The following is a 232,077-nucleotide window of genomic DNA, read 5'->3' as shown; positions in this document are numbered from 1 at the left end:
CGGGGGCAGGCGAGAAGGGGCTACTGGCGTGTGCCGCCCCCGCCCCCCCACCACAGTTGTCACCCTGCGGTTGGCCTATCTGCCGGAAGGGGAACGCGGCTCCTCGCATGCCGGGGATGCGGTGCTGGGCTGGAGGCCGGAGGGGAAGGCCCCTTCCAGGCGGGTCTGCCGGCCTCAGGCTGGGGACAGCCCAGCCCGCCCCAGGTCCCCCCCACCCCGCCACAGGCTTGTATTTTCAAGGGTGCTGTATACCCTGTACTATCTCACGGGAGCCTCGCAACAGCTTTGCAAAGTAGGTCTTAACTCCATTTCGCAGATGAGGAAACCGAGGTCAAGAAGCTTGCCCCATGTCTCCCAGCTAGTAAACATCAATCAAATCCGGGAATAGACACCAGGGGCTCCTGCCTCTCCTCCTTGTCAAATAAGCCCGCCCAATTATCGTCTCACAAGGCATCCTTGGGGCCACCCAGCTTGTCCTTGCCTCATCCTCTGCCACCTTACCAAAAGGACCGAGGACAGTGAGAGCCTCCTTTGACACTCTCGCAGCGGTAGCCAAAGCACTTTGAGGGAAAGAATACACCGGGCTGAGAGTTTCGAACTCAGTCGCAGTTGGTTTGTTACTTTTGGATGAATGATGTAGCAATAAATCTGGACTTTTGAAAGCCCAGGGTCCTGGTTCCGGCCCAAGAGCTGGCTTCCTGGATCCTCTCCATCGAGTGTCGCGTTCGGTCTTATTGGCATTTTCATAAACTGTGAGAATCGAAGAAGGGGCCTCGGGGCTCATTTGGCCCAGCTCAGTCTCCTTGGGAAAAAACCGCCTTCCCCAGCCTCCCTGAGAGAGGGCCACCCAGGCCAGCTCTTCCAGGGATGGGACTTCACCCACAGCCCAGGGACATAAATGCGTTCCCTTGCAGGAAGGGCCCGGGGTTCATCCTCTGCCCTCGGGGAACACTTTAGTTCTGCCTTCTCCCCGTGCCATTGACCACTCCCTACGCTGTTTATTTCTGCCTTGCCTTGTGGCAGAGAGGATTCTCGGTGACTTATGAGGGTACTTACAACATGACAAAATAACATAAATTAGACAGTGGGGTGTAAAAAGGGGACAAGAATATCCATCTCATAGGGTTAGGAGCATCAAATGAGTTAACACATACGAAGATTGTAGCTTATAATACGTGTACGTACACATTGTACTCCCGTAATGTACGTGAATAAAAGCGTCTGTGTGAATATACCTAAAGCCAGGCACATGGTAAGCGGATGTAACAACGTTCGTCGTTACTATTAAGTTGCTAGATCCTTACAGACGTTGGCAGTAACTTAAAGTAGAGCCTTTTAATTACACGGAGAGATGTTCATGACATATTATAAAATGGGGGGGGAGCAAATTATAACACACTATGCCCCCAAAAGACACTATGCACAGTATAAGCTCATTTTTATTTTTATTTCTTAAGGATGCATAAAAAGACAACGCGGTTCACTGCCATCATCTCAGGATAGTGAGATTCCAGGTGATTTGCATTGAGTTTTGCCTGCAGGTTCTCAAGGTTGAGTGGTAAGGTAAGAAGGAGAGCTAAGAGAAGGAAGAAAAACCGGGAGGAGTAGAAACGGGAATAAAGCTAAACTCCTCCCTGGAAGGCCCTGTTCACCTCCGGTGGGTGGGCCACAAATGTGTCCCTAAGCTTTCTTGCAGCCAAAATTAAAAGGAGACCGTGTCGGTTAGACAATGCCCAGCGTCCGTGAGATAAAAACAGACCCATTACTCAAGAGAATTATAATTATTCATGGTGCTAACGTCAGACAGGCATTTCTCTTGGGGGGGGGGGGGCGGTGCATAAAGGAAACACAGTATGTGATAGTGAGCACACATCCTCAACGGCATCACCATGGTGGTCACAGTGGCAAGCTCCGTGGGACAGTTTCCATGATGGCCCATGACAGAAGCTGGTGGCATCACACCAAAACACGAGTCAGGAAAAGGCAGTCCGGCCAGGACGGGTCTGAAAGAGGCACGTCGGGGAGCCCAGCTCACTGCCCACACTACTTGGGTCTATTTTGGGGTTATCTACTGGGCTGGCTCACGGAGCTGGCTCCGAGCCTTCCTCCTGCCGTGCTGTTTCTGTCTGCAGAGTTTGTTTTTCTTTTTTTAATTTTGTATTTTTTAAGTAATCTCTACACCCCATGTGGGACTCGAACTCATGACCCCAAGATCAAGAGTCACAAGCTCTACCCACAGAGCCAGCCGGGCACCCTCGTCTGCAGAGCTCTTGATGGATCCTGCATGGCAGCAAGTTTGGAAATGGAGCGTAGCTATTCTGTGTTGATAGCTGGGCTCGAGCCGTGGTCTTGGGGTGGGGGGAGAGGGGCACTTTGATCTTTTATTGTGGTCACTTGGGTACTAAGTGACTAAGTACTAGTTGACTTAGTACTAAGTGACTAAGTGACTACGTACTGAGCATATCTTCTTTAATAGTTCCTGGTGGGCAGGACTGTCTGTATCCTGGAGGTCCAGAACATTCTGGGACACAGTAGAACTTGTCTCCCTCCGATCAAAACCCGCCTCCCTGCCGCTAATACACTTGATTCCATTCCAGCCCCACACGGAAGCCCAAACCAAGGCTCTCTGCCTCCTCAAAGTTTTGAAGTCAGCCCCCTATCATCCTTCATTTTTATCTGTTAGGCACGACGTTTCCAGTTTGCTTCACGATTTCCCACGGGACAGTTTTCTGGCCACTCGGCAGCCTCTCCCAATGCCTCTAATTTGTCAGTGTCCCTCCCTAAAGTACACTGCCCTCCGAGGGGACAAATGAAAAAAAACAGATGTCCAAGTGTTGTGCGAGCTTCTCACCGTGGGGGTTATAAATACACACCCGAAAAGGCATGTTGGGCTTGAGCAGCAGGGTCCAGAGCACACACAGGAGTTCAAAACACAACAGTGCAGCTCTTGGGTGAGAAAGCAAATCCCCAGGTGTTTCTGGAAGGAATGCATCGGGAGGGGGAAGCCGCCATTCTTGGTGCCCAGCCTTACCTGGGAAGCCTAAGGATCCTTCTAGGAAGAGGAGAATGTGGCCGTTTTACAAGAAAATTTAGAAATAGAGGAGGAAGAGCAGGAGGGGGAGGAGGAGGACGAGGAAAGCCAGAAGGCTCGGGCGCCCTAGAAGTCAACAGGGGTGTTTCAAGGAAGGAAGGGTGGTGAGCAGTGTCCACATGCCTTCACGGTCAAGATAAGACCTGAAACGAGTCCTTTGGGTTGACTGAACGGCCAGGAAGTCGTGGGTGACCTTGGCTGTTTGGCTGGCAGTGGCAGAGGAGTGGTGGGGACAGAAGCCAGGCTGCCTCGGGTCATGAAAACGGGGACAGCAAGGGTAGACAACGTTCACGAAGTGCGCAAACACGTGGAAGGAAAGAGAAAGGGCGATAGGAAGGAACAGACGCAGAGACGTTGACGACGGATAGAATCAGCCTTGGAGAAGTGGCCGTCAGGTGTCCTGAGAGCACCTCTTGGTTCAGCGGAACAGAGAGTGACAGCATCTCCTAAGGGCACGGGAGCAAGTAGAAATATTATTGGGTCATTACGTAGGACAGGCTGATGCTTGCTGGCCAGAACTCAAGGTCCTGCTGAGGTTGGCGACCATCTGCGAGAAAGAAAGCCCCAACCGGCAAAGCCACCCCCCACCCCGCCGTGCTCAGCAGCCCTTGTGTGGACCTAGAAAAAGCAGAACCACTGAATTAATCTGGAGTTGCAGGTCTTTTCCAGGGGGTAGGACGGAAGGGGAAGAAGGTGGCTGCTGGGATGGGCCACAGAAGTAAAGTTAAAGAGAGAAAAAGTGAAGACAGGCCATGGACGGAAGAACTGGAGGCCAGGGTTCTAGAGCCGTGCTGTCCAATACGGTAGCCAGGAACCACATGGAGCTATTTCGATTCCAGCCTGAGTGATTTAAAATGAAATAATGGGGGCGCCTGGGAGGCTCAGTCGGTTAAGCATCCAACTTCGGCACAGGTCATGATCTCACGGGGCGTGGGTTCGAGCCCCGCGTCAGGCTCTGTGCTGACAGCTCAGAGCCTGGAGCCTGCTTTGGATTCTGTCTCCCTCTCTCTCTCTCAAAAATAATGAAACATTGCAAAAAAAAAATTTAGTAATAAAAAATAAATAATGAAAGATATAAAATGAAATGAGGTCAAAGCTTCTTCAATTGACCCTCATTTGGACAGAGGCAATAAAGATCCCTTCTATCATCGCAGAAAGTCCTATTGGACAGAGCTGGTCTAGAAGATTCAGGAAGACAGAAGAGGTGTGGTGAGTAGCTGGAGTCTGAACTGAAGATTCCAGAGGTGGGTGATAACAAGGCCCGCTGAGGACAAGAGGGGGCTTTCTGCTGGGAGGCAGAGGGGAAGGTGACTGGAGATAAAGAGGTCAAGGTGCTGGATGAGTATCTTTTTTTTTTTAACGTTTATTTTTTGAGAGACAGAGAGAGACAGAGCATGAGCAGGGAAGGGGCAGAGAAAGAAAGGGAGACACAGAATCCGAAGCAGGCTCCAGGCTCCGAGCTGTCAGCACAGAGCCCAACACGGGGCTCGAACCCACGAATCGTGAGACCATGACCTGAGCTGAAGTCAGACGCTCAACCGACGGAACCACCTGGGCGCCCCTGTCCACCTGCATCTTAGAGACGTGCTGGCCCGGCCTCAGGACTTGGGGCAGAGATGAAGGCTGAACCAGGGTCTGGTGTCTTCAGAGAAAGAGGAGCGTGCCCTGGATTGTGGGGCGGAGGCGGGCGGATTCCAAGAAGGAGCTGTGGAAGCTACAACAGGTGCGTGTGGTTCTGGCCTTAAAGGAGCAGGGTGTCGTTTCTCCGAAGAAGCTGGAAAGAACTTTGCAGGTGGAGGAGGACAGTGGCCCCCGGTCCTGGGCGTTGGGCAGTATGGTGTGGGAGAATCGTCCCACTGAAGAGGCCCGTGGTGTGAGTGAGGGCCAGGCTGGGGGGGTGGGGGGGGGGGTAAGCATGAAGGTTGGGTGGGGGGAGCCATCAGTGAACACGGTGAGGATGCAGGGGAGGGCACCGGGGATGGGGGGCACCGGATGGCCCAGGCTGATGGTTTGAGAGTAAAGGCTCAGGAGAAGTGAGATGACCAAGGACCTTCATCCTGGGCATGACCGCGGGTCCTACTTTCTAAATCAAGCATTTATTGAATGCTTACTGTGTGCCAAGCCGTCTTCTAAGCATTCCATCAACGGCTAACTCGGAATACTGGTAACAGCCTTGCAGGATGGACACAGATAGCCTCATCATCTCCTCTTTACGGAGGAGGAAGCTGAACTACAGAAAATTACTGTGCTGAAGTAGACGGCATCACCGGTAAGCAGACGAGCAGGGATTTGAACCAACACGGGGAGGTGCCCGTGTCCGGAGGTCTCAGTCACGACCCACGGGCAAGACAGGCTTGGCTGACAATAAGCTTTTGACACATACGGGCCTCAGCTACGGCTGGACAGCGGAAGGGATGTGTGTCTGCCTGAACTATGAGCTGGGACCTGACTCGACTGAGCTTCTGAGTGTGTCAGGTTGTGTTAGGCGGGCAGACACGAAACGATTGGGTCCCCGGGACCCCCGACGGAGGCTGGACACTGCAGCAACGGAAGAGTGTGATGCAGGCGTCCGGGCTCCCCACAAAGGTCAGGGTGGCCTGCTTCGACAGTGTTTCCCCTCAGAAACAGGAAGAAATGGAGGCAGGCAAACCTTGAGTTCTGGCCACCCCTGACCAACTGTGTGACCTTGCTTTGCCCATCCCGCGGTGAAATGGGGGTCATCGCGGGTACCATACAGGCTTTGGAGGCTGATTGAAAAGATGGCTGTGAAAAGAAAGAAGCTGGCCCGAGAGATGACAGTGTAGGGGTTTTGTGGCTTTTGACTCTCGACATCCCCAGATCTGGCTCCCGGATCCCTCACCCTGGAAGAATTAGGGGCATCCCCGTACTTCTAGAGCCCAGCTCTCCCGGTGGGCCTCCTGGAGGGTTGCTCAAGGGATCCCCTTTCCTCGGCAGAATTTCGGGAGATACGACTCTTCTGGAAACAGTTTTGGAGCATAGAAGAACAGGCCTGCAGAGAGTGTAGGATTCCTGGAGATTTAGCCATTTCCTCAGCGGTGTGGATGATTCTCATCTTGAGCTCGGGCCTCCCCTATTGCCTGGCTTCTTGGCTGAGGATTCAGCAGTTGGGCACAGAAGCCCATACAAACCCCAAATCCCCCAAATCCTTTAATCTACCAGAGCTCTTTGAAGGGGTGAAAATGCCCCGGGGATAAGGGGACTGAGCCCCTGTCGTTTATTTTCATTTGCGAGAAGCTTTTGACAAGGTCCCACCCTGAACGCTATTAAGATAAAGAAAATGGTTCGTGGTGGGAAGCTTTGTCATGGGTGGAAGGAAACAAAGAATGAAAATAAGAGGAGAGTCCTGTGGGAGGAGAAAGTCGTTGGGGGAGGGGGTTCTCTTGAGTCCAGAGTTGGGGTTCAGTTCAGTTCATTACCTCTGGGTAATCACTGCAAAGAGGTGACATTGCAGTGATTACCCAGAGGAAGGGAATGAGTGGGAGGCTTTCAAGAGATAGTGCAGGCAGGGGCATCTGGGTAGCTCAGTCGGTTGAATGTCTGACTCTTGATTTTGACTCAGGTCATGATCCCAGGGTCGTAGGATTGAGCCCCACATTGGGCTCCACGCTGAGTCTGGAGCCTGCTTGGCATTCTCTCTCCTTCTCCCTCTGCCTCTCTCTCTCTCTCTCTCCTCCTCTTTCTCTCTCTCAAATAAAACTTTAAAAAATTAGAAAATGGAAAGTATAAATGGGCTGGGGACATATGGTTAGCAGAAGGTGATGTATTTGGGGGAGAAATAGCCTGAAAAACTATTATAGGGCTAAAGGTTTTTAGGTACAGTTGAAAAATGCTATTGTAGGGCCAGAATACAGACTGTTCCCTTAAAATTGTTTCCCCACAGGGGTGCTGTTCACCTTTAGGGCCAGAAAATTCCTCACTGGGCAGAACGGTCTTATGCCACTGCTGGACATTTAGCATCCCGGACCCCTGCCCGTTAAATGACAGTGGGTCCCACCTCCCTGCACACACCAGTCATTTCCACCACTGAAAAAATGGCTCCTCACATCCCTCCCTAGAAGAGCCTCCTATTCTCCCACACCGTTCTGATCCACTTGAAATTTAGCCCAATGTGTCACTAAGCACAGCCTTCCCCGCAAAAGCTAAATAAATTCTCAGAAAAGGAGTTGGAAATGAAACAGGATGCATTTAAGGTTAGGATCTTCTGGAAAGTTCTAGTCATCACATCTCAAAATGCCCTCGGAGATGGAGATGGCCTGGACCAGAGAAACATGATTGTGATAAGATCTGGTAACATGAATAAGGCAGAGGACGGGATGGAGAGTGTCAGGAAGGAAGACGCATTTTACACAAGGTACTGGGGTCGGGGAGGGGGATTGCCTCTCCGAGAAGGATCCAGTAGAGGAGAGTTATGTGAGGAAGGGAGCTGTGGGGGTATGGGGAGGGGGGGAGGAAAACGTGTGCTCCAGGCAGAGAAAACAAGTGCGGAAGTCCTGAGGCACAGCTTGACTTGCATGAGGAACAAGGAGGCCAGCTTGGTGGGGGCTTGGGCAGTGAGATGGAGAGTGGTAGGAGATGAGGTCAGAGAGGTGAGGGCAGGCCAGGGTACGCATGGTCTTGCAGACCTTGATAAGGAATCTGAACACTTTGGGATCCATCCTGGGTACCTCTAGGGCCTTGGAGTTGTTTTTCCCATGGCTCTTAACACCACATCGTTGCCCTGACTTGACTAATCCATGGGCGTCTTGAGGGAGGGAGACCCACTGTTTCACACGCTGCCAGGCACAGACTAGGAATGCACTACAAATTCATTAAAATTAAGCAACTAAAACCCACAGAATTATGGAAAAATGCCCCCCCCCCCAGAAGCCACTTGTGTCGTAATCCCTGGGACCTGTGCATGTGACCTTATATGGCAAAACAAGGTCTTTGCTGACGTGACTCAGTTAGAGACTATGAGATGGGAAGATCGCTGTGGATTATCTGGGTGGACCCTAAATGCCATCCCAAATGTCCTAAGAGAGAAGCAGAGGGAGAGCTGACAAGACGCAAGAGGAGAAGCCACATGAAGTCAGAGGCAGAAATGACAGTGACGCAGTCACAAGCCAAGAATGCCAGCGGCCACCAGAAGCTGAAAAAGACAAGGGACTTGTTCTCCTCCAGAGCCTCTGGAGGGAGCACAGCCCTTGATTTCAATCCAGGGATACTGATTTCAAACCTCCAGCCTCTAGAATTGTGAGAGGATAGATGTCTGTTGTGGAAAGCCACCAAGGCTATGGGAGTTTGTTATCGTGGCCATTTACCAGCAAATCCTAGGGCTGCCAGAATGAAGAGGGTCCCCCTCAAATCTTAAAGGGTGAGCTTGGGGTAAATGAAAGGAACAAAGAGAGGGACCACTAATAGTCTGATCCTGAAATGTTCCTGAAGTCTTGCTTTCGGTCTTCTCCTCATGAGCAGTGACAGAGTCTCGCTGTCCATTCCCTCCCACAATGCTGAGTTGAGCATTTTCTGCATAGGCTTGCCGAGAGCTCACTGTGTTGGGGTATCATAAACCCCCTTTTCTGGAAGCCAGGATTCCAGCCCCTTTATGATTCAGGACCCAGTCCGGAAGAAGTTTCGATAGTCTCCTGAGCATTTGAGAGGAAAGGAGCCACAATATGAGGGGTCTTAGCCCACGGGGAAGCCAGAAGCTCTTCACTTCGAGGTGTTTATACACTGAGGTCAGGCACCTTAGGTTCTTCTGGAACCACAGATTAGGATGCTTGAAAGAATGGGAGACCACTGGACGTTGTGACTCTATGAAGTCTATCCCAGTCACCACTGAGGGATTCAGAACAGGTCCCACTCAAATTCCCAAGGGTGCCTCTGTATTGGAGCCCAGCGGAGTTGGAGAAGGATGGGAAGAGCCCTCAGAGAGCATCTTCTTCCAAGGGAAGAAACTGAGGCAGGGAGGTTGAGCGAACTGCCCAGGAGATGATGTTCCTAAAGATGGCTGGGAGTCATCAAAGTAGGTTATGGGTCACCCACTCGACCACACCTAGGGAAAACCTGCTACATTCGATCCTGCTAACTTAGGTGGGGGGAAAATATCATGATTTGATGAAAAAAACGTTTTTCATGACAAATGATTACATAAAAAGTTTCTATATATAAAGGAGTAAGCTTCTGTTTCTTGCCAAAATCAACTACGTAGAATAGCTTATTCCCCCCTCCCCCAAAATGTCAGTGAAATAAGACATTGCTGGTCTACACATCACACAGGGAGAAAGTTTAGGGGACTTAATTCCAAGAGGTGGTACAGGATGAAAACAGACGCGGACCATTGATTCGGATTGGGTGAGTGCACGGATTATTCGACCACAACAAGGTGTTAAAGGAACGTAGGACTGGGGGAGGAAGAGAACCTCTCTGTCTCACTGATGTTGCCCTTCAGGCAAGGAGGAGCCAGCACGCTAGCCCCCCGAATGATGCCAGAAAGTAGACACAGGGCTGCATAGACGCGACCCACCCTGCAGAGCGACCTCCTAGCCTCTGGCTGCGTGTGTGGTTTATGGGGTCTGTGCGGGCACCCAGCTTCCCGCTGCTGCTTGCGAGGAGCTCCTTGAGGGGTCAGCAGGGCAGGGCAGGCCCGAGAAGATCACGAGTCACACCTTCAGCTCTACACCCCTGTGACAGTAGGTGCTTGGACTACGCAATTATGTCCCTCCCGAAGTCATGTGTTGAAGCCCCAATCCCCAGTGTGATGGTATCTGGAGGTAGGGCCTTTAGGGGGGAATCAGGTCATGAAGGCAGTGTCCTTATGAGAGACACGATCTCTCTCCCGGCCGTGTGAGGACGCAGCGCGAAGGCAGTCATCTACAGACCAGGAAGAGAGCCTTCACCAGGAACCAAACTGGCCGGCACCTTGGTCTTAGACTTCCCAGCCTCCAACTTGTGAGAAGTAGATGTCTATTGCTCAAGCCTTCCCGGCCGGTGGTGTTCTGTTACAGCAGCCTGGGCTGACTGAGTCAGCGGGCAAGTCGTTTCGCCTCCGGGAGCGGCAGTCACCTCTCCTGAGAAATGGGGATGGAAGCGTTCTCGGCCTCCTCCCTGCCTGCCGCCCTCCCTCCCTTCCTCCCTCCCATCTCTTCCGTGGGTATATCAGGAGTACCGAGTACAAAAGACCGCGAGATGTCCCGAGCTCCAAACGAATACACTTTTTATAAAGAACCCTGTACAACTGCCCTCGCCATGGTTACCACAGGGCCACCCCCCTCTAGAGAGGATGACGAACTGCCCTGGGCCACTGGAGATCAAGTAGGGGACGGTGACACTGGTACCACAAAAGTCTGGACTTGGTGTTAACAATACTTTACTAATTACTGGTAAGTCAATGAGCACGAACGATAAGTATTGTTAAAAGAAACCACTTCAGCTTGGGGTTGGGGAGATCCCAGCTTGGGGTTGGTGGAATCCATAATCATGATCACGGCCACAACCACCCAGCCACCATCACAGTCACCGTCACCATCACAACCATAGTCACATCACTGTCACCATCACAAACATAATCACAGTCACCACCAGAGTCACCACCAGAGTCACCATCACCGTCATAATCACTGTCACCATCACAGTCACCGTCACCATCACAGTCACCCTCACAACCATAGTCACTGTCACCATCACCATCATGACCATAGCCCCCGCCACCATCACTGTCACCATCACAGTCACTGTCACCATCACAACCATAGTCACATCACGGTCACCATCACAAACATAATCACAGTCACTGCCAGAGTCACCACCAGAGTCACCATCACTGTCGTAATCACTGTCACCATCACAGTCACCCTCACAACCATAGTCACTGTCACCATCACAGTCACTGTCACCATCACAACCACAGTCACATCACTGCCACCATCATAAACATAATCGGACACCATCACAACCATAATCACAGTCACCGCCAGAGTCACCATCACAGTCACTGTCACCATTACAGTCACCCTCACAACCATAGTCATAATCACCATCACACCATCACCATCACAATCACTGTCACCATCACAACCATAGTCACATCACTGTCACCATCACAACCATAATCACAGTTACCGCCAGAGTCACCATCATAGTCACCATCACAGTCACCATCACAGTCACCATCACAGCCACCATCTCCATCACCCTCACAACCCTAACCACAGTCACTGTCACCATCACAACCCTAACCACAGTCACCACCACAGCATAGTCACTGTCAGAGGCAGAATCACAACCACAACCACAGCCACAGCCACGAGCACAACCACAGTCTGCATCGCCATCGCAGTCACAGTGACAATCCCGGCGGCAGCTCACGCGTGTGGAGCCCCGCACTTGCTGTCGGGCTGGTCCGGGAGCTGGCGCCCTGGATCTCCGCCAGGGGGCTCGTGGCCGCGATGGTGGTGGCCGTAGGGCGGCTGGAAGGGAAATCGCGAGAAGTTTCTCTTCTTAGGGAGGCCCGGGGGAGGGGGGGTGTAGCAGTCCCTGACCCATGACGGCACGCGTCGTCCCCCGTGCTCACTGCTGCACGCCCGACGCCTAGCACGGAGCTCGACGCAGGGCAGGCGCGGAAAACCTGCTTGCTGAGTGAACAGAGAGGGGCCCAGACGGACCATCGGCACGTGGAGAGCAGGGATTCTTCGTGTCCAGAGCGTGTCCGGGCTCCAGGCTAGTGGGTCCCATTTGACATTTGTTTCCCATGAATCCTTCACCCGCCTGAAGCCTTGCAGGTCATGTTGGGCTCGCTCTAGGACTCGGATGATCCTTGGCAGAATCAAAATTCCATAATCTGTCACACACACACACACACACACACACACACACACACACACAAATACCACGTCTCCTGGCTCCAGAGCGGGAATCAGCCCTTTTCAACGGCAGCCAAGCACCCTCCCTGGGCTGGGTGCCCTCACCCTGGGTCCAAAGGACTCAGGAGACAGCTGTCTCCTGCCTGGGCCCCCTCAGCTAAGATCTGATTTTCTCATCATCTGGATAGTCTCAGAGACTCGCAGCAAAGGGATGAACCAGGCTGACCTTTCTGGAGGTTTGTTTAAAGCAGAACAATGTTTGTCTTGTCCAAACACTATGAATTACTCCAAAGAATTCTGCCCAGTTTTACAATCCACAGCTACAAACGCCTTACATAAATAGGGACTCGTCCCCTCCTCTCCCCCCCCCCAGCCCCGTTTTTAACAGCTTCTCCTACTCCCCCCCTCTGCTTTCTCCCATTCTTCTGGGTCTTCCCCCTTCCCCCCCTCACGCCTACTCTCCTCTGAGCCCCAGCCTGGTGAAGGGGCAGGTGTCGGGTGTTGCGGGCCACAGCTCACACCTGGGTTATTCCTGGCACGGATCCCCTATGGGGGGCAGCTTCTCTGTCCCTAGTGTGGGCAGGGTTTGCCTTGCCAAGGGGGGGAGGGGGGCTCTGGGCACATTTGTACTGGTGGGGGGCGGGGCTGCTGTGTTAAGTCCTGCTGTAAAAGCGTGTTGGTAAGAAAAGGCCCCTAGGTTTGGGGGTTCAACGTCCAGTCGGCCTGCAGCCCACATCGACCGTCCTCGTTTGGTGGGGTGCTCAGCTCACCCACAGTCTTTCCCTCGCAGGCTGCACATTCAGGGGATCCCCAGGTATCTCCTAGGAGTAGACCCCCCCTGCCACTTCGGGCCTCCAGTGGGGGTAGGAGGCAGCAAGTTTACTGTTGATCAGATATAAAGAACACCACACAACCATGGGTCCCAGGAAAGGGAGGGGCAGCCGGGGACAGAGCCCAGTTTCCTAAACTATGTCCCTAAAAATAGTCCCTACACCACCTGCATCAAAAATGCTTCGGGAAGCTTGTTTTCAAAAATGCAGATTTCCGGGCCCCTCCCCAGGCCTAGGGAAGTTCTCTCTGGGGTTCCGGCCCAAGGCCGATGCCAGAGTCTGACAAATGCGCTGTAACCCGGCTCCTCTGACCAACTGGGACAGACGTCAGCTGGTTGGTGGCTGGGGGTGTGAGTGGTCTGTGGGATCCTTCCACTGAGGGTCCCCGCTTGGAGTCAAGCCTGTTCCCATTTCCTCTTTGCTCTGCAGACAAGGAAACTGAGTCAGAGTAGGGAAGAGTGACTTCCACTCAGAAGCGGGTGAGGAGACTTGAGATCCGTCAACTATAAGCTCTGGGACACGCATCTGGCCATTCCAGAAAGGCCCCCTCCTCCCCCCGCCCCCCCCCCCCCAGCTGCTTCCCTGGTCATTCCAGCGTCTCGTCGGAGCTGAAGTTGGATCTTAAGAGGGGTCACTGCTCCTTCTCTTCCCTTGATGGGAGGGTCCCGCCGGGCAGAGGTGACCAGAGCCAAATCTGTCCCTCGAGAGGGACACACGGCGAGCCCCAGCAGCAGGAAAACCAAGCGCCTGGAGCCTCTCATCCTGGATAGAGCCAAGCCAGCCCTGCCCACCCGGAGGCTCGGCAGCCGGGCTGGGGGCGCTGTAGGCGCGCGGTCCGCGGGGTTAGGGCCGCGGCTGCGGCGCGCGATCCCGCTTCGCCAGAGGGCAGAGGGCGCCCCCACGGAGAGGCCCCCGCTTTCAGAGCTCGAAGGCCGTTGGTGCCCAACACTCGCGGCGACCCCGGGTCGAGAAGAGGTCAGAGGATAAAGCCGCTGGAACTCAGCCCATGCACCGAGGCCGACCGTAGGGTCCGGGCAAGGAGCGGCGAGCTGGAGGCCAAGGCGGGCCCCGGGGCTAAAGAGCTGATCTCGCGGGGACCCCAGAGTGAAGCGTCTGGGGAGGGTCGGGATTGCACCAGCAGGCCCTGTCCCTACGATCTAAGGCTTGTGCGTTGCATTCCATTCACAATTTGGGAGATCCAGAAGCTTGCTGCGTGACCCCGGGCACGCTACCGGCGCCTCTGGGCCGCGGGGTCCTTCTCTCCTGCGAACCGCGCGGGCTTTGGGACGGATGCTCCCCAAGGCCCCGCTCCAACGTCCGCGCCTTGAATTAGCAGCGCCTCCTTCTAGTTTAGCATTTGATTTTCTAATCAAGCTCTTTGTCCCCTGCGGCCTTAACCCGAGCCCCCCGGCTTCCCCGTTTCCCCTCGACCCCCGCCCGGGTCTCGCCCTCGCCCGACTTTTCCCGTCGAAGGCCCTCGAGGGAGATTCCCGGGAGCCGAGGCCGAGGCCGGCGGGTCCGCGGCGCGGGGCCGGGGCTGTATGGAAATGGCCAGAGAAGCCGGCGGGCGCGGCGGCGATTTATTCTGGGAGTGACAGCCCCTTTGAGCGCTCAGCGAATGGCATTTTCTGTCTGTGAAAGCCTTTCTTCCCACCTCTGTTCAGATTAGCCCGGGGGATGAATGCGCCCATTATCCAGCCCGCTGACCATTCTGAAACGCCAAATTAATTACTAAGCACTGAATCGGGCGCCGGGGCCGGGGCACCGGGAGGTGTGAAAATAGCGAGCGGCTGGAGATGGGGAAGGCGAGGGGCGCAGCGCCGAGAGGCCGGGCGGGGTGGCCCGGGGCGCGGGCGCGGGCGCGGCGGGGCCCGGGCGGGCTTGGCCGGCGGCCGAGCGCGACCTGCCGGCGTGACCCGGCGCGACCGCGGGGCGAGCGGGCCGCGGGGACCCGGCGGGCGGGGTGGCGCGGCGCGGGGGTCGCGGCTGCGGCCGGCTGGGGGCTCGCCCGGGACCGCGGGCCGAGCGCGCCAAGTGCGCAGAGCGCGGGGCGGAGGCTCGGCCGTGCGCCGCGCGCGGGTGCGGGTCCCCGAGGCGGCGCGGGGGGCCGGGCCGCCCCCGGACGGCCCCAGCCGCCCGCCACCCGCGCCCGTCCCCGGCCCCGGCGCTGCGCCGCTCGCGCTGCCCTCCGAGGCCTTCCCCAAACTTGGGCGCCGCCTCCCCCCACCCCACCCCCCACCGACCGCAGCCCGGGCCGCAGCTTCCCGAGCGCGGGGCAGCCCCGGGCCGCCCCCCCGGGGCCCCGACTCCGGCTGGGCGGACGGCACTTACCTCCCGAGGCGCCGGGCGGGAGAGGGAGGCGAGCTCTCGGCGGCTCCCGCTGGAGTGCGAGGGGCGCGGAGGAGCGCGCGCCTTTAAGACTCTTCCCCGAGACTCCGCCAGGTGGTGTCAGGCCGGCCGGGCCCGGGCGGCTCCTCACCCCCGCGGCCACCCTGCTCCCGGCCCGCCCCGGGCACGGCCCCGGCCGCGCGCTCCCACTCCGCGCCCTGCGGCGCCCGCTCCTGCCGCGCGCGGCCCGGAGCACGGGAGGGCAGGATGGGGACAGCTGGGGACCCCCGGATGCCCCAGAGGGAGCCACTCATCCTACGCACTCTGGCTTAGGATGGCCTGGGGGTCGGCGGAAGCTATTTTTGGACCGGGTGCTGGGGCCGCGCGGGGGAGGGGGGCGCGGAGGAGAGGGTTGGAAAGTCTTGTCCAAGGACGTGCGACTCCGTCCCCCACTGTCATCACCTCGGGACGCGCCTTAGGTCCGCGCGAAACCGGGACTGTCGCCCTTGATCCAAGATGGCGAGCTGACACGCCTCCCCCAATCACCGCGGACAGGACCCGGGGCGATAAAACAGAGGCAGAGCCGTCGCCACTTAAAACCGAGGGGGGGAAGTGTCATTCACACTCCTCAAACAGGAAAGTTTAAGAGGACCCGAGGGAAGGCTGAAGGAACGCCAGTTCCTCGGGCGAGAAGCAGGAGTCGGCCTGGAAAGAGCCTAGAGCAACTCTCCCGCGTTACCTCCTCCAAGTTCAGGGTCGTGACCGCGTTCACGCGCGGCCGTCACCTGGGGGACCCCGCGCAGAGCTCCCCGCGTCGCCGGGCGCCGGCTGGCGGGCACAAACCATCCTTTTAGCTCCAGGCCGTGATCAAAATGGTAAAATCCTGTGTCATCCCTTTCAAAAAAATTATTTTTTTTTTTGACATTTATATTGGGATTTCAAGCTGCATTAATAATTAACTCAGGTTTTGTTTTCACTGTTCACTATTTCTTTTATACAAACGCCTTCCTTGTTCCTGAGTTTCCTACTGTAGTTTCTGGCACAACTGAGATGTTGCTTTGAGAAAGCCTGAGGGAAGGACAGGTGGACGGTGTCCTTTCTGAGTCTTTGCCTGTCCAAGAATGTCTCTGTTCACGTCTATGCAGGCAGGAGGTAAACGTAGGATCCTGTAGGATATAGCACCCATAACCCTTCATTTACACGTCCAACTTTGCAAGAAAGGGATGTTGTTAAGAGTAAACAGGGGAGGGGCGCCTGGGTGGCTCAGTTGGTTGAGTGACCCACTTCAGCTCAGGTCATGATCTCACCATTCCTGGGTGGGTTCGAGCCCCGGGTCGGGCTCTGTGCTGACAGCTCAGAGCCTGGAGCCTGCTTCGGATTCTGTCTGTAGCATTTCACACCAAGTAGGAAGGCTGTAGTGAAAAAGTCAGGCAATAACAAGTTTTGGTGAGGATGTAAAGAAATTGGAACCCTCGTGCATTCCTGATGGGAATGGGGGAGGGGGGGAGGAAGGGTGCAGCCATTGGAAGACAGCCTGGCAATTCCTCAAGAGGTTAAACATAACAGTTGTCATATGACCTACCAATTCTACTCTTAGGTATACACCCAAGAGCAATGACAATGCAAGTCCGCACCAAAACTTGTACACAAATATTTAGAGCAGCCATTGTTCGTGATAACCCCAAAGGAATAATAACCCAAATCAGCCATTAACTGATGAAAGGGTAAATAAAGTGCAGCAGATTCACGTAATGCAATGTTATTCGGCCACGGAAAGGAATGAAGTCCCCATCCATGCTGAAAATTGGATGGACCTTGGCGGACGGGGTGCTGAGTGAAAGAAACCAGGTACCAAGGGCCGTGTGTTATAGGGTTCCATTTATGAGGACATGCCCAGAATAGAGAAATCCATACAGACAGCAAGGAGGTTGGTGGTTGTTTAGGGCTGGGGGTTGGTGGGGGTTGGGGGCCATGGGGAATGAATGGGAAAAAGAGTAAGCTTTCTTTGGGGGGCGATATAAACTGATGATGGTTGCAACCGCCCCGGGAAAATACTCAAAACGATCGTATACATTTAATCTTTTTTGTTTAAGCTTATTTATTTTTGAGAGAGGCAGAGGCAGAGACAGTGCCAGCGGGGGAGTGGCAGAGAGAGAGAGGGAGAGAGAGAGAGAGAGAGAGAGAGAATCCCAAGCAGGCTCTGCACTGCCAGTGCTGAGCCACCCAGGCGCGCCCTGAAAAATGACCGCACTCTTTAACTGGATGAATTGGAGGGTATGCAAATTATACCTCAATTACAGAGGGTATATCAAAAGGACGTACTGAGCACAGGGTACGGATCAGGTGCTGGGGTAAGCACTGGTGATGCGGGAGTGAATGAGGAAATGTGGGCTCTGCATTCACGAAGCTTACGGGCATAGCGGGGGGGTTAGCTATTTCAGGGGCCCAGGATCTGCCTGAAGAATGAAGCCAACTCTTTGCCCCACGCACGAAGATTTCCACAACCCCTACAAAGGCAACGCTAGCGTATTAACATCTTTTTCTTGGCCATGAAAGCAGAGAGCAACCACTGGCAGGGCCGTGGCATGGTGATTACGACCGGCAACCGTGGAACCAGACGTCCAGGGTCCGAATCCCAGCCCTGGCTCTGGCCAGCCGCTTGGACGTAGTGAAGGCCTGGTTCACAGACCTGCTGTTTTTTCATGTCCCACCAGGTGGCGCAGACGTACCACCCGGCTTGGTTAACTCGGGGCTTTGATAAACCCAGCAAATAGTTTGCTCCTGCTGTGTTTGTGCCTTTATCCGCGAGCTATGGAGAGCGACGTCACCTATAATGCGGCAAATTTCTCTAGTCACTGGGAAAAGTTTTCTCCAACCTGGAGAAACCAGTGCATGCGTACAAACGAAGTGCGTGGTCTTGAGTAAAATGTTCGCTGGGTATCTGAGCTCGTATCCAGCCACCGAACTAAGGCTGTGAAGCATCCTCCCCCTTTTTATTACAAATAGTTCATGACATCCTCCCTGATCATCCTGAAATGACACTTATAATGATATAGTTTTCCCACACACACAGCTTCCTCCCCCAACATAAGACCCTGAGACTAACATCAGGGAGAAATAAAAATGAAGTCACGTAAAGTAAAGTAACACACATTTCGATGTGTCAGTGCTTGGGCACAGCGACATTAGACGACCTAGTGGAAGAATTTGAATGTTGCGGTCTAAGGGTAGAATTACCAGGAAACTTCGGGAACAAATGCGGTCTGGTCGAGATGTGTAGCTCCGGTAATTCAAACAACCTTGGGCACCAAGATGCCGTGGACGATATGATTTTCCAAAGCGGCCAATGTTTTTTGATCAAGTTGCCTTCCTGGAAATGTTACTGTGTGTTAAAAACGTTTAACCGATTGAGCCACCGAGGTGCCTCCTCCCTCTTTTTAAATGTTTTTATTTATATTTGGGAAAGAGAGAGAGACAGAGTGCAAGCGGGGAAGGGGCAGAGAGAGAGGGAGACACAGAATCAGAAGCAGGTTCCAGGCTCTGAGCTGTCAGCGCAGAGCCCGCCACGGGGCTCGAACCCACGAACCGCGAGATCATGACCTGAGCCGAAGTGGGACACTTAACCCACAGTGCATGTTAACACGGTGAATCAAGACAAAACAAAATGAATCCTTTGTGTTCATTGACAAAATACAACTGGACTCGACACGGATTATTTTTTTTTCATCTTTTTTTTTTTAATTTTTTTTTTAACGTTTATTTATTTTTGAGACAGAGAGAGACAGAGCATGAACGGGGGAGGGTCAGAGAGAGGGAGACACAGAATCTGAAACAGGCTCCAGGCTCTGAGCTGTCAGCACAGAGCCCGACGCGGGGCTCGAACCCACGGAGAGTGAGATCGTGACCTGAGCCGAAGTCGGCCGCTCAACCGACTGAGCCACCCAGGCGCCCCCTTTTTTTTTTTTCGTCTTTACGAATGTTCCGTGGGACACTTAAACATTGGGCGGGACTGTCTCCTAGGTACATCACAGCTGTCTGCTACCTGTGGTCCCCGATTACTAACAAGTGGTAGTGTCCCCCGATCACCATGATGGCCAAACTGCTTCACCACAAACCTTCAGCTCAACAGTAACATCTGCGTCTAGGACCATTGGTCCAGGGTCAAAATGGCTTTGGGCATTGCTGGCGAGGCTGACACTCGGTCAGCCTGGGGCTTAACCTGTAAAAGGCATTTGTTTTCCTCTAGTCCATGCAAATCCACTTGTCTGGGACAAGAGCTGGGACTCAGGGAGAGTACCAGAGAGAGGGAGGCTGTGGGATGGGGCCTTTCCTCCCGGGACCTCCCTACATGTAGCTCTTTGTGCAAAAGAGGGGAGGGAGGGCAGCTGAGGCAGGCTGGCCTCCTCTGCCAATCTCAGGCACGGCCCAGGGGTCTTTTTGAGGCGTTTCCTAAAACCCAGCTGTGAAGTCAATCAGCACAGACATAATCCTGATTTTAGCCACGGGGGCCAGAGCCTTGGAGCAGACCCCTGGCTTATGAGAATTTCCTGCCGCCCGTTTGCTTGGCTGGTCAGTCTCCAGCTATCTTTGCTCTGCTCTCCCAGGGATGGGGCCAGGAGACCAGGGCGCTTTGCAACAAAGTTTCGACACGTTGGCCTGTACAGGCTTGTTGGCTGGGCTCCATTAATTATGTCCCCCTCCACCTGCTCTGGGGCTTTTTCCGGTCTGTGCATCTGGCCTCTCCTTTCTCCCCACGGTTATGGCACCTCTCCCCGCCCCCACCCTCCCCCCAACTCTCAGCTTGTCTGTCTTGAGAGGCAGGTATGACATGACCCAATCTCTCTGCTGGTATTCCTGGAATTCGGCTAAGTTTAGCAAACCCAGACCGGATCTCCCCCGATTGGGGCAGCCGTTTCCACCCCTTCTGCCGATCGGTATCTTGGGGCCAGCTGGTCGGCTAGGACACAGGTTTTGACACCTCGAGAATTTCCTTGCAGACTCTCTGGGCGCAAAAGGGCAGCCGAAGGGTCCAGAATGCTTCCCGCCATCGAACAAAAGAGTCAGAAGCCTTTAACTCTGTATTCCTGCTCTTCAGACAACAATCCAAATGTCTCCTCACTCAGACATCCATACACCTGCAGCTGTAAGCCTACGTGGCTTATCCGATGCACAGACATGCATTGACCGCCTCCTGTATGCCATGCACCACGGTGCAGTGTCCCTGTTCCCATAGGTGGAAAAGACAGACAATCACGCGGTTATGTGATCGCAGCTAGGGGGAGCGTTACAAGAAATACGGAAACCAGGCAAGGGACCATAGCAAAGACTAGGGTGAACAGAGCTGGGAGTCTGGCATCGCCGAGGAAGTGACATTCATGCTGAGACTTGATTGGTGAGGTGACAGCCAGGTGAAGAGAGTGGTGAGGACAGCACAGGGAAGGTCCCGAGACCAGGAGGCAGCTTGGCGTGATCAAGAAATTGTAATAGTCAACATTTCTTGATCCCGCACTGCGGGCCCAGCCTGTTCTAAGAGCTTTATGGGGATCAGTGCTACTGTTCACAGTGGTATGAAATCAAGTACCGTAAGCCCTGTTTTACAAATGAGGTAACTAAGGGGTGCCTGGGTGGCTCCGTTGGTTGAGCGTCTGACTCCAGCTCAGGTCATGATCTCAAGGTTCAGCTCACGATCTCAGGGTTCGTGGGTTCAAGCCCCGCGTCGGGCTCTGTGCCGACAGCTCGGAGCCTGGAGCCTGCTTCCGATTCTGTGTCTCCCTCTCTCTCAGCCCCTCCCCTGCTCACGCCCTGTCTCTCTCTGTCTCTCAAAAATAAATAAACATTAAAAAAAATTTTTTTACTCAAAAATAAATGAGGAAACTGAGGCATGGAGAGGCAACGTAATTGTCCCCAAGTCCCTAGCTACAAAGTGACAGAGCAGTCATTGAATCCAAGTCCTCTTACTCCAGAGACTGTATCCTTCTTTTTATTTTTGTTGCTATCCCCCTCCCCGAAGCTTTACCGAGATATAATTGACCTACAACACGGTAGAAATTTAAGGCGTACTATGCCGGGCTTTGATACACATATATATTGCAAAAATGATTACAGTGAGGTTAATTATCACGCCTTTGACCTCACGATGGTCGTTATTAGCGGCGTGACCTCACATCGTTACTATTTTGCGGTGGTTGGTGGTCGTTATTAGCATGAGAACAGTAAACAGTCTGCTCTTGGAGCAACTTCCAAGCCTGTGGTGCAAGATTGTTACCTCTACTCACCAGGCTGCACCTTAGATCCCAGGAACGTATTCATCCTATAACTGAAACTTTGTACCCTTGGACCTACACTCCCGGTTTCCCCCATCCCGCCCCCCCCCCCGCCCCCTGGCGACCACCGCTCTGTTCTCTGTATCTGCAAGTTTGATGCTTTTAGATTCCACACTTGATGGTGAGACCAAACGATACTCGTTTTCCTCCGTCTGAGATTTATTTTTGAGTTTATTTATTTATTTATTTATTTATTTATTTATTTTGAGAGGAAGAGAGAGTAAGAAGGGCAGGGGCAGAGAGAGAGAGAGAGAGGGAAAGAGAGAGAGGATCCCAAGCAAGTTCTGGGCTCCCAGCATAGAGCTCAGTGCACGGCTTGAACCCACGAACCGTGAAATCGTGACTTGAGCTGAAACCAAGAGTCGGATGCTCAACTGACTGAGCCAGCCAGGAGCACCCAAGGTTTTATTTTTAAGTAATCTTTACACCCAGCGTGGAGCTCGAACTCACAACCCAGAGATCAAGAGTTGCACAGTCCACTGACTGAGCCAGCCAGGCACCCGCTGGCCGTGAGGTTTTGATGTGCATTTCCTTGTTGATAGGTGATGTTGACAACCCTTTCATGTACTTGTTGGACTCCTGCACATCTCTGGAGAAATGTCTATTCGAGTCCTCTGCCTATTTTTACATCTGAGTGTTTGTTTTTCTATTTCATTATATGAGTTCTTTATATATTTTGGATATTAACCCCCTATCAGTCGATGGTATCCAAATATGTTCTCCCATTCTGTAGGCTGCCTTTTCATTTGGTTCTTGGTCTCTTTCGCTGTGTAAAAGCTTTTCAGTTTGATGTAGTCCCATCTGTTGAATTTGCCTTTTGTTGTTTGTGTTTTCAGTATCTATATCCAAAAAACACTTGCCAAGGCCAATGTCAAGGAGCTTTCCCCCCTACGCTTTCTTCTAGCATTTTTATAGCTTCAGGTCTTATACTTAAGTCAACCCACTTCGGGTTAACTTTTGTGAGTGGTATAAGAAAAGGGAGAGACCTTCACCTGTGGGTGGGGGCATGCTGGCACATTCTGTGACCCTGGGTCTAGTGGTGAGGGGGTGTGGCCGCTCTGGGTTCGTGATGCCTTGCCGGCTCAGGCTACTGGAGTCTCCAATCGCAACTGTGTGGTCCTCCGAGGGGGTGGCACCTGCAGTCAGGTGCCGCGCACACCCTCGGCCCCAGGTGCCTGTGCGGTGGCCGGGGCCAGCTGCAATCATACCCGTGGTGGTGGGTGCCCGGGGCGGCGGGGCACGCTGGCCATCGTGGGGGCCCAGGCTGTCGGCGTGCACTCCTGAGGCTGCAGGCTCTCTCACCTTGAGCAGGTGCACGGCAGTGACACCCATGGCCGGAGTCAGGCGGGCAGAAGGCAGGCGCACCGCTTAGAGGGGCTAGCTGCAAGCGTGCACATGGCCGCAGAGGCTGGTGACAGGACAGGGGTCACGCCAGCGGCCTGCAGGTGCACGGCTAGAGAGGCCAATCCCGAGGGCACGCACAGTGGCGAGGATCCCCGGTCGGGGTCCGGGCTGGCGTCTTGCACTCGTAGGGCTGCGGAGACCTGAGCCGGCTGCCCGTACAGACCCCGGGCTCCAGCAGGAGCCCGGTGGAGAAAAGACTGGAAAGGGATTCAGGCGACTGGGGTCCATAAATGTGAATACCCGTGGGGTGAATGGTGGTATCCACAGGGGTCTGTGGCCGCGGGGCTGACTGTTCCCTTCTTCAGTGGGGCAGCCGCTGGGTCATCTGCATGGTCGTTCCCGCTGCGTGGCTCATACTGGCAGTCCCTGCTTTTCTCCCCAGTTCCTGGCCATCTCTGCTCGTCTCAGCCTTATGGGTCTCTCTGAAGCGGGCCCTCCATGCAGTGCCCTGAAAGGCTGGGCAAGCTGGTGGCTCTCCCCTCTCTCCCTTCCCCGGTCAAGGGGAGCTCTGTCTCGGCGGGATGTCCCCTCCTGGCTCTGAGCAGGGCCCGCCCACGGGATGGGGTCATGCAGCCAAAACGAAGCCCTTCTTCCTGCCCTCTTTTGAGTGGTTGTTCTCGGGCTTTTTGTCCCCCCATGTTGCTGAAGCTTCTTAAGCGGACTCCTGACCTCTCCCAGAGCTGTGTTTGTTTGTGGACGGCTGCCCAGTTGTGGATTTTCATCAGGGGAGTCTGAGCCTGGGGTCTCCTATTTCGCCACCTTGGTGACGTCACTCACAGAGACTGTCCCCTTAACATCTTTGTCAGAGTCCCCAGAGAAGAGAAAAAGACACAGTCATGACAGGAACACACAGGTTGGATGTGTGTCAAGAGACTGATAAAAGCACATTGACAGTTATGGGAAGGATCAGCTATATTTTCTTATTTTCTGGACTCTCGATGCTCTGGCCTCTGGGGTTTGGTGGATGGGGGAGGGCCTGCCTGTCCCAGGGCTCGATAATTCTAGAGCTAGCAAAAGACCCCCCCCCGCCGCCCCGCACCGGTCCTCACCACCCCAGACCTAGCATCAGACAATTAGGGACACCCCCTAAACACCAGAACCTACTGGAACGGTTCAAACTAGCCAGTCCTGAGCCTGCGTACCCTGCCCAGCCTGGCCAGTTCTGTCCCGCAAGAACCACAACAAAGCCTCTGCCTCGAGGCTGGCTTCCCCAGGAGACCCTGCATGGTGTGGGAAGTGTAACAGCCCGTCTCTTCGGTGACAGTCACCTTCAGCTCTCCTGCCTCACCACACTTGGATAATAACCAATCCTACCTCTTAAGACAAAGGGACCCTGGACGTTTAGCTGAGGCTTCGAGGAGGAGAAACACAGAAGTAGGTCTCTGGGCTCTGTCCCCAGTTTGTTCCTCTTCTGTCCAGGGAAGGTCGTGGGATGGGGGGAGGGACAGGGAGAGGCAAGTCTGGGGGGCAGAGGAAAAAGCTGTTCAGAAAGGGAAAAGAGACCTATTTCTCAGGTAAAAACAGAGTCGCGAAGGGGGGAAGGCATTGGAGGGGACATCTGGGTAAGTGGAGGCAAGGAAGAAAGGAACAGTCGAAATATTTTGTCGTGTTTATTAAATCCGTGCCGATTATCGGTGACAGCCAACTCTCCTCTGACATTTCCCGTGAGCCGGGAGCTCTTTTAAGTGCTTTCTGGGTAACGGGGCATTGAATCTATCTAACACCTAATAAGGTCAGTATCGCTATTATCTCCATTTCGGAGAGAGGGAAAGGGATGCCGGGGGAGGGGCTCGGGTGTCTCAGCCCTGCGGTCTGGAGCCTGCTTCTCAATCACTGTGCCACATGGCCTCTCAAATGATCTCAAGGCAGGCTCGCCTATCAGTGGGAGCCCACGGCGGGGAGAGCGGCCCGCGTCCTCTGCTGTGCATAGATGGAGGAGAGAACTTTCCGGAAGGCTAGCGGCCCTCCTCACATTGCCTCGGAAGCTGTGAGCCCCGGCTGCCCGCCAGGTGCAGGAGAGAGGATGGCAGGGCCCCAAGCCGTCGGCCTGGAAGCAGACCCGGCGATATCTCTGCGGGTTCTTGCTGGCCTGGACTATCCCCACAGCCATTGACCCAGAGCTGGGGGGCCATGTTGGCAGAAGCCTCTCAGGGCTGCTTGGCAGTGGATTCACCCACCCCGGGAGGGCTCTGCGTGAGTCTGGGGCGGTCACACCGAGAGTTGCACCCGCACGGTCAACGGGGTGCGTGCGCGTGAGGGTGTGGAGGAAGGAGAGGAGGAGATAGTTTGGGGTGATGGCATCTGAGCCCTGCCAGGGACAGTCATGGGCACTTGACTCTCTCTTGGCGGGAGGAGCCAACTCTTCTTTCTTAAATACCAGCACCCCCTGGTGGGAGCAAGCTTCCACTCACCCTTCTGGCGCCTTCATCTGGAGCGCGGGACTTCAGAGGGCAAAATACACGTCTTAATTTCCACTCGCCTCCGTCCCCGGTCAAGGAGCAGGTATGTCACAGCGCGTTAGAGTTTTGACAGAGAACTTGAAATACCGTCCGTGTTGATCGCCACGTCGACATGATGCCAGCGAATAGATCTGCGACTGGCTCATGTTATTTTGCACGTTCGTAAGGAAGCACGTGTTCCTGGATTTCTGATTTGTTTCTATTTATGTTGAAACTGTAATAAGGGCGCCTGGGTGGCTCAGTCGGTTGTGTCCGCTTGAGGGTCTGACTCTTGATTTTGGCTCAAGTCATGGTCTCGCGGTTTGTGGGATCAATCCCCTCGTGGGGGCTCTGCTCAACGTGGAGCCTCCTTGGGATCCTTTCTTTCTCTCTCTCTCTTTCAAATTAAATAAATAAACTTTTTAAAAAAACCTGTAATACAGTAGAATTGTTTTCCTTTTTTTTTTTTTTTTTTTTTTTAGTGTTTATTTATTTTTGAGAGAAAGAGAAATTGAGGGGAGGGGAGGGGCCGAGAGAGAGGGAGACACAGAATCCGAAGCAGCTCCAGGCTCTGAGCCGTCAGCACAGAGCCAGGCGTGGGGCTCCAACTCATGAACCCCGAGATCGTGACCTGAGCCAAAGTCGGGCGTTCAACCGACTGAGCCATCCAGGCGCCCCAGAATTGTTTTCCTTTGTAATCTTACGTGCTTTACTTTCTGCATTTAAAAGATTCTGAATTAGGGTGCACAGCCTTCACTGGGCTACCAAAGGGGTCCCTGATATAAAAATGGTTAAGGAACCTTGCTTTAAAAAGGGCACGGCTAGTCAGACCTTATGCTGCTGCGACGATAGAGGCCGCTGACCCACAGTGCAGTTATGGGATTCAGGACAGCCAGGATCAGGGACATCAGGGAAAGTGACCACCACGGCGTCTGCCTTGGGCTGATGCACGGCTGACATAGTGTTTTGAGTGGAGACATCGAAGTTTGGAGTCTCCAAATCCTGCTGGTTTTCGTGTACAAGGCGCAACGGGGCCCCGCCCAGGTGCCAGCAAATGCCGGCCACGAGGTTGCATTTTAAGACAAACACACGACAACACCATGAGATAGTCTAGCGTCAAACAGAATGAGGCAGAATTACCTTCAGGAGAGACAATGGCTTCCAGGTCCCAGAAGCACATGACATTGCCTCGAATGTTGATGCAAAGAAAAACAAAAAAAAAAGATCCTTACCTGTAAAGAGCTTTTAAAACTTGTAAAATTGTGAAATGCCGTGTGCATTCATGAAAGGGCATCGAGCGTATGTACACAGCTTAATACATAATTACAAAATGTGTGATGACCCCCAGGAAATAAAATATTAGCCTCTCCCCTAACACGCCTGCCACAGGCTTCTCTCTGATCATAACTTGCTTTCCTATAGAGGTAACCACTATCCCCACTTTGGTCGTTTTAATTTGCTGATTACTAATGAGATTATGCAGCTTATATGTCTATTAGCCACGCTTTTTTTTTTTTTTTTCCGTCAAGGGCAAGTTCATGTCTTTTGCCCATTTTCTACTCAGATGCTGTCTTTAATTTGCCGATGAAAGGGTCTTATATATTCTGGTTGTTACATGTCAGTTACACGCGTTGGAAATACATTCTCCAAGTCTGGGGTTTGTCTTTTCGCTTTCCTTACGGTATCTGTTCATTAACAGAAACTATCAATTTCAAAGTGATTTAAATATTTTTTGTTATAAAAAAATTTTAATGTTTATTTATTTTTTGTGTGTGAGAGAGAGAGAGTCAGGAAAAAAATCTGTGGGTTTTTTCTTCCTTCCCGATGCCTTCGCATTGTGCTGTTGTTATCCTAATGCTTGGACTTTGGTCTCTAATACAATGGGGAATGGAATGGTAATATTGTACCTCCTTGTCTTGTACTTGATTTCTTTTTTGAATCCAGATGCCTTTTTATTCCAAACTGACTGCTCGTGTCAACATCCCTCAGTTCATTCTCTGCTCTTTCAAAAAGAGTTTTATGGAGGCAAAATGCATGTGCTGGACAACTCACCCATTTGAAGCACGCAGTCAAATGGTTTTTAGCATATTCAGCGACCTGCAGCCATTACTATAATCAACATTTTCATCACCCCAAAGAGAAACCCATACCCTTCAGCAGCCCCCCTCCTCCGCCATTTCCCCCAACCGCCCCACCCCCATGCAACCACTTACTGGTTTGCTTGGTTACCACATTGGTTACGAAAACCAATTTACTTTCTGTCTCCATGGATTTGTTGCCCATTCTGGATATTTCGTAATAAATGGAACCATACGGTGTGTGGTCCTTTGTGAGTTGCTTCTCTCACGGTATAGTCACCAAGGTGTCAACACAGTTGTTCCTGACTTTACGCCCCCTTACAAGAAGAGCAACCAACATCTATTCAAGAATAAGACATCGCTGAGAGTATTCTAGAACATGGGCATGGGGCTGAAGCACCCCCTGTACCTCAGAGAGCAAGACATACTTAGAATAAAATTTTCAGGGTTCATCTATGCTGTAGTTTGTGCTTGATTTTAAGGAGGATACTTCTAATATTTCCTCACTAAAATTGTTTATGATAGGTATTTGGTAGAGGTTCTATCTCAGATTAAGGAAGTTCTTTTTTTTTTTAATGTTTGTTTAGTTTTGAGAGACAGAGAGAGACAGAGTGTGAGCAGGGGAGGGGCAGAGAGAGAGAGGGAGACACAGAATCCGAAGTAGGCTCCAGGCTCTGAGCACAGAGCCTGATGCGGGGCTCGAACCCACAAGCCGTGAGATCATGAACTGAGCCAAAGTCGGATGCTTAACCAACTGAGCCACGCAGGCGCCCCTTTGATTAAGGAAGTTCTATTTCTAGTTTTCTAAAAGTTTTTGGCTTTTTTTCATAAATTGAGGACTTCACCAAATGCCTTCTCAGCATCCAACCAGATAATTACATGATGTTTCTCCTTTTTCACTGTTCATACGATGAGTGACATCATAGAATTTTCTAATGGATTCCTGGGATAAACCCAAGTGGCCATAATGTATAATCTATTTTGGCCTCTTAATATCCCTGCATCTAGATTCACAAATAAATTGGCCTATAATTTTTCTTTTCTTCTCCTATCTTTCTCAAAGGTGAATATGTAGCTTATGGTGGTCTCATAGAATGAGTTGTGGACAACTTCTCCCTTCGGTTGTCTAAAGGGGTTCATATAAGATTAGAATGATCTGTTCTTTGGAAGTTAGCGGGGATTGTCTTTGTGAAAAGATTTTAAGTTGTCACTTCGATGTTTTACTGCAGTGGGACTGCAGGCATTCCATTTCTTCTCGAGTTGGCTTTATTAAGTTATTTTTTCTAGGAAAAAAAAAATCCCCTTTCATCTAAGCTTTAAAATGTGTTATCATAAAGTTGTTTGTTGTGTTATATTATTTTCATAATCTTCACTATATCTGTGATTACGTCTCCTTTTTTCATCCCTAATGAAGACGTATCCTTGTCAGATATGTATTTGTCTTTCTCAAGAACCATCTATTGGCTTTATTTTGTTCTCTCTGTTGAATATTTGTTTTCTATTTCATTGATTTGGGCAGTTGTTTTTATAATCTCCCCTTTTTTGCGGGAGGGTTAGGGTAGAGACTTATCCTGTTTTCTTTTTCTAACTTCTAAAGGTAGGCACGTAGCTAATTAATTTCAGCCTTTGTTCCTTTCTTAGACTAAAATTTAAGAGGCTATAAATTTCCTTCCACTATTTTTATTGTATCACACGAGTTTTGATATGTAATATTTTCATCACCGTTCAGCTCTAAATATTAAAAATTTTTTTCCATTGTGGTTTTTTTCTTTGAGCCAGGGGCTATTCAGAAGTGTCAAATTTTATGGTAATTTTTAAGTTTTTTTGTTATTGATATCTAATGTAATGGCGCCACGGGCAGGAATGTAGTCTGTATGACATCAGTTCTTTGATATTTATTAAGACTTGGTTTGTGACCTTGCACATGACTAATTTCCATGATTGTTGCATGTGTGCTCATACGAACATGATATTTTCCAATTATTGGGTGTAGGGTTCTATATACATTCATCAAGGGCAATTTAATTGGTTTCAATCAAAATTTCTATATATTTAATTTATATTTTAGAGAGAGAGAGAGAGAGAGAGACAGCATTAGCAGAGGAGAGGGGCAGAGGGAGAGAGAATCTCAAGCATGTTCCACATTCAGCACAGAGTCCAATGCGGGGCTCAATCCCACGATCCTGGGATCACGACCTGAGCCAAAATCGAGTCTGATGTTCAACGGACCAAGCCACCCAGGCGTGGCTGTATTTTTTAGATTTTGAAAAATTAGCTTTGTGCAAGTGTAGATACGTTCTATCTGCTGGTGAATTAAACCTGTATCGCTACATAATGACTGTCTCTACCTCTAATAGTACTTTTGTGTATTTTAATATGAAACTAACACAACCAACTGCCTTTATTTTAGTTAGTATTTGCTTGGTGTTTATTTTTTCAGCCTTTTACTTTCAACCCCTTTGGGTCTTCATACTTCAGATTTACCTCTTCTAACCTGCAACTAATTGGATTTGATCCAATCCAGCAATCTCTGACAGTTAAGAGGTCATTTTGTTTCACTTACATTCATTATGATAATTGATACAGTTTGGCTTGTTTCTACCATTTTAGCTTGGTTTCTGTATTTCTCACTTTTTCTGTTTCTTTTTCCCTCCTTTCTTGCTGTTTGTGTGTGTGTGTGTGTGTGTGTGTGTGTGTGTATGACTAGAACTTACATTATGTATGTACACACACACACACACACACACACACACACATGCACATACACTCACATACATGACTGTTGTAAGATTGATTCCCAGAAATGGAATCTGTAGGTCAAAAAGTTATATACTGGTTTGAAACTATATTTTAAACCTCCTAGGTCATGGATACCTTTCCATTTTATTAAATGTTCTTCTGTAATATTAGTATTTAGTTGTTCATAACATTTTACTATTGCACAGACTAAGCATATTTTAAAACTAATTCTCTATGTTTACATATTCACGTTACTTATAAATTTTTCACTGCTTTAAATTATAAGCAAACTGGTGATGAATATTCTTGTGCGTACAAAATTGATTTATTTTTCCTTCAGAGAAGTGTTTAGAAGTAGCATTATTGGATTAAATAGTACACGTATTTTGATGTTTCCATACACAAAACCAAATTTATACTTAATCGTACAGTTTATGAGAAGTAGGTCTCCACATGTTTGGAAACTGTGGGTAATATAATTTTTCATATCTTTGCCTAGTTTTCAGATGGAAGTTTACATCTCATTGTTTTAATTTACCTTTCCCCTGATAGTTGAACATTTTTTCATACACTTATGGCTACTTGTATATGTTTGGTGAATTGTCAACTTCTCTGCTCAGATCACTTTTCTTTTGGGTATATAATTTTTTTAATGTAAAATATATTTTATACTAAGGATGGAATCCTCTGTTATTGCAAACATCTCGCCCTCGTGTATCATCTACCCTTGATTGAATGTTCATGGTCATGTTTCACGTACAGAAGTTATTTTGCTTTAAAATATTCAAATCGGGGCACCTGGGTGGTTCAGTCGGTTAAGCGTCTGACTTCGGCTCAGGTCATGATCTTCTGGTTTGTGAGTTCGAGTCCCACGTCGGGCTCTGTGCTGACAGCTCAGAGCCTGGAGCCTGCTTCCGATTCCGTGTCTCCCTCTCTCTCTGCCCCTCCCCTGTTCACACTCTGTCTCTCAATCATAAATAAACATTAAAAAAAATTTTTTTAATATTCAAATCAATCTTTTTTTTTCATGAGTTCTGATTTTGGCATCATGCTTTGAAAAGCCAGCTAAAATTCCAGCATTATATACACAATTCCTTTTCCCTTCTGACTTCTCTTGTTTTATTTTCATTTTTAACATGTGGATCTTTAATTAGTTTTTTTGTGTATAAGATTTGAGGTCGGAGCCACGTTAATTTTTTTCTTTCCACGGTTAGTCGTCCTGATCCGTTTATTGGATAATTGATCCTATCTTCTTTATCACATATTACATTCATTCAGATACTTGTGTTTCTGTCCGAAAGATCAGTTTGTCCCCACTGGTCTTATACTTTCTACATGCAATACTATAGTGATTTTATGGAACTCTGTGATTTTTTTATAGAACATCTTCCTATCTCATATGGCAACTCCTCTCATCACTACACCTTTGAAAAAGTTTCTTGGCTATTCAATGGAAAATCATCTTGTCAATCTCCTTGCCCCCTCACCCAAAGCCTTATGTGGCTTTTGATTGAAGCTGTGTTACATGTACATATTCAACTGGGAAAGAATAAATACCTTTTATAACATTGTTTTCCAATTCAAGAACATGAGGGGTTTTTCCATTTATGCAAGGCTTCTTTTGTATCCTATAATAAAGTTTATAGTTTCTTAAATAACAGCTTTATTGAGCTATAATTCACATACCATGCAATTCACCCACTTAAAATGTACTATTAAATGGTTCAATCATATCCAGAGTTGTACAATTGTCATTTTGAGCGTTTTCATCACCCCAAAAAGAAACCCCATGCCCGTTAATATATCCCTCCTCCTTTTATTCCAACCATCTCAGCCCTAGGCAACTGCCAATCTACTTTTTGTCTCTATGGATTTGTCTATTCTGAACATTTCAGATAAACGGATAATTCCATAGTATGTGGTCCTTTGTAACTGGCTTCTTTCACTTAACAAAATGTTTTCAAGGTTTATCCATCTTGTGGCATGAATCAGTACCTCATTTCTCTTTATGGCCAAATAATGGTCCATTGAGTGAATATACCACATTCTATTTACCGCTCATCAGTTGACAGACATCTGTGTTGTTTCTGCTTTTTGACTATTGTGAATAAACCTGCTACGAACATTCACGTACAAGCTTTTGTGTGCACATGTTTTTACTTGTCTTGGGTATATACCCAGAGTGGAATGAGGAGATCATAGGGAAACTCTGTGTTTAACCTTTTGAGGGCCTGTCTTTCAAGGCAGCTGTGCCATTTTATATTTCCATCAGCAGTGTTCCAATTCGTCCACATTCTTGTCAATACTCGTTATTAACTGTCTTTTTGATTACAGCACGTATGAAGTGGTATTTCACTGTGACTTTGATTTGTAACTCCCTGATGGCCAACGGTGTTAAGCATTCATTTCTTCACATGCGTGTTGGTCATTTGTTTATTTTCGCTGGAGAAATAGGTAGTCATAGCTTTTGACCATTTTTCCATTGGGTTACTTGTCTTTTTATTGTTGAGTTATAGGAGTTCTTTACATATTCTGGATTCAAGCCCCTTCTGGATATGATCTGCAAACATTTTCGCCTGTTTCGTGGGTTGTCTTTTGTCTCTTGATGGTGTCCCTGAAGCACAAAAGCTGTTAATTTTGGTGATGCCCACCGTATCTAATTTTGTCTTCTGTTGCCTTCTTTTGCTTTTGGTGTCAGATCTAAAAATCCATCATGTACTCCACGGGTCACAAAGATTCACCCCTGTTTTCTGCCAAGGGTTTTGCAGTTTTAACTCTGACAAGTAGGTCTTTGCTCTATCTTGAGTTAATTTCTGTGTGCGGTGTGAGGCAAAGACCCAGTCTTTCCATAGAGACAGCCAATTGTCCCAGCATCGTTTTGGAAGAAACAATTCTCTCCTCCTTTGAATTGTCTTGCACCTTTGTCAAGAATCAACTGATTGTACCGGCGGCAGGGTAGCTTAGTCGGTTAAGCATCCGACTTCGGCTCAGGTCATGATCTCGCGGTTTGTGAGTTTGAGCCTCACATCAGGCTCTGTGCTGACATCTCAGAGCCTGGAGCCTGCTTCGGATTCTGTGTCTCCCTCTCTCTCTGCCCCTCCCCTGCTCACACTCTGTCTGTCTCTCTCTCTCTCAAAAATAAATAAACATTAAAAAAAATTTTTTAAATCTATTGATTGTAAATGCGTGGGTTTATTTCTGAACTCTCAATTTTATTCCACTGATCTCTATGTCTACCTGGATAGCTTTGTGGTCAGTTTTGAAATCAGGGAGTTTGGGTCCTCCAACCTCTTCTTTTCAACATTGTTTTGGCTATTCTGGGTCCCTTGGATTTCTAAATCCTAGGTGTTCTTCTTGTTAGGGTGAGTGAGATCTATTTTCTCTTTGGTCATTGCTGAGTGGCCAAAACTACCGAATGTCATGTATTCATTTTTGTGTCCAGCTACTTAGCGAACTCTCTCATAGGCTCTAAACATTGCTCAGTTCATCAAGTAGACAATCGTATCTTTTACAAATAGCGATAAGCTTGATGTTTCCTTCGCGAGTTTATTTATCTTATTCATTTTTCTACCCACTGATTTCCCTTGAATTTCAGAATATTGTTGACATCATCCACAGGACGACATCCTTGCTTTTTGGCCCTCATTTCCGCAGGAATGCTTTTGTTATGTAGGACTATATTTGCTCCCTATTCCAGATCCTCATCTGTCTTTGGACAGAGATAGACACATTTATCATCTCGACAAAGCCTTGTCATTCCCAGTCACTACTCATTTTCAACAGGGCGCATCTTATTAGGATAATTACATGGTTTTACTCCTGTGTCCTATTCGTATGATGAACAACATCAATAAAATGTTAACGGTGACCCACCTTCCATAAATGAAGTGTCTCCCGAGCCAGTGGGAACAAATTAGCTCACATTAACAGAAACAACTCCGGTCTTATTATGCAGGAGTATCTCCCACCTGCATAATATAAAACAGATGTCACAAACTGGAAGTCAGTAGTGACCTGTCTGGTTTGGCCTGCAAGGGGTTTTAAAAATACTGTTGTGGGGGAACATGGGTGGCTCAGTCAGTGAAGCGTCCAGCTTCGGCTCAGGCCATGATCTCACGGTTGGTGGGTTTGAGCCCCGCGTCGGTCTCTGTGCTGACAGCTCGGAGCCTGGAACCTGCTTCAGATTCTGTGTCTCCCTCTCTCTCTGACCCTCCCCTGCTCATGCTCTATCTCTCTCTCTTTCTCTGTCTCTCAAAAATAAATAACCATTAAACAAAAACACTGTTTTGGATTAGCTTCCAGCACTTAAAAAATCAAGAGATTTTAGATTAATCATTCCAATTTCAGATTTCTCTTTAAAAATTATAAAATCTGGGGTGCCTGGGTGGCTCAGTTAGTTGAGCATCCGACTTCGGCTCAGGTCATGATCTCACAGTCTGTGAGTTCCAGCCCCGCGTCGGGGTCTGTGCTGACAGCTCAGAGTCTGGAGCCCGTTTCGGATTCTGTGTCTCCCTCTCTCTCTGCTCCTCCCCTGCTCGTGCTCTGTCTCTCTCTGTCTTAAAGTAAATAAAAACATTTAAAAAAAGTTTTTTTAATTATAAAATCTAACCACAATGGTCCTGTATTCCCACATGGCCACAGTGGGCTATGACTGCCCCCACCCCCCTGGGGTGGGGGAGGGGAGGTCCTTTAGCATTCTTTTTTTTTTTTTTTTTTAAGTTTATTTATTTTGAGAGAGTGAGGGAGGGGGAGGAGGGGGCAGAGAGAGAGGGAGAGAGAGAGAATCCCAGGCAGGTTCCGTGCTGCCAGCACGGAGCCCAATACGGGGCTCAAACCCACGAACTCCAAGATCACGACCTGAGCAGAGACCAAGAGTGGGACACCTAACCGACTGAGCCACCCAGGCGCCCCTAGTGGTCTTATTCGCATGCTTTCCACACCCTGTTTTCTCCACACCCTATTGTTGCCCAGACATCAAGGTCAAAGGTCAGTTGCCAGGTTTTGTATTTATGCAATTCTTCTTCTTATAACGGAATTAGGAGAGAGTGAAATGTTTCTTGCAATCACGTCTCTAGCAAATGTGGGAAAAAGGGAAGCAAAGAATATTCCTATAGGTTTAGCACGCAAAGTGTGCCTGTTGGGAGAAGACAGCGTGAGATGCCCCTGGGGAAAGAAACCGTAAGAAGGATACTTTGTGTGTGGGGGGGCGGGGGGGGGGGGGGGAGGAGGGTGGGAAGGAATTACCAAACTGGGCGAAAGGAATGAACTGTCCACTGGGTTAGTTTCAGGAGGCATGGAGTATAAACAAGTCTGTTAGGAAATGCCCTTGGATAGTAAATGAAACCCTCACCGGTTCTGTCCATAAGTTTGAGCTCTTGGCTCTCGAAGACACTCGAGTTTCAGTCCCCTGTGCTAGTCTTCTAGCTCCCTTCCAAGCTGCCTTTCTAGAATGCTTCTCCCCAGTCCCTCCCATCTAGCTCCCCCATTAGGTTGGAAGACCCTAATGGAAACAGACCCTTTGCTTCTGCCTGAGACTCTTTCCCCATAAGGTTCAGATGCTACGTCCCCACGAGGCTGACCGGGTACAGCGGCCACACTCCCGTCGGTGGCAACACCAAAGGACAGTCTTGGAAGGAGTAGGGGGTGAAGGTTGCCTCCACCTCCACCAGCTGCTCCCAAAATGTCTGATCTCAATTTTAAAATGGCAGCCAATCCAACAGACACTCAGCTTCTCCTATGTTGACCTTCTGGAACTTTCCCTGGAGTCCACTCTTCCCGGGGCCACCCACAAACCCCTCTTGGCAGACCAAAGATGCTTGTTGGCAAACCAGTCCACCTGAGGCATCAAATGTGTCTGAATCCCTTGGGTTCCTCAAGGATGTTGGCATTTCCCGAACGAACCCTACTCTGTTGTGGCATATTACTGTTTTCATTAAAGGCTGACTACACTTTGCTGTTTCTTTCGGATTCTTACATCTGTATCATGGAGAAGAGTGGTCTAGAGTTTCCTTTTTAAGCTTTAAGAACAGGGAAAATGAAAGAGGAAGTTTTTTCAAAGTGTGTAAGATTTGCAACGTTTCTTTTTTTTGCTTTTTTAAGTTTATATATTGATAGGATTTTTGAATGACAAGAAAAAGTTGCCACCATCGAGTTCCCATAAAACTTTCACCCAGTTTCCCCAAATATTAGTCAAGAACATGATACAGTATGATTATTAAAATCAGGAAATTAATATTGATACAGTACTATTAATCAATCTACAGACTTTATTCAAATGTTGCCAATTGTCCCACTACTGTCCTTTTTTTCTGGTCCAGGATTCCATCCAGAATCCCTCACTGTATTTTTTTAAAGTTTATTTATTTTGAGAGAGAGAGAGAGAGCAGGGGAGAGACAGAGAGAGACAGAGAGAGAGAATCCCAAGCAGACTCTGCACGGTCAGTGTGGAGCCCCACGTGTGCGGGGGCTCGAACTCACCAATGCGTGAGATCATGACCTGAGCCCAAACCAAGAGTCGGATGCTTACCCCGACTGAACCACCCACGCGCCCTCCTCATTTCATTTCATTGTTGTGTGATGATCTGTGAGTCCCTCAATCTTCTGTTTCCTGACCTTTACGCTGTTGAAGATTTTGTAGAATGTCCCTCAATTTGGGTTAGTCTGTTTTCTCACGGTTAGATTGAGGTAAGGCATCTTTGACCAGAATGCCGCGGAAATGATGTGTTTTTTCTCAGCGCATCAAATCAAGAGGTAAATGATGTTGCTACGCCTTGCAATGATACTGTCAGGATTTCTCACTTGGTTAAGGTAGAGGCTCCCTGCTTTCTCTGCTTCAAATTACTGTTCTTTCCTTTGTAGCTAACAGGTGTCTCGTGGGGAGCTATTTTAAGCCGAAGCAAATAACCCACTCATCATCACACCTTTGCCCACCGTGCTGAGAGTGCATTGATGATTCTTGCCCGCAAAAATCATTACTGTGATGTCTGCCACGTGGTGATTTTCTAATTCCATCATTCCTGCTACATTTAGTCATTGGGATTCTCCCTGTTAAGGAAGGATTGTTTCTTCTCCTCCATTAGCTTATTTACTTACTCACTTTTAATGTTTCCTTGGTGATTTTTTTCAGAGCACTGGGGATAGATGTAAAAAGAGACAGCGGTAGACTCTTTGAAAGCGGAAGGCAGCAAGAAGAAGGGGAGAGATTACAGACAGACATATATTTTTTTAATGGGGCTACAACAAAGAGCGGTACAAAGTCGTACCTAACCAGGTGCCTCGTGAGTGACAGGGACACCTTGAGTCTTACCAGCTGCTTTGGGGAAGTATAGTTCTTTTTTTCTTTTTCTTTTTTTTTCCAAATATAATTTATTGTCAAGTCAGCTAACGTGCAGCTTACATACAGTGCGCTCTTGGTTTGAGGAATAGATTCCCATGATTCATCGCTTACATACAACACCCAGTGCTCATCCCAACAACACCCAGTGCTCATCCCAACAAGTGACCTCCTCCATGCCCATCACCCATTTTCCCCATCTCCCACCCCCCCCCCCATCAACCCTCAGTTTTTTCTCTGTATTTAAGAGTCTCTTTTGGTTTGCCTCTCTCTCTGTCTGAAATTACTTTTTTCCCGTTCCCTTCCCCCATGGTCCTCCGTTAAGGTTCTCAAATTCCACATATGCGTGAAAACATACATCTGTCTCTCTCTGACTGACTTATTTCACTTAGCATAATACCCTCCAGTTCCATCCACGTTGCTGCAAACGGCAAGGTTTCATTCTTTCTCGTTGCCAAGTAGTGTTCCGTTGTAGATATAAACCACATCTTCTTTATCCATTCACCAGTTGGTGGACATTTGGGCTCTTTCCATAATTTGGCTATTGTTGAAATGCTGCTCTAAACATTGGGGTACAAGTGCCCCTGTGCATCAGCACTCCTGTATCCCTTGGGTAAATTCCTAGCAGTGCTATTGCTGGGTCAGAGGGTAGATCTAGTTTTAATTTTTTGAGGAGCCTCCACAGTTTTCCAGAGCGGCTGCACCAGTTTGCATTCCCACCAACAGCGCAAGAGGGTGGGAAGGTGTAGTTCTAAGTTCTGGCCAATAGGTGTCAGGTGTTGATCAGATCTCCCGGTCAGTGGCTTGCCCTTTGGGCACAGGGAGACAAAGGTGGAGCTCGGGAGGGGTGGGATAACAGGAGAGCCCGGGGGGAGGCAGGAAGGGACTAAGTGGTCCTCACGGGATGCTCAGCTCCCTGGCAGTGAACTCTCACAGGCTACCCTGCTTCAGCTTTCCACCTTCAGTTTTAGGAATACCAAGGACATGGGCCAAGTCAGGGATGCCCTAACTTCTCTAGTCTTTCAGAGTGATCTCACAGTTCACCATGTCAATCTGGCATACATCGTGTCATTCTTACTACTCGGTTCCTGATTCCAGAGCAGTTCCAAGCCATCCTGCCCCCCTCTGGCCACCTCTGGATTGTCTCCATGTTCCCCCTTCTCCTGTTTGGTGGTGGGGGAAAAAGTAGGGATTGGGGAAACCAGAGTCCTCGCCCACCCTTATCAAGACGCCCACCCTTATCAAGTCATATGACTCCAAGCATGTCCTCTCTGTCTTTCCTGGTTCTGGTTCCTGTGTGTGTGTGTGTGTGTGTGTGTGTGTGTGTGAGAGAGAGAGAGAGAGAGAGAGAGAGAGAGAGAGAGAGAGACTAGGTGGTATGAGGGGGTTGGGATGGAGGATGAGACATAGAACTACCAGACAGGTTCTGAGCGCCTTTCTGGAACCCGACCTCCGTGTTCGCCCAAGGGTACTTTCTGTTTCTATGTCTTTGGGGAAGTTGCTTTTTCTTGGTATTTAGGGAGTCAGGAAAACAAAAGTCATTGGTGTGTTCGCGTCTCTCAAAGCCTCAGGTAGGGTTGTGGCTTTGGACCAACAGCAACGTACGAGCTTGTGGCCAATTTCAAACGCCTTTAACAGCTATTGTGACACAGAGTCCCATTCAATAGTGGAAGTGGGAATTTCAGCCTTGCCCTTTGTCAATTCCGAAACGAAGGGCTCATTCTTTCCTCGCCAGGACGGCCTGCACCGTAGCCAACGTTCTTACCCTCATTTTGTAAGTGGGGAAACTGAGGCACGGGGAAGTGCAGTGACTCCCGGGATTCCGCGATGCGTTTTTCCTGCCAGCGTCGTCTAGGGGGAAAAGGGAGGAGGCAAAAAGAGGGCCTTGACTCCGGAGACGACCCCTCCCCACTTCATGGGCTGAGAAATGGCCGAAGTGACAGCCACTGGCGAAGGAAAGGGGGTGGGGGGTCAGCCCGGAGACTGGAGGTGCGGGGCAGAAAGCCTGCCTTCTCGCAGAAGAGGGGGAGGCCCGGGGGGGAGGGTCCGGGCGCCCGTCTGCGCACCAGGGGTGCAGGCATTTTAAAGGTTAAGAGCACCCAGAGAAAATAGAAGTAGCAGGAGGAAGTGGGGCGCTGGGTCGCAGCGAGAGAAGGAAGCAGCTCTTCGGAGCTTCCCTTTTCTCCTCCTTCCCCGAAGCCCCCACCCCAAGCCCTCCCCTCCTGCTCCGCCCACCCCTCCTGCAGGACCGAGGCCCGCTTCCGCTCCCCGGGACCGGCCGCACCTGCCTCCCGGGGGATCGCGGGCCCTCGGGGGGTGCCCCTCCGGCCGTGGCCGCCCGCCCGCGGGGCCTGTCCCTTCCAGGGCAGACGCGCGCGTCGCTGGCACCGCGGCTCCTGCGCGCTGCGCGGGGTCAGGAGGGGACCCAGGCTGCTTGGGCCCGCCGGCCCCTCGCCCGCCCGGCCGCCAGGGGGCGCTAGAGGCCGGCTGGGCGCCCCGCCCCGCCCCCCGGAGTGGCCCCGCCCCCGGCCCGCCCCGCCGTCGGAGCGCTGCTGGGGCTGATGCTGGGACTCGCCGCGCGGCTGCTGCCCGGCGCCGTGGTCCCGACCGCACGCGAGCCGCGGGGAGTCGCCGCTGGAGAGGGGCTCGGCGCCCGGCGGGGACTGCAGGTGCGTGGCCGGCCGGGCGGCGAGGGCGCGAGAGGGGGCGGCCCGCGCACCGTCGGGGAGCCGTGCGCTCGGGCCGCGGCGGCGGCGGCGGCGGCGGCGGCGGCGGCGGCGGCGGGCGGGCTGGGCAGTCGGGTGTCTCTCCGTGGGCACGGCGTCCGCGCACCTGCCGCCCCGGTAATCCCGGAGACAGAAGGGGCGTCCCGGCGTGGGGTGCGTCGGCCGGGTAGCCACTGCGGAAGGCCGGGGCGGTGCGTGTGGCCGCGGCCTCCTGCCTCCGTCGCGGGCCGGCGCGAGGAGGGGGTCGCGGAGCCCGCGCGCCTCTCCGCCTGGGGACTGTCGCGGTGAATGCGGGCACCGCCGTCAGGACCCGGGGGGTCGCGGAGGTGCCCGGGCGCCGGCCGCTCTTCTAGAGCACCGCCCGTCGGCGCGCTGGCAGGAGCCGTGTTTACACCCGGTGTCCCTGCGTGGCTCCGCGGGTGCGTGCGTGCAGGTGTGTGTGCGCGTGCGCGCGCGTGCCGGCCCATCCCAGGGCTCCGGGTACATCGGCGAGAGGTTCGGGTCAGGAGGAGGAAGGAGATGGTTCGGAGGGAAGAAGGAAGGCGAGTTGAAAGCAGCAGGATGTGGTATGAAGAGTTTAACAAGCCTCTGCGCCGAGAGGAGGTTTGGCGAAATGAGGGCTAAAAGTAGGCCAGGTCGGCCGGGCCCGGAAGGCCCCTTCTGGGCTGCCCTTCGCTTCCTCCCTTCGCTCCTCGCTGCAACTTCTGATCCGCCCTCTTGCTCCTGGCCTAGACCACCTGGTAAGGGCCCGGGTTCCCAGAACTTGTTAAAGCACACCTGCCCCAGGCCCCAGCCCCAGCTTTGGAGGGCGGGGGGGGGGGGGGGGGGGTCCGCTGGGGGCAGGTCTGGAATCTGTCTTTTTCTAAAATTTGAGCAAGCTCCTTGAAGGATGCCGCTGGAGCCATTGCTTGAGAGCCCCGTGTGATGTGGAAGGGAGACCTGAGTTGCCGGCCAGGCCCTGCTGTGCGACCCGGAGTATCTTACCACCCCTCTCCCAGACTGGTTGTCCTGTCTCTAAAATGGGCTCTATTATAGCGACCTCACGGGGCTGGGGGGAAATTGATGAGAAAAGCGTGAAGAGAGTAGCCGTGCTCGGAAGCTGCTTCCTGGGTATTTATCTGCAGCAAGGAGCGAGGGGATCAGAGGCTTACCTCCTTCCCCAGCCTGCCCCGCTGCGGTGTGGGTCCAGGAAGACAAAAGAAGAAGGTTTCAGATAGTCAGGCTCTCTCTTCCTGCTTCAGGATACCGTTCCTTGCTTTTTGGAGCATAAGCCGCCAGGACTGTGGGGTCTTAAGACACCCCCTCCCCCCTGACCTCCAGCTTAAGTGAGGCGTGGTCATGCTCTCTCCCCATCTCTGCCTCTCCTTCCTCCCTCCTGTGCAGCTCTGGTTGTCTCTTTCAAGAATAATCAGGGGAAGCCGAGTGGGGGGACCGCATGAAAAGCACGTTTGGGGGTCCTGGAGGGATAATGATGCTAAGACCACACACATGGATCGTGGGCCTCCTGGCTGAGGAGTGTCGGAGGAGGAGAGCCAGCGTGGCCCGGACAGCCTGGGGGCCCCAGCTTGGGTTCAGCTGAGTATTTGAGCCTTTCTGACTCTGCCCTCGTTCCAAGAGGCTCACCCCAGCGGGATCCCTGTGAACCAGAAGTCTTGTTTGGCTCAGCTGTGGGTGGGCTGAAAGCGTCTGGATCAGCTCCTTAAGAGAGGAACCTTCTGGAGGGGCAAGATGGTGATGGGCCGTCACTCGGGGTTGGGGGGGAGAGAGGTGGTCAGTTTGCTTTTTGAGCCTCTGGTATAGATGTGTGCAAGGGAACAAAGGAGAGGTTGCACTTTATTTCTGCAGATGAGACATCCCCACAGCGAACATATATGACCTATGAGGATATCCCATTGATTTGAAGACGTAACTATATATGTTCACGTTTTAACAGCTTGGAAATCAACATCCGTCTTACCTTCTGTGGCATCGTACCATCATAGCCGACAGCAATATTTCTCTCTTAGTGGCACGCAAAATAACAGCTCACCTTACGATTGAGGGCATCTTAGGGGCGCCTGGGTGCCTCGGTCGGTTGAGCGTCCAACTCTTGATTTCGGCTCAGGTCATGATCCCGGGGTGGTGGGATCGAGCCCCGTGTCGGGCTCTGCACTGAGTGTGGAGCCTGCTTGGGATTCTCTCTCTCTCCCTCTGCCCCTCTCTCCTGCTCGTGCTCTCTCTAAATAATAATAATAATAGGGGCGCCTGGGTGGCTCAGTCGGTTAGGCGTCCGACTTCAGCTCAGGTCACGATCTCGCGGTCTGTGAGTTCGAGCCCCGCGTCGGGCTCTGGGCTGATGGCTCAGAGCCTGGAGCCTGCTTCTGATTCTGTGTCTCCCTCTCTCTCTCTGCCCCTCCCCTGTTCATGCTCTGTCTCTCTCTGTCTCAAAAATAAATAAACGTTAAAAAAATTTTTTTTAAATAAATAATAATAATAATAATAATTTTAAAAAACCGTTGAAGTCATCTTAGATCCTGTTAAATGCAATGTACGTTTTACAGATTTGGGTTGGGGGAATGCTATAGAAATACCCAGGTACGCACAGAATTATGTCATTCCCCTGAGTGAATCTGCGTGGATTTTTCCAGTAGCTTGACCTCATGGACACCAAAACTTTTCACTGTACCCACCTGTAGAGGAAATCCTTGTCCCTTGTGTGGCTCGCTTTCATACATATAGTACATCGAACGCTGTGTAATAACGTCTTGGGAATCATCATCTCGTTCCACCTGCCCCTCCCTTTCCTACCTTGGCTCCGCTCGGGACAACGTGTCTGCCCCTTCTCGCTCATCTTGCTCTTGGCTCCTGTCTCCTTCCGCTGCACGTTCGCGGTGTTGGGCGCTGGACTGAGTATTTCACGTCCTTTGGTCCTTCACGGCCGCACTCCGAGGTAGCAAAAACTACGATCCGAACGTTACGGATGCAGACACGGAGGACCAAGGCCACGCTGCTAGAACGCGCCAGGGCTAAGCTGACTCTCTGAGATGACCAGGCCCCAGTGGCAGCTTGGATATGCTTGTGGGTGTGAAGTTCATACCCTCTAGGGCGTGACTTTTGGGGCATGAACTGTGGCCAACCACAGGGCCTCCAGACCGGCGGTGGGGCTCTGGATGATGGGGCTTTTCAGTCCAGTGCCTTCTGGATAAGCGAGACACAGCTGTGACAAGTGCACCCAGGAGGAGGGTGGGGGCTGAGGAATCGGAAGCAGGGGGTGACTGGTGGTGGCACCGGGCAGACGCTGGGCCCTTCTTGGGTCCGGTGGGTCTACCAGTTGGGGTTCTAGGCTTTGGGCTCTAGAGTTTGGCCTCAATGGGAGACCCCAGCCTCCGGGCTTCCCCAGCTCCCGGCCCAGACTTTCTCCTGCGGCCATGGTCACGTAACGCGACGAACCTGAGCAAGATTTTTAACTGCGAACCCTTCAGAGCGGCCGTTGCCCCCTCCCCCCCACCCCCCGGAGAAGGCTCATACCACTTGGCATGGTAGCCAGGCCTCCCGCCAGCCAGCTCCGGCCCACCCTGCCGCTTTATGTCCTGAAGCTCAGGCAGACCTCTGTACCTTTGCACGTGCTAGTCCTTCTCGCCACATTACCCTTCTTTGCTTCCTCTACTGCCCAGTGGACTATGACTCCTTCGCCTCCGCGTTCAGACCTCATCATCTTGGAAGCCTTTCCCCACTCCCGCCTCGCCCCGCAGCACTGGCCCCACCTCCAGTCCCCCCCTCCCGCACCTCGGGCGCCCTCCTGACGGAGCACTGACCACTCTGGCCCACGGGGTCTGACCGGTAGCTCATGGGCTGGCTCGCCTGAGCCCCCTGTGCTCAGCATGGCTGTTCAGCTGTCACCGTGGAACTCACTCCCCGGCATGTCACAGGCAAGAAATCCACGCACACCCGACAGTGGGAGTTGCCCGCTCGCCAGAGGGTGTAGGGGGGCAGGAGGGTGGGGTGTGCTTTTCATTTTCGTGTCCTCCCGAGTCTCGTCGGTGCTGTTATTGACCTAGGCAAATGACTCTGTGTGGTTTCCTTGTTGGGGCAGGGCTGGGGTGTGAGGGCCGAGGGTGGCTCCTGACCTGCCCCCCATGGAGTCGACTGGCCTTGTGTCTGCCCGCCTTCTCCTCCACTGCTAGGCATGTGACCTTGGGTCAGTCCGTGCGTGTCCTCCCAGTGTCAGATGATTTCCTGGGACTCGTCAGCTGGTTCTACCTGCCCCTCCCTTTCCTACCTTGGCTCCGCTCGGGACAACGTGTCTGCCCCTTCTCGCTCATCTTGCTCTTGGCTCCTGTCTCCTTCTGCTGTACGTTCGCGGTGTTGGGTGCTGGACTGAGTATTTCACGTCCTTTGGTCCTTCACGGCCGCACTCCGAGGTAGCAAAAACTACGATCCGAACGTTACGGATGCAGACACGGAGGACCAAGGCCACGCTGCTAGAACGCGCCAGGGCTAAGCTGACTCTCTGAGATGACCAGGCCCCAGTGGCAGCTTGGATATGCTTGTGGGTGTGAAGTTCATACCCTCTAGGGCGTGACTTTTGGGGCATGAACTGTGGCCAACCACAGGGCCTCCAGACCGGCGGTGGGGCTCTGGATGATGGGGCTTTTCAGTCCAGTGCCTTCTGGATAAATGAGACACAGCTGTGGCAAAGCGCCGGGCTCTGGGGACCCCTGAACAACACAGACAATGTTCTTGCGCCTGTGAAATTAGTCTGGCGGGCAAGACACTAGACACACACATCGTGTAATCGCAATGGTGAGAATGGGGGTGGGGGGGGCTGTGAGATTACATCAAGGTTGATCCACACACTTGGGGGGTGAAGGCAAGGTTTCCCTAATGATGTCATTTTCTCGTTGACACTTGAGAGATACAAGATGGAAAGAGGGATGCTGAGAACAGTAGTACCTAATGTTAGCAGATGCATGCTAAGTGCTCCTGGGTGCATCCTCTTGGGTGTTTCTTTTTTTTTTTTTTTTACACTTTATTTACTTTTGAGAGAGAGACAGAGTGCAAGTGGGGGAGAGGCAGAGAGAGAGGGAGGCACAGACTCCGAAGCAGGCTCCAGGCTCCGAGACATCAGCACAGAGCCCGACGCGGGGCTCGAACTCGCGGACCGCGAGATCGTGACCTGAGCCGAAGTTGGATGCTTAACCGACTGAGCCCTGCAGGCGTTCCTTTTAACCATCCTGAGGGCTGCGGGGGCTCCTCTCCTGGGGGCATCAGTGAGGCACCTGCTGTCAGGCACCCCGCCCAAGGTCTGGCGTGGACCAGGGCCTCAAGCCCTCAGCCCTATCTCTTCCTCCCTTGACCCCGCCCCAGACTCCGAGTCCGGCTCAAGGACGTGAAGGCCATCAGTTCTATTACTGGCGCTTCCCTTTTCCTTGGGCACCGGTCATCAGCGGGGAGCATGCTTCGCGGATGTCCCCGGGGGCTCCTGCAAGAGTCCTCTGCATCCGCGGCAGAGGAAGCCTCCACGCTTGGAAAACAAGCACGCTGTCCGCCGGGCCTCCGCTCCGCCCCTCTCCAAACCTGCTCACTTACAGGGTTAGGAACCCCTGATTCTCTGCCATCCGTTCACTCTCCGCACCCTTCTTCCCCATCCAAACTCGTCTTCCCGGAACCACAAAGCCTGCACAGGCGTTTGGGGTCTGCGCGTTTGTTCCTGAATGGCTTGGTCGTTTTGACCGTTGGCAGGAGAATTGTCACTCACTCACACACACACACACACACACACACACACACACACGCATGGTTTCTCTGCGTAAAAGGTCAGGGTGTTCTCAGAGCTCTGCAGTTCACCAGCAAAGCCAGGGTATTCACCCCTGTTCTCAAAAGCAGGACTTTCTTTCCGCCGATTTCTTGGGGTAACCCCCCAGCATCGCTGCACACGGGGAGTCAGCCGTGGCTAGAGGCCAGCGGGGGGAGGGGGTGACCGATGATTGAAACTTGCAAACTGCACGGGAGGTCACCGGTGACTCACTGGTGAGGTGTCAAGGTGGCCCGTGCAGGGTGAGGGGTGGGAGGGTGAGCTCCCTGACCGTTCACTGAGCCCCAGCCATGCTTATCACTTTCTGAATGTCTCATCAAGTCTTGAATTCAAGCCATCTTCGAGACGATGAAATTCAAGACCATCTGCAAACAAAAGTATTACTTTTGCTCATGGTGTCCTTATAAGAAGCTCTGATGTTCCCTCCACGGCTGTTTCGTTACCACAGATGCTCCCAGCGTCTCGAGCTTCAAAGGACGGGAATGAGCCGGGGGCTTGGTCTCTGTGATACGTGGTCCCCATCAAGTGCCACGTGGGAAGGGGGTTTTCTCCGGTTCCTCATTTTGCTAAGGATTTTTAAAAGCATGAATGGAAGTTACGTCTGCCAAATACTTCTCTTTTTAAATTTTTTTTAAAGTTTATTCATTTTTGAGAGAGAGAGAGAGTCCAAGTGAGGGAGGGGCAGAGAGAGAGGGAGACACAGAATCGGAAACAGGCTCCAGGCTCTGAGCGGTCAGCGCAGACCCCGACGCTGGGCTCGAACCCACGAACCGTGAGGTCATGACCTGAGCCAAAGTCGGATGCTTAATGACTGAGCCACCCAAGCGCCCCTGCCAAATACTTCTTTAAGCATCTACCAGGAGATCCTTGTATCCTTTTGCCTGGCCTTAGATTTGTATGACGCATCATATCCTTAGCTTGAGCCCTCCCTGCACTTCTGGAACGAACTCCAGTTGGCCGAGGTGGTTTTTTCTTTTAATACAGTGCTAGGTCTGACCTGCTAGGATTCTCTTTTGGACTTTTTGCATCCATACTCGCAAGTAAGGCTGGCCTGCACTTTCCTTTTCTGTCCTGCTATTGTCGGGGTTTTAACGCACTGGCGATACCCTGGAGGCGTTTCGTCTTCTCCTGTACCCTGGGACCCCACCTGGGAGCAAGGGAGTGATCTCCCGGAAAGTCGGGAGAAAGGGAGAAGAAGGGAGAAAGTCGGGAGAAAGGCTCTGGTTTTTAGTTCCTCTGCTGCTCATTCCTGGCTTCCTGGCCCCCAGGCCTTCCTCCCCTCTTGTCCCTTCCCCAGCCTTCCAGGCATAGACCTGCTGCCTCAGTGTCCCCAGCTGGAGCCTTGGAGTCCCCTTTGATTCTTGGCCTCCGCCAGGCGCCACTAATTCCCATGAGTCCTTGCTTTCTGTGCCCTTTGGCTACGGGATGGCCTGTTTCCACACGGAGCTGCTCTGGTCCGGCGAGGATGCTGATACAACGAATTCACACACAGAGAAAGGTCGCCAGAGGTGGTGATGACGTAATACAAAATGAGAAAAGAAGCCCGGAGGTTTTCCTCCAAGAAGAAGACACAAGGGAGAAGTAATGTCTGTCTTCAGATGTTTGGAGGGCGGTGTTTTCTGGAGAAGGTGAAGACTACCTGCTCGGGGTGGGGGGGGGGGGGTCATACTCCAGGAAGGAGAAAGAGGTACCTAAGGAGACCTCAGCTTGTGACAAGGAAGATCTTAGACAAATTCAGAACGTATCAACCATGGAACAGGTGGTCTTGTGATAATGAGTTCCCCATCAGGGGAAGCATTCAAGGGAAATACATGTCATACGTAGACGCGACTGCCGTGAGAAAGGAGACCGAGGATGCTCCGGTCCCAAGTCTGCAGTTCTCCAAATCAGAGTGGCCGTGTCCGACGGGTCGTAGACAGATTGGTCGTTCTGAGAACATCATTTGAATTTAAGAAGTTCAGTGGCCTCGAGTAGACAGATCCCAAAGCTGGACAGTTCCTCCGCAAACCCCACAGCCGTGCCTCCCAGCTCTTCCCCCGGAGCAGGGGCGCTTCGGTGGTCAGGAGAGTGTAGCCTGCCACGGTAGGAGACCCCGGAGCCACCACGGGAGCCCGGGATCCTCGGCCACATCCCGAGCTGGAGCCTGAGCTTTTGGCGGTATCTTGTGTTCTTGGACTTCTTCTGACACCCGGTGTCACACACACATCGGGTCCCACCGCGAGGATCACCTTCCTGCGCGGCTGACCCAGATGCGCTCTTGGGGCCAGCCCGCCCAGTCTCCGGGTTGGCCTGGGGAGTGATGGCCCCTTGCGTGGGGGGTTTTTCGGGGCCCGTGTTTCACAGGCCTGTGAGTTTTGCATTCACTTCTGTGCTGACATCTTGGGAGTTTCATTCTGAGAAAACGAAAAGTCAAGAGTTTTCCTTGGTCTGTGATTGTGCTTAGGAGAACACGGGGGGAGGGGGGGTGGGGGCGGGGGACTATGGCGTGATGTTCGTACCCCAGGGTGGGGGGAGGAGATGACCCCTCCCCGTTCCGGCCTCTGTCCACGGGTCTGAGCCTGTTCCCTTCTGGATCAAACGGGCTGTGAGACTCCGACAGCCTGTGCGTTTTCCCCAGTCCGCCCTCCGACACGGGACTTGTGGGAGTTCTTCCTTCGTCACGGTGCCCATTTCACGGCAGGGCTCCAAGCGGCTGCAAATCCTTTGGACTACAGTGGCACTGTGCTGTCGCCCTCCACCCAGTCTCCTCTGTAGGCTGGCTTCCTCCAAGGTCGCCGGCGGCTTTGCAGTGATAAACCCAGTGTTCCCCTCCTACCCAACGTCTCTCTTTGGAGGCTCTGTAGCATGTGATGCAACAAAGCCGAATTCAGAACACATCAACCACGGAACGGGTGACCTTGTGGTCATGAGTTCCCCGTCCAGGGAAGCATTCAAGAGAAGTACGTGTCACACGTAGACGCGACTGCCGTGAGAAAGGAGACCGAGGATGCTCCGGTCCCAAGTCTGCAGTTCTCCAAATCAGAGTGGCCGTGTCCGACGGGTCGTAGACAGATTGGTGGTTCTGAGCACGTCATTTGAACTTAAGAAGTTCAGTGGCCTCGAGGAGACAGATCCCAAAGCTGGGCCGTCCCCCCGCAAAGCCCACAGAGGCTCACCTGGATCTCCTTCTCCGCCGCCTGCGCCTCCCCTTCTGGCCACCCCTCGGGTGCGTTTACCTCCCTCACCTTCGTGTCGAAGCCCATGCGGGCCGTTGGCTCTGTTCGCACCTCAGCCCCTGTTCAGAGCCCAGCGCCTCGCCCACAAAGCAGGCTTCCTCTACAGACTTCCCCTATTCGTGGCTCTGGTGACAATACACTCCTAGACGTGAAACCTTGGAGTCACCACCCCTGGGCCTCCCCCGCCACCTTCCTGTTCTCCGCTCTCCAGCCAGTGCCATGGTGCGGCTGGCCCCTCTCGCTTCCCCAGCGTTCTCTGTGCCAGGCCACGCAGCTGTCGTCACCTTTTACGCCCGCCCGTGGGCCTCCGGGCCACGGCCTGCCTTCTGCTCTTCCTCTCTCTGCCTCTCCCCCACTCACGCTCTCTCTCAGTCTTAAAATAAATAAATAAATAAATAACACATTAAAAAGGAAAAAAAAAAAAAAACCCCTGCGGCCTTGTCTTTGTTATGGGACAAGGCACGCGTCTCCCTTTGGGCCCCTTCAGGCCCCAGGAGCCCCTGGCCAACTCCACGTGCCCAGACCCCACCCCCTGGGAGCCCTCTGCTCACCCTCCAGGTCAGTCAGAAGTAAGTCTGACAGTGGGGAGGCCCTGGCAGGAGCCGCCGCCTCCCCCCCCCGCAACAGGGGCCTGAGGAAGTAAGTGTGTGTTTGCAACACGATGTTTACACGTTTACTAGGCAGAGGGGATGCCTGTCCTGGCTGTCCGGCGGGCTGTGGGGCAATCCGGAGCCCTGCTTTCCCGGGGAGGGAGGCAGAGAGATGCCTGGAGTTTTTCTGGGGATTCTTTAAACATCCCCAAGGATGCCTGGCCCTGCTGACCCTGGAGGAGGCCGAGGGAAGTGTAGAAGTCAAGTTTTGGGTTTTTTTTAAATATTTTATTTTGGGGAGAGGGCAAGCAGGGGAGGGGCACAGAGAGGGGGACAGTGGATCCGAAGCAGGCTCTGCCTTGACAGGCTGGCGGCAGGAAGCCCGACGCGGGGCTCGAACTCACGAACCGCGAGATCATGGCCTGAGCCGAAGTCGGACGTTCAGCCGACAGAGCCACCCAGGCGCCCCGAGAAGTCAAGTTTTTAAACTGGGAGAAAGTAAAGTATCACCAGTAAGCGTTGTTAACTTGCATATTCACGAATGTGGCTCTGGTAGTCTAATGGGAACCTTCAGAGTGACGGGCGACTCCCTTCTGTCACTTGTTGTCACTCACAAGCAGGGTGACGGGTCAGGGTAAGCAAGGACGAGGGTCTTTTTTCTTCCTTTTTTCCACTTCGAGCGGGAGTAATGCTTTGGAGAGGAAAGGGGACCTTCTGGGGGGAGGACAGAGCAGTGAGGAAGATGCCCCAGGAGCCAGAACCCTCCTGTCCTGATTCATCAAAGGTGGAGCCCTCTCTGTGACCACCTGAAAAATGGGCCAAGGAGGCTGACACTGGCCTCCCGCCTCCTCAGACAGTTGTGGCAGCCCTGGGGTCCCCCCCACCCCCCGCCAGCCTGGGGCCACCGCCATGGCCCCCACGGGAGAGTGCGCGCCTGTGTCCAGGGCCCCTTACTATCTCTGTGACCCAACACGACCGTCCGGACGGGTAAAGTGCCCCAGGCTCTGGTGGCCCCGAGGACGGGAATCCTGTAGCTTCCCCTCCGCAGCAAGCGGGGGGCCCAGGCGTGGGGCTCACCATCGCCACCTGACTTCTCTTGCCCCGAGGCTGTTTTCTGTGGTGAGCTGGCCCTCTGAAGCCATCAGAGAGAGGTCGCATGACGCGAGCTGCCCAGCCACAGGGCACAGGTGCAGAGGACTCCCGTGGTATCCGCACACGAGCCCGCGGGTCAGAGTGCCCTAACAGTGGTTTGTTTGCATGTAAGGTGCCGTAAGATGTGAAAGGAGGGGGGGAAATCTAGGCGCCTTTAAAGAAGTCGGTCATCAAACCTCCTAGTGTAGAGAGGCAGACGTGGGCTTGGGTTGGGACGGACTAGCCTTGGATGGCATCTAGAATCTAGACACACATTTCTGAACTAGTGAGGCTAAGGAGCTCAGGCCCATGGCATGCGAGCCGTTTGGGCTTCTAGAAGGTACCCAAGTCAGGTGGAAAAACAAGGCACCCGGGGGACCCGGGGGAATTGGCGGAAGCGAGCCCTCAAGGCCGCATGGCCATGTACTGGAGGCCATGGATGAAGAAGGAGGGGCCAGCAGCGCCCCATTCCCCTGTCGTCCTGCCCCCTGCCCGAGGCCGCGTGCTGTCACGGTCCAGCCACTGTCCCGAGAGGCATGGAGAACGCCCTTCCTTGGGCCACAGCTCTGTGCTGCTGGGTCCCCATCAATACTGCCGTATGGAGAGTGTGGAAGGGATGGGGTGGGGGCCGCGGTTCAGTCTGCCTCGGGTGTTGCCCCTCCCCCTCCCCATTCAGTGAGTTTGAAGATAAGGGATTCCTTCCCGCTGTCACTCCTGCGACCCGCTCGGTGGACGGAGATGGCAACACGATTATTATTATTATTTTTAGTAAAGACTTCACGGGGCGCCTGGGCGGCTCAGGCGGTTGAGCGTCCGGCTCTTGGTTTCGGCTTAGAGCATGAGCCCAGGGTCACGGGATCGAGCCCCGGGTCCGGCTTCACATTGAGTGTGGAGCCTGCTTGGGATTCTCTCTCTTGCTCTCGCCCCTCTTCCCTGCTCTCTCTCTCTCTCTCTCAAAAGAGACTTAATTCCTTAAAGCAGTTTTAAGGTTGCAACAAAATTGGGAGGAAGGTACAGAGTTTTCCCATATACCCCTGACCCCATGCATAGCCTCCCCCGTTCTGAACACCACCCGCCAGAATGGAACATTTTTAACCAAGGATGAACCTGTATTGACATATCATCACCGCCCCAGATGCATAGTTTACCTTAGGGTTCGCTGCTGGCGTTGCACATTCTGTGAGTTTTCGGCAAATGTGTAATGACCTGCGTCGATCATTATAATATTACGCAGAGCATTTTGAACGCTCTAGAATTCCTCTGTGCTCTTGTTTATTTCTCCCTTTCCCCTGCCCCCCACCCCTGGCGGTCACCGATCATTTTATTGTCTTCATAGCTTTGCCTTGGAGACATCGCTGTTCATGAAACGGTTTGGGAGGGACGGTTTTGTAATGCCCATACTGCATTTGCACTCTGCCGTCGACGCAACCAGCGAGAGATTATCTCTAATAACGTTTATCAAAACCGTGCCCACTCCACTTGAATTGCTTCCGTACTAGCTGGCCAACCCCGTCTGCTCCGAAGAATGTCTGGATAATTAATTTAAAGAATTCAGCCCCTGCTGTCGCTCCCCCAAAGTGGGGTACCCAGAGGCGGGCACGCCATATAGAAGATGTACATCTCTTCTCTGGGAGGATGACTCCAGCTTTTATGATGTGTCTCCTTGTAAGGGAATTTGGAGGTATGCTTTGCGGTCTCCGTTTCAGGTCAGTTCATAAACCATGCTCCACAAATTGGGGGAACATCCTACCAGCTGTATCTAAATGATGTAGTAACAGCCCCCACCCCCACCCACTCCCAAAATCTAATGTTGCTTCTTCGACAATTCAGTATTGATGGAAACAGTTAGTATATTGGTCTGCCTGTTGTTGTATCAGAGAAGCACAGCAGGGCGGTGGTGTAGATAAGAGGGGTTTATTTCTCTCTCCACATGTGGCTCTCATCTCATGGTGCAAAATGGCTGCTCTGGCAATTGCCATCATATCTGCATTCCAGCTAGCAGGAGGAGGAAAGAGAAAGAAGGCATGCCTCGGAAATTGTACTCATCAACATTTACTTCTATTCCACGGGCCAGAACGTAGCCGCATGGCCACGCTGGGCTAACAAGAGAATCCTGAGAAATGTAACCTGAAATTTCTGAACATCGTGTTATTATAGAAGAAAGGAGAATTGTAGGAGGACAGTCAGGAGTCTCATCCGTGTTTGAACTCTATCGGTTTGAGATCTTTCTGAATCGACACTGTCACATAAAGGTGCCTTATCCCTTCCGTCGTGCGGCTCACGTGCCTTCTGAGCTCTGTTGGAAACCGTTCATAAAAAATGGCATTCTCTATCAAAAGGTGGAATCAATAATGTCTACCTACAGATGAACGGGCAGACGAAATGCGGCATATGCATGCACTGGAATATTATTTGGCCTGAAAAAGGAGTAGAATTCTGACATGTCACGACAGAATGAACCTTAAAGACTTCACGTTAAGTGAAATGAGCCAGTCACAAGGGACACATCCAGTATGATTCCACGTATATGAGGTTCCTAGAGTCATCAGACTCATAGAGACGGCAGGAAGGGTAGGGACTACAGGGGCTGGGGAATCGGAAGAGGGGAATGAGGACTGAGCGTTTGTTTCATGGGTATGGAGCTTCAGCTCGGGAGGATAAAGATCTGGAGACAGGAGGCGGTAGTGGCTATGGGACAACGTGAATGTTCTTAATGCCACTGAGCTGCATATTTTAAAATGATTAAAACGATACATTTTATGCTATTCACATTACACCACAGTTGTTAAAATGGCATGCTTTGGGGACGCCTGTGTGGCTCAGTTGGTTGATCGTCCTAGCTTTCGGCTCAGGTCGTGATCTCATGGTTTGGGAGATCAATCCCTGCATCAGGCTCTGCGCTGACAGTGCAGAGCCTGCTTGGGAGAGCAAGTGGGGGGGAGGGGCAGAGAGAGAGGGAGACATAGAATCCGAAACAGGCTCCAGGCTTTGGGCTGTCGGCCCAGAGCCCGACGTGGGGCTCAAACCCACGGACCGTGAGGTCACGACTTGAGCCGAAGTCAGATGCTTAACCCATTGAGCCACCCAGGCGCCCCTAAAAAAGTAATTTTTAAAAAATGATGTGCTTTGAAGGGCCAAAGACAGAGCTCTCTGGCATTTTAAGAGAGCCGTCCCTGCAGATAAAGACCCTCAAGGCCCTTCTGGGGACAGTCATGGAGCCAGGGCTGAATCCACCCGTCCGTGTCACCCGCAGTTTGTGCTTTTCCACATTGTCATGAGGCTCTCACAGGACTCGCTCAAACCCAGATACGCCACTTCTGTGCGTTTTCATGTCTTCTGTTCGTGGAGCCATTCTAGCCCCCGGCGGTCGCTGGGTCCTTCCCTGAGTACCCCCAAACTGCCTTAATGGCATGGGGGCTGCCCGGCTCAGAGGCTGTGGCTTCCAAGAGTCTACGACTTTGCTCGTCTCTAAAACTGGGACGGCCTTTTCTAGCGTCCGTCTCTGCCTTGGTCTGTCTGTCTCACTCTCCATCTTTCCCATGTCCGTCTTTCATTTTCTCCAGTTCTTCAAAGGCGATTAGCCACGGTTCCCTTTGACGGACTCAGGTTTCCTTATGACTCTGAGCTGTATTTATCGGCATCTGCAATCTTCAGCTCGTTTTAAGCAGCAAACTCTCTATTTGACTCCAGAACCCTGTTCCCTCGGTGGTGGTCCTTTCTCCCCTGGTCTCCCCCCCCCCGCCCCCTTGTTGGTGGGATCTTCTGAATCCCAAGGCTGAAAATTCTGGTGTGGAGTTACCCTCTTGGGCAAGTGCTGCTAGTTGACCTTCTTCCTCCTCCAGGTTTTTATTGTGCCTTGCCCTTATTCACTTCCCCCGGGACGACGCCTCACTCGCTGGGTAGGGTCTAGTTTGAAAGGCGCTGCTCCGGACTCTGTGGCGCGTGTCCTTTGCGTGTGCATCCGGGAGTGGGATTGCTGTGTCGCGGGGCACGCACGGGTTGCACTTTAGTGGGTACTCCTAAACGGTTTTCCACTTGGAAAACAACCGTACCGGGTTGCGCTCGAGCGCACCTGCAGTCTCGAGGGTTCAAGGTGCTTCACGTCCTCACGAACAGGGTTTTCTGTGTTTTCCATTTTGGCCGTCCTGGTGGGTGGGTCGTGGTTTGAATTTGCATTTCCCTTCTGACTAACAAAACTGAGCACCTCTGGGGCGCCCGGGTGGCTCTGTCGGTTGAGCATCCGACTTCGGCTCAGGTCGCGATCTCGCGGTTCGTGGGTTCGAGCCCCGCGTCGGGCTCTGTGCTGACAGCTCGGAGCCTGGAGCCCGCTTCGGATTCTGCGTCTCCCTCTTTCTCTGCCCCTCCCCTGCTCAGGCTGTGTCTCTCAAAAATAAATAAAATGTTAAAAAAATTGTTTTTTAATTGAGCACCTTTTCATGTTTATTGGCCATTTGGAGAGCCTCCTTCACGAAGGATTTATTCAGGTCTTTTGCATGTTTTTCTAGTGATCTCTGTCTCGTGTTTGTCGTTGGTAGTGATGATTTTGCCGCTGTGCATAGTGACCTCTCAGAAGCCCATCTTCCCCTCTGACCCTGAGCTCCTGGAGATTTCTGGACCACCCTCCCCCAAATGTGCTTGTGTTGATTAAATGAATCCTCTTTAAAATTTTTTTAATGTTTATTTATTTTTGAGAGAGAGAGACAGAGACAGAGACAGAGGGAAAGCAGGGGGAGGGGCAGAGAGAGAGGGAGACACAGACTGGGAAGCAGGCTCCGGGCTCCCAGCTGTCAGCACAGAGCCCGACGCGGGGCTCGAACTCACAAACCATGAGATCATGACCTGAGCAGAAGTCGGATGCTTAACTAACTGAGCCACCCAGGAGCCCGTACTTATTTTTTTTTTTTAAGTTTATTTATTTTTGAGAGAGAGAGGGCAAACAGGAGGAGGGGCAGAGAGAGAGGGAGACACAGAATCTGAAGCAGGTTCCGGGTCCCGAGACATCAGCACAGAGCCCGATGCGGGGCTTGAACCCACGAACCGTGAGATTCTGACCTGAGCTGAAGTCGGACACTCAACCGACTGAGCCCCCCAGGCGCCCCTCAATCCTCTTTAATCCATACTTTCCAGGACGATGCCCATTCTCTTTGAGAAGAAAGTCGGAGGAAATAGCTGTGGAACAGTTCTGCCTTCTCTGGAGCATCTGTGATGATAGCTCTGTCTGCCCTGAGTGTCTATAGCCTCATCTCCAGCTTGGGTTCTGAAAATAACTCCACAAGCCCTTTGTGAAGGCTTCCGGGTTGTTCTCAAGCCTTCCTTTCCTGACTTGCTTCATGTTCTCCCCCTTTCCTCCTTCGCAAGACTCTCTGACTTGGCTCCACTGTTTACCCTTTTCATGTTAAACCCCGCTCTCTGATTCCTGATCCCTTAGACATCCGCTTTCTTAACATCCGAGACGTGTGCCTGGGTGTGCCTACTGCCTTCTCCCACCATCAGTCCAGACTTTGGGGTGACGTGGTCGTTTTTTTTCTCCCCGTGTTTCTCCGGCTCCTGTTTTACAAACATTTTTGTTGTTGTTTAATTTTTGGTCAGAACTAAAGACACAAGGTGAAACAGTAGTTTTCCTCATTGCTTCCTTGACTTTCTAAGACGCGAGTCGATCCGAGGAACAACGATTTGGCAGATGGCTTGATTTGAACCCAGGGATGCTTCCCGGCCGCCGTCCAGGTCAAGCGGCCGACCGTCCCGAGGGCTCGCTGTGGGTCGGTTTGATGATTCGTAGGAGAAAAGCAGCACCTGTATCTCAGTCGAGCTGGGTGTGTGCAATCCTATGCCTGTCTCCTTTTATCATCCTTGAAATCCCTTTCTTATTCCCTCTTTCATTCATTATCCATTCATTCAGCCTTGTGGCCTTACATTCGAATGGAGCTGGAGGAAAAGGACGGGCAGTGAGTGCGACCAATAAGTAACATGAACGGGGCGCCTGGGGGGCTCGGTCAGTTAAGCATCGACTTCGGCTCAGGTCATGATCTCGCGGTTTGTGAGTTTGAGCCCCGCTTTGGGCTCTGTGCGGACAGCTCGGAGCCTGGAGCCTGCTTCGGATTCCGTGCCTCCCTCTCTCTCTGCCTCACCCCACTTGCTCTCTCTCTCTCTCAAAAATAATAAGTAAACATTAAAAAAAAAAAAGTAACATGAACAGTGTGTCAGTTGGTGGTAAGAGGTGGAAAAAAGAAAACAGGATGTGCTAAAGGTGGGGTTTTCCAGAAGTCCTCATTGAGAATATAGCATTAAGTCTGGAGGAGGCGAGGGAGTGAACCTAGCAGACATCTGGGAGAAGAGCACGCCCAGCAGAGAGAACAGCGAGTGCAAAGGTCCTGAGGCAGGAGCATGCCTGATGTGCTGCCGTGGTCATTCTAGTCCCCAGAACGTGGCACCTTCCATGCTGGCATCAGCAAAGCTCAGCATCTGGGATGAAGGGCGGTATATTAGTCCTGGTTGTTTCTTCCACAGCATCCAGCAGAATACCTTGTGGTCATATCCACTTGATACGAAGAGTTTGTATTTGAGTAGATGAATTCAGGTTGGACGCCCTCTCCAAGGGCCTTTTCGTCTCCGAATTGCTTGCGATGGTCTCAGTTGCCCGGTGGATGGCACCCGTCTCTGAGCAGCTTGCTTTTCAGCTGTTCCATCCGGGCTCTTCTGACCACGTGGTCCAGTGGCTCCCAGTCCCTGTGACCGTGTGGGCCCTACCGGATGATGGATGTTCCAGACACTATGGCCGTGTGACAGACTACCCCAACACGTAGGGGCCTGCTCATGGATTCTGCGGGCCAGGACTTTGGGCAGGGCCCGATGGGGATGGTCCAGTGTCTGGGGCCTCGGCTGGGAAGACGTGCGCGGCCGGGGGACTGGACTCTGAATCAGAGAATTCTCATTGTGTGTTGGTCACCGGGCTGCGGAGGAATTTCACAGGTTTGCTTTGCAGCCTGGCCAGAGAAAACTCCCAGCGTGGGGTGGTCCCCCAGCCGCCCCCGGCCCCAGCCCCAGCCCCAGGCACCGGGATGGTGGGCGGTCAGGCACAGAGCAGGTGTTCTGCAAAGTGTGGACATCCCTGGGGCACCGCAGACACCATTGCACAATCCTTATTCTTTTGCTCAGTGTGATTATAGCGTCTTCAGATCGGAGAATGTCCTGGTTTGTGTTTGGTTTTTTTAACGTTTATTTTGAGAGCGAGAAAGTACAAGCAGGGGAGGGGCAGAGAGAGAGGCAGACAGGGGGTCCGAAGCGGGCCCCTTGCTGACGGCAGAGAGCCCCGATGCCGGGCTCGAGCTCGTGAACCGCGAGATCGTGCCCCGAGCCAGGGTCGGGCGCCCTTGCTGTTAAGGGATGCACGCTGAGGTAGCGGACTGAACCTCTTGCTCAGTAGATACTCGCTGCTGTTTGATACAGTTCAGTCTAGTGTTTGGTGGTGACTCATCGTGTGTGCAACCAGGGGCGCACTTGCGGGTGGTTCAGCAAAAGATACGCCTGTGTGCCTGGTGTTAGCCTGGCGATCGCTCTGCCTCCCTTCCATCCACGACTCTGCCCGCCCCCGGGGGTGGGGGGGCAGGGGGAGCAGGGGGGCCCTGCGGGCCTTGCCCTCAGCCTGAATGGGTGAAGCGAGGTCGCTCCATTTCTGCGCCTGCAAACCCTTGGTCCCCCCCCTGCCCCCGCCCCCTCCTCGATGGAAGGGCTGGCAGGGAAGGGGTCAGGTGCTCAGGTCCTGGGGCCTCGGGCCATGCAGGAGTCCCTGAGGAGGCTCTGGTTCCTGATGAGGAGGGAAGAGGGCTGGGGTCAGCAGGGGCAGGGGGCGCTTCCCCGGGGGGGGAGGGAGGTGAGAAGGGGCGAGCGTCATGGGCCGGGGAGACGGACCCTCAGCCCAGCCGCAGGGCCTGCGCATCCCTCCAGGGGCTTCGGAAAGCGCCCCGGACCTTGTGTGTGTTGGGGAAGCCGCTTGCGAGGACTCGCGGGGCGCCTCGCCCTCCTCTCGGGAAAGCTGGCCCCGCGGGGTCTCCCTGGAGCCCCTGCGCCGCGAAATCGACGGGGCCGGGGGCAGCCCACCCACGTGACCCCGGGAGGGTCCGCGAGGCCCCGGGGCGCTCCTGGCCCGCGCCCCCGTGCACCCCGGAGCTGCAGACCTCCCGGGCTCCGCCACATCCTGTGCCAGGGGGGGTACGCGGCGCTCTCGAAGCACAGGCCAGATGTGCAAATTCTGCGGCTGTGCCCGGGGCCCGAGCGCAGCGCGGCTTGCTTTTCTTGGAAATCATTGGTGATTTGTTAGAAAAACAGGAAACCCTGGGGCTGCTGGTGTACATTCTGGCTTTTCTGTTTTTGTTTTTGACGGTCTTTCGTCAGGCCCAGGCCGCTTGAAGGGTATTTCTAGGCAACCCTGCCCTTCAAGCCCCCTGCTTACCATTCCTCCTCCGCCGCCCATCCTCTCTTGTCCCTGTCCCTCCCTCCCGCCTTCTGTCCCCTGCCCTCCCACCCCCAGTCCCTGCTGTGGGGAGCCGGCAGGTCTCGGGAACCATGGAGACAGGTGCCCTGTCTTGCTGACACGTAGGTCACTGTGGGCATGTGCTCCTGTGGAGTCGGCCTTCCGTGCACCTGTCCTCCCCCTGCCTGTGGTCCCCCCACCTCGATCACCGTGGCCAGACAGCACGCAGAATGGTCTCTGGGCCCCGGACCACTGCAGCTGAGGCCGCTGCTCCTGGCTGGCGAAGGGTGGGGGGCGGTGATGTGGCTGGGAGGGCAAATGCTTTATCCCTCTTGGCCCAGACTGGAGCTGCAGTGCCCTCAGAAGTCCCTTTTTCCATGGAGACACCGGGGCTGAGACAAGAGGGAGCCCTCCAAGGGCACCTTGGTTATAGAGGAGGAAAGGGAAGGGGGTGAGGAGGTCTGCGTCCGGGCTCTGGCTGTGCCCCAAAACATCCCCTCCCTGGCCGAGTTTCAGAAAGGCAGGAGGTTTGGGGGGGGGGGGGAGCCGTGACCATTTTGTGCCCTGAGCCTTTAGTAAAGCACCAGAAAGCAGCACCACTCAGGTGCTCGCCACTTGGTGAGTTTTCCCTGGGACTCGTCTTGTTAGGGGCCAACTCTGAACATGCCTGGCGGTTGGCTTGGGGGTGCACGCAAGCATCCCTGTTGTCCGGCCCCCGCCCCGTGATCTGCCACCGTGAAGATGCCCGTCTCCCCTTTTATGGGTGAAGAAACTGAGGTTCAGGGAGGTTACGTGGCTTCTCCCGTCGTTCTCCACTACCCACGAGGAGGGAGGACGGGCGGCTCTCTGCACAGGGCACCGCTGGGCCCCCATGCCCCCCCTCCCTTTGCCGGGCCGGCCCTGGGTTTTCATTCAGTGCTTCTGTAGCACACGTTCAGCCGGGGCTTCCCCCTCTCCCAAGGGACCCGTGCTCAGGGGCTGCCCTTCTGAAGTCATACAAGAAGTCTGAAATGAGAGATTCGAAATTCCCCAGACCTCTCTAGGGTGTTGTTTTAAGAAGGCATTCAACTGTCTTGAGAGAGACAACTCAACACAACTGTCTTGAGAGAGGCTCGGGGAGACCAAGATAAGAGGGGAACCAGCAGGAAAAACAGAAACACTACCTAGGGAGGTTCCCAGGAGAGGAGAGGACTGGAGGAGTTCTAGACCGGGAAAGGAGAGTGAGCAAGGAGGGTGACCCCTCCCCACGGCAGGCCCCCTTGGATACGGTGACCAGCCAGAGACGACAACAGGTCCCAGAGAGGGACAGGACCTCGCTGCTCCCTTGGCCCATATTTCTCTTCCTGTGGGTCCCACAGCCTCTGGGGAGCAGAGACTCTCGCCCAGGGGTCCAAGGACTTGGATGGGAAACGGGTATCATCTTTGTTTTCAGTCCCCTCTAACTGAAGTTCGGCGTTTCTTTCCGTTACGAATGCGGACAACAAGCCATAGTCATATTGGTAGCACCTGGGACGGGGTCACCAGGAGGGTTAGATGTGTTCATATCTCTTTGCAGTTCACGTTGGAAGTCCCTCAGATGTCATGTATGCTTTTTGCTACTTTCAGGTGATGATGGTCCTCCGACCCACGGCTGGATTTTGTCACTTAATGCGTGGAGAAAAACATAAATTACCATTTCGCAAATCTGATTATCACGCACAAAACATTGGTCGTTGCAACTCGGTGCAATTCGTTTCCTTTGCAGTCCCGTGCATTTTGTTTGGTGCATTCGAAACGTCATTCTGAAGAGGGGTCTGTAGACTTTTCCGGATTGCCAGTGGGTCTAGGGCACGAAAAGGTTAGGAACTCCCAGTGCTACAACAATCAGGTAGAGAGTTCGACATGTCACATGACAGCCGAGGAGGGCTTTGATGTTGGGCGGACCTGAGCTGGCATCCTTCCAGCAGACTTTGAGAAAGTGGCTTTATTTGTCAGCCGTAGTTTCCATATGTGCAAATGGAGGGAAAAGGAGGTCTGCCTTGAAGGCATGCACACATGCCTGCCTGGTCAGGTGCCTGGTGGGCAGAGGGGACTCCATCATGGGAAGGACCTAACGGTGGTGGCAATGGTTTATTTAAGCTCAGAGGAGACTCCAGGCTAGGTTGATTTCTTTCTGGCCTTCCTGCAGAGGGGAAAACTACCTACCTGGAAAATGTCTCTCATCTTTTTCTTTTGCTCTGGGCTGGGAGCAGGTCGCCTTCGGGTATCCAGTATGAATGTTGGTCCATAAACTGAAGTATTTAATAAACGGCCATGACATGTCCCTACTGTGGAATACCATTCAGCCATAAAAAGGAATAACTACCCTTACGTGCTACAACATGGATAAACCTAGAAAACACACTAAGTGAAGAAAGCTAGATGCCAAAGATGATGTATTGTGATTCCATTTATATGAAATGTCCAGAAAAAGGAAATTCATAGAAACAGAGAGTAGATTAGCGGTTGCCAGATGATAAGGGGAGGGAGAAGTCATTGCTAGTAAGTATGAGGTTTCTTTCTGGAGTGATGGACATGTTCTGGATTTAGATCACGGTCATGGGTGTACAACATAGTGAGTATGTTAAAAACCACTCGGGGCCCCTGGGTGGCTCAGTCAGTTAAGCAACCGACTTCGGCTTAGGTCATGATCTCATGGTTCATGGGTTCAAGCCCCACATCGGGCTCTGTGTGGACAACTCAGAGCCTGGAGCCTGCCTCGGATTCTGTGTCTCCCTCTCGTTCTGCCCCTCCCCTACTCACACTCTGTCTCTCTCTCTCAAAAATAAAATAAAAACATTTAAAAAATTAAAAAAAAAAACCCACTGATGTATGTACCTTAAAGTGGTGGATTTTCTGTTATGTGGATTATATCTGAATTTTAAAAAGTTAAAAGCACTACCAATCCTGTGGACGTTAAAAAGATAATAAAGGAACGCTATGAAGAACTCTATACCCGCAAATTTGATAACTTAGACAAAATGCACCAATTCCTGAAAGACACAATCTACCAAAGGTCACACAAGGATTGGCCATTGGAATAGAACTGTATCTATTAAAGAAATTTAATCAATAAATAATGCCTTTCCAAAACTAAAAGCACCAGGCCCAGACGGTTTCACTGGTGAATTTACCAAACACTTAAAGAACAAATGATATCAATTCTCTATAATATGTTCCAGGTTATCTGTGTAGAAAATCTTAAAGAATTGACAGGAAAAAAAAAAAAAAACTAATAAGTGATTATAGGAAGATTGCAAGATACAAGATTAATACAAAGAAATCTGTTGTTTTTTTATATACCAGCAATAAGCTATTGGAATTTGAAATAAAATACACACCATTGACATGAGCACTAAAAAAAAAAAATACTCAGGAATAAATCTAATAAAGTATGTATAGGATCTATATTAGGAAAACTACAAAACCCTGGTGAATGAAGTCAAAGATCTAAATAAATTGAAAGATATTCCATGTTCATGGATAGGCAGACTCAATACTGTTAATATGGCAGTTCTTCCCAACTTGGTCTGTAGATTTTATGCCATTCCGATGAAAATCCCAGCAAATTACTTTGTCTGTGTCAACAGATTGATTCTAAAGTTTATATGGAAAGGAAAAAGATCAGAATAGCTAACATAATGTTGAAGAAAAAGAACAAAGTTGAAGAACTGACTTCAAGACTTACTATAAAGCTGTAGGGGCGCCTGGGTGGCTCAGTCAGTTACGCATCTGACTTTGACCCAGGTCATGATCTTGTGATTCATGACTTTGAGCCCTATGTCGGGCTCTGTGCTGACAGCTCGGAGCCTGGAGCCTGCTTCGGATTCTGTGTCTCTCTCTCTCTCTGCCCCTTCCCCACTCGCATTCTGTCTCCGTCTCTCTCAAAAATAAATAAACATTAAAAAAGAAAAAAGACTTACTATACAGGTATGGTAACCAAAATGATGTGATATAGGTGAGAGAATATACAAATAGATTAATGGAATGGAATAGAAAGCCCAGAAACAGGCCCGCACAGATACAATCAACTGATCTGTGACAAAGAACAAAGGAGAAATGGATAGCCTTTCTAACAGGTGGTGCTGGCACACAGGATCCACAGCAAAAAGTGAATTGAGATGTTAAGCTTAAACCTTTCACAAAATTAATTCAAAACAGATCATATACCTAAAGGTAAAATGCAAAACTGTGAAGCTCCTAGAAGATAATAGGAGAAAAGCCAGATGACCTTGGATTCGGCAATGAGCCTGATGCACGGCTGGAACTCACGAGCCGTGAGATCATGACCTGAGCCAAAGTCGGAGGCTTAACCTGCTGAGCCACCCAGGCGCCCCTGAGTCTTTAGATGTGACATCAAAACTGTGATTGATGAAAGAAAAATTTGAGGAGTTGGAATCAATTAAAATGAAAACTTCTGCTCTGGTAAAGACATCGTAAAGAGAATGAAAAGACAAGCCATAGGCTGGAAGAAAGTCTTTGCAAAGCGTTTCTCTGATAAAGAACTTGTATCAAAAATATGCAAAGAATTCTTCAAACTCAACAATAAGAAAATAAACAACCCAATTAAAAAATAGGCAATGGTGTAGTGACCAGAGGAGCCACGGGTGGAGGTGGGGTCCCTAAGGATACCGATAGTGGTCTGCTTTTTTTTTTTTTTTATGTTTATTTATTTTAGAGAGAGAGAGCATGAGCAGGGGAGGGGCAGAGAGAGAGGGAGACACAGAATCTGAAGCAGGATCCAGGCTCTGAGCTATCGGCACAGAGCCCGACACAGGGCTCGAACCCACAGACCATGAGATCATGACCTGAGCTGAAGTCGGACGCTCAACTGACTGAACCACCCACCCGCCCCAATGGTGGTAGTCTGGTTCTTGATCCAGGTGCTGGTTTTGTGGGTGGGCTCACTTTGCGAAAGCCCATCAAACTGCACTCCGATGATCTGTGTACGTATGTCCATGATGTTATACTTGAATGAAAAGTTCACTTTAAAAATAAATAGGTGTGAGTTCTGCACTGCTCACCAAGGAAGATACACACATGGCAAATAAGCATATAAAAAGATGGCCCCCATCATACGTCACTAGGGAGATCGGAAGTTAAAATGAGATACCACCATCCATGTGTTAGAATGGCTAAAATCCAGAACACTGACAACACCAAATGCTGGTGAGGATGTGGAACAACAGGAACTCGGACACTCAATGCTGGTAGGAAAGCAAAATGGCGCAGCCACTTTGGAAGACTAGCCTGGCGGTTTCTTGGAAAGTTAAGAAGTCTTGCCATATGATCTGACAGTTGGCCTTCTGGGTATTGACCAAAACGAGTTGAAAACTTATTCCCACACGAAAACCTGCCCGTGAAGTGGTTTGTAGCACCGTTATTCATACTCGCCAACAATTGGAAACAGCCGAGATACCCTTCAGCAGGTGAGCGGATAAACGAACGATAGTACATCCACAGAAGGGACTATTATTTAGTGTCGGAAAGAAATAAGACAGGAAACAACAGGGAGGGACCTTCGATGCATATTACTAAGTGAAAGCGGCGAGTCTGAAGACATGAGTCTACTCATGCATAATGCCAACTGTGCGACATTCTGGAAAAGGCAAGACTGTAGAGACAGTAAAAAAAGACCAGTGGTTGCCGGGGGTTGGAGAGAAGAGAAGGGATGAATAGACAGAGCACAGAGGAAATGGAGGCCAGTAAAACTATTCTTTATGACGCTGTCATGGTACACACATGACATTTTTTATTTTAGTGACTGTATCACACTGTAGAACTCTATAACACCAAGACGGAACCCTCATATAAACGGTGGACTTGGGTTAATGCTGTTGTTCCAATACGGGTTCATCGGTTTTAACAAATGTACCACAGTGATGAAAGGTGTTCATAATGGGGGGAAATGGTGGGCGGGAGAGATGAGGGGGTCGGAGGGACTATGTGGCAACTCTGTACTCTCTGATCAACTTTTCTCTAAGCCTACAACCGCTCTACAAATCAAAGTTTATGAAAAGAAAAAGGAAATAACCATTGCTTTACTCTCCTTACATCAGCTGAAATCCAGCTCTGAGGTCCAACCTTCCTGCCAGGAGCTGTCCAGGAGCTCAGAGGTCTTTTTTCCTTTCTGCCACCAACCTTCCCCGAGGTGGTTGCCTCACTAGTGAGGAGAGGGAACAGCGTACAGAAAGAAACATACTAATAGCACCATACGTTGTCCTGTGCTCTGTGGCCATAGGAACAGCTTCTGGAAAGCTTGGGTTCTGACCTCGATCTCTTCCTTCAGACCCTGGCCGAGGAAACGCAGGAGGAAGCAGGTCTCTGAGATAGCCTGCCACACCGTGGGTGGCCCAGAATGACCTGTTCGATGCTTCCGAGGACTGACTCACTGGGAGGTGACAGATGTGATTTCCCCCAAAGCCTGAGGAAGATCCCCTATTGCTCGTATGGTCACAACATCGTGGCCGCATGTCTGGGTGGGGCTTTTGGTTTGCAGAGCGCATTTGCACGCTCACATAGCTGTCCAGGGAGAATCTGCCTGGGCCCTACACCAGATGCCGGGGTTAGAACCATATGTATAATGGATGAGCCATTGTTGCCATTGAAAAGCCTGGTAGGGGAAGCAGTTACAACATAGGTGTTGGGGAAGTGGGGGACACCCAACCCAGCCTGGGAGTCAGGAAGCCTTCCCTGAAGAAGTGACCTTATAAACGAAGACAGATGAATGCGTATTAGCCACGGCAGAAGCGGGGGAAGGTGGTGGAAATGTTCCAGGCAGAGGGAGCACAGGCAGAAAGACACTCATTGCAGAGAGGGAACGTGAGGGTGTAAGACTAGCCAGGGAGGGAAGGCCCAGACCCCTCAGGGTCTTACAATCCAGGTTGGGGGTTGAACTTTGTCCTAAGGCAATGAAAAGGCCATTAGCTTTGAGGGGCAAGGAGGGAGTGACCATCAGATGCACTTTTTGGGAGACAACTCTAGGTGCATTATGTGGGCATATCAAGGCATTGAAAAGGACCGGACGTGTCACAGGCCAGATGGGTGGCCAATGCCTGTGTGTTTGAAAAAGGAAAATGGGGTGCAGATAAATGGACAGGCTAAGAGAAACTAAAGATTTGGTTTGTATTACATGAGTCTTTAAGAACATCTTTATTGAGGTATGGTTTTCATACAGTGGGGCACACAGATTTTACTGTACAGTGGGATGAGTTACCAACAAATGTGTGTACCCATTTAGCCTGTGCTCTTTTCAAGCTAGAGAATCTTTCCATCATCCCAGAAAGTTTCCTCGTGCTCATTCCTGGTTGGCTCTCCCCGTACCGTCCAGAGGCAACGGCCATTTTTATTTACTGTACCATAGATCGGTTTTGCCTGTTCGTTCTAAGAACTTCTTGTAAAGGCAGCCATTAGAGCATCCAACTTTTTGCGTCCAGCTTCGTAGACATACCGTGTTTTTTGGTCTTCGTCCATATTGTTGCTTGTATCAGCACGTGGTGTTTTGGTTTCTTGCATTACTGAGTAGTATATCCCACCTATGTTTACCCCTTCCCCTGTGGACGGACCAGATTGTTTCCGGTCTGAGGCCATGAGAAACAAAGCTGCCATGAACATTTTTGTACGAGTCTTCCTGTCAATAGATATTCTCGTTTATTTTGGGTAAACAAGTGGCATTCTTGGGTCACTTCTTGGTGGGTGTCTGTTAACTTTACAAAGCTGCCGAACCAGTTTTCAAAGTGGTTGCACCATTATGACGATAGCGCCAAGAATGCACGGTGGTTCCTGTTTCCTGGCCCCCCTGTTATAATTAATCTTGGTAATTTTAGCTATTCTGGTGTAGCGTAATCTCATCGTGGTTTCAGATCTCCATTTTCCTGATAAGCAGCGATGGTGAGCGTATTTTCACGTGTTTATCGATCCTTTGCCTATCTTTTGTGAAGTATCCGTTCCTATTTGTTTCAATTTCATTTGTCAGATAGGTGTATCGTGAACGTCTTATGCCAGGCTGTGGCCACTCTATACTTTTCGTCATTTCAAAAATGTTACATACATTGAGTCGTACTGTAGATGATCCTTGGGGATTGGCTTTTCAATTCAGCATAATCTTCTGGAGATTTCATCCAGTGTGTGGTGTATATCAACACTTATTTCCTTTTTATTGCTGAATAGTATTCCATGGTGTAGATGTACCATAGTTTGTTAACCTCTTCACCCACCAAAGGACACCTGGCTTGTTTCGAGGTTGGGGCTATTATGGATAAAGCCGTTTATATAAGCATTCACGTACAGGTTTTTGGATGAACGTAACTTTTCATTTCTCTGGGATAAATGCCCAGGGGTATAAACCTCTGGGCCATGTGCCATCTCTAAAGTGTGTATTTCATACAGGCTCCTGGTGGCTCGGTCAGTTAAGCATCTGACTCTTGGCTTCGGCTCAGGTCTTGATCTCATGATTTTGTGAGTTCAAGCCCCACATCAGGCTCTGTGCTGACAGCACGGAGCCTGCTTTGGATTCTCTCTCTCTCTCTCTCTCTCTCTCTCTCTCTCTGTCTCTCTCTCTCTGCCCCTCCCCCACTCACATGATCTCTGTCTCTCTCAAAATATGTAAACTTAAAAAATAAATAAAGTGTGTGTTTCATGCTATAAATTTCCCCCTCAGAATCGCTTTCGCTGTGTCCCACCACCTTTGATATGTTGTTTATTTCTTTTCTTTCTGTTCAATGTATTTTTGGATTTCCCCTGAGACTTCCTCTCTGGCCAATGGAGTCTTCAGATATGTGTTTCGTTTCTTTTTTTTTTTTTATTTTTTTTAAATGTTTTTATTTATTTTTGAGACAGATTGAGACAGATCATGAGCAGGGGAGGGGCAGAGAGAGAGAGAGACACACACACACAGAATCTGAAGCAGGCTCCGGGCTCTGAGCTGTCAGCACAGAGCCCGACACGGGGCTTGAACTCACGGGCTGTGAGATCATGACTTCGGCTGGAGTCAGACGCTTAACCGACTGAGCCACCCAGGCACCCCTTGATGTGTGTTTAGTTTCTAAGTGTTTGGAGATTGTCGTGTTATCTTTCTGTTTGCTTTCTAGTTTGATTCCATTGTGGTCAGAGAACACGCACTGTATGATTTCAGTTCTCTAACATGTGTTGAGGTTGGTCTTATGCCCCAGGATATATGATCTATCTTGGTATATGTCCCGTGGGTACTTGAAAAGACTGTGTATGTGTTTTGCTGTCGTTGGGTGGGGTGTTCTGTAAGTGTTATTAGATCCTAGTGGTTGATGGTGTTATTGAGCTTTCTGTGTTCTTGCTGATATTCTGCATCGTTGCTCAGAAACGATACAGAAGGTTGACATCTCCAGTTATAATCATGGGTTTGCCTAGTTCTCCTTCCCGTTTTACCAGTTTTTACCTCACATAGTTTGCAGTGTCATTGTTTGGGGGAAAACATTTAGGATTGCTGTGTCTTCTTGGTGGCTTGATCTTCTTGTCATTCTGTAATGTCACTTTCGGTCCCTGGTAACTCTCTTTGCTCTGAAGTCCACTTCATCTGATATGTTTAAAAAAAAATTTTTTTTTAATATTTATTCACTTTTTTTGAGAGAGAGACAAAGACAGTGTGAGTCAGGGAGGGGCAGAGAGAGAGGGAGACCCAGAATCCGAAGCTCCAGGCTCCGAGCTGTCAGCACAGAGTCCGACACGGGGCTCAAATCCATGAACCACGAGATCATGACCTGAGCCGAAGTCGGACACTTAAGCGACTGAGCCACCCAGAAGCCCCCTCTTTTTTCTTTTAAATCATATTCTTTCTGTTTAGAGAATTTCCATCAGCCATTCTTTTAGGGTAAATATGCCGTTGTCTTAATTTCTTTTTCATTCCTGAAACATATTTTCTCTGGATGTGGGGTTCCAGATTGGCCATTCGTTGCGCACTTAAAAAATGCCGTTCCGTTCCTTTTGGCTCTCGTGACTGCTGACAAGAAATCCACTGTGCTTTGAATGTTTTCCCTCTCAGAGAAAATGCTATTCCTCTCTTGCTGCTTTCAAGACTTTTTTCCTTGTCTCTAGTTTCCAGAAGCTTGACTACGATGTGTTTTGGTGCGTATTTCTTGGCCTTATCCTGTTTAGGGTTCACATAGCTTCTCGAATCTGTAGTTTTGGGTTTTTTTTAATTTTTTAAAAATGTTTTTATTTATTTTTTCCAACGGTTTTTTGTTTTTTTTGTTTTTTTTGTTTTTTTTTTTGGGACAGAGAGAGACAGAGCATGAACTGGGGAGGGGCAGAGAGAGAGGGAGACACAGAATCGGAAACAGGCTCCAGGCTCCGAGCCATCAGCCCAGAGCCTGACGCGGGGCTCGAACTCACGGACCGCGAGATCGTGACCTGGCCGAAGTCGGACGCTTAACCGACTGCGCCACCCAGGCGCCCCTGTTTTTATTTATTTTTGAGACAGAGAGAGACAGCATGAGCAGGGGAGAGGCAGAGAGAGAGGGAGACCCAGAATCCGAAGCAGGCTCCAGGCCCTGAGCTGTCAGCACAGAAGCCGACGCGGGGCTTGAACTCACGGACCGTGAGATCATGATCTGAGCCGAAGTCAGACGCTTAACCGACTGAGCCACCCAGGCGCCCCTCGAATCTGTAGTTTTATGTATTTTGCCAAATTTGCAAGTTTTCTGCCATTTGAGTACTTTTCCATCTCTGCCCTCTGCCACTGGGACTCCAGACGACATGCACGTTGGACCATAGGTCCCTGAGGCTCTCTGTTCATTTTTCTCTGGCTGGTTTTCTCTCTGTTGTTCAGGTTGGGTAATGTTACTGTTCTGGACTCAAGTTCATTGATTTTTTCCTCTGTCCCCTCCACCTGCTGTGGAACCCATCCACTGAGGATTTTATTTCAGTTATTCTGTCTTTCAAAAGTTCTAGAACTTCCATGACTGTGTATGCATATCTTCTATTTCTTTGCCAAGACGTTCTTCCTTTTTATTTGTTCATAATTGTCCATTGAAGTATTGTTTATTATTTTTAATTATTTTTAATTTCTTTTAAATTTATTTTTTTAAATTTACATCCAAGTTAGTTAGCATATGGTGCAACAATGATTTCAGGAGTAGATTCCTTAATGTCCCTCCCTCATTTAGCTCATCCCCCCCTCCCACAACCCCTCCAGTAACTCTGTGTTTATTCTCCATATTTAAGAGTCTCTTATGTTTTGTCCCCCTCCCTATTTTTATATTATTTTTGTTTCCCTTCCCTTAGGGTCATCTGTTTCGTCTCTTGAAGTCCTCATATGAGTGAAGTCATATGATTTTTGTCTTTCTCTGACTAATTTCACTTAGCATAAGACCCTCCAGTTCCATCCACGTAGTTGCAAATGGCAAGATTTCCTTCTTTTTGATTGCCGAGTAATACCCCATTGTATATATACGCCACATCTTCTTTATCCATTCACCGATCGATGCACATTTGGGCTCTTTCCATACTTTGGCTATTGTCAATAGCACTGTTATAAACATTGGGGTGCATATGTGCCTTCCATTGAAGTACTTTTAACAAAGCTGCTTTAAAATCTTTGTCAGATGGGACGCCTGGGTGGCTCAGTCGGTTAAGTGTCCGACTTCGGCTCAGGTCATGATCTTGTGGCTCGTGAGTTCGAGCCCCGCGTCGAGCTCTGTGCTGACAGCTCAGAGCCTGGAGCCTCCTTCGGATTCTGTGACTCCCTCTCTCTCTGTCCCTCCCCTGCTCATGCCCTGTCTCTGTCTCTCTCAAAAATAAATAAATGTTAAAAAAAAATTTTTTTTAAAGTCTTGGTCAGATAATTTTACCATCTGTGGGTTTAGCGTTGGCACCTACCGATTGCCTTTTTTCACTCGTTTATGTCATCCGTTTCATTTCATTCCTTGTTGTTGGTATGACAAGTTATTTTCCACCGAAACCTGGCATGGTGGGTATTATGAGACTTATGAGGCTCTGGATCTTATTTAAACCTCTGTTGTCGCTGGCTTCCTCTAACACTTCCCTGAAAGCGGGGAGCACTGCCTCGTTATTACCAGGTGAGGACGTAAGTTTCTGCTCGCAGCTTCCACGGACAAAAAGAGGCGCCCTTGTTACTGCTGGGTGGAGTGGGAATTCTGGCTGCCATTGACCTCTCCCTGCCTGGGAGGCACAAGAGAGCCCATTGCTCCATTGACACCATGGGGTGGAGGAAGTGACCTCATCCCCCTGGGCAGCAGCGAAAGTCCTGGCTCTCCCACTGGGCTTTCTCCGACACCGCCCCAGTCAAGGGAGTGGAGGGGGCACTCTTGACTGTCTGCTGGGGCAGGAAGTCCAGGACCCCTGGTGGTCCTCACTGACACTGTGGGGTCGTAGGCGGGGTTGTGATGGCAGAGAAGATTAAGGGTCTGGCTTTCTCAGATGCCACTGGTGGTTGAGGGAGGAGTGGGGCACCTCATTAGAGCCTGGCTAGAGGCAGTTCAGCCTCCCCATTTGGCCTTTGCTAGTGGCTGTGGTGCCACACTTCTTTCTGTCACGTTTGGCGGAAGCAGAATGGTTCTTATCTAAAAGTTTTGTGTCTTTCTAGGCTGCCCCTCTCCTGGTCCTTTGGCTGGAAAGAGCGGGCTCTTCTTGGGGCTTTTTCTGTCTGTACCCATTGGTGTTTCCGGGTTGTGGGTTCTTTGAGTCCAAGGCTGGGATACGGGAGGCAACAAGAAGACCCGGGGCACCCACCACCATGTCCCTTCTTTTTCTCAAGGTCCTTAGCTCATCTCCCTTCTCTCTGCTTTCAGGGTCTCAAATATTAGTTTTGTATATAATATCCAGAGTTTGTAGCTTTACTTAGCAGGAGGAACATCTACTCCACTTTGCCAGAACCGCTGTCTGTTTTTTCATATACTTAATACCTACTCTTTGTGTGATTAAAAAATAATGTCTAAAAACAATGTGTTATCATAAAAATGTTTTTCGAAAAAAGTAAACAATGATACCTCTCTTGCCCCTCAGAGATAACCTCTGTGAACACTTTGGCAGGTAACCCTATCTCATTTTTTTTTAGATGTAGATACAGGACGTTAAGACTCCTCATTGGAAGCATCTTAGTGTCCTTTTGGTCATATTTGGCAGAAAGGAATTTGTGCTAGGTAAATAAAAAATAAAAGAACTTAGTGGAAGGATACTGGGGCATCTCCTAAAACTCAGCCAAGCAAAGCTTCTCAAAGGAGTCGTCTCTCTCTCACCTCCTTTTCTCTCCTCATCCTACTCCTTTGGGTCTTCCTGCCCTCTCAGTATTTATTCTAGGTCGCCAAGACCTCCATGTCACCAAGTCCAGGGGCCACTTTTCGGTCCTGATTTTATGAATGTTGCAGCCGTATTCTGCTGCTCCCTGTTTGAACCACTCTTGAGTTGCATCATATTCTCTTATTTCATGGTTCCATGGGTCTCATATCTCCTCATCTCTTCGTATCTCATATCTCATATCTTCATATCTCATATCTCTTCATCTCTTCATATCTCTTTCATCATATTCTCTTATTTCATGGTTCCATGGGTCTCACCTTCCCAGCGTCCTTTTGCTAATCCTTCGTGGACCCACCTCTTAACCCTGGATGCTCAAAATGTGATATTACACGGGCAAAGTGGGACTCTGGTTTTCTCCTCCCAAATCGTCTCCTGTCCATACTTCCCCACGTCAGTGAACGTGACCCACCAGTCTTCATTAATGGAGAAGACAGAAGGCATTCAAGCCTCCAGAAGGGGGTCATATCCACTTGGTGGGGGTGGGGGGCAAACTTTAATTAGCCATGATACAAGCCCTGCCCACTTTCCATAGAGATTTTGGCCAGAGCTGAAGCCTGGGTTTTCCCAATCCATTTCCATCTGAATTGGACACAGTGCCAGACCATATTAAACCATATTAAATATTGGTTTTCAGTGTGGGCTATGTATATATGTCTTCCTTTTCCTGTGTCTTCGTGAGCGTATTTAGTAAGACTAGAGAAAGACTTGGGGCGCTCGGGTGGCTCAGTCGGTTGAGCGACCGACTTCGGCTCAGGTCACGATGTCACAGTTCATGGGTTCGAGCCCCGCATCGGGCTCTGTGCTGACAGCTCGGAGCCCGGAACCCGCTTCAGATTCTGTGTCTCCCTCTCTCTCTGCCCCTCCCCCACTCATGCTCTGTCTCTCTGTCTCAGAAATAAATAAACATTAAAAAAAAGAGACTAGTTAAAGGCTGTGTCTGTGCCTGCTGCTCTAATGTCAGTAAATAGCCTCTTAGAGTCCTAGAGAGTTCTAGACTCAGCTCACTGGGACTCTCGAAATCAGTGTCTGTTTCATAAAAAGTTGTAAAAACCACACCTGGCCAAGTATCGGGACGAGTTTCTGATTTCAGTTCCGTCCGCAAACCTTGTTGATTTCTTTTCTTGTGAGAGAAGTTTCTCTTGTGCCAATAAGCCATATTCATGAATGGGATGGAAAGGGAGGAGGTGACAGATTCTTCTAATATAATTGGCAAGAGTTTAAAAAGAGGGGGAAGAAGAAGACTAAAGAAGGTGGATGTGCCAGTGGCCGAGAGCAGTCACCTGCTGTTGGGTTAATGGAGAGAAGATGGGGCTGGGGACCCGGGGGGGAGGAAAACATCGTCAAGGGAAGAGAGAACAGGTGAGACCACTGTGTGCCGAGTCTATCCCAATGATAAAGGCAGTCACAGGGCCCCATCTAGTCTTTTCGCCCCCGACGATAAAACGTTCATTCGCTCCGTCTTACAAACTGGAAGGATCCTGCCAAGAGTGAGCAGCCCGTAACGAGTGCGGTTTGTCACGACCACCGTGTTTTGCCACACCCAGAGAAATCAGAAAGCTGCCAAGACACGTGTAATTGGCCTTCTCTTGCGTTTTTCCATTTACCTGTGGATCTGTCACTTTGTCACCGTGCGAGCATTTGCTGGCAAACCAGGCAGGCTCTGCGTTTCACAGATGGCGGGATGGAAAGTCTGTGGCGCCAAGGGCCCAGAGGTTAGCCTGGGAGTGGATACCTTGGCAAATTCCGACACTCTTTCTCTCGTTGCCCATCTCTTGCGTCCCCTTCAGTGTGCCAAGAAGCTGAGTCGCTCGGGGGATGCCAAGAAAGACCACGCATCCTTTGCCAGCCGAGAGAGCGCTGTATGCCTTCCTCCTTTCATCCGTAAAATGGGGACAAGAACGTATCTACCTCATATGAATTCAATGAGTCAATTCGTAGAAAGAGCCTAGAACAGTGCCCAGCACATAGTAAGCCCTCAATTAGCGTCGGCTGCTATTATCTAACTATTATATGCAAAGACAGCATCATGCATCCTGTTTTCTTCTCTGTATTCTTCTAGATGATTATCTGGGTAGAAAGGAGTCAGATAAGGGCACCTGGGTGGCTCAGTCGGTTAAGCATCCGACTTCAGCTCAGATCACCATCTCACAGCCTGTGAGTTCGAGCCCCGCGTCGGGCTCTGTGCCGACAGCTCAGAGCCTGGTGCCTGCTTTGGATTCTGTGTCTCCCTCTCTCTCTGCCCCTCCCCTGCTCATACTCTGTCTGTCTGTCTCTCTCTCTCAAAAATAAATAAACATTTAAAAAAAAAAAAAAAGAAAGGAGTCAGATAGAACTGGGTTCAAATGAGTTCAAATGAGTCCTGCCTATGCTACTGGCTAGTTGTGCGACCTTGGGAAAGTCATATAGCCACCAGGATGTTTCTCGTCTTTGTAAGTTCAGAGTTTCACAAGATTGTTCAGAATAAATGAGATCGTGGGCTTCAAGCCCTGAGCAGTGTCTGGCATAGAGTTAGTGCTGCACACGTGTTACCAAAGACACTAAGACTCCTTTTCTTCCCTCCTCTTATTTCCTTTTGGTCTTAATCGTACCTTTGGTCTTCCCAAGCATTTCCGTGCCCTTTCCTTGGTAAAGAAGGTCACGGGCAAAGTTGGGAAGTCAGCCAAGGCTTATCTATGTTTCCTTGATGGTTCTCTCTTTTCCTGCACGTCTGCTCCAGCCCTACTCCCTCCCTGTTCCCTCCCTGTTCCTTGCACACACCTCCAGCCTCCATCACCACCTACCATTTCTCAGGTTTTCCCTTTCCTGGCCCTGGAGTCCTTCCAGTATCTGCTCGCCCCTGCCGCTGCTGTGGTAGACACGTGTGTTAGCTACACGCCCCTCCAATCCTAAGTCTTGAAAAGTAGGCTAGGGACAGACGAAGTGGGCAGTCCTAACCCGTGGAGAATGAGTCACTGGCCGCAAGAATTCGGGCAATTTGTGTGCAAGATGCCTTCTCTGAAAAGCCTCAAATTATAACACAGAGGCAAAACCACATGCTCAGCCCTTCGAGTGTCCAGAAAATGGTAGGGATGATTTCCTATGAACGTGGCATAGAAAAGAATGTGGGCTTTGCGAGTCCGGCCACCTGGGATGTACCTCTGGCTCAGGTTGTAGGAACTGTGACCACAGGAACTTAGGCAAAGACATGGTCGACTCTCCCTGAACTGCAGAAACCGTGGATAACTGTGATTCTGTCATGGGGTGATCTTGACCATTAAACTAGGCAATCACGTGGAAGTGCCCAGCACGGTCTCGGACGCAGAACAGCTGCTCTGTAATAGCCAACCTGTCTGCCTGCCCGCTTTCCCTCTCTCCTTCCTTCCTGTTCTCTAGGCGAAAAGGTAGAGAGAATTGACCTCCCTATGTAATACTGTGAAGATGTCAGTTAATTACCTCTTTCCTCCTTTTTAAACGTTGTGGTAGGAGATGCACGTCAGGAAAGGTTACCATCGTGACCACTCGTAAGTGTGTGGTTTGCTAATGCTAAGCACGTCCACCTTGTTGTGCAATATCCTACGGCACGCTTCATCTTGCAGAACTAAAACTCCGTACCCATGTCCCCTCCCCCAGCCCCTGACAACCGCCATTCAACTTTCTGTCTCTGTGAATTTCACTACTCTGGGCACCTCATCTGAGTGGGATTGTACAGTTTTCTTTTTGTGACGGGCTTATTTCACTTAGCCCAGTGCCCTCAAGATTCATCCACGTTGGAGCACGTGGCACGATTTCCTTCCTTTTTGAGGCTGACTAACATCCCATTTTGGCCTAGACCATATTTTGCGGGTCCGTTCACCTGTTGACGGACGCTTGGGTTACTCCTACCTTTTCGCCGCTGTGCACTTGGCCGTACAAACATCTGTTCAAGTCTCTGCTTTCAGTTCTTTTGGATATATGTAAGAAGTGGGATTGCTGCTCATATGGTAATTCTATTTTTAATTTTTCGAGAAATCACCAGCACCATTTCTCATCCCGACCCCACCCCCCGCCCCGTCCCTGCCAACAGTGGCTCAGTGTCCCCATTTCTCCTCACTAACAATTTTGTTTCGTTTTGTTTACAATAGCCATCTTAATGGGTGTGAGGTGGGGTCTCGTTGTGGTTTGGATTTGCATTTCCCTGTTGATTGATGATGTGGAACATCTTTTCATGTGCTCTTGGCTATTTGTGTCTTCTTTGGAGTAATGTTTTTTCAAGTCCTTTGTCCATTGTTAAATGTTTTTGTGGTTGTGGTTGTTATTGCTGTTCCTGAGTTAGTTGTAGGAGTTCTTTATATATTCTGGATAATAACTCCTTATCAGGTATATGATTTGCAAATATTTTCTCCCATTCTCTAGGTTTACCTCTTCACTCTGTTGACTTTAATGCACAGAGTTTTAGATTTTAAGGTACATCCACTTTATTTTTATTTCGTTCCTGGTACTTTTGTTATCATATCCAAGAAATTATTGACATATCCAGCATGATGAGGCCATTCTCCTTTGTTTTCTTCTGAGACTTTTACAGTTTAAGCTGTTTACATTGAGGCTCTGATCCATTTTGAAGTAATTCTTTGACATTGAATCGTCCCGTCTCATAACAGGGTATGCATTTACGTTTATTTGCCGCCTTTTGTGTCCCCTCAAAGTTTTATTTCATTAAAATCTTGCATATTTGTAAAGCCTATTCTCTCTCATTTTTTTTTTCTTGTGACTATAGGTGGGATCTTTTTCCTAATGCAGTTTCTGTTTTTTTATTTATCTTCTTGAACAATATTAATTTCTATCTTGACTTGTACCAGACCACCTTACCTAATTCTCTTTGTTGTAGCCATTTTTTACAGTCAATAATTTGGGGGGTTTATAAACACTTTGAAGGCGAAAAGATTATGAATTATGCCACCTCTTTAATTGGCAAAGGTAGAATTCATTGTGAGCCTCAATGAATGAAATGACCGTGACATCTAAAGTCTCAGAAACTACCTTACCCACACACTCATCCTGAAGTTACTCAAAGTACTCAAGCTGAACAAGAAATGAATCAAAATAAAGAACTCATAACTAGAGATGATATGATATAAAAACAAAGAAATAAAAAAAGTAAACAGCAATGAAGTAAATCACACTTAAAGCTGCTGCCTACCCCCCCCCCCAAATACTGCTATTTTCATAGTTATGACATTTATTATAAGTGTCCAAAAAGGATTATTGAAAGAATGGTGATACAGTATAAAAATATTTAAAATAAATCCAATCCAGGTTTGTATCTTAAAACCTGATTTTACAACGTTTAGATTAAGAAAGGGGCTAAAATCACAGGTTCAGAAACAATTTTTTAAATCACATAGAAATTCTAGGTCTAAATCTTTTCTAGTAAAATTTCCAATCTTGATTAAGATGAATGGTATTGTCAGAAAACCTAAGTGCACAGAGTTGACACATGAAGGAGTTCGATACCTACACAATAACTCTGAAAGAAATTGACAAAAGGATTCCAAAAATAACCTTGAGGAAAGGAGCTGAGGTCACTCAGAGATCGGCAGCAGAAGCGGATTCCCACCGAAGCAAGAGGGTGTCATGACTCTCCTGGGTTCTAGGCTCAGATTTTAGCTATAGATTTGCCACTTTCTGATCCGAGGGAGACTCCTCACTGCTCAGAGCCTCTGTTTTCCCGTCTGTAGAATGGGAAGGTTGCACCACCTCATCTCCAGGATGCTTTCCTAGTCATATAGTCTAGAATGTGTGTGACTTTGAAAACCAGAAGACGTTACTTTCCAAGCCCGACCATGCATCACAGTCATCCAGGGGGTGTTTCGTTTCTTGGCCCAATCTCAATGCCGTCTGGAATTGGGCCATAGAATTGTCTGTGTGAGGGAAGCATGCTGACAGCTAATAGATAGCCATTGCTGAACACTTATTATGTGCCAGGCACTTCTCTAAATATTTTCCATTGATTTATCTTCTGGTTTCTCTTCAGATCAGGTAAATTTTTCTCCTCTTACCAAACATTTTCCATCAACTCATTGGGTTCAACCTCGAGCTCTAGTAGATCCCAAGAACACATCTGGCATGCCCTGTCCTTTTAGGCGACACCAAGTTGGTGATAGACACAAATGCAAACAGGACATCGAATTTTTATGGCAACATTCGCTCATAGGTGATGTCAAGGTGGTCCAAAATATACTGACTTCTGGATTGCCATCAAAATGCATCCTCTCTGAGGACTTTCGGTCCTCCAAGAGCCCCAGAGATTCTCCACCCCAGCTTAGGAACATTGAGTCAGGGGTGAGGGCTGGCCGACCAACCAATGACTGGGACGTGTGTCTACACATGAAGTAGCAACTTCAAACAAGATCATGAAGGACAGCAAAGCATTGAATAACCATCTGGAAGGCTATTCAAAGGATCCGTCAGGCTATGTAACTACATAAAGGGTCTTAGAACCGTGGAGACCCTTCACCCCTCCCCTAATGTTAACAACTTACATGACAAGGTGAAGTTACCAAAACTTGGAAATGATCATTGGTACAATACTGTTCGCTAAACTGTGGACCTCATTTGGATTTTAGCCATTCCCCCCCTCTGCCCCCGCAATATCGTCTTTTAATTCCAGAGTCCCTTCCAGGATCTCACATTGTGTCTGGTTTTTGTGTGTCCTCAATTTCCTCCGATCTGTGGCAGTTCCTCTGGCTTCCTTATCTTTTATGACCTTGACATTCTGGTGAGTACTAGTCGGTGATGTTACAGAATTTCTCTCAGTTGGGTTGTGAATGATATTTTTCTCATGATTCGATTGTGTGTATGCATTTTTGGTAAGAATCCCACAGAAGTGAACTATGTCCCTCTCAGCGCATTCTATCAGGGGATGCATGATCTTCATATGTCTTATTATTGATAATGTTAACTTGGATCATGAGGTTAAGGCAGGGCTGGGTTTCTCCACTGTGAAATTACTATTTTTCCCTTGCAATCAATTAATTTCTCGGAGGAGATACTTTGAGACTATGCAAATATCCTGTCTCCTCTCAGATTTTCATCCACGGATTTTAGCATCCGTACTGAGGGCAGTTATTACTGTGGTGTTTGCCTAATGGTGGTTTTGCGTTTCTCTCCCTCTATCCACATTAATTGGAATTCTTTTGTAAAGAGGACCTGTTCCTTCCCCTCCATATTCTCTTATTTATAACATTAGTATACACTCATGGGTATTTATTTCATTCTACGAATTGTAATCCAACACTGTCATTGTTTATTTTGTTGTTCAAATTGCCCTGGCTTTGGCCGTTGGAAGCTCCTTTGAGCTGGCTCCCGTGTCCTTCTGACACTCCCGTCCTTTTTCAAGGAATGACTTGTATTCTGGCACTTTAAGATGTGCCAGGTTGATCTTGTGTATTTCCTGCCCAGCTCCTAGAATTGGCCATTTCTCTAAGGAGCCCTGGTTCCTTTGAGTGGAGAATGGTATTTAGAAACCAAGACCTGGGTACTGGATGTGCTCATTGTTATTGGGATGTCATTTCCTGGCTCTCTCAGCAGAGCTAGAAAATATATGTATGCATTTTCCTTTTTTTAATGTTTATTTATTTATTTATTTTGAGAGAGAGAGAGAATGAGAGAGAGAGAGAGAGAGAGAGAGAGAGACAGGGAGCAAGGGAGAGAGTGAATCCCAAGCAGGCTCCATGCTGTCGGCACAGAGCCCAGTGTGGGGCTCGATCTCCTGAATCGTGAGATCATGACCTGAGATGAAACCCAAGAGTCGGATGCTAACCCAGACACCCGTATGTCAGTATGTATGCACTGTAATGCGAATAATGCAAACATACACACATCGTTTTCACTTCTGTATGTATCTCTGTGTTAATACATTAAAAACCACAAGTTCATGCCGATTTCTCCAACTCCGGTCCAGTAAGATTGACTCACCCTAGATTTCCCTCCTTCCTTATTTGTAACTTCTTTCTCCAATTGTGAGAAGCTGGCTCTCATTATCTATGATAGATTTACTTATTTGTTTAGTCACAGCATGCACATAAAAGAAGTCTCAGGGTTTTAAACACACGTCCCTACGACAAACAGATTGAATACTTAGAAAACTATGTGCATGGTTCTTTTTGTCTTTAGCCTTACAGCATCCAGTCAAAATACTATTTTCCAACGTTCCTCAGTTTAATTCTTTCATCCCCCACCCTTTCAATGCAGTTACGTTACTCACTTATAATGTAGTCAGGTTAATTTGTTTTGTTTGTGTTTTTCACCCCACCCGCCCCCCCCCTTGCAATCCTAGTTGACTAGAGTTATTTATTTAATTTGGCGTATGTGGACTATCGCTCTGGTTCTAAGAGTCAAAGTGGTACCTAAAAGTACTTCCTCATGCCCCCTCCCCATCTCATTCTCCTCTCCTTTTCACCCTTTCTTAGCCCAGTATTGTTAGTTTCAGGTGTATCCTTCCTGCTTTGGAGACGGGAGGTTTTAAAATTAGGTCACGGAAGAGATTCTGCCTTCAACAGTCACGTGGAGGAGAGTGGGGCTAGAGAAGGGAGGTCAAACCCCAGGGATCGAGAGGAAGGGAAGGAGGGAGGAGAGACCCAGGACCGAAGTGGGCGGGGTCAGTGCAGGACCACACGCCTTGGTGCCTCTCTTATTCCCATCTGTGGAACTAAGACTTCAAAGCATGGGCCTAGAATGTTCCAGAACACCAGGGAAGCAGTGTGGGGTGCCCACCAGTGCCTGGAGGTGCCTGCCTGTCTCCCAGTGAGACGTAGGCCCTCCACCTGTGCTATTCCACTCCATTTGAGGCATCCCCCGGGAAAAGAAGCCGTCCTCCCTGCCCCGTGTGGGGGCTGCCCCAGGAACGTTGGACCCAGGCAGGACCTTTGACTAGGTCCCCCACATGAGGGAAGATGACCTGTGTCTTGCGTCATCGGATCAGGTCAGCATGTGAAGATGAGTTCTTCCTCTGTGCCCTCTGAGGTCACCGCCCCCTAACTCCAGGCTTCTCTGTCCTATCCGGGGTCCCCAGTAGAGACTCACCCTTACCGGCTCAGAAGAGGAACTTGGAGATGGTAGTTGAAGGTTTCAACACCACCCCCTCTGGCGGGTGAGCGGACATTCCCTTTACTGGCAGCAGCTGGAATTTCACAACAGATGCTCCTCTCAACAAGGTGCCAGGGGAAGCCAGGCCTTGCCTGCCAAGTCTCTGAAACAAAGAGGCATCGTCCTTGGGGAGGGAGGGGGTACCACCTTCCTCCCTCTTAATCTCCACCCCAAAGCCACTGGGGTTCCGCTGACAAGTCAGAAGAAACGGCTGACGGCTGACTCATCGGACGGAAATGAGTGTGCTGAAGGTCCAGGTGGCCAGCCACCGTGTGCTGGGCCAACCCCCAGGGCAACTCGGCTGAGGATCCCCGGGCCGAGCTCACACCTCCCTTGACCCCCAGCACCCAGTGCCCCGGGCAAGTCCTGCCTCTTAGAGCAGCTTGGGGCAAGCCCTAGATGGTGTCAGGGTGCCAGGGAGACAGGCACACCGGGAGATCTGCCAGATGCCTCTGGGGACGTCTGGCTCACCCGTGGAGAAGGCCTTGATGGCCTCCAGTGAACAGCCAGGGACACTGAGGCCAGGAGATGGGAGTGTCAGGGGCCTGGAGGAGGGAGGCGGCGTGGGCCAGCAGGCGTCGGAGGGGTGCAGCGAGGGCCCCGGTATACGGTGTGCCGACCCCTGAGGGGACACGGGGTGCCGACCCCTGAGGGTAGGTGTGTGTGCAGCAGAAGCAGCATTGGCCGAGAATGTTCATTTACATCTCGTGTTTGCATCGTCACAGTGGGACACAACAGGGCAGGGTGACTCATTCCTGCCTCGTGACACAACCCAGCCGTCCCTTGCAGCAGGGACTGGGCGGAGGGGACTTTAAACCCGGTTGGTGTGGTTCGGCCCTTCTCCAGGCTAGAGATCGCTGGCCCCAGTTCAGCGGAACAGGGACAGTGTGCCTCTGTGAGTTCTGATCCCCTCTCCAGAGGGTGAGCAGCTGGTGTAGACAGACATGGTGGGCTCGAGATTCCCAGCAACTGGAAATGTAGGCTTCTTTTTTTTTTTTTTTTTTATGTTTATTTACTTTTGAGAGAGAGACAGAATGTGAGTGCGGGAGGGGCGGAGGGGCAGAGAGAGAGACACAGAATCGGAAGCAGGCTCCAGGCTCCGAGCTGTCGGCACAGAGCCCGACGCGGGGCTCGAACCCGCAGACCGCGAGATCATGACCTGAGCCGAAGTCGGACGCTTAACCAACTAAGCCACCCAGGGACCCCGGGAATGTAGGTTTCTTAAAGCAAGATCGTGTTACAGTTCACAGAATCTTCACTTCTGGGTGTAGAAACATGAATTGAGTTTATTTTTCTTCCAGCGACTGGCATCTGACATCGCCGAGGGGGCGGTGCACTTTAGCAGTCAAGGCCAGGCTCCCTGGGTTCGCATCCTGGCTTTGCCACCTCCTAACTGTGTGACCTTAGGCAAGTTGTCTGACTTCTCCGGGCCACAGATTAGCCATCTCTCCATCCCCCTCCCTCCAGTCTCCCCCAAAGGTGGTCCAGCCATCAGCCTCTTACCGCTAAGTTGCCCTCACCCCGGTGGGAGCCCTCCAGGGTCAAGGATCAACAAAACAGCTCAAGTCCAGCTTTTGTTGCTGGTACCTCCCTATCCCCACCCCCAAGGAGCTCACGTCTTCTCTCAGCCCTGGCGGGTCTCGCAGAGAGCAGGTGTGCTGGCCGAGTAGGGTCACAGGAGAACACAACAGCACATCCCCACCTGGCAAGCATCCAGTCTGAATAAGGGATTCTGTTAACGCCCCTCTGCCCTTGGCCCCGGGCGACAAAGGAGAGCCGTCTGGGATGCTGGATAAGCCCCTCGTGTCCTCAGTCTTCCCGTGTTGGCAGGGGCAGGTAAGCAGCTGTGTTAGTTCTGGACGGACCCCTCCCGGCAAGGCCCCCAAGGTGGTGGCTGGGCGCCGTCCCCGCCATTCACTGTGACTCTTACTACAGGAGCAGGTAGGTCATGGATCACCTTTTGTCCCCACAATTCGGGAACACAGAAGTCCCGCCTGACGCCGTGGTCTGTTGATATCCGCATTGGTTCTTCCAGCTTTGGCTCCCGCCCCCCGGGCTGCCCCTTACTTACCCTCTCTGGGTGTCAGCTTCCCCTTTTGTGGAATGAAGGGCGTGAGGGGGGGTGACCTCTGAACTCCCTCCAAGAACCCACCCTGGCGCTAACGGGGAGAGATTATCCTTCGGGCAAAGGGTCCCTTGTGGACATGTGGGCCAGCCAGCCATGCCCCCAAAGTCATCCTCTGGAAGGTGCCTGATTTTCCAGCTCCTGCGGCAGGTTCTGTTAGCTCTGAATCCGAAGAGCTCTGAGCTGGACGGGGTGTTGTAGTGGGGCTGAAGGTAGAAGGCTGAGGGTGTATGACAAATACTCATCCCCAGGAGGCACATCCACGCCGGGGACCAGCACATCGAGGCGAGGGAGGGGCCTGACAGCCTGGAATCGGCCCGGTCAGGCCCAGTGTCAGTGGATCCACTGCCTGGGCTACCCGTCGAGGAGTCAGCAGACAAAGGGCCCAAAGGTGACTGGGAAAGTTGCCCTGGGAGGGCCCGGGGACAACTTTGGGCTTCCAGATGCTGCTAACGGAAGCACCCAGTGTCCATGGTCCTGAGTCACGAGTGGCAGTTTTTCTGAACTCAGTCGGCTGCCTCAATAGCCAGGAGGTGGTGGTACCTGGCCCTCGGCTCTGGGGTCTCAGTCCTTGGCAGGCTCCTTCCTGCACCCAGATGCTGTCTCTTCTTTCTGGAATGTTCTTCCCCTCACTTCTCTCCTAGCTCCCTCATCCAGTTTAAGTGTCCCTTCCGGGAGGCTTCCCAGTGACCCAGAGTGGGCTCCCCCTTTGGCCTGATGCCAGTACCAATCCTTGTTTTTGGGTTTTTTTTTTATTTTTATTTTTTAACGTTTGTTTATTTTTGAGACAGAGACAGAGCATGAACGGGGGAGGGGCAGAGAGAGGGAGACAGCCCCATGGTGCATGGCCCACCGGGGACCTCACTGAGGTGAGGTGACGCTGGACAGCTCACAAAGGGACTGTGTTCCCTTCGGCCGGCATGTGGTTCCTCCCAGGCTGGGGCAGTAGGGGGATTATTTGCCTACGCGGGGCCTCCATGCACCTAGTGGTCTGGTCACGCAGCCGGGTCCGCGTTAGGACTTCACAGTTTTGCATCTCGTTTGCATGGCTCAGCTCTGAGCTCTGTGCTTCTGCTTGTGGTTTCCTGGTCCGTCCCCAGTTCCACAGAGTGGACCTCTGCTTCCTCGGCTTCCCTCCAGGACCTGGCCTGACAGGCCAGCCTCGGGGTCCGCCCTGAGAGGGGTGAACACGGGAGAGTGTGAGTCTAGCCAAGGCTATAGCAGGATAGCCTTCGTGTCTCGAAAGCTTCCTTGGCACATCCACTGTGGCATTCTTCCCGACAGCCCTACAGGGTCAGTGCCGTGTTATCCCCATTTTACAGAGAAGTAAACTGAGGTTGGGAAAAGGTAACAAAAGTCTTCCTAAAGTGCGCTGCTAAACAGCAGAGTCACGCTCTGAGTCCGAGTCTGTTGCTGCCAGAAACCGGGTTTATTCACTGTGCTAAACCACCTGCCGTGGCTTCCCGGGGCCCCAGGAGCCCCCACACGTTAGCCAAGAAGCCGCACTGGCCCCGCTGAGGCTCTCAGCGTTTGGCGCTTCTCGTGGCTCCCCACCTGTTGCTAATCAGCCTTTTCTTAAAGCCCCTGCTCGGTGGCTTTAAGATTCTGATTTTTCTCAAGGAGCCCCCTGCCCGCTGGGGTCTGGCTGCTCCACTGCCCCGTGGGCCAGGCGGGCCTCCGTCTCAGCTCCCCGCCCCTGGCAGCCTGCATCTCTGTGCTGTTGGGCTCCAACAGCTGTAGGCTCTCTGCCTCCATACTGCGCCCTTGGCATTGGGGCCACAGCAGGGCTGATCGGGCCGGGCTGGGAGTGCCTGTGGACTGCCATCTGCTCTGCTAGGCCATTTGCTCCCTAAGCCTGGGGCTCTCCAGACTGACCGGTGTCTGTCCCTCCCCCCCCATGCAGGCGATGACTCAGGATGCAGCCAGGGGCCACGACGTGCACGGAGGACCGTATCCAGCATGCCCTGGACCGCTGCCTGCATGGCCTCAGCCTCAGCCGCTGTTCTACCTCCTGGTCAGGTAGGTCTGGGGGAGCAGGGGTGGGGTCCGCGGGGCCCGAGAAAGCCTCAGGGGCTATGGTGAGCACTGGACATCTCACAGAAGCCGGCAGGTTGTGGTTCCGAGCCCCTGGACCTCCCGTGGGCTGGACCTCCCGTGGGCTGGTGCTCGGCACAGCACCCGATGGAGAGTAGGCCCTCGGTATATGGCAGTTTGTCTGTGCTCCTGTAACATATTCCTTCTCCCGGGACCGTATCTTGCTTTCTTCCCGTGTGTCGAAGTACAACCTTGAAGAAGCTATCAAACCTGCTTAGAAATACAACTACTGATTCCAACAGAGCAGCTAGGCTTTCGTAGATAGCTCTTCCCGGAATGGTTCCCTTGGTTTCTAGATCTTTCCAGATACAGGCTGGGGCAATTGTATCTCTGAAGACCGGGGCCTGCCTGTAATAATTTCTCGTGCTTCTAAGATTTTTCACGTCTCGTGTCTCACTTGCCTCACTAACTACGCCATGAGATAGATATCCACTGCTCCTTGAACACACCTGGTTCCTCCCTCCCTCAGGACCTTTGCACCTGCTGCCTGGAACTCTTCCCTCAGAACTGCCCGTAGCTGGCTCCTTCTCACCCAGGTCTCAGCTCTAATGCCACCGCCTTTGAGAGGCTTTCCTCTGTCTTTGGAATTCAACAGATCTGTATTAAAACTGCCTCTCACTGGCTGCTATAACCTCACCCCAGTCACTGAACCTCTCACAACTCCACCTGCCTTGTCCGTGAAATAACAACCACGGGAACCTCTTCCTGAGGTTCCACATAGATGCCACATAGATGGCAGTTTGCTCCCTGTTCACTTCCTACCCAGGTGTTGACGAAGCCTAAGTGTATAGAATTGAGGTAGGGGGACGACATCATTAAGGAAAAGAACACAAAAAAGATCCGACTTTTGCAAATTTTCTGAGAACCGATGTCCTCACGAAAACACCGTTTGGGCCTCCCCGACCTTAGAAGGACCCCCCCTGCACATGAAGGCTCCCGGAGCTTGGGCTCCGTGAAATTCGTGGTCGATCCGTTTCCACCCTTACGCCTCTCCCCTCCACTGCACGCATGCGCCCGTGTGCGCGTGCACACACAGGCCTCTAGGACAGCGCCTTTAATCTCTAGGGGTTTACCCTGGCCGAGTGCGGGGAAACGGAGCCTGACAGAGTGCAAAAGTCTGGGGAAGTTACAGAATGACCAAGTGCTCACTGTAGCTTTCAAAAGGTAGATGGATGTAGCTTCCGCCTTCCTCGGCTCCGTGGCCAGGCGGTCCTGGGAAGTCCCAGGGCTGTGGTAGCCTTGGTCTTGCTTCCTGGGGCGGGGCTTGCTGTGGCTCCTCCCCTTATTCTTCCAGCGCCCTCTGCCTCTGCCCTCCTTCCCTGCACCTTGCATGCTCCGGCACCCCCTATAGGAAACCAGGGGAGCCGGGTTGGTGGAAGAACCGTAGCTCTCCAGAGGCAAGGGGTGCAGACTCACGGCCCCTAAGGGGGATCCCAGCCCATCTCTGTCTCTTGAGCCATTATCTGCAGGAATAAGAAGCTTGTCATTGCGTCTTGATGAGGAAGGAGAGAGTTGACTGTTGATTCAGAGCTTTCTCAGACTCTTTAGAAAGGAATACCCCAGGGGTGCCCCTGGGGATTCCCACTTCTGTCCAGACGTAAGCTGAACACCTGCCTCTCTCTCTGCCTTTCCAGCCGGGCTGTGTCTCAACTGCTGGAGCCTGCAGGAGCTGGTCAGCAGGGATCCGGGCCACTTCCTTATCCTCCTGGAGCAGATCTTGCAGAAGACTCGAGAGGTGAGGGCCGGCCTGGGACTGAAGAGTCAAGGGAAAGTTCCCCACGGAGTGTCAGTTGTGGGGTGCCTGGCCCACCGAGGGGCTTGGCAAAGGCGCTGGGAACTTTCTGTTCCAGTGGTGCTCGTGAGTTGAAGGCTTCTAGGAAGGGCTGTGGTCCTTTCACCAGGAAGACGAGGACTCGTGAGCCCCGGATCTGAGTTTAATTAAGCTGCTTCTTAAGACAGACATGGCTTGTAAGTCCAAGTGTTGACTAGAAAGGAGAGAGGAAGCTCTCCCGAATTCCTTTCCTCGAAAAGATCCGTAAAAACAGACACAGAGGAGAAAACTGACTAGAAAGGGAAACTGAGACCTTGTCTCACGGCCGGTCCGTAAGAAATAGGCTTTGATGACTTAGAACAGCAGTGTGTTTAAGGGCTCAGCTGGGCTGGGGTTCCAGAATAATTGTGAGTCCCTAAAGAGGATTCTGGCTCTTTTATAAAGAATTCTGTGCTTAATTTTTTTTTTTCATTTTTGTTTTAAATACGTAACTGTGTTGGAAAACGTGACTTTCTCAAGCTGTCCCTTGGGAAGTCTTGGCTTACCAAGGCACTCAAGGTTCCAATTCTGGCACCATCATTTACCGGGTACCGTTATACCCTGATCCACAAGCACACCAACTCAGAAGAGCCTAAGCCACCTTTGGAGCGTTTAACTTATAAGCCCAAATATCCACTACCGCGTGACAAGAGGGGAGGGTTTTGTAGAAGGGGCCCAGCAGCAGGTGTATCAGGCACCTGGTCTGTTCGGGGCCAAGAGAAGGAGAATTCTGCTTGAGCCTGCTGAGGCCACCAGGCACAGCACGGTGGTGGGGTCCTCTCTGCATCTTCAACCCCCACGAGTTCCGGAAGGGGCCGAGACCTTTACCATTTGGACCAAAGAATTCTAAATCACATGGGTCTGTAGTGTGGTCAAAAATTGTAATAAGCAGTGCGGGGAAGGCTATAGTGAGACTGGTACTTTCATACACGCAGGGTATTGTAACTGGCACAGTCCTTTCGGAAAGCAACTTGGCAACACGTTTCAGAGGTCAGAACGAGGTTTATAGTCTTTGATCCATCGACTCCACTTCCTGAACCCTAACCTACATAAATAATCCAAATTACAGAAAAAGTAACGTGCACCAAGTTTTTCATTGCAAAAGTATTTAGCAAGAAAATAATGTCGTGTGTCCAAAATAATAAATTACAGAGATCTATCAGAAGGAATATTATTACAGGGAATAAAAAGATGGATATTATCCAAAGGTATAAACAGATTTTAATATACAAAAAAATTGCATCAGTAAGGTTTATTAGATGATTTAGCGAACATTTACCAAACATTTGGAAAAATACAGAGTGAGATTCCTAGCACATACCGTACAGCATACGGTATTCTAAGTGGATTGAAGATTTAAATTTAAGAAAATGAAGCTTCAAAAAAGGAAGGAAATATGAATTTTACATGGTGTTTGCACACAAAAGCAAAAATCCGTAAAAGACAAATAAGCATTTCTAATATCAGGACATCAGAAGAAAATCTATACAAGTAAAAGACACACAACAAATTTGAAAAAAGATTTACCACACAAATAAAAAGGAAATGTGTAACCAGGAGCACCAGGGGTGGGGGAACGGTGGTCTTAGAGATGATGCAGCAAAACAAATTCATTTATAACATTATAGGGTAAAAACATTAGGAGTAAAAACATACACGCTATGATTTCCAAGTACAAAGAGAAAAATGGTGTTAGGATAAGCATTGTCACGTTAGCTGTGGTTGCGTTCATTTGGAGGGGGGATATTGTGAGTGTTTGGTTTTTTTTAAGTTGTATTTCCCCCATTGTTTCCTTGTGGTTACGTTGCCTGTCACGTAAGAAAAAAAAGAAAGTGCAGAAAAAGGAAACGCTGCTCTGTTCTGCACCTGTGATGAGCCTCACGCTGCTTTCCTGTCCTGTCCACAGGTCCAGGAGAAGGGCACCTATGACCTTCTCGCCCCCCTGGCTCTGCTTTTCTACTCCACTGTTCTCTGCGTAAGTTCCGGGGCGGGCTAGCTTGGGGAAGTGAGAGCGGACAGGGAGGGACGGTCTCCATGGGAACAGAGCCCTCACACCTCCGGAGACAACTTAGGGTATCTGTCAAGCCACGCCCTTGAAATGGGTGTCAACCCTCTGGCATCAGAGCAGCCCCCATAACTCCCTGAATGGCTAGAAACAGGCTAAATATACAAAGCCTCTGATGGCATCAGAGCGGCCATCTTGAAGGGCCTCCATAAGTCTGTGCGGATGCCATGGCGCCTGGTATATCCAGCTCCCGTGGAGGGGACTGCTGTCAACAGCCTGTTCACGAGCCAGGAAACAGATCCTGCTGAGAGATCTTAGGTCCACCTTATTCTGTAGCCCAGGAGTCCGTGTCCCCCGGTGTGATCATCCCGTATTCACCAGACCGGTGGCATCATCAGATGACCGTACGTACATGGAACCAATCCATGCAAAGCATAAACGTTTGCCTCAACGAGAGTATTGAAAGAAAGGTAGTTTAGGCATCGGAGACCATTACCCCAGATGAGTTGCGGCAACGGCACCATTTAGGATGACCCCCAAGGTGACAGCTTTTCAGAGGGGCGCTCTCGTGCGTTAGATATTACGTGTGGTAAAGTCACAGCCCTTACAGTAGAGGTGCCTCTGGGTGCCACCTTTATCATTTGTAAGTCACGCCCTGTGGGTAACTTCCGGTTCTTTCTGCCCTCGTCCTTGGACACACTGCTGCCAGGAGCAGTGTGCCTTCTGGGGAACGTATCAGAAAGGAGCAGGGTATGTTCTGGAATATCGGTGAGCTCTCTCTTACCCGGACGTCTCTGCTTGCCTCTCCCTTTCCATCCCAGACACCACACTTCCCGCCAGATTCAGATCTCCTTCTGAAAGCAGCCAGAACCTACCACCGCTTCCTGACCTGGCCTGTTCCCTACTGCAGTATCTGCCAGGAGCTGCTCACCTTCATTGATGCTGAACTCAAGGCCCCAGGTGAGTGTTGAGGGGGGCAGGTGCACAGGGCCGGGATCTCCCCTTCCTGGTGCACACAGCATCGGAGGGCTGAGAGCAGTGAACACAGGAGGTGACTCAAGGAGGAATCCTTCGGGGTTCAAGGCCAGGAGACCCCACTACGTGGTCTCTGCCTGTGCTCTGCTTTGCCAAAGGGTCTCTGAGACTGCCCAGGCCAGACAGAGAAGCCCCCACAATACTGACGACAGGCCCTTGCTTGTTCTCTTTGCCTCAGGATCAAATAGGGAAATGATGTGTGCATAGATTGGGTCCTGGCCAGGGAAGTGGGGGGTGACAGGAACAGGCAGGTTGATGGGTGCCCTGACAGGTGTGGACAAGGGCCTCGTGCTAAGTTTTCACCTGTGGGGTCTGAGAAGTAAGTAGGAATCCTCGCAAAATTGCAAGTGCTATAATAGACATGAAAACGAGGTCCTAGAAAACGGTTACAGAGCAAGAGAAAACCTAATTGGTAAGATTTACTGTGAGGTGGCCTGATAAAGTAATTCATCAACAGCAGGCGCTCAAAACACTGACGTCACATTAACATCTCAGTAGATGCCCCTAAAACATCTGATAGAATTTGACATTCGTTCCTAATATTTAAAACTCCTCTAATACATGGAAACTAGTAATACACGGAAGTGTTCTTAATAAGGTAACAGCCCGCAGTGAAATACTAGAGGCATTTCCATTTAAGTCGATAACCTTCATCTTTGTGCTTACAAGTATTTTTGCCTATGCAAAAAGGCAAAAATAAAGACTATTTCCTCTTTCGGAAAGATAATTTAATTATGCAGAAATCAAACAGTTGCTTATCTGTCAAGGCCAAGAGAATCACCTAAAGAACTGTCCGAACTAGTAAACAGGTAGCTAAGAGCTTTTCCGTATAATGTCATTAACCAGTAAGAAAACATAGTTGAGGGGGAAAAAAAGAAAACAATTTATAACAGCAACTAAAAATACAAAAGAAGAGAGATTGAGTAAGCTACATAGAGAAACAAACTTAACTGAAGGATAAGTAATTTAAGAGACATGTTGCCAGATTGAATCAATATTGTAGTAACAGCAGGTGTCGTGGAAATAAATGTAACAGTGATTAAAAGAAATACCAACAATATCTTTTAAGATTTAAGAAAGTAAAATCTATGTGAAAGAATAAATGCTCTCTGATAGCATTTATTCATGCATTTATCGTGTATTTATGTATTCTTAACAGTATAAGAATGGACTATTTACTAGGTCTGTTACAACTATAACTATAAGGCTTAAATTATTAAAATAGTGCACTATTGGTATAAGAATAGATAAGTTAACGGAACAACGTAGAATGGCTAGAAACAGGCTAAATATAGAAAGATTTGTTCTATGACAAAGCGGCATCCTGAAACCAGTGATGAATAAAATCAGTCATTTAATAAATATTATTATTAAAAATGAGTTATAATTCTATCTCAGAAAAATGTAATAATTCTATTTCAAACATAAAATCAATTGCAGGTAGATGAAAGGTTGACGCGTGGAAAACAAAACCATGAATATCATAGAAGAAAACTAGGTTACATACATGGACCACCTAGAGTGAATAGATGCCAAACGCGCCTGCCCCCAAGGAAAGAAATTAGAAAAGGCTGACAGATTTGAGAGCATAAAATTCAAAGCTTTTATGTAGCTATTCAGCCACTAAAGACGTAGATACAGAGTTACCCAGGGCGAAAGATGTTGAGTAACTTGTTGAGTAAAAATGCTGGCCCCCTGAAAACTGTATGTTATAATCCCACTTTTGTTTTTTTCTTTTCTTTTAAGAGAAAATGCATCAGGCCCTATTTAAGGCTCACAGCATTTAATTCTTTTCATACACATTAAACACACACAGGACAAGAGTACTACGTCTTATTCCCCAACAATCCGTGGACCCTAGAAAGCTCAGGACTGCAGCTTTGTGTGTAAATTCCTTTGGAGGGACTCCTGACTTCTTTCTGGAATCATCTGATTTGTCTCCTCCTAATCAAGTAGCAGAGCTGTCCTCCCCCAACCCATCAGGTTATCTGTCTTCTTAACCAATCAGTGTATCTCTCTCCTCCCAGCCAGTCAGCTGGGCGGTCTTCTCCCAACCAATCAGCTTGTCTGTCTCCTGCCAGCCAATCACCGGACCTCCCTGCCCAACCAGTCAGCTGTCTGTGGTTACCAAGGCTCGGAGCAGGCACTGGTTAGGCTTGGCCAACGCCAAAGCCCACCTGTTCCTGGGACCTGGCCGCATGCCAGAGGCTTGGGTGGAGGAACGAAGAAATCAGGGAGGCCTCAAGGAGAAGGTGCTGTACGAGGAAAGGTAGTCAGGCACGCGAGGAATAGACAGCTTGCCAATCTGACTTTCCAAGGCACCCTAAGTGAACAAGCCAGTTTAGGGTCATTCTCTTTCATTCCCTTCTTTCCAACAGCTCCCCAGACCAACAGATCTGTATTGCTTCTGGGCGTCTTGCCGACGACCAGAATTCCTTCAACAAGAATGCTGAGCTTTTCTTCCCTTCTCTAATTTAGACAGAAAGGATTTAAAATGCAAACACCTTGGCAGGGCCTTCAGTCGCTAATCAAAGATCTAAGTGACTCTTACTTTGAAATGGATAAGGGAGATGGAGGGCTGTGTCACTTGCACGCTGGAAGACGGCTTCCCAATTTCAGGTAGAACCGGCTGACTCTTCTCCCCTGAATGCACGCTATGCCTTGAGATGTTTTGGGGACGCCGCTGAGCAGAGACTGTGTTCTGGGCAGCCCAGCGAGCAGAGGTGGCGTGGAGGGCTGGCTGGGAAGGGTGAAGGCCGGATGCTGGGGACGGCGGGGTTCTAAGCCTAGGGGACCAGAGCCAGGCAGAGGAGGAACTGGAGGCAGAGATGGAATGAGGGTTCTTGGACTCCACGCAAGAGGACCCTGGGAACCCCAGTCACTCACTGCTGAGCACCTTGCCCTCAACAGTGCCCGGGGACCGTGTGACGCCTCCGATGTCCTGGTGATGGCAGAGAAGGCAGATGCCTGGAGAGGCAGTTTATGCCAGGCCGCCTGGGCTCACAACTTGTCCTCTTCCGGGGAAAGCAGAACCAAAATAGGAAATCATGAACTCTTTCTCATGTCAGAGAGTCATTTTCAAGTTAAAAAAAAAAAAACAAAAACCTAACCTGTGCAAATGTATAGTAAGCCTTCGTGGAAGACACATTGCGCTCATTACTGAGGGAACCAGCAAGATGGCAGAACTTTTTTAAAGGATGGTATGAGACCCTTGATTGAGGGAGTTGCTCACAGGGGGCGCCTGGGTGGCTCAGTCGGTAGAGCATCCAACTCTTGATTTTGGCTCAGGTCCTGATCTCACAGTTTGTGAGTTCGAGCCCCGCGTCAGGCTCCGTGCTATCTGCCCTGCTCTCTCTCTCTCTGCCTCTCATCAATCAATCAATCAATCAATGAATAAATAAGATAGATAGATAAATAAATAAGATAGACAAATTAGATAGATAAGATAGATAGATAGATAGATAGATAGATAGATGATAGATAGATAAAGTTTTGAAGACAAGTTCCTCATAGAAGCGAGAATACGTTTGCAAAATTAGATACGAAATTAGTTAAGATGATAGAGGAGGGTAATGCCATACCCTGCGGGGTTCTCTTTTCTACCGAACAAAAGTCAGTTCCCTCATCTGACGTCCCCGGGTTCGCCTCTCGTTTCCAGAACCTGAGCCCTGCCTGATTCATCAGTAGCGAAGAGTAAATTAAGCTAAATTACCCTTCTCTGCACGACCCTTCAGTGGGCTTCTTCGAAAGTGCTTTAGTGAGATTTTCGTTTCGGCCTGTGGGACTGTCGTTGCCTGATTCCTGAGTGCCCCCACCCACAATCCGCCCCCCCCCCACCGCCCCCAGCTGAGGGAGGCAGTGGGGCGGAGGCCGGAGTGGAGGCCATGGGAGAAGCTGAGGCTGAACCACTCAGCAGAGTCACCAGTACTTGGTCTGAGGCCACCGAGCTGTGAGGCCTTTGGCAAGACATTTCTTTAATTTATAGGAGCTTTTTTCTTTTCTTTTTTTTTTTTTAACCTCATCTGTAAAATGGGAGTACAATAACGCCTTCCCCCTTAGAGCAATTTGAAGGTGAATGCTGGCCTCCGTGGATCTCACGTTGCTGGGGGCAGTAAGGATGGGGCAGCGGTACCTTGAGAGACAGGTCCTGATCAGGTTACGGGGCGCAGATGACAGGGGACCATGGGCCCTTCACCAAGGAGCCGTATGGAGCCAGTTGCCATGGCGATGAGCGAAACAGCCGATCCTGCTTTGATGTGGCTGGGTGGTGGAGGAAGTGGGCAGGTTATCAAGCCTTCGGGCCTCCCCCTTCTTCCTGACTCCACCCCAATAGGGTGGCCTGGCTGCCTCCACTCTGGGGGTGGCAGGAAACCTCACGTCAGTGCCACCGGGTCCTGCCCACCGCAGCCCCTTGGATTCAGCCCACATGTTTGTCAAATATTTACTCCAAGCCCCCGCCAGCTGTGTAGACCACACCGCTCGCCTGCAAAGAATGTATCTGTAATCCCGAGGGGCGACAGGGGGCATCATATGTGTGAGTCACTGTGCGGCCTTCAAAGCCCACAGACCTCGGTGGCTGCACCTCCCCTCCCCCGATCACAGCCCTAGGGGGTGCAGGGAAGAGTGGTACTATTCCCAGGTCAGACCTGAGAAAACGGAGACTCAGAAGTTTCATGTTTCTTGCTGTAAAGTCGGGTGTGAGGGAAGGAGGAACATGGGCGGGCTGTGGTATGACCTACGCTTTGTCACTTACTAGCTGGTTTCCTCGGACAGGTGACGGGAGCTCTCTGAGCCTCCCGGTCAAAAGTAGGATCGTGGGGCGCCCGGGCGGCTCAGGCTCAGTCGGTTCAGCGTCTGATTCTTGGTTTTGGCTCAGGTCATGATCTCACAGGTCGTGGGATCGAGCCCCGTGTCGGGCTCTGCACAGACAGCTCGGAGCCTGCTTGCAATTCTCTCTCTCTCCCTCTCTCTTTGCCCCTCCCCTGCTCAAGAACACTCTCTCTCTCTCTCAAAATAAATGAACACTAAAAAAAAGTAGGACCATCATTGTTGATGGTGATGATGATGATGGCGATGGTTGGGTTGGTCTCATCTGTCCTCAGGAACCTCCTCCCCCCCGACCTGGGTATTTACTATTATTCCCACCTTCCAGAGGATGAACCTGAACTCCAGACATTGCCTACGCTCACGTAGCTGACAAGAGCTCTACTCCCTTGAAGCTATGTCTGTTTGATTCCCAAAACCATATCCTTCGATGCCAGCAATGTATTTTCACATCTGCATAGAGCTGTTTCTATGCCAAGAGGCACAGGCAGACCATTGTGCGTGACTGGAAAATCCTGGGCTGTCCCAGCTGCCATTTTTTTTTTTTCATGTGTATTTACTTTTGAGAGAGAAACAGCACACGAGCAGGGGAGGGGCAGAGAGAGAGGGAGACACAGAATCAGAAGCAGGCTCTAGGCTCCGAGCTGTCAGCACAGAGCCCGATGTGGGGCTTGAACCTGTGACCACGAGATCATGACCGGAGCCAAAGTCGGACGCTCAACCGACTGAGCCGCCCAGGTGCCCCATCCCAGCCACCGTTTTGTAAGCACTTTCCTCCCTGGGCCATTTCCCCTGCTGCTTTGCTTTTTACTTGCTGCCTTTGACCTTCTATCAAAGCAGGTACAAACCTGGGCTCGATCACCTCTGCCCATCACCTGGTAGCAGGTGAATTCTGAATATTCTTCAGTGGCAGTAAATCTCCCTTGGGATCTTAGTGATCATAGACATTTATATTTCATACTTTTTTTAAGTCTCTGATGATGGAATAAAAGGCATAGGTTCCTTGAAGCAAAGTCAAACATCGTTGACTAGCGGGTGGGGGTTTTAGTCACAGAACATCTCACCCCAAATGCATAGGTGTCCCAGGAGAAACTGAGGAACCATTACAGGGTAGAGGAGGCCAGGCTACATACAGTGTGGGACTCTGGATAGGATCCTGGAACCGAAAGACAACATCATGGCCAAAGATAGACTTCTTGTATCACAGAGTCACGGGGGAGAGATGTTGGGAAAGGAGGGAGCAGCTGTTCCAGAAACCACAGGGCGTGAGGAGTTAGAAGTAAGCTGGTTGCCCAAAACAGAAACCCCAGAATAATAGTTGTGGCAACTCAAAGGGCTTTATTTTTTTTTTCTTACATTTAAAAAAAAAAATCCCACTGGAAGGCAGCCCAAGGTTGGCACAGGGCTGAGCATTCCAGAATCATTTCTTTTTTCTGTTTCACCATCCTTAGCAGGAAACACTGCCCTCGGTGTCACTTCTTGGTCTAATGACCGCAGGAGCTGTGGCCATCATGTCCCCATTCCAGTTAACAGAAATGAGGAAAGGGAGGTTGCAAAATGGGGTCTTCCAGAAGCCCCCACCCCACACCTGCAAGGGAGGTCAAAAAATGTGATCTATCAACCTGTGCCCTTTGGTGAAGAAGAGGGAAGGGTGTTGGGGAGATGCGAACAGGTCCCCGCCATGTGTGACCCACTAGTAAGAGTGGCCCGGCAGAGCCGGACTGGGCCTGTCGGGGGGCGGGGACCACTGGCTGGGGCAGCAGGGTCACGCCTCACTCCCCCCTGGCCTGGTGGCCCTGCAGAGCTGGAGGCCATCCCGCAGGCATCTCCGTGGGTTCCTCCAGACTCTCTGTAGAACGAACCAAGGACCTGCGTCCCGGTGACTCCGTGAAACCAGGTGGGGCTTGCTCAGGGGCTCCTTGTGTGCAGGCAAGGCCTTTGAGCTTTCTTCCATAGCAAAAGGAATGTGTACAGAAGGGTCAAGAGACCTCACTTGGCTGTGTGTTCTGAGGTTGGGGCGGGGGGGGGGGGGACGGTCGGGGGGGGGTAAGTGATGTCTCCACTACAGCATTTCACTGGGGGGCCTGCAGGGGGCCAGGAGGGGAGCTGGCCTCTGTCACTCACCCATGTGGCCACCAGATGGTGTCCCAGGTCCCGATGGCAGTAGCCACTGTTTCAGGGACTTTCCCATCAAAATAAGCATAACTTCAACCTCTGAACATGTGACAGTTACCTAAGAGAAACATCAAACAAAAGGCCCCAAATCAAAACAGTTAGGTCCTAAATTAGAATAGCATGAATTAGTAATTTTCCACCACTGATGAAACAAAAATCGTGGCCTTTCTGTTTACAGCTGTCTCTGGCCCCGGTCTTGGCTTTGCACCTATCCAGGGGGATTGCCTTCCTCCTCCCGGCCCACACCCAGTCACAGAGTAGCCTTGCCCCCTGACAGGGGCCCCCTTGAGGCTGCCTGCCCCCCGAATCCCAGCCCCTGCTTCTGGTGCCCTTGTCGGTGAGGAGGGCCAGTGTTGTTTAACCTTACCGTGGTGGGTACACAACCGAATCCTTACTGTCAAGGCTCTGTTTTCCAGCCGCAGACCTGGGTCAGGTCGCAGGAGAAAAGGAGAGACTTTGGGCTGACGAGGCAGATGAGGCTGGAGAGAAAGGCTTGGGGGTGGGGGTGTTGTGGCCAGGGGCAGGGACAGGACCCAGCCTGGGAGGGACAGGGTCAGGGAGACCCAGCTGTCCTAAGAGCCCGTGGGAAGCCAGGCAGGGGCGCGGAGGGCCGTTGGGAGACCCAGCTGGGGGCCCGCACATGCTTGGGAGGGCCCCCGTGCCTCCAGATGGCCAGAGAACTCCTAGGTGACAGCAGGCCGGCCGCCTCGCAGCCTCGGGCCCTGTGCCCACCATCTCAGAGGAGCGGATCTGCACGGGGCCTGAGTCTCGTCCCCAGGCCCCCGACCTCATTGGCCAGGGCGGGGTCACAGTGAGGCACGATAAACCTACCGACTCTCACTCTCCTTTGTTTTGGCAACAGGAATCTCCTACCAGCGGCTGGTGAGGGCCGAGCAGGGCCTGTCCATCAGGAGTCACCGCAGTTCTACCGTGTGAGTGCTCTCGAGGGGGGTCCCACATTCCCACACCCATGCCACCCCCCCCACTCCATGCATCTGGCTTTCCCTCCATCACTGCACCCCCAAATCCCCAGCCACCAGCAAAGCCTTCAAGAGGACCAGGAACCCCTTGGGATAGCTGGTGACATTTGGTACATAGGTTTGTTTCTCTGGGCTGAGAGGCTTTCCTCAGATTGCTAAACGGCTCTGAGACTTAAAAACGAAACAAACATTAAAAACCACCCGCATCAATCATGCCAGGTACAGGGCAAGGATAACCTCGCTCTACCCCCCGTTTTCAGATGAGGAAACTGGAGGTCAGAGAGGCCAAGTGACTTCCCGAAGGTCACACAGCTATTGAGTGTCTGAGCCAGGATTTAAACCTCGGTCTTCCTCAAAAGCCCACGAGCTTTCTACGATGTATTTCCGCCTGTTACTAAAATAGCATTTTCCGGGGCGCCTGGGTGGCTCAGTCGGTAAAGTGTCTGACTCTTGATCTCGGCTCAGGTCATGATCTCACGGTTCCAAGAGTTCGAGCCCCGTGTCGGGCTCTGCACTGACAGCACGGAGCCTGCTTGGAATTCTGTCTCTGTCTCTCTCTCTCTCAAAATAAATACACTTTTAAAAAAAATTAATAAATAGCATAGCATTTTCCAAACCATTTTGACTAGGACCTACCATTAAAAAAAATGCATTTATTTATTTATTTATTTATTTATTTATTTATTTATTAAGTCATCTCCACACCCAACGTGGGGCTCGAACTCACAACCCTGAGATCAAGAGTGCCGTGCTCCACCAACTGAGCCAGCCGGGTGCCCCTAAAAAAATGCATTTTATATGAAAGCCTGCTGTACACACACACACACGCACACACACACACACACACACACACTGAAACAAGCTTTAAAAAGTGAAACTCACGGGGCGCCTGGGTGACTCAGTTGAGCGTCCGACTTCAGCTCAGGTCACGATCTCGCGGTCCGTGAGTTCGAGCGCCACGTCAGGCTGTGGGCTGATGGCTCAGAGCCTGGAGCCTGCTTCCGATTCTGTGTCTCCCTCTCTCTCTGCCCCTGCCCAGTTCATGCTCTGTCTCTCTCTGTCTCAAAAATAAATAAATGTTAAAAAGTGAAACTCACCCCTACCCCCTAGGATGGGCTGTGTCTCAGTCTATTCTATTTTATTTAAAAGGCAGCTGTGATTGTGATCCTCCCAGAATGATTCCATTATCCACTCATGGGTCCCGGCCGGCCAGGCATGTGGCTGCCGTTTCACCCGAATGCTCGAGAGCCCAGAGACCTCGGCCCTCTCACCCCCAGCGCCAGGGGCTCACTGCACATTCACACCGTACAGCAAACACCTATGAGTTCCTTCTAATAAAAACAAACAAAACAAGCCCGAGGCAGGCTTTGGGAGAGGCGGAAAGGGTACAAAAATGCTTCTGTGTCGTGAGTAAACAACGCTTACCCAGGGCTGATCACCAGCCCCTCTGCACTTACTGAGCTCCGGGCATTGTGGGAAGTAAAGCATACTATGATGCCCAAGTGTCACATCGGCCCCTGGAGAAAGGGATTTGTCAGATCTGGGGCCCAAAGAGGTTAGCAGGAGGAGCTTAGAACAGAGTGGTGGTCTCGCTGTCGGCAGGAGGGAACAAGCGGGCGGAGAGAGCGCGTGCCCGGCTGGTCCCGTCCGGCACACCAAGGACTCAGCACGGGTCTCTGGAAGGAGTGATCAAGCACTCAGTGAAGGAGGGTGGCCCAGTCACTCACGCAGGCCTGCCCCCTTCTCCTTACAAACAGAGAAACCGACATTAGCTTCCCCCTTGCACGATGGGTACTCTGGCAGAGCCCGGTCCCGACGGCACCTGCTTCTCTGCGCCGGGTTTAAACACCGCGCAGGCCAGTGAGGACGGGAGCCGTGCGGGCAGGCCATCCCGAAACATCTACAGCTGGGACAACCGGGATGGCTCCAACACACTTGGAGAAAATGCAGCGGCGGGCGGTTGGTGCGGGTGACGTGAGAGCAGTCACCTGCGGTAAACTATTAACTGAGTGACTGACACCTTGGGGGTTCGCCTGGGCGTGGCTGAGATTTTCCATGACCAGCAAACGTAAATGCCGGCTCGGAGCCCAGGGTCCGGCGATGGGACACGCACAGGTGGCTGGGCACACGCTCCCCTCCCATCCCCGTGAGACCCTGGGAGGTGGCTCTCCCAAGTTCAAGAAGAAGTTCCACTTGCAAAGGGTCTTTGAAAATACTGGCTGCAAACTATCAAAAGCAGACCGTAAGCTTTCCCCTCGGAACTGGGACCCTTGAGCCCCTGGCCCAGCTCCTGGCTGCAGGCCCTGCCAGGCGAGCTCTGAGGACCGCCAGACGCCAGACGTGAGGTGCGTGGCTGTGCTGCCCTCCCCACAGCCCCGTCTCTGTGTCCCCAGCACCGTGCTGTTGTTGAACCCGGTGGAGGTTCAGGCCGAGTTCCTCGCCGTGGCCAATAGGCTGAGTGCACCCGGCCACTCGCCCCACAGCGCCTACACCACGCTGCTCCTTCACGCCTTCCAGGCCACCTTCGGGCCCCACTGCGACCTCCCAGGCCTGCACTGCAGGCTGCAGGTATGTGCCCGGGGCCCCTGGGGATTATTTAGCATCACTCCCCTCCCATCAGAGCAGAGTCCCACTCTGGCCCTGTCCCGGTGCTGCTGTCTCCCGGGTACGCCGGCCTCCCCCAACCCGGGCCAGCCCGGCCCCTTCCCCTCTCTGGGCCGCAGCGACGAGCTCGGGACTAGCACTCCCCGCCCCCCCAAGTTGGCGGTGCTCTGGCCCTGGTCTGGGCCTTTCTCTGGCGCCCGTGTCCCGAGAAGAGGGGCCCCGGGCAGGAGGCTCGGCTCCCTGGCCAGCTGTGAGTGCAGGTGGGTGACGAGGCAGGGAGGAGACCGGTGGGTGCTGTCGTCGGCGAGACCCCGGGACCTGGAGGAGTGGGGCCGACGAGCCGCGGTTCGGCAGCAAGCCCGTCTGCCCCTGGGGTTTCAGTCCAAGAGCCTGGCCGAGCTGGAAGACATCTTCACGGAGACCGCGGAGGCACAGGAGCTGGCGTCCAGCATCGGGGATGCGGCCGAGGCCCGGCAGTGGCTCAGGACCAAGCTGCAGGCGGTGGGAGAGAAAGCCGGCTTCCCTGGTGTCTTAGGTGAGGCTCTTGGGAGAGCCGGGCGCGTCTTCCCCACGGCCAAGTGAGCATCCCAGCCGGCCGGTGGGTCTGCTCCACACGGTCCTTCGGGGACCCCCGGCTGTCGTTACCCTGATGTTAGAGTTGGCCGGCCGTGGCAAGAGAGAAAGAGAGTGCTACCTGGGGGCGGGCGGCTTCGTTTTCCCACCAGAGATCATGCAGAAGGATGCAGTCCTCACGGGTCCCTTTGGAGGCCACGCCTCGCCCCCAAGGAGCCTAGAAAACATCCTTTCTGCAGCTCTGCCCCTTCCAGGAGAAGGGACGCGGTCTTCTGTCACCCACACCCGATGAGACAGTGCCCTTGTGCTCCCGTTCGGGCCCTGTCAGGGGAGGCTCGGAGGCTGAGTTGGCCGCATCCACACAGCCTGTAAAAAGGCCTGGCACCTACCTGGGCTGCTTGAACGGAGGGTCCTCGGGCTGCGAGCCAGGTGTCCCAGCTTCCCACTGAGTCTCGTGTGGCCCATGCTGGCGTCTTGTCTGAGACCCTTCCAGCCCTCACCACCTGTCCCCCTGTCATTACAGACACCGCCAAACCCGGCAAACTCTGCACCATCCCCATCCCGGTGGCCAGGTGCCACACCTACAACTGGAACCAGGACAGCTTCGGTGAGCCCCCGGTTGGGGCCCTCGCGGTACCCGCTCCCGTCCCCCAAAGCGGCCAGGGCGCTTCCTGTTCGCGGGTCTGTGCACCCGCCTCCCACCGGCCCCCTCAGCTGAGCAGAGCAGGGGGAAGCCCTGAAGTCCCGGGCTGGCCTTTAACCCCCCTTCCGCCCTCTTCTCCTCCGGGCCAGTCGGCCTGAGCCTGTCGCCCGTCCCCAGGGTGTGCGAGAGGGCTTGCAAGGGCCCAGACACCCAGACGGTGCCTCCCCTTGCAGACGTCCTGCAGGAAATCCTGCTCCAAGAACAGGAGCTGCTCCAGCCAGGGATCCTGGGGGACGAGGAGGAGGAGGAGGACGACGACGACGACGACTTGGAAACAGAAGGGCGTTGCGCCCAGAGGGACTCCCTGCTCTCCACCAGCTCCGCGGTCTTCCACGACTCCACCCTGTCCCTTGCCTCGTCCCAGGCCTCAGAGCCCACCCTGCCCCGCCAGCTGCTGACCTCCTTCGTGTCAGGCCTCTCGGACGGCGTGGACAGCGGCTACGTGGAGGACAGCGAGGACAGCTCCTCCTCGGAGTGGCCCAAGAGGCCTGGCGGCCAGGGGCGCCGGCTCCACCGCCGGCCGGGGCAGAAGTTCAACAGGATCTATAAACTGTTCAAGAGCACCAGCCAGCTGGTGCTGCGGCGGGACTCCCGGGGCGCGGAGGGCGGCGCGGACGCAGCCCTGCCCCTGCGGCGGGCGGGGAGTCTCTGCGGCCCCCTGGACGGCGCGGCCCCGCCGCCGGCCTCCCGGCCCCAGCGCTCCCGCTCTCTGCCGCAGCCCAAGCTCAGCGCCCAGCTGCCCAGCTGGCTCCTGGCCCCCGCCTCCCGCCACCAGCGCCGGCGCCCCTTCCTGAGCGGGGATGAGGACCCCAAGGCGTCCACGCTCCGCGTCGTGGTCTTCGGCTCCGATCGGATTTCGGGGAAGGTGGCTCGGGCCTACAGCAATCTGCGGTGAGAGCGGGGGCGGGGGTGCGGGCGCCGGGGCGGGGAGATGGGGGGGGGGGGGCCGGGCTGCGGGCTTAGGGCCCTTAGGGTCCCCGCTTCTTACCACCTTCTTCCTCTGCCAGGCGGCTGGAGAACAACCGCCCCCTCCTCACGCGGTTGTTCAAACTCCAGTTCTTCTACGTGCCCGTCAAGCGGGGCTCCGGCGCCTGCCCCAGCCCTGCGAGCCAGACGCCCCCACTCCCCGCGGACTCCCCCAGGCAACCCAGCCCTGCAGTACGTCCCCAGCCCCGCGCCACGCGCCGTGGGGGCGCAGAGTGGGCGCCATCCATCGCCTGTGCCTCGAGGGGCACCTCGTTCTGCGCGAGCCTCGCTCCCAGGAGTGGCCCCTGCCCTGCGCTTGGGGGCGGCCCTTCGCTGCGTGACGTAGACTAAAAGCTGTTAGACTTCTCTCAGGGCCGCTGCGGGGAGGCTCCGCTTGGGGCCGCGGAGGGCGTGGGGGGTGCGCAGGGCCGTGGCGCAGGGACTGACCCTGGACTCTCCCCCAGGAGCTGGAGAGCACCAATGATATCTCCCACTACCTCGGCATGCTCGACCCCTGGTACGAGCGCAACGTGCTGGGTCTCATGCACCTGCCGCCGGAGGTCCTGTGCCAGGTCGGTGGCCCCCGCGGGGCGGGGGGAGTGGGGGCACCTGCTGGAGGCCCCCTGGTTTGAGGGGGGGATCCAGCCTGGAGCCTCCAGGGAGGACCAGGAGGTCCTTGGAATTGAGCGGGAAGGGTGGGAGGAAGGCTGGGCTGTGGGTGCCCCCCCACCCCCAGCATTCTGTGTCCTGCCGGCCACCTGCCACTCTGGCTCCGCCCCCCACCCGCAGCAGTCTCTGAAGGCTGAATCCCGGCCCCTGGACGGCTCCTCTGCCCAGCTGCCCATCCTGGCGGACATGCTGCTCTACTACTGCCGTTTCGCCGCCCGGCCCGTGTTGCTGCAGGTCTATCAGACGGAGGTGAGCCCCGCCCCTCGGCGCCGAGCCCCGCCCCTCGGCGCCGAGCCCCGCCCCGCCCCCTGCCCTTGCAGCCCGCGGCCTAGAGCAGAGAGGGGCGGGGGCTGCCCTCTGATGCCGCCCCCGCCCTCTGCAGCTGACCTTCGTCACCGGGGAGAAGATGACAGAGATCTTCCTCCACTCCCTGGAGCTGGGTCACTCTGCCGCCACACGTGCCATCAAGGCTTCGGGTGAGTGCCGCCTGGGCCCCAGGGGGGACACGGGGCCGGCGAGGGCCTCCCCCTCCCCCGAGATGAGAGGGAGTGACGGTCTGTCTGTGTGTCACAGGTCCTGGCAGCAAGCGCCTGGGCATCGATGGTGACCGGGAGGCCATCCCTCTAACACTACAGATTATTTACAGCAAGGTGAGGCCGGTGCTGGGGGCCCGGGTCCCTCTGGGGCCTGCTCCTGCCTCACCCAGAGGCAGCCCCCTGTGTTCCTGGGCCCCAGTCTTGCAGCTGGGAGAAGGGGAGGGAGTGGACATCCTTCTCCCCTCCAGTGTTCTCTCCCCCCAACCCCCGCCCCCACCCCCCAGATGTGCTCAGCAGCTCCCAGCTGCAGGGCTGAGGGTGAGAGGGGCAAGGGTGCAGTGTCCAGAGGGAGAGCCCAGGGTCTGCAGGGCTGGGGTGCCCCGCGGGGTGTGTGGGAGCTGGGACCTGTGTCGGAAGGGAACCATAGGATTTGTGGGGTGCAGGTGGGAGGGGTGGCATGGGTCTCTGAGCATCACACCCGGGATACAGGCCATGAGAACCTTGACCTCAAAGTGGGGACACCCCCCCCCACCCTCTTTCCTTCCTTCTTTCTTTCCTTTCGACATTCGAAAGATACTCATTTAGCCCCTACTCATGCTGAGCTCTGCTAGGGAGGGGAGACAGTGGTGAGCTGAGAAGGCTAGGCCTTCTCTGCGACTTTCCTGGAGGAGCAAGACAGGAAACAACAGAAATGGCCAGGAGAGTATCAAAGAGCGGTGAGGGGTGACAAGGCAGTAAAAGGGTTGATGGGGCAGTGATGCTGAGGCCGCTTACGTGTGGCGGCCAGGGAAGCGGGCAGGAAGGACTGACTACTCACGGAGCACTGCGTGTTGGGTGTTTGGGGAATACCTCCCATGTCCCAGACCGGGGGATTCCCAAGAGTCATCAAGTGCTCACAGTCTAGAGGGAGCGGTAGACATTGCTTAGATGATCCCACATGATACATAATTACAACTGTGACAGGTGAAGGAGAGGTTCATGGTCCCCTGAGAACCTTTAAGAGGATCATTCAACCTGGTCAGGAAGGCTACACAAGGCTTCCCTGAGAAGGGACATGGAGTCAGTACTGGAAAGAAAAAGAGAAGTTAGTTAATTAGGCTAAGAAGAGAGGGATATGCTCTCCAGGCAGAGAGAACGGCATGTGCAAAGGTCCTGTGGTGAGAGGGAACATGTCATCACAGGGCGCTGAGGCAGGCCAGAGGGGCCAGAGCAGAGACGGTGCATGGGTGAGGCTAAAGGAGCTGGCAGGGCCACAATACCAAGTGCCTTGATTTTTGTCCTTGTCCCAAGAGCCGTGGACACCCTTTGAAGGGGCTCAAGTTGGGGGTGGGGCTGGGGGATGTGTGCCATGATTAGATTTGAGGTCTGGAAGCTCCCTCGGTTTGGAGGGGTCCGCAGGGGATGCGGGAAGGCCAGTTAGGAGGCTCCGGAGTTGGTTGTCCCGGGGGGGAAATGGGGGTGGCCTGCATGGGGGTGGTGGTGGGTTCTGTGAGCAGCAGGGCGTAGGGGCGGATCAGAAAACGGGAGGCCCAAACTCCTGGCTCTCAGTGTTCCGGGACCAGAAGCGGCCCAGGTCCAGTGCGGGGAGGCCGTGAGTTGGGGGCAGGTCGAGTTTGGGTGCCCTTGAGAGACAGGAGGAAGTGAGAAGTGCAGTTGCACGGATGGGCCTGGCCTCAGGTGCAGGGGGGAGATGGGTGTGTAGGTGGCCTTGGGGAAGGAGCACGGAAGGCTTGTGCTTGGAGAGACTAGTGGGGCGGAGAGTGGGGGGCCAGGAGGAGGCACCCTGAGCCCCGTGCCGTGTGGTGGCAGGCAGACAGGCCCCGGCCAGGGGCAGGTGGGCGAGGCGGGGGGTGCAGACAGCAGTGAGCACAGCCAGACACTCCTATGAGGTCAGGGGAGCCGAGGACTGAGAAACGCACTTGCATCTGGCAATGCAGAGGTCCCGGTGAAAGAGACGTCCAGACCCCAAGAGGGGGCTCCAGCCTGGCTCTGGCCGGGACCTCATGCCCGTGGGCCCCTCTCCTCCTCCCTTGGGGCTCAGCCGTCACTTTGAGATGCTCTGAGCCCTCCGATCCATGGACCAGGCCGGGCACCCGACGCTCCTTCCTGCAGTCATCGAGGTCTATACGGGGTCAGACAGCTCTTGGTGCACGAGCTAGCAGACTCGGGTGAACGCGTGCCACCGGTGGGTCTGGAGCCACCTCTTCCGAGAGCAGGTGGCGGGCCCGGGGGACCCCGGCTGAGAGGGTGCGGCCCCGCTGTGTTCCCAGGGGGCCATCAGTGGCCGAAGCCGCTGGAGCAGCATGGAGAAGGTGTGCACGTCCGTGAACCTCAGCAAGGCCTGCCGGAAGCCGGAGGAGCTAGGTGAGCGGGCGGCGGGGTGCAGGTGGGGGCGGGCGGGGCCCCGAGCCTGGCCTGAGCCGCCCCCTGCCCCTCAGACTCCAGCATGGAGGCCCTGACGCTAAACCTGACCGAAGTGGTGAAGAGGCAGAACCCCAAGTCCAAGAAGGGCTTCAACCAGGTAAGGGCACCGCTCTCTTCGCGGCCACGCGGCCAGCGGCCACGGCCCCGGCGTGTGCAGGTGCCTGAGTATGTGCGCATGCGCGAATGGATGGGGTGCGGTTTGGGGTGTGCACTCCGTGGGTATCAGGGGAGGAAGGAGGGCCCTGTGGGAGGACGTGTCTGCGTGCAAAGGCTCCCGTGTCAGGGACCCTGGGCCTCCCGAGGGGGGCAGTGGGCTTTGTCCGGGGGGGGGGGCTTGTTTCTTCCAGACTCGGGGAGGGTGGGGGCCGGGGAGGAGGCAGGGCCTGATGGAGGCCGTCAGCCTCTGAGAGCTGCTGCCTGCCGGGCTTGGGGACAGGCCCAAGGGACAGAGCTGCTGAGGGCTGGAGTTCGAGGCGGCCAGCGATCGGGGCTGACGGGGGCCTTGCTTCCAGATCAGCACGTCACAGATCAAAGTGGACAAGATACAGATCATCGGCTCCAACGGCTGCTCCTTCGCAGTGTGTCTGGACCAGGACGAGAGGAAGATCGTGCAGAGTGTGGTCCGGTAGGAAGGGGGCGTCCAGGGAGGGGGCCCACTTCTGCACCACCCCCTGGGACCCCGGAAGGAGCTGCAGGGATGCGGGGGTGGGGGCTGCCCTTACCTCCCGCCTGCCCCACAGGTGTGAGGTCTCGCCCTGCTACAAGCCGGAGAAGAGCGGCCTCCGCCCCCAACCCCAGAGGACCCCTGACCAGCCGGCCCAGGCCGCGCCCGACCTCTGCTCCCTCCTCTGCCTGCCAATCATGACGTTCAGCGGAGCTCTGCCCTAGCGGGGTCCTCACCAGCAGCAGGGAAGCCTCCTCCGAGCCCCTCCCTACGCAAGGGGGGTGCCCGTGAGGGTCTCGCTCCCTGTGGGGAACTGAACGGCCCTCTGTTGCATTGGGTCCTGCTGTGGGTCCCTGCGGCTGGCAGGGGCTTGGCGGTTTCTGGGTCCTCGGGGCTCTGTTTAGGAAGGACACAGGCATTAGGGAGGGCGCGGCTGGCCACGCAGCCCCTCAGATCCCTCACGTAGACAGGAGAGGGATGGAGGGGCTGACCTCCAAAGGCACCGGCCACTAGTGTGGTCTGGGATCCTTTCTGGAAAGATCTGAGCCTCTGGTGCTCTGGGGTGTGGCTTAGGCCTCCTCTCCCAACGTTGGCCAGGCCCCCCCTCACTTTGTCAAAGACTTGGGGAAGCCTTTGTATCTGCGGTTCAGAGTCCCCTCTACTCTGCGGTTCAGGTGGGAGAAACAAGGATAAGAATTTCTTTCCAGACCTTCAGTACCCCACCCCCACTTCTCTCTCTCTCTCTCTCTCTCTCACACACACACGCACACACACACACATGCACGCACGCAAATTCCCCGGGTATTCTGAAAAACAGCACTAATCCTTTACCTGCCTGCTGTCAGGACATAGAAGACATTCTCTTTCAAGCCCCTTTCTGGGTCTGAGAGCTGGGGGGACAGGACAGCACGGATTCAGTAGCAGCTCAATTACCTTCTAGCTGAATGACCAGAAGGAAGTTAATTAGCCTCTTCCAGCCTCCACCTCCTCGGCTCTACGACCTTCGACCTTCGGGGGTTGAAAAGAAATTGTCCGCAAGGTGCCTGGCCCATGGCTGGCTCATGGCCAGTGCTCAGGAAAGATCAGCAGCCTCACCCTTAGGCGCCAACTGCCCTTGTGTGGCGCTGGGACACTCTCACGGCCCCTGGGACAGTCCTCATTCACGCCTTTCCGATTCATCGTTGAAGCAGGACCAAGTCTGAGGAGGTGGGGAGGGGTCAGTTTTACCCTCCGAAGGAGGAACGACCTTGGCGAGGACAAGAGGAGGGTGGCACGGGAGTCCCCAGCCTTTGCCGACTCCTGTCCCAGATGGGACCCCGTGACCCCCACTCCCGTGTCACTCCTCAGGCTGGTGCACCTTATGTGCGGAGTCTTGCAGCCCAGAAGGTTCACGGGCACCGTTCTGGTGCCTGGGCGAGATCCCAGCGCGGGTAGATCAAGAGCCTGGCTGGGGGCAGGGCGGGGGGGAGGGGGTGGCGGAACGCGAGAGCCAAATATGTTAAAGCCGCCAGGTCGGAGGGGTTTGGAAGGAAGCAAGTGTGCGCTAGGGTCATGAGGTGGAGGGCAGGGCTGAGGACCGGGATTTGGACGGTGGGGGTGGAGGAAGGTGACTGTATCCCGCCCAGAGCCCCTCCGTTGCCTCCTCCTGCTTCACCCGCTCCAAAGCTGGTGGGCTTGCGGGAGCCCCTGAAACGCCAGCCAAGACAGCCTGATGGAAGTGAACAGAGCTGTCCCCCCCCGCCCCCGCCACCTGCCCCCAACCAGCCACCTGTCCACGTTCCAGGCTCCAGAGAGCAGCCGACCGTATACCCTTGATAGTTTGTTGTTGCATGAACAAGTTCTACTACAGGATAAACAGATATCCAAGAATGAAGACGGTTTAATATTATTTTCGAATAAAACTTGGTTAGTCCTGTACACGATGACCCGTGGTTATCTCGCCGCACGACGATTAACTGCCAGTTGCTTCGTTCGCATAAACCGCTTCACAGGCAGCAATGATCAGGTTTCTTGGGGGGCTGTTGCGCGTAGCTTTTTGGAGCTGGAGAAAATGTATTTGTGCTGTCATTTTCTCTGACGCTGTTCCGTCGAAGCCTCATCGTCCTGCTGAGAGGAAGGAGGTGAGCTCATCGCTGGTCGCGGGAAGACACCTGTTATTTGGGAGGAATACGTAGGCATCAGGCTCGCAGCCTAACCCCCGGGGAGGGAGGAAGAAGGAACCCTGAGATGCTCTAAGTTTGCCCCAGCTAGCTACTGCGAACGATAAAACACACCTAACACACCCAACATGCATCCACGGGACATCCAGGGATCTCTTGATCCAGGTGGGGCTCCCCTAACGGCCTGGGAGGTGTCTGTGCTGCCCAAATCAAATCGGCCCAAATCCACGACACCCATTAACCCAGGGATCCCAATAAACTCAGCAGCCCTCACTCCATCTGGAGGCCGGGACTTCACTTCTGATACTCTTTCCAAAGTCCCATAGCCCCATTCTAATCGCGAGGAGAATACCAGACAAACCCAGACTGTGGGACCTTCCTCCATGGGCTAATCTGACTAGTACCCTTCCAGGAGGTCGTGAAAACAAGGTAGGACCGAGAAACTCCTAGAGCAAGGAGAAAGGGAACCTGAACGCTAAATGCAATGCGGTACCCTGGATTGGATCCAGAAACAGAGAAACGTTAATGAAAGAAGTGGTGAAATCCCATAAAGGCTGGAGTTCTAGTTTTTCAATTTTTTTTTTTAAGTTTATTGATTTTGAGAGGGAGAGAAAAATGTGAGTGGAGAGAGAGGGAGCGAGGAGATCCCAAGCAGGTTCCTCACTGTCAAGGCAGAGCCCGACACAGGGCTTGAACCCACGAACTTGTGAGATTGTGACCTGAGCCAAAGTTGGGTGCTTAACCACCTGAACCACCCAGGTGCCCCTGGAGTGTAGTTTTCAAAAATCAAAAAGCAAACAAAACCCAAACACACACACGCATGAAACACACAGGCACCTCACTGTAAGACTCCTGGGGAAGAAAAAGGTAATGTGAGAATCTTAAAGACAACCAAAGACAGCAGTGGGGGGGATATATTTTATCTTCAAAGGATCAACAAACAGCTCCCTTCTCAACAGAAACATTGGAAGCCAGAAGACAATGAAATGACATCTTTAAAATGCTGGAAAAAATTCAATCTAGACTTGTTCAATGTTTTTTTTTTTTAATTATATGCTGCTCACAAGAGACACATGTTAAGTATACGAACACAAAGTCTGAAAGCAAAAGATCAAAAGGGTGTTGTTATTCTAATGTCAGACAAAGATTTTAAGGCAAGAAGCATTTTAAAAAATAATGAAGAGGGACAGTTTATAAAGGTCAAAAAGTCAATCCAACAAAGTTATCATGATCATAAATCTGTATGCATGCAATAACATCAAAGTAAACTGTAAAGCAAAAAATGACGGAATTAATGCCTCCACAACCATAATGAAGGATTTTATCACACTTCTCTCAGTGGCTTAAGAAAAACAGACAAGAAAGAATAGAGATATAGAGGATCTGGACAACACAATTAACACATTTGATCTTGTTGAAATAGGATACTGCCCAGCAACAGAACTCACATTATTTCAAGCACAAGTAGAGTATCAAATTTCAAATGATTGAAACCAAAGGGAGTATCTTCATCTCAAGAAGATACAGAAAGAAAGGTATAAATCCTAAAGTAGGAAAAAGTGTAAAAGCAGAAATCTATGAATTGGAAAAGCAACGTACTAGTGGATAAGGCTCTAGCGAACAAATCAGCAATATTGCGTGTGAAAAAGAGGACATCTCTACAGATCGTATCCACACTAAAAATATAATGAAAGGATACTATACATTGACCAATAAATTTGGCAATTTGGGTAAGATGGAGAAGTTTCTCAGAAATACCACTGTGAAAGAAATGGATTTCCCAGGTAGGCAAATATATGTTAAAGAAATTGAAACCATTCTTTTTTTTTTTTTAATTTTTAAAGTTTATTTATTTATTTTGAGAGACAGAGACAGTGCAAGTAGGAAAAGGGCATAGAGAGAGGGAGAGAGAGAATCCTAAGCAGGCAACATGCTGCCACCACAGAGCCCAACACGGGGTCCAAACTCACGAAACCTGGTCAGATCATGACCAGAGCTGAAACCAAGAGTTGGACGCTTAACCAACTGAGCCATCGAGGCGCCCGCCAAACCATTCTTTTCTTAATTAGACTGGCAACCAATTATTTTTTTTTGCTGCCTCCATACTTCATACATATTTCAGAATATTGTATAGTTGGAACCGTACTGTCACCAGCCTTTTCAGATTGGTTTCATTCACTTAGCAATGTGGATTTAGGTTCCTCCTTGTCTTTTCATGGCTTCACAGCTCATTTCCTTTTGTTGCCAAATAATATTCCATTTTATTGATGTACCCAAGTTCATTTCTTTACTCACAGTCTGGAGGACATCTTGGTTGATGCCAATGTTTGGCAATTATGAATAAAGCTGATGTAAACATTTATGTGCTGGTTTTTGTGTGGACATATGTTTTCAGCTCCTTTGGGTAAACACCAAGGAGCACAATTGCTCGATCATTTAGTTTAGTTTTTTTGTGTGTTTTTTAAAATTTTTTAACATTTATTTATTACTGAAAGACAGAGAGCTCTGGGGTCCAGTACTGGGGGCTTCTCTCTCCCTTCTCATCTCTGAATGCCTCTATGGCCTCAACCTCCACCCCCCCCCCCCCCAGTAAAATCAGGGTAAAGGAAGCCGGCTCTCCTGGAAGAGGGTGTCCTCCCCATCCCTCTGGGGGCAGAGACAGGCAGGTGCCAGACTGTCCCCTACCTGTGCCACCTCCTGATGACCGTCACGTTGGAGGGTCAACACACGAATTTTGGGTGGACACAAACATTCAGTCCGTAACACCCAGCAGCCCTGAGCGTGTGGTCCCTGGAAAGGCGACTGTGACCACACGTGTGCCTCTGGCACAGGGCGAGTGGGAAGAAACAGTGCCCGTTCAGGGGACTCGCAGAAATTTAGGGCAGGAAGGCCCAGCCTCGTGGTCATTGCAATCTGGCCCGGAAATCGCCACTGGATGTCAAGTGAGCACAAAGGGAGGTATCAGCAAACACTTTTTTTTTTTTAAATATTTTTTTAATATTTATTTTTAAGGGGGAGAGAGAGAGAGCAAGTGGGGGAGGGGCAGAGAGAGAGAGAGAGACAGAATCTGAAGCAGGCTCCAGGCTCCGAGCTGTCAGCACAGAGCCAGACGCGGGGCTCAAACTCCCAAACCGCGAGATCATGACCTGAGCCGAAAGGCAGACGCTTAACGGATTGAGCCACTCAGGCACCCCTACATGCTTCTGTTACCAAGCTTCTGTCTCCCAACAGCCCCATGAGGCGGGTACTATTATATCCATTTTACAGAGGAAGAAACTGAGACAGAGAAGTTAAGGAACTTGCCCAAGGTCACAGAGACCCGGGAAAGGGGAAGCCAGGCTTCAAGCCCACGTCCACGGGCCCCAGAGTCCCTGCTCTTAACCGCTAAGCTATGCTACTCCCCGAAGCCACTCATGTCTGAGGCCCAGAAAAATTAAGTTTAGGCAGATATCCCAGAGGGTTGGCTTCATTGTAATGGAATTTTGGAGGAGCTCTGGCACTTTCAACATGGAAGCCACGGTCTGCAGGCACCACCCCCCCCCCCCCCGCCCCCAATAGGGGTGGGTGAGGTGGGGGAGCAGGAGAGGGAAGCTGAGGTCTGAGCAGGTGGGCGGGCCCCGGGCCAGTTTGTGCCTTCCCCTGCACAGGGAGGGGGAGGCAGTCAGAAGGGAGGCCTTATGTGAATGCACTCCAGGCCAAAGGGCTGTCTCAAGGGGGTCCTCAGAGACCTCTGGAGAGGGGGAGTTGGGAGGGGAGGGAGAGGAGGGAGCAGCCCTACCCCACCAGGATTGTCGGGGGTCGTTGGTGGGGGGGCGGTGAGGAAGCTGGCAAGGGCCTTGCAAATACGCGCTGCAATCCCTCGGTTACAGAGGAGGAAACTGAGACCCAGGCAGGAGAAGGGGCCCGTGCAGCTACAACAATGTTACAACAGAGCCCAGCCAGGTCCCCATGTTGGGGTGTTATCTGTGCGCCCGGGTGCGAGTACGGGTGCGCCCGTGGGTGCCAGGCAGTTTGCATGAGTAATGAAGGGAGTCTTCGAGTCTTCTCAACGATCCTGGTCACCCCCAGCCTTCTTGACGCCCCCAGCTTTCTCGACCTGCCAGCCAGTCCCCGTTCCTAGTGGGAATTCTTTTGCGAGAAGACACAGCGACTGTGCTAAGTATCTCATCCATTCAAGAGGCTCCACGCCGCCCCCCTCACGTTCCGGGGAGCTTGCAGACCTGCTCCCCAGCTAGGCTCCTGCAGCCCCCAGCGGAGAACAGGGGAGGGGAGGAGCGCGGAGAGCAGGCCCCGCCCCCACGGCAGGGTCTCCCTGCCCCTCCCCCCGCCCCAGAGGAGTCTGGGAGGGGCGACCGGTGCACCTGCCAAGAGAATCCTGGGGAGGGAAGTTTTCTTCCCCAAATGGCTTGCCCGAGAGGGAGTGGGCAGGTTTTTCTCTGAATGTTGACCCATGTCAATATGTTACTGGGGCCAGAAAATACAGACACTTAAATTTAAGAAAAGAAAGCGGCTGGTCCTTGGGTCCACACCTCTCATGATCTCCAAGTAAACAAAGCCAGTGGAAGATCAGTTTGTGCAATCACCCCAGGCCTTCAACAGCGATTATCACCGGGTGGAGAGGGAAAGGATACTGGGAAGGGGGGGGGGGGGGCGGAGCTCTTTTTCTACTAACCGTCCCCCCACTATCCTAACTCCCCCTGATTCTTCCTGATTCTTCCTCCCTCTCTGCACCCACAGCAGATGCTACCAGGTGCCCACAAGCTCCCAGGGGATACCGATGCTGCTGGTTCAGGGACCACGCTCGGCGGACCACTCCTTCAGAGCACGAGGTCGTCCCACAGTCCCTGTTTCCCGGGGCTGTGGCCGTGAGGGCTGGAGGGAATCCACTAGAAGCAGAGGTGCCCGTCAAGTGGGTACCAGCCACGCCGATGCCTGGGTCTTCCTTGAGGAGGGATGGAAGGCGAGGACCGTGGGCCAGGCTTCCAGTTGACTCGGCCCGCAGTGCTCCCTGGAGCTGGACTGGGCTCCCCCTGGCTCAAGCGCCCTCCCGACCACTTAGGTGAGCCCTCTCCTGAATCGCCCTAGCTCCTGAAGTGGCTGTATACGTGAAGTTAGATGTGTTTGTAAAACACGTGGGGTTGGAAGTGCTCTGAAAGCACTTCCTTTTTTTTTTTTTAATGTTTATCTATTTTTGAGAGAAAGCACGAGTCGGGGGATGGGGGAGGCGGGGAGAGAGAGAGAGAGAGAGAGAGAGAGAGAGCGCGCACAGAGCCTGATGCAGGGCTCAAACCCACAAACCGTGAGATCACGACCTGAGCCGAAATCAAGAGCCAGACGCTTAACCAACTGAGCCACCCAGGCACCCCTCTCCGAATACGATCCTGAGAGGACTTCCCTTTGTGGAAAAAGTCTGGGCCGGAGAAACCAGCAATGCATGACTCTGACTCAGAGTCACTTGGGGAGAGAGGAGAAAGCAGAAGAGCCCTTCTGATCCCACCCCGGCCCACCAGTCCGGCGGCTTGGTGTGGACAAAGGGTGTCTGGACGACAGAAATATCCACAGAGGTTTTTTCAATCGTTTGCTAAGAGACGTGTAACGTACATGCCTCTCCTATCTCCCCCCACCCCGCCCCTGTGATCCTCAGTGAGATTTACTTCGCTCATTAGGATTTTCTGTGGGTGGATTCCTTAGAAAAGGGCAAGATGTTGGGGCGCCTGGGTGGCTCAGTCGGTTAAGCATCCGACTTCAACTCAGGTCACGATCTCGCGGTCCGTGAGTTCGAGCCCCGCGTCGGGCTCTGGGCTGACGGCTCAGAGCCTGGAGCCTGCTTCGGATTCTGTGTCTCCCTCTCTCTCTGACCCTCCCCCGTTCATGCTCTGGCTCTCTCTGTCTCAAAAATAAATAAACGTTAAAAAAATTTAAAAAAAGAAAGAAAAGGGCAAGATGGGTGAATTCTGCATTTGCTGCCAGAGGCTCCCGAGACCATTCCCCCGGAAGGTGGGGCGAGGGCACCAGTGACCTGGGCTTCTTGCGTCCGAAGCCAATAATCTCACCTGACTCCAATACCCTTGGTCCTCCAGGGCGCCCTGATCCCGGGGCCGGTGCCTCTGCTGCCACAGTGTCAGGAGGATTTCTCTGAATTTGTTTACGGGTTAAAATTTTAATTTGTGTAAAAGTCTTGGCTGCTTAGTAATGGGTGGGAAAATAACAGGAAGTGTTTGCCCGAACAGAAGGGACTGGAAGGGCTCTTCCGGGGACATTGGTGCAGATGGGAAGCCTGGCCTCAGCACCTGGAAAGCAGAATCCCCCCCCGTAAGAGGCAAGGCATCCCTGGGATCAAAGGGGCAGTCCCCCCACCCGCCCCTGCCTTGGGGATGGATGGTTCAGGGGGCAGCTAGCAACCCTCAGTCTTTCGTCTCTCCCTTCTCTTCCTTCTTTCCTGTTCCTGGATGTCCATGACCCATGAAGAAGCCTCAGCCCATCCTTGCAGGGGACAGCTCTGGAGCCGTCCACGGTCACCAAGCAACCCGTGGCTGCCACACCCAGGGTGGCTGCCGAGACAGCAGCTGTTGAAAGAGGAGGGTGCAGCCAGCCACAACGTCGACTTGTGATTTCCGATTCAGTTAAGCCAAAGCTGATAAGGCGAGGAGGCTGCCCACTGTGGCCACCACACTGCCTGGCTGCTGCTGAATACCAGACCTGCAGGGGCAGAGTCCCTGGTCCTTTATCCTGTCCTGGACTTACCCATTTCCCTTATGCATCCCCCATCCAACATCCATCCACTCATCCATCTATCCATCCATCTATCCATCCATCCATCCATCCATCCATCCATCCATCCATCCATTTGTTGTATTCAATGAGCCAAACATTCTCTTAACACTCTCTTATCCTGTGATGGGTAGGATAATGCATAAGACCTAGCCTCTGCTTCCCCAGAACTTGTGGGGGAAGGGTAGACAGATGGGGCAGACACATGACCTAAGAACTCAAATACAAAGATAGGAGATAGACTATCACTCCAGTCACAAGAGGGGGTGCAGAAAAACAATAGACAGGGCAGGAAGATTGAGTCGTGGAGTAGATGATCGAAACGTCTGGGCTCTTTTTTGGTGTTGCTGTTGTTTTTCAAATGCGCTCTTCTGCAAAGTTAGGGTGATGGGGCAGAGGCCATGCAAACCCTTGCAGAAAAAATATCAGTGACTTCTTTGGCCGCAAAGGAGGAACCCAAGTAACAGAATCCAGGTCGAACAGTCTTACTCAAAAAGGAGAGGAGGGAGAATTTATTGGATCGCATAGTCCAACAATCAGCAGTAGCTCTAGGCATGAGGGTTGCAGGCACGGCTGGATCCAGGCGTTCAGGCCATGCTGTCTGCGATCTGTCTCTCTCCAGAGACATTTACCACTAGGCCAAACCAGATGATAGCAGAGCATCTGTGAGCTTTTCGAAGGTCTAGAAATGTGTGGATGTCCCAAAATACTGCTTGGCTTCAAATTGTGAGAAAAAGAAAGACTACGACGGGCCAGCCAACAAGTCCACACCTTGGAGGTGATCCGCTCCCCCACACTGCTCTCTCCTAAGTGCCCAGGCCAGCAGCTGCTTTTGTCGCTCCCTTCATCCGCGCCCTCTCCGCAGTCTTTGACACCGCTGACCACCATGTCCCGGACCCCGTCTCCTTTCGCAGCTGCCAGGCACCCCACTTTCCTCCTTCCTCTCTGACCTACGTGTTTCCTCTTCTCTGCTGGAGCCAGGAGGAGGACAGAAGGGGAGCCCACAGCACACGTGCAGGCCTGGAGCCCAGGGGCCACCTGGACCATCACAGAACTGCTGGCGATCAGGACTCCTGGGAGGGGTCACAGCCTGGGCTTGGGGATCAAGGAGCCACCGGGTCAAGAGGAGCCGTGCAAATCGCAAGGTGGAGTCTGGCCTTTCTCCTAAAGGTAACAGGGAGCCATTGAAGGCTGTACTGCGGGCGTAATGTGATCCGATTTGTGTTTCAGCATCAGAGAGGGGCTCTTGGCTGTGATGCGGTTGTGGATAAGGCTTCTACGGTCACTCGGGAGGAGGGCGATGGTGGCAGTCGTGGGGGCGGGAAAAGGGGACAGTTTATGACGTGGGACTTGGTTGCATTTAGATGGAACAGGGGAGAGAGAGGGAGGCGTTGAGGATGCCCCCCCCCAAGTTTCTGATTCTGAGGTGAGGAGCAGACAGGTGGGCTTGGTGGGGGCGGGGGAGGAAGGCTCAGTTCATGCACCTTGAACTGAAAGTGTTAGGTGGCCCTCTGGCTGCCAGTCTCCGGGCGTCGATGGCAGCTGGCGTGTATGGAGCTCTGGAGGGAGCTCAGGGTCCCCGGCATCACAGCCCAGTCAGCACCACAGGGGGACTCTATGGAGGCTCCCCCTCCTGCCCCATCGAAAGGAAGAGCCTCCAGTGACCGCGGGGGACCACAAAGCTTCTGCAGAAAGCAGCCTCGCAGCAGGATGTGTTCTGGGAGGAGCTTTGAGGGCCACGGGGAAGGGGAAGGAAGAGGAGGGACAGAGTCGGGCCTGTGCCACACTGGGCCTTTCTCTGCAGATCTGCAGGCTGCAGCGGGGACCAGAGACACCCGTTGGAGCCCCTCTGAGCCATCGGGTTCTCTGGGGCCGGCAGCCTCCCTGCACAGACAGGGGGGGAGCCAGTCGGCAGAAAGACTTAGGGAACCGAGCTCCAGCCGAGCTAAGGTAGGTGCTGGCTGGGGTAAGGTGTCCAGGGAGGAAGCCGGGAGAGGCAGATCCGGGCAGAGCAGGTGGAGGGGCCAGAAGGAAGGAGGAGGAAGGCAGGGCGCCCTGGAGGGGCCGAGACGCCCCTGGCTCTTCTGTATGTGAGGCCCAGCCTTGCTGAGAAGGGTTACCAGAGGCGGTGGCCCCCCAGGATCACTCTGCCAAGTTAAGATCCTTTCACCCAGGACCCGGCGAGGGGACCCCTCCTTTCTTCTCTGGATCCTGTAAGTATCAATATTATAACTGGTCACACACGCCCGGGGCAGGAGAGCACACGTATCGTCCCACCAGATTCTCGTGTGCCGTCAGAGGTGGGCCGGATACGTATTTTAATGCCCGTTTTATAGCTCAGAGAGATGCGGCGTCTTGCCAAAGACAACAGGGCAGGTGAGCAAGGCACTGGCCCCCGAGTCGGCCTTCTGGTCCCGTCTACACCCCTTCTGGGACATCATGTGTCTGTCCCTCCTGGGGAGCCAGGTGACGATCATGCTGGTCCGGTTGCTTCTGTCCACACGCACGATCGAGCGCCTTCTAGCTGTGCCGTCGGGGCCAGAGGCCGAGCAAGGCCAGGTCCCGGTGCTCAAGAAGTTGGCCAGCTGGTGGGGCCTTAAGACGCAGCACAAGTAAGTGACCAACAGAAAGCAAAGTGCGCAAGGTCCCGAGGCGAGCGGAGGCACGTACGCAGGTGACCTCGGGGCAGGGGCTCCAGGGGGCTTTACAGGAGGCCGCACCCGAGCCTTGAGGGCCAGGGAGGGTCTGTGTGCAGAGGTGAGGCAGCAGGCATCCCGGTTGAGAACAAAGTGTGCAAACCCATAGCAGGAGAGCAGGTGCAAAGCAGGGGGTTTTACGGGGAAACACAGCTGGTGAGTCCATTTGGCTGCTGAAGAGAAGAGTTCATAGAGGGTCAGTTTTTAAATGTTTATTTATTTATTTTGAGAGAGAGAGAGACACAGCATGAACAGGGAAGGGGCAGAGAGAGAGGGAGACGCAGAATGTGAAGCAGGCTCCAGGCTCTGAGCTGTCAGCCCAGAGCCCGATGCGGGGCTTGAACTCACGAACCGCGAGATCATGACCTGAGCCGAAACCAAGAGTCAGATGCTCCACCGACCGAGCCCCCCGGGCGCCCCGAGGATCATCTTATTTTTTCCTTGCAGTAATCCGACGAGGCAGGTGCTATGCCTAGCTCTCCTCTAAAGACAGGGAAACTGAGGCACAAAGGTTCTAAGCAGGCAGCCCAAGTTGTGACAGCCAGAGAGAGGACTGGGATCCAGGCAGTCTGGCACCAAGTGCCACCAGCCCGGCCACACTGCCACATAGCCCCTCACCAGGACCTGCTTCTTGGCCGACATGGTGGGCGTGAATCTGGTCCCCAGGGGTTTCCTGGTCTACACCCACGCCCCGTCAGACTCCTCCCGGGCTCCCTGCCCCCCCCCCCCCAGAACAATGCTCTCCTCCCCGCCTCCTCCAGACTGTCTCTCTCACATCCAGGTGTTTCCTCCCCGGCCAGTGGCAGACACAGCAAGGGAAGCAGGCCTGCCCCATCCCCAGGGAACAGCAGAGCGCAGGGCCCCCACGTCCCCGGCGCCTCGGGAACCTGGACAGCCCGAGTGGGCCTCGTAGGATGAGGGTTGAGGGTCGAGGGGTCCCCTCAGAGCTCGGCATTCCTACTGGGAGCCCACGAATCACATGCTCTAAACCAAAGAGCCGGGCAAGTGTGACTGTCTCCTTGGATAGAAAAGGTCAGAACACTGGAAATAGCATCTGCCCCCAAAACTCAGGGGTTTGTGAGTCAGCACCTGCAGGAGGAGGGGGAAGTGGGTCAGTGGCAGAGGGAGGGGGTCCCTTGTCCTTGTGCCAGAGTTGGGGGGGGGGCTGACGACAGGTGGGGAGCAGAGCTGCGACCTTCGGAAACTCTGTGTCTTTGTTCTTGGCCTTTAAGCCCGAAGGGATGGCCGCAGGGAGGGCTGGATGGAGGGTTCTGTGCAAACGGTCTGGACGAGGAGCCCGCAGCGTGGGGTTGGGGCGCCGGGGTGGGCAGGTCAGCAGCCGGGATCTTCACTGCTGGGAACACTGACCCCCCAGCCGGGCCTGTTCCTGGAAGTCTCCCCCTGCTTGCCTGGCACCAGTCTCGAGCAGTAACAGCGGCAGGAAACAGGGTCCCGCTGACTTATCCCTGTGGCCACCTCTGCGGTTCTGTGGTTGGTCCCCAGACGTGTTTTTACCCCATGGTAGTGACCAGCTGTGTGTCTGCACCTGGCCTGGGGACGGTTTATTGCTGAAGTTCTACGTTTAAGGACGAGTACGCTCTGAATCCCACGCCATTCGTTCATTCATTCATTCATTCATCCATTCATCCATTCACCCATTCATTCCTTCTTTGCCTCTGATCTTGTCCCTACGTCGCCGAGCCCCGTGAAGCGTCCGAGATTTCACCCTCCTCGTAACTGTTTAAGTCAGCCTGTCGTGCTGTCACCAGCAGGAAATGGGAGACTCTGGGGTCTGAGGCGAAGGCCTCGATTACTTGTGGCCCCACAAGTAATGAGCGTCAGGTTGATGGGTCCCCCTCGTCCCCCAAGTCCCGGGGGGGCAGCATGGAAGGGGGTGCTGTGCACCATCAGCCAAGGAGCCCTGACCTTAGGGAACCCCGGCTTTCACAGCGGGCAGCAGGCAAAGTGCCAGTTCTGCCCGGAAAGGGGACATTGCTGCTACTGTGCTGGACGGCAAGGAAATCTGCCCCGTGTCCCCAGCAGGGAGACACTGCCACGGTCCTCCCAGGCTGTGCACGATACGTACCTTCTCGGATGACCCGGCACAAAGGCTCACAAGGCGTGTGCACAAAAACACGCCCGTGAAGGATTGCCTCCCAGCCCCCTCCCGCCGTCCCCTTCCCGCCACGCTGTGGCCACACTGTCCCCGCACCTCGGCACCTGGCCTGGCTTATCCCTTCACCTGGACCCTGTCTTGGGCAGATATGGCCCCACTCGCTCCCATCCATCCTCTCCCCTCCCCGCACCCAGGTTTCTTCTACCCAGAAGTCACCTCCTCAGTGAGACCTCTCCGGTCAACCTTGTAGAAACCAGTCCCCCCCAGCTCTGGAACCGCACATCCCCCCCTCTTCCCAGCCTTATCCTCACAGCAGTGGCCATCAGCTAATATACAGCTTAGTTTTCGAGTTTCCTGGGTGTCCCCCTGCACACTCCCTGCACGCCCGTTAGATTGTAGCCTTTATGACAGCAGGTGTTTTTGTCTATCTTAAATTATTGCCAAATCCCCAGGACCTGGAACCGGGTCTAACGTACAGAAGGGGCTGAACGAATGAATGAGTGAGCGAATGAATGCACCCGTTTATTGGGTCTCCCGTTGAAGGCCTGGCTTTCTTACCTTGTGTCTGTAGGACGGTATCTGGCACGCTGCTGGTCTCCATAACGACGGAGCAAAAGAAATAATGAATGAAATGAATGAACGCCGTGTGCAGGGCAGGGTGAGAGGGCCTGCAGGGATGGGGTGGGGAGGCTCCTCCCAGGTGGTTGGGATCCACCCCTCGGCCACTTTCCATGCTGCCCACGCCAGCTGCTGGGAATCTTCCTGACTGGTTTCAGGGCGCTGAGCCTGGGTCCCCCTTCCCACTGGTTTCAGGGCGCTGAGCCTGGGTCCCCCTCCCACTGGTATCAGGGCGCTGAGCCTGGGTCCCCCCTCCCACTGGTTTCAGGGTGCTGAGCCTGGGTCCCCCCTCCCACTGGTTTCAGGGCGCTGAGCCTGGGTCCCCCCTCCCACTGGTTTCAGGGCGCTGAGCCTGGGTCCCCCCTCCCACTGGTTTCAGGGCGCTGAGCCTGGGTCCCCCCTCCCACTGGTTTCAGGGCGCTGAGCCTGGGTCCCCCCTCCCACTGGTTTCAGGGTGCTGAGCCTGGGTCCCCCCTCCCACTGGTTTCAGGGCGCTGAGCCTGGGTCCCCCTTCCCACTGGTTTCAGGGTGCTGAGCCTGGGTCCCCCTTCCCACTGGTTTCAGGGCGCTGAACCTGGGTCTCTTTGGCCAGCATCCTAAGCATCATCTTCATTTCCTGTACCCTTTGTCCAACCAGCCGGTCCCCACAGACTAGTCTCTGCTCCCTAGCCTGAGAGAGGTTGGGGACGGTGATCCTGTCCTACGAGTGCCTTGATGGTCTGTCATTCAAGGATATTTAGCAAGGGCTTCCTATTGGTAGAAGCAGCGTCAGGTAAAGGGGACCCAGCACTAAAGGAAACAGGATGTAATATATGGTGCTTGGCACCGTGGATGTTTGTTGACTGACTCACAGGGGCACCGTGGGCAACCCCGGTGCCCAGCTCACATAATAACTCCTCTTGGAGCGTTAGGACTGGAGCCACAGGAAAGCTGGGGGATTGCTCACTGCCCACCTCCAGGGGCCAGGCAGGGGCACGAATGATGCCCCAGACAAGCTCACGGGCACGGCGGAGGGGGTGGGGGGAGGGCCCTGGCCCTCTGCACGGGGACAGCAGCCATTTGACACCCATGAGTAGCTGCCCTGAAGAACTGTGGGCTGGCTGTGGCCAGATCTCCAAGTTATTCCTTTTACGTAAAAGCTGGGCATCTCAAGGGGCGCCTGGGTGGCTCTGTCGGTTAAGCGTCCGACCTCGGCTCAGGTCACGATCGCACGGTTTGTGGGCTCGAGCCCCGCGTCGGGCTCTGTGCTGACGCCTCAGGGCCTGGAGCCTGCTTCAGATTCTGAGTCTCCCTCTCTCTGCCCCTCTCCCGCTTGGGCTCTGCCTCTACGTAAAGCTGAGAATCTCGATTTTTATGTGAAATACGGCCTTTTTTTGAAAAAGTTGGTCACAGATGCAAATTTTCTAGAGCTATGGTTTCTTCTGGGGAGCAGGTGAGAGGAGCCGGTGGCCCAGAGGAGGAGTGAGGATGTTTACTTTTCACTGGAGAGCGGTTTGTACCTTTTGGATTTACCATCGGCGTGGTTTTTAATTGAAAGGTGAATTGTATTGATATAGTAGGCAGGGCATGCCTCCAGGGCCCCAGTGCGAATCTGTGAAATGGGTTCGTTGTCGGGCGTGTTGTGAATACGGGTCCGTGAGGGCGTCAGTGTGCTGGTGGTGGGCCAGGAGTGTGGTGGCCAGGGCCACACTGCTGTCCTTAAGAAGTCACGGAGCGGCGGGGCCCCACAGTCTGACGGGCAAGGACCTCGTCTCCTTCCTTCATCTCTGAACTCCCCGGCCCTTGTCCAATTGCTGTTGCCTGGGCAGGACACGTGGGTGTTCCATAGATGCTCCTTGATTTGCTCAGCAATGCCATCACTCCAGACCCTGCCAGGAACTAGGAAGACAGCCAAGAGGGCCTCTGAGCAGCCCAAATGGAGGTTCCATGTCTGTGGTTGGAAGCTTCACTCTCTGTTCATAGATCTGTTTCTCAGGCTTTGTTTTTGTGTTTCACCTCCAAAACCATCGCCTGTGCTTATGTGTGGTGTCCCAGCCTTCTGGAAGGGTGCAGAGGGCTGGGACAGGTTGCTGCCAACACAGGGGACCCTTTGCTGGGAATTCGAAAGAAACATCATTGGGGTGCTTGGGTGGCTCTGTCGGTTAAGCGTCCGACTTTGGCTCAGGGCATGATCTCACAGTTGGTGGGTTCGAGCCCCGCGTCGGGCTCTGTGCTGACAGCTCAGAGCCTGGAGCCTGCTTCGGATTCTGTGTCTCCCACTCTCTCTGTGCCCCCCACACACCCCTTAGCACGCTGTCTGTCTCTCTCTCAAAAATAAATAAACACTAAAAAAATTAAAGATGAATTGGAAACCCTCGCCCTCCCTGGGCGGGGTAAATTACCCAAAGCCCAGTGGGCTGGTGGGCGGGATAACAGCCCCCACTCACCCACTAGGAGCAAAGAACAGCCCCCAGTGCTGAGACAGAATCATATCTGAGGAGTCAGAAAGTATGAGCCATTCAGGACGGGGTGGAGGCTTCTGTCGTCCGCCGATAGCTCCCGAAATCTCCACCGTGTGACCATATGCAATGAGCTCCCGTGAGATGCATCTAGAAAACCTTCAGAGGCATGTTTGGGGGCTAAAAGGGGCAAGCCTCATTCCCTAAGAAATGCATGTCGGCCCAAGTGGAGACAAAGGCGATGTTGATGCATTTTGAGAATGACCCGGGTTCTGCATATTTCCATTTCCTGTCTGGTTGCCTGTCCCCTGAGGGCTCCCCCCCCCCCCCCGCCACTATGGTCAACAGCCCCCAAAGGACAGGAAATCCATTACAGAGGCACAAAGCCTCTCCAGCGCCTGCAGGAGGACATATAAGTCCCGAATAAATGTGTGGTGAATGAGTCAGCAAATGAGCGAATAGGAAAATGGATAAGGCGGTTTTCTGGCACCCATTGGTCACGCTTCTTCCAAGTTCATTTTCCATTAAAAGTCAGCCCAGAATAGCCCCGGCTTCGCACCGTGAGTCCTGAGACACACATACCCCCTTTTCGTCTCTATCTCTGGGATGTCTTTTCCTTCCAGGCTGCCCAGTATTCCTTCCCCGCTGACGCCACCCGGACAGAAGCTTGTCTGTGTGTTCATTCTATCTTCCCTGGGGCAGCAGGTGTCCTGCGAGGGGTGGGGGTGGGGAGGAAGGGGTGGAGAGTGTAAGGGGGGGGGGTGGCCCGTGACCTCACACCCCCAGCTGAGATCTCGGCTCTAGTCCTGGTTTCATCATTCATTAGCCATGTGACTTTTGGCACGATACCTCACCTTTGCCCTCCAAAATATTTATGCCTTGTCTCCCGGGTGCCAGCACGGCCCGGAGGTGCTGGGCCTGCGGCAGGGGATAGATACGGTGGCACATTCCAACGAGTAGCCGAGAAAATTAATCATTACATGGGAAGACGCCTGATACCGATAAATGCTGTGAATGAAATGAGAGTGTGCTGGAGTATTGCCTGGGGTGGGGAGAGGAGTTTAGTTTAGATAGAGCGACCTCCCTCTCTAAGGAGGTGACATTTAAAATGAGATCTAGGGGCGCCTGGGGGGCTCCGTCGGTTGAGCGTCTGATTTCAGCTCAGGTCACGATCTCACGGTTCGTGGGGTCGAGCCCCGCGTCGGGCTCCGTGCTGACAGCTCGGAGCCTGGAGCCTTGCTTCGGATTCTGTGTCTCCCTCTCTCTCTGCCCTCCCCCGCTCACGCTCTGTCTCTCAAAAGTGAATAAATGTTAAAAAAAAAATTTTTTTTTAGGGAGACCTGAATATTGAGAAGTACCTAGCTGTGGGGAAAGGCGTTCTAGGCAGAGGTGTGCAAAGGCCCTGAGGTAGGCCTGGGTCTGGCAGGTGCGAGGAACCTAATGAGCCACGAAGTGAGAGCCGGGTGAGCCAGAGGGAGAGGGGGGAGAGATAAAGGTGGAGAGGTGCACGGGGGCCAGATGAGGCCAGATTTAGGCAGGGCGAGGGGCGTGGGGTGTTCTAAGATCTAAGAGATGCCACTGGAGGGCTTCAGTCAAGGACTGGGTTGTAGGGGACAGCGGGGAAGCACGGGGACTTTTGGGGGGCATGGCCACAATCTCAGCAAGCGGTGACGGTAGCTTGGACCCGGTGGGTTGGGGCAGAGGTCATCATGGTCAGTTTTCACCACTACCAGAGGGCGACCTGGGAATCCAGCTCCCCGGGTCCCACTTGGGAAGCCTCCCTCGGCTTCCCTGCATCAGTGGCTTTGGGGGCAGGGTCCACCCCGTCCCCCACCGGGCAGCGCCTCAGGCCACCCCAGCTCCGCCACCCCCTCCCCAGACTGCAGGCACCCCGGGATCAGCCACACGCTTAGATTCACGACTGGATCTTCAGGTCTGATATTTCACATTCCCTTCAGACTGCGACGTCTCCTGTCGCCCACAAAAACATGCCACAGACCATCTTCAGAAAGAACGAATGACAGGACTGGTCGACACATCCAGCCTTTATCAAAACGTTGGCACGAAAGAGCTGGACGTTTTTGGCACTTTTGGGCACCTATCCCACAAAGGAGGCTGAAGTCAGAGCAGTCAGGGGTGGGTCACACGGGCACCCAGGAAGGGACAGGCCAGAGGAGCAATTATTTTAGGAGTCTTACCATTTTGTCGTTACCCTGCTTTTGCGTTACGCGCAGGGCAATGTGATAGCAGGTCTTCCCGAGTTGGGTGGCGGGCTCACGGGTGACCGTTTGTCTCGTTAGGGATCACAACGTGTGTGTACGTTAGCTCGCTCCTGTGTACCAGCTGTTACGTAATACCAATAAAGTCAACGATAGTACGGTAAAACCTTGGTTTGCGAGCATAGCTCGTTCTGGAAACACGCTTGTAATCCAAAGCACTTGTATATCAAAACGAATGTCTTTTTTTTTTTTTTTTAATTTTTTTTTCAACGTTTTTTATTTATTTTTGGGACAGAGAGAGACAGAGCATGAACTGGGGAGGGGGAGAGAGAGAGGGAGACACAGAATCGGAAACAGGCTCCAGGCTCCGAGCCATCAGCCCAGAGCCCGACGCGGGGCTCGAACTCACGGACCGCGAGATCATGACCTGGCTGAAGTCGGACGCTTAACCGACTGAGCCACCCAGGCGCCCCACGAATGTCTTTTTTTAATTAAAAAAAAATTTAATGTTTATTGACCTTTGAGAAAGAGAGAAAGAGCACGAGCAGGGGAGGGACAGAGAGAGAGAGGGAGACACAGAATCGGAAGCAGCTCCAGGCTCCGAGCTGTCAGCACAGAGCCCGACGGGGGGGGGCTCGAACTCACGGACCGTGAGATCATGACCTGAGCTGAAGTTGGACGCTCAACCGACTGAGCCCCGCCCCCCCCAGGCGCCCCTATTCTCCAGCGCTTTGTATTGCCTGTGACTAAATTGTAGCCATTCCAGTGGTGTATGTTCGTGTCTCCCAGTTTTAATCTGCGTTCCCTGATGACTAGTAACATGATTTTTGTGTTGTTTTGTTGTGTTTTCTTGCCATCCCCATAACTTTTTGGATGAACTGTCTGTTTAAATATTTTTCCCTTTCGGGGGTATCATTTGTTTTCCTACTGTCGAGGTTTGAGAGTTCTTTATACATCCTGGATACAAATTCTTTGTCAGATACGCGATCTGAAAACATCTTCTCCAACTGTATACTTTGTCTTCTCATTTTCTTAAAGGCCCTTTTCGCAAAGCCAAAGTTTTTAATTTTGGCCAAGTCCAGTTTATCAGTTTTTTCCTTTATGGATCATGCTTTTGGTATCATATCTCAGAATTCTCTCTAACCCAAGGGTACAAAGACTTCTCCCTATGTTTTCTTCTGAACCTTTATAGTTTTGCCTTTTACATTCAGATCTGTGAAACATTTTGAGTTTACCTTGGTTTGAGTTGTGAGATTTAAGTTGAGATACCCTTTTTTTTTTTTTTTTTTTGCCTATTGATGATCAATTGTTCCAGATCATTTGTTGAAAAGACTTAGCTTGGGGCGCCTGGGTGGCGCAGTCGGTTAAGCGTCCGACTTCAGCCAGGTCACGATCTCACGGTCCGTGAGTTCGAGCCCCGTGTCGGGCTCTGGGCTGATGGCTCGGAGCCTGGAGCCTGTTTCAGATTCTGTGTCTCCCTCTCTCTCTGCCCCTCCCCCGTTCATGCTCTGTCTCTCTCTGTCCCAAAAATAAATAAAAAACGTTGAAAAAAAAATTTAAAAAAAAAGAAAAGACTTAGCCTTCCCCCGTTGACTTGGCTTTGCAACTTTGTGAAAAATCAATTGGCTCTTTTTATGTGGGTCTATTTCTGGAGGCTCGATTCTGTTCCTTCCATCTGTGTCTACTCCCTCACTTATAACTTTATAGTACTTCTTAAAATAGAGAGATGAGTCCTCAAACTTTCTTTTCTCAAAATTGTTTGGCTAGTTCAGTTCTTTATAAATTTTAGAATCTGCTTATCTTCTATCTACAAAAGAAATCTGCTGAGTGGCGTGGAGGTGGCTTAGTCAGCTGAGCGTCTGACTCTTGGTTTCAGCTTGGGTCATGATCTCATGGTTCGTGGGTTCGAGCCCCGCATCGGGCTCTCTGCTGACAGCTCAGAGCCTGGAGTCTGCTTTGGATTCTGTGTCTCCCTCTCTCTCTGCCCCTCCCCCACTTGCGCTCTGTTTCTTTCAAAAATAAATAAACATTAAAGATTTTGTTTTTAAGAAATATGGTATTTTTATTGGAATTACATTAAATCTAAAAATCAATTGGGGAGAATGGACATCTCAACTCTACTGGATGTTCCACATGATAAACTGTGTGTGTCTGTATTTATTTTCAGTGTTCTTCGATTTCTTTCTTCAGCATTTTGTGATTTTCACCATACAGATCCTATTTGTGTTTTGTTAGCTTTATACCTAAGTATTTCTCTCTCTCTTTTTTTTTTTTTTTTTTCCTTTGGGAGCTATTTTATTTTATTTTATTTTTTTAATTTTTTTTAACGTTTATTTATTTTTGAGACAGAGAGAGACAGAGCATGAATGGGGGAGGGGCAGAGAGAAAGGGAGACACAGAATCGAAAGCAGGCTCCAGGCTCCGAGCCATCAGCCCAGAGCCCGACGCGGGGCTCGAACTCACGGACCGCGAGATCGTGACCTGAGCTGAAGTCGGACGCTTAACCGACTGAGCCACCCAGGCGCCCCTTTGGGAGCTATTTTAAATGGCATTGTGGTTCAAATTTTGGTTTCTAATTGTTTTTAGTATACATACATTGCCTGAGGTTGTATGCTGACATTATATCCTGTGATCCTGGCAAACTCACTTATTAGTTCTAGGAGATTTCCGTGTAGATTCTTAGGGGTGTTCTTTGTACACCTGTTACCTGTGAGTAGGGCCGTATTGTTTGCAAATAGTTTTATCTCTTCCTTTCCAATCTGTATACCTCTTTTCCTACCTTCCTCTACTTCCTTTTCTTTTTCCTTTGTCTTACTACACTGACTTCCAGTATTGTGTTGATTTGTCGAATAGAAGTGGTGAGAGTGTCCTTGCCTTTTCCTAACCTTTCACGGAAAACATTCACTTTTTTTTTTTTACTATTACGTATGTTTGCTGTGGGGTTTTTTGGTTAAAGGCTCTTTGTCAGATTAAGGAAGTTCCCTTAAATTCCTAATTTACTCTTAAGTTTTAATCATAAATGTTAAGATTTGTCAAATGTTTTTACCGCATCAATTAACAGAAGCATATGGTTATTCTTTTTTTAACCTTTAATATAGTATATTACACTGATTGATTTTCAAATATTGAATCAGTCTTGCCTTCCTGGGACAAACCCCATCAGGTTGTTATCTATTATTCTTTTTATATATTGCTAGTCTCAGTGTACTAATATTTTGTTGAGAATTTTCTTCATATATGTTTATAAGGATATTGGTCTGTTTCCATTTCTTGTGCTATCTTTGTCTGGTTCTGATATCAGGAGAGCACTAGACTCCTAAAATGAGTTGCATAGTAGTCCCTCATATTTTGGGGGGGGAGGAATATGGGTTATTTAGAAATGTGTTGTTTAATATATCAATATTTAGATATTTTCTAGTTATCTTCATGTTAGTGATTTCAAGTTTAATTTCATTATGATCAGCAAACTTACTTTATATAATTCAATTATTTTCAAGTTGTTAAGGTTTGTTTAATGACCAAGGGTATTGTCTATCTGGGTGAATATTTCACATGCACTTGAAAGGAATTCATATTCTGCTATTGTTGTGTATACTGTTCTATAAATGCTGGTTATATTCAGTTGGTTGATAGTATTATTTGCTCATTCTGTGTCCTTCCTGGTTTTCCACGTGCTTGTGCTATCAATTACTGAGAAAGGATTGTTAACATCTCCCACTAATTGTGGAGTTGCCTACTTATCCTTTAGTTTCATTAGTTTTTCCTTTATGTATTTTGAAGCCCTGTTTTTAGGTGCAAACATATTTAGCATTGTTATATCTTCTTCATGAACTGACCCTTTTATCATTATGTTTCTTTTATCATTATGATTTTCCTTGCTCTGAAATCGACTTTGTCTCATATTAATTCAGCTACTTCAGTGTTCTTTTCATTAATAGTCAGGTAGTATTTTTTGTATTCTTTTGCTTTTAACTTACCTATGACATTATATTTGAAGTGAACTTTGCAAACAGCCTAGAGTTGTTTCCTTTTTTTAATTTTATTTTTATTTATTTATTATTTATTATTATTTACTTTATTTTATTTATTTTTGAGACAGAGATAGCAAGGGAGAGACAGAGAGAGAAGAGAGGGAGACACAGAATCCAAAGTAGACTCCAGTCTCTGAGCTGTCAGCACAGAGCCTGATGTGGGGCTCGAACCCACGAACCATGAGATCATGACCTGAGCTGAAGTTGGAGGCTTAACTGACTAAGCCACCCAGGAGCCCCTGTTTTCTGTTTCTTTTTAAATGCTGACAATCTCTGTCTTTTATTTTTTAATTTTTAAAAAATTTTTAATGTTTATTTTTTGAGAGAGAGACAGAGTGAATGGGAGAGGGGCAGAGAGAGAGGGAGACACAGAATCCGAAGCAGGCTCCAGGCTCTGAGCTGTCAGCACAGAGCCCGACGCGGGGCTCGAACCCACAGACCGTGAGATAATGACCTGAGCCGAAGTCGGACGCTTAACCAACTGAGCCACCAAGGCGCCCCCAGATAATCTCTGTCTTTTAATTGGTGTGTTTAGACCATTTACATCTAATATAACTATTGATATATTTTTATTCATGTCTACCATTTTATTATTTATCTTCTATTTGTTATTTCTGGGTTTTGTTCCTGTGATAGAGGGGGGAATAAAAGTATTAAGGTTTCTTCCCATGCCCTTGGAACTGTAGTTCCTCTAGTCAGAGGGAATAATTTCCCTTTTTCAGAATTTTAGGTATCTGCATGCCCTTCACTGCTGCTGCCACTGCTATTTCAAGATTTCCTGGGGGCTCTCGCAAAACAAAATGCAAAAGAAAAAGTAAATTCCCCCATCTCTCCAATCCTTTGGGGACCCTTTCTTTGCTCCTCACAGCAGGAAGGGAGGCTTCCTTCCAGCTCTTTCTGTCTGCCCTAAGTGTGCACTTGTGAGTTTTAGGATGCCTTTGTGTCTAGGCCAGTGTATAATGGGGAGGGTGGGGGGAGTGCAGGAAACTCATTGCCAGATCATTCTTGCTTCAAGTGCTGGTTTTCTTCCCCATTCTGCCTGCTACCGTTTACCTTTCAGAATCCTCAGATAGCGATCGCACGCATACTATTCAGAGTTTTTACTTGTGTTGAGTTGGAGAGTTACAGTGGAGTGTATTTACTCCGTGTTTAACCAGAACGAGGACCTCCAATGTCATATTTTGACGTTTACTTTTTCTTGACTTTTTACCATACATCTGAGCAAATTTAGAAGTCTTCTTTTTAAAATTAATGTGTTAGGAATGTGTTAACTGTTTTGTTACCTGGTGTTTAAAACAAATACTTCCAGGGGCCCCTGGGTGGCTCAGTCAGTGGAGCATCTGACTCTTGATTTTGACTCAGGTCATGATCTCATGGTTTGTAAGATTGAGCCCCCATGTCGGGCTCTGTGCTGACAGCTCGGAGCCTGCTTGGGATTCTCTCAAAAATAAATAAATAAACATGAAAAAAAATTAAATGGATATTTCTGAGAATCTTTTCAAGTAAGTAAATGTAGACATACATCATCATTTTTATGTCTGCTCTGTATTCCATTGCACACATTACTTTAATTTGCTTAATTGATACTCCGTAGTCGGGTCTCTAAGTTTCTTCTCTTTTTCTCCCTTATAAACAATGTTTCAATGACCATTGTTGTACACAATCCTTATTCACTCACCCAGTTATTTCCTTAGGATACATGCCTAGTGGTGGAGTGGCTTAGGCAAAGAGTGTGCACATTTTGAATTTTGACACTTATTGGCCAGCTACCCTCCAGAGAAGCTATACCAATTTCCATTCTCACCAACTCCCTACGGCAGAGCAAAATTTTTCCACATCCTCATCGAGTTGATATTTTTATCTTTTCCAATCATTGCCAACGTTTAATCTTTTCTAATTGTTGCCGATATGTAATCACATTTTAATATTCCTTTCTAGGCTAGAATTATTCAGAATACATTATAATTTGAATTCATTGAATTCATTAGCAATATTTATTTTATATTTTTGATGTCTGTTTATTGTAGTAAAATATACATACTGTAAAATTTTCCATTTTAACCTTTTTAAAGTGTACAATTCAGTGTCATTAAGTACATTCACAATGTTGTACAATGACCACTGTCCATTTCCAGAACTTTTTCAACATCCCAAACAGATACTCTGTACCCATTGAATAATAATTCCCTGTTCCTCCTTCCCCATAGCTCCTGATAACCTCCGTTACACTTTCTGTCTCTGTAGATTTCCCTATTGTGGGTGCCTCATGTAAACAGGATCATATAATATTTGTCCTTTTGGCCTGGCTTATTGCGCCTAGGATGATATTTTCAAGGCTCATCTATGTTGTAGCATGTATCCAAATTGCATTCCATTTTAAGGTTGAATAATTTTCCATTGTATGGATAGACCACATTTTGTTTACCCGGTCACCTGTTGACGGACATTTGAAGTGTATCCAATTTTTGGCTATTTTGAATGATGCTGCTATGAACATTGGTGTGCAAGTATCTGTTACAATCCCTATTTTCAATTCTTTTGGGTATTTACCTAGAAGTGGAATTTGTGGGGCGTATGGTAAATCTGTGTTTAACTTTTTGAGGAATCACTGTACTGTTTTCTACTACAGCTGTACTATTTTGAATTCCAACCTGCAGTGCATCAGGGCTCTAATTTCTTCACGTCCTTACTGACACTTGATAGTATCAGTTATTTTCTTTTTTTATAATGTTTATTTTTGAGAGACAGCGTGAGTGGAGGAAGGGCAGAGAGAGAGGGAGACACAGGATCCCAAGCAGGCTCCAGGCTCTGAGCTGTCAGCACAGAGCCCGACGCGGGGCTCGAACTCACGGACTGCGAGATCATGACCTGAGCCGAAGTCTGACGCTTAACCGACTGAGCCACCCACATCCAGGCACCCCTAAACACCTATCCCAGTGGGTGTGGAGTGCTTCGTCTACTTTTTAAACTATCTTTATTAGATTTTGTTATCAGGGATAACTTGACTTTTTCAGAGACTCTTTCCTTCTTTCTCTTGCTTTCAAACAGTTGTAATAGCATAACATTTTTCTTTGCTGGTTTGAGAGAACTTATCAGAGGAACCATCTGAGACATATAGCACTTTTTAAGAACTGGTTCTTTGACAACTTTCTTTATTTGCTCACTGATCACTAACATAAGTAGTTTTCCTAATTCTTCTGGAGTCTTTTGTGTCATTTTTATTTTCCTAGAAAACCAGGTGTGATATATAGGGTTCAGAATTTTGTTTTGCTACATATATATATATATATATATATATATATATATGATATATGTATACATCATATACATGTATGATATATGTATATGATATACATCATGATATATGATATGTATGTGTGTTTTCTTTCTAAACATTGCCAATGGTATAACACGTTTTAATACTCATTCTGTGATTATCAGTAGGCTAAAATTATTCAGAGTGCATTATAATTTTATTTCATTGTATATATATGGCCTTTACCATTCCTAATATTTACTTATTGTTCTGTGTCTCCAAATTAGCTTTCCCAGGTATGTTTTCATTCCTTTATTGTGGAGTTCACTTAGTTGTGGAGTTTGTTGCTCTGGGAAGCAGGGTTTGGGGGGGGGTCTCCCACTGCGGTCACGGTGGGGCGGGCGGGGGTCGTGACTGAGGGCACAGGCTCGAACCAGATAGTCTGAGTCCAGTGCTCAGTCCTTTACTGAGCTGGTAAAGCTATTTGACCTTCTATAGTCTTTTTGTTTTTTAGAGAGAGAGAGAAAGAGAGAGAGAGAGAGAGTGCTAGCTGGGGAGGGGCAGAGAGAGAGGGAGACAGAGGACCCAAAGCGGGCTCTGTGCTGACAGCAGAGGGCCCGATGTGGGGCTCAAACTCATGAACCGTGAGGTCGCGACCTGAGCAGAAGTCGGATAATTAACCAACTGAGCCACCCAGGCGCCCAAACCTTCCATAGTTACTTAACCTCACTGTGCTTCAACGTCCCTGCCTGTAGAATGGAGAGAAAATAGTACCCACCTCCTAAGATCAATGCAAATGTTTAAACGTTGGTCATTTTTCAGTGTTTAGAAGAGTGCCAGGCTCAGAGCCAGCACCGCAGAGGAATTTCTGAAATAAATGTAGCCTTTCCTCCGACGTGCTGGGAGCCTGGGTCCCCCAGGAGCCCCTCCATTCCCCCAGACGCACTTTCTGTAACCTTTCAACCACTTACGCTAACTGCCTCTTAGTTTGCAGAACCACGTCTGTGCGGAAAAACAACCACCTCACTTTCCACTCTGCTGCTGAGACGACCACATCCTCTTCACACGTACCCCGGGCTCCCATGGAGAGCTCAGGTCAGTATGGCCGGGTTGGGGGGGGGAGGGGGAGGGGAGAGAGGGGTCGAGTGCGTCCGGCTGCCTCGCAGGGGAAGGCCTCCCTGGCAGGTGACAGTGCCCCCCTGGGGCTGTCATCTCAGACCCCCATGTCAGCCGCCCCAGTGCGAGAAGATCTTGAGAAGCGGACCTCCACGCCCTTGTACGAGCCCCGGCTCCTTGCAGGTCACTGAGCTGGACCCTGAGGAGGAGAATGACAATAGCCAAGATCTATCGCCAGACGCTTGGGTTCATTTACCAAACGCCTCGGTAGCGGTTACAATCTATCAAGTCGTGATAAAAGCCCTTGACAAGTATCAACTCACGGAGTCCTCATAAAGGCCCCCTGAGATAGATGTTATCGCTGCCCCCATTTTACAGAAAGAGAAAGTGAGGCCCGGCGGGGACAGGTATTGCTCCCAAGGCCACGTAGCTTTGTACAGTCAAACCAGGACTTGACCCCAGCAGACGAGCTCCCGCGCCGTGCCCTTAACGATTTCGCTGTGGATTTCCCCGGGGCAGTCGTCAGAAGGGTTCTGTGTGGGACAATATCAATGCCCTTGTCCCTGTTTTATGGAAAAGGGGAACAGAGGCTCAGAGAGGTTAGGTCATTTACTCAAAGCTGCACAGCTAATATCGGAACCAAGGTCTAGCTCATGGCAAAGCCCACGCTCTTCACACTTTGTCAACCTGGGACGAGGGATGACCTTTCCCTCAAGATGCGGATCCCCTAATGGTCACCCAGGAAGTCACAGAGCACTTCTCACGAGGCTTAGACGCTAATGCCCCGGAAGACCCCTATCCCAGGGAAGGGGAAGGCACAGCCAAGGCAAGTGAAGCTCCACGGGTCGTTATTATCCCTAAGACACGCATCCTTTCCACACCCCGTCACCGTCAGAGCCTCCCACAGCCGGAAGAGGCTCGGGCTGAATCAAGCAAGCCCGCAAATCCCTGTGTTGCGATATTCCGGGTTATCTTTCACCAGCTGGGGTTTGCCCAGTCCAGAGGATGGCAGAGTGGGGGCCAGCAGTGTGAAAATCTCAATATTACTTTTTAAAAAAATTTTTTTAAATGTTCACCTATTTTTGAGAGAGACAGAGACAGAATGCGAGTGGGTCAGGGGCAGAGAGAGAAGGAGACACAGAAGCAGAAGCAGGCTCCAGGCTCCGAGCTGTCAGCCCGGAGCCCGACGCGGGGCTCGAACTCCCGAGCTGTGAGATCATGACCTGAGCCGAGGTCGGACGCTCAAACGACTGAGCCACGCAGGCGCCCCGAAAAATCTCAACATTTCAAAACCAACTTACTTTGCGCTGGCTTTACGTAGAACATTAGATGCACGCCATGCTGCGTGTTAGGAAGAGAGGTGTGCCAGGGAAGTTCCTTTGCATACAAGCAGTAGAAACGCATGTTTTCCCAAACACAAAGAGTGCCCTTCACGCGTTCCTGCCTGCTGGCCATCACCTGCGCGGGGCTCACCCAGAGGGAGAGAGAGTCCACTGGCCAGCTTGGTTTTGTGTCTGCTCCAGGCCAAGGCAAAGCAGGGCGCCTAGACTACAATGAGCAGCGAGGGCCGCCGGGCGGGCGAGACCCCCGGCAGCCTCCACCGAAGATGTGACCGATGGCCGCCCCCGAATCAAATGGGGGAAAGAAAACATCCCCCAACTAGGATGCTGGCCCCGGGAGCTCCCCAGGGGCGTCTCGCCATCACGATCAGAACTGAAGTTGTCCCGGCTGTCTTCCCAAATTACAGATGCCTAGAACTTGCCCCACCTTTCTGTAGCCCTAAGGGGTTCTCTCATCCTAGCGTTCAGAAGAGGGGCCCCTGAAAAGGAAGGTATTTCTTTAGAGGCATGCAAAAGGCAACGCTCCGAGGCGCCCGAGTTACTGTCATTTGGCCATCCCTGCAAACAGGGACAAGGACGCAAACCATTTTTGAACGACCTGAGCCCTTGTTCCACGTGGGGGTCAGGGGGCCCCGGGCATGGGCATAAAAGAGAAGTGGGAGCCACATGACTCCAGCCAATGGTGCGTCTGGGTGCTGAGGGCAGATTTCGGTAAGCTGAGGTGTCGAGACGGAGCTGTGGGAGCACCGGGGCTTTTCAGGCGAGTCCTGAGTCCCCGGTTGGGAGGCCGGTCCGCGAGGTCCACGTGGTCAGCGTGCGGGGACTCGTGGGATCTGGGAGAACGGACCCCAGCTCCGGGCTCAAGGTGGGGGAAAAGTCACCCTCTGAAATGGAAACCAAGCTGCTAAGTGACATTCCCCTGCACAGAACTAACCTGCCTTAGGAGTCCCCCGTCTGAACAGGGCCACAGGTGACCTGTGCTGTCCTCGACTGTTTTATGGCTCACCCGGCGTAAAGTAATGGGCCCTGGGGTTAGTTTTCAAAGAGAGGGGACCAGAAAGAGTCTGTTGGTGCGTTCTCCCTCTCCGTCCAGGGAGGGGGTGCTGATTCTGGCGGCTGATGCCCAGAAAGCAGAATAGGGCAATTCTTTCCATCGCCCTAGTTGGAGGGAAATGTCCCTTGAGAGTCGCAAATTCAACCTCTTGGGTGATAATTTTGTGTGTCCCAACTGACCTGAGGTTGCCTGTCACCCTTTTGTCTGGAGGGACATGTCCACTCCTCCTGATGCGGATGGATGCCGTGGTCCTCTGTGGCTGTGTTAGCGAGGTTTTCTCCACAGAAACAGCCCCCGTAGGATATACACACATATATGGGATGAGATTTATTTTTTTAACATTTATCTATCTATCTATCTATCTATCTATTTATTTATTTGTTTAGAGAGGGGAGACGGACAGAGAGAGAGAGAGAGAGAGAGAGAGAGTCCCAAGCAGGCTCCATGCTGTCAGTACAGAACCCGCCACGGGGCTCAGTCCCACGAACCATGAGATCACGACCTGAGCCGAAATCCAGAGTCAGATGCTTAACCCACTGAGCCACCCAGGCACCTCTAGCATGAGATTTATTATAAGATTTATTATATTTATTATATGAGAGTTATGATATATATTTATTATAAGGAGATTTATTATATTTATTATAAAGATTTATTCACGTTACCATGAAGGTTGTTTGGGGGCGGGTGGAGGGTGTCAGGCTTTTGTTCTATTCAGGCCTTCTACTGATTGGACGAGGCCCACCCACGTTAGGGAGAGCCACCTGCCGACTCAGTCTACTGATTTAAATGTTTGCCTCATCCAAAAACACCCTCGTAGAGACACCCAGAAGAATGTTTGACCAGATATCTGGGCCCCTTGTGGCCCTAGTCAAGTTGACACATAAAATTAACCATGACAAGTAGGTGTGGGGTAACTTGCAGAAGACAAAGACTGGTCTGCTTGGAAAAATCTTGGAAGATTTTCTTCATGTCATGGCTGGACCTCGAGCACTGAGGTCTACTGCCCAGCTCCCAGGGTTACGTTTCTTCCCTTTTTATTTTTTATTTTTTTAATGTTTATTTATTTTTGAGAGAGAGACAGAGAGACAGAGCATGAGTGCGGGAGGGGCAGAGAGAGAGGGAGACACAGAATCGGAAACAGGCTCCAGGCTCTGAGCCATCAGCACAGAGCCCGACACGGGGCTCGAACTCACGGACCGTGAGATCATGACCTGAGCTGAAGTCGGACGCTTAACAGACTGAGCCTTCCAGGCGCCCCCCCCGCCCCGCCACAGTTACATTTCTGAACAGACACCACACCTATTGCAAAACAAGCTAACAAACAATGACAACTTTCAACTTTCTCCAATTATTTCCTTTGCATCTCCTTCTGCCACCGTGACAGCCAGGAAGGAGCCATTCTGACCCTGTGACCTTCGTTCTTAATGCAGGGATGATTGTCCTCTGGGAAGCCTGAGCATTTTTGCACTTGACTCCTTTCTTGACTAACAGGTCAATTACCCAGAACTCTAAGCTTATCACTTAAGACAGTAATTCACATCCTGATGATACATTAGACTGTCCCGGAGAGCTATTAGAAAACAAACAAACAAACATTAGTTCTCATACTCTGATATCTGACTTTAAATTGGTTTCGGGTGAGCTGTATATTAATGAGGTTTTTTAAAGTTTATTTTATTTTATTTTATTTTGAGAGAGAGAGAGAGAGCACACGCACAGGGGAGGAGCAGAGAGAGAGAGAGAGCAGGGGAGGAGCAGAGAGAGAGAGAGAGGAAGAGAGAGAATCCCAATCAGTCTCCATACAGTCAGCACAGAACCCAACGTGTGACTTGATCTCATGAAACATGAGATCAAGAGTCAGACGCTCAACCCACTGAGCCACCCCGGCGCCCTGTACATTAGTGTTTTTTAAAGCTTTCTGAGTGATTCTCCTGTGAAGCCAAGATTAGGAAGGGGGGGAAAGGAAAACATTCTATGAAGCGTTTGGGAGAGATGTGATTCTGTCTGGGATCACAGAAGGCTGGAATGGCCAGAAATTGAAGAGTGGACCTTGAGCTAAGGGGGTCCTACTGTGGTCAGGACCCTGAAACCCTACTTCTCCATCCCTCCCTATTGGCTCCTTAGCCTCATAACACCTACCCTGGTCTGAGAGCTGGGAGTCTTTGTGCGGGCGACTTTATCCAGCATATTGATTTTCAGCACTCAAAGCCCAGACACTCATAGATAAGACATATGTTCATAGTCTCACCTGGGAATTTCCTCCTCTCCCTTTTCCGGGTAAGCAGGTGGATGGACACATGTAAGAGTGCAGCTTTAGAAGAAGAGGCTTTGCCGAAGAGAAAGCTCTGTTCCCGCATTTCTGTGGCCTTATGTAAATCACCTCTCCCCTCAGAGCCTCATTTTCCCATCTGTAAAATGGGATGAGAGCCTCTCCGATCCCTCTGGGCCTGACCTCTGTGCTTGGAGAGGCAATATGGGGCAAGGGTAAGAGCTCTCGACCTGGAATCTAAAAAACAGAGAGAAGAGTATTTGTAGGGCAAATCCCCAGGGCTCTGCTGAGAATTCAATGAGGTAATATGCCAGAAAATGCTCTGCAATACACGGGTCAGTCAGAGAATGCTAGCCGCCGTAACAAATAACCCCAATGTCAGTGGATTAGCACAACAAATGCTTATTTCACACACCGCCATCCAGCGTGGGCTCCAGTCTTCCGGGGACTGAGTTCTCCCTCCTTCTTGTGGTACCGCCATCTTGAACTTGTCTTCCAAGGTCACCACGGAATGGGAAGAGAGAGGTGGAGGCTAGTGCAGGGGATTTTAGGACCGGGCGTGAATGTGTCACATGTTGTGTCTACCGTATTCCATTGGTCAGGACTCAGCACATGGCTCCCATGACTGCAGGGGAGTCTGGGAAATGTAGTCTTCCCGTCTACCCACGACAAACGTGAGATTGGTTTGATGAACACATGACATTGTCTTGCCATGCCTGCATACGACTTTCTGTGTGTATTCCTTTCAAGTGCTATTTAAATGTCAGATATTGGGGCGCCTGGGTGGCTTGGTTGGTTAAGCGTCCAACTTCAGCTCAGGTCATGATCTCACCGTCCGTGAGTTCAAGCCCCGCGTCGGGCTCTGTGCTGACAGCTCAGAGCCTGGAGCCTGCTTCCGATTCTGTGTCTCCCTCTCTCTCTACCCCTCCCCTGTTCATGCTCTGTCTCTCTCTGTCTCAAAAATAAATAAACGTTAAAAAAAATTTAAAAAAACAAATGTCAGATATTAATAGTAACGTGACAACATCCCACATTCCTGGATGGAGGGGAGGATAATAATTAGGAATGTTTATTTATTTATTGGCCGTTCTGAGTCAAGAATGATGGTAGAAGTGCATGTCGTATATGAACAACCTTGAGACGCTTGAGGCACAAGAAATACTCCATTTCTTTCTTTTGCTTCATGCAATCAAATCCAGCTTCAAGCTCTCCTTTGCCACGGCCAGTACAAATTCCAATGTCATTCACTTGGGGGTGGTTCCCCCTCTCTGTGATCTTGTAAGCCCAGGGGTTACAAAGTCTTCATGATGGAAAAGTCCGTGGTCTTCAGTCCTCTGTAGCTGCAGCCCCCTGGACAGGTTGGCTAGGCTTGCATGGTGCATAGGGAGAGAGGGGGTTCCTTTGGGGACATTCTTGAGTGCTGGCAAAGGTGACCCAGGAGACCACAGCAGTGGCCCTCAAGGTCAGAGGTTCGTGCTCACCTGCCTTCAGCCGAGATCTTTGCCACCCCCGGTGAGCTGTGTCCCAGCCGGCCCTGGTCTGGGCTCTCCCAATCCAGGGGACTCTAGCCTCTCTGCTTCCCTTTGGGCTATCACTCTCCTCTAGAACTAAAAGCATCAGCCTTCACCCCCACCCCTCTGAGATAATCCAGCTCATCGTCTCAGTCCCCTTGACAGGGGTCTCAAACTCAGGGGCCGGGTGGAGGGTGTGGATGGGGGAAACCAGGAGGGGAGGCACTGTGAGGAACCAGAAGAGCTGTGCCCCATCGACTGCCCCCATGTGAGGATAATGCGTGCCTGATGTCAACGGACTTTCAAGAGATGCCAGAAACCCAACTTTTATGCAAAATCTCCTGATTTGTCAATGTTGGCAGCTGATTCCTTTTTCTTCTTTCCTTTCGAGACACTCTGCAAGCCCAAACAAAACACGTCTGCAAGCCAGATGTGGACCAAAGCCCGAGAGTTTGTTCTGGCTGCCCAGACTTTCGAAAACACACTTTATTTGGGGTTGTCTCCTGGGGCTACTGGCAACTTCTCTATTTTTTCTCTGAAACATAAAAGCTGAACTCCCTTTGCAAAGCGGAGGAACCCAGGGCTCAGAAGACAAAGGCTTGACTGCCCTTTGAGTGAGGGGGCAGGGGGGAGATCACCGCGTTCACGGTTCCCAGCCTGTGTGGTCCTTGGTGAGGCGGGTGGAGAAGGAGGAGGAAGGAAGGAGGAAAGAAGAAAGTAGACATAACATAATGTTTTCATAACTCAGCCTGCACTGACTCCTTAAATCTTCATGCAAGGTGGAGACAGGTAGATGGGAAGACAGCTTGCGGCCAGCCCTTGTGCCAGGCTTCGTGATCCTGGCCAGTGTGGGGGGATGCTTCAGTGCCCAGCAGGGTGGCTGGGTGGCCAGACGTGGGGTGTAACAGCCAGTGCCCGTTCTCAGCCTCGGGGAAGGCTCCAGAACGGGCCTCAATGTGCCCCAGGGCGACAGGGGAGAGGCAGGTAGAAGGTGAGGGTTTTGGAGAAGCCAGGTGGCCGACTTAACAGAGCTCACGCCAGAGCCTTGGAGGGGCCGGTCCCCAAGCCCCGGCTCACCCCGGGTCCTCGGCTAACCCCATTCTAACTCCTGAACTGCAACCCGCTGGTTTCTGAAAATTGTGATCTCGATCCTGCTTGCTTCCCAAGGCGCTTGAGGCAATTAAGATCTATGTTAAGTAGGAGGTAAACCAAGATCAGGAAGAGGATGAGGGAGGAGAGGTCCCTGACCCCTGAGATGAGCTGATTTGTGACGCTGGGCCCCAGTCTGACTGTAAGTTTCCTGACAAGCAAGCAAAAGAGGAACCCCAGACACGCGTGTGGTTTGCAGCGTCCGAGAACCCAAGAACGCACACGCTTGCCTGTAAATTCGATCTCTTGTCGGGAGCTGGTGGTAAAGAGGGATCTGTGGTGTGGAGATTGTCTCTCGGGCTTCCTGTGTTAGTCCAGAGCCTTCAAGAAGCAGGGTGGCCACGCGGGGACCGAGGTGGGGGGCACACCTCGGGGGCAGGAAAGGGAGAGGGTGCGGACCGACATCTGGCTCCGAGGGAAGGAGAAAGAGAAGGGCTCAGCTGGGCGGCTGGGGGACCCCTGCGTGGAAGTCAGGCACAGAGAAGGGCCCCAGTGTCCGAGGAGGAGACTGTGAGGGCCCACGGCTCCCCGTCGTGGCCCCACAGCGAGCGACGGGCTGCCCGGACAGAGCCCAGCTAACCTCCCCGTAGTGGGAGATGGGCCAGGGGCCTCCTCCCCGTTACCAGTGAACCTCACTTGTTCAGATGGTGAGGACTGGATCTGAGGCCATTTCAACAGGGGCTCGGCCCCCAAAGAGACAGACGGCTGGGGGGTTGTAGCCAGTGGACGGCGAGGGGGCCAGCGGATGGGACATCCCTGGGAGGAGACACCGAGGGTGCAGGTTCCTGCTGAGAGGGTTCTGCTAAAACCAGTCCACAGGCAGGTGGAAGGCAGGACCGGGGCCAAGATGGGGGGTGGGGGTGGGGAAGGCGACTTAGAGCCCGAGTTCCCTTGATCAGGGGCACGGTCACCTCCTGCCCCAGCATTTATCTGACCTGTTTCTTTCGGTTGGCTTTAAATTTTCACTTCATGTATCGATTGAGGAACCCCTTAGAAATACTGTTTTTCAGGGGCGCCTGGGTGTCTCGGTCGGTTGAGAGTCTGAGTCTCGATTCCGGCTCCGGTCATGATCTCGTGGTTTGTGGGTTCGAGCCCCATGTCGGGCTCTGCGCTGGCCTGCTTGGGGTTCTCTCTCTCTCCTCTCTCTCTCTCTCTCTCTCTCTCTCTCTCTCTGCCCCTCCCCTGCTCACTCGCTTTCTCTGTCTCTCAAAATAAAGAAATAAACATTTAAAAAATTTTTTTTCGAGCACACATTAAAATAACAGCCTAGTGATTTGATTGTTTTAGGACGATCTGAGGGCCCTATAAAACCATCCCGCGTACCGCCGGGGGCACACTGACAGCACTCTGGTTTTACGGAGCACAGGGAGATGGTGACTGGAAGGCTGTGTTTCGGGCCCGTGTGCCCGCTGTCTGCTCTGAGCTGGCCACTTTGGGGCACCTCTCGGGACTTGGAGAAGGGGGGCTGAAGACGGTCTCAGGGAGTGCAGGGGTGGGGGGGAGGGGGACGCCGGGGGCCCCAAAGCTCCTGGCCTCAATGCTCGCCCGCCCCTGCCGCCCAGATGCTGAGCTGGATCTCCAACGGAGTGTGCAGGCCGTGCTCCGGGAGCTCGGCGCCCAGGCCCCGGCCCTGCAGAGCAACCAAGGTAAAAGCCAGCAGGCGGCCTCTGCCACGATCTCTCCCAACCACCTTCCCAACCCCCCTGGCGAACCAAATTCCCCTCGACCCTCTGCGCCCGCCAGACTCCCAGAAACGTGGCCCCGGGCGCAGACCTACGAACATCGCCGGTCCCTAAGCCACAGGCATACACCTGTGTCCCCCTAGTGTCCCTCTGCCTGCCTTTCCGCCCTGAGAGCCCCCTGTCCTCAAATATCAGCAGAGCAGGATTCCACGGGTGAGAAGTCCAGCCATGTGGCCCCAGAGCCAGATGCCCAGCTGAGGGGTCAGACTCGTGGCTGCTCAGAGTCACGGTCTGGGGCTCCAGGGCGCAGGGTCCCGCTCCGGGGGTCCCCCGCTAAGAGCCCCCTGCCCCATCTACGCGTGCCGGGCTCCCCTTTCTCCCGGCCAGGCATGTGGAGATGGTCCCTGCATAAGAAGGTGGAGCGAGATCCTGGAAAGAGTCCGGCTCTGGTCCGCATTCTGCTCAGAGAACTGGAGAAGGTGAGTTCTGGGGCTTCGGGGAGGCGGGCGGGGGTCGGAGAGAGGGAGAGGGAGAGAGAGACCCAGCCAGCTGGGGCCTCGGGGCCATCAGAGCCGCGTCCCCCAGACTCCGGTCACTTGTGGACCGCCAGCGTGACGTTTACCAGCCGTGTCTCCCTCCTGCACGCTTCTGTCAGTGAGATTTTCTTGATCCTGACTCTCATTACTTCACTTGACTTAGCCTGTTCCCCCAGGACCGTGAATGGAAAAGCCCCCACTGGCAGAGAGACAGAATATCGATAAACATAAATGCCTATTTCTTATGACCTTTTCTTTCTTTCTTTTTTTTTTTTTTGACGTGAATTTTTATTAACATTGAATAAAAAAAATAATATCCACTCTGGCTCTCTCCTGCGTTGCAAGGGGAAGAGTGGGGGGGGGGGGGGCGGGGCCTGGCACTTCCCACCCCCGCCCCCAGGCGCAGGGCAAGCCCCGCCTCCGGGGCTCCCCTCCTTCCCTTAGGATGACGTTTTCAAAACCGTTCTTGGACCGCCGAAAGTGACCCTCCACACCTCCCCATGCCCCCTCCCCCGGGCCCGCAGACCAGTAAATGCCCTGCGATCTCCTGTTTTCCAGGCAGAGAGCGAGGACATCCGGCATGCGATCATCCCCTTGCTGCACACGCTAATGTATGTGCTCACTAAGGTGAGCGTGACGCCGAGGGTCGGGGCGGTCGTGGCAACCCACACGTGGCAGGGCCAGACACTGTCCTCTCCCGCAGGAGACACGCAGTCTCTGCCTGGGCGCGCCTAGGAGAACTCTTGGGTGGCCTGCCCCAAACCGTCTTCTCCACCCTCGCGGTGCCCTGTCCCTAATACACAAAGCGGGCTACTGGGGAGGAAGTTGGGAAAGCAGTGCGCGGGAGGCATGAGAGCCTCGAATGCCGGAATGGGGTCCTCGGGATTGTTCCCACGCGCCCCGGGGGCCATCGCCGATCCCTGCTTAGGAAAGGGACAAGCCACCGAGAAAATGTCTGGACAACAGCCATCAGGAGCTGTGTACGGTCGCAGGGGGTGGGAGAGGGCAGCGAGGGAGATGAGGGGCAGAGAGAACAGTTCGGGGGCTGCCGGGATCCAGGGGCAGGAGGGGGCTGGGCTCGGGCCAAGGCAGAAGGCGCAGGAGGAAGCGGAGCCCCGTGGCCACTGCACTGGGAGCGTCATGCCTGCGGGATATCGCGCCCGGCAGGCTGGAGACGAGACTCCAAGTTTTCAGCCTAGAGCCCAGCAGGAATGTGCTGCCCGGACAAGCAGAGGGGAGGGGAGGGGAGTGGATTTGCTGGCAGGACAGGGTGAGATGGATCCCCTTTGGGGCGAGTTTGAGTGGGGTGTCCGAGAGGTGTCTTTCAGGTGCCGGGTGAAGACACTAAGGGTGTACGTTTGGGAGGGAGGTGTGAGCCCAGGTCTGGCTGTCAGACCTGCCTTTCCTCCTCTCCACCCCACTCTCCCACCCACCCAGCACCCTTTGTGACCTAGGGCTCTGGGCACCCAACTCCTCCCTCCCACCCAGGCCACGGGCATCACGGAGGAGCTCTACCGGAGAACCTACACCTTTTGCACAAGGTTGCTAACCCTGCCCGCCCCCTACTGCACGGTCGCCTTGGACTGCGCCATAAGGCTGAAAACGGAGACCGCTGTCCCAGGTGAGAGCTGTCCCAGGTAGGAGCTGTCCCGGGTGAGAACTGTCCCAGGTAGGAGCTGTCCCAGGTGAGACCTGTCCCAGGTAGGAGCTGTCCCAGGTAGGACCTGTCCCAGATGAGACCTGTCCCAGGTAGGAGCTGTCCCAGGTGAGGCCTGTCCCAGGTAAGAGCTGTCCCAGGTAGGAGCTGTCCCAGGTGAGAACTGTCCCAGGTAGGACCTGTCCCAGGTGAGGTCTGTCCCAGGTGAGACCTGTCCCAGGTAGGAGCTGTCCCAGGTGAGACCTGTCCCAGGTAGGAGCTGTCCCAGGTGAGACCTGTCCCAGGTAAGAGCTGTCCCAGGTAGGAGCTGTCCCAGGTGAGACCTGTCCCAGGTAGGACCTGTCCCAGGTGAGGTCTGTCCCAGGTGAGACCTGTCCCAGGTAGCAGCTGTCCCAGGTGAGACCTGTCCCAGGTAGGAGCTGTCCCAGGTGAGACCTGTCCCAGGTAGGAGCTGTCCCAGGTAGGACCTGTCCCAGATGAGACCTGTCCCAGGTAGGAGCTGTCCCAGGTGAGGCCTGTCCCAGGTGAGAACTGTCCCAGGTAGGAGCTGTCCCAGGTGAGACCTGTCCCAGGTAAGAGCTGTCCCAGGTAGGAGCTGTCCCAAGTGAGACCTGTCCCAGGTAGGACCTGTCCCAGGTGAGGTCTGTCCCAGGTGAGACCTGTCCCAGGTAGCAGCTGTCCCAGGTGAGACCTGTCCCAGGTGAGAACTGTCCCAGGTAGGAGCTGTCCCAGGTGAGACCTGTCCCAGGTGAGAGCTGTCCCAGGTAGGACCTGTCCCAGGTGAGAACTGTCCCAGGAAGGAGCTGTCCCAGGTGAGGCCTGTCCCAGGTAGGAGCTGTCCCAGGTAGGACCTGTCCCAGATGAGACCTGTCCCAGGTAGGACCTGTCCCAGGTAGGACCTGTCCCAGATGAGACCTGTCCCAGGTAGGAGCTGTCCCAGGTGAGGCCTGTCCCAGGTAGGAGCTGTCCCAGGTAGGAGCTGTCCCAGGTGAGAACTGTCCCAGGTAGGACCTGTCCCAGGTGAGGTCTGTCCCAGGTGAGACCTGTCCCAGGTAGCAGCTGTCCCAGGTGAGACCTGTCCTAGGTGAGAACTGTCCCAGGTAGGAGCTGTCCCAGGTGAGACCTGTCCCAGGTAAGAGCTGTCACAGGTGAGACCTGTCCCAGGTAGGAGCTGTCCCAGGTGAGACCTGTCCCAGGTAAGAGCTGTCCCAGGTAGGAGCTGTCCCAGGTGAGACCTGTCCCAGGTAGGACCTGTCCCAGGTGAGACCTGTCCCAGGTGAGAGCTGTCCCAGGTGAGGCCTGTCCCAGGTGAGAACTGTCCCAGGTAGGAGCTGTCCCAGGTGAGACCTGTCCCAGGTGAGAGCTGTCCCAGGTAGGACCTGTCCCAGGTGAGAACTGTCCCAGGTAAGAGCTGTCCCAGGTAGGAGCTGTCCCAGGTGAGACCTGTCCCAGGTAGGAGCTGTCCCAAGTGAGACCTGTCCCAGGTAAGAGCTGTCCCAGGTAGGACCTGTCCCAGGTGAGAACTGTCCCAGGTAGGAGCTGTCCCAGGTGAGACCTGTCCCAGGTAAGAGCTGTCCCAGGTAGGAGCTGTCCCAGGTGAGACCTGTCCCAGGTAGGACCTGTCCCAGGTGAGGTCTGTCCCAGGTGAGACCTGTCCCAGGTAGCAGCTGTCCCAGGTGAGACCTGTCCCAGGTAGGAGCTGTCCCAGGTGAGACCTGTCCCAGGTAGGAGCTGTCCCAGGTAGGACCTGTCCCAGATGAGACCTGTCCCAGGTAGGAGCTGTCCCAGGTGAGGCCTGTCCCAGGTGAGAACTGTCCCAGGTAGGAGCTGTCCCAGGTGAGACCTGTCCCAGGTAAGAGCTGTCCCAGGTAGGAGCTGTCCCAAGTGAGACCTGTCCCAGGTAGGACCTGTCCCAGCTGAGGTCTGTCCCAGGTGAGACCTGTCCCAGGTAGCAGCTGTCCCAGGTGAGACCTGTCCCAGGTAGGAGCTGTCCCAGGTGAGACCTGTCCCAGGTAGCAGCTGTCCCAGGTGAGACCTGTCCCAGGTAGGAGCTGTCCCAGGTGAGACCTGTCCCAGGTAGGAGCTGTCCCAGGTAGGACCTGTCCCAGATGAGACCTGTCCCAGGTAGGAGCTGTCCCAGGTGAGGCCTGTCCCAGGTGAGACCTGTCCCAGGTAGGAGCTGTCCCAGGTGAGGTCTGTCCCAGGTGAGACCTGTCCCAGGTAGGAGCTGTCCCAGGTGAGACCTGTCCCAGGTAGGACCTGTCCCAGGTGAGGTCTGTCCCAGGTGAGACCTGTCCCAGGTAGGAGCTGTCCCAGGTAAGAGCTGTCCCAGGTGAGACCTGTCCCAGGTAGGAGCTGTCCCAGGTGAGGCCTGTCCCAGGTAGGAGCTGTCCCAGGTAGGACCTGTCCCAGGTGAGGTCTGTCCCAGGTGAGACCTGTCCCAGGTAGGAGCTGTCCCAGGTGAGGCCTGTCCCAGGTGAGACCTGTCCCAGGTAAGAGCTGTCCCAGGTAGGACCTGTCCCAGGTGAGACCTGTCCCAGGTAGGAGCTGTCCCAGGTGAGACCTGTCCCAGGTGAGAGCCGTCTCAGATAAGAGCTGCAGTGCAGCTCCATCCACGGTCTTGCTTTTCCTCCGAGGTTCCTGGAGCTCAAAAGTCCCAGCACCTTCTGTGGAGGGTGCGAAATGGGGGTCAGAGACCAGAAGCCGGTTGGCTGATGCGGTCTGCTTTGCAGGGACACTGTACCAAAGGCTGGTCATTGCCGAGCAGAACCTGACGAGTGAGCTGTACCCCTACCAGGAGAGGTGAGTGACCCCTGACAGCGTGCTGACTTCCGTCCCCTCCAGGTGTTGGGACGCCATGACTGCTCACTGAGGGGGACAAGGCTGGGTGGGGAGGAACCCCAGCAGAGTTTCCTGTCCATGGCATTTGTCCCGGGGCGGAGTGTATTTGCAAGGGTGGGCGGGGCCTGCCTTCTCTGGAGATCACAGGAAGCAGGGTGGTGGGTCCGTCCTCTGGGGCTGGCTCAGAGCCCCCCCGCTCACATGCAGAAGGTGATACGAGCACTGGGCCGGTCTGGAGTTCTGTCGTTCCACCTCCGTCCCGCCCTTGGCCATGATGCAGCATCAGCCGGCCAGCCAGCCGGCCAGAGGTGGCTCCCGGCTGCTTACGGTCCAGGCCACAGTCACTCCGTGAAATCTGGGGCTTTCGTCTGTGTGTGCCTGGCCCTTCGGATAAGATTGAGGAGATGTCTGCTGTTGGTGTGGGGAAGAGGGGCCGGTGAAGTTGGGGGTGCCCTTGCTGACCCGGCCCTGGAAGGGGTGGCTTGAGGCTGTGTTCATGGGGGGTGCAGGGAGGTGAGGTGGAGAGACCCAGAGGAGCAGGGAGCCAGGAAGGAGAGCAGGGGCGGGAGGGAGGGCAGGCGCTGGCATGATGGGGTGATGGGAGGAGGCGGGGCTCACTCAGGGTCCAGAGTCCGCTTGGGCAGGAAGGAATTAGGGTCCCTCCTGGAGGGCGATGTCATCAGTGGACCACAGAGCTGAGGGGGTGGGGGACAGGATTTAGCTTGGGACTTGCCTGGACGCGAGACTAGGGGGCACCCAACGGGGGCCAGCTGTTCCTGCCTGCTCTCTGATTTGCCACAGTCCCCACTCCTCCCAATTGCTGTCCCCCCAGAGACTTTTTTTTTTTTAAGTTTATTTATTTTTGAGAGAGGGCAGCGGAGAGAGAGAGGGAGAGAGAGAATCCCAAGCCGTCAGCGCGGAGCCCGAGGCGGGGCGCCACCCCACCAACCGCGAGATCATGACCTGAGCCGACATCAAGAGTCTGACCCTCAACCGACTGAGCCACCCAGGCGCCCCAACCCCCATAGACTTTGGAATCCGAGGCTCCCGTTTTTGGAGGAACAAAATACTCGGGGGCTGCAGGGCTCCACGCTGCCCTTCCAGGCGCTCTCCCCGCCGCAGCCATCCTCTGCAGCAACCCCCCCCCCCACCTCTGCCCTCAGAGCATTCCTCTTCGTCGACCCCGAGCTGGTGTCCCCGTCCGTGTGCAGCGCGCTGCTGCTGGAGCTCGAGGCGGCGCAGGTGCAGCAGACGCCCGAGGCCTGCATGCGCCACGTGGTCGCCCACGCCCTGCAGGCCGCCCTGGGGGACGCCTGCCACGCAGGCGCTCTGCAGAGGAAGCTGCAGGTAACCGCCCCGCCCCAGCCCTCCTCGGCTGCGCCCGGGGCCCTGCACGCACACGCCAGCTCTCCTCCCCGTCTGCTCTCCTTCTCCCCGGTTCAGACCACCCTTGCCCCCTCAATGCGGAAGCAGTACGAACTCATTAAGGAAAATCCGGGGCGGGAATGCACGCCCGCCGAAAGAGGAAAGAAAAATCGCTCACACCCGCCCACCCAGATGTATTCCCAATCAACGTTTTGGTCTATTTCCTTAATAATACAGACGACGATAACCCGGATAGGTGCTGTCGACTCAATGTCTGTGATGTCCCAGGCACGGCGCTAGACACTTTTACATGTATCACATTTTAAAAAGGCTCACCACGTGTCAACAACATTGTGAATGGGTATAATCGTTAAAACTGGGGCACAGAGAGGTTGATAACCTGCCCGTGGTCACACAGGTACAAAGTGACTGGGTCAGGGTTTGAACCCAGATCTCTCCGACCTCAAACTTATGTTCCACCGCCTCCCGGCCCCACTGCCCCACCACCCCTTTTTAGCAGGAGATACCAAAGTCTGTATACAGTTGTCCCGAATTAGGGTGAGAGGCCGGGCCTCGATACTCCCGCACCTATTAATTATTGGATGTGGACGGTCCTCAGGAAGGGACATGACCGTGGAGAGTGGCATTTTTTTTTTTTTTTTACCGGAGGCTGACTATGGAAAGGGACTCAGCTGACAGCTGACGGTTGCTAATGCTCCCAGCAGCGGGGGCTAATGAGTGCCTCAGTCCTGAAGGTGGGAATCCGGAGAGCCACCATAGCATTTATCACACTGTTGCGCATGGAATCAAAGCCAAAGACCTCACAATGGCCTACAAGGCCCTCGAGATCTGTCCCACCTCCTCGCTTCCTCTCTGATTCCATCTGATTGCATCTTCTGTACTTTCCCTCTCTTCCTCTCTGCTCCAGCTACATAGGTCTCCCTATTGTCCCTCAAATATGCCAGGCATGCTTACACCCCAGGGCCTTTGCACATGCAGTTTCCGATGCTTGGACCATTCTCTCCGATATCCACATGGCTCGCTCTCTCACTTCCTTTAGGACTTTACTCAAAAGTCACCTGTCGGTGAGACTTCCCTGATCACATTATCTAAAATGTCAGCCCCTGCCCCCAATTTCACATCCTTCTTCTCTGCAATTTATCGTACTATAAATTTTACTTCTCTTGTTTACTATCATTGAGGGGGGGGGTGGAGAGAGAGACATACACTATAATATAAACTCCCTGGGAACAGGACTTTTTATCTGTTGTGTTCACAGCTGTATCCCAGCATCTAGAACAGGGTCTGGCATGTCGTGGGTGCTCAATAAATATTAGTGTATTTATAAATTAAGCAACGAGATGAAATGGACTCGATGGCCCCTTCTAACTCTGATTCGGTCATCTTCTTGTTGCATTATCTGTTCGCTCCACAAGTGTTTATTGGGGCCCTAGCCACCCAGAATGACCCTCCCTCCCTTAATCAGGAAGTTAGGATCCCGCTCAGCAGACCCCCCCCCCACCTCCAGCACAGACCAGAGACGAAAACAAGCCCTGGTGTGTCGGCCTGTGGACTCATTGGAGCCCTGCACCTGCTGAGCTGTGGGATGGGATTGGCTGGTGCTGGGGCGGGGGGGGGGGGGGGGGGGTGGTGAGGGAAGACAGAAAACATCATGCAGGGCTCTTCTCAGGGTTTCAGATCTGCACCACGGGAGGGAGGAGCTGAAGAGCATGGGATTGCCCAGTGAGAAGCTTTCAAAACCTGTTCCCATCCATTCCCATTAAGGAGAAAGGCTCAGCTTGGTGTTCTACCCCTAACTTCTTTAACACTCACTTCCCTTTTTCTTTTTTTTAAGTTTATTTATTTTCGAGAGGGAGAGAGAGACAGAGTGTGAGCAGGGGAGGGGCAGAAAGAGAGGGAGACACAGAATTGGAAGCAGGGTCCAGGCTCTGAGCTGTCAGCACAGAGCCCGACGCGGGGCTCGAACCCACAAGCTGCGAGATCATGACCTGAGCTGAAGTTGGAGGCTTAAACCGACTGAGCCCCCCCCGGGCACCCCTAACTTCTCTTTTTAAAAAGAGAAGGCAAGCTTCAAGCCATAAAGCCTTGGCAGGCTGGCATTTAAAAATAGTGGTTTGTGATGATTATATTCCTCTTGGTTATTTTTCTAAGTGGGACGTGTGACTCTAGCCTTTTTATATAGATTACCAACATAAATTGTCCTTCTGAAATAGCTGGGAACCAAAGTGAGCTGATTGAAAGAACAAGGGCGAGAAAATAATCATACAGCAACTATTTAGGGAGCACCCACCATGTGCCAGGGCGTGTTCTAGGCGCTGCGGATGCCGCTGTAAACAGACTGCCTTCCTGGAGTTTACATCCAGGCGGGGGCAGAACACTGACCCAAGGGCGGCCCTCCCTGCCCCTCTGGGGTCCCGCCGTTGCGGGGCAGCCCCGTGTGGGGGACAGAGAGGACGCTCAGGTGTGGGCAGCATCGGGCAACCCCGGAGCCCGGGGGGGAGGGGGGAGGAGGGGGGGGGGCTGGGCCGGGACCCAGGCTCTGGCGCCCCTCCCCGACAGGCCAGCCCTCGCCAGGCCCTGGAGCGCTATTTCCACGCCGTGGTGGCAGCCGTGGAGCAGATGGCCAGCGAGCCCAGCCCGAGCCGGGAGGGACACCTGGAGAGGCTGGAGGAGATTTACTGCTCGCTGCTGGGGCCGGCGGCGGCCGCCAGGGGGCGCTGCGGCGGTAAGCGGGCGGGGGCGGCGAGGCCCGGCGAGGGCCCGCAGGGGGGCGCCGGAGAGCAGCGCTGCACCTGCCGCGCGTGGCTGAGGCGGGCGGGCCTGCGCGGCTCCTGGGGGGCCTGGGGACCGAGGGCCGCCCGGGGAACTTGGACGGTCCCGGGCTAAGCAGGCAGAGAGGAAGCCTGGACCAGACCATATGGGGGAGAGAGGGTCTCTGCACGCCCCCCCCGGGGCCCTCCAGGAGCCGCAGGGGAGGGCAGAGGAGAATCCCACAGCCCGCCCCCCCCTTCTTTCAGGTGACCCCCTGCAGTCCCCGCAGCCAAACATCCCTCTGCCCAGCCCCCACATCACCTTCCACCTGTGGACGGATGAAGAACAGCTCTGTAAGTGCCTCACACCTCCTCCGTGCAGAGCTGAAGGGAAATGAGTGTGTGTGTGTGTGTGTGTGTGTGTGTGTGTGTGTGTTTCTCACTGTGTGTGTGTGCATTCGCGTGTCTGTGTTTGTGTGCGTGCAACTGTGCTTTCATGGGCCTATAGGTCTGTGTCTGCGTGACTGCGTGTATCACGTGTATCTATTTATGTCCTTGCGTGTGTGTGCACATCTGTGTGTGTGTGTGTTCACGTGTGTGCGCCTTGCTCCCTGAGCTGTTCTGCACGTCTGGAGGAACGCATTTTCTCTATGCCAGAAGAGCTCGGTGCCTTAGCCACTGGCCTCACCTAGAAAGTGCCACATGCCCAAGCTGATGCCGACAGACAATGAATGTCCCCAAGAAGGAGGCAGTCACACAAAAGTTACAGTTCCAGGAGCTGGAGGGGTCTTTCCAGAGAGGACCTTCCAAGAGAGGACCTCCAAGAGAGGTCTGCTTGCCTCACACTTCTGTCCACACTGGCCTTCCCCTCACACTGTCCCTGGCTCTTCTCAAGAGAGGTGGGGGTGGGGGGTGGGGGGAAGTGCTGGCTGGTGAACTAGGCCCAAGTCCCCCCTTGCATGGGCTGGGTCATCCTAGACTGACTCTGTGTTCTCTCTGGGCCTCAGTTTCCTCATGGGTAATAAAATGAAAGTAGATTAGAAAAGCCTAGGGGTATCTGGGTGGCTCAGCGGTTAAGCATCAGACTGCAGCTCAGATCATGATCTCACCGTTTGTGAGTTCGAGCCCCGCGTGGGGCTCTGTGCTGACGGCTCAGAGCCTGGAGCCTGCCTCAGATTCTGTGTCTCCCTCTCTCTCTTCCCCTCCCCTGCTCATGCTCTGTCTCTCTCTCTCTGTCAAAAATAAATAAACATTTAAAAAAATAATAAAAATAAAAAAAACATTTCTCAAAAGAAAGAAGGGAAGAAAGAAAGAAAAGCCTAGAAGTCTTTCCTGGAGTAGGCAGGGTCTGCTCTCTGTGTCCCAGGGGAAGCCACAGACAGTAAGAGGATAGGAGGAAGCTAATAAAGAGGGCTCCAGGGTCAGCGAAGGGGAAGGTACCGAGTGTAGCTGACTACTGCAGGACTTCTCAGAGCCTTGAGTACATGTACTCAACACGAGGTGTCAGGAATATGCGGGCTTCGCCATCTCTGTTCACCGCAGGACCTTTGTTCCTTCGCGGGGCATCTTATGGGGCTTCTGTCCAGCTGAACGGTGTTTGAGAAACACGGGAGCCCAGGCCTTGCAGGGGTGAGGCCCTGCCAGCCTCCTCTGACCTCTGCTCCCCGCTCCCCGCATCCCAGGGAAGGAACTGGTGCTCTTCCTGCGCCCGCGATCCCAGCTGTGCCTCAGCGCCGACTTGGAGGCCTTGGACCTGCAGGGCCTCTGGCCGGACCGGGAGCTGGCCCGGGTGTCCATGCTGTCCACCGACAGCGGCATCGAGCGGGACCTTCCTCCGGGGGCTGACGAGCTGCCCCTACCCGGCAGCCCCGAGATGGAGCGCGCCAGGCTGCAGCGCAAAGGCGGCGTCAAGAAGCGGGTGCGGCTCCCGGACGTCTTGATGCCCGCGTGCTGGGACGGGCCCCCGGGTCTACACCGCCGGACGGGCAGGCCCAGTGGGGACGGGGAGCTACTGCCTGGTGTGTCGCGGCTTCACACGGCCAGGGTGCTGGTGCTGGGGGACGACAGGATGCTGGGGCGCCTGGCCCAGGCCTACCACTGCCTCAGGTAGGGCCCGGAGGGGGGCGGGGCGGGGCAGGGGGGCGGGGCTGCGTCAGACCCAGCTCGCCGCCGTCGCCGCCAGGGGGCACTGCGCTCACCAGCTCGGCGCTTTACGTCCTGGCGAGCCCAGCAGTCCTCGTCACCACACTGCGCCCATTCTGCAGATGAGAAAACGGGTGCCGAGAGATTGAGTAGGTCGCTCACAGGCAAGAGAGAATACAGAGCAGAACCAGGATGTGGAACCGTTGGAAGCGCAAACCCCTGCCCTGACCCCTGTGTTCCGCCCTCTTTGCTAGGAAACGAGAGACCCAGAAGTGCTGCCTCACCCCCAGGCTCAGTCTACAGCTGTACTACATCCCCGTGCTGGCACCCGAGGTGGCTGGGCAGGGGAGGGGGGAGGCACGTCGGGGAGGACGTGGGAGGGGCGTCCCCTGCCTCAGGGGCTGGGCAGGGGGCACGCTTTAGCCCCATCCCTGGCCCCAGGGACTAGGATCACCCTTCCTTAGGATGCGGAGCTGGGGGAGCCCTTGTGGGTCTGTGTCCCGGAAGCCACAGATGCAGGCCCCGGAGGCTCAGTGTCCCCTGGGGGGGGGGGGGGGGGGGCAGCCTGCCCAGTGCTGAGTTTTGTTTTGCTTTCCTGGTGGAATTTATTGCAAGCCTCTCCTCAAACAGGGGCTCACACGCACGCACAGCATGCTTCCTGGGATCCCATGAAAAGAAGTTTCGGGCAGCGGGAGCCCTTTGATCTATTGGGGGCCAGACTCGCCTTGGCGGCTTTTCGATTATTCGATTGCCCCGCTCTGCTTGCTTATTGGGGAGCATTCAATTCCAAGCAGTATTTGTCTCTCTGCTTCCAAGGCTGAAGATCATCGTTCAATGTCCCCAGCAAGCGGTCCTCAGTTAAGGGTTTACCAGCTTCATCTGACGTATAAGACCCAATAGGCTTCACATGGCAGAGAAACCGAGGCCCCAAGAGGTTCAGTGATCGGACCGTAATCCCGAGGCCAGTTTGCGGAGGGGACCCTCTGGCCAGAGACCCGGCCTGATGGGTCTGCCCCGTCCCCTTGTCCCCAGAAACAGGCATCATGCAGACATTCGGAGCTCAGAGAGCTGGCCACATTCCTGGGCCGCGCAGACCCGTGGTATGAGAGCACCGTGAACACACTGTGCCCGGCCATCCACAAGCTGGCAGAGATGGTAAGGGGGCAGCGAGGGCGGGAGGGGGGGCATTTCAGATGTTACCCTTGACCCTTGACCTCAAGGGTCAACCCCAGGGCGCCCCCCCCCGCCCCGGGGTGGGATGAGGCCAGAAGGAAACATGGAAGCTGGTGGTCGAAATTCCCCCAGGCACCTGCTTTGGGTGGAACACCGGGCAGACCATCGAGCAAAACATCCTTTCCTTAGCGTGTAGGCCACAGTGCTTCCTGGGACGGCCTCTCCATGAGTGTAATAGCCCGTGTTTCCTGAGCACTTACAGGTGCCAGGCGCTGTTCAAGGGCACTCGCACTCCACGGCCCTACCAAGTAGGCACTCTTGTCGGCAGGTGCGAGTGTAGCCATCTGCCCACTTTACAGACCAAACTACTGAGGCACGAGATTAGGGAACTTGTCCAAAGTAAGAAGAGAAGAGGTGGACTCCCACCCGGAACCGGACAGCTTGATTCCAGGTAGACGGCTCGTGAGTTCATCTTCCAGTGACTTGAAAAGATCTTCATATATTAAGAGAATCTCTTTTTTTTTTTTTTTTTCAAGTAAACTCCACCCCACCCCCCAACGTGGGGCTCGAACTCACAACCCTGAGATTAAGGGTCGCTGGCTCTACGCACTGAGTGAGCCAGGCAGGTGCCCCTACTACTAAGAGAATCTTAACCTTTTAGCCGTCTGGTGTTGCCGACGTTTTTTTCCACTCTGTTATTTGCCTGTGAATTTCATCAGCAGTGTTTTCTGACTTACAGAAGTTTGATATATTTTTTCTTTTTTTTTCTTGATTAATTTTTTTAATGTTTATTTATTTCTGAGAGACAGAGAGAGCATGAGCAGGAGAGGGGCAGAGAGAGAGCGAGACAGAGTGCGAAGCAGGCTCCAGGCTCCGAGCTGTCAGCACAGAGCCCGACGCGGGGCTCGAACTCACAAACCGTGAGATATGACCTGAGCCGAAACCAGGAGGCGGGTGCTCCACCGACTGAGCCCCCCGGACGCCCCCAGAAGTTTAATATTTTTATGTCACACTCAGAACTTTTATCCTTTGAGAGACCTGCCTTTGGAGTCCTGCTTTGAAGGTTCTCCTCTGCTGATTAAATTACATCCAAGAGTAGATAAATATTCCCTGATAATTTACTGTAAATCTTTTAATGCCTCGGTTTTCACATTTAAATTAACGTGCCTGCGACTGTTTTCAGTGCTTTGTGTGAAGCATGCGAATTTCTTTTTTCCAAATGTGTAGCCAGGTGTCCTAAAGCTATTTATAGCACAAGCCATCTTGCCCCATCAGTCTGAAATGCCACTTTTCTCGTTTACTAAATTTGTATTCTTTCTTGTTGATCCATTCATTTCCGGACACATTGGTACTTTCATATTTTAATAGGCAGGATAAACCGACTTCATTACTCTTCTTCCGGAAAATGTTTCAGACTATATCTGTTTCCAGATAAATATTAGAATTTTGTCAAGTTTTTTTTTTTAATTTTGTTTAACGTTTTTATTTATTTGTGAGACAGAGAGAGACAGAGCATGAACGGGGGAGGGTCAGAGAGAGAGGGAGACACAGAATCCGAAGCAGGCTCCAGGCTCTGAGCCGTCAGCACAGAGCCCGATGCAGGGCTCGAACCCACGAACTGCGAGAGCATGACCTGAGCTGAAGTTTGACACTTAACTGACTGAGCCCCCCAAATACTCCTAAGTACCTTATATTCTAAGTTGACACTTCACTGAGATCTTTGTGTCATTTTATTGCCTGATTGTTTGGGGTTCTTTCTTATACCTTCTAATAAAAATGTAGGGGGGGGCCTGTTTCCTGAATTATTGCTGACCCGAAAAGTGTCTTTGTGCATACACAGAAGACTGGTTAGCCGAGTATTGAAATACCTTTTCCTCAAAACTTGGAGGCTATCAGGGGCGCCTGGGTGGCTCAGTCGGTTGAGCATCTAACTCTTGATTTTGGCTCAGGTCATGATCTCATGGTTTGTGGGTTCGAGCCCCGCATCGGGCTCTGTGCTTACAGTGCAGAGCCTGCTTGGGATTCTCTCTCTCTCTCTCTCTCTCTCTCTCTCTCCCTCACACTTTCTCTCCGCCCCTGCTCATTCTATCTCCCCCAAAATAAAAACACTTGGGGCACCTGGGTGACTCAGTCGGTTGAGCGTCCAACTTCAGCTCAGGTCATGATCTCACGGCTTGTGAGTTCGAGCCCCGCGTCGGGCTCTGTGCTGACAGCTCGGAGCCTGGAGCCTGCTTCAGATTCTGCGTCTCCCTCTCTCTCTTCCCCTCCCCTGCTTATGCTTTGTCTCTCCCTCTCTCTCTCTCTCTCAGAAATAAATAAACATTAAAACATTTTTTTAATAAATAAATAAGACTTGGAGGCTATTAGGGGAGGAACATCTGATGCGAGTTTCACTTCTGCTCTTTGGTTGGTACCTTTTCCCCCGCCCCCATGTCAGGACACATGTAGAAATCAGGGTTCCCCCTGCTTGCTTTGCCCTAATAATTAGCAGTTTGTATGGCCCCCACACTTAGTCCAAACGCAGTTTCCACATGAAGAGACTGGAAACAGTGTGAGAGATAGATCGATAGACAGATCGATCGATCGATAGATAGATAATGATATAATACTTGAATACGACAAGAGGTAAAGGAGACAGCAAATCACCTCGCCTCTCGGGCCCAAGGTCACCTGGCCAGTGAACGCCTAATCCAAACCTGGAACTCAGTTCAGCCCCTGTGATCATTGGCTATGTTCTCAAGCATCTGGTCCTTACCCCAAGCGTCCAGCTCCTTCCCTTCCAGCTAGAGGCGCCCCCTGTGTCTTTGTGCAAAGTGGAATGCATCGGAGGCCCTGGGGGGCCGGGACCCTGGACAGGCGTATTTGCCTGAGGAGTAGACATCAGGCGGTCAGCAGGGCCTGGACTGCGTTGAGGGACCTAGACGGAGGTCTGCCTGTTTTCTCCGTTCCGAAAACAGCACCTCCCACCATAGCCCGGAGGGTGGCGGCTGAAGGCCTTCCCTGCCCCCCTCACAGCCTCCCTCCCTGGACACATCCCGGACCGTGGACCCCTTCATCCTGGATGTCATCACCTACTACCTTCGCATGGGCACCCAACCCATCTACTTCCAGATCTACACAGTCAAGGTAAGTGTGGCCCTCCCCCTGCCCCCCGGGACCCCACCGCCAAAACACTCCGGCTCTGGGGAGACACGGGTTAGCAGGGCACATGTCACAGACCCACCCAGACGCTCCTGGTTGCTAACCGTGTCTTTCCAATCTTTGGACGAATCGGATGATCATTAACTTCACAGGCATCCGGCCTGAGCAGAAGTACATCTTCGCGTGGAAAGATGCTTTAGGCCTTGACCCCGCGGAGGGCTGGCGATAGGGCTGCTGCGAAAGTTCTCACCAGCAATCGCTTCATCTCAGAAATCCCCAAGGCTCACTGTCCAGTCTCTGATCACACACTGCCGCCCCTGCAAGGCCCCTCCCCTTCTCCCCCCCACCCCTCCGCCCCTGCGTCCTCTATTCCCCTCTGTCTCCCCTCCCAGCAAAACCCGAGCCCAGGGCAGCTCTGAAGTGCGCCTCAGCTCTTGCGAAGCTCGGGGCCCCTGAGCACCTGCTAAAAAATAAGCCGAAGCCCTCTGGCCGGACACGGACACAGACACACCCACGGTGTCCAGCCTGCTCCTTTCCCTGCCGCAGTGGCTGTTCCCGCCTTCCCTGCTTTCCTTGAGTCCTCACTCTCAGCAAGTGGCTTGGCCACCCACTCCGCTGGGGGGAAAGTGGAGACCATTAGGTGTCCCCAAAGCTTCTGTCCATGCCTACACATGCATGCACACCTCCCCAGCAGACATGAAGCCCCCCCCCCACCACCAGTTCAGGCAAAACCCCATGATGCATGCCCTCCCAGTCTGTTCCCGGCTTCTCCGGGACCATCCCCCTCAACCTGAGATTTCGGGAGGCAGCCTCTGCTGCTTCCTCTCTCCTTCCGGATTCTTGTCCCTCACTCTGCATCCCGTGGTGGAAATTTTCTTCACGACCTTCCCCCTTTTTGACCTAAATGAGGCAATTAGCTCCTGTCGCTGGTTTCCAAAAGGCAAATCGAAACAACCCAAGTCAAACAAACAGATGGGAGTAAACCTCTCAGGCTGGTAAAGGGAGTAAACATCTCAGCCGCGCAAATGAATTGAAAGGTTAGGCATCCCGTCGCTGCCCTTTGGCCAGAGAGGCCCCTGGAGCAGACCTGGGTTTGCTGGTTCTGGCCAGGCCGGCAGCGTGGAGCAGTGCACAGCATGGACAACCGTGGGCAGAGGCTGTTAGAAGGCACTTATAACGTGGCTTTGGGCTCAAGTCAGGTGATTTGGGGGAGAAGCCCCCAAAGCAGGACTGTGCCCTGGCTCAGAAGCTGTCAGGAGGCCGGGAGTGGTTCTGTGGTTGGGCATCTGGATCGTTCTTAGTTCTGAGTAATCCTTTGATTGGAAAAATGTCGGGATGGGGCCCGCACACGGTCCTGTTTTTTCCTGTGTTTGTGACGGTGGCAGGGTCTGCTTCCTGTCTTGACCCACCAGGGTCCCAGGGACCCCCCTCCAGCCCCAGATTTCCAGCCCCAACCCAGAATGGCTCAGCTCCCTCGAGCCCTTCCGTCCTGGCTGGTCTCGCCTTGCAAGTCAGGAATGGGGTCCCCCTCTCTGGCCCTTCTGGCGTCCACAAGAGATTTTCTCACACGGCCCCGCCCCTGTGTGAATTGTGTGCCCCGTTCCTTCCGCGTTAGACCGTCGTGGTTGCAGACCGTCGAGGACGGCTCGGGTTCCGATACCAGCGGCCTCCCCTATTTGTAAATATATTACATCACTGGACACCTGTGGACAGGCAGGTCCGGGAAGTCACCGCCTGGACGGTGGGGGCCCCGGCCCTGCTTCCTTCCAGAAGCTCTCCAACCGTCCACACCTCCTCCCTCCCTCCAGATCTTCAGGGACCTGAGCCAACACCCTGCAGAGGACATTTTTCTCACTGAGCTCAAGGTGAAGATTCAAGACACCAAGCCCCCCAAAGGTGAGCATCCTCCCTTCCCAGAGCTCACTGATGCATCTCCGGCCAAGCCCTGTTTCTGGAACGTTTTCCCGCCTCTCACCTAATGCCCCCCCCCCAACTCCACCAAATACCGGGGTGCCCTTGGCTCCTCCAAGCTTGCCCGGACTGGAACCCTCGAGATGCTTCCTTTCCATCCAAGGAGAGATGCTGTCACAATTCAGCAGCTCTGCTCGGCCTGGGTGAGGCGGGAGGGGCAGGAGCCTCCTACGCGATTCAGCCTCTTCCCTCCTCCTCCCTCAGATGGCTTTTCACCCAGGAGGAGGGGCGCAGCCGAGGGCCCAGGGGCTGAGCTCAACATTTGCTACCAGAAGGTGAGTGGTTCGTGGGGGGCGGGGGGCTGCTCAGGAGGAGGTGGGAGGCACAGGGTTGGAAGCAGGCATCAGGGACAGGCTGGCGGGAGCAGACAGAGCCAGAACCTCCTGCCCGAGTTTCCCCAGCCTTTGGAGAGTTTTGCAGGGATGAGCGGATTACCACCGGCCTGGCACGCAGCCGAGGAGGCCACGTGATTTAAGGGACAAGGGGCCTGTCCTGTTGCTCGAGGATGCCTTCCTCCCTAGCTGACCAGATGCTTGAACTGATGGCATGGGAGACGTGTCCCTTCGGGCCTGGGAGGCTGACCGTGCTCCCTGGGGCCAAGAGTGCTCTCAGCCTCTCCCCGCCAGCCCCGCCTTGGACATTGGTGACACGGACAAGAATCTCAGTCAGGGCAGGGGTGGGAAGCAGGACTGTTGACACGAGGGTGCCCGGGGGGACAAGGATGTTCTGAGGACCCCCTTGGTGCCTGCATCCCCTCTCCAGGCCCTGCTCAGCCACCGGGCCCAAGAGGTCGCCGTTTCCCTGCGGGCCACTGGGCTGGTCCTGAAGACCTTTGCAGCCAGTGACACTGAAGGTAAGGAGCTGGAGAGAGAAGGCACGAGAAGGGGATGGGCGGGGGGAGAAGGAAAAAGGGGTGAGTGACGGCAGATGAGGTGACCCAGAGGAATCGGGCCTCCCACCCAATCCTGAGGTCGTGCAGGGCTGAGCACCGGGTGCCCGGGTGCGGCATGGTATCTGCCCTCACCATCGGGGGGACGTGCGACAGCATTGGCCTCGGTCCTGCCCTGCAGCTGGAAGGCAGAGGGGCCACACGGAGGGGGCACTGCCGCCCTCCTGCCTCTGTTGCGTCTGGAGATGTTTTCTTCTGAATGTCACTCCACCGGGGGCAGGTAATCCCCAGTTCACCAAAGGCACCACCGGGCCCAAACTCTCTAATTCTAGCTAATTACCTAATAATAGCTATGTATCTAATAGATAATAAGATAGTTTAACGCTCCAAATCTAAAATAGAGATGTTAAAAAGATACCAATGTAAATGCCGATAGTGAAGGATAATCGTGAGCTGTTCCGTTAGCCCCCTGGTCTTCTGGAAGAAGGAAAAGTTCGGTGACGTGAGTGAGGACGTCACGGAACCCACTGATCAGAGGCCGGGCAATGTTCTGTGTCAAACACATCGACTCTCCGAATCCTGTGAGATCGGCATTACTAATACCAGCCGCTTTTTACCGGAGACGTAACTGAAGGCAGAGAAATGCTGGAGGCCAGGTCACGTCCGGTCAGAGCCCGGATTCACACCCAGGCCGTCCGGGTGCTGGCTTCCAGGCAAAGGAAGCAGGGGACCCAGCAAGACCGCCTGTATTTGTGCATCTTTTTTCTCTTTAATGTTTAGTTTATTTTTGAGAAAGAGACAGAGACAGAGTGTGAGCAGGGGAGGGGCAGAGAGAGAGGGAGACACAGAATCCGAAGCAGGCTCCAGGCTCCGAGCCGTCAGCACAGAGCCCGATGCCGGGCTCCAACTCACGAACTGTGAGATCATGACCTGAGCCGAAGTCGGACGCCCAACCGACAGAGCCCCCCAGGCGCCCCCCACTCGTGCACCCTTAACACCGCAAGGGAGACATGTGACCCTGGGGATAGCTCTTAGCTGAGAGGTGGTCATGGTGGGTCAAGAGCACAGATTCTGGGTCAGGATGGGGGCTGGCCTCAAGGTCCGGCTTTGCCATTTACCATCTGTGTGACCTTGGGCGAGTTCCTCGTGACCTCTCTACCGGTTCTTTCATTTCTCAAGTGAAGATGAAGTCCTCATTCATGTGCGTCTAGAAAACTATCGTGTTCGCTCTAATTGTTAAGTTGTATTTCCCTCATTTCCTTCACCAGCATCCCCCCACCCGCCCAACCCCACGCTAACTTGCGCTCCTCCCATTGATCGCGTGCCGGGGGGCTTCAAGAAGGGTCCACCGCACCTTCTTCCATGGAAAAGGGGTGCGGGAGGGGGTGCAGAAAGGCATGGGGAGGTGGCTGCCGTGACAGAGGATACCCTGTGGGTCCCCCAGGGAAAGGCAGTGGATGTTCAGGAAGGAACTGAAACGCGGTTGGGACCAAGGCATAGTCAGGAAGTTGGGGGGCCCGTTACAGCCACCTGCTTCCCATCTTGTTCCCCCCAGTTTCTGGGCCCGCCCCCGCCCCGCCACCTGCTGTTCCCGTGACAGACCACACGTGCCTGAACGTCAGCGTGACAGAGGTCATCAAGTCCTCCAACTTGGCGGGAAGGTCCTTCTCTGTAAGTACTGGGCAGCACGGGATACTCGAACGAGGTAGGTGGCCCGGGCCGGGGTGTTCAGAGAAGGGGAGATGGCTTCTGAACCTTTGCTGTCGGACTGGGTCTTCCCCTTGGAGAGAATTTGCTCTCCCCTGGTGTGTGGAGTACCGGGGAGCACCGGCTGGTATAACTGAGGCCCGGGGAGAGTCAAGGCCCCCCCTCCGCTGGCCCTTGAAGGACCGAGGACGGGCCCAGGTCTGGCCTCCCGAGCGCTCCCCAGCAGCCAGACTCCTAAGCGGCAACAGCCCAACCTTGAACCACATCGAGCCGGCTCCTTAACCTCATCGCCCCGACCGCTGCCCTTTGCCCTGATTGATACTTATTGATTTGGACTCCCTTATTGATAGAGACCCAGCACCCACCCACTCTCCCCCGTCCCGTGGCCTCTCTGGACTTCACTTCCCCACTCAGCTGGGCTGTGGATCCCAGGATTACACCTGAACCCTGTTCTCAGCCCCGCTCCGCTCCCAGGCATCAAGTCGCTACTCAGTCCGTATGCTCAGTGGCTGAGTGCTTCTGGAATAAATCCTGCGTCCGTGGGAGCAGACCCCTGCCCTCGTAGCCCAACGCCCTTCTCTTGCCTGTCTTCTGGGCTTTTATTCGCTATTCATCTATGCTAGTTCCTTTTCTCCAGCGTGGACCTTCTCTCCCGCTCCTCCCTCGTGGCCTGGAGACGTGCTCTGGTCTTTTCCATCCTAGTTTTCAGTCTCCCGCCAAAAACTCTCCTCCCCGCTATCATCTGGGTAACACCCTCCCCACTGTGGCAAAGTCGCCTCCGTGGTCGCTGAGACCAAAGCTGTCTTTCTGGCCCTCAATGTTTATCTTCCCCTTTAAACATAACGTTTTAGGGGCGCCTGAGGGGCTCAGTCCGTGAAGCGTCAGACTTCGGCTCAGGTCCTGATCTCAGGGTTTGAGATCCCGCGTCGGGCTCTGTGCTGACAGTGGGGAGCCTGCTTGGGATTCTCTGTCTCCCTCTCTCTACCCTCTCCCCTGCTTGCTCTCTCTCTCTCTCTCTCTCTCTCTCTCAAAATAAATCAATAAACTTTAAAAAAAAAAAAAAGTAATGTTTTAACCTGTAAAGAAAAGTTCAGTGATTTGGGGGAAATGCAAAAAACAAACAAGCAAACAAAAAACAAAACACCCCACAAAGAAGCAAATCTACTTCTAGTCCCATTTTCTAGAAAGGAATGGCTGTTACTATTTCGAGGTGCAAGCACCCAGCCGGTTTTCTGTATGTCTTTAAGTTAATTGATCGCTACATACTATCAAAGTACGGAGTAAAAACTTGACGTTTCTATTCCAAAATATACTAAGGCTTTGTGAGTCTGCCTGGGCGAGATCTTGTTCATGTCACTAAATATGTTACGGTCGATATTTCTCCTATGATGGCTATATAGGTCCGTGTGGTTATTTAACTGATTGCTTATAATACATTTAGGTGAGTTCTCATGTTTCCATATTATAAACAATAATTATTAGTTATTATATAATTATAATAATTGTAAGCAATACCACAAGGAACATGCATAGGGATAAATAGGTACTAAAAATCACAGTTAAACCTTTTTAAAAAATGTGTAAAAGTGAGCTCACTCAGTCAAATGGCATCCATATGTTAGGACTTTTGATATATTTTGATGTATTGCCCTCCATGATGTTTGAGAGGGTCAATTTTGTTGCACAATTAACACGTGGACTAATTTTTTCCTCGTAAATTTGTCAGGATTTTCATTATTTCCATTTGTGTGTCTTTGATTACCAATTAAGTTGAAGAGTTTCTTCTACACAGTGATAATTTCTATTTCTTCATTTGTGTATTTTCTGTTTATGTTCTCATGTGATGTTACTATTGTGGTCTCTATTTTATGATATGAGAATATTAACCCCTTATGTCATATTTTTGTAAATGTTTATTTATTTTGAGAGAGAGAGAGAGAGAGAGAGCGAGCAAGGGAGGGGCAGAGAGAAGGAGAGAGAGAATCCCAAGCTGACAGTGCGGAGCCTGATGCAGGGGTCGATCTCACAAACCATGAGGTCATGACCTGAGCGGACAGGAGTCGGGTGCTTAACTGACCGAGCCACCAAACGCCCTTGTCACGTGTTTTAAGAAATATTTTTTTCTCAAGTTTGTCTTTTGGTGTTATGGGTTTGTTTCTTTGTTTTTTACCTAAAATAGATTTATATTTTGATGAAGCAAAAGCTACCAGTTACTTTCCTTTGATGATTTCCGCCCCTGCTATGATCACACATTAAAGGCACCTGATACTTTTTCAAACATCATGTTTCATCAAGTTAAAGAGAGACCATAATTGTACACACCGCTCAGAAGGAGACAATGCTTCCTGAAGGACAAGCAATGCTTTCTTATCACCTGGGTTGCAAAATAGTTCCTAATTTCAGAGATGTTAAAACATGCGGGTGGGGAGAGAATCAATGAAAATGAGGGGCGTCTGGGTAGCTCAGTCAGTTAAGTGTCTGACTTCAGCTCAGGTCATGATCTTACAGTTCGTGGGGTCAAGCCCCACATCAGGCTCTCTGCTGTTAGCACAGATCCTCTCTCTCTCCCTCTCTCTCTCTCTCTGCCCTTACCCTTTCCCACCCTCTTTTTCAAAATAAATAAATAAACATTAAAAAAATAAGAATCAAAATGACACGCTTATTCCTTTAATAATACAGTTTTTTTCCTTCTTATGTTTCTTTGCTCATTTTATTTTTTTCTTTGCTCATTTTAAAGATTTTCACTTTATAGTCTGATGTATATAATTACCTTATCTGTACTTATCGGGAGTTTAATCCCTGCGTTTACTGGGTCCACTGAACCCCGTGGCAGCTTAATTCTTTGTATGTTTCCTCAACTGGAGGTATGTTTTCCAGGTGTGTTTCCTACCTGTTGGGGCTTTGTCTGTGGGAAATCTGGGTGGAAAACGCGACCTTCTAGAGAAATTCTGTATTTGCCTTAGCCACGGGCCCCCGGGATATTATCAGCCCAAGCCCATATTTTGAGTTAATTTCTTGGCTCAGAAATTCCCAGACCCCAGATCCACCTAAGGACAGACTTGTAGCTAAGAATTCCCAGGGAATATTTGTCCTCCTCATTCATAGCACAGGCTGCAAATTTTTTTTTTTCTAATAGAGTGTTTTGCTGAGAGCATAGTGTTCAAGAGTCCTTGGGCGGGAGGGGGGGGGCGGATCTTAGTTCCCAATCCCTGCCTCATATGAGCCCATGGTTGTCCCCCACGCCCATGGCTATTGACACCCAAGCCCCTTGATTCCTGAGATTACTAAATTCCCCCGAGACAACCAAAGCACCTGACCCACACAACTTCAACTTTAGAATTTATGGCATTAGCCTCACTGCCCGGTCTATGATCAATTTTTAAATATCCTGTGATAACTGAAGAGAGACACGTGTGTTTTTTTGTCTACAGAATGCAAAATATGGCATAGAATTATTAGGTCAGACACACCATATTACTCTAATCTGCAATTAAACATTTTTTTTTTTGTCTACTTCATCTATCCAAAATAGGGAAGGTTGGTCCACATTCCCAGTATGGCTTTGATTTTGTCAATGGGATCTCAGTTTGTTCAAACCTGAATGTTCTAGTTTCTGGCACTGCTGCTGAAAAATATGATAACTTCTTGTGCTGTTCCTTTCTCTCCCTTTCTAGAAGCTTCTGAGGCTTCATTTCATCAAAGGTTCTGGAATATCACAAGCATATGCCTTGGTGGGATCGTTTTCATTCATTATTGTGGATCTTTAAATTTTTTTTTAATGTTTTTATTTATTTTTGAAAGAGAGAGACAGAGCATGAGTGGGGGAGGAGCAGAGAGAGAGGGAGACACAGAACCAGAAGCAGGTTCCAGGCTCTGAGCTGTCAGCACAGAGCCCGATGCGGGGCTCGAACTCATAAACTATGAGATCATGACCTGAGCTGAAGCCGGACACTCAACCAACTGAGCCATCCAGGCGCCCCGTTATTGTGGATCTTTAAAAGACATCATCTAGGGGCACCTGGGTGGCTCAGTCGGTTAAGCATCCTTCCTTGTAGAACTTCCAGTGCGTTCCCTTTATTCAGGCTCTATCTCATCACCACTATCTGAGGGATATGCGGCCTCCTGTTCAGAAGCTTTCCAGAGTTTTGATCCTTGTGTTGGACCTTCCTCCCTCTGTCCTCAAATGTCATGCTTTAGGGCTTTGGGTGTCTTCTAGTTTCATGAAAAACACACCTGTTTGTTTGTTTGTTTGTTTGTTAATTGACATCCAAGTTAGCATGTAGTGCTATAATGATTTCAGAAGTAGAATCCAGTGATTTACCCTCTATGTATAACATTCAGTGCTCATCCCAACAAGTGTCTTCCCTAATGCTCCTCCCCCATTTAGCCCATCCCCCCACCCACAACTCCGCCAGCAACCCTCAGTTTGTTCTCTGTATGTAAGAGTCTCTTATGTTTTGTCCCCCTCCTTGTCTTTATATTATTTTTGCTTCCCTTCCCTTATGTTCATCTGTTTTGTGTCTTATCACAAAATAGGAGTGAAGTCCTATGATATTTGTCTTTCTCTGACTGACTGATTTCACTTAGCATAATACCCTCTAGTTACACCCATGTAGTTGCAAATGGCAAGATTTCATTCTTTTTGATCACCAAGTAATATTCCATTGTATGTATATACCACATCTTCTTTATCCATTCATCCATCGATGGACATTCTGCAGCTCCTTGTTTTGAGGCAAATTATAAGAGGAAAGGAACAAGAAAATATACACTCTGCCATTTTGAAATCAGAAATCCTCATCCCTTTATTTAAAAAAAAATTTTAAAGTTTACTTGTTTACTTTGAGAGCACAAGAGAGTTAGCAGAGGAGGGGTAGAGAGAGAAGGAGAGAGAGGATCCCAAGCAACCTCCACACTGTCAGCACAGAGCCTGATGTGGGGTTCGAACCCACGCGTGAGATCATGACCTGAGCCAAAATCTAGAGCTGGATGCTTAACGGACTGAGCCATCCAGGCACCCCATCCTTCACTTTTAAAACATTTTTATTTTATTTTAGATATGCCTCTTGTAAATAGCATACAGTTGGATTTTGTTCTGACTCAGTCGGAAAGTCTGTGCTTTTTACCAATTTATAGTTTAATCCATCAACACTAATTTTACGCACTATTTGATCTTTTTCTGCTGTCTTATGTTGTGCTTTCTGATTTTTGTAATGCTTTTGCCGTTTGGGGGGAGGGAGGGACTTAAGCTCTGTTAGCTTATATTCCCCCTCTGACAATTTGCAAGCTATATATGCTATTTTTTCTGTCATGATTACCTTTAAATTGAAAAAATATATATTTAAAGTCCCACTTATATGTTGATGTGCCAATAAAGCTGGCTTCCAACACTGTCATAGGCAATTTTTCTAGGTTTTTATTCCTTTGATCAATTATTTAAATTAATTACTTTATTTATTGGAGAGGAGAGAAAGAGAAAGAGAGAGCATGAGCAGGGGAGAGGCAGAGAGAGAGAGAATCCTAAGCAGACTCCACATATCAGCGCAGAGCTCAACGTGGGGCTGGAACCCATGAACAATTGCGATCACGACCTGAGCCGAAACCACGAGTCGGGCGCTCAACCAACTGAGCCACCCAGTTGCCCCCCACTTTGATCAATTTTTAATGAGTTCCACCACCAGAACTGATGCCCTGTTCTCCGAGTCTTTAAATTCCCTAAATCTGTGAGTTTGGAGACACCACTTTCTCAAAGTTCTACATATCTGACCGTGACTTTTTGGCCTCTTTCCCTGGGCTCTTTTTCCTAAACCAGTTTCTTAAATAGCTACTGTTCTCAACTTCCATCCATGGCCCACTTCTTTTCTCATTCCCTGGACTAGCTAACCCACATGTGTGGTCTGAGTCCGATGTGTTAAGGACTCCCAAATCTGTATCTCCTGTTCTGATAGTCACGCCCTGAGTGTCCGACCCTACACTCAACTCAGCATGAACTGGATGTCCCACAACTCCCCAAACACAAGATATTCAAAACCAAAGCCAGGGGGCACCTGGGTGGCTCAGTTGGTTGAGCGTCCGACTTTGGATCAGGTCTTGACCTCGCGGTCCGTGAGTTTGAGCCCCGTGTTGGGCTCTGTGCTGACAGCTCAGAGCCTGGAACCTGCTTCGGATTCTGTGTCTCCCTCTCTCTCTGACCTCCCCCGGTCACGCTCTGTCTCTCTCTCTCTGTCAAAAATAAATAAACATTAAAAAAAATAAAACAAAAACAAAGTCAGGACTTTGGCTAAGAGCTCTTCAGAGTCGGACCAAGGCTGCTTGGGTGCAGAACTCGGTTCTGCCATTTACCAGCTACGTGACTTCAGGCAAGTTAATCAGGCTGCGTATGTCTCAATCTCATCATCTGTAAATGGGGACGATAATAATAGTATTGATAATAGATTATAGATACTATAATAGATAGGTAATAATAAGAGTAGATAATATAATAATAACATAAAATAGACCTTACCCGGTTGTTGTGGGGAAGCAATGATGGTCACATGTAAAGCTCTCAGAAGAGTGTGGGGCCAAGAAAGAGCTGTATATGTGCTAAGAATGATTTTCATGTTATTTCTCCCCGCTATGGCCGGCCTCTCATTTAATGGTACCGTCATTAACCCATCACCTCTGCCAGGATTCTGGACGTCCCCTCAGATGCCTCGTCTCCCTCGCTTTCCCGTGTCCTGCTGGTTTTCTCTCTTAACACTTCTCGAACTTTCTCCTTCTCCTCATCTCCCTCCTTTGGAGCCACTTAGGTTGACAAACCACGCGAATTTGCCCGGGACTCAGGACTGCTTCCCGGGGTGCACGGCGTTCTGTGCTAACTCCTGGAGAGCCCCGGGCACACCAGGACGGGTTTGGTCACCCTCGGTCCAGACCTCCACCATCCCCTTTTGCGGGACAAACACAGTACCCTCCTAGCTGATGCCACCGCAATGCTCCTTAAGTCCACCTCCACATCTCCGCCTGAGCGGTATTTCTAAACCAGGGGCACCTGGGTGGCTCAGTTGGTTAAGCCACCAACTCTTTGATTTTAGCTCCGATCATCGCCTCACCGTTGTGAGTTCAAGCCCCAAGTGGGGCTCTGAGCTGACAGCACGGACCCTGCTTGGGGATGCTCTCTCTCCCTCTCTCTCTGCCCCTCCCCTGCTCATGCTCGCTCTCTCTCTCTCTCAAGATAAAGAAATAAACTTAAAATAAATCAATAAAATAAAACTCGGACCTGCCTATGCTTAAAACCCCTCTGTCATTTCCCAGGCTGTATGACTGAAGGGCAGGAAAGTTCTTCAGTGTTGCCTAGCATGGCTCCCTTTAGCTCCATAAGCAACTCCGGCCTGTGTCTGCGGACCCTCTGCCGCACAGCACGTGCGAAAGTGTCCCTGCAGACACGCCTCTGTGTCCTGCTCGTGCGCCGTGCCTGGTCCGACACCTGTTCCTACCTTTCTCTTCCCCGTCCTCTTTCCATAGCTCCTATTTCTCCTTCAAAAGGAAACTCAGGTGTCCTCTCCCCCAGGAGGCCCTCCCTGACGCTCACCCCTCCCCCCCCCCCACTCCTGGGTAAGCTAGGTGCCCCTCTCTGTGCGCCCACACGGCCCTGGGGTCACAGCCATGGGGGCATGGGCAACACTGTAAGGGGCATGATCGCTGTACAGCGATGGCCTGTGAGTGCCCTGGTCCCGGTCCTCCCCATCCTCCCCAGCACTCAGCCCGAGCTGTCTGGCCCCCGGTAGGTGCTCTCTGCTGAACCCGCTAGTCTGTCCCCACCTCTCCAGGACCTCATGTTGCTTGCGCGCATTTTCTCTGCAACAACAGGTCTACCGTAGGAGAGCTCTGATTGGCTGAGAGGTCACGTGTGCTGAGGGGACACCTCCTTCCTATTGGACAGCTCTGTACCTAAGCCTCAAGTAGGCTGCAAGGTGGCCTTGTTTACCCTCCTGTATTTCCTCTTCCCACGTCTGTTCCCTAAGTGTTTTTTTGTTTGTTTGTTTTGTTTTGTTTTTTTAAGAGAGAGCAGGCGAGGGAGGAACAGAGAGAGAGAATCCCAAGCAGGCTCTGAGCTGTCAGTGCAGCGCCCCACTCGGGGTTTGGACTCACAAACAGTGACATCATGACCTGAGCTGAAATCGGAAGTCCCACACTTAACCGACTGAGCCACCCAGCCACCCCTAACAGTTCCTATGTCTCATGACCTCTTGAAACAACCTGCCTGTAGGCTTTTTGAGACTCTAAACTTACCACCCCTTCGTGTTTCCTTTTATCCCCGCACTGACTTTCTGGAGGAAGCGCCAGGTGCTTTGCTTTGCTCTTGGAACCCAGGCCGGTCAGTTAGGTGTTCTGCACGAACGGCTAGACGAACACGGCGTGGTGGGGGAGCTTCGCGGTGAGCTGGAGTGAGGGTGTTCTCCGCTTGGAGAACAGCAGGGCAAGGGCACTGTGGCTGGATTGGTGAGTTTAAGGGGCAGCAATGAGACTCATTGGGCTGGCTGGGAAGTTTGATAGAGGAAAGCGGTGGGAAATAAGGCAGGAATGGTAGAATTGGGGCTTTGGGGGCATGGGAGGCAGGAAGCCCCTGACAGTGAACGTGAATAGCAGCATTTTGCTCAGCCCCTAACGAGCTGAGGCTGAGACCTTTTGCAATAGGAGTCTCGCCCTTTCAACTGACCTCCAGGGCCGCATCCATAGAATGAAATCCAAAACCCTCGTGGTCGTCACAGGGCCAAAGCCAGGCAGGGTCGGGTGTGGGGAGGCACGCAGACCACAAGGGGGAAATGAAGGCCTCTGTGTGCACGGCAGGCAGGTGGAAGGAGGCCCGGAGACCGCCGCTGGCTATCTGGGGGGCAAGGTCAGACAGGCCCAGATCCTGCTGGGAGATACCTAGAACAGCCTGACGCAGAGAAAGAGCACTGAGTCGGGAGTCAGGGAGCTGGTTCCCACGCCTACTACTGTGAAAGCTTCAGAAGGTCACGGTCAATCCCTCCAGACCTCAGTCTTCTCCCTCACCAGCTGGGGTCAGTTCAAGCGGGGTCCCCTAAGCCATCGTAATGCATCTGGCTTTCCTCACCCCCAGCCCACGCAGGAATTTAGCCTCCCTGCAGTCTCTCCAGATACTTCTGGAAGGCCACGGATGACATCCCAATGCTCATGGTTGTCCAACTAGCATCCTGGTCAGTGTCCTACCCCCACTCCGATGAATGTTCGGCCGAAATGCCCAGACGTGCCTGACTCCCCACCCCCACCCCCACCCCCACCCAGTTTCGGCTGCTGCTTGTACCTCTGCTCTAACACAGGGAAAAGCTGGATTAGCTCTGTGGTCCCCATCCTGCCTGCAAAAGGGAGTTTGTTAAAGATGCCTGTGCCTGGGCTCAAGTCCAGACCACGTCAGTAGGAATCTCTAATTTTGTTTTGGAAAGGTGATTTCCAGGGTTGAGAGTTCTTGAGCAAGATGAACTCTAGAGGTCCAGAATGTTGGAGGGGGGGACAAGCCCCCCAAAGCTGCTGTCTGCATGTAGAGTGGGTCAGCCACCCGGAAAGTCCCTCTGAAGGCCCCACCTGGAACGCAAGACGCTCCCAATCCTCTCCGGAGAGGTCCCCTCCCTCTGGGCAGCCCCTCGGGTCAGGGGATTAGAGCCTGCTGGCTGCTTTCCTTTGGTCCTGGGTACTTTCTAGAGAAGCCACGCAGGGCTTTGGAGCATAGAAGGCAGGAAGCCCTTTGCCCCAGGTTTCCTGTGCAGGCAATAGATGCCTTCCCACCTGTGCCTGGTCCCTAGACAGTTCCATGGTGCAAACAGATACAGGGCTGGTCTGCGTCATGAGGGTAGGTGGCCGCTTCCTAGACCCTCTGTCTCTGCCCCAGGGAAATCATTTTGTCTGTAATCCAACTCTGAGGACAGCGGTCAGGACTCCTAAAATCCCTGAAATATTCCCCACCCCACCCCCACCCGCCAAAATCGCACATGTAATATACACGCCCGTTCTATGGAGGTCTCAGGTAGCTTGATAACTTGGCAAGATCTAGGTTGTCGAAATTTAGGACAACTGCAGAAATGACGTGACACCGGGGGGCCGGGGCAGCCCAGACACAGCTTCTGCAGAATACTGTCACTGCTCCATGTCACTTGCGGGAAGAGAGTTGGGGACCCCGTGCACCGAACAAAGACACCGGAGAGGGTAGGAGGTGTTGGCAAGGCCATCTGTCACGAAGGTGACACTCACGCGAGCTCTCTTTGTTTGCAGATGGTGACAAACACCTTCCGGACGGCCAACATCCAGATCCAGAGCCAGGACCAGAGGCTCCTGACGCTGCTCCTGGACAAGGACGGTCGGCGAACGTTCAAGGACGTGGTCAGGTGAGGCCGGGCCTCGCCACCCCTGCATGCCCCACGGGGCACACGTGAGCGGCAGCCGGCCCCTCCTATCTCCTGCCTCTAGCCCGGGACACCTGTCGCAGGCAGACCCTGTGGCCGGGCAGGTGTCCCTGGTGGGATGGACTTAGGCCACTGCCCTGTGACTTCCTATGAATCCAGGGAGAAGAACTAATGAATGGCTGACTCTGGCCAGCCCCTGCTATTTAAGTTTCCGGAGATTCCTCTACATACACTCGGCCCCGCGGCCACAGATCTGACCCCCTGTGTCGGCACAGTCCCTCCCGTAAAGGTTAACCTGGGGCTGCTTAGAGGTTTCCCCTGGGGCGGTGTATTTGGGTAAGGAAGGCATACACCGAGTGACTGCGCAGGCACGCCTCCTCTCTCGGTGTCCACCCCACCCCCACCCCGCCCAGGATGCTCTTCCCTTGTCCTGACTCCCTCCTCTCTCCGTGGGGCCTCCTCTGTATAATCTATAATAGAGGGACTACCTTCAAAACCCCCCCGGGGAAGATTCGACCCCGGAGATGGGTCTCCTGAGCTGGCCTCTCTCCGCCCACAGATTCGAGGTCTCTCCCTGCCCAGAGCCATGTTCCGGGGCCCACAAGTCCGAGGCGTCACAGCTCGGTTCACACGGGCAGGAGGTGGAAGGGACCAACGCCAAGCCCAAGCCCCTTCTAATGCCCATCAACACGTTCTCCGGCATCGTCCAGTGAGCCCGCAGGGGCAGCAGAAGCGCCGAGTCTGAGAGCCCAGGCCCAAGAGTACGGATACACTACCCCACCAGCCTCCAAACACTCACACCGGCCGCCGGGACGAGGCCTGGCTGCCCTGGGTGGCTTCTGGCTGTGCGTAGGAGCCAGCGAGTGACGGGTGCATGAGGCGCTTACTGGGCCGAGGCAGGTGATGGAGCAGGGCCCACACACAGGCCCCAGGAAGGTCCCAGCAAAGCTGCACACACGCAAGCAAGACCCGCTCCGTGCACAAATGTCCACGCCTCCATTGATCTTCAATTCCCACTTGTGTGGCTCAAGATCCCCCCTCGGCCCTTAAACCGCCCCCAGTGAGAGATGCTACGTCGGCCAGGGCCCTGTGGCCTGGGGGGGGGGGGGGGGGAGAGTGGGGGATGGGAAGCAGGCAAAGATAATTGCAGCCTCTCCCTTCCGAGAGTCTGTTCCTTTTCTTCCTTCCAGCCACCTCCTCGTCCTGCATTCCCAGGCAGGTGTCTCTCCCGAGTGAGAGGAAATCGTCAGTTCCAATAAACACACTAAAGTACGTTTGCTTTTATCTAATACCTAGCGACCTCTGGATTCAAAAAAAAATCTTTTCACTGTTTATATTTTAGAGAGAGGGAGCATGAGCGGGGGAGGAGCAGAGAGAGAGACACACACAATCCCAAGCAGGCTCCGGGCTCTGAGCTCAGCACAGAGCCCCATGTGGGGCTCGAACTGACAAACCACAAGATCATGACCTGAGCAGAAGTCGGACGCTTAACCGACTGAGCCGCCCAGGCGCCCTGAGTTCTAAAACGTGTATCCAGATGTAAAATAGGGAAGTTCGGTGACACAGACCAGTTTCTTCACCCTCGGGACTAGGTGTAGGGTGGGAAGAAAAGTAACAGAGAAAACATAAAAGCATGGACTTGAGGTCATCTCTCTTGCCTGGGCAGGGCCCCAGGGGATGGTGGGAGGAGGGGATCCAAGAGTAGAGAGGGAGGCACTTTCCTTTTGGCCTCATCGCCCCAGCAGTGGGGGGCAAGTCTGCGAGACCCCTTGCAAGAGGGGCTGCCTGGGGGTCTAGGCAGGTGGGTCCAAGGGACACCAGCTTGGCAGAGTGCCTTCCAGCTCTGGATCGATGAAGACCAAGGAGTGGATGGATGTGAGATCTTCCACTGTAGTTGCCCCCCTGCAGAACCCGGGGAGAGAGGGATTAGGGGCAAGCCTGAGACCGAGGGGGTTTCAAACCAGAAATGACCGATATCACTGGATTTGAGTGGGTTTACCTGGAGGTGGCTACATTTATTGTCCTGCTGTTGGCCTGACGGATGCTGACTTGTATCAGCTGATTTGTATCAGTTCTGGCATTCGCAGTTACTAGGATCTTTAAGTAAACATTTGCGAGTTTACCAGCTGTTCGAATTGGGTGAGGTCTCTGGGCCCTTCCTGCAAGAATCTACCAGCTCACAATGAAAGCAAGTCATAGACCAAAGTCCCCTACACATTCTGACCTGTGTGGGCAAATCGCCACCCCCCTCAACCCCCACCCCAGCCAAATTAGGTGCTCTGAGCAAACCTTGCATGAAAGGGTCACCGAATCAGTAGGTGGACATCGGACCACTTGGGAGTAAAGCCCACAACACCATTTCAAAGGGCCGGACAACCTGACTCTCTAGATTCTTATAAATGCTTGTCCAGAGACGAAAGGCCTCCAGCAAAATGGTAACCAGTCCATGGGACTCAGACACCAGCAATGTCATCAGTGAAATGCTGCCAGTATCTATCAGGCCAATTAATGAAAACACTTCTGTTGATCTAAGATTGTTGACCTGTTTGTATTTGCTGCCCCAAATGTTAGCTCACCGCCTCTGGGAGGTGTGCCCTCAAATTAGACAACTGAGCTCCCTGAGATGTGGACTGAAACTAACCACTGAGTACATACTGTTCCAGGGGCCGGGACGGCTGCCTGGGTGGGGGGCAGGGGGCTACCCCAAGACCCAGCCCTGCTCTCTGGGGGTTGTCCCCACTGAAGAGACCCGTGTCACCAATAGTGTCTGTCCCCCGGGGGCAGCTGGCATCCAAGGAAACAGCTCTATGCCCTGGGGACGAAAATAGCTGCCTTCCTGGAGTCCTGCCTCTGATGGACCCAGACAAGAAACGAGAGAAACACGCGAAATAGAAACCGGTAGTGCGCTGGGTGGTGATGCGTGCGGCGGAGAAAAATAAAGCAGGGGAGGGGAGCGCGAGTCTGCGGAGCGGGTGGGATTTGTCAGTGAGGGTGGACAGGGACGGTCCCTGAGGGTAACAGGTAGGTCCTATCGTGAATCGCATCCCCGCTCCCCGCCCCCCCCCCCACCGGCCCCCAGTTTTCCTCGCCTGAAGCGACTCAGAGAACTGACTCAGGTTCTCGGGGGACCCGGGGCCGGCCACCGGCCGCCACCCTCGCTCGCGCGCGCACGGCCGGGGGAGCTGCGGGCCCGGCAGGTGCGGCGCGCAGGTGCGCCGGCCCCGCCCCCCAGGTGCGGCGTCAGGGGGCGGGGCTACTTCCGGGGCGGCGGCCGGACGTGGAGGGGGTGGGTGGGCGCGGCGGCCGTTGACCCGGTGACCGCGGCGCCGCCCGAGGCCGGAGGGGGCTCCCCGCTCGCCCCGCGCCCCGCGCCCCGCGCCCCCCTCCCGGCCCATGGCCGTGACCCCGCGCCCGCCCCGCGCCCAGCTCCGCCCCCCGCCCGCCCGGGACTGACGGAGCCGGGCAGCCATGAGCGCCAACCCCCAGTGGGACGTCAGCCGGGCTCTGGGGGTGGCCAGGCTCTTCCACCTGGTGTGCGGGGTCCGGGACGCCTGCGTGACTCCGTTCCTGACCCTCTACCTGAGGCAGCTGGGCCTGGCCGCGCCCTGGGTGGGCATCCTGATGGGGACCAAGCACCTGATCGCAGCCTTCTGGGGTCCCTTCTGTGCCTTCCTGGCCAAAAACTACCAGAAGAGGAGGGTGCTTCTGATGGGCTCGCTGCTCGGCTCGGCGGGGGCCAGCCTGCTGCTGGTCCTCGTGCCGCCGCTGGACAAAGATCTGCGGTCGGGTTCCTGTAACGCCAGCGACGGCGCCACCCCCACCGCGCCGCCACCGGGGGCCGCGCTGACCGGGACCTTCGCCTCGAACCAGCCGCCGGGGGCGCCCAGCCCCGCATCCAAGAGCAGTCCTCGGACCGTGGAGGCCTCTGGCGTGGGGAAAGGACCCGCGGGAAGTGTCCACGAGCCGTCCGGTCATCCTCCTGGCCACGCCGTGGGCTCCGTGGAGGGAGCCAGGACCACGTCCCTAGCTGTCCATCCTGTCACTTCGGGGGTGAAAGCTCCCTCTCGGCAAGGGGCTTTTAAGGTGGGCGGGACCGCCCTCCCTTTGCTTGCTGGAGGTACAGCGCTGGGAAGCCCAGCCAACTGGTCGGCAGCCGAGGGCCACGCCCGGGCCCTTGGCCTGTCCTCGGAAGGGCTGCGGTGGACCTTCTTCCTCTCCCTGGGGTCCATGGTGTTCTGGGAGCTGCTGACGGCCCCTCTGGAGCAGGTGGCAGACGACAGCCTTTATGAGTACCTAGACTGTGTGGACGCGGCGGACCGCTACAGAAGCCTGTGGATCTGGAGGCTGCTGGGCATGTCCACGGGGGCCTGTGGCATCGCAGCCTTGGCGGGACGGCTGGAATGCTCCCTGGTGACAAATGGCCCCCGGGGTGTGTTGCACTTCTACGGCTACTCACTGGTCAGCACGCTGGCTTTACTGGTGAGCATCGCCTTTCCCGTCCCCACGTGCAGGCGGCGGGAGCCCAGCTCCAAAACCGTCAAGGCGCTGTCTCTGGTGGCCGGCGACCCCCGCCTCACCCTCCTGGCCCTCACTGTCTTCCTGATAGGAGCCGCCACCAGCACGGTACAGAACTTTCTGTTCTGGCACATGAAGGACCGCGGGAGCAGCGAGCTGGTCATGGGTTTCTCGGTGGCGCTGGGCTGGCTGGGGGAGATTGTGGTCCATCCGTTCAGAGCGACGTTGCTTAGGAAACTGACCAGGGTGGGCACCGTGGGGCTGGGGCTGGGCTGTCTGGCCGGGCAGCTACTCTACTACGCCTTCCTCTGGAACTGGTGGTCCGTCCTCCCCGCTCAGACCTTGAGCGCCATCAGCAGCGGGGCTCTGGGGTGGGCGGTGAAGGCCTCGGTCGAGCACCTGGCCTCTCCCGGAATGGAGAGGCCCCTGAGTGCCATGTTCCAAGGCCACTTTTACGGGGGCGGGTCCAGCCTGGGCAGCTTTGCGGGGGGCTTCGTGGTGATGTCCTTCAGCCTGGCCGTTCTGTACCAGGCCTGCTGCGTGGGCCTGTTGCTCTGGCTGGCCCTGTTCCTGTCCGTCCAGCGGACACTGCCCCAGGAGCAGAGAATCAACTACTCAAAACTGCTGGTCGTGGAGGCCAGCGACACGAGCGACTCTGAGCAGGGGACGGAACGGGACTGGCTCGTGAAGGCCATGAGGGAGGAGCATTCAGGCTAGGAGGACTGAGAGGCAGGTCACGATGCCCTGATCGGGGAAGGTGCCCAAGGCTGGGGGGCGGGGGGGGGGGGGTGTGGACAAAACTCACCTGCCGAGGACAAGGTCCTGGGGCTGCAGGGCACCTGGAGAGAGAAAACGAGTGTGTGTGCAGAAGTCCCATCAGATCGCCTGGATGCATGATTCTCTTTACTTTTGTGGTAAGGGGAGATTTAACTTTTGGCTGTTCAATCTTTTTTTAAATAATGGAGGAAGAATACATTTGCTAAAAAAAAAAAAAAAAAAAAAAAAAAAAAAAAAACCTCACAAAAATGTGCCCTTAGTGTTCACTTATTCATTGTATTTTGGTGTGTAAGGTTAGCAAAGAGCTTTACTGGTACTGACCCCAGTGCCATTGATTTCAGCCACACTGGCGTGCTCAAACTGGCAGGTGCCAGGAAGAGCTAAGGGGACCCGCAGGATTCAGTTGGCGGAGGGGGGGCTGCTGGCTTTCGTGAGTCACGTGTGTTCCCGTGGGTCCGGAAAGCACGAGCCTGCGTCCACACAGAGGCTGAGTGATGTGATGGTTTAAGGATCTAGAAGATTATTCGGGGAGGGCGGTAAGAGCAGGTAAGAACGAGAACAAAAAACAGAAGTCCGCATCCAGACACAGGCGCCCACGCTCACAGCCAGGCACTTAGGTTTCCGATAAGGGGAGGTGATGGGAAACGTAACATGTGCTGGGGGAGAGCGGACGCAGGTTAGTCCGTTTTCATCCTTACTCTCAAACGTGTGTGTCCCCAGGGGTAGGATCCCTAGAATTGCCTTCCAGACTTCCATCAGAGCAAGGGCAATGTCACGTCTTGGGACGCCTATCTTACATGCCGCACCTCGCGAGAGTCCACGGAGATTGTCGGCAGGTGGAAACAGGTGCGGCAGCCCCGTAGGGTGAGGGTGCCACGGGTGGTCCACGCTGGGCCCGTGGGTGGCCACTAGATGGGGTACCTTCTCAAACCCTCCCAACCCCCCGGGATAGGGCCCCTTATTCCAGAAGCCAGACGCCAGACACCAATTTTTCCACCTTACATAATCAGGTAAGTGCGGGATATCAGATTTAGAAGCGTCTCATTTTACAAATGCAAAAAAAAAAAAAAAATGTCTCATAGCTGGAGAAGGGGGGAAACACATGAAGGTTCACTGGGCCGCACATGGTTCCAGGGAATTTATTCTCTTAAAATTTTCCCTAAAAAGCTTTAGGGTATCAATAACCAGCAAAAAGTCACCTCTGCCTGGGGCGCCTGGGTGGCTCAGTCGGTTGGGCGTCCGGCTTCAGCTCAGGTCATGATCTCACAGTCTGTGAGTTCGGGCCCTGCGTCCGGCCCTGTGCTGACGGCTCAGAGCCTGGAGCCTTTTTCGGATTCTGTGTCTCCCTCTCTCTCTCTCTGCCCCTCCCCTGCTCATGCTCTGTCTCTGTCTCAAAAATAAATAAAAACATTTTAAAAATTAAAAAAAAGGGGGGGAAGGGAAATTCAATGTGAAGATTGAAGGCAGCTATCACTTGAAATCTGGGCAGTAGACGGAACTTACTCCGTAGACAGAACACACAGTAATACCAAAATACAAACACGGGTTTGTTCTCCCTAATGTAAACAAAAGGTGAGGAACCAGGACCTGGCTTAAGAAAGGAGTTAAGTTAGTTAAGTGTGGCTTAGCCTGAAGAAAGAAGGAGGAGAAAAGAGGAGAGGAGGAGGCTGAGTGATGTGATGGTTTATTAAGGATCTAAAAGATTACACGGGGAGGGTGGTAACTCAGGGAAGGGCATTCTAGGCAGAGGGAACAGACAAAGTGACCGAGGTGGCAAACGCATGGGGTCTACTTGGGGGGAATGGCAAGAAATAATATCGTTTGTGTAGTGCGGTGCTGACAGGCAAGGCTGGGAAGATATCTTAGGGCCGGGTCACAGAAGGTCTGGATTCTGTACACTTGGGGAAACCATGGAAGGTTCTGGAGAGGGTCATGACAGGTGAGGACTATGCTGAACTTTTTTTTAATTAGCTTTATTAAAGTATTATTTACATATAATTAAATGCATACATTTAAATGGTACAATTTGATACATGTTGACATATATGCATATATGCATATACACCATATATGAAACCATCACCACATTCAAGATAGCATATCCATCACCCCCAAAATTTCCTCCATCCTGGTCCTAAATAGCCACTGAGCTGTTTTCCATCACTCTATATTGGTTTGTGTTTTTGATTTTTTTCAATGAACTGGTAATGGCACTTTTAATTTTTTTTAATGTTTATTAATTTTTGAGAGAGTGAGCAGGGGAGGGGCAGAGAGAGAAGGAGACACAGAATCCACAACAGGCTCCAGGCTCTGAGCTGCCAGCACAGAGCCCGGCACGGGGCTTGAACCTAGGAGGCCCGAGATCACAGCTTGAGCCAAAGTCGGACACTCGCTCAACCGACTGAGCCACCCAGGCGCCCCCGGTTTGCATTTTTAAAGACTATGGGATGCATTATTTTACGTCTAACATCTTCCACTCAGCACCATTGCAGAGACTTTTGACACCAGCTTCCCCCAAGTTAGGCCAAATTTCACCGGTTAAGGGCACACCGCTGCCCCCAATTCACTTCAGACCCTCCCAAGGCCACCCTCACTTCCGACCAACTGGCTGCAAATTTGCGGCTTCCCACCGCCCCCCCCCCCCCCCCGCCACGTTCAATATTTCACTAGAACGATTCTTGGAACTCAGGACCAAGTGCCATACTTCATGATTACAGTCTTATAGCCAAAGAACGCAACTCAGAATCATCCAGAAGAGAAGATGTATGGGGTGAGTTCTGGAAGGCTCCTAACATGGAGGGTCGCGTCCTTCCCCCAGCCCCATCTATGGTTTTTACTGGGGCTTCTTTACGGAGGTATGATTCCTTGAATCTCGGTCTTCAGTTCTCCTCTCGTCCCCAGAAGTCAGGCTGACTTCATATAGCCCAAAGCCCCAAACTCCTAACCACGCGGTTGGTCTTTCTGGCATGGCCTGCCCCTATCCTGATGCACCCCGTTAGCATAAACACAGGTGCATTCTGAGCAGCCCGTCATGAGGAACAGACACGACTATAACCAGGAAAATTCCAAGGACTGAAGTCTACCTCCCAGGAACCAGGGACAAGGCCAGCCAGAAGGTCTAACAGAACACACGTGCACGAGCAGAGCAAGGTAGGACACGTTGGATAGGATACCAAGTGAGAAGTTCAAGTGGTACCTCGGAAGTCTGGGGCAGATGGGATAGTTGAGTGCTGGGGCCACTCAGAAGGAACCCTCGTGGGGACCATGAAGGAGGCATGAGTCACCCCGAAGGTGACTCACACCCTCACGGCGTGAGGCACACCGAAGGAAGGACCGAGTCCTAAAGACTCGAGTCACGGCTTCTACTCCATCAACTCTCCAGTAGGCCAGTGAAGCTTCCTAAAGCCAACAGAAAATGAAATTCTTAGCTCCCAGACTTATGGCTACCACAGCCACTGACTTCTAACGTATCCTGTTTCCATCAAAGAGGAAAGCAAATATTGAATGAGCCATTAACCTTTACGCTCAGGCTTACTTCGACCATTATGTTCCAAGCGAGTTTTGCAGAACACGTAATCCTAGTGTGGGGGGCCCGGGTGAGCATTCAAAAGCATTCTGTAGCTACCTAGTTGGGAAAATGATGGAAATTAATATCACCCTTTAGAAACTCACAATACATATTAGCAATCAAGGCTCCGTAGAGCCCTGTAGTCAACAAACTCGTTTCGCTCTGTCGGGCCTGTAATTCCCCTTACCCACGTGGTATCGCAACCTTCTTCCAGGTAATGCCGATCAATATCTTACAGAACTAGTATTTCCCAGAAGATGCCTTGGAAAATACCAACGTTGGTAGTTTTCTGTGTGACCTTTTCAACGCAGCCGAGGGGGTGCTCAGGGACAAATCTGGGCTCCCACCCCCAGACTGGCAAGTGTCCTGAGAATCTGTGCTAAGAGCTCAGCAGAGATTTTCCTGTTGAGTCAGAGCATTAACTCATTTTACAGGTGAAGTTAACTAAGGTTCCGAAAGGCGAGAGTTCAAAGCTAGGTCTGTTTGAGCCGCCCTCTCAATCTCGATGCTGGCTCAGAGAAGTGGAGAGTTTATTCCCTGCCGGGGAGCAAGGATCGGAGGCAGGGACGCGACGGGAATCCAGGTGGATTTTGCATGAAGAGTCATGGAAAATAAGGTTGGAGATATGGGTGGGATCCAGATTGTGGATGCCCTGAATGCCTACCTAAGGGAACTGTGCCTTCTCTCTCTGGGCTCTCTCTGCACATGGTAATGCTTGTAATTCTCACAACACTGATGCCCATTTCACAGCAGGGGAAACTGAGGCTGGGAGAGGTTAGCTGATTTAGCTGCCTGGCGTCAGGACTATTAGATGGTGAAGCATGGAGTGAGTGAGTGCGGATCCAACCACGGCAAATCCCATGGTCCTTTCTCTGGACATCATGCTCTTTCTAGGAAGGTTTTACCAGCCACGGGGGGTGCGCTGAAAGTTTTTGACCCTCTCTTGTCAGTTGCATTGTGAACAGTGGGTCTGAGTTGGGGGAGCTTTTGGGGTCTGGGCTGTCTGTTTTGGACAGACCATTGCAACTGTCTAGGCAGGAAGTGTGTGGACTTAGAAGCAAGGACTTCTAATACCATATTGGACAGTAATGGGAAAGGAACCATGTTTGCATCTTGAAAAAAAATGCGTCTAAAGTTTTAAGTATGGTATTTACTGAAGGTTTTACTAAGTTAAAAAAAAAAAACAACTTCCCTCTTCTTCCTGGTGTTTGTAACATTTTCATCACAAACTATATCAAGAATTTCCTGCATCTCCTGAGAAGGTCATGTGATTTTTTTCATCTCTAGTCCATTTGTGTGGTGAATTTTACATCAAAATACTCTTGATTTTTAACTAACCATGAATTTTTTTTTTTGGCTGATTTATTTATTTTGAGAGAGACAGAGAGAGTGAGCAAAGGAGGTGCAGAGAGAGGAAGGGAGAGAGAATCCCAAACAGACCTCATGCTGTCAGCACAGGGCCCGATGCGGGGCTTGAACTCACAAACCATGAGATCATGACCTGAGCCCAAACCAAGAGCCAGACACTCTTAACTAACCCATGAACTCTTAGATGAGCCCTATTTGATCCTGAGAAATTATGTTTTTTTTTTTTTTAAATACAGTCTTGGATTTGGCTGACCAATATTTTAAGACTTTTGCATTAATGTTCCCTTTGCTTTTCTTCTCTTTCACTTTTCTTGGCCAGTTTTGTCCTTATGGTCATCCCAGCCTCACCTTTTATATTTTCCATTTTATGGAACAACTTGTATAAGATAAGACTTGTCTGGGCAACAAATGGTAGAACTGTAGCCAGCAGTCAGGAGAACAAGTTTTCCTATAAACGAGCGTTGATACGGTTCTCTATTAGCTCATATGCCGTTTTATGTTTTCCTGTATCATTTTACCAAAGTTTTCAAGTGACTGCAGTTTGCCTACTCACCGCCCATTCCTCTCTCTCCTCCACCCAAACCGTGTTCCTGGCAGCAGCTGTGTTCAAGTGAAACGCTTACCTTCCCAGATTCCCCTTGCAGGTGGAAATCTGCACGGGATGTCTGGGCAAGTCTTTGCTTTCCTGGGCATAGGATCCGCCTCCTCTGTAGGCTCCACCTCCTCAATAGGCTCCGCCTCCTCAATAGGCTCCACCTCCTCTAGGGGCTCCTCCTCTTCTGTAGGTTCTACCTCCTCAATAGGCTCCACCCCCTCTATAGGCTCCACCCCTCTATAGGCTCCACCTCCTCCAGGGGCTCCACTCCCTATAGGCTCCACCTCCTTTATGGGCTCCACCTCCTCTTTAGGCTCCTCCTCTTCTGTAGGCTCCACCTCCTCCTCTTCTTTCCTTAGAGTAGAAACAACTGTCTGGCAACCATAAGTTGACGAGCATGAACAAGCCGTACTTAGCTGAGCACAGTGCTTTTTGCTTAGCTACTCTTATCAGAAATTTGTTTAGACTTTTCAAAGGACCTGCTTTAGGTTTTGCTAATTTTCTCCATTGTTTATGTTCTCTCCTTTCATTACTGCCATTAGCTTTGTTGCTTCCTTTCTTCTTATCTCTGTAGGTTTGCTCTGCTGCCTTTTGCCGCCTTGAGTTACACACTCACCTCTTTTGTTCTCCGTATTTCTTGTTTTCCGATAAATGTCAAAAATTTTAATTTCCCTTAGGTATTGCTTTAGCACAAATGTTGACATTGCAACTCAGCACAAACTTTGACATCGTAATTTAGTTCTAAGTATTTCACGATTTCCCTTGTCATTTCCCCTTCAGCCTAAAGGCAGTTTTCATTTTTTCCTAGGAATATGGGATTTGTAAATGTTCTATTTTTACTAAATTGTAAATTTATTCCGTTAGGGTTGGAAAATGAAACCAAGGTCATACTTTGTAATATATGCAGATTTTTTTTTGTTTGTTAGGTATAAAGAGAGGGGTGTGTGTGTGTGTGTGTGTGTGTGTTTTAGCTCAAGATTATTAATTGTCAAATGTTCTATCATGCTTATTTTGGGTCTGCTTGCTGTATCATATTCTGAAAGGTGTGCTAAGACCTCCAAATATAATTATTGATGTATCCATTTCCCCATGTTAGCTATTTATTGCTTTATATATTTTAAGGCTACATTGATGGAGGTATATATGCTTCTGTTTGTTATTTTATTTGGATTTATTATTCCTTACTAGTATATAACCTCTCCATTTGTCCCTTCTTTTTAAAAATATTTTTTAAATATTTATTTTTGAAAGACAGACAGAGTGCACTCAGGGGAGGGGCAGAGAGAGAGGGAGACACAGAATGTGAAGCAGGCTCCAGGCTCTGAGCTGTCAGCGCAGAGCCCAATGCAGGGCTCAAAGTCACGAACTGTGAGATCATGACCTGAAGTTGGATAGTTAACCAACTGAGCCACCCAGTGCCCCTCTTTTTAAAATGTTTTTTTTTTAATTTTCGAGAGAGAGAGAGAAAGCACAAGTGGGAGAGGGCCAGAGAGAGGAGGGGGACATAGGATCCAAAGCAGGCTCCATACTGACAATATCTTCCGCACAGTGAGGGCTCGAACTCACAAACCGCGAGATCATGACCTGAGTCGAAGCAGACACTCAACCAACTGAGCCACCCTGGAGTCCCCATGTGTCCCTTATTTTCACCCTAAATTCTTTTTTTCCTTCTGATGTTAAAATTGCTACCCTGGTTGGAGTTAAGTTCTTTTCTTAATGTGCCAGGATTTTTTAACCTTGGTTTTCCAGTTTTGTTTACATGATCCTTGCTAACAATATATTATTGCATCTTGTTCTTATATCTACTCAGAAATTCTCTGTGTTCTGATCTGTGAGTTTGACTCATCCTCAATTGTATCTATTAACTTTATTTTAGGGCATATTTCTGCTGTCTCGCTTTGTGTTTTCTATTTATTGTACTTCCTTTCTACTCCTTTTCATATTCGCAATAGTTCAAAATTTCCTTTCTTCAATAGGAAAGTTTGGAAAGTTTGGATTTTTTTGTTTCCTATTGACAAGATAAAATTATTCTGTAGAAAATACTATGTTATATATATTTTTTCCTCTAGTTAACCCTTGACCCTTACTTTCCCCTGTCGGTTTATTTATCCTTTCCCCTGTCGGTTTCTTAACCTTGACAGCTCTAGATGTTTCCTTAAACAGGACAGGTTCCATCACCCTCCAGTCTTTCCTAACTCCCACCAGATCCCAGATCCCTTTTCCCAGCCATGGTTCTGATCTAGGGCATTACTTCTAAGTTGTCTGTAATATACACATTTTTTTCAGGAGGGACACATTGCCAATTTAAGTAACATTATACTTTTCTAAGTTATGTTCCCTCCTTTACTTTGTATACCTCATTGCTTTGTCCTGCGTTCATTCCTCATCTTGCAGAAATATTTCTCTTTTAAAAATACTTTCAAGGGGTGCCTGGATGGCTCAGGCAATTGAGCATCCTACTCTTGATTTCAGCTCAGGTCATGGTCCCAGGGTTGTAGGATTGAGCCTTGCATCAGGCTCCACGCCAAGCATGGAGCGTACTTGGGATTCATTCTCTCTCTCTCTCTCTCTCTCCCTCCCTCCCTTCCTCCCTCCCTCCCTCCCTCTCCCTCTCCCTATCTCTATCTCCTCCCCTCTGTTCCTCTCCCCTGCTCACACTCTTTCTCTAAAAATAAAAAATAAAAATAAAGATAATAAAAATAAATAAACGAAAATGCTTTCAAGGGAGATTGACTTCTGGAATGGTAAAGTGAGGACCTTGGCAAACCACTCTCCCATAAAAACAACAAAAATACTAACAAAACAACTAAAATCAACCATCTCAGCATTCTGGAAAGGTACCAAAGCCACCAAATGAACTGGGAATCATCTATCCAAGAGAAATTACTGAACTTCGGTAAGGCAGTGGTGCCTGTCACACTTCAACTTGGGGTTATTCTTATCCTTTCCCCCTCCCCAGCTTGGTGGCTCAGTAGCCATGAAAAGTCAACAGTCTCAAAGCTAACGGAGAAGACTGACTCTTTTGGAGTTCTGTTAAAAGCCCTATCCCTAGAGCACAGTCAACATTTAGTCCACTTTAGCAGCTACCTGGGAAACTTTCATTGCCAAGGTGCTGTGGTTCTTTGATTTGACCCCCAGCTCAGCTCAGGGGGGAAATAAAAACTATCCCTAGGGCACTACCAAAAACAAGAGCAATCTTCTGGCAATACATCAGCTGCCAAAGGTTGTGATTTTGGTTAGAGGAATCAAGAGTCTGGCCAACACCAACAACAGTTTAAAAGTAAGTTCTGGACAACTAGAAAACCACTGAGAACTTTGAAAAGCTCCAACATGTTCTTGGGGGTCTAGAAGGCTGCACAGAGTGCATGCTTGGGAAAGACCTCAGAAAGAAGAAGGTCCCAGTCACTCACCTCTGATGGACTTTCAGGCCCTGTGCACCCAAGATATGAGAGCTAAAGCTGTTTTGTAAACTGCCTGAAGTTTGATGTGTTCCTTCGGACACAGCTCTCCTTGTCAAAGGGCAGGATACATATAGACAAGGCATTCAGGGAAATCTTCAGACGGATCATTGGCTCACCACTAAATGATATTGAACCAAGAGTGAACCCCCAAAAACCAGACTTAAAAATAAGAACTTTAAGAAAATAAATAAATAAAGGCCTGCACGCTGCAAGGAATATAGAATCAACAGAATTCATTCAGGAAATTCACTAAACAAAAAGGCAGCCACAAGAAAAACAATAACAAGCCCAGCAACAACAACAAACCTTGGGAGAGGGAATCTGATTTCAAGTTGTTACCATATATTATTCTAAATGTCTAATTGTAGGCAAAAATTTACAAGCTATGCAAAGGAACAGGAAAATAAATAGCCAACTGAAAATATCACCAAGGAGGCACAGATGTTTCATTTAGTAGACAAACACTTTAAATCAGCTATTATAAATATGTTTAAAAAAACCAAAGGATACCATGCCTTAAGAATCAAAGGAAAGTATGACAATGGTGTCTTACCAACAGAGAATATTAACAGCAACAACACAATTACAAAAAAAAAAAATTAAAGAGAAATTCTGGAGTTGAAAAGCGCAATTATTGAAATGAAAAATTCGCTAAAGGGACTTAATAGCAAATTTGGGCTGTCTGAAGAAAGAATCCGCAAACTTGAAGATAAGTTAATAGAGATTGTCCAGTCTAAGGAAAAGAGTGAAAAAAGAAAAATGAACAGAGCCTCAGAGACACCTGTAAGATACTATCAAGTACAGCAACATGCACCTAATATGAGTCCCAGAAAAAGAGAAGCATAAAGGAAATAAAGAATGGTTGAAAAAATAATGACTAAAAACATCCCAAATCTGATGAAAACAATTAATTGTACACATCCAGGAAGCTTAACAAACTCCAAGTGAAATAATTCAAATAGATCCACACCTAGACACATCACAGTCCAACTGATGAAAGTCGAAGACTGAGAAAAAGAATCTTGAAAGCAGCAAAAGAGAAACTGTTTCTCATGTACAAGAAAACCTCAAAAAGATTAACAGCTGACTTCTTATCAGAAATCATGGAGGCAGAAGGCCGTGGAATGATATCTTTGAAGTGTTAAAAGAAAAGACCATCAGTCAAGAATTCTATACCTAGCAAAACTCTCCTTAAGATATTTCCAGACAAACAAATATAGAGAACTCATCACTAGAAGATCTGCTCAGATATACTGAAGTGAGTCCTTAAGGCTGAAATGAAGGGGCATTAGACAGTAACTTGAATACATGTGAAGAAACAAAAAGCACTAGTAAATGTAATTATATACATAATGATAGAAGATAATACCAATGTATTTTTGTTATAACTCTTTTCTTCCATCTCATTTATTTTTTTTAACATTTATTTATTTTTGAGACAGAGAGAGACAGAGCATGAATGGGGGAGGGGCAGAGAGAGAGGGAGACACAGAATCGGAAGCAGGCTCCAGGCTCTGAGCCATCAGCCCAGAGCCTGACGCGGGGCTCGAACTCACGGACTCACAGACCGTGAGATCATGACCTGAGCCGAAGTCGGACGCTTAAACGACTGAGCCACCCGGGCACCCCTCTTCCATCTCATTTAAAAACAACTGCATAAAGCAATAATTATAAAACTTTATTGATTGGCTTATGATGTATACGGATGTAATTTTCATGACAATAATAGCATAAAGAAAGAGTTAGGGATTAGAGGTATACTGGAGCAAAAGCTTTGTCGACTATTGAAATTAAATTATTATCAATACAAATTGGATTGTTTTCAATTAAAGTGCTAATTATAATCCCCAGGGCAGCCACTAAGAAAATAATTTGTTAAATGGTTTCGAAGAAAGTCTTGGGGCCCCTGACTGGCTCAGTTAGAGGAGCATGTGACTCTTGATCTCACAGTTGTGAGTTCAAGCCCCACATTGGGTGTGGAGATTACTAAAATAAACAAATAAACTTAAAAAAAAAAAAAAGCAAAGAAGGTCTTGAAGTGGTAAACCCCTTGAAGATATATGTGCCTGACAATATCTTAGTTCATGGCCACGTTTAATAACAGCTAAAATGCATAAAATAATTCTAGGATTTGAAAAGTATTTTTTTCAAAGTTTATTTTGGGAGAGAGAGAGAGAGAGCAGGAATAGGGGAGGGGCAGAGAGAGAAGGAGAGAGAGAATTCCAAGCAGGCTCCACACCGCCAGTGCAGAGCCCAATGTGGGGCTTGAACTCATGAACCATGAGATCATGATCTGAGTCAAAATCAGGAGTCAGACCCTCAACCAACTGAGCCACCTGGCACCCCTGAAAAAGTTCTTAAGTCCTTTGAAAATACCACTCCATTGTTATCTTGCATCCAGTTTGATGTTAAGAAGTCTGATGTCAACACGTGTATTGTTTCTTGTAGGTGATCTGTTTTTTCTTGGGAAGCTTTTAGAATTTTCTCTTTCAACAACAAAATAATAGAATATAGGAGAATACATTTACAAATACAAGACCCATATAAAGAAAACTTTAAAACTCTGTTGAAGGGACAAAAGGAAAAAAAAGACTGGAACAAATGAAAAAGCATACCGTGTTTTTTGGTGGGTAGACTCAACATCACAAAGAGGCTAGTTCTCTCTATGCAGCAATGTCCCCACCGCAATGTGAGGAGGAGAAATGAAAGGCTATGACCCCTATTCTACGTATCAGGCCTCTTCTGCTCTAGACTGCCGAGAGAGACAGAGACAGAGAGAGATAGATAGAGATAGAGACACCCGATCACTTTGTGCCTCCCTAGGGTTTTCCTCTCAGATTTTTGCTTTGTTGCTGTTTGGCTTAAACAACAGAAATTTGCAATAACGTCTGAGTTTAAGGTGTTGGCAGAGTTGGTTTCTTCTGAAGCATCTCTTCGTGGTTTGCAGGTAGACTTCTTCTCCCTGAATCTTCCCTTGGTCTCCCCTCTATGCACACCTGGGTCCTGATCTCCTCTCTTACAAGAACACCATCATCCTCAACTAGGACCCACCTTAATGACTTTATTTTACCCTAATCTCTTTATTTTTTATTTACTTTTTTTTAAATTTGAATAGCGTTGACACACACTGTGACTTGAGTTTCAGGTGTACAATACAGTGATTTGACAAGTTTATGTGTTATATTGTGCTCACAAGTGTAGCTACCATCTGCCACCATACAACGCTATGACAATACCACCGACTATATGCCTACATTGTACCTCTTACCTTTGTGACTTCATTCTTCCATCATTGGAAGCCTGTATCTCCCACTCACCCAATTTGCCCATCTCCTCAACCTCCCCTCTGGCAACTGTCAGTTTGCTCTCTGTACTTATAGGTCTGATTCTGGTTTTTTTTTTGTTTGTTTGCTTATTCATTTGTTGTGTTGGTTTTTTTTTTTTTTTTTTTTTTGGATTCTACATAAGATTGAAATCCTAAGGTATTTGTCTTTTTCTGTCTGACCTATTTCACTTAGCCTAATACCCTCTAGATCCATCCACATTGTCACAAATGGCATGATCTCATTATACACACACACACACACACACACACACATATACATAATCTTACACCTTCTTTATCCATTCATCTACCAATGAACACTTAGGTTGCTTCCATATCTTGGTTCTTATAAATAATTATAAATAATGCTGTAATAATCATAGGGGGTGCATATATCTTCTTGAATTAGTGGGGTTTGGGGGGGTTGTTTATATATATATATATATATTTTTTTTTTTTTAATATTCATTTATTTAAGTAGTCTCTGCACCAAACATGGGGCTCAAACTCATGACCCCAAGATCGACTTGCAGGCTCTTCCAACTGAGCCAGCCAGGTGCCCCTCAAATTAGTGTTACTGTATTAGTGTTTTCCTTTTTTTTTTCTTTAATTTTTTAATGTTTATTACTTATCTTTGAGAGAGAGAGCACAAGCAGGGGAGGGGCAGAGAGAGAGGAAGACACAGAATCTGAAGCAGGCTTCAGGCTCTGAGCTGTCAGCCTAGATCCCATGTGGGGCTTGAACTCATGAACCATGAGATCGTGACCTGAGCTGAAGTCAGATACTTAACCGACTGAGCCACCCAAGTGCCCCTAGTGTTTTCATTTTCCTTAGGCAAATACCCAGTAATGGAATGGTCAGATCATATGGTAGTTCTCTTTTTAATTTTTTGAGGAAGCTTCATACTGTTTTCCACGGTGGCTGCACTAATTTACATTCCCACCAACAGTGCATGAGTGTTGCTTTATTCTCCACATCCTCGCCAATGCTTATAATTTGTCTTTTTTATTTTAGCCATTCTGGTACCTGCAAGGTAATATCTCATTGTGGTTTTGATTTTCATTTTGCTGGTGATCAATGATGTTGGACATCTTTTCATGTATCTGTTGGCCATTTGTATGTCTTCTTTGGGAAAAAAAAAGTCTTTATGGGTCCTCTACCCATTTTTTAATCATATTGGGGTTTTTTTGGGGGGGTTGAGTTGTATAAGTTCTTTATATATTTGGAATATTAACCCCTTATTGGGGTATGTATATCCTTATTGGGGTATTGGTATATCATTTGCAAATATCATCTCCCATTCAGTAGGTTGCCTTTTTTGTTTTACTAATGGTTTCCTTTGCTGTGAAAAATCTTTTTATTTTTGATATTGTCACAATAGTTCCTTTTTTATTTTGTTTCCCTTGCTCTGGGAGACATATCTCTAAAAAATGTTGCTATGGCCAATGTCAGAGACCACTTTCTTATTGCAAGAAAGTGGTCCGGTTTCATACTTTTGCATGCAGCTGCCCAGTTTTTCCAGCACCATTTACTGAAAAGACTATCTTTTCCCCCTTGTATATTCTTCCCTCCTTTGTCATAGATTAATTGGCTATATATGTGTGGTTTTATTTGTGGGCTCTCTATTCTGTTCTATTGATCAATGTGTCTACTTTTGTGCCAGGACCATACTTTTTGATTACTACAGCCTTATAGTAGATCTTAAAATCTAAGATTGTGATACCCCCAGCTTTGTTTTTCTTTCTCAAGATTGGTTTGGCTATTTGGGGTCTTCTGTAGTTTTATACAAATTTTAGTCTTATGTGTTCTAGTTCTGTGAAAAATGTTGTTGGCATTTTGAGAGGGATTGCGCTGAATCTGTAGCTTACTTCGGGTCATGTGGACATCTTAACAATATTAATTCTTCTAACCTAATTCTTCCATTTGTTTATGTTATCTTCAACTTCTTTCAGCAATGTTTTAAGTTTTCTGAATACAAGTCTTTTACCTCCTTGGCTAAGTTTATTCCTAGGTATTTTATTCTTTTTGGTGCAGTTATAAATATTTTCCTCTTAGTTTTCGTGTTCAGTTTAGGGAAGCTTCAGCCTCCCTCCCACCTCAACAGCATTTCCAGGACCAGGAGAAAAGACCTTCTCCTGGTTTGCAATCTTACGGGAAACGTGAAGTCAGCCTCATTTGGAATCCTGGCTTTACTGTTGCTGAAAGTGAACGGAAATCTCCAAGTGTCCTTTTTTTCTTTTTTTCTTCTACATGATGAGAAGTTTGGAACAGATGATCTCAAGTGGTTCTAGCCTAACATTCTGTGATTCTGTGCAGTAAATGAAGAGGCGGCAGGTAAGAGACATCGGTATTTTAAGACTACACAGTTTCCAAGGAGATAAAGAGGCGTAATGGGGGAACACCCAACGAGAGCATTATTAGCAAGAGAGGATGTCAAGTTTGGAGGCTGGAACGTCAATCACGTTTCAAGGAACAAGGGGAAGAGGGAGGACGCTGGCAGAGGTTCACAAGAGAAAGGGGAAATCAGTGATCAGAAAGGAGGTTAAGAGGAGAACCAAGTGTTGAGAATAACAAACACCATTAACCACCATGGGAGCAGAAGAAAAAGCATTTCCTTTCCAATTTATTATTAAAGGGGCGCCCAGGTGGCTCAGTCGGTTAAGCGTCTGACTCCGGCTCAGGTCACGATGAGTCTGAGCCCCGTGTCGGGCTCTGTGCTGGCAGCTCAGAGCCTGGAGCCTGCTTCTGACTCTGTGTCTCCCTCTTTCTCTGCTCCTCCCCAGCTGGTGCTCTCTCTCTCTCTCTCTCACTCAAAAATAAACATTAAAAATTTGTAAAAATTATTATTAAATATTTCCGACACAACAAAAGTACCCGGAATAATACAACGAACACTGTGTCCCCAGTGCGCAATCTAAAATGTTATTCTCCACTAACTTCTAGTAACCCTCCCTCATCAGCACCAAGAGGTAGTAACTGAATTTGTTGACTACCATTCCCCATAGTTCTTTACGCTCTTATTACATATGTATGTATTCAAAGGCAATTATTTTACCTCTCGAAAACCAAGTTTGACGTTTGAAGACGACTGAAATTCTTTTTTTTTTTTTAATTTTTTTTTAACATTTATTTATTTTTGAGACAGAGAGAGACAGAGCATGAACGGGGGAGGGTCAGAGAGAGGGAGACACAGAATCTGAAACAGGCTCCAGGCTCTGAGCTGTCAGCACAGAGCCCGACGCGGGGCTCGAACTCACAGACCGTGAGATCATGACCTGAGCCGAAGTCGGACGCTTAACCGACTGAGCCACCCAGGCGCCCCATGAAGACGACTGAAATTCTTGTTTGAAGTAAAGCTAAGTGTCCTTGATGAACAGGTCCCAGCAAGGAGGATAATAAAATGATTGGCATAACTTGGATCCCAGCACGAGAACCTTCTTCCTACTCAGGTAGGTGTCTCCTAGGTGACAAGGTCACTGGGGAAGCTCCCACAGACGGACCAAGAGCATCGGCCGGCATCCCGCTGCAGGGAGAGGGCCACAGTCCTAGAACATCAAGGTCAGAAGGGAAGGGCCGATTTCAGTTACTGCCAAGCAGGGCTGTTGGTTTGGACCAGTGGGGATTCTGTTCTCAGAAACACAAGCGTTGGGAAATTGGGCATCAGAACACAGCAGGGAGTCATTTACTATTTCAAGGACAAGCCATGGAGCAGGCTGAGGTTTGGGGCTGGGCTCCAAGATCAGGGTTGGCTGGTGACTAGCCAGTGAGAGGCAGAAGCTCTCTGCAAGACTCACTTGAAACCTCCACTGTTGGTGCCCGTCACGCTCAGCCTCAGAAACTGCCAAAAGAGAGTAACAGAATCTCTCCTGGGTTCCGCGAGGCCGCTGCCTTGCACAAGTCTGTGAAGCGAAACCTCCCCCCCCTTCTTTAGAAACCCAACCCTACAAGGAACAAAACAATTAAGGCCTAAACCCCGCCATAGCAAACAAATTAAAACGCACTCCCGTCAACACTAAACACAATTTGGAGGAGGGGGGAAGTGAGAAGATCTTTACAATTTCCCTTCGGCAATTGTCAACGAGTAACCGATTTAGTTCGCAATTTGCTTTGATTTTTCTCCAAAAATCTGTGCATAATTGGACATTCTTGAGAAGTGAGAAAATCAGAGGCACAGATTACTTTCAAATGTGTGAAATGCTTATGGATGCTGAAGTCAAAAACCCATGAAGTTGGAATATTACATTTGTATGCTTTTAATTAAACATTTTTTTCTTTATTTCGTGGCTTCCTTTTTGTACTTTAGAGCCAATAATCATTTCCTGGCTTCAAGCATTGTTCAAGCGCTTGAAACTTGGAGCATTGTTCAAGCTCTTGAAACGCTCCTAGACCCTGGGTTCTGTGTCCACGGGGCCTGGAGGATAGACAACCCAGTGGGGGAGTTTTTATGGGGCGTGGCTGGGTCTGTGGGCACTGACTGGTTCCTTTGTCCCACCTCCTCACCCCTCCTCCTCACCCACAGTCACCCATGGTGGTAGCAACGGAAGTGCCCTGAAGACAACAGCCCCAGATGTCATCACTAGAGTCCGTTTATTCCCTGCTTCCTGCCTCAACCGCTGTCACAGTGGGGACTTTTTATTGTTCACTGCTCTATCCCCCCCCCCCCCCCACCTAGAAGAGCGTCAGCCACATCACAGGTACTCAACATAAGTCTTCACTGAGTGCACGGTCCCTCTGGGAAACGAGGTTGGATGGTGGATAGATTGGGCTCCAGCTGTATCAATAGCATCGGAATGATGTCTAACGAGAATATACTCGTGTATTACTCCTCTAATTAACAGATGATATAATTTCACAAGGAGATATCACCTCACAGCCCGTCAGGGTGGCTACTATTGAAAAACCAGAAATAACAGGAGTTGGTGAGGATGCGCAGAAATTGGAACCCTTGTGCGCTGCTGGTAGACATGTAACATGGTGGGGCCGCCATGGAAAAGAGTACGGTGCTTCCTCAAAATATTGGAAATCGAATTGCCATATGACCCAGCGACCCCATTTCTGGATATGTACCCAGAAGAACTGAAAGCGGGTTCTCAAAGAGGTATCTGCACAACCGTGTTCATAGCAGCCTCGTTCGCAACTGGCAAAAGGTGGACCCACGTCAAGGGTCTCTCAACAGATGAATGGAGACATCAAGTGTGGTGTATGTATACAATGGAGTGTCATTGGTCCTGAAAAGGAAGGAAATCCTGTCACATGCTCCAATACAAATGAACCTTGAGGATATTATGCTGACTGAAATAAGCCAATGACAAAAGGACAATGCTGTATAATTCCAGTTATCTGAGGCCCCTAGAGTCATCAAATGCATGGAAACAGAAAGTAGACTAGTGGTTGCCAGGGACTGGGGAGGAGGGGGAACTGGGGAGATGTTGATTAATAGGTACAGAGTTTCAGTTCTGCAAGATGAAGATGTTCTGGAGGTTGGTAGCTCCATAATATGAATATACTTCGCAATCCTAAATGGTATACTTAAAAATGGTTACGATGGTCAATATTTTTGAAAAATTCAAAAAGACTTTTTTAACGTTTTATTTATGTTTGAGAGAGAGAGAGCATGAGTGGGGCAGAGGCAGAAAGAGAGGGAGACACAGAATCTGAAACAGGCTCCAGAATCTCAAGCAGCTGTGCTGACAGCTCAGAGCCCGATGCGGGGCTTGAACTCGTGAACGGTGAGATCATGACCTGAGCCAAAGTTGGATGCTTAACCGACTGCGCCACCCAGGCACCCCAAGATGGTCAATTTTATGTGATGCATGCTTACCACGGTTAAAAATAACATTTCATTTTATTATTTTTTTTTAATTTTAGCGGGGGAGAGGGGCAGAGGGAGAGAGAGAACCTCAAGTAGGCTCCACGCTCAGCACAGAGCCCAACACGGGGCTCGATCCCACAACCCTGGGATCACGACCTGAGCCAAAATCAAGAGTCAGACACTCAACTGATTGAGCCACGCAGGTGTCCCCCCCAAAGCAACATTTTAAAATGAGCATAATTCTAAAAGTAAATGGGTTGGCATACACTTATAATTTTGAGTTTGGAAGACTTTTTTTTAAATAAATGTACTTTTTTAATTTTAAAAATTTTTTTTCATGTTTATTTATTTTTGAGAGAGAGACAAGAGCACAAGTCGGGGAGGGGCAGAGAGAGCAGGAGACACAGAATCCGAAGCAGGCTCCAGGCTCCGAGCTGTCAGAGCCCGACGCGGGGCTCGAACTCAGGAACCGTGAGATCATCACCTGGGCCGAAGTCGGATGTTCAACCGACTGAGCCACCCAGCCGCCCCTGAAAGACTTTTTTAAACAAAAGATCAAAGCCCTCCCCACCCCCTGCCAAAATAAATGATCGACAGATTTGGCTCGATAAATGTTTTAAATTTCTATGATAAAAAACCCCCAGCACATTTAAAAACAACCAATAAGTTGGGAAAAAAATATTTGCATATATACGTTGGGCAGTATTGGTCCTAAGAGGAAGCTATTGTATGGCAGGAGGGAATTGACTGTGTATAGTCAGTAGATGTTGAATGACCAAAGTCAACGAATTCAGAGGAGAGACTGAGAGACATAAACAAGATGACAAGGAGGAGGAGAAGACTACAGAAGGTTGAGGTTTCTGTACCCACCAGAGTGGTTGAGCCAAGAACCCGGTTATTCAAGCTGGGTGGGTCCCACTCCAGCCTGGTTCCATCACAGGACCCCTCCCGGCGTCCCTGATACCATAAACCGCGTGCCGAGGAGGCAAGTAAGGTCTCACGGAAGTTTGGGAAGAGTCTGTGCAACGCCAACGAATGAACTCACAAAGGGGTGGACTTAGGCTTGTTAATAAAAGGGTCCGCCCCGAGCCTAAGCGCTCAAAACGTTCTTGGGGACTGCACATCTTGTACCTCGTGTGATGGGGGCACAGGGTTGTCCCCTCTTCTCCTGTTTGGTGCCGTCTCTGCTTCAAAGAAGGTAGAGCTCATTCTCCTGGTGATTTGTAAGTCAGCTTGGGTTACTAGCCGTTGGCCAGCTGGGCCCTTCGTTGCCTTCCCTGCCTCTTGTTTTATCGAATGCCAATCCAACTGACTCGAAAATATTAGGATCGGTGGAAAAGAGCATCCAAAATGTAAGATCGCTATCCAGAGTTGATACAGCCTATATAGTCAATATATCTGAAATTTTACACATAGAGTATGTCCTATAAGCCAATGAAAATACAACACAACCATGTGCATCAAATGCAAGTAAGAAACACACAGAAGGAGAAATGGCTCTGTGTATGAGAAGGTGCATAGCCTCACCAAAAATTAGAGGAAATTAATTTAAAACAACAACGGAGTATCATTTTCACCCGACTGGCAAACAATTCAAAGATTGGTAATATACGGTGTTGGTGAGGATGCGGGGAAATGAAGGCTCCAAATGCTTCTGGTCAGAACTTAAACTTACAGAGTGTCTGGAGACTTACGTGTGGCTTACGCATCTCACCGAATCAAGGCTACATTCTGGCAGACGCAGAAAACAGAGCCATGCCGCCTTCACTGGATATCCTGCTACGTCTCTTACTTTTACATTTAAGTTGAATAGCCATCTGTAACTTAAATTTGCAGACTCTTGAACAACCACTAGGTCAAAGGAGAAATCAAAAGGAAACTTAAAAATTATCACGGGCGCCTGGGTGGCTCAGTCGGTTGAGCCTCCGACTTTGGCTCAGGTCGTGGTCTGTGAGTTCGAGCCCCGTGTCAGGCTCTGTGCTGACAGCTCAGAGCCTGGAGCCTGCTTCAGATTCTGTCTCCCTGTCTCTCTGCTCTCTCTCTCTCTAGAAAATAAATAAACATTAAAAAATTTTTTAAAAAAATAAAAAAGATAATGGCCTATTATGAACAATTACATGTATCTAAACTGGATAGCCCAGAAATGGATAAATTGCTCGAAACATACAACTTACCAAGAGTGACTCAACAAAAAATAGACACGGGGCGCCTGGGTGCTTCAGTCCCTTACGCATCCGACTCTGGGTTTCAGCTCGGGTCATGATCTCCCAGTTCGTGGGATCCAGCCCCGTATCAGGCTCTGCGCTGACAACACAGAGCCTCCTTGGGATTCTCTCTCTCCCTCTCTCTCTGCCCCTGCTCTGTTCACACCTTTTCTCTCTAAATAAATAAATAAAAACCTCCAAACAAAGAAAAGCCCAAGGGAGGAGCCAAGATGGCAACACAGCATGGAGGCTTTTCGTGTGTCTTGCGTCCATGAAATCCAGCCAGACCAACACTGAACCATCCTACACACCTAGAAAACCGACTGGAAGATTAACACAACAATCTGCACAACCTGAACCACAGAATTCAGCAGGTATGCGACACGAAGAGCTGAACTTGGGGAGCGAGAAGCCCCGAAAGGTAGGGAACCCATTTTGTGGGAGGAGAGAGGACGGAGACTGGGGGGGGGGGGGGGGGGTGGGAGCATCCGGGAAAAGCACCCCTCCCCCAAAGCAGCTGAAAGTGGAAAATTGGAAAGAAAAGCCCAAGACCCTCATGGTTTCACGGTTGAATTCTACCAAATATTCAAAGAACTACCAAACCATCTCAAACTCTTCCAAAAAATAAAAGGCAAGGGAACACTTCCAAACTCATTTTATGAGGCCAGCATCACGCAGATACCAAAGTCGGGCAAAGACACCACAAGAACACTACAGGCCAGTGTCTCTGATGCACGCAGATGTCAAAGTCCTCCATAAAATACTAGCAAACTGAATTCAACAACTCTTCAAAAACAGGGTCCCCCAAGACCAAGTGGGATCGATCCCTGGGGATGCAAGGTAGGTCGAACATGTGAAAATCAATCCGTGTGAGACACCGTATTCACAGAGCGAAAGATAAAACACAGGATCATCTCCACGGGGGGGGGGGGGGGGGGGGAGCACTGGGCAAAGTTGGACCTTGTTAAGCCATTGTTTATTACAGCAACTAACAAAAATATACTTGACCCATACAAGTTCTTCTGTAACAACCGTTTTGAAACATATTTAATACAATTCGCCCGTGTGATTCCACTTATAGGGAACCTAAGACACATATGGAATGGAATACAAGGTAGACAAAAAGTGTTTTCTTCCCATCCAGAGCTTGATTGTGCACCCAACACTATGCTGTTCTGCCTGGCGGGATAACATTTTTTAAGACATTAACCTGGATCTTTTTTTTTTTTTTCTCCAGATATTTTCCTCCTCTCCTTTTCAAGCAGTTAATTGTCTCAGAGGGAGGATGGGAACTGACCAAAAACACAGAAATGCCTAATTGTTTTCCAACAACCTAAAGCCAACAGGAGATCCTGCCAGATGCCTCAAAGGCAAACATCAAGAGGGACGAGGGCTGGGCGCAGGGGGGGGAGGGGAAGCTGGGCTCACCCAGGCAAGGAATCTGTGAATCCCAGACAGCCCTGCATCTTCCCCAAGGCCCCTGGGAGGGCAGGGGGAGCCCAAAGAGGGATGGGTAGTGGAGAGGAAGATTCCCGTGCGAGGTACAGAGGAAGCAACCAAAAGGGCTCCCAGACAGGCGGGGTGCACGCGCAGGAGAGGATGCCTTAGCAGCTGCCTGTAGGCGCCGACCTGGCCCTGGGCCACCTGATGCCATAGATGCAACCAGGCACGTGCCCATATGCCAGGGCAAACAGGTGACTCGAGAAACAGGCAGCCCTCGAGGAGGGGGAAAGAGGGTAAACCCCAAACGAAGACCGTGCTGGCTCTAGGAATAAACAAAGAGAGAAGCGTCCCCTTTTGCGAAGCGTCGTGTCCTTACTGGCGCTCTTGTCATCCTGCTGTGTGCCTGTTTCTTTGGGGGCGCTCCCGGTGAGAACCCGTATTGGCTGAGAGGCTGGTGGGGGTGGGGGTGCCGTCGTGTTCCCCCTCATCCCCGCCCCGCCCCCCCCCCCCCCCAGCGGTCAGCGCCAAGGGCACTGGGGAGCCGGAAAAGGTGCGGCGTCAGGCGGCCAGCAGGGGGCACCAGAGGACCGGCAGTGCCGCGGGGAGGGCTCGCCCACTGGGGGGCGCCGCCCTTCCCTGGAGGGACCCCCGTCCCCAGACCCGGAGGGGCCGAGTCCGCTGCAGGCGCCGGCGGGGAGCAGAAGGGACAGTGCGGAACCGGGAACCGTGTCCCGCAGCAACGACTCGAGGTCGCCGCCGTCGCCCCCCACCCCCACCCCGCCCCGGACTCCTCGGCGCCCGCCTCCCCACCTCCCCCACCCCCCAGTGGGCCTCCTTGGTCCCCAGGCTCCCCGCCTATCCCCACGCGCATCCCTCCCTCGCCCACCACTTGGTTCTCAAGCTCGGGCCTCCTCCCACCCTCCTGCAGGCCCCCACCCCTGCCTCCTTTTCTTCTGGGCCATTTGTCCCAGCTCCAGTCCCTCCCTCACCCCCCCTCACTCTCTCTCTCTCACACACACACACACCTGAACCCCCAAGGACACCCCTCTACCAAAACCCCCTCTTGGGCCATGGCCACCCAGACCCTCCCTCCCAGGCCTGGACACCAGCATCTCTTCAGTCCTAACTTCTTCCCCAAGCTCCTGGGGGGTAAATGCAGGAGCAGGGGGGTGGGATTCCAGCAAGACTGGGGTCAGGGGGGACAAGGGTCAGAGAGCAAAGCCTGAGTTCCAATGGGTGGTCCACAGAACCAGGAGATCCGTTGCTAGGTAACCAGATCTCCCTTCACTTCCCAATACATCATCCTGAGCTGCCCACCGCAGGTGTCCAGCCGTCTTTCCGGGGTCTCAGACACCCACCCTCCGGGGACCCTGACAAGCAGAAGGAAGGGAGAAGCAAGAGCCCAGCTACCGCCCCCCCCCCCCCCCCAGCCACCCCCAGCCACCGGTTCACTGCGAGGATCCGGCCGCCTGGCCCATCGGGTCACACCAGCATGAGCCTGGGCATCATGGAGGAGGACGAGCTGGCCGAGTACTTCCGGCTACAGTATGGGGAGAGGCTACTACAGCTGCTGCAGTGAGTGCCCCCCACACCCCCCACGCCCCACCTCCCAGCCCGTCCCCTCCACTTCCTACAACCCTGCGCCCCTCCCCCCCCCCCCCCCCCAATCCTCATCGCCCTGCCCCAGCGTGCTTCCCAGGCGCCAACACAGCCCTGTCCCCTCTCAACACACCGTCCCTTTCACTCCCGTGGGGGACAGGACCCCCTTCCCCCTCCGTGCCCACGGGTTACCGCCAGCCCCGGCCCGCCCCAGGCGCTCGGAACCCACCGGCCTGTCTTGCCCGTGTCTTGGGCAGGAAGTTCCCCAACATTGAGGAGCAGTCGGAGTCCCCATCCATCCGGCTCCTGGAGAAGAAGAAAGAGGCCGAGATCATGCACATTGCTATGGAGCAGAAGAAGGAGGTGGGGGACTGGAGGCACGGAGGGCAGGAAGGGCCCCGGGGCTCAGAGCCCCGGGACAGTCCTCCTCTGTGTGGGCGGCCAGAGCTGGGAGTCCCGGCGAAGCTTCTGTGTTCCCAGGGAGGAGAGAGGAAGGACCTGAGCCTCGAGGGGAGCAGGGTCCCGGGACCCTGCGCTCCGAACCGGGCAGGCCTGGGGACAGAGGCGCCCGGGAGGGAGGGGCGGGGCGGGGGGAGGGGCCCTCCTGACCTCTCTGCCCTCCCCAACCCCCAAGACGTTTCGGCGCCGGATGGAAACCCTGAATCTGCATTGGGAGGAGCTGGGTACCAAGGAGGCCCAGCTGAAGGCTCACATCCAGAAGTTCGAGCAGTTCATCCAGGTGTGAGGGGCCGGGGGGGAACCCACCCTCGCAAACTGGCCTCCTCCTCCTTGCTCTTGCCCACTCGTCACCCCGGTTGAAAGTCTCTTCGCGGCTCAGCGACGCCTGGGGCTTCTCCCTTCGCGTCCTCAATACTGTTCGTAATTTCCTGTTTCCCTGGTGCACACAGTGTCTCCAGTGAACGAACGAATGAATGGATGGATGGATGGGTGGATGATGACGAATAAACGAGTGTGCCGCGGTCAGGGTGAGGCACATGGGGACACAAAGGGGAACCAGGCAGAGTTTTATTCCCCGCCACTCAGCCACCCCTCCGTCCTTGTACTGAAAGACCAGGCAGGGGTTGGTTGAAGGACCAGGCCCAGGCATCACAATCCAATTCCTCTCCATCCGTCCTCAGAGGAGGATTTAACCATCCGGATTTGTCCAGACCAGCTCCAGCCAGCACGAACGGGGCCCTGAGGGGCCTGGCCCAGCTCCCGGGGGTGATCCCACGGGGGACCCCTGCTCTTAAGCATTTCCAGTCTTGCTCTGTGCGTAATCCAGGTGGGAAAAGAAGCTGGCGGCCTGCGTGTATCCTCCAGGGGTCCAGTCCTTCCCAGTGGCCAGAGAAAAGCTAGTGGCGTGTGGTTGGGGCGGCAGGAGATTTGGGGGTGAGAGGTCCTCCAAATGGCTGCCAGACGCTCCACAGCGTGGGAATCCTAAAAAAAAAAAATTGTTACAAATATGGACCCCTGGGTGTCTGTTTGCTTGCAACCCCGGGGGGACGAGGGGGATCCTGGGCAGCTGAGTTGGTTAACTTTGGCTCAGCTCATGATCCCGTGGTTTGTGAGTTCAAGCCCCGCGTCGGGCTCTGGGCTGACAGCTCCGAGCCTGGAGCCTGCTTCTGATTCTGTGTCTCCCTCTCTCTCTCTGCCCCTTCCTCGATTGTGCTCTCTCTGTCTCAAAACGAAATAAACATGAAAAAAATATGAAAATAAAATAAAAAGCTCCCCAGGGGATTGTGATACGCAGCTGGACCTGAGAGCCGCTGGTTTAGGGGACCCTTGATCCTCTGGGGGGCTCCCGGGGCACAGGGCAAATGTCACGCGTGCCTTCACCTGCTTCCAAACACCTTCCATCCGTGTGGAATCCCGGGAGCCCCCGAGGAGGGAAAGGAGCCACATGGGGGCACTGGGAGGGGTGGGTGTGGCCCCTGATCTCTGGTGGGGGGGAGGACTTTGCAGGATGAAGGAGAAGGGGGGTCAGCCCGATGGCCAGAGCTGAGCCTCGTGTCTGTCTTTCAGGGCACCACCTCCTGGGCCTCAGTGCCAGCTATGGGAGCGCGCTCTGGCCCCGCCCGGCCTGCCTCCTACCCCAGCCCGGCCTGCCTCCTACCCCAGCCCCCTAGGCTTGGACCCCCAGCGTTTCCAAGAGAGGGGCGAGGGCCTCGCCGGGGGGAGGGCAGCGTCAGAGTGTGACAGGTGCCCCCTCCCCTCTTCCCGTCCCCTCCCCCCCCCCAGGAGAACGACCAGAAACGGATCCGCGCCCTGAAGAAAGCCAACAAGGAGCGCGAGCTGAAGAGGCAGCGGGTGCGCGAGCTGGCCAAGGTCAAGCAGGAGATGGGGGCCCTGCGGCTGCAGCACCAGCGGCTGAGCACCAGGATGCAGGAGTTCTGCGTCTTCAACAAGTACCTGGAGAAGGTGGTGGAGCACTCGGAGGTGAGGGGGGCGCGGGAGCGGCTGGGGAGGGGTGTGTGTGTGTGTGTGTGTGTGTGTGATAAGCTTTGCCTGCGGCCGGATGTGGCCTGGGCCCAACCCTCCCTGCCCTCGCCCCCGGTGCGTTTTGTAGACCCGAGAGGCGGTGGAGACGAGGGGGAGAAGGTAGCAGAGGCCAAACCCAGCACAGAGCTACAGAGGCCACTACCGGCCTGCACGGGGCTCCCCGACCTCCTCCTCGAACAGGGGCTCCCCTCCTGTCTCCTACTTTCCTCCCGCCTCTGGGCCTTCCTCCTCAGCCTCCTCCCGGGCTCCTTCCGCCCAGCCCCTTCCTTCAGTGGTCCTCCACTTTTCTCCCTGGGCATCCCTGCCCCCCTGAAGGCCTCCCACGGATGCCTCCCAGGCCACCGGTCTCCCCACGCCCCCCTGGTGACAGCAGCAGGCAGGGCCCCCTCCCCAGAGGGAGCCAGTCCTGAAGTGTGTCCTCCGTGGGGGTTGTGGATCCGGGTCCTGAGGGCAGAGCCGGGACGCAAAGGATGCTCCGCTTTTTAAAGTTCCAGCAGCTTCCATGTAGAACTAATTTATCTGTGCGTGAGGCCCAGATCTGTGTTACGCCCTCCATTCTAAGGTGGATCCATTGTGTAGTAAATGGTTCAGTTCGTCCCGGGGGAGGGGGGGAGGGGGGGGCTAGTGAGGGAAGACCACATATCAAAGCAGCAGATAAATGATAAGATAGGACTTATCCTCCCCTTCCCCTCCCCCCCTCCTCCCTGCAGCCATCAATCAGCAGATCTGGCCTATCCTGCCTCTGAAATATTTCTGGAATCTGGCCCCTGTCCCTTCCCCATCCAGACCCCCAAGGTACCTCAATCCCTCATCCAGAGGAGTTCAACACAGCCTTACTCCTGGTCACCAGCCTGTCCCTCTTTCTACAGCCAGCGTGACCCCCCTGCCCCTCTTTCTTTCTTTTTCCTTCTTCCGTTCTTGTTTCCTTCTTCCGTTATGTCTTCCAAAATATTCTAAGCATACTGAAAGTACAGAGAAATATATCATAGCACCCAAGTAGGCATCACAGCTTTGCAAATCTTAATATTCCCCCCCAGTTCTGTTTCCTTAAATAAAACCATGTCTTTAATTGAAAGCCCTTGGGAGCCCCCCCCCCTTCCAAGCCCCATCCTTCTTCCCCTCTTTCCGGAGGTAACCAGTATCCTGATTTTTAAACTGCTCATTCTCATGCCTGCTTTTATTATTTTGGTGACGTATTACGTATCCAAAGATCCAGGGGGCTCAGTTGGTCGAGCATCCGACTTCAGCTCAAGTCATGATCTCACAGTTCGAGCCGCAAGTCAGGCTCTGTGCCGATGGCTCTGAGTCTGGAGCCTGTTTCCGATTCTGTGTCTGCCTCTCTCTCTCTGCTCCTTCCCCTGCTTGCGCTCTGTCTCTCTCAGTCTCTCAAAAATAAATACACATTAAAAAATGTAAAAATAAGGGCGCCTGGGTGGCTCCATTGGTTAAGTGACTTCGGCTCGGGTCTTAATCTCGCAGTTTGTGAGTTTGAGCCCCACGTCGGGCTCTGTGCTGACAGCTCAGAGTCGGAAGCCTGCTTTGGATTCTGTGTCTCCCTCCCTCTCTGCCCTTCCCCTGCTCTCTCTCTCTCTCTCTCTCTCTCTCTCAAAAATAAACATTTAAAAAAATGTAAAAATAAATAAAAAATTAAAAACCCTAATCTTTTCAATTATGGAAAATTCCAAACGTATACAAAAATAGTCTCCTGAATGCCCGTTACTCACCACATAAGTCCAACAATTATGAACTCATCCTATCATCCCCCATACCTTCTTCCCACCTCCGCCATTTTGAAGCAAATGATATTTTTTTTTAGCCTCTAAGTATTTCAATATGTGACTCTCCAAGATAAGGGAAATGCCATTGTCACACCTCGTAAAAATGTGACAGTAACGCCTTAATATTAAATATCCAGTCAACATTGAAATTTCCCCAACTGTTGCACACGTGCTTTTTGTACAATTGGTTCGTTCCAATCATGGTCCAAACAAGGTCCCCACACGGCATTTGGTTGGGATGTTTGTTTTTCAAGTGTCACATACATGATTCTGCTGATCAAAAGAATCCAAACTGGGGCACCTGGGTGGCTCAGTCAGTTGAGCGTCCGACTTTGGCTCAGGTCATGATCTGGCGGTCTGTGAATTCAGCCCCGCGCCGGGCTCTGTGCTGACAGCTCGGAGCCTGGAGCCTGCTTCGGATTCTGTGTCTCCCTCTCTCTCTGACCCTCCCTCAGTCACGCTCTGTCTCTCTCTCTTTTTCAAAAATAAATAAATATTTTAAAAAAAATTTTTAAAAAGCCGAACAGAAAAGAGAACATACGTATGATCCTGCTGATATATTTAAAAAGAGGCACAAGTGAATCCTTGGTGATAGAATCCACAATTCTGGTTTCTCTGATAGTGGGCGGGCAGCTACTGAACCATAAGGGGGTGGTTCTGTTCTGGAAGGAGCTGGAAATGTTCTGTCTTCCCTTCTTCACGTATTAGTGAGAAAACTACCACCGGGAGAAAGATATCATAGACGGGCTCTTCCTTTCGTCAGCTACCTTTGATGACCTCGTGAGTCCTAAGGGAAAGGCTTGTTAACTGCCGGACTCTATATTCCAGTTTTCACCTTAATGAACGGAGTCTCTGGCAGCTTCCAAAAGTGACCTGTAATGTTGTCGGTATCGTTACGAATTCGTGGGTTGTTGACACATTTGGTGTGCTGTGATCCTTTGCGCTCACTCTAGCTGATGTTTCAATGTCCTGTCTTTACTTGTTTATTTTTTAAGTTTATTTGTTTATTGGGAGGAGGGGCAGAGAAAGAGAGAGAGAGAGAGAGAGAAAGAGAGAGAATCCCAAGCAGGCTCCACACTGTCACCACAGAGCCCGACGCGGGCGGGGCTTGAACCCACGAACCTCGAGATCACGACCTGAGCCGAAATCCAGAGTGGGACGCTTAACCGACTGAGCCACCCAGGTGCCCCCAGAGCGTCCCATCCTTGAACAGCGGGAGCCTCTGCAGGTGGGCACCCCAGTCCCTTTGACATCAGCACTGAGTACCCTTGGGAGCTCCGTTCAACTTAACTGTCATGTGCTCTTGGGTCGTGGACTCGGGGAACTTCCGGAAATGCAGACGTAACGTTCTCTCTCTGCTTCTTAGAATCCTTGAATGGAGGAAGTCCACTCTCCTCTTCCGGGTTCACGGGGCACTTCTTTTTTTTTTACTTCCTGCAGGTGGACCTCTCCGTCCCCATCTTGAACCCAGGCTATTCGTCCTAAACCTGCCACACACCCCCGCCCCTCCCCTGTCATCGTTGGGCTGGCTGCTCCCTTACCTGTCCTCGCCTTCCCCCACCTGCCCCCGCCTGGCCGGCTATGTTCATACCTCTGGCCCCACTTTGGCCACCCCAGGAAACCTTTGCTGGCTGTCCCCACCTCCTCTAATGCCGGGTTGGGTGGTCCCTCCCCCACAGGGGCATGCTGATGGAAAGGCCAACAGGGCACTTCCCGGAACGCCAGTGTGTCGCTGGGAATGTCACGAGATGGAGAAGGCGCTCAGGGCATGTCCCCTGGGCAGCCGGAAGGCCCACTCCGATAAACCCCTGGGGAGGTGAGTTGGCATCCTGGATCGGGTGCCCACGCCACCTTCTACGGAGAGAGGGCCACAGGGCTTCTGTTCTGCTGCCCGTGGTCTGCGGGGTCGGGTCAGAATGTCACGGCCCGGCACCGTGCTGGAGGGGACAGCCGAGCCCGGCAGGCCACCCGCCCCACCGGTGCCCTCTCCAGCCCCCAGCTGGAGGCAGACCTCAGCAAGTGTGAACAAATACCAGAGAGCCTTGGGCTGAAGATACTACCCTACAGTCTTTGGCCGGCCCCATCCTCCAGTCCTAGATAGGGCTTATCGCTCGGAGTTGTAACTCTTTCCCTGTCTGTCTGTCCTCACTCTGTACCACCCCGAGTTTCAGGCTTCCCAAGAGCAGGGTCTGCCTTTCTTATCTCCTGCTCCGGACCTAGTGCTTAGCATCCGGCCTGGCTTACAAATGGTTCTGGGTACATTCTTGTTGGATACGGTCATTACTGCCTTGGGAGACATCTCAAAATGCATTTCCCCGCCCCGCCCCCCCCCAAAGCCCCAGCCACCAGGTCCTCTAGAATCCAGCTGGGGGACCTTTGTGCAAAATTCGGGTGCCAGGGACCCCCTCAGACCCCCTCGTGTTTATTAAAACGAACATCTTGGTGGAAGGGAGCCTGGGTGGCTCAGCCCGTTAAGCCTCCGACTCTTGATTTCGGCTCAGGTTGAGGTCTCACGGTTCGTGAGTTCGAGACCCACGTCAGGCTCTGTGCTGACAGTGTGGAGGCCGGTTGGTATTCTCTCTCTCTCCCTCTCTCTCTCTGCCCCTCCCCTGCTCGCACTCTGTCTCTCTCTATCCCTCTCTCTCAAAAATAAAATAAACATTTAAAAAAATGTAAAGCTCCCAGTGATTGCAACATGCAGACCGAGGACCTTAGCTCCCGATTGCACGTGCCCCCGACACCTGTCCCATGGCCCATACCAACCCAGGAGGGCCAGCGGGGGGACTCCTCACGGCCTCTGCCCTTTGCCCTTGGCCGAGGGTCTCCCCACTAGGCTGAGGCATCCAGCCAGGGACCTGGCAGGTGGGCCTGGGGGGCGGCCGTGCCGTGATGGGAGCCCCCTCTGCAGTTCGAGGAGATCCACGAGGTGATTTCACGCTACAAGACGCTGATAAGCATGCACCACGACCTCATGCAGTTAGCGCAGGAGGGCCAGGAGAAGATCGAGCGCGCCAAGGCACGGCTGGCACGCTACATGGAGGAGAAGGACGACGAGATCCTGCAGCACAACAACGAGCTGGCGCGTCTGCAGATGCGCTTTGACCGAGCCCGCAGCGACGTCATCGTCTGGGTGAGCGCGGGGGTGGGGGCTTCTGGGTGAGCAAGGGACACACACGCACACACCTGCTCATGTCCCGGCCCCGTCGCCTCCCCAGGAATCTCGCTGGGCACACATCCAGAACACGGCCGCCAAGAAGACCCTCTTGCTTGGCACCATCAAGATGGCGGCACTGAACCTCTTCCAGATCGTGAGCAAGCAGCTGAAGGAGACCCCTTCCGTGTCCCTGGATGACACCCACAAACAGCTGGACATGGTAAGAGGGGGTGCAGGTGCCCTGGCCAGCTGCCCCGACTGAGCTAAGATGGCTGTCCATTGGTCCAGTGGAAGAATGAACCCCACAGAGCAGTGGTTCTCAAATTTAACAGGATCAGAGTCACCAGGTCAGGGGGGGTACTACTGGTCACCGCCTCCAGAGTCTCTGACTCGGTGGGTCCGAAATGAGAACCCAGGGATTTTCATTTTTCAGCAGGTTCCCAGGTGATGGTGCTGGTCTGGCTTCCACGCTTTGAGAACCACGGCGTTAGCGCTGAGACCCTTTTGGCCCCAGTGAACGCGGGCCCCAGCGGGGACCCACGATTGAATCCATCGCTGGTGCAAAAACAGTCTTCTTAGATTCTAGAGACGTGCTGAAAGCTCCGTGCCTGGGGCCCACGCTTTGGGAAAAGAGGAAATTGGGGGTGGGGGGAGTCAGCACGTCTAGGAAAGTGTTGGTGTCTGTCTTATTAGGGGCACCCTGAGATTTTTCTCTTTGAAGTAACTAAAAGGAAATTGGAAAGGAAAGAACTTTCTCACTATGCTTCAAAGCCGTGTGATGCTGTGTCCGTGTGCCACCCCAAATCGTCTCCCTTCCGTAAATTTTTTTTTTAACGTGTATTTATTTTTGAGAGAGAGAGACAGAGCGTGAGCCGGGGAGGGGCAGAGAGAGAGGGGGACACAGGATCCGAAGCAGGCTCCGGGCTCCGAGCCATCAGCACAGAGCCCGATGCGGGGCCCGAACCCACGAACCGCGAGATCAGGACCTGAGCCGAAGTCGGACGCTTCACCGACTGAGCCACCCAGGCGCCCCAGAATCATCTCACTTCCCACCAAAGGCACAGATATCCCGCACTTTGGGGAGCTCTGTACCAGAAGACGGGTTAGCCATACTTCCTGTCAGATGCACAGAACCATGACTAATTATTTGTTCCTTTGGCAAAAGCCTTGAGTGCTGCTGTCAAATAACAGAAAGCTCCTCAAGACTGGACTCTGTGTTTGTTTAGTCATTTGCTGTATCTCGGTGTCTAATACAGTGCCTGGCACACAGTAGGCGCTCAATAAGCGTTTGGTGAATGAATATCAAATCCAAGCCAACGAAAGCAATGGGCCAGAAGGCATCTCCCCTATTTAACAACAACAACAAAGTAAAACCCGTGAAATCTAAAGATTTCACCCCGCTGACCAGCCAGGAGGAGGGATTTATTTCCTCAACCCGGAGAATCAGCCTGCAGCTCAAAGCACATAGAACAGAATTATCGACAGTTCAAAGACTGCGAAGGCAGTTTGTAAGAAAGCTTGCTCCCGAAGCCACAATTCTCAAATTTTCTGCGAGCAGGAGGCTTGTGCACCCTTCACATTTGTTGAAGACCCTCAAAGAGCTTTTGTTTGTATGGGTTATAGCTGCTGATATTTACCGTAGGAGACATTCAAACAGAAAAATTAAAAATCCTTAATTCATTATTCAAGGACAACAAGAAGCATGTTAACGTAAATGGCGTTCCTGACGCAAAGCACATTTCCAAAAGAACGCTCTGTGGGACAAGGAACATTTCTGCAAATCCACTTAATGTCTGGCTTCCTGGAGGACAGGTGGGTTCTCCCTTCGGCTTCAGCATTCGTCTTGTTGTGACAGCCTATGTCACAGAAACGTCCCACTCTGGTAAAAGCCACTGTTCGCTCGTGAGCGAATAAGAGAGACAAAGACAAATGATGTCTTAGTGTTATTGAAAAAGGAGCTTAGGGGCGCCTGGGTGGCTCAGTCGGTGAAGCGTCCGACTTCGGCTCAGGTCACGATCTCGCGGTCCGTGAGTTCGAGCCCCGCGTCGGGCTCTGTGCCAACAGCTCAGAGCCTGGAGCCTGTTTCCGATTCTGTGTCTCCCTCTCTCTCTGACCCTCCCCTGTTCATGCTCTGTCTCTCTCTGTCTCAAAAATAAATAAACGTTAAAAAAAAAAAAAAAGAAAAGGGTTGTGTGAGGTGACACACAGGACTTTGCTGGGGCTCTGCCCCAGCCTCTCCAAGCAGATAACATTTCCAAAGTTTACTTGACCACAGAACCCTCTTGGGGGGCGGAGTGTGATCGTTTATCATAAGAACATAGTTGGAGGAGTGCTGCACTTGTCTTCTCCGTGATCTTGGGGAAGTTACTTTCCTTCAGGGACTCTGTTTCCTCGTTTGCAAAACAGGAATTGTATCTGCAATAGTAACCGTATGGGGAGGGGAAGGGGGCTGTTGAGAGTTTTGGACGGTCCGCGTGGTCCCATCCCCAGGAACATCCTTGAAAAGGAGACATTTAATTCGATTTTATTTTTAACGTTTATTTATTCTTGAGAGAGAGACAGAGAGAGAGGGAGGGGCAGAGAGAGAGGGAGACACAGAATCCAAAACAGGCTCCAGGCTCTGAGCTGTCAGCACAGAGCCCGACGCAGGGCTTGAACCCACAAACCATGAGATCATGACCGGAGCCGAAGTTGGACACTTAACCGACTGAGCCACCCAGGCGCCCCGAAAAGGAGAGACTTTAGAACTGAGATGGTAGAGGCCATCTAGGCCAACCTGTTGTCCCCCTTCCCTTCTTAAAGATGAAGAAGCTAAGTGCCAGAAAGATGAACCGATTTCCCCAGGGCCGCGTGAGGAGGCCAGGTGCCCACGTCGCACGCCTTGAAACAGAAGCTTGCGAATAGAACTCAAGCTTCCGTCGATGACTCAAGATGATCATAAGGGGCGTCAGTTCTGGGCTCCGAGCAAACGCCCACCGTGAAGGCTGTTCACTTGTGGAGAGCCGTCTCCCCCCACGCTGCTGGCCCCTGCCCGCCGGAGGCTTCTAGTACCAGGGTCTGCTCCGGCATCCCCTCGCCCCTGCCCTCCCCAGACGGTCAGCTGGACTTTGTACTTTCACCGTGTGTGCCTCCAGGAGTTCCCTGTTTGTGCCTTCTAGTCTGCCAAGCCTGAAGCTTCAACTAGAATAATTGTCAAATAAGGGAAAGTGGCCCCGAGAAATCAGTCACAGGGAGACAGTGACTCCTTACAAGCTCTGCCCGGCCGTGCTCCGTTTGGGGGTGGGGTGGCCTGCCGCTGGCTGGGCTGAGCCCCGGTCCCCTTGCCTTGTTAGATCCAACAGTTTATCCAGGATCTGTCAGACATCTGGACAGAGGTGAGGAGGAAGGAACAACAGCAAGTCCGGGTTTAAGGAGCACCGGTGGTTCCAGAATGTTCTGAGACAGAGACTGAGAGAGCATAAGGCCCTGGTGAGCTTGTGGCCCACCCAGTCAGCTCCGTCTAGCCCTCTGGGACCCCAATGCCTTCCTGCTGGCGAGCACCCCACCATTTACCCCTTAAGGCCTCAGTCCCTCCCATCCCCGAAAACATTAAATCCTATAAGACGTTTGTTCCTAAGCTCTGTCTCTTTTTGGTTTATTCAGGGGGGAAGAGGGTCCACCGAGGGGAGAAAGACACCCCCTCTTGAAGCTGGCCACTTAGGCTGCCCAGGGACCAGAAAACGAATCTCAGGTCTGGCAGCTCCTAGGCTTTGGACTTGCACACGGAACTAGACCAGCACAGGGTGAGAACGTAGGACCCTTCTTTCCCCTATCACTTCAAAGAAAAGATTCTTTTTTTGAAGTCGGTGTTTCTAACCAGGGTGTAAAAGACTCACTAGAAACTATGGAGGCAGCTTCCCAAGTGGGAGTTCGACAGGTGGGGAGTCAAGAACCCTCCCCAACCCAGGGAACGAGCCCTGCCCTGTTCCCCCTGAGGACCCACAACACGCAGTGTGGTACCAGCAGCACTAACATGGGTATCGCAGGCAGGCTGCCCGAGGACGCGTCTTAGCAGGCTGGAATGAGAGTTGAAAACCAGCTAAAACTGAAATAAATGCGGACCAATGCAAAGTCTTGCACTCGGGGCCCCAAACTCAAAACCATCAGGGCAGGTCCGAGACCAGACAAAGAAAGCGTTTACGGAGCCTAGACTTGGCGCACATCATCCGGGTGAAAACCCCGTGTGGCACCACCGTCCCCGTCCTACGGGACAGCACGCTTGCTCAGGGACAAGGTCGCCATTCACATTCGGTCTGCCTGCCCTGGGCAGGTGCTCAGCTCAGCCTGGCGCCTCTCAGAAAGCCAGAACACCGATGGCTTCCCCTCCGAAGCGGGTAGCAGAACAGGACTGAACAAGGTGATGGGGGGGACGCTGGGATCCCCAACTGTCAACACTTCGGCAGCCTCCTCTCCGCTGGGGTCCTGCGGGAGGCCCCGGCCAGCCCCGGCTTTGGAATCACCCTCTGCATCGGCCAGGTGGTTCTCAAGGCGCGCTCCCCAGACCCGCAGAACCAGCAGCACCTGGGAACTTACTAGAAATGCAAATACCCGGGCCCCGCCCCCAGACCCGAAAATCAGCAACTCCGGGGGGCGGGACCCAGCCACGGAGGGGGTTTAATAAGCCCGCCAGGTGATTCGGTTGCCCGCTCCGGTTGATTGAGGGCCGCTGCTGTGCAGGGAGCCGCTTTCAAGGACCTGGGCTCCTTCCGGCTCCTCCCGCGTGAGTAACAGTACCCGGGATCCGGCCTGTGCCAGTCGGGGTGCGAGCAGAGCCTAGAGCCCCCGGAGGATGCTCACGGATGTGTGTAAAGGGCTACAGGACAGGGATTTGACCTCAGGCAGGTGTCAGTGGCCTGTACAAAGCTGACGCTGGGGCTCGGAGCCCACAGCGGGAGGCAGCCGGGGAAGAGACGGGGAGGGTGAGTCCGAATCCGCACGCACAAGCCGGAGTCCGTGAGGACGGACAGAAGCCGCATCCCGCCTGGGGGAGCCGAGCACGCACACCTGGCCCAGGGACCGAGCCCAGGAGCCGGAGGAGGGGGGCCCGGGGAAGGGGGGCCGACTGCCGAGCTTCACTTCTGCTCCCCCAGGCCTCCCACGGAGTCTCTCTGGGACCCCCAGGCCCCCTCCCCAGAGACACCCAGGGAAAGTGGCTCCGGGAGCTCCTGCTGCCCGGGGCCCCAAGCGCCCACACGGCCATCCCCTCCGTGTCACGTGGCCCCGGCCAAAGGGACTTCTCCGTGGGAGGGGCGGGGGGAGAGGCCATCTGGAAAACCCAGGGTGGCCAGTTCTGGGGGTGGTGCTCGGAGGGAAAGGGTCCAGTCTCTTACTGGAGGGACATGGGCGTCAAGGGCCCTCCCGGAACGGGTCTGTGGGCGGAGGCCGTGCCTCTAACCCAACTTCCCCGAACCTCTGAGCCTCCTGGGCTGTGTCCGGGGAGGCGGGAGAGGGTGTGGGACCCACAGTTCCCCCAAAACCCTGTGTCTGTGAGGTGGGGGTTGAGACAACCAGCCGGCAAGGACTGAACCCAGGTCCTGGGTGGCCTAGGACCCCCTCAGCCCTGCCCCAACCCCCTTCCCCTCTCTTCCTCTTCCCCTCCCCCCTACCTTTCCCATTCCCCCTCCCTCTCTCCTCCCTCCCTCTCCCCTCCCTCCCTCTCCCCTCCCTCCCTCTCCCCTCCCCTCTCCCCTCCTCTCTCTCCTCCTCCCATTTCCCCTTCCCTCCCCGTCTTTCTTCCCCTCCCCTCCCTCCCCCCTGCTCCTCATCTTTGGACTGTCCAGTTTCCTGCTTAATTGAACACGCTCAGGTTTACCTCCCCCGCACGTGTGTGCACATGTGTGTACAAATCACTCCAACACTACTGCACTTTTCAGGTTTCCAAATGGGCCCAGCCCCAGCCGGGGAGAAGAAATTCTGTGGGTCTAGGCAGATTTCTTGATTACGAGCAAAGCCACAAACCCGCAAACTCCTTCCCAAGCCCACAGAAAGGGGCAGAGCACATGCAGAAAAGCCCAGGGATCCTCACAAGGACTCTCTCACTGAAGAGCGCCTGGGGCAGCCGGGGACAGGCCCTCCCCCCTTCCCCAGCCCCTCGGCACCGGCTGTCCTGGGCCCTGGACCCCCAGAAGGAAGTCCAAGGCCTGCCCGATTAGGGGAGAGCTGGGCTCCCAGATGCATGAGATCACCTTCCAAGGAAAAGCTGGAGTAAAGGGCCTGATTAGAGCGCTCCCAACCAGAAAAGACACCAGCTCGTTAAAGCAGAAAGAACGGATTGGTTCCAGAAATGAGTGGTTCTCATCAGCCAAGGCAGGAAGCAGGGCTCCCCGTGTTTTCTGGGTAAAGGGAGGCAAGAGGAGGGGAGACCTTCACAGACTTCCTCTCAATGCTACAACACCCCGATCCCCATGGAGCCTGTTAGCCCTTCCAGCCGGAAAAGGGGGAGGGGGCTGGAGGGGCTCTGGAACCTTCTTATTTCAAGCCAGCTGTGGGTGGATCACTCAGGTACCTGAGCAAGCTCCCCGACTCTGGCCTGGGAAACTCCCCTCCAATGGCCTGATGTTCCCACGTGCTTTCCCCCTTTGAAACTTTTTTTTTTTTTTTTAATGTTTATTTACTTTTGAGAGAGAGACAGACAGAATCTAAAGCAGGCTCCAGACTCTGAGCTGTCAGCACAGAGCCCGATGTGGGGCTCAAACTCATGACCCTTGAGATCATGACCTGAGCCGATGTCGGAGGCTTCGCTGACTCAGCCACCCAGGTGCCCCTCCCCCTTTGAAAATTTAACATTTTGACACTGAGACCGCTCCCCATGTAGACCAGGAGTGATCGAGGGCACAGGGCCATGGGCTGGATCCAGAAACAGCCAACAGAGCGAAAGCCAGCAATCTGTGCACAGGCCGGGAGCCTTAGACCAACACGCACTAATGATCTCACAGGTAGACCAGGAGTCCGAGGACGCACCGGGTTCTGCCCTCAGGACTGTTGTCACAATGTCGGTTGGGCCAAGCTCTTTCCTGGACAGTCTAGGGAACAACCCACTTCCGAGCCCGTTCGGGTTATTGGCAGAATAACTGTGCAGCCGGGAGCCTGAGGTCCACATTTCCTTGCTGGTTGCTGGCTCTCTGACAAGAGGCTGCCCACATTCCTTGTCCTATGCCATGTCCTCTATCTTTGGAGCCAGCAGCGGAGTCATTGTCCTGCTTTCCATCCCTCTGGCTTCCTCTTCTGATCCCAACCAGAGAAACTCTGCTTTTATAGGACTCGTGAGGGGCACCCCGGTGGCTCACTCGGTCAAGCGTCAGACTTCGGCTCAGGTCACGATCTCGCGGTCCGTGAGTTCGAGCCCCGCGTCGGGCTCTGTGCTGACAGCTCGGAGCCTGGAGCCTGCTTCGGATTCTGTCTCTCTCTCTCTCTCTCTCTCTCTCTCTCTCAAAAATAAACATTAAAAAAAAGTAAAGGGCTCATGATATTAGGTTAAGCGCATCCAGATCATCTCCCCCTTACCATGTAACATGGCAGTTACACCAGGGGGTGATGGTCTTAGCAGCTTTGTCTTCCGCACTAATCAAGAAAAGACCTCAGAACAAGAGGGACTGTGACAAGGCGTGGTGTCGAAGGCCCAGATGAGGCACGGAGGGCAGGAACCCTTTCAGATGTGGACCTGACCTCCCATTTATGTGCTAGTGATAGCTTTGGGGTTCCTCTGGGGCTTATTGCCTTCTTGGGGGGGGGGGGTCAACGAATGGACTTGAGTCAGTCTGGGAATCTCCTGACATTTCATGAAACTTTTACATACACGCATGTATGGATTTTTCATGAGTGAGGGATGGGGGGGGGCAGGAGAAATTCCCTACCTTTCGGTAGATTCTCCCAAGAATCTTAACAAGACTAGGAAGTACTTTTTCTTTTAATTAACAGTTTTATTGAGATAGAATTCCTATACCATAGAACTCATTCACTGAACGTACACATTTCAGTGGCTCCAGTCGTGGAGCCATCGACACAATTTCAGAACCTCTTCATCACTGCACCCCCCAAAAAACCTCCAGAGCCGTCAGCAATCTTTCCCATTTTCTCTCAAACCCCCAGCACTCAGGAACTACTAATCTACTCTCTGGATCTCCTATTCTTGGCATTTTCTGAAAATGTTTATTTTGAGAGTGGATGAGGGGCAGAGAGAGGGAGAGAGAGAGAGAATCCCAAGGAGGCTCCACACTGTCAGCGCAGAGCCCGGCACGGGGCTGGATCTCACGAACCGTGAGATGAAGACCCGAGCTGAAATCAAGAGTCGGATGCTCGACCGACGGAGCCACCCGGGGGCCTTATTCTGGGCCTTTCGTATAAGTGGAGTCACTCTATTGCCTTTTGCTTCATTTACTTAGTATAATGTGTTCAAGGTTCGTCCACGCTATAGGATGGGTCGGTACATCACTCCTTTTTATGGATGAATGATATTCCATTGTATAGACACAGCACGTTTTCATATCCAGCCAACAGTTGACAGACATTGGGATTGTTTCTCCTTTTTGGCTTTGTGAATAGTGCTGCTGGGAACATGCTTGTGCAAGGTTTTCTGGGGACATCGGTTTCCATCTCTCCTGGGTTACGTTCCTGGGAGACAAATCGCTGGTTCCATGCAGGAACTCTGTTTAACCTTTCTAGGAAGGGCTAAACTATTGGGAGCTACTGCATCTTGAGATACCGGGAGTGCTTTCGTATCAAGGAGTAATGGAAAATTAGCAAAAAGGAAGGCCAGCTGGCCAGGAAGAGTCAGAAGAAAACCCAGAATTTGGTGAAACAATGGCCCAGGACACAGTTGGAGATCAACGAATGAGATGCCCAATTACGTGCCATCCAGAATCCAAGGAAGGAGGCTGGACTGTGAGTTAGGGACCCGGAAGCCACCCTCCCCTCCCCATAATTCACTTCACAGCCACCCCAGGCAGCATCCCTGCTCCCACCCACCTCCCCCCTCACACCTGGGCTTCTGTCAATCAACAGTGGTGACATTGAGTGCCTCCTATGTGCCAATCCCAGACAGAAGTGAAGGGGACAGATGGGGAAACAACTGATGTGGGTTCTACCTCTTGGAGCTTATGGTCTGTTGGGAGAGACATTAAACCAGTGGTTAGTCACACGACGGTGAGGAGGAGGAGGAACAAGGAGAAGAAGGTTGTCCTAACACAACGTGGGGACACCCTGGGTCTGGAAGGGCTGGGGTCGCTGGACCAGAGACAGCCAGGACAGAAGACAGGCAGGGTGGGATCGCGCTGGGGCTGGTGGGGAGGTCTTTCCAAGGATCTTGTGTTTTATTCTAGCCTGAAGGGCACGTAGAGGGTCTTATTAAAGAAACACAATAAAGAATACGAGGCCAAAGACTGCGCTCTGAGCAGAAGTTTGCTTGTTTTTTGTTCTAGGGTGACAGGCTCAGAAACCCAGTTTGGCACCCAATCTAGGATCTGGGGAATGAGGTTTGGGCAAGGAGAAAAGGAGTAGGTCTTTAAACCTGAAAAACAAAAACAGAACTCACAAACCATCTCTGTCCTGTGCCGGGAAGGCAAGTCTGGTGAGATCCGAGCTTCGTCAGGTGGGCACGGGGTCCTCACCATTTGATGGCAGGCAGGGCGCCCGGCCCAGGGTGACGGCTCACACTCGTCTCAGCGCACGCCAGACCTGCACTTCTGTGTGTGGTCTACACAGCATGTCAGATTTAAGCTGGGGAAGAGCATGGTCGGATTTGCCCTCGGAAAAGATGGCTCTACCTCCCGAGTGTGTAGAATGAACTGGATGGGGCACGAAAGGAGGGGGCCCAGGGGGGCCCGGGTGGCTCTGACAGGTCATGAGCTCACGGTCCATGAGATCCAGCCCACATAGAGCTCTGTGCTGACAGCACGGAGGCTGCTTGGGATTCTCTCTCCCCCTTTCTCTGTCCCTCCCCTGCTCATGCGCTCACTCACTCTCTGTCTAAATAAATAAATACACTTAAAAAAAAAAAAAAGAAGGTGGCTCGAGTGTGGCCGTAGGAGACCATGTTACTAAGGGATAATTGTTTTTAACTTAAAATTTTTTAATGTTTTTATTTTTGAGACAGAGACAGAGCAGGAGCAGGGGAGGGGCAGAGAGAGAGAGAGGGAGAGAGAATCCCAAGGACTTGCAGGGGAACAATAATGCGACAGATCCAAGTGGGGTGTTGTGGGTGGACCGGGGTGTGGAGGGTCCACAGATCTTCCCGGCTCCCGACAGCAGATCCTGGGACGCCTCAGGAAGCCTGGGGCTCTTCAGAATCCAGTTGGAAACTCTTGGCTTCAGTATTTTGAAGGCTTCTGCCTGCTTAGCATTGCACGTTACCTGGGATCTCTGGGTTCCCAAATCTTAACTCTCGATTATTTATATACTATTTAAGTTCCATCTCCTGCTTGAATTTTTATTACTTACAACGTTAAGGATGCAATTTTGGGGGTGCCTGGGTGGCTCAGTCGGTTAAGTGTCCGACTTCGGCTCAGGTCATGATCTCACGGTCCGTGAGTTCGAGCCCCACGTCGGGCTCTGTGCTGAGAGCTCCGAGCCTGGAGCCTGCTTCGGATTCTGTGTCTCCCTCTCTCTCTGCCCCTCCCCTGTTTGCATTCTGAACCTCTTTCAAAAATAAACATTTAAAAAATTTTTTTAAAAGGATGCAATTTTTAAGAGGCAATCTAGCATCGTGGTTTTAAATGCAGACTCATAAACTCTGAGCGCCATGACCTCGAGCATGTTTCTTAATCTCTCTGTGCCTCTGTTTCCCCATCTGTAAAATGGAGAGCCTCGCAAGCAGCTCATAGGATTGCTATGACAACCTATGCTATGCTGTGCTATGACATATGCAATTATGCTATGCCATAATTGACATAAATCAATTAAGGTACGTACATCGTATTACGTACCTGGGACGTAGGAAGTCTGGAATATTTTCTGTCATTGTGATTCCAGTGATTGAAAGAATTCACGAGCCATCATTCTGTTTCACTCTGCTCCAGAGGAGCCTGGAGGTTGGGACCAGGATGCCTGTCTCCATCAACACTGTGGTCCTTCACTAACGAGCGAGCGTCAGGAGTGAACACACAGATGGGAAGATTCAGCCGCGTCAACAAATAGCAAGGGTGAGAACTTCCAGCATCGTTGCCATCATATGCATGTTGAGTGCCTGCAGTCCCCTCCAAGGGTGGGTCTGAGGCACCAGAGAGGGGATGCTGGAGACAGTGAGCACCCACCTCCATGCTGCCCCAGCCCTGCTGGGGGAAGGAATCACTGAAAACGTGAAGGTAACTCCTAGTGGCCTCTTCCTTCTTGAGACACAGCAGGAGTGATGAAGACAGAGGGTAAGGGTGGTATTTATGCCAAGTTTTGGCCCATCCTTTTCTCCTTCCCCACAATTTTTTCCTGCATATGCCCTCCAGGATCCCCTCTGCCTCTTAGAGAGAGAGAGCAAGCTGAGGACTGGTTAGTGGATGGTCCACACAGTGCCCCTCCTCATGGGAGGTACCAGCAGAGTTTAAAATACTCCTTCTAATAATCATTATAGATACAAAGCTTGTATAGCACTTGGAAAGAGTAGGCTTTGATACTCTGCTCTACAAAGAGGTGGAGCTAATTCCCTTCCCCTCGAGTGTGGGCTGGGCTTCCCAGCTAGCTTGGGAAGAAAGGAATATGGCGGGAGTAAGGGTTTCTGCCATCCAAGAGTAGGTCATAAAAAGCACTGTGGTTTCCTCCTTTCTCTCTCTCTCGGTTCCATTCAGTCTGTGGAGAAGCCAGCTGCCATGTCACAAGGACACTCAAGCGACCCTGGTGGAGAAGTCTACACGGGGAACAAAGTCCTCCCCCACCAATAACCATGTGAGTAGATCTCGGAAGTGGGTCCTCCTACCTCAGATGAGCCATCAGATGCCTGTAGCCTTGGTCAACATTTCATGATACACCCGGGGCCAGAATCACGCAGTTAAGCTGCTCTAGATTTCGGATCCTCAGAAATCATATTATTGGGGTTTGGTTTTTTGTTTTTCTTTTGTCGTGATCTCCCTTTCTCAGCCTTTTCTTGGCTGACAGCCAGTCTAAAGCAGCCACCCCATCACTCTCTACTATCCAAATCCCATATACTCTTTTATACCACCTATGACTACTTAACTTTCCTCTTTGTTCATGGTTTTTAGCTAGCTACAGTGTAATTTAAGTTCCACGAGAGCAGGAATAGGTTTTGGCATATTCAGAGGTGTGTGCGCATTGTCGGCAGCCGTGCCTGGTACACAGTAGGTACTCATTAAGTGTTTGGGGGGGGTGAATCAAACGAATGAAAGGTATATTCTTTCACGGAAGGATCTGTGTTGACCTTCGCATCTCCACAATTCTGAACGCAGTAGCTGGAGCGTGATCAGAGCTCGCTTAACGTTCCAGGACAAAAATAACTTTGTAAGACAGTAACGAAGTGAAAAATGAACAGTGGTGATCCGCGAATCCCTCATAAAATACGTGTGATATTCTTTTACGCCCCTAAGTCTGAGGTAACGTATTACCTAGACCTACCGCAGATAATTATGACAAAGAAGTAGTTTTCTTTTTCTTTTTTTTTCCTACTCACTTGAAAACAGGTTGCGGACATCGTGACCCTTTGGGCCCAGATACTTTAGCGTGTTTTTCTAAGAACAGTAACACTGGATAATTTTATTTCAGTTTATTAGGATTTATGACACCCCTTGTACTTGCCACGGCAGCACATACACTAAAAATAGGAATTATCGCACCCATGAATTCGATATGGGTTAATATCTAATATACAGTTGATGAATTTCTCCAACTATCCCAATGGATCCCGGCGTCATTTAGAGCAAAAGACAAAGTCCTCACGGAGGCCACGAGGTACCACCAAGGTGCGTTGGCTGTTCCCTGTGTGTCCAATTTGCTCTCATCTCCTTCAAGTCTTGGCTCAGATGGCTCCTCCTCTAGGGGGTTGACCATGACTACCCGTTCTTGAACTTCAGTCCCCCCCCCACCCCCTGGCTCTCCCATCCCCTTGCCCTGTAGATGTTTCTACACAAAGTATCCTCTTGGAACCTCTTCGATTCTGAATAGTATGTGTCTCCCCTATTAGCATGGGAGCCCTGGGAGGTCAAGGGCTGTGGTCTGTGTTCTCTGCAACGTTCTACCGCCTAGAATGGCGCCTGGAGCAAACATCAGCGGCTGGTTGCAGGCTGGGCGCGAGCCTAGAGATGTGCCTCCCACCGGCTCTGGCAAAGGGGACCTTGGGTGGTGTAACGATAATGGGCCACGCGCCATCTCTGCTGGAGAACTTGGCCACATTTCGGGGAGACCCGGACAGGATGAGGGCGAGTCCTGCTAGCCAGAGAGGGACTGAGGGATGACGGTATTTGCTGGACTCTTATCCCTGGCACCACGATGTTCTGCCTCACATCCTGTATCTCAGAACATCCCTCTTACCCCGGAACATTTTTATACTCCCCTTTAAGAAAGAGTTAATAGGGGCGCATGAGTGGCTCAGTCCGTTAAGCCTCTAACTTCAGCTCAGGTCATGATCCCACAGTTTGTGAGTTCAAGCCCCACGTCGGGCTCTGCGCTCGGAACCTGGAGCCTGCTCCAGATTCTGTGTCTCCTCCTCTCTCTGCCCCTCCCGCCCCCCCCCCCCCAAATAAATACACATTTAAAAAAAGAGTTAATAGTACTAATAATCAGTGGCATGTCATAATAAATGCACCCCGTGTAACAGTCATGATGCCAAACCCTTTAAACCTGATGTCTCTAATGTAATCCTCTTAATAATCCTGCCAGGCGGGTTTTACCGTAAATCTCATTTTCTGGACAAAGATGATTCAGAGGTTTAGCTGACTTTTAAAATTCGTATTTAATTTACTGAAATTACAGTTCAAAACATCTAGCTCTCTTCCTTAAGCTCCGGCTTACAAATCTCATTCTATTTATGTCCAACATATTTTAACTCTCACTTCTAAAAGGAGTTTGAACGTTTGATTCCAGTGACCAAGTTAGGCTCCCGTAAACATTTTAAATTGCAGGCAAACATCTATTGTGTTCGGTTTCCTCTTATGTACTTTAATGGTGTGACAAGACAAAATCTTTCCAAGTATTTAAATTTACATTATTCACCCAATAAATTAAACTCAAATCAATAAATTTGAGTTGTCAGAAATGTTCCAATACTATGTATAAGTTTAAGAAATTCTCAGTTTAAAATTCTAAATCCAGAGGTGCCTGGGTGGCTCGGTCGGTTAAGCATCCAACTCTTGGTTTCGGCTCAGGTCATGATCTCGGGGTTCGTGAGTTCGGGCCCCACGTCGGGCTCGGTGCTGACAGCCCACGGCCTGGAGCCTGCGTCTGGGTCTCCCTCTCTCTCTGCTCCTCCCCCACTCGTGCTCTGTCTCTCTCTCTCTCTCTCTCTCTCTCTCTCTCAAAAATTAACATTAAAAAAATGTTTTTAACAACAAAGAAATAAAAATAAAAAAAGATTAGTCAGGTCATTTCTAAAGCTAAAGATCTCTGAGCCAGATGGAATCCAGCATTCTTCCCTACTTGACGGCCGCTGTGGACCAGGCAAGGCTTAGAGATATTAAACTGATGTGTGATCGAATCATGGTTTAGGAATCAACTGTTTTTCCACCGAGTGGTGGAAATTCAGGCATCCGCCAACAACGGGAGGGGACCTGGGGAGGCCGCCAGTTTCTTCCCAGGTCTGTGACATCACACCCCATTCTTCTGCCACCTGGGAGGTCAGCCAGCAATTAGGGCAGGAAATGGGGAGACTTCCGTCAAGAATCCTGTGCTGCCTTCTCTCCTGCCCTAAAGGATAAAGGTCACACGGGTGGGACCAGAAGACAGAAGCAGCAGAGAGAGGTTCCTCCCGAGGCAGCACAGAGGCGCCCAAACACCTGTTTATTGATCTCCTTTCGAGTTCCATTAAGCCCAGGTAGGCTGATAGGGCGGATGGATTGTTCCCATTTTTCATTCATCCAACAAGTATTCATTGCGCGTGTATTACGGGCAAGGCGTTGCCTTCAAGGAGCTCACGGTCCCCGTCGGAAAGCAGTGGCCGGAGCTGGGGCCGAATGTAATCTACGTCACCGGAGGCTGGGGAGGGAGGGTCATCTCCCTCCGGTGGAAAGAGATCGGAGCTGGCTTCGTGAAGGAGGGGACATTCGATATTCGACCCCTAATGCATTCAAGTGCAGTGGGAGCGTTCGTGGTGGGAAGCTGGGAAGTCGGGGCTCCGTTGACCTCAGTGTGGGACCCGTGGCACCAGCCTGGCATGGCTGTCGGTCCAGTGCGCTGTCCAATGAGGGGGTGACTCGGCTTGAGTCAACAGAAAGAGTCCGCCCCGGGGGGTGACAGGGTACCCTTCCGTGCTGGCAGCTCGGAGCCTGGAGCCCGCTTCAGATTCTGTGTCTCCCTCTCTCTCTCTGCCCCTCCCCGACTCGCTCTCTCTCTCTCTCTCTCAAAAATGAATACATGTGTAAGAAAATTTAAATAAAACTTTTTCAAAGCAGCAGGGAAGAGACAAGAGGGGGTGGGATACACAGGGCTTGCAAAGCTCTCACTTTGAAAAGATACTGACTTTAAAAAAAAAAAAAGGGAAGGAGCCTGGTTGATGTCATTCTCAGCATCGTTGGCTGAAAGGGGGTTCCCCACCCCCCTCTGTACCGGTCGCTCCCTGGGATCTGTATTTTCTATTCTCCTGACACACTTTGTGCACAGAGAGTGCATTTTGGCTCCCTCCAAAATCGGGCTCTAAATTTAGAACTGGCCTCAAAACTTCTGATCTTTGAGCTCGACTCGTCTGGCTCGGCCCAGCCTGCAACAGCCACTTCTTATCGCCATTCACGTTCTTCCTATTTGGTTCTCCGGTTGTCTTAGAAACGGGAACGGGTATGATAGGTCGTGGCCAAGAAGCCTCAGCCAGAGCCTCACCAGGCTACCCGGGTCGGACCCGGTGCCTGCTCTTCGAGTAAAGAACGTTCTCTCCGAGCAGAAAGCGTGTCGCCCTCACTATCTCCGGAGCTGGGCCCCTTGGGCGCCTCCCAAATTCCTCCGGTCTCTCTTCCATCTGTGGCAAGTTCCTGCCCTGTCTTCTCATCTCTGCAATCGCCGGGAAGGGGAGGAAGCCGTCCTTGGTTTGTGCCTCGGCCAGCTGCTTGCCATCTGGACTCAGGCCGATTAACCCCCGACCTCCAGCCAGCAGCCTTTCTGTCGCCTCCTTCCACGTGCCCAGGCTGGGAGAAGGAGCTAAGAACCTCCTAGTCCCTCCTAGTCTAAAACGAAGAGTGGGACGGGTGGGCCTCCACCCCCACGGTGCGCCCCGCTTGAAACGGCCCGTGCCTGCGGGGCTCCTGGGTGGCTCGGTGGGTTAAGCAGCGGGCTCTTGATTTCGTCGGCTCAGGTCATGATCTCACGGTCCGTGAGATCAAGCCCCACACTGAGCTCCACACTGGCAGTGCGCGGAGTCTGCTTCGGGTTCTCCCTCTCTCTCCCCCTCTCTCTCCCCCTTCTCTCCCCCCTCCCCTGCTCACATTTGCTCTCTCTCAAATAAACTTAAAAAAAAAAACTTCCATGCCTCTACGAGCGTGACCATTTTTACCCAAGAAATGGTCCTTTAATAATTAAAGAGAGGAGCATCAGAGAATGCCATCCACGCATCCCTGAGAGCAGCAGTGATGTCACATACCGAGTTCCAGCATCCCTCGAGGAAATCCAGAGGCATAACCCTCCAAAATCAACCCAGAACAATTCTGCAGGAGACCAGGCCCATCTGGATCCCATCTGCAGTCGTTCTGAAGGTCCGTCCTAACCTTCTAGAGCAGGGTTTCCTGAATTGCTCTCCGCGGAACACCAGGATCGCAGATGCACTTGGCCTTCGTCAACCTGTTGTCCGATACGTTTGGGGAAAGCGAGGTTGCTTTGCTGCAGGACTTCTCAGAGCCTTTAAGGCTAAGGTGCCTTGAGTACAGAGCCACAGACATTTTGCTTACCCTTCATAGCACTGTGGTTTTGCCATTGTGCTATTTCCATTCTACAGATGAGAAAAGGCGTCTCAGAGAGACTCGCACGTGAAGGAGTTGGGATCTGAATCTAGAGGCCACGTGCCTAACACGACGCTCTATTTTTCTCCCCATGTTAGTACGTTCCAGAAAGAAGTTACGGGCCCTGAGAGGCTGCCTTTGTCCCGGCTGAAACATCTCAGAGGAAACAGAACAAAGGGCGGGTTTGGCGGGAAGGAGAGGAGAGAGTAAGGGGACACGTTAGGCATATGTAGAGTCAGGTGTAAAGGTTCACAGCTGTGATGGGGACGGGGACTCACAGACATCTCCGCTGCTCCTCATGACCGGAACCAGTCTCTGGGGCCGGTCAGGTGGAGGTCACAAAGGAGAAAGACACACAAAGACTTCTGGAGGTTCAAAGATGCCCATTCTAGAAACATCCACCGTGCACCCAGATGCGTACCGCTCCACTGCCCTCCCCAGCGTCACCCCCCGGGTGGCCAGACTGCTCCTAGGGCATTCGGAAAGTCTGGATCACCAGCCCCTCGTTCACTGAGGGAACACAACGCCCTGCCTGGGAGACACGGTGGCAAAAGAATCTATTGTTCTCTGGAAGAGACACGCCTTAAAAATAATGCTCCCGAGTGGTGTCGTTGCAGCCAAAGTAAGTCCTCTGAAGGGAAAGGACAGGGTTCTGTGACGGTACGTTTCAGAGGAACATGATCTAGCGTAGGGAGCCGTGTGGCCACGGAGGCGAACCACTCGCCTGTCCCTTCCAGAGGCCCTCTTGCGAGGGACGTACTTGGCTGGTGGCCCCCAGCTGCCATACCTTCAGCCTCAGTGTTCATACCGAGTGCTCCCTCCCCAGGCAGCTGCTAGCCAAGGAGGGAGCACAGGGGGGGACACCGTGGCAGGGCCACCTGCCGGCGGGGACGCTCTCAAGGCTGTAGTGTAATCTGAAGCTCATCCTTCCCTCTCCCCACTTAGAGGCTCCCCACCCCTCCCTGCCCCCTTCACCTCACTTGGGGATCTGCCTCTTGGTGAACAACAGAGTTCAACGGAGTAAATCTGGAAGGTCTCGTTGGCTGCAGTCAACAGTTCATGAATCCAGCAGTGTCCCATCTAGCAGAGAGAAAGGAGCTCTGAGTTGCTGTACAAAATGAAAGACTTTTATACGCAGAGGAGCGCAGGCAAAAGGAAGTTCTGTACTGGCAAAAAATAAATAAATAAAAAGTGGGTTGGTTATTACCGGGTCACTTTCGTTTAATGGATGGCTGGGATCTACCAGGCAGATGACCGTCGGTGCTGATTAGGTGGTTCTTGGCTGACTGGCCCAAGATTCCATTTCTGGGAGAGCCGAGACTGGAATTAAGTTGAATCTTGGGGGGCACCTGGGTGTGGCTCCGTCGGTTAAGCGTCTGACGTCGGCTCGGGTCACGATCCCACGGTTCATGAGTTCGAGCCCCGCGTCGGGCTCTGTGCTGACAGTGTGGAGCCTGCTTGGGATTCTCTCTCTTTCTCTCTCTCTCTCTCTCTCTCTCTCTCTCTCTGCCCCTTCCCCACTTGCACTCTCTCCCTCTCTCAAAATAAATAAGGAAACTTTAAAAAAATTCTTTAAAAAAGTTGAATCTTGGTTCGGGGACGCGGGGCTTAGCATAAACAGCTCAGTTTGGATGGAGCCTGTTGTCTTGTGTTTAAGACAAGGAAAATAAGAAAATAAATATTTTGAGCTGAGTGATACACGGAAAGATAGTCCATCAAAATTTGTAGTAGAGAGCTCAAGGGGTGCTTAGGGGAACACACTTGGCTTTATTAAAAAAAGAAGAAGAAAGATATAAAATCAGGAGTCTGAGATTCTACTTCAAAAAGCTAGAGGATTTGATGAAAAGCAAAGTCAACCCACAGTAAGTAGAAGGAAGGAAGCAAATAATGATAAGAGCAAATATTTGTGACATAGGAAACAGATGAACAGGGGCGCCTGGGCGGCTCGGTTGGTTAAGTGTCCAACTTCAACTCGGGTCATGATGTCGTGGTCCATGGGTTCGAGCCCCGCGTCGGGCTCTGGGCTGACAGCTCAGAGCCTGGAGCCTGCTTCGGATTCTGTGTCTCCTCTCTCTGTCCCTCCCCTGCTCTCTCTTGCTCTCTCTCTGTCTCTCTCTCAAAAATAAACATTAAAAAAAGAATTAAAAAAAAAAGAAAACAGATGAACAGAAAATTAACAAAGCCAAAAGTTGATCCATTGAAAATATCAAGAAAATTGGTAAATTCCTAACTAGATGGATCAAGGAGAGAGATAGGAGGAGATCTCGCGGTTTGTGGGTTTGAGCCCCACGTCGGCCTCTGTGCCGACAGCTCAGAGCCTGGAGCCTGCTCCGCATTCTGTGTCTGCCTCTCACTCTGAACCTCCTCTGTTCATGCTCTCTCTCTCTCCCTCAAAATAAACAAACATTAAAAAAAAATTTAAAAAACAACAACAATTTACAATCTCTCAAAACTGATACAAGATGAAATTGAAAATCCAAATAGTTTTATCTATCGAAGAAATTGAATTCATGATCAAAACCCTTCTCACAAACAAACAGAAACAAAGAACAACTTCAAGCCCGGATAGTTTTACTGGTGAATTCTCTCAAATATTTAAGGAAGAAATAACACCAAACTTACACAATCTGTCAGGAAAAAAAAAAAAAAGGAATAGGAGGGAACACTTCCTGATTTATTTTTATTTCCTTTCATGTTTATTTATTGGGGGGGGGGCAGGAGCAAAGAGAGGGAGATAGCAGTGAGTCTAATGCGGGGCTTGAACTGGTGAACTGTGAGATCATGACCTGAGCTGAAGTCGGACGCTCAACCGACTGAGCCACCCAAGCACCCCTTCTGAATTTATTTTATGAGGCCAGCAATACCCCGACACCAAAACAACAAAGAGATTATAAGTAGATAGATGGATGGATGGATGGATGGATGGATGGATGGACAGAATCCAGGTCTCCATATCTCAGTTCAATAAGATTTATTTCTTCCTATGCTACCTATCCAGAAATAGGTCATCAGGAAGGCTGTGCTTGTCATAGACACTCAAGGATCAGGTTGATGAAACACCCATCTTGATGCCTGCTTTCACTAGGATCATGGCAGAGAAAGGAGACATGGTGAATTGCATACCGATTCGTAAAGCTTCTGCCCTGAAATGACCTATTTCACTTGTGCTCATGTTCATGACCATGTCTCAAGGAGATGGGGAAGTCCTCACATGTGCTCAGCCAGGGAGAAGGGACAGTGACTCTCTTAGGAGCCACAGCCCTATACATAGTGACAGAAGAGCCTAAATAACCCAATGCGAGTGACTCGCCCAGTGAGAGAGGACAGAGTGGACAACACGGGGACCCTGGGACCTGGCCTTAAGAAATGCCACCACCCTGAGAGAGGGGATGACCCCGTGACAGAGGCCGAGATGGGGTAACCAGGGGTGGGGTTGGGACCGGATGTGTTCGTGATGAGATGGGCCAACTGCGTCCGATGTGACCCAGGGTCACGTAAGACGAGGGTGAGAACAATGAGGACGTCACCAGACGTCACCAGTATGTCAGTGGAGCGACAGAGGAGGCAGCCAGAGTGGAAGGGGTAAGAACTGAGCGTGAGGCGGGGACAGGAGCGCGGAATATGTTCGGACACCCTTTGAAGACGCTGGTGGGGAGGGGAAGAAGGCTGTCTACCTGGAGGGGAACGATGTGTGTGTAGAGACGACTCGTGTGCTCTTTCAGCGGGAGAAGCTAGAGAACGTTCAGATGTTGACGGCAAGGGCTGAAATGCACAAGAGAAGGCGGTCAGAGACAACGCGAGGTTCCTAGAAGGCGGGACCTGGAAACGGGGGGGGGGTGGCAGAACGAGGAGGGAGGCGCCGTGCGATGGAGACAAGCCAGCAGAGGAAGCAGGGGAGA

The 232,077-nt window shown here is 51.9% G+C and overlaps 4 protein-coding genes across 8 annotated transcripts; all 4 read left to right on the top strand.

The window, feature by feature from the left end:
- The first annotated feature begins 39,960 nt into the window (after window positions 1-39,960).
- Window positions 39,961-109,509, top strand: PIK3R5 (phosphoinositide-3-kinase regulatory subunit 5). Of its 3 annotated transcripts, none has more exons than XM_042916943.1 (19): window positions 39,961-40,094; window positions 85,790-85,905; window positions 87,615-87,715; window positions 89,697-89,765; window positions 90,617-90,755; window positions 98,692-98,761; window positions 101,203-101,377; window positions 101,795-101,948; window positions 102,510-102,593; window positions 102,863-103,580; window positions 103,697-103,847; window positions 104,120-104,227; window positions 104,448-104,573; window positions 104,707-104,800; window positions 104,898-104,974; window positions 107,131-107,224; window positions 107,299-107,381; window positions 107,797-107,909; window positions 108,025-109,509. In XM_042916943.1, the coding sequence occupies exons 2-19, from the start codon at window positions 85,803-85,805 to the stop codon at window positions 108,170-108,172; spliced, it is 2,607 nt and encodes an 868-aa protein (XP_042772877.1). In that variant the 5' UTR covers window positions 39,961-40,094; window positions 85,790-85,802; the 3' UTR covers window positions 108,173-109,509. The 3 variants fall into 3 exon arrangements, with proteins under 3 accessions (XP_042772877.1, XP_042772875.1, XP_042772876.1); XM_042916941.1 differs by having other exon boundaries at window positions 39,962-40,094; window positions 104,445-104,573; window positions 108,025-109,508; XM_042916942.1 differs by lacking the exon at window positions 39,961-40,094 and adding an exon at window positions 84,138-84,277 and having other exon boundaries at window positions 104,445-104,573; window positions 108,025-109,508.
- A 9,148-nt stretch (window positions 109,510-118,657) lies between these two features.
- PIK3R6 (phosphoinositide-3-kinase regulatory subunit 6) lies at window positions 118,658-176,263 on the top strand. 2 transcript variants are annotated; one of them, XM_042916149.1, is made up of 20 exons: window positions 118,658-118,828; window positions 135,240-135,347; window positions 144,257-144,340; window positions 144,764-144,855; window positions 145,471-145,539; window positions 146,401-146,533; window positions 149,302-149,371; window positions 150,574-150,757; window positions 153,356-153,521; window positions 153,814-153,900; window positions 155,229-155,652; window positions 155,943-156,021; window positions 156,721-156,843; window positions 159,877-159,987; window positions 161,811-161,898; window positions 162,178-162,248; window positions 162,736-162,826; window positions 164,418-164,533; window positions 174,839-174,951; window positions 175,529-176,263. In XM_042916149.1, the coding sequence occupies exons 2-20, from the start codon at window positions 135,335-135,337 to the stop codon at window positions 175,680-175,682; spliced, it is 2,268 nt and encodes a 755-aa protein (XP_042772083.1). In that variant the 5' UTR covers window positions 118,658-118,828; window positions 135,240-135,334; the 3' UTR covers window positions 175,683-176,263. The 2 variants fall into 2 exon arrangements, with proteins under 2 accessions (XP_042772083.1, XP_042772082.1); XM_042916148.1 differs by lacking the exons at window positions 118,658-118,828; window positions 135,240-135,347 and having other exon boundaries at window positions 144,221-144,340.
- A 2,088-nt stretch (window positions 176,264-178,351) lies between these two features.
- Window positions 178,352-180,263, top strand: MFSD6L (major facilitator superfamily domain containing 6 like). The gene has a single exon (XM_042915419.1). The coding sequence runs from the start codon at window positions 178,438-178,440 to the stop codon at window positions 180,199-180,201; it is 1,764 nt and encodes a 587-aa protein (XP_042771353.1). The 5' UTR covers window positions 178,352-178,437; the 3' UTR covers window positions 180,202-180,263.
- A 23,197-nt stretch (window positions 180,264-203,460) lies between these two features.
- CCDC42 (coiled-coil domain containing 42) lies at window positions 203,461-214,686 on the top strand. Of its 2 annotated transcripts, none has more exons than XM_042915558.1 (7): window positions 203,461-203,612; window positions 203,894-203,999; window positions 204,271-204,375; window positions 205,878-206,075; window positions 210,825-211,046; window positions 211,132-211,290; window positions 214,403-214,686. In XM_042915558.1, exons 1-7 carry the CDS (start codon window positions 203,530-203,532, stop codon window positions 214,478-214,480), a joined length of 951 nt encoding a protein of 316 aa, XP_042771492.1. In that variant the 5' UTR covers window positions 203,461-203,529; the 3' UTR covers window positions 214,481-214,686. The 2 variants fall into 2 exon arrangements, with proteins under 2 accessions (XP_042771492.1, XP_042771491.1); XM_042915557.1 differs by lacking the exon at window positions 214,403-214,686 and adding an exon at window positions 213,873-214,396.
- The last annotated feature ends 17,391 nt before the right edge of the window (window positions 214,687-232,077 follow it).

The sequence above is a fragment of the Panthera leo genome, chromosome E1 (assembly GCF_018350215.1).
Source record: "Panthera leo isolate Ple1 chromosome E1, P.leo_Ple1_pat1.1, whole genome shotgun sequence".
NCBI classification, from domain to species: domain Eukaryota; kingdom Metazoa; phylum Chordata; class Mammalia; order Carnivora; family Felidae; genus Panthera; species Panthera leo.
The sequence above is the reverse complement of the archived record's forward strand: the minus strand, read 5'-3'. Positions and strand labels throughout refer to the sequence as shown.

What these genes read in the sequence shown, in the direction of transcription:
- CCDC42 (XM_042915557.1), top strand. Translation starts at nt 203,530, where the DNA reads ATGAGCCTGGGCATCATGGAGGAGGACGAGCTGGCCGAGTACTTCCGG. An exon ending in CTATGGAGCAGAAGAAGGAG is followed by an intron (nt 204,000 to 204,270) that starts GTGGGGGACTGG and finishes CCAACCCCCAAG; the next exon opens with ACGTTTCGGCGCCGGATGGA. An exon ending in AGGTGGTGGAGCACTCGGAG is followed by an intron (nt 206,076 to 210,824) that starts GTGAGGGGGGCG and finishes CCCCCTCTGCAG; the next exon opens with TTCGAGGAGATCCACGAGGT.
- MFSD6L (XM_042915419.1), top strand. Translation starts at nt 178,438, where the DNA reads ATGAGCGCCAACCCCCAGTGGGACGTCAGCCGGGCTCTGGGGGTGGCC.
- PIK3R6 (XM_042916148.1), top strand. Translation starts at nt 144,232, where the DNA reads ATGCTCGCCCGCCCCTGCCGCCCAGATGCTGAGCTGGATCTCCAACGG. An exon ending in TAATGTATGTGCTCACTAAG is followed by an intron (nt 145,540 to 146,400) that starts GTGAGCGTGACG and finishes CCTCCCACCCAG; the next exon opens with GCCACGGGCATCACGGAGGA. An exon ending in CAGGCCTACCACTGCCTCAG is followed by an intron (nt 155,653 to 155,942) that starts GTAGGGCCCGGA and finishes CCTCTTTGCTAG; the next exon opens with GAAACGAGAGACCCAGAAGT.
- PIK3R5 (XM_042916941.1), top strand. Translation starts at nt 85,803, where the DNA reads ATGCAGCCAGGGGCCACGACGTGCACGGAGGACCGTATCCAGCATGCC. An exon ending in CGCCGGAGGTCCTGTGCCAG is followed by an intron (nt 104,228 to 104,444) that starts GTCGGTGGCCCC and finishes CCCCACCCGCAG; the next exon opens with CAGTCTCTGAAGGCTGAATC. An exon ending in TACAGATTATTTACAGCAAG is followed by an intron (nt 104,975 to 107,130) that starts GTGAGGCCGGTG and finishes CTGTGTTCCCAG; the next exon opens with GGGGCCATCAGTGGCCGAAG.